The 288358-nt window shown below is 37.6% G+C and overlaps 2 protein-coding genes and 1 long non-coding RNA gene across 24 annotated transcripts; 2 read left to right on the forward strand and 1 right to left on the reverse strand.

The window, feature by feature from the left end:
- Positions 1-10016: 10016 nt before the first annotated feature.
- LOC129552338 (platelet glycoprotein 4) lies at positions 10017-110427 on the reverse strand. 21 transcript variants are annotated; one of them, XM_088833962.1, is made up of 17 exons: positions 78265-78358; positions 76698-76869; positions 68673-68751; positions 51314-51403; positions 49779-49986; positions 39636-39796; positions 34253-34400; positions 33252-33431; positions 31256-31347; positions 29263-29309; positions 24371-24440; positions 19813-20000; positions 18679-18797; positions 17706-17779; positions 14969-15023; positions 13967-14131; positions 10017-10180 (listed from the first exon to the last, which is right to left on the reverse strand). In XM_088833962.1, exons 5-16 carry the CDS (start codon positions 49896-49898, stop codon positions 13967-13969), a joined length of 1419 nt encoding a protein of 472 aa, XP_088690088.1. In that variant the 5' UTR covers positions 49899-49986; positions 51314-51403; positions 68673-68751; positions 76698-76869; positions 78265-78358; the 3' UTR covers positions 10017-10180. The 21 variants fall into 21 exon arrangements, with proteins under 21 accessions (XP_088690088.1, XP_088690097.1, XP_088690101.1 ...); XM_088833971.1 differs by lacking the exons at positions 76698-76869; positions 78265-78358 and adding an exon at positions 110267-110427; XM_088833975.1 differs by lacking the exons at positions 68673-68751; positions 76698-76869; positions 78265-78358 and adding exons at positions 90527-90608; positions 110267-110427.
- Positions 92832-153246, forward strand: LOC129552344 (uncharacterized). Its single transcript, XR_008685223.2, has 3 exons — positions 92832-92969; positions 102213-102349; positions 151567-153246. It is a non-coding gene; the product is annotated as an uncharacterized LOC129552344 (long non-coding RNA).
- Positions 153247-204231: 50985 nt separating this feature from the next.
- GNAT3 (G protein subunit alpha transducin 3) lies at positions 204232-265161 on the forward strand. Of its 2 annotated transcripts, none has more exons than XM_055420676.2 (8): positions 204232-204465; positions 226141-226183; positions 229777-229918; positions 240149-240306; positions 246568-246696; positions 258604-258733; positions 258925-259078; positions 261295-265161. In XM_055420676.2, the coding sequence occupies exons 1-8, from the start codon at positions 204348-204350 to the stop codon at positions 261483-261485; spliced, it is 1065 nt and encodes a 354-aa protein (XP_055276651.1). In that variant the 5' UTR covers positions 204232-204347; the 3' UTR covers positions 261486-265161. The 2 variants fall into 2 exon arrangements, with proteins under 2 accessions (XP_055276651.1, XP_055276652.1); XM_055420677.2 differs by lacking the exon at positions 204232-204465 and adding an exon at positions 221897-222031.
- Positions 265162-288358: the final 23197 nt, after the last annotated feature.

Genomic DNA, 288358 nt, shown 5'->3' on the forward strand with positions numbered 1-288358 from the left:
TCCTTAGCTATGTCACTCATGAAGCTAGTTCCTTCATGAGTGTATAGAATGGAGAATTTGGAAATACGTGCACATAAGCTTACTAGCATCTGAGAACAGTTGGGAAAAGAGAATAGGAGTTAATATGTAAAAAACTCAGATAGGGTCAATAATAGCTAATATACAGTCATAGTAGTAATATCAAATAACATTCAAATCATACACATTTAAAACTAAATAAATGAAAAGCAAATCATTTTTCTACTGAAGGAATTTTTTATTTTCACAAATATTTAATAATGTCTTTGAACCAAGAAAGGAAAAAGCAGAGTAATCCTGTATTTTCTTGATACCAGTATTTGGCACTAATTCATCATTTCATTATCTCAACTTGCTGTGAATAACTCAGAAAAACAAATATAGGTAATTCTGTTAGTATATGCAGAAAAACATAATGAATAGTGATTAATTAAGTGGAGTGGTTATTTATAGTTGTAGGTGACCATGAAGAGGCAGACAAAGAGAAAGCAGCCACAGTGTCTCTAACACATTGAACTTCAACCAGAAACACTGAACTGATAGAACACACCTGCAACAAACTCCAGCTAGAAAGATATACTGTAATTCAGACCAGACACTGATAATGGGTTAATAAGATCAACAGATTATCACACATGTAAAAATCTAACATGTAGCTATGTTTTGCCTAGGATGACACCCCTTTAACCTCTTTTCCTGAGTGCTAAAATATCTACACATTTTCTTTTCTTCATGTGCTCGTCAGCAACAGTAAGCCTCAACCCATTTTAAGATGCCACAGATTCTCCAGTTTATGTTAACCCCTTTGTAGATGATACAGTTTTCAAACTTTAAGTTTTATTTTTTTTATTTATTTTTATTTTATTTTATTTTTTATTGGAGGATAATTACTTTACAGTATTATATTGGTTTTGCCATACATTGACATGAGTCCGCCCCGGGTGTGCATGTGTTCCCCTTCTTGAACCCCCTTCCCACCTCCCTCCTCTCCTTATCCTCCCTCCGGGTCATCCCTGTGCACCAGCCCCAAGCATCCTGTATCATGCATCGAACCTGGACTGGTGATCCGTTTCACACATGATAATATACATGTTTCAATGCCATTCTCCCAAATCATCCCACCCTCACCTCTCCCACAGAGTCCAAAAGACTGTTCTATACACCTGTGTCTCTTTTGCTGTCTCGTATACAGGGTTCGTTACCATCATTCTAAATCCATATATATGCGTTAGTATACTGTACTGGTGTTTTTCTTTCTGGCTTACTTCACTCTGCATAATAGGCTCCAGTTTCACCCACCTCATTAGAACTGATTCAAATGCATTCTTTTTAATAGCCGGCCCCCGGCGGCGCAGATGCGAGAGACCCCAGCCCCCGGCGGCGCAGACGCAAGAGACGCTGGCCCCCGGCGGCGCAGACGCGAGAGACGCCGCAGACGGAACGCCGCCCTGGCGGCGCAACCGACCATGCAAAGAGGCGCAACGGTGAGGAGCTACCCCACGCCTGAGGCCAGGGCCGGCGGCCGAGAGGAGCTACCCCACATCCAATAGGCGGTGGCAGCGCGGGCGCAGGAGGGCCGAGAGGAGCTACTCCACGTTCAAGGTCAGGAGGGTCAGCCTTGAGGAGATACCCCTCATCCAAGGTAAGGTGCAGCGGCTGCGTTTTCTTGGAGCAGTTGTGAAGAGATATCCCATGCCCAAGGTAAGAGAAACCCAAATAAGACAGTAGGTATTGGGAGGGGGCATCAGAGGGCAGACACACTGAAATCATAATCACAGGAAACTAGTCGATCTGATCACATGGACCACAGCCGAATGTGGTCCACTGGAGAAGGGAATGGCAACCCACTTCAGTACCCTTGCCTTGAGAACCCCATGAACAGTATCAAAGGGCAAAATGATAGGTTACTGAATGAGGAATTCCCCAGGACGGTAGGTGCCCAGTATGCTACTGGAGATCAGTGGAGAAATAACTCTAGAAGGAATGAAGGGATGGAGCAAAAGCAAAACCAATACCCAGTTGTGGATGTGACTGGTGATAGAAGCAAGGTCCGGTGCTGTAAAGAGCAATATTGCATAGGAACCTGGAATGTTAGGTCCATGAATCAAGGCATATTGGAAGTGGTCAAACAGGAGATGGCAAAAGTGAACATAGACATTCTAGGAATCAGTGAATTAAAATGGACTGGAATGGGTGAATTTAACTCAGATGACCATTATATCTACTACTGTGGGCAGGAATCCCTTAGAAGAAATGGAGTAGCCATCATGGTCAACAAAAGAGTCCGAAATGCAGTACTTGGATGCAATCTTAAAAACGACAGAATGATTTCCGTTCGTTTCCAAGCAAACCATTCATTATTACAGTAATCCACGCCTATGCCCCAACAAGTAACGCTGAAGAAACCGAAGTTGAACGGTTCTATGAAGACCTACAAGACCTTTTAGAACTAATACCCAAAAAAGATGTCCTTTTCATTATAGGGGACTGGAAGCAAAAGGAGGAAGTCAAGAAACACCTGGAGTAACAGGCAAGTTTGGCCTTGGTGCACGGAATGAAGCAGGGCAAAGGCTAATAGAGTTTTGTCAACAGATCGCACTGGTCATAGCAAACACCCTCTTCCAACAACACAAGAGAAGAGTCTACACATGGACATCACCAGATGGTCAACACCAAAATCAGATTGATTATATTCTTTGCAGCCAAAGATGGAGAAGCTGTATACAGTTAGCAAAGACAAGACCAGGAGCTGACTGTGGCTTAGATCATGAACACCTTATTGCCAAATTCAGACTTAAATTGAAGAAAGTAGGGAAAACAACTAGACCATTCAGATATGACCTCAATCAAATCCCTTATGATTATACAGTGGAAGTGAGAAATAGATTTAAGGGACTAGATCTGATAGATAGAGTGCCTGATGAACTCCGGATGGAGGTTCATGACATTGTACAGGAAACAGGGACCAAGACCATCCCCATGGAAAAGAAATGCAAAAAAGCAAAATGGCTGTCTGAGGAGGCTTACAAATAGCTGTGAAGAGAAGAGAAGCAAAAAGCAAAGGAGAAAAGGAAATATATAAGCATCTGAATGCAGAGTTCCAAAGAATAGCAAGGAGAGATAAGAAAGCCTTCCTCAGTGATCAATGCAAAGAAATAGAGGAAAACAACAGAATAAGAAAAACAAGAGATCTCTTCAAGAAAATTAGAGATTCCAAGGGAACATTTCATGCAAAGATGGGCTCGATAAAAGGACAGAAATGGTATGGACCTAACAGAAGCAGAAGATATTAAGAGGTGGCAAGAATACACAGAAGAACTGTACAAAAAAGATCTTCATGACCAGGATAGTCACGATAATGTGATCACGGACCTAGAGACAGACATCTTGGAATGTGAAGTCAAGTGGGCCTTAGAAAGCATCACTACGAACAAAGCTAGTGGAGGTGATGGAATTCCAGTTGAGCTATTACAAATCTTGGAAGATGATGCTGTGAAAGTGCTGCACGCGATATGCCAGCAAATTTGGAAAACTCAGCAGTGGCCAGAGGACTGGAAAAGGTCAGTCTTCATTCCAATCCCAAAGAAAGGCAATGCCAAAGAATGCTCAAACTACCGCACGATTGCACTCATCTCACACGCTAGTAAAGTCATGCTCAAAATTCTCCAAGCCAGGCTTCAGCAATATGTGAACCGTGAACTTCCAGATGTTCAAGCAGGTTTTAGAAAAGGCAGAGGCACCAGAGATCAAATTGCCAACATCCGCTGGATCATGGAGAAAGCAGAGAGTTCCAGAAAAATATCTATTTCTGCTTCATTGACTATGCCAAAGCCTTTGACTGTGTGGATCACAATAAACTGTGGAACATTCTGAAAGAGATGGGAACCAGACCACCTGACCTGCCTCTTGAGAAACCTGTATGCAGGTCAGGAAGCAACAGTCAGAACTGTACATGGAACAACAGACTGGTTCCAAATAGGAAAAGAAGTACATCAAGGCTGTATATTGTCATGTTGCTTATTTAACTTATATGCAGAGTACATCATGAGGAATGCTGGGCTGGAAGAAGCACAAGCTGGAATCAAGATTGCCGGGAGAAATATCAATAACCTCAGATATGCAGATGACACTACCCTTATGGCAGAAAGTGAAGAGGAACTCAAAAGCCTCTTGATGAAAGTGAAAGAGGAGAGTGAAAAGGTTGGCTTGAAGCTCAACATTAGGAAAACAAAGATCATGGCATCTAGTCCCATCACTTCATGGGAAATAGATGGAAAAACAGTGGAAACAGTGTCAGACTTTTATTTTTTTTGGGCTCCAAAATCACTGCAGATGCTGATTGCAGCCATGAAATTAAAAGACGCTTACTCCTTGGAAGGAAAGTTATGACCAACCTTGATAGTGTATTAAAAAGCAGAGACATTACTTTGCCAACCAAGGTCCGTCTAGTCAAGGCGATGGTTTTTCCCATGGTCATGTATGAATGTGAGAGTTGGACTGTGAAGAAAGCTGATCACCGAAGAATTGATGCTTTTGAACTGTGGTGTTGGAGAAGACTCTTGAGAGTCCCTTGTACTGCAAGGAGATCCAGCCAGTCCATTCTGGAGGAGATCAATCCTGGGTGTTCATTGGAAGGACTGATGCTAAAGCTGAAACTGCAATACTTTGGCCACCTTATGCGACGGGTTGACTCACTGGAAAAGACTCTGATGCTAGGAAAGGTTGGTGGTGGGAGGAGAAGGGGACGACCGAGAATGAGATGGCTGGATGGCATCACCGACTCTGTGGACATGATTCTGAGTGAACTCCGGGATTTGGTGATGGACAGGGAGGCCTGGCGTGCTGTGATTCATGGGGTCACGGAGAGTCGGACACGACTGAGCAACTGAACTGAACTGAACTGAATACTCCATTGTGTATATGTACCAAAGCTTTCTTATCCATTCGTCTGCAGATGGACATCTAGGTTGCTTCCATGTCCTCTCTATTATAAATAGTGCTGCAATGAACATTGGCGTACATGTGTCTCTTTCAATTCTGGTTTCCTCGGTGTGTGTGCCCAGGATCGTATGGCAGTTCTATTTCCAGTTTTTTAAGGAATCTCCACACTGTTCTCCGTAGTGGCTGTACTAGTTTGCATTCCCACCAACAGTGTAAGAGGGTTCCCTTTTCTCCACACCCTCTCCAGCATTTATTGCTTGTAGACTTTTGGATAGCAGCCATTCTGCCTGGTGTGAAATGGTACCTCATTGTGGTTTTGATTTGCTTTTCTCTGATTAAGAGGGATGTTGAGCATTTTTTCGTGTGTTTGTTAGCCATCTTTATGTCTTCTTTGGAGAAATGTCTGTTTAGTTTTTGGCCCATTTTTTGATTGGGTCATTTATTTTTCTGGAATTGAGCTGTAGGAGCTGCTTGTATATTTTCGAGATTAATTGTCAGTTGCTTCATTTGCTATTACTTTCTCCCATTCTGAAGGCTGTCTTTTTGGGGGGGGGTGATTTAACAGTGTTGAATAAAAACGTGCCTCTTTAAAATATGGGGCAATTTTTCCATGAAGAAAAGCAGACTAATCCATCCATGTGTACAATTATACTTAATCTGAGGCAATTAAGACAACATGAAACATATTCTCCTAAAGTGCCCCACTCCCGCCTCAGCACATGCATGTGGAAGCACATAGACACACATCCAAACTCACTTATCATATAAAATTACCTGTCTCCCATTTTTAAAACAAAGTATTATACTTTCTTATAGGTATTTTTAATTTATTTCATTTATCTTTATGTATTGATTGTTTCTCCTTTTGTAAATTTACAGAATTTAAAGAAAATATGGTAAGGAATGATAAAAATTAGAATATAGAGAGTACTATGGACTCATAGAAATGGAAAGAAATGGTATGGACCTAACAGAAGCAGAAGATATTAAGAAGAGGGGAAAGAATACCTAGAAGAACTGTACAAAAAGATCTTCATGATGAAGATAATCACGATGGCGTGATCACTAACCTAGAGACAGACATCTTGGAATGTGAAGTCAAGTGGGCCTTAGAAAGCATCACTACGAACAAAGCTAGTGGAGGTGATGGAATTCCAGTTGAGCTATTTCAAGTCTTGAAAGATGATGCTGTGAAAGTGCTGCACACGATATGCCAGCAAATTTGGAAAACTCAGCAGTGGCCAGAGGACTGGAAAAGGTCAGTCTTCATTCCAATCCCAAAGAAAGGCAATGCCAAAGAATGCTCAAACTACCGCACGATTGCACTCATCTCACACGCTAGTAAAGTCATGCTCAAAATTCTCCAAGCCAGGCTTCAGCAATATGTGAACCGTGAACTTCCAGATGTTCAAGCAGGTTTTAGAAAAGGCAGAGGCACCAGAGATCAAATTGCCAACATCCGCTGGATCATGGAGAAAGCAGAGAGTTCCAGAAAAATATCTATTTCTGCTTCATTGACTATGCCAAAGCCTTTGACTGTGTGGATCACAATAAACTGTGGAACATTCTGAAAGAGATGGGAACCAGACCACCTGACCTGCCTCTTGAGAAACCTGTATGCAGGTCAGGAAGCAACAGTCAGAACTGTACATGGAACAACAGACTGGTTCCAAATAGGAAAAGGAGTACGTCAAGGCTGTATATTGTCACGTTGCTTATTTAACTTATATGCAGAGTACATCATGAGCAACACTGGGCTGGAAGAAGCACAAGCTGGAATCAAGATTGCCGGGAGAAATATCAATAACCTCAGATATGCAGATGACACCACCCTTATTGCAGAAAGTGAAGAGGAACTCAAAAGCCTCTTGATGAAAGTGAAAGAGGAGAGTGAAAAGGTTGGCTTGAAGCTCAACATTCAGAAAACAAAGATCATGGCATCTGGTCCCATCACTTCATGGGAAATAGATGGAAAAACAGTGGAAGCAGTGTCAGACTTTATTTTTTGGGGCTCCAAAATCACTGCAGATGCTGATTGCAGCCATGAAATTAAAAGATGCTTACTCCTTGGAAGTAAAGTTATGACCAACCTAGATAGTAGATTAAAAAGCAGAGACATTACTTTGCCAACCAAGTTCCATCTTGTCAAGGCAATGATTTTTCCCGTGGTCATGTATGGATGTGAGAGTTGGACTGTGAAGAAAGCTGATCGCTGAAGAATTGATGCTTTTGAACTGTGGTGCTGGAGAAGACTCTTGAGAGTCCCTTGGACTGCAAGGAGATCTAACCAGTCCATTCTAAAGGAGCTCAATCCTGGATGTTCATTGGAAGGACTGATGCCAAAGCTGAAACTCCAATACTTTGGCCACCTCATGTGACGAGTTGACTCACCTGAAAAGACTCTGATGCTGGGAGAGATTGGGGGCGGGAGGAGAAGCGGACGACAGAGAATGAGATGGCTGGATGGCATCACCGACTTGATGGACATGAGTTTGGGTGAACTCTGGGAGTTGGTGATGGACAGGGAGTCCTGGCGTGCTGTGATTCGTGGGGTCGCAAAGAGTCGGACACGACTGAGCAACTGAACTGAACTGATGGACTCATAAGTCAAAACCTTTCTCCTCGCCTAACAATGCAGAAGACATAAGAAGGGCAAGTTCCACCCCTGGGTCAGGAAAACCCTCTGTAGTAGGGCATGGCAACCCACTGCAGAATTCTTGCCTGGATAATCCCATGGACAGAGGCGCCTGGCGAGCTACAGTCCATAGGGTTGCAGAGTCAGAAATGACTAAAGCGACTTAGCATGGAGATAATATTAGATGCATATCTGTATGAAGATTTAAAATCTGAGCCATCGATTGGTTATACAGTTCTATCTACCCTTAGGTGTGTATGTAATTTTTTAATCAATTCTTCTGAACTATTTCTGCTTTACATCATTCAACCCTATTTAGTTTAAGATTTAAAGAAGTATCCTTTATATTCTTCCTAAATCAACATATCCACAGGTATCCTAATGTAGTGAAAATAGACTCAGTATCAGAAGACAAATGTCTAGGATCTCACATGTTTTGCCAAGTTTTACTTTCCTTTAGGTTTGATGAATTCATTAACAAAAGAAACCACTCCTTACTCACCAATAAACAATTTCAATTTTTATGGGTAATTATTTGAGTTAATTTCAATATACAGTCATTTTAAAAAAAGAAATACAAGCAATGAAGAAGTCAGAGCTTATACATCACCAGATTGGGCCATCTATATCAGACTTGAGCAGCACTGAGAAGACCCTCCTTAATCTGGAGCCCCAACAGGGAAAGGGTCCTGGAAAGTACATCCACCCCATGGCTGAGATTTCAGATTGAAGTTTTGGGGCCTCCCGTTTATAATCCCAGGCCGCAGGCAAACTGATAGCATCATCAGTTTGCTTGCAAAGTCATAGTTTTGGTTTTTAACTTTTACAATTCCGTTTGTTTCACCTCGTGAATTATCAACATTTCTTAGAACCCCTAGGGGGCTCGTAAGACCTTCAGGGGTTTAGTAGATTCCAAGATCCACTCTCTTTCTCATATAAAATACTGTCTGACTGGCGGGGCTTACAGGCATGCATGGAATTCAGGCAGTATCAAGGCAGGTCAGAAACCTGCTCTCCTGTGCCTGAAGCCTGAACTACACTTTGTTCATTTTAATTTCTCTAACACATCCCCATATTTTAGGAGGATACTTTTTCTATTTCCAGGAAATGAAAGGATATTACATCAGTATGTTTTGAATATCTTCAAGGTTTTTCCAAAGATCCTTCCAAACGTGTTATCTCGGTTTGCAATTTTTAGTATTTATTTACCCCGGCAACTGACATGACAAGATTATTCCTGATTTTAGTATCTAAACAAAGCAGTTAGTAATAATTTATCCTATAAAACACAGGGCAGAATATGGTCCATCGTCCCCTTCTATGGGGAGCCTTTTTAGGAGGACTTGTGGTCTCTGCCATAAGTGAACTTCTGCTTAAGAAAGCAGGACTACCTAGCAATACATTTTCTGGTAAAAAGGAAAGGTCTTTCATAATCTAGAATTTAAGCTCTGCACCTTTAAAGTGTGACCAACTATCTTTTTATTTCCTTATCCCCCAGCTGGCTCAAAAATTAGTTAAGGAAAAAGTTGTAAAGATTGAATTTAGAAATAATATTTCAAAAGGAAGTGTTAGATTCATACAGAAACAAAAGTTCAGATTGAACAATTAGAAAACTAGAGTAAATGTTTTGTGACACCAGGAACTAGACAAAGTACAAGATTTTAAGGAACATCTTTTAATGTTCAAAACCAGTCTTTCTGAGGTGACAATGAAAGCAAGAAATTTTACAACTGTGAATGCACATTCTACAGCTAGTAATCTTCCACACAATAATTTCTGCATTATCATTTACATCTCTTAGTACTAGCACAGCATTCTGAAGGTGTCAAGCATAAGTTGTATGAAACTGAGTAGAAAGATGAAAATTTGCTCAGATTTCCAGAAGAGCTGTAGAACATGGAAGATAGCAAAGTTCTCAAACATGTCCAAATGTATAACCATTAACAAAAATATAAGCCCATATTGTTATAAATACCATGGTTATAATGCCTTGCTGATGCTGTGCAAAGGATTCCATAGAGAAGAAAACTTGAGTAATGTATAATAAATGGTTCATAGGCCAGTCATTTAGTTTACATTTTCAAATATCTTTCAAAATATTTGCTCTTCAGAGGCAATGTACTGGCAGTACTGGGGTCTGTTTTTTGCAGGGACACTGATGAGAGTAGTGATGTTTTCCTTTCAATGAGGAAGGCTAGTGTTCAGGGTCCAGGATTTGTGTAGAATGACCATCTCTCTGCTGAATTTAGCATTGGGAATAAATCGATGAATCAGTACCAAGTAAAAATAAGTGGATCATGCTCAAGCCACATCTGTAGAAACTGAATTCCATTCCATTGTGAACATGTTGAATTTTAAAAAGTGCTGGGTTTTTGTTCGAAGTGTAGATTTTAATGATGTCTTAATAATCCTTTTGAAATGTGCTGCTGCTTATGGGGGCAGGTGGGAGGGAGTGTCACCAGTTCTTGAACTGGGAGATAAGGTGTGTTTTGCAACAATAAAGCATGAAAATCTTGACTTTTGTAAGGTGATATTAAGAAAGGTCCTGACATAGCTGGTGCATAAATGTGGAGACTCTTTTGCTCCCTGGAAAGAAGAAAGATAAGGTACATATCAGAAATTCATGGAAAAATAATTAAGATTCAAACTCTATATATTAAAGATGTTGTATTTTCTAGAAATCAGCCCAATTTCTCCAGCTGTAGAGAAAATTTCTCTGATGTACTTCATGGATAAGGCAGTTATTTTCCCATTCCAGGGTTCATGGAAGGCTCCTTCCCGGCTCTCAAGAGCTGCACACAGTCAGATAAGGAGGGTCACTCATTAAATCTGCTCTGCATGAGCATTTCCACTCTTTGCTGTCCCTTCATTCCATCCTCCATTTAGTGGTGATGTACTGCTACTTTTTTTTTTTTTAAAAACGATTTTAGGAATCTTTACTTAAAAACAACCTTATCTTAAAATGGAGTAACTTTGATTTTATGAGCAGCAAGCAAAGTACAGAAGCAAAAATGCATTACAGGAGCATTAAGTTCTACATTAGGTCACAGCTTCTAATCTGAAATCACACCCATAATATCATTTTTCAGGATATCTGGGAAATAGTTATTTCCCAGGATGTCTGAACCATAGCTACTCTATTTTGACTTTTAATTGTAAAAAAAAAAAAAAAATTTTTTTAATTTAATAGCCAAAGCAGAAGAAGAAGAGAAGGCATTGCCTTCAGAGAAGGCAATGGCAAGCCACTCCAGTACTCTTGCCTAGTAAATCCCATGGATGGAGGAGCCTGGTAGGCTGTAGTCTGTGGGGTCGCTAAGGGTTGGACACGACTGAGCGACTTCACTTTCACACATTGGAGAAGGAAATGGCAGCCCACTCCAGTGTTCTTGCCTGGAGAATCCCAGGGACGGGGGAGCCTGGTAGGCTTCCGTCTATGGGGTCACACAGAGTCGGACACGACTGAAGTGACTTAGCAGTAGCAGCAGCAGCCAAAGCAGATTTCACCATTAATGCTACTTTTGAAAAGACCATTGGCTTACTCTCTCTGTGATCCATTGAGTAAAGCCACACATTCACTCTCCCATCTTTACTTTATTCCCTCTGTACAGTGTCTCCTTATTTTTCAGTTGTTTATGAATCTTCCCAAAGGCATAATTAATTATAATATTCATCATGAGGCCTGTTTAAGGAAATCTATATCTGTGATTCTTCTAAGTCTAGTAAATCAAGTAATCAATCTAGAAAATTTTTCTTCTCTATTTGTAAAGAAAAGAGACATACTGTTACATAAAGAACAGTTACTTTCCTTGTAACAGTCAGAAGTTTAAGCCAAACCAATATTCTTATTGACAGACACTCTGGAAAGTTTTCAGTCTTTCAGCTGCATAGCTGTGCTGAATCACTCAGTTGTGTCCAACTCATTGTGACCACGTAGACTCTAGCCCTCCAGGCTCCTCTATCCATGGGGTTTCTCCAGGCAAGAATACTGAAGTGGATTGCCATGTCCTCCTCCAGGGCATCTTCCTGACCCAGGAATCAAACCAGGGTCTCCTGCATTGCAGGTGGATTCTTTACCTGCTGAGCTACCAGGGAAGCCCAAGCTACATAGAGACCCAAGATGTTGGACATTCAAGGCTCATTAAGCACTGATTAAATAGGTTATGTAATTTTAATAGAGAATAATACCAAAAAATTTACAACTACTATAGTTCATTTTGAAAAGCTTATTTTCTCACTAGAACAAGTTTTTGTTTTAACTTGGCTTTTCAATAGATGATATTTTGGTCTATTATATAAATGGTCATATGAATTACTGTGTTTTAAATATAACTTGTTACTGGGTTGATGACAGGTTTTAAAGGTGATGCCATATTTCCTTTATTATAACATGAATGTCTTAGCATTTTGAATACATTCTGTCCAAATGGACTATAGACAGAATTGTTCAGTCTCCTTTTAAGGAAATATATGTAGGCAGAAAGCATCAGAACAAAAGATCGAGTTGCCTTCCTGAGTCTAAGCTTTCAATCTCACGAACACACACAAAAAAATTGGTCCAAAAAGGCCAGTTTGTTTTTTAAATCTTCAATTTAACTGATTCACACTTTGAAAATAGACAGTTTTATACTGTTAAAATTTAGTTTTCTGTAATGTCTCCAAAAAACTGAATGGATGTTGATAGATCCATGGCTACTGGAAAATCATAAATTTTTATTAGGGATTAGCTGTGAAATTCATGTAAAGTAGCATGATATGAGCACATTAAGGTCAATAATTGTCAGTGGCAGCTCCAGAATTTCTATGCAGGGCAGCTTACTGCCAGCAATCTGATTGAAAGTGGAATAAGAAGACTTGTTTTAAAATTGTGATTTGTTTTCTTCAGAGCAATTTGCTGCTGTTGTTGTTCACTTGATAAATTATATCCAACTCTTTCGACTCCATGAACTGGAGCATGCCAGGCTACGCTGTGCTTCACTATCTGAGTTGGCTCAAACTCACGTCCATTGAATCAGTGATGTCATTTAGCCATCTCATCCTCTGTCACCCTCTTTTCTTCATTCCCTCAATCTTTTCCAGTGAGTCTGCTCTTCACATCTGGTGGCCAAAGTATTGGAGCTTGAGCATCAGTCCTTGCTTTAGATTTCATATATATATATATATATTTTTTTTTTTTTTCTTCTTCTTCTTCTTGGCTTCTCTATGGCTTAGACACTAAAGAATCTGCCTGCAATGCAGGAGACCTGGATTCAATCACTGGGTCAGGAAGGTCCTTTGGAGAAGGGAATGGCAACCCATTCCAGTATTCTTGCCTGGAGAATTCCATGGACAGAGGAACCTGGCAAGCTACAACAGTTCATGAGATGGAAAACGGTAGGACACTACCAAGTGACTTTCACTTCACTTCATTTTTTTTCCTTTGATATCCCAGGGAAGGAATGGTGGATAGAACCTGTGGGTTAGTGGAGAATCCACTCACCTCAGGCCATACTAATGCCACCTATGATTATTAAAAGGCTTCCATTTAGAGAAAATAGGGTCTGGTATACAATCCTCTGTGTACAAGGGTACACGGGTACTAATATTTAAAACACACAGGCCTGAACCACCTGTTCAGTTTTGCTAAAACTCACCCATCCATATTTATGTGATTTTTCCTTTAAACTATAATTATTTGGTTTTAGTAAGTTCAACATTATCTTTATTCCATTTTCTTGTACTCATTTAATTCTAGCTCCTGAATTATAATCATTCATCAGGGCTTCCACATGGAACATCTAGGGACCATGTCATGATTTTGGACAGCATGTCTATATGCAGCAGCTCTGTTTTTATATTAATATGCTATTTGCATTTAAAAATAGCATATTTTTATCTGATTTTATCTCTACCATTTATTGACTCTTTAATTCTCATTATTTTATAGCTTATCTAATTTTACTTTTTATTTTCTTTTCTCTTATAAATTTCAGTCTCCCCAAATATCTGCCATTTTCAGTTTCATGCAACATTTTCTAGTCAGATAAATTATTTGTGATTTTTAAAATATCTAGAAATAAGTAATAAAATTGAGTACATGTATAGCTGTTGTGCAGCATTCTAACTTTTCAAAGGTGATACCTTCAGTTTAGCCCATTTCCTCCCAGAATAAAGATGAAATATAGTGATCTGTTTAATATTGATAAGCCTAAGTACTCATTCAGTCTTCAATTTAACTTACGTTGTGTCTCAAAGTTTCAAGGATATATTAAAAATGATAGTTGACTATACATGTTCATTAATATTTGCAGCCTAGTTTATAATTGTTTTGATAAAATGAAAACAAGTAATATTTAATATTACTGAAGTCATATATGGTTTCTGTTATATACTTACTTAATTTATTTTCTTTGATCTGCATGCACAGTATGAAATCATAAAAGCAATAAACATCACCACACCAACACTGAGCAAGACGATTTCTACCAGGCCAAGGAGGTTTATTTTCCCAGTCACTTGATTTTTGAACATTTCTGCCTTCTCATCACCAATGGTACCAGTCTGTAATGAAGTTAATAAATAGTGTTATTTGAGTAGATTTGATAGCAGAATACTCAAAATTCTCTACTTATGTGTATCACTTTTATCGAAGCAGCACACGGATGTTAGTCATCTTTATCTGCAAGACAAGCCTGTTGGAATTCTCTTTGTATGTCAGAGAAGACAGTAAATGCCCAGGTAGAATATTTAGAGAGAGAGATATAATATTCCTCCCTTTAAACATGTTATTTAGTGTTATTGAATATACTGATTTCACTGATCAGTATAGAAGTCTTACTGAAATATTCTCCAGTTTCCCAAAGATTGCTTCTTAGTGACAAAGGGAAATGGCAAAGCTCAACTGTTTCTATCCACTAAAGGCTTATGCAATGCATTTCCTAATTCTGTGGTTTGTTGGTTCCATGATTTATATTAAAAATATCTTGTCAGGCACTAGATAGACTGCATACATCTACTCTAATTTGCCCGTTATAAGCTTGGGTGGTTTTACTAGCACTACAAGGCTCATATTGAGTTATTTGTAGTTTAATATTTTCATGACTCTTTCCTAACACATGCACTATGACAAGAAAAATTATCTAATAAATGCATTAGGAAGTATTTTTTTATTTTCATAAAAGTTAGACTTGTCTAACATAATCCTGATACTTCTGTATGACTTGCTTTAACAAATAATTATATAATTAATAATATATAAACTCACCCATAGATACAATGGAAAGACACGTTCAAATACTATGTGTGTGTATATATATATTTAATTTTCAAACATCAAGAACTTTTTCCATATATTAAGACACTTACTGTTTTTAGTGACTAATAGATAAAAATACTAACCTCGTTAAGCCAAAGAATAGGGACAATATAGTTGTGCTTCAGATCCTTTAATGCTCTGTAATAAACATTGAAAATAAGTATGAAAATATATACTAATATGCTATACACATATGACAGATATTAGTAATTAGTGAAAATAAATGTTCAGAAATTAGTTGCTTTTCAGTTCAGTTCAGTCTCTCAGTTGTGTCCAACTCTTTGCAACCCCATGATACAACTTGGTTAAGTTACTTGCTTTGTTTTCTCTGTAATGAAGCATTTAAATTTTAATATTGCTGTTTCTCAGACATCTTTCCTACATACAAATCTTTTTAATACAGAGTTTAAAAATATTTATTTTTGGCTGCACTGGGTCTTTGTTGCTGTACATGGGCCTTCTCTAGTTGCGGCAAGCAGAGGCTACTCTGCAGCTGCTGTGCATGGGCTTCTCATTGGAGTGGCTTCTCCTGTTGTAGAGCATAGGTCCAGGAGTGCAGGCTTCAGTAGTTGCTGCATATGGGCTCAGTAGTTGCAACTCGAGAGCTCCAGAGCACAGGCTCAGTTGTGGTGCACAGGGTTAGTTTCCCAGAGGCATGTGGGATCTTCCCGTACCAGGTATCAAAACAGTGTCCCTTGCAGTGCGAGGTAGACTCTTAAGCACTGAACCATAGGAAAGCCATCTGATACAGGTTTTTTAATTAGAATGACTTTTTCTAAGTATATATTTTCCCTTTCAACAAATTATACCCAGGAAACTAAAATATGAATGCTGAAACTATTGTCATAAAAATATTTGGGCAGTTAGCAAAGAGAGAAATATCAGAAATACTCATTCCAAAATATGGGTAAGTAAAAACAAGAGACCTCTTCAAGAAAATTAGAGATTCCAAGGGAACATTTCATGCAAAGATGGGCTCGATAAAGGACAGAAATGGTATGGACCTAACAGAAGCAGAAGATATTAAGAAGAGGTGGCAGGAATACACAGAAGAACTGTACAAAAAAGATCTTCATGACCAAGATAGTCACAATAACGTGATCACTGACCTAGAGCCAGACATCTTGGAATGTGAAGTCAAGTGGGCCTTAGAAAGCATCACTATGAACAAAGCTAGTGGAATTGATGGAATTCCAGTTGAGCTATTTCAAGTCTTGAAAGATGATGCTGTGAAAGTGCTGCACTCAATATGCCAGCAGATTTGGAAAACTCAGCAGTGGCCACAGGACTGGAAGAGGTCAGTCTTCATTCCAATCCCAAAGAAAGGCAATGCCAAAGAATGCTCAAACTACCACACAATTGCACTCATCTCACACGCTAGTAAAGTCATGCTCAAAATTCTCCAAGCCAGACTTCAGCAGTATGTAAACCGTGAACTCCCAGATGTTCAAGCAGGTTTTAGAAAAGGCAGAGGCACCAGAGATCAAATTGCCAACATCCGCTGGATCATGGAGAAAGCAAGAGAGTTTCAGAAAAACATCTATTTCTGCTTCATTGACTATGCCAAAGCCTTTGACTGTGTGGATCACAATAAACTGTGGAACATTCTGAAAGAGATGGGAATACCTGACCACCTGACCTGCCTCTTGAGAAACCTGTATGCAGGTCAGGAAGCAACAGTTGGAACTGGACATGGAACAACAGACTGGTTCCAAATAGGAAAAGGTGTACGTAAGGTTGTATATTGTCACCCTGCTTATTTAACTTATATGCAGAGTACATCATGAGGAACGCTGGGCTTGAAGAAGCACAAGCTGGAATCAAGATTGCTGGGAGAAATATCAATAACCTCAGATATGGAGATGACACCACCCTTATGGCAGAAAGTGAAGAGGAACTCAAAGGCCTCTTGATGAAAGTGAAAGAGGAGCGTGAAAAGGTTGGCTTGAAGCTCAACATTCAGAAAACAAAGATCATGGCATCTGGTCCCATCACTTCATGGGAGATAGATGGAAAAACAGTGGAAACAGTGTCAGACTTTATTTTTTTGGGCTCCAAAATCACTGCAGATGCTGATTGCAGCCATGAAATTAAAAGACGCTTGCTCCTTGGAAGGAAAGTTATGACCAACCTTGATAGTATATTAAAAAGCAGAGACATTACTTTGCCAACCAACGTCCGTCTAGTCAAGGCTATGGCTTTTCCCGTGGTCATGTATGGATGTGAGAGTTGGACTGTGAAGAAAGCTGATCGCCGAAGAATCGATGCTTTTGAACTGTGGTGTTGGAGAAGACTCTTGAGAGTCCCTTATACTGCAAGGAGATCCAACCAGTCCATTCTAAAGGAGATCAATCCTGGGTGTTCATTGGAGGGACTGATGCTAAAGCTGAAACTGCAATACTTTGGCCACCTCATGCGACGAGTTGACTCACTGGAAAAGACTCTGATGCTAGGAAAGGTTGGGGGCGGGAGGAGAAGGGGACGACAGAGAATGAGATGGCTGGATGGCATCACCGACTCTGTGGACATGAGTTTGAGTGTACTCCGGGAGTTGGTGATAGACAGGAAGGCCTGGCGTGCTGTGATTCATGGGGTCGCGGAGAGTCAGACACGACTGAGCGACTGAACTGAACTGAACCATTTCACTACACATTAGATGTAATTCTAAATTACAAATGACAGTTATAAGCATTTAATAAATATCCAATGACATTAAGCCAAACAGAAGTTGAAATTTTATTTCAATCTCCTTTGATAGATATATCCGCATCTTACAAGAAAATATGAAAAATCAAAATGAAACTTGTTTAAGAAACTCACTCAATTCTTCTTGCTGGCTTGACCAGTATGTTGACCTGCAGCCGTTTTGCAAACCGTAAAGTAAATCCAGTTATCTAAAAAGAGAACAAACGAATTACCAATTTATTTTAAAAACATTCCTTTATAATATCCAGACCTTATTTTTGTTATATAGAGCCTAAGGTGAAAGTATACTACTTGAAACCTGTGAAATTTGTTATTTATTAATTGGACTTAGTCAGACATGTTGAATATTACATATTTAACTCTCCATAATTACATTTTATGAGTATTGTATGTTTGTATACAGATATAGCCTTGCCCAACATAATGTCAAGCTTTAGATTTGTGATGTTTACTTGAACTGGTTTTGGGGAATTAATAACGACATCAACAGTGGTGAAATCTAAAACTCATATGACAAAATATATCCTGGAATTTAAATATGTACTTAGTCAGAATCCATGTATCATCAGTATAATTATAATGTTACTTCTGTCATCATTTAAACTAAAATATGACTACTAAAGTCCTGATATTTACCTGTTGAAAAGGGAATATTAATATAAATGAAAAATTGAAACTGTTAAACTATAGGGAACTTAATAGATTTTTCTTGACACTAAGAAATACATTTGATCTTGCCTCAAATGCATGTATACCCATAAAAAAATTTTAATCCCTCATGATCTGCAGGGTCCCTTCATATAAGCACTATTTGCAGTTAAGTATAAAGTACATTTGAAAGAGTAACATATAAAATCATTTTAATCCAAATAGAATGATTTTCATTATTCCTGACCTTTGCGAAAAACTAAAATTATCTTGACATTTCATAAGCAACAACAGGAAGAAATCACAGTAATTTTCCTTGAAGTAAGTAATTTATTAAGAATGTAGTACAATAAATGTGACTAAATGTGATTCATAGGAGATAATTTAATTTTTTCTTCATTTTTAAAAAACTAATCCGATTGATAAAGTATTTGCTTACAGGTTCAACATCTAAGTACGTGCTATGTTCTTCTTCATTTGGACTTAAGCCTTCAATCGGTTCTGCCAGTTCAGGACTTCCATGTAGAAAATGAGGAAGTGAAATGTACACAGGTTTTCCTGAAAGCAAGTTTTAAAGACAATTGGGATAAATCATTTTCCTCATTTAATATACCACTTAGAAAAGATTTCCTTGAAAACAAAGCTTTTTAATTTTAAAAAAGAAATGCAAATTTGGCTTTGAAATCTAATCAGGGGATGAGAGTGAGGGAAAGTTATTGTATCTGATAATTTTTGAACAAAAATAAAATGTGAACTTATACATCATCCTAATGACTATTTAGTTAATGTCTGTTGTTCATCCCTTAGGCATTCATTTTCAATATGTAAAGCTTAGCTACTGAACACAGTTACAACCATATACCTTCATGTTTCAGGCTGTAAAATGTCTTTGGACTAAGAATTTATTTAAAGAGTCTTTTCTTTCTTTATTCTCACCCACTTTAACATGAAAAAGGTAAGCAAAATAAGAGATTCCAGATGCCATGTTTGAATCAATTTTTGTTTCAGAGACATCCTAAAATATACTTATTTTATTTACAGGTTCTAGGGTAGAAAAAGAAAAATGTCAGATGGACAAGCTGGGATGCTCAAAGTATTCTGCAAACTATTTTCATTTTACCCTAAATCTAAAAGGAGCACAGCCATTCTGCACAGCAAAAGAAATGGTCAGAAATGAAAAGGTTACGTGTGGGTGGGAGAAAATACTTCCAAAGCACATATTCCATAAGTGATTAACATCCAAAATATACAAGATTTCACGCAACTCAGAAAAATAAATAAACCAATTTAAAAATGAGCAAAAGACCTAAAGAGACATTTTCCAAGTAGCACGGGAAGTATCAATAAGCATGATTATACCTAATAAAAACTAAGTTTTGCAACAAGAAAACAACTGAGATCCTGAAAGCAAGACAAACATCAAAACAAAAATATCCTACCATCACTCTTACTTTCTGCCCTTATTACTTTCTCACTTTATATTTCTGGTGGAAAGGAATCCTGGGTGAAGTTTACATTTTAAAGGATAATGCAAATTATGCCATGTATTGTGACACTGAGAACTTGTACTCACCTTCTTTGCATTTGCCAATGTCTAGCACACCATATAAGGTACAATTTTTTGAGATAATTTTTTCTGTGCAGAAACAGTGGTTGTCTGGATTTTGAAGTGGAGATGCAAAAGCCAACGATGGAAGAACAAATCTATACACAGGGATTCCTTTCAGATTCATTTCAGCTCCAAACACAGCATAGATAGACCTGAATACAGATAAGAAAGAGCTTCATTCTGGGAACCTAAACTTTGTTGTGGAGATTCATTCTTTTCTTATATTTAATTTATACTATTGCTGCCTTAAATTGGAAAAATTAGATATAATCTTATTAGAATCCTTACCTTTAGGAAAAAACAAACTTCCAAAATTTTAAGACACACTAGAACTTAATACTTGAGTATGAGCTATTCTTATCTTTGTTTTCAAATGCTTCTGAGAATAATTTTTGCTTGTGAATTACCATGGAGTATTTACAATTAAGGCATTCCTCACAGTTAGTTTCCTTTATAGATTAAATATTTTCTAATCCCCAGATTACTATTTGAATAAATGCTGTTCTCTTCAATTTTACAGATAAGGAAATGATTCAGAGATATTATGCTTGCTTTACCAAACAGTGTTAAGAAACCAGGTGAACATTCAAAGACACAGGTGTAGGCGCCAATGCTTCTGTGATAGCTACTCAGTTCAGTTCAGTTCAGTCACTCAGTCATGTCTGACTCTTTGCGACCCCATGAATCACAGCACGCCAGGCCTCCCTGTCCATCAGCAACTCCTGGAGTTCACTCAAACTCATGTCCATCGAGTTGGTGATGCCATCCAGCCATCTCATTCTCTGTCGTCCCTGTCTCCTCCCACCCCCAATCCCTCCCAGCATCAGACTCTTTTCCAGTGAGTCAAGTCGTCGCATGAGGTGGCCAAAGTATTGCAGTTTCAGCTTTAGCATCAGTCCTTCCCATGAACACCCAGGATTGATCTCCTTTAGAATGGACTGGTTGGATCTCCTTGCAGTCCAAGGGACTCTCAAGAGTCTTCTCCAGCACCACAGTTCAAAAGCATCAATTCTTTGGTGATCAGCTTTCTTCACAGTCCAACTCTCACATCCATACATGACCACGGGAAAAACCATTGCCTTGACTAGACGGATCTTTGTTGGCAAAGTAATGTCTCTGCTTTTTAATATGCTATCATCTAGGTTGGTCATAACTTTCCTTCCAAGGAGTAAGCGTCTTTTAATTTCATGGCTGCAATCAGCATCTGCAGTGATTTTGGAACCCAAAAAAATAAAGTCTGACAATGTTTCCACTGTTTCCCCATCTATTTCCCATGAAGTGATGGGACCAGATGCCATGATCTTCGTTTTCTGAATGTTGAGCTTCAAGCCAAACTTTTCACTCTCCTCTTTCACTTTCATCAAGAGGCCTTTGAGTTCCTCTTCACTTTCTGCCATAAGGGTGGTGTCATCTGCATGTCTGAGGTTATTGATATTTCTCCCAGCAATCTTGATTCCAGCTTGTGCTTCTTCCAGCCCAGCGTTCCTTATGATGTACTCTGCTGCTGCTACTGCTACTGCTAAGTCAATTCAGTTGTGTCCGACTCTGTGTGACACCAGAGACGGAAGCCCACCAGGCTCCCCTGTCCCTGGAATTCTCCAGGCAAGAACACTGGAGTGGGTTGCCATTTCCTTCTCCAATGTGTGAAAGTGAAAAGTGAAAGTGAAGTCGCTCAGTCGTGTCTGACCGTTAGCGACCCCACGGACTGGAGCCTACCAGGCTCCTCCATCCATGGGATTTTCTAGGCAAGAGTACTAGAGTGGCTTGTCATTGCCTTCTCCGTGATGTACTCTGCACATAAGTTAAATAAGCAGGGTGACAATATACAACCTTGACGTACTCCTTTTCCTATTTGGAACCAGTCTCTTATTCCATGTCCAGTTCTAACTGTTGCTTCCTGACCTGCACACAGGTTTCTCAAGAGGCAGGTCAGGTGGTCTGGGATTCCCATCTCTTTCAGAATGCGCCACAGTTTATTGTGATCCACACAGTCAAAGGCTTTGGCATAGTCAATGAAGCAGAAATAGACGTTTTTCTGGAACTCTCTTGCTTTCTCCATGATCCAGCGGATGTTGGCAATTTGATCTCTGGTGCCTCTGCCTTTTCTAAAACCTGCTTGAACATCTGGTAGTTCATGGTTCACATATTGCTGAAGCCTGGCTTGGAGAATTTTGAGCATGACTTTACTAGCGTGTGAGATGAGTGCAATTGTGCGGTAGTTTGCGTATTCTTTGGCATTCCCTTTCTTTGGGATTGGAATGAAGACTGACCTTTTCCAGTCCTGTGGCCACTGCTGAGTTTTCCAAATTTGCTGGCATATTGAGTGCAGCACTTTCACAGCATCATCTTTCAGGATTTGAAATAGCTCAATTGGAATTCCATCACCTCCACTAGCTTTGTTCGTAGTGATGCTCTCTAAGGCCCACTTAACTTCACATTCCAAGATGTCTGGCTCTAGGTCAGTGATCACGTTATCGTGACTATCTTGGTTGTGAAGATCTTTTTTGTACAGTTCTCCTGTGTATTCTTGCCACCTCTTCTTAATATCTTCTGCTTCTGTTAGGTCCATACCATTTCTGTCCTTTATCGAGCCCATCTTTGCATGAAATGTTCCCTTGATATCTCTCATTTTCTTGAAGAGATCTCTTGTTTTTCCTATTCTGTTGCTTTCCTCAATTTCTTTCTTATCTCTCTTTGCTATTCTTTGGAACTCTGCATTCAGATGTTTATATCTTTCCTTTTCTCCTTTGTTTTTCACTTCTCTTCTTTTCACAGCTATTTGTAAGCCTCCTCAGACAGCCATTTTGCTTTTTTGCATTTCTTTTCCATGGGGATTGTCTTGGTCCCTGTCTCCTGTACAATGTCATGAACCTCCGTCCAGAGTTCATCAAGCACTCTATCTATCAGATCTAGTCTCTTAAAGCCTTTTCTTACTTCCACTGTATAATCATAAGGGATTTCATTTAGGTCATATCTGAATGGTCTAGTGGTTTTCCCTACTTTCTTCAATTTAAGTCTGAATTTGGCAATAAGGAGTTCATGATCTGAGCCACAGTCAGCTCCTGGTCTTGTTTTTGCTAACTGTATACAGCTTCTCCATCTTTGGCTGCAAAGAATATAATCAATCTGATTTTGGTGTTGACCATCTGGTGATGTCCATGTGTAGAGTCTTCTCTTGTGTTGTTGGAAGAGGGTGTTTGCTATGACCAGTGCGTTCTCTTGGCAAAACTCTATTAGCCTTTGCCCTGCTTCTTTTCGTGCTCCAAGGCCAAATTTTCCTGTTACTCCAGGTGTTTCTTGACTTCCTACTTTTGCATTCCAGTCCCCTATAATGAAAAGGGCATCTTTTTTGGGTATTAGTTCTAAAAGGTCTTGTACATCTTCATAGAACCATTCAACTTCGGCTTCTTCAGCATTACTGGTTGGGCATAGACTTGGATTACTGTAATATTGAATGGTTTGCCTTGGAAACGAACAGAAATCATTCTATCGTTTTTAAGATTGCATCCAAGTACTGCATTTTGGAATCTTTTGTTGACCATGATGGCTACTTCATTTCTTCTAAGGGATTCCTTCCCACAGTAGTAGATATAATGGTCATCTGAGTTAAATTCACCCATTCGAGTCCATTTTAGTTCACTGATTCCTAGAATGTCCACGTTCACTCTTGTCATCTCCTGTTTGACCACTTCCAATTTGCCTTGATTCATGGACCTAACATTCCAGGTTCCTAAGCAATATTGCTCTTTATAGCATCGGACCTTGCTTCTATCACCAGTCACATCCACAACTGGGTATTTGTTTCGCTTTGGCTCCATCCCTTCATTCTTTCTGGAGTTATTTCTCCACTGATCTCCAGTAGCATACTGGGCACCTACAGACCTGGGGATTTCCTCATTCAGTATCCTATCATTTTGCCTTTTGATACTGTTCATGGGGTTCTCAAGTGATAGCTACTGGGCCCCGTCAATTTGAAAAGATGCTGTATTGTCAGTGGGACACATGAACATAGTTTTGTGACTGTGGTATCCTCTTCTTTACAAAGACTGGGCATGCCTTTCTAGACTTGACTGTTATCACTCTTACTGCTAATTTAGTAAAAAGAATGAAAAAAGTAGTTCTTACTTAAAAATAAGAAAAAGAAACTGATTTGCATTATACACAACATCCTTCTACATCAAATTTTAAAGACTCATAAATACATTGTGTGTATGTGTATATGTGTTGGTGGCTCAGTTGTGTCCAACTCTTTGCAACCCCATGGACTGTAGCCCACCATGGTCCTCTATCCATGGGATTCTCTAGGCAAGAATTCTGGAGTGGTTTGCCACTACCTTCTCCAGGGCATAAATACATCATGAATTTCACATTGTATTTATTCTTAATAGATCAGGAAAAACTTCCAACAGTATTTTATTTTTCTCAAATAGCATGATTATTAAGCATGAGTTTCTTGGTCTTTTTTTTATCACTTAGAGAAAGAATTCTGACTTGGAGAAATACATCATTTTCTTTCTCTTACCTGCAAATATCAGAGGAGAAAAATTGCAATACTCTTGTCTTCTCAACAAAAGGTGGAAATGAGGCTGCATCTGTTTAAAAACCAAACCAGTGGCAAGGGATTAGATGGAAAGAGTGCATCTTAGACAAATCTAGTAATCTTGATTCCAGCATGGTTAAGAGAAATGTAATGCAAACTGTATATATAAAATTCTCCAGTTAACTACATTTTAAAGATGAAAAAAAAAATGTATCAAGTATATGTTGTTTAACCTCATATATCAAAAATACCATCATTTTAACATATAAAAATTGACAAAAATCTGAAAATCCAGTGTTTATTTTATACTTACAGTATTTCAGTTTGTACTGCCTGCGTTTCAAGTGCTGCTGAATTGTGACATGTGGCTGCTGCTGCTGCTGCTGCTAAGTCGCTTCAGTCGTGTCTGACTCTGTGCGACCCCATAGACAGCAGCCGACCAGGCTCCACCGTCCCTGGGATTCTCCAGGCAAGAACACTGGAGAACATTCTTTCTCCAATGTGTGAAAGTGAAAAGTGAAAGTGAAGTCCCTTAGTCGTGTCCAACTCGTAGCGAGCATATGGACTGCAGCCCACCAGGCTCCTCTGTCCATGCGCTTTTCTAGGCAAGAGTACTGGAGTGGCTTGCCATTGCCTTCTCTGAGACATGTGGCTAGCAGCTACCATATCCAATAAGACTGTATACTATACGTAGTCATTGGTATTCTGTTTCATATTAAATTTCCCCACTCCATAAAAATAGATGAAAGTTTTAAAAAATGTCAAAATCATAAAAACTTTCCCATTCCATAAAATCGATGAAAGTTTTTAAAAATGTCAAAATCATAAAACTGTGGTTTTATGTTTTTAAATCTTCCATCTATCAGTAGAGTAGCAATTTTTTAATCTTGAGATTCCTTTAAAACTCATTTTTGTAAATGTTGTTCATACTTTTAATAGTGATCCATTCACCTATCTTTATGGCTGATCAGTATTTTTAAAATCACTAAACAATTTCATACAAATGGTTGGAAAATGTATATATACATCAACCTAAAAAGGGCATTTTTTGAGCTTAGTAAGTCTTTACTATGGTTGTGCTCCAGAGTATACACTGGATGTGAGAAAAAATAGCTGGATAATTCCTCCATTTGCTCCACAAATGAATGTCACTAAACAGGAGCCACCACTGAATGTGTTTGTTCAAAACAGTAAGACCTATCCTTCAGTTATGAATACCACACTCTTTTTCCGGTAACTGCTCTGACCTTGTGATTTTATTACATTTCACTTATATTCTTGTGATAGGTGAAATATAACAGAGGATCTCAGTGAACCGAATAGACACATTGAGAGAATGGGATACTGAAGAAAACATTCCCCAAATAGGTCCCTGAATGGGTCTTGCTGACAACTGCTGTCCCAACACCTTAGCCATTAAAGGAAAACAGTACATTGAAAATCTTTAAAAACCATCTGAAATATCATAAAAGATTATGTTGTAATGACACCAGTAACTACCAAGGGCCATGACCATAGCATAGCTGATACTAGCAGGGCTCTCTTTTTTTAAAAGTACATTCAAATATAAATAAATATTTTCATTTTATATCTTAAAACTTAATGAAGAAGGTAGCAGAAGTACTTCTAAATCATGATTTAAAAATCACCTTGTATCCATTTACATTTCATTGGTCTCTTTTTCTTGGAGAAGGCAATGGCACCCCACTCCAGTACTCTTGCCTGGAAAAATCCCATGGACGGAGGAGCCTGGTAGGCTGCAGTCCATGGGGTTGCTAAGAGTTGGACACGACTGAGAGACTTCACTTTTCACTTTCATGCATTGGAGAAGGAAATGGCAACCCACTCCAGTGTTCTTGCCTGGAGAATCCAGGGACAGGGGAGCCTCGTAGGCTGCTGTCTGTGGGGTCACACAGAGTCGGACACAACTGAAGCGACTTAGCATCAGCAGCAGCAGCAGTCTCTTTTTCTAGTACTGTGACCAAGAATCTCTTTCACAGGGCTTCCATCAGAGTCCCAGTCCCTAGTCTATCCAATCAACCTTTGCTCCTAGTTTGTTTTACTGTTATTTTCTTCTTCCGTTCCGTTCAGTCGCTCAGTTGTGTCCGACTCTTTGCGACCCCATGGACTGTAGCCTACCAGGCTTCTCCGTCCATGGGATTCTCCAGGCAAGAATACTGGAGTGGGTTACCGTTTCCTTCACCAGGGGATCTTCCTGACCCAGGGATCGAACCCAGGTCTCCCGCATTGGAGGCAGACGCTTTAACCTCTGAGCCACCAGGGAAGCCCATTTTCTTAAGAAAATACTTTAAAAAGTATCTTAAAAGTATTTTCTTCTTACTTTTAATTTCATGCTTGATGCTATGAATATGTTACTGTCATTAATGGATCCTCTTACTACTGTTTTAAAACAGCTCTATTTTTTGTTTTAGACTAAGATTTAAATATATTTTAAGCCCAGAAATAGTAGTTTACTATTTAGGAGAAGCACAGTATATTTCTCTCTTAAGGACTGAAGTGTATGTTTATGAAATTAAAGTTAGTGGTATTGGGACAGTTGACTATTTGCAGAAATGAACTACTTGGAAAGGATTTCTTCACCCATTCAGTTCAGTTCAGTCCCTCAGTTGTGTCCGACTCTCCACGACCCCATGAATCACAGCACTCCAGGCCTCCCTGTCCATCACCAACTCCCAGAGTTCACTCAAACTCATGTCCATAGAGTCGGTGATGCCATCCAGCCATCTCATTCTCTGTCGTCCCCTTCTCCTCCCGCCCCCAACCTTTCCCAACATCAGAGTCTTTTCCAGTGAGTCAACTCGTCGCATGAGGTGGCCCAAGTATTGCAATTTCAGCCATTACCACAACTCAAAGTGCCGCAAATCAAATTCAGCGCTGGTTTAACTTTTGTGTGTTTTTTTTTTTTTTTAGCAGAGTGTAAACAAAATTAAATAGACCTGTGAAACTCAGCAATACCTTTGTGAAAATGAACGTTCTCTATGTTTCCTTCTTATTTTCTATCTTTTATGTATAACATTTTTTTCTTCATTGTGTTACATTCTTCTAAAGTATTGCCTTATCAACTTTCAGTTCAGTTCAGTTCAGTTCAGTCGCTCAGTCGTGTCCGACTCTCTGCAACCCCACGAATCACAGCACGCCAGGCCTCCCTGTCCATCACCAACTCCTGGAGTTCACTCAAACTCATGTCCACAGAGTCGGTGATGCCATCCAGCCATCTCATTCTCTGTCGTCCCCTTCTCCTCCCGCCCCCAACCTTTCCCAGCATCAGAGTCTTTTCCAGTGAGTCAACTTGTCGCATGAGGTGGCCAAAGTATTGCAGTTTCAGCTTTATCAACTTTACACACACAATATTCTGCTTCTGCTTCTTAGTAGCTGAAAGATCACCTTTGATTTTAAGTACCTAATGGCCACCTCATGCGACGAGTTGACTCACTGGAAAAGACTCTGATGCTGGGAAGGGTTGGAGGTGGGAGGAGAAGTGGATGACAGAGAATGAGATGGCTGGATGGCATCACCGACTCAATGGACATGAGTTTGAGTGAACTCCGGGAATTAGTGATGGACAGGGAGGCCTGGTGTGCTGTGATTCATGGGCTCACAAAGAGTCGGACACAACTGAGCAACTGAACTGAACAGTATTTTATTCCCATTACTTTTTAAAATTTTAATACTTAAACTAATAGGCATATGTGTACTTTGCTTTTCTTTAAGTAGAATAATAAACTGGATCTATCCACTCTGAATCTAAAGTCCTAGTACCTTCTTTCTCCCCAGCTCTAATTCACAATGTTATTTTTGCATACATTTTTCATGGTTAGTACAGATGCAACTGTGTTTTATTGCTGTTGTTTTCTTTCTCATTTTGATCATCTCATTCAAAATCTGTGTTCAGCCTTGAACTTCTCTGATTCTGCCTCATATTGAAACCTCCACTTGGACACAAGTTTTACTTTTGTATTTATCTTGATTTTTTAATTCTTTAAGTTTTAAACCATTCAGTTCAGTTTTGTCTGACTCTTTGTGATCCCATGGACTGCAGCACACCAGACTTCCCTGTCCATCACCAACTCCCAGAGCTTGCTCAAACTTGTGTCCATCGAGTTGGTGATGCCATACAACCATCTCATCTCATCGCTTCTGCTCCTGCCTTCAAACTTTCCCAGCATCAGGATCTTTTCTAAGGAGTCAGTTCTTTGCATCAGGTGGTCAAAATATTGGAGTTTCATCTTCAGCATCAGTCCTTCCAAAGAATATTCAGGACTGATTTCCTTTAGGATTGACTGGTTTGATCTCCTTGCAGTCCATGTGACTCTCAAAAAGAGTCTACTCAGACACCACAGTTCAAAAGTATCAATTCTGCGCTCAGCTTTCTTTATGGTCCAACTCACATTCATACATGACTAATGTAAAAACCATAGGTTTGACTAGATGGACCTTTGTCGGCCAAGTAATGTCTGTGCTTTTTAATATGCTGTCTAGTTTTGTCATAGCTTATATAGTATTTCCAAAACATGCAAAGAGTAACTACTACTATAAAATATTCTACCCCCTTACTTATGTGGCCAGGAAGGGAGTTCACTTAAGTAAAGCTTTTATGAAGCAAACATTTCCCAAGAAATGCAGTAAAGGCTCATCTTCAATGGTTAATCTTCAGAAATCCCATCACATTAGACTTACATTTAATAAGCCTATATATAAGTATATATAGAGAGAGATGCTGAATTATGTTGTAGGGATACAAAGAAAAGTAAACGCATATCCTCAACCCCCAGAACATTGTAGATAAGATGGAGGATTTGTGGGAGAAAGAAGGTGGTTTCATTGTGATATTACCACAAAACAGATGTCCTTACCTGTACCATTAATCAGGTCACAATAACTTGTCCAATAGGAGAGATTCCTTAGGAATTAAAAAAGAAAAAGAAAATGATCAGTCTCATTTCAGGAGCACTTTCTCACATTACATTGTCTATTATGAGTCAGTATTTCTGCAGAAATAATAACAATTGATTAGACTAGGTGTGACAGGTGCTAAGTTTAAGAAATGTTCAAAGTCATTTGGTCTATGTGTTGTTTGAAGCCGGCATCTTGTTGAGATAAAGGAAATGCTTGATAACACTAAGTAGCTAGATTATAAAATAAAAGCTGCCAAAATTTGGTAGTTAGGAACAACTCAGAAAAGATAAAGTTCTTCAAAAAGAAAATTGAAAAACACATATCAGACATTTAGATGTCTACTTCAAGAAAGTTGTTGTTGTTGTTGGGAGAAGTGGAGTCTTTCATTTTATGTTGAAGTGTCCAGCTGAGTAGGAGGAAGATACTACATGGTTAACTGATATAAACTCATTATGAGAGAAAAGAGTAGATGTGGAGGAGGAAAGAGATGTTTGATTAATAGAGATTTAGAAACACGTAGAAAATCAATATATACTTTTCCTCTCAACTCTTGCATGAGCTGACATTAAAGTAGGATGAAGTTTATTAATTTATATTCTGGTATCTACATAAAATATATATGTGTGTGTATTTATATATGGAAATAATGAAAACAACAGTAGTGATATTTTCTCTGCATACTCAACCTCTTTTTGGTGGTGGAAAAATGGTTTTGTCACTCTAACATACCATCCAGTAAGATGTCAAGGCAAGATATTGCTTCTTTTTTAAACAGAATAAGCTGTCAATCATGCTCAGTCAATTCAGTTAACCTTATCATAATCTTAAATGAAATTCTTACTCCAATTTGGACCATTTAGTAACTGTCCTCAAAAACTCTGGTAATATTGAAATGGAAGAAATTATCACTTTCCTCAATATACAGAGATGTGATTTCCCTAAAATGAACATTTAGAAGTGTTTGTTTTCCTCTATTAGAATTTTCAAAACTATAAAAGACTATGAACTCTGTGGATGAAAAGTCTACATGAGTGAGTATTTAACTGTTCTAGGCAATTTTTAGATACAAACTCAGTGTGAAGTAATGGTTACTTAATCATAAAAATATTTCATCTCTTTTGATTTTGATCACTTTATTCTTTATCAGGCATTACTGATCTTAAAACTCTAATTTCAACTTTGAGGAGAAAAGTTCTTTCCCCCCTGATAGTTATTGGGCTTCTTTGTATTTTAGATATATGACAGATTAGGTATACTCCACATAAACAGGCAGGAACTTGGGAGAAGTAGGAAATCATGGGTATGTGAACATATCTCATTCTACTACTACTTCATAGGAGGTGTACACTTTATTTTCAGGTTTAATATGTCAGTTTTGGAAATAATAATTCCATTTTTTTGCATTGAAATGGTTTAAAAAGCTAAATTATCAATATAGAAAATTATTTCAGGAAAATTTTTAAGGGACAAGTCATGAAAATGTTCACATGGATTCACTGAACGTTCATCTTTATAGGTACATTTAATCATATCTCTGGAATGAATGATGTTTTTTGCCATGCTCAGTTAAAAAAGAAACAGATGTCCGTATTCCTACTTGCTGTATGATGAGTTGATATATTGATTTTCCTCATTTTCATTTGCATTTATGTCATCGTTGCGTGTATGATAATACTGGTTATGCAGCAGAGATGGAAGTAGTCCCTTTAGATTTCTTTATGTAAGAGAATTTGTTTGTAAAGGTGAACCCGCCAGTGGGGCTGATACTCAGCAAAATGCACTAGTGTGACCAGTCATCACAACTAAAGGATTAATGCCTGGTAGACCTAGGGAGTTTCTAGGGCTGAGATACAAACCGCTCTGTTCCACAAGTTGTGCCTGTGCCTTACCAGCTGGTAAGTAAGTTTCTTGCCTGCCTTAGATTGACACACACTTTGCCTGGATACTTACTTTTTGCCTTTGTATGTGTCAATTATGGCAACTTTGCTTATGTCGTCCTTTCCATTGAAAACTTTGTAAATCCCATCCGCAGTATTATTGTACTGAAGAGATACAAGAAAAAATTACTTCTACAACAAACCATATTTTCCAAGTTATTAAATATGTAATTAACTCACATTTCTCAGTGGTTGTTCATAATTATTTTGTATGATTTTAAATATATAAGCAATAGTTTCAAAATTATTGGTCTTTAATATTTTAAAAAGACAGAATACAAAAGGTGACTAAAGATGCCGAGACAAAATAAGGTAACAAATGCCAAAGCTGGCATGATCAAATTCTAGCACTCTTTGTTTTATTTAATCCAGAAAGGCCATTTTGGTTACTATTCCTGATATATTGACGTGAGGGGAGAGTAAACAAAACCTATGAGAAAAATGACCGATTTCTAGATATTGTCTCAATGTTATAATCTCTAATAAGTAGTTACTAAGAATGAAGTGCACAAAATTAAAAACAGAATTAGCCAAGGAAAGAAATAAGAATATGTGAGGAAATAATAGTAACTGAATTTATCTCTCTTAAAGCTTTCTGTATTGGTATTTGATTGATATACGAACTTGCAACCCTAAAAACCATCAAAAGTAAAATAACAACAATGAAGTGCAAAATATAATTACTATCTCGTATAATGCCAAATGGAATCACAGTAAAATTTTCAATGCAATAGTCACTTTGTCCTATTTGTAATTCAGAACATTCTGCCATAACTAAGTACATCACCAAATTCACTTTTTTTTTCTTTTTTATTGGAGGCTAATCAAGGAGATCCAACCAGTCCATTCTAAGGGAGATCGATCCTGGGTGTTCATTGGAAGGACTGATGCTAAAGCTGAAACTGCAATACTTTGGCCACCTCATGAGACGAGTTGACTCATTGGAAAAGAGTCTGATGCTGGGAAAGGTCGGGGGCGAGAGAAGAAGGGAACGACAGAGAATGAGATGGCTGGACGGCATCACCGACTCTGTGGACATGAGTTTGAGTGAGCTCCGGGAGTTGGTGATAGACAGGGAGGCCTGGCGTGCTGTGATTCATGGGGTCGCGGAGGGTCGGACACGACTGAGCAACTGAACTGAACTGAATTATTTTACAATATTATATTGGTTGGTTTTACCATACATTGACATGAATCCGCCCCAGGTGTACATGAGTTCCCCCTCCCACCTCCCTCCTCCCTTTATCCTCCCTCTGGGTCATCCCTGTGCACCAGCCCCGAGCATCCTGTATCATGCGTTGAACCTGGACTGGTGATTCATTTCACATATGATAATATACATGTTTCAATACCATTCTCCCAAATTCCCTTTTTATCTCCAAACTGCCGTTTCATGAGTTTGTAGATAGAAGTTCTTATCAGCTCTGAGCACTGCACCCACTCACAGAAGTTCTTACCAACTAAATCTGAGGAAATACAACTTGCTGATGTATCACTATTGTGTACAATTTAAGGTGACATTTACATTGAAACAATTTTTAAAGAATGATATGATGCAAAGTTACTCCATTTTAAAATAAGGTTGTTTTTAAGTAAAGATTCCTAAAATTGTTTTTGAAAAAAGAAAAAAAAAATGATATGATGAATACAAGTAACAAAAATAAAATACAGCTTAAACTTGTTTTTTTAGACAGGAAACCAAAACCAAAAACAGTGTTCAAAATCTTAGCACCTTATAACCTAATTTTAGACAACTGCATATTTATCTAGGAGTGGAAACTTGATTAAATGGCCACTTCTTAATCTTAAATGTTAAATTCAGATAAGTAAATTATCCCAACTAGGAAAGCTTAATCCATGTGAGGTAGAGACTTTTAAAAACTTAGAGTGTGTATCCCAAGATTTGAAATAGGGTTTAACACACTGAATGATAAACTTATGAATTGCCAATGTGATTATATTTATCCAGTTAAAGTCTAACAGTATCAACATTTATAATGGTTACTCACGGGATAAAACACACCAACTGTAGTAGTAACAGGATATGGAACCAAATTCAAGAATGGATCCGTATAGCCCCACAATAGTTCTTTCAAAGTTCTGTTTTGAAACATAGACGATTTGGACTTTTTGATAAGTGAATTGAGTATTCCTTGAACAAATGAATTTGGATAGAGATGTGGTGCAGCCTGCCCAAAAAAAAAATCATGGTTTAAGACACCAACTGTAATATCACTTTCTTAACAAATAAATATAAATACAATAATTAAACTGAATAAAACAATTTCCAGCTATCTTTAAAATGACTGCCAAATCTAGCCGGGACTAAAAATATATTATTTCTTCATCTCTTATTGATTAAATTTCTCTGTGGTTGTGTGGGCCACAGGAAGAAGAGTTTCAAAGTTAAGTCCTACTTTTTGACAATTTTCATTTATTTCATTAGTCATTTATTTTGGCTGTGCTGACTCTTCATTGCTGTGCAGGGCTTTGCTCTAGTTGCCTTGAGCAGGGCCAGTCTCTAATTGCGGTGCATGGGCTTCTCATTGTGGTGGCTTCTCTTGATGCAGAGCATGGGCTCTAGGGTGTGCAGACTTAGGTAGCTGAGGCACGTGGGCTCAGTAGTCGCGACTCCGGCTCTAGAGTGCATGCTCAGTAGTTGTGCGCAGGCGTAGCTGCTCCGAGGCACGCGGGATCTTCCTGGACCAGGACTGTACTCAAGTCTCCTGAATTATCAGGCAGATTCTTTATCACTGAGCCACCAGGGAAGCCCCGTAAATCCTACTTTTTAAAAAAATGATACACTCTAAGTGGTCTTCTAATCAGTCTTCAGTTGATTATTCTATGATCTTGTCATCTTTCCAAATGATCATAATTCAAATAATAGCATAAGAAAGCATTTTTATAAAAATTTAAAAAAGATATCTAATTGTAGTTTTAATCACGAGATTATTTACAGTTGGATTCTAGAGGATTTCAAAATCAGTAATTTTGCTGTTTGTCTACTCACTGCTACAGCCAGATTGAGAATGGTGAACGTGTCATCCTCAGTTCCAACTGATAGCGAGGGTTCGAAGATGGCACCGTTGGGCTGTAGGAAAGAGACCGTGTGGGTCTCAGGGTCCTGGGTTATATTTTCCTTGGCTAGATAACGAACTCTGAAAAACAGGAGTAACTAAAACTCAAAACAGTTGTTTCAAATGAATGTCATTCATTCATGCAACAAATAATTTTAAGTACATAGACTGTGTCAGAAATTATGCTAAACAGGTAGACCAAAAGGATAAGCAAGCTGATGCTGAGTCTCTAGCAGATTAGAGAAGGAAGGTCTTAGATGTACATACCAGGGGAGAAGGAACACATGTTATTATAGGAGGTTACACAGATTCTGTAAGAAGACAGAACAGGTACAAACCCAGGCTTGGGATGGTTATGTTGGGAATAATGAACAGGATACAATTCCATATAAGTGGTCTGAGTGACAGATAGAACTTTAATTTGGTAAAATATGGTAGAACATATAGGGTAAGTAAGAACATGGTGTACTTTTAGAAATAACACGTTTCAATATGGTTGGTTTACACTGTGTAAGGGGAGTGGCAGAAAACAATGCCACCTGAAATGAGCAAGATTTCAAAGACTAAAGGGTTGCATTCTACATTCAGATGTTAACCTTTTGTCTTGAGGGTGAGGGGAAAATACAGAAGTTGAAGCAGGGGAATATTATGAACCCATTTTCTTATATCAGAAGGACTGTTCAAAGTAGATAGCCTTTCCATAACTGACTTGACTATAATTTTCATTATTTTAATGAAAGTTAAAGATCACTAACAATATATTTCCACATCACAGATCAGTTCCTCTCCAACCCTACCCCATTTATGGAATAGTTACTAGTTCTGAGCTCCTGGCTCTAATCTCTAGGCAGAGTACCAACTACTTTTTAGAAATGTGACGAAGGGTAATATCATGGGAAAAAAATATTTTGTACATACAAGATATTCACTGAGATGGAATAAGGTGTACATTATTCACTGCTCTATCATATATCTGAATGTCTCTATCATGTGAGCTTCTAATAGTTATCTGTTGTTATCTAAGATAAAGATTGAAAAAACATGGGACTGAAATGGATAAAAACAAAACCAACCAGAAAAACCTTACCTGATTTCAATCAAGTATAATAAAAATGTAGGTTCCTATGCCATAGGTATTATGAGTATTTTTCTTGCCTGGAGAATCCCAGGGATGGGGCAGCCTTGTGGGCTTCCGTCTATGGGGTCACACAGAGTCGGACACAACTGAAGTGACTTAGCAGCAGCAGTGTCTGGTACATGGGTAAGTACTTGGTAAATAGTTTTGAATGAAGAAATTATTTTTTACATTATTTAAAAAGAGAATTCACAAAAATATGGAAATATATCTTATTTCTAATACAATTTCATCAAGCTTTTTATTGTTTGTTCTCCTTGGAGTACTGTGACATACATCATCCTGGAGAATTTATTACTGGTCAGTTACTCTTTTATATTAGATAATTATATGTTAAAATTATATTACATATTTATATTTAAAATTAAAATACTTTAATTTTCAGGAACATTTATATTTATATAATTGAAATAATAGCAATATAAGTAAATGTAAGTAACTGAAAGTCACTCAGTCGTGTCCGACTCTTTGTGATCCCATGGACTATACAGTCCATGGAATTCTCTAGGCCAAAATACTGGAGTGGGTAGCATTTCCCTTCTTCAGGGGATCTTCCCAACCCAGGGATCGAACCCAGGTCTCCCACATTGCAGGTGGATTCCTTACCAGCTGATCCATAATTGTGACCCAAATTCTAGTTTACTTAGTTGTACTTACCTTATACCAGCAGATGGCACTCACTAACAGAAAAAAAATCCTTCAAACTGAGGTCTGTGTTTAGAATGTACTTTTAAAAAGAGATTATAAGTACTCAAGTTTTTGTTTAAAAATTAGAATGTATACAGGTTTTACATAGTGTTGGTTAATAAGGTCAAAGGGAGGAAATTGCTTCATATTTGTATTCCATGTACTCATGCCAAAGCAAAGTAACTAAAAAATTTATGTTCGATCTGAGAATATTCTGAAGGAGTGACCAGGTCTTCATAGAGATGGTATACATAATTAACATCTCAATCCAGGAAGTTTCATGCTTTGACCCATGTCACGCCCTGTCAAAGTTTCATCAAGCTCACTTCAGCAGCTAAAAGGCAAATAAGCCTGTGTGGTTCTGTTGAGGAGGGACATCCTCTTCCACTTCCAATTTTAACTGAATTCAGGGTGTAATTGATAGGAAGTAAATTCACCTCAACACATGGAAGACTCTCAAACTATTAACTTTTTCTGAAAGGTAACCATCGTTTTCCCATTATTTAAGGCATCTAGGTAGACATTAAGGATTCCTTTGTCAACATCATAAGACATCATGAGATTCCTTTAGAATTGTTATATAAATTTGAGTTTGTTTACATATTTTAGCTGAAAATCCAACTTCTCCAACCCTCACCTCATTGCTTCTCCAAGTAAATGAATTACATCTAATCCACTCAATTTTTATCCCTGAGAGAATGAAGGTTTTAGCCTCCAAGAATAAGATATGTATCTTATCACCTATCAGAGCAGGACTGGGACAGGATTCTATATTGTTTTTTACATTCCACAATGAATACCCTTAAAAGTAAAAACATACCCTCCCTCCAAACAAGCAAAAAAATTAAGCAAAACCTGTGATGAGATAGATCTCAAATACCACCTGTTTTCTCTTATCACATGTATTCAGTTCTCTCAGGGTATGATTTTTAATCAGTTATGGTTTGGTGGTTTAGTCGCTAAGTCATGTCCGGCTCTTGAGACATGGACTGTAGCCCTCCAGGCTCCTCTGACCATGGGATTTCCAAAGCAAGAACATTAGAGTCGGTTGCCATTTCCTTCTCCAGGGGATCTTCCCAACTCAGGAATCGAACCCAGGTCTCCTGCACTGCAAGTGGACTCTGGCACTGCAGGCAGATTCTTTAACAACTGAGCTATGAAGTTTAGTCAGTTATACTTAGATTCTATTAGGTCATACGTGAGTTCTAGATTTTCAGAGTACATGTTTTTTGGAATAAGATATTCAGATATCAAGATTGCTGGGAGAAATATCAATATTCTCAGATATGCAGATGACACCACCCTTATGGCAGAAAGTGAAGAGGAACTGAAAAGTTTCTTGATGAAAGTGAAAGAGGAGAGTGAAAAGTTTGGCTTGAAGCTCAACATTCAGAAAACAAAGATCATGGCATCTGGTCCCATCACTTCATGGGAAATAGATGGGGAAACAGTGTCAGACTTTATTTTTTTGGGCTCCAAAATCACTGCAGATGCTGATTGCAGCCATGAAATTAAAAGACGCTTACTCCTTGGAAGGAAAGTTATGACCAACCTAGATAGCATATTAAAAAGCAGAGACATTACTTTGCCAACAAAGGTCCGTCTAGTCAAGGCAATGGTTTTTCCCGTGGTCATGTATGGATGTGAGAGTTGGACTGTGAAGAAAGCTGATCGCCGAAGAATTGATGCTTTTGAACTGTGGTGCTGGAGAAGACTCTTGAGAGTCCCTTGGACTGCAAGGAGATCCAACCAGTCCATTCTAAAGGAGATCAATCCTGGGTGTTCATTGGAAGGACTGATGCTAAAGCTGAAACTGCAATATTTTGGCCACCTCATGCGTCGAGTTGACTCACTGGAAAAGGGTCTGATGCTAGGAAGAATTGGGGGTGGGAGGAGACGGGGACGACAGAGAATGAGATGGCTGGATGGCATCACTGACTCGATGGACATGAGTTTGAGTGAACTCCGGGAGTTGGTGATGGACAGGGAGGCCTGGCGTGCTGTGATTCATGGGGTCGCAAAGAGTCGGACACGACTGAGCGACGAACTGAACTGATTCAGATATCTTACTATATCAGGCTTTTGATAGTAATATAAGAAGTATGACTCTGAAAAAAATTTTTTTTTGATATTTCTGAAAGTAAGATTATTTTCTGTAGCAATGAAAAGCAAGACTTCTTTGACCGAGTTGTGAATAATCATCGACATATGTCTGAAGACAGGAGATGGGGATAATTACTAGGATGGAATAGTACCATGGCGCTTATATATTATGTTACAGCAGCAGGCATCACCCTCCCAAGTACTGTTACTTCATTATATTTGAGCATGAGTTGCTGATATAGAAATAAATTGATGCATGGAGAGGAAAGAAATTATATAATTATAGACTACCTGAAACAAGTAAGAAAGTAAAACTATGAATTAGAAATCTTTACAAATATGAAGTTTTGTGATAATACTTGATTATTGTCTATAACTAGTTGCAATTATCCTTGAAAAATCAACATTTATATAACAAATGATACAACAGGACTTAATTCTGTTCCCATATGGGGTCTATAAATGTCCTAATACCTGGCTCAGGTTAGTTTTTTTAGCACTTCAATCTATAATTTTGATAGGGGGAAAATGTATGCAAATATCTAGGAGTTTCCAGGATTTTGTCATCATGGACAAACCATTTCACTTACCTGGTGTCAGTTTGATTTTTAAATTTACAAAATGAAAAGTTCTGGCTAATTATTTTCCCCTACATCTGATGGATCTTAGATTCTATTCAAACTGTGTTAAACTGTTAAGGCATGTAGATAAAGGTAGTTTTTTATTCAGTCTTAGTACTGGAGAAAATATAAGAATGAAACTACCGCATAAATACACTCTTAAGACCTGGAAAACAATTTGAATAGAAATCCTAAGCAGGTATTTTACTTACATAGAAGTTTAATGCTGTGGTTAGCAAAACTGACTATGTACTACAATCATCCAGAGTATTTGTAAAACTCATTACCAGGCTCAAACCCAGGGTCTCCGATTCACTTGGTCTAAGGTAGGGCCTGAGAATTTGCATTTCTGCCTAGTTCCCAGGTGATGCTGATGTTGCTGGTCCAGGAGCCATACTTTGAGAACTACTCATATACCTCCACTTTTCAAAGATTTTAAAATATTCATTTTTAAAATTTTGATAGATTTTTTTCTATTTAGATGCATATTTCAGAGTTTTTGAAACATATATGCCACAAGTATAAAACACGTGTGACTTGTTAAATGTAGGGTAGTTAACTGATGCTGGTAAATCGTAATAAAACCTGTTTTTTAACAATTATTAAATCCTTAGATTAGGGTTTTATATAGGCAGAAACAAAATATCCCCATATATAATAATGGTAAGAAAATAATAAGTATATTTCAATACAATGACATTTGTCAAGTGGAAGCTTTTTTCAGAAATACCTGTGTTCAAGGAAAGAGTGCCACGTATTTTGGGGACTCACCTGTACGTGTAAGGACCTCTTTGCTTAACTTTAATTTTGCTGCTATTAACTGCCACTTCGTCTGGATTCTGCACATCAAATATCCAAAACTGTCTGTAAACATCTGTGCCTGTTTTAACCCAATTTTTAAAAGCAGTTGTGCCTTCTTCAAGGACAACTTCCTATGAAAAAGAAAATAAGTTTGAGTTATTATTATTATTTTTTTTTGTAGCCAGTATGGGCACCTGTTGGGAGTTTAAAATCTTTTGTTAGCCAGTGAAAGACCAAGCTCAAGTATCCTGCTCATGGAAACCTTTGCAACCTGTCACATGCTTGCAACAGAAATGTTTTCAACACATTTTAATAGCAGTCTCTTTCAGTCAGCCTTTTACAAGGAAAACCAGTGTGTAACATTGCAAACATGTCTGGTGATTCTAAGGCCAACCTTTGGCAAGCTTTCAGTTCAGTTCAGTTACTGCAAGGAGATCCAACCAGTCCATTCTAAAGGAGATCAATCCTGGATGTTCATTGGAGGGACTGATGCTAAAGCTGAAACTGCAATACTTTGGCCACCTCATGCGACGAGTTGACTCACTGGAAAAGACTCTGATGCTGGGAAAGGTTGGGGGCGGGAGGAGAAGGGGACGACAGAGAATGAGATGGCTGGATGGCATCACCGACTCTGTGGACATGAGTTTGAGTGTACTCCGGGAGTTGGTGATGGACAGGGAGGCCTGGCGTGCTGTGATTCATGGGGTCGCGGAGAGTCGGACACGACTGAGCGACTGAACTGAACTGAACTGAAAGCAAGCTTTAGAGTGACCCTATTTCAATATTGCAACAATTTGTAACCGTTTATTAAGCAAGTTTAATTAAAGCATTTCAAAAAAGTTCTTATCAGGTTGAATATTAATTTCTAATGAACCCTCAATGAGTCGGACTGAAGAGGCAAAACGGGAAAACAGAAAAATCTAGTGGAATTAGAAGTTTTCTCATTTTCTTCAGAATTTGGATACTTCAGGGGAAAATTAGTTAACATTTGTTAAGAAAAACACAACTTTGATTTCTCCCATTCAAAACCCTGATCAATGAGGCTTTCCTCACAGTACATTTGCAGAAACCTATTAGTACATTTTCCAAGATTACAATAGTCTAATTCATTATTATTAGGTTAATACTTTTAAAATAAAAGATGAAATACAGAAGTTTTCTTTTTTTGTGAAATCAGAAAATCCAACATTAGAAGTATCTACTAGTTTAGGTATCTATTAGTATGGATACCTAAGTATTAATAGTTTAGGAGCTGAGACAGAATAGAGAGTCACCAAACCATTTAAGGTCAATTGTATTATCTGTAAAGTTAAGGGAGTTATCATAGATGCTCTCCCAGGTTCCTTCCAAGGCTTTTTACTCTCTGAGCAAGAAGCCTATGGAGCTCTAGTAGCTAATGGAGACAAAGGTAACTTTGTGGCAGGCAATGTTTCCAATTAACTACCTTGGAAGGAATACATACTCAGGTGTAAAGCTCCAGCTTACCCTTTTACTGCTAGAGGAAGAGGAAGGAAAGCATTTCACAGAAAATAAGCCTAAAAAACCCTACAAGAACAATCTCACCTGTTTGTTCAGTTCACCAGGAAGCATCAATTCATAGAATGATGGATCAGAAAAAGACAATGAACATTAGCACATTTTCTAGGAGAGCATGCTGACACTCTGAGAAACCAGGTATCTGGCCCAGGGGTCACTGAGGCAAATGCCTAGTGGCAGAATCACGATGAAGAACCTAATCTCTGACCCTTAGGCTAGTCCTCTTTTACACCCTGTTACTATTTTTTGTTCCTGCCACCTCTGCACTTAGTTGGTAGAAGTAAAAGTGAATTAGCAATCTTCAGGATACTTGACTTATTGCTTAATGGAGAGAAAAAGGGAATTCCTTAGAGAAGAACAGGGCATCAACTAAAATGCCATTACAAAATCCTGTGCTGTCACAATCCTTTTACACTGGGAACATTCCAACTGTTAAAGCAGTGTGAGACCTTAGTACTTTTAACAAGCAATTGTCCTTGAAGATTGTTTTATTATTCCTCAGTTCAGTTCAGTTCAGTTCAGTCGCTCAGTCGTGTCCGACTCTCCGCGACCCCATGAATCACAGCACGCCAGGCCTCCCTGTCCATCACCAACTCCCGGAGTACACCCAAACTCATGTCCACAGAGTTGGTGATGCCATCCAGCCATCTCATTCTCCGTCGTCCCCTTCTCCTCCCGCCCCCAACCTTTCCCAGCATCAGAGTCTTTTCCAGTGAGTCAACTCGTCTCATGAGGTGGCCAAAGTATTGGAGTTTCAGCTTCAGCATCAGTCCCTCCAATGAACATCCAGGATTGATCTCCTTTAGAATGGACTGGTTGGATCTCCTTGCAGTATAAGGGACTCTCAAGAGTCTTCTCCAACACCACAGTTCAAAAGCATTATTATTCCTAAAATGTCTTAATTCCATAGCAAACTCAAATCAAGACAAAATTATGTATAGGTAAGTATTATGGCTATTCTAAATGTAAAGGTGTTTACTGTAAATGATGAGGGTTTTGAAGCTGAAATCTACAGGGAAGCTGCAAGCTATGTTCATTTACCCATTTCAAGAGACATTATGAGAGGAAAACACACATGAACATATACACATGTACATTATTACTTTCACACTGTGGAATCTTAAGGACTAGTTTAATATCAATTGTTTATCAAACCTCTCAAGACACAGATTTTATTTCAATAATGTACTTGGTGGGAGAGAAATCTCCCTGACTCTAAGGCTTGTGCATTTTATATATATATAAAAAAAAATTGTAACTGTATCATGTCTGTCTTCTAAAGGCCATGAGTTACTTTGTCTTATTTGTCAATCTGGAGATAACTTTTTTAAATGGGGAAGTTGAAACACAAAGAATTGAAATAAGTGCATTGAATTTTCTGTGGAGTTAGGGTCATCTAACACCATCCATTTTTTTTTTAGTAGTAGAAGGGGGTCCTAGAAAAACAGATGTCTGATTCAATGTTGCACAACAATTTGGTAGTAGAGAATGGTGAATCCGGCATTTCACGCCAATCTTGTGTGGTTTTTATAAAACCACAATTGGTACAGAGACAGAGAAAAATATTGAATCAGTCAGAACAGGAATGAATTTCTTCTGATCCTAAGACTACCTAGGTACTAGAAATTTGTATAGACCTCTTTGACTATCAAGACTAAATATATCATAAGCTACTCTTAAAAAGGAGCTTAAATTCTTATGTTCTTTGTGAATTTAAAAGGCCTTAATTTTAAGTTGACTTTGGACTGTCTGGCCTATTTTGTGTATGTTTCAGTAAATTTGAAATACAAAGGTGAAATTACATGTACCAAAAAAAGTAATATAATTGAAGATCCTCTCCCTTGGCTGATACATACATCAGTATCTATCCCTGACTTTAAGCATTCAGACTATTTAGCCCTGGATTTCAGCTTGATGACTCTAGTGTGGCATGGTCTTCAGCTGAGTTGAAAGCCATTTACTTTGAAAGTTCTGTTTTGCTACATTAATTTGAAGGCAGATGTCTGGAACTGTAATACCCTCTATCTAGTCGTGTGGTCACTTGATTATTGCTGTTATGGGAAGTATTCATCCACATGATGGGCAACTTTAGTCTAACTATGTTCCTGTGAATGAACTATATAGAATACATATACAGAAAATAACATTATCCCATTTCTCAAGGTTCTTATAGAGTACTGAAAGATGGAATCAAATAAAGCAGATTTTAATCTATGAGTAAATTTCCTTACCCTACTACCAATGTGACTAAGTATATTGGCTTCTTTACTCAAAGCTTAGAGTGAAAAGTGAAAGTGTTAATCACTCAGTCGTGTCCGACTCTTTGTGACTGGATGGATTGTAGCCCATCAGGATCTTTTGTCCATGGAATTCTCCAGGGAAGAATATAAGAGTTGGTTGCCATTCCCTTCTCCAGGGGATCTTCCTGATCCAGGGGTCGAACCTGGGTTTCATGCATTGCAGGCAGATTCTTTACTGTTTGAACCTCCTGGGAAGCCCAGAGTGAAGTGGTTAACAATTAAATAGATGCTATGAGTTTGATTCCCAGTTTGATCATGTGCTAACCATTTAAACTTGGGCAGGTTATTTGATTTCTTGTACCTCAGCTTCCTTATTTGTAAAATAGGGATAATAATAACATTAGAAATAATATGAGGTTGAACTATACGAAATTAATATTTCTGAAAGTCAGTATAGGTGGAATATGGTATAATTATATTAATTATTTCATTCATAGCATTCCTTTCTGAACCAGTCATGTGGCAATAACGCATGTAAAATCCTGTGACACTTCTGCTATTTAATCATTTCTATATTTATTCTCCATCTAGTGAAATCAAAACTTCCCTAAAAAGCAGAAACATACTGAGAAGAGTCATTATCTTCTTCACTCACTACCACAATTTGTTCTGTTTCGAACCAGTTACAAGCAGTCTTCCTACAATCAAAACATTTTCTCTCTGTATATACATGCTGGGAGGAAAAGAAAGAGAGGATTAGAATATTAGTGCCAGTCGTACTAACAGTCAAAAAGTGGTTTTGGTCTCAGGTTATTATCAAGTCATCACTTAAACCTCAGAATAACAATTGGTGGGACTATTAGATAAAACATGTTTCTGAAACTCGGGAAATAAGCCTCCAAGTATTTATGTAAGAACCTAAAATGGGTGAGTTTTTATTTGGCATGAAAAGTATATTATGTTGATATTAAATTGGACTGGAGGAAGAAAATTACACATGCTGACTTGCTGTTTCTTAAAACATTTTAAAGTGATTTTTATATTGGAGTTAATATACAAATACATATTTAATCCATATTTTACTACTATTTAAATTTAGAATTTATTTTAGATTTCATGTTCTCATATATTATTATTAAATTTAAAGCAAATTCTACTGTCTTTAACAACCTATATACATCTGGCACTTTTTTGAGCTTTTAGATACTATAATAAAGTAAAAATTATTTTATCATATCTAGAAATAGTCTAAGCATACATCATGAAATTAATATATATGTGTATAAAGTTTACTATCAAATATTGACTGTTGCTTTGAAATTATAGTCATTTTAATAAGTCAAAATAATAATCATTTATGTTTATTTTATCTGGAAGCATTTTTTGGCTACGAGAAAATCATTCTTTTCAAGAATAGGGAAAGGAAATGGTGTAATTGAATAATGGTATGATTGAACATTAGTCTTTTAATTGAAAAAGATATCTTGATTTTCTGTCTTGATGTTCCACGGTTAATATCATAGGTGAATTTAAACTATTTAAAATTGCCTGTTATATAATATTCAGCAATATTAATCAAGTGATATTTTATAGTGTCAGGTGATAAATTACCCTTTGTGAGTGGTGCCAGAACTTTGACCTTTTTCTGAAGTCCTTTGATAATTTCTGCTTTCCACATTCAGGCAGCTCATGCCATTGACTTTTAGTCGATCTAGCAAGATTGCATAAATCTGCTGGTCCCACTCAATTCTACTAGGAATCATGATCTGAAACACTGGTATAAAAGCATTCAGTTATAATGCATAAAACCCTACATAATGCATAATTATCTATAATGCATAAAAACCCTACAAAATTTCCTTTGGAAATAGTGAGTAAAGAAATATAATGGTAAAATATATCGACTATTTTATGCCATTTCAGATACTGGTATCAGGTGTCATCTTTGACAACCAGAAAGTATCAGAGTCCCAACTCTAGAGAACAAGATGAGATGGTTTTCTGATCTTTTTAAATTAAGCGCTTTAATTTTTTTATGATGCTTTTATATAGGTAATAACTTTGCCAATTTGCTGTTAGTCCATTAAATAATGCAAGTTACATGCAGTGAGTTTTAATTGTAGAGAAAAACTGACTGGTAGTACAACATATATATATATATATATTTGTAAAATAGCAATATTAACCTAAGTGCTCTTGAGGCAGGGGCGAGACACTTGGCTCTCTGTGCTTACACGTAATTCAAAGATTTGACCTCTACACGTATGCCAAACAGATACATATGCTAATCTCATATTTAAAATAATTATGTAAACTAAATTTAAAAGAAACAGTTTTATTTAAACGAAGAAAAACTCCCAACATCTTTACATAATTAAAATAAGCACAGTCAACACAGCTATATGAAAATCTGAGAGCAAAAGCAGGCTGTCTTAACTATACTACACAGCTCCTGACCATTGAAGGGCTTCTGATGATGTCTTGAAAAGTGAAAGTGAAGTCGTTTAGTCATGTCCGACTCTTTGAGCCCCATGGACTGTAACCTATCAACTTCCTCTGACCATGGGATTTTCCAGCCAAAAGTATTGGAGTGGGTTGCCATTTCCTTCTCCAGGGATCGAACCCAGGTCTCCTAAATTGCAGGCAGATGCTTTACCATCTGAGCCACTTGATCTTAGCCAAAAGGCCAAGAAGTGATGTCTTAGAGATGATGTCTTAGTCTGTGAATATTGAGCGGGGTTACAGTGTGACCCAAAGATTGCAGGTAACCCTCATTTCAAAAATAAGAAGGGAAAGCGCTCTATTTTTTTTTATTTTATCCCACTTTATTACTTGGCACTACTTAAAATATAATTTTAAAGTTATTAGTGACTGTGTGCTAACTACTATTTCCTTAATTTTCCTCTGCCTGAGATAATTTTACTTTTTCCTTAAAAATTGGCTTCATAATAACTTCTAAAAAATTACAGTCTATTATTTTCATTGCTTCATATAAAATAATTTTTCTGTTTTCTGTTGTCTTCCTACTTACCTCTGAATGCACAAATCCCATACTAATTTCTCTGCTCTTTTTTCTCTATATTCAAACTCTCCTTAAACGTATCTATTGTTTAGTTTTAGCTGTATTCTCTATAATAATGAACAAATCTCTGAACCTTCCCTTTGAAATATACACTGATGTTCCTTTCAAATCACTTATAAAACCTCTGTGCTTTATTCTTCTAAGGTATACATGTTTCTGTCAAGAACACAACTGGACATCTTGTAGTTTGAAATTTTTACTCCTCTCCCTGTTTATTTAGTTCCTCTATCCATTGCATCCCATCACCCATCAGCTCTACATACTCCATCACATGAGACCAGAGAGCCTTTTGTTATGCGCAAACTATGCAAAGATCTGTTTAAAAGTGAGTGTTCAGTTCTCCTTGAAAGTGTTCATGTCCTACATAACATTTCCTGTTTTTGGTCTCCTCACTTTCCAACACTTTCTGCTGTAGAATTAGAGAGTGCAAAATGTATAAATCATCTCATCTCTGCCTTCAGATTGCCTAGGTTTAGAAACTAACTCATATTCCTTTTGGCTGGGTGAGTTGTCAGGTTGATTTAAGGTCTTGTGATGGTAGTAACTTCTCATTGATATTTGTGAAGATTAAATGAATTAGTATATATGATGCTCTTACTAGGACTAAAAAATGCTTTATTTAGTATATGGTATAATATATTAGTATGTGTGGCATATAACTTACTAGTATATAGTATTGGCATTTCCTTCTACAGTATATTTGATACCAGAATCTAAATGCAGATTTTGTTATATCTAACAACTACAGGTAAATATACACTACTATTGCCTGTCATGTCATTAATTAAATAGTCTTCTGCCTGATGCTCAAAAGTTTCCTAAACTTTACCCCATGTTATTATCTTTCCAATCATCTTTGCTGTTATTCCTTTGTTTTGACACATTTTAAAAAATATTTTTCCTTCTATCGTCACAATATTTAGTTGCATTTCTACAACTTTTTTCCATGGCATTAAGCAGTCCCTTGACACTTTTATTGGAACTCTTTTTTGACTTTCAAAATTTACTTCAAAATCCAACTCAAGTCTCACCTTCTTCCTGAAGTTAATGAATATTCTGCGAAAGTTCTCTTTCTAAATAGTATATGCTTTAGAATTCAATTACAGAGTTTCACAAGTCTCTGTAGATTTTTTTTACAATATGCTTTTTCCCAGTTAAAATTTTTATTTTTTGAGATAAATATTTATTCTCTCAGCCTCTATACAAATTTTTGATGTCTCAAAACTCTTATTTCCTCAAGATAAGCCATATGAACTTACAGGTAAATATTAAACAATTTAAATAGATGTTAGTGCCTCTCATAACATCTCACAGAGACTCTGTATGTATAATATTGTTGAATAAGAAGAAGAAACAATAGATGATCACTGCTCGCTACTGATTATCAAGTATGAATAAAAAAAAACTTAGTCTAAGATGCTGTGCACCAGAAGATTATTGTGGCTTTTCTCTTCTGAAGATTAAAAAAAATTATAGTCTGTGTGTCAAAATTTATCCTGTTCTCACTCCACAGATACAGAAGGGAAGTGAGTTTATAGAGCAGAAAGGTTATAGGACAATAGCAGTTCTCTCTAACACACTAGACACTCCACACCTCACCATCTCCTGTCTGTCTCTATTGACCTATATTAAAATCATATCAAGAAAACTGAGAATTCCAAGGAAGGAGATGGTGTTTAATGTATAATATTTCCAGCTAAATCCATGAGGTTAAAATTTTTGCTGTCAGTTAGCAAGAGAAAAGATAGAAATGCCTGTGTGGTTATTAAGCAAATATAGCATACAAGTATAGAAACTGTACCAAAAATGTCCTATTTCTTATCTGTTGTACTAAGACAATAGCTATAATAGTACAGTCAGAATTTTTTTTAAATTTATAGACTAAGCATTTAGTTGAACAAAAACAAACCAAAAAAGTTTTGGAAAATAGTAACTTTTGTCCTGGGTAACTAGATTTGAAATTAAATCTTCATATTAAGTCAGGCAGTGCTTCAGTGAAAAATAATTGTAATTAGTTAAACTCCTAGTAAGAGTAGGATGCCAAACATGGGTGAATGGATGAGACAGATAAAGGTCTTGACAGGAACAGAAACTCCAGTATGGGTTGGTAGTCTAGCCCATTTTATAATTCAGTTCTTGTTGATCTCCTCTCTGCATTGTGCTTACTGACATCCAGACCACTGGCATCTGAACCAGGATGATAGCTGAGGCTAGCACTCAGATATGTTTATTTGGCCAGCATTATATTTTAAAAATAAACATACACGCCTCTGAGTAGGGTCTCAGTAATAACTTCACAGTAGTCATTGTCTTGCTTTTATATTGTTCTTGGTAGCTTTTCTTTAAGGCTTATCTCCAAACCCTGAAGTCATTTGGATTTGCTATCCCTGGTTTAGGACTTCAGCAGATCTACTTCTCCTTATTCTAGTCTTCCTTTTCTTTATCAATTAAAGTTGGTGAGTATAAAGCTGAATTAGAAGGAACCAGGATGAGAGACAGATTCTAGTTTGTTGTACAAAGCCTATATATTAAGTCACTTTATTTTTAGTTAAATCCATAGTGAACTTGTTTGTATACATACATATATATACGCACACACACACATATATACACACATATGCATACATATATATACTGGGATATGTTCCACATAACATTTCTGAAACTATTTTCTATAAGTTCCTTATCAATCTTCATCAGTAGGAAATGTTTATAAGAATCATATATTATTAATATTGCACACATATAGAACAGTTTACCAAACAAAAATAAATTTTACCAGTTTTACCAAATATTCCTAAATCAATATTAAACACAATTTTAAGTTATACTTATTAAACACAGTTTTAAGTTATATATGATTTTACTTTAATCAACTGTAACCAAAGTGCAACTACTTTTATAAATGTACCCTCACAAAATAACACTCATTTCTCATTCAAAAGTATATGAAAAGCATATCAGCATACTCTTTGGACATAATTAAATGGAATTATTCCTACTTATCGGCATACCTATAATAGTTTTTATCAGAAATTAAATATTTAGACTTAAGATGACAGTGCATTCATATAGAGTATACATCATACTTTGATTATTTCTCTATCATGTAGAGTTTCTGTTGTTCAAAATCACCTTTGTGTTAGACACAAAATTGCTGGTTATAGTGAAATATAAAACAGGAACCCTAAGCCCTAAACAAATCAAGGTAGACTGAATCAGGATGAAAATAAATATTCTTGATACCACTTGTACCTTTTTAATTGTCTTCTCAATAAGCATGTCTCCAACTGGCATTAGAATCCCTCCAAACACAGCCAGGACTGCACCAATGACAGCACCAGCAATGAGCCCACAGTTTCTATTGCACCCCATGATTCTTGTTCAAGGAAAAACTGAGATTCAGCACCTGCTTCTTTCAAACTCCTGGGTCTGATGAAGGTGGTTGCCAAGCGGTCTGGTTCTATCGTTAGAAGGAGATCATAAAACAGAAGCATAAATATCAGTACAAAAAGATCAAAGTACAAGGAAAACACGCAACTGAAACAAATCATTTTGCCAGTTATAGACGGATTTTTTTTTTTAGAAAACTTTCCAGGTATTGTAATTTTTTTTTTGACTTACCTATCAGTGGTAGAAAAAATAAATATCATCACATAGAGCATTTCCTCATAATTCTCTTTAATTTTTTTCCTGTGGATGATTAACATACTGAAATCTTATCTATGGAGAATGTTCTATGTACTCTTGCCCTCTGCCTACCTTCTGTCAGCCTGGGACACTTATGGACATTTTTGCCCTCTATCTGGCTTTTTCACCTAAACACAGCATTTGCACAGTACTACTTGGGGAACAACAGACTGGTTCCAAATAGGAAAAGGAGTACGTCAAGGCTGTATATTGTCACCCTGTTTATTTAACTTATATGCAGAGTACATCATGAGGAACACTGGGCTGGAGGAAGCACAAGCTGAAATCAAGATTGCCGGGAGAAATATCAATAACCTCAGATATGCAGATGATACCATCCTTATGGCAGAAAACGAAGAGGAACTAAAGAACCTCTTGATGAAAGTGAAAGAGGAGAGTGAAAGTTGGCTTAAAACTAAACATTCAGAAAACTAAGGTCATGGTATGTGGTCCCATGACTTCATGGAAAATAGATGGGGAAATAGTGGAAACAGTGACTTTAATTTTGGGGCTTCAAAATCACTGCAGATGGTGATTGTAGCCATGAAATTAAAAGATGCTTACTCCTTGGAAGGAAAGTTATGACCAACCTAGACAGCATATTACAAAGCAGACATTGCTTTGTCAACAAAGGTCTGTCTAATTGACTGATGCTTTTGAACTGTGGTGTTGGAGAAGATTCTGGAGAGTCCCTTGGACTGCAAGGAGATCTAACCAGTCCATCCTAAAGGAGATCAGTCCTGGGTGTTCATTGGAAGGACTGATTCTGAAGCTGAAACTCCAATACTTTGGCCACCTGATGGGGAAGAGCTGATTCATTGGAAAAGACCCTGATACTGGGAATGATTGAGGGCAAGAGGAGAAGGGGACGACAGAGGATGAGATGGTTGGATGGCATCACCGATTCAATGGACATGAGTTTGGGTAGACTCCGGGAGGAGGACAGGGAGGCCTGGTGTGCTGAGGTTCATGGGGTCACAAAGAGTCGGACGTGATTGAACTGAACTGAACCTGGTGTTCTCCTGCAAATTGAATGGTGGTTGAGTGGTGTCTATCCCATCTAAATGCTAAACAAGAACGGTAACAAATGTTTTCTTTACCTTTTTCACAATTAGAAAGATACAGTTTTTACAGTAAATGATCTGATGAGTCTTAGAAGGAGTCAGTTCTTCTAATCAGTGGTAACCTATCTGTTAAAACCAAAAATATGAGTAAATTAGGGAAATACGTTGTCAGAAAATTTACACTACTCTCTAATATCACCAAAATTATAATCACTGTTAAAAGAAAATTCCATTCTCATGGATATTGAGTTCATGCTTGAATTCTTTCTTATCAACTGTGTTGAAAATGTTGAAATGTATTACAGAGTATTTTCATTTCTTTTTAATAACTGATTTTTATATCATCTAAAGGTGAATAGAACTTGAAGAAAATATGTAATGCAGAGTATATCTAGATTCTATAATAGGTATTGCTTTCTTACTATCCTCAAATAAATATATTTTAACATATTCAAAAGCAATAGTGTTCCTTCTGTTGTAGGGAGCTGATTCATACGGCTTCCCTGGTGACTCAGTGGTAAAGAATCTGGCTGCCAACACAGGAGATGTGGGTTGGATCCCTGGGTTGGGACGATCCCCTGGAGAAGCAAGTGGCAATATGCTCCAGTATTTTTGCCTGGGAAATCCCATGGACAGAGGAGCCTGGTGGCCTACAGTTCATGAGGTTGCAAAAGAATCAGACATGCTTAGAGGCTAAAAAACAACAGTAAACTGATCCATAACAATTCTGTTAAAATCAACTAGATTGTGTCAGTATGTATTTCACTTAGTCTTATCTTTGGAAAAAAATTCTTAGCATAATAAGTAGATCCTATTGTAACAAGACTTTATTATTCAAATACCTGATGCTGCTGCTGCTAAGTCGCTTCAGTCATGTCTGACTCTGTGCGACCCCATAGACGGCAGCCCACCAGGCTCCCCCGTTCCTGGGATTCTCCAGGCAAGAACACTGGAGTGGGTTGCCATTTCCTTCTCCAATGCATGGAAGCGAAAAGTGAAAGTGAAGCCACTCAGTTGTGTCCAACTCTTAGCGACCCCATGGACTGCAGCCCACCTGGCTCCTCCATCCATGGGATTTTCCAGGCAAGAGTACTGGAGTGGGGTGCCATCGCCTTCTCTTTCAAATACCTAAAACATACTAAGGTTGACCTGACATTGATAAACAGAATGTGATTTGTAGCTTATAAACAAATACTCCCTACTTCAGAATGCCCTTGCCCAAGGAAGACAAAAATTGCAACAGATTGGAGGGACACACAATATTTTTGTCAGTCTTGTAAGGATAATAGTAAAAATCATACTTCGTTATGGTTTCAGATTTTTCCCTCCATAGCTTGGTTGTGGTTATAGTACCATTCTGATGGTTTTATTAGTATTTCTTTCCACTTGAGTAAACATTTAATTTTTTAAAAGCATTAATTGCATAGCTAAGAAAATAAAGGAATAAGACTTTTCCTCAAAATGGAAGAAGGCAAATCTTACAAACTTTTTTCATTCTTCAGGATTTCCATTCACTTATACCAAATACCTAGGATGATCCACTGTAAATCAGGATGAACAAACTGATTCACACTGAGTTCCTGGTGGCTAAGAAGCTTGAATAGTCATTAATATCACATGTTTTTCCCCAATGTAAACAAAACACACAAGCCTAAACAAGTGATTTACTTTTCCTGTGGAATTTTATTTCTCTGAACAAGTTGAGTTGTTGTTGTTTAGTTGCTAAGTCATTAGCGACTCTTAGCAACCCATGGACTGCAGCACGCCAGTCTCCACTGTCCTCCACTATCTCCTGGAGTTTGCTCAAATTCATATACATTGAGTCCATGATGCTATCGAACTATCTCATCCTCTGCTACCCCTTTCTCCTATTGCCTTCAGGCTTTCCCAGCATCAGTGTCTTTTCCAGTTAGTTGGCTCTTCACATCAGGTGGCCAAATATTGGAGCTTCAACCTGTCCTTCCAATGAATATTCAGGGTAGATTTCTTTTGGGATTGAATGGTTTGATCTCCTTGTAGTCCAAGGGACTCTCAAGAGTCTTCTCTAGCAGCTCAGTTTGAAAGCATCAATTTCTTGGCATTCAGCCTTCTTTATGGTTCAGCTGTCACATCTGTACATGACTACTGTAAAATTCATAGCTTTGGCTATATGGACCTTTGTAGGAAAAGTGATGTCTTTGCCTTTCAGTACACTAAGTTTGACGTAGCTTTCCTTCCTTTATTAATTGCTTGGTGGTAGAACTCGCCTGCCAGGGCAGGAGATGTAAGAGACACAGGTTAGTTCCCTGGGTCAGGAAGATCCCCTGGAAAAGGGAATGGCCACCCACTCCAGTATTCTAGACTGGAGAATTCCATGGAGAGAGGAGCCTGGCGGGCTACAGTACATAGGGTCACATTAGTCATGACTGAAATGATTTAACACAGAGGATGAAGAATAACATGCTCCCTCCTATGGCTTTGGCTAGGATTGTCATAATACAGTGGAATAAATTATTTAAACTTGATAATAATGACTCTTTCAGAATTTTCCACAGTTTATTGTGATCTACACAATCAAAGGCTTTGGCATAGTCAATAAAGCAGAAATAGATGTTTTTCTGGAACTCTCTTGCTTTTTCCATGATCCAGTGGAGTTGGCAATTTGATCTCTGGTGCCTCTGCCTTTTCTAAAACCAGCTTGAACATATGGAAGTTGACGGTTTACGTATTGCTGAAGCCTGGCTTGGAGAATTTTGAGCATGACTTTACTAGCGTGTGAGATGAGCTCAACAGTGCAGTAGTTTGATCATTCTTTGGCATTGCCTTTCTTTGGGATTGGAATGAAGACTGACCTTTTCCAGTTCTGTGGCCACTGCTGAGTTTTCCAAATTTGCTGGCATATGGAGTGCAGCACTTTCACAGCATCATCTTTCAGGATTTGAAACAACTCAACTGGAATTCCATCAGCTCCACTAGCTTTGTTCGTAGTGATGCTTTCTAAGGCCGACTTGACTTCACATTCCAAGATGTCTGGCTCTAGGTGAGTGATCACACCATCGTGAATATCTTGGTCATGAAGATCTTTTTTGTAGAGTTCTTCTGTGTATTCTTAACACCTCTTCTTAATATCTTCTGCTTCTGTTAGGTCCATACCATTTCTGTCCTTTATCGAGACCATCTTTGCATGAAATGTTCCCTTGGTATCTCTAATTTCCTTGAAGAGATCTCTTGTTTTTCCTATTCTGTTGTTTTCCTCTATTTTTTGCATTGATTGCTGAGGAAGGCTTTCTTATCTCTCCTTGCTATTCTTTGGAACTCTGCATTCAGATGCTTATATCTTTCCTGACCTGCCTCTTGAGAAACCTGCATGCAGGTTAGGAAGCAACAGTTAGAACTGGACATGGAAAAACAGACTGGTTCCAAATAGGAAAAGAAGTACATCAAGGTTGTATATTGTCACCCTGCTTATTTAACATATGCAGAGTACATCATGAGGAACACTGGGCTGGAAGAAGCACAAGCTGGAATCAAGATTGCCGGGAGAAATATCAATAACCTCAGATATGCAGATGACACCACCCTTATGGCAGAAAATGAAGAGGAACTCAGCTTCTTGATGAAAGTAAAAGAGGAGAGTGAAAAGGTTGGCTTGAAGCTCAACATTCAGAAAACGAAGATCATGGCATCTGGTCCCATCACTTCATGGGAAATGGAGAATCAGTGGAAACAGTGTCAAACTTTAATTTTGGGGGCTCCAAAATCACTGCAGGTGCTGATTGCAGCCATTAAATTAAAAGACGGTTACTCCTTGGAAGGAAAGTTATGACCAACCTAGATAGCATATTAAAAAGCAGAGACATTACTTTGCCAACAAAGGTCTGTCTAGTCAAGGCTATGGTTTTTCCAGTGGTCATGTATAAATGTGAGAGTTGGACTGTGAAGAAAGCTGATCGATGAATCAAATTGATGATTTTGAACTGTGGTGTTGGAGAAGACTCTTGAGAGTCCCTTGGACTGCAAGGAGATCCAATCAATCCATTCTAAAGATCAATCCTGGGTGTTCATTGGCAGGACTGATGCTAAAGCTGAAACTCCAATACTTTCGCCACCTTATGTGAAGAGTTGACTCACTGGAAAAGACTCTGATGCTGGGTGGGATTGGGGGCAGGAGGATATGGGGACGACAGAGAATGAGATGGCTGGATGGCATCACTGACTTGATGGATATGAGTTTGAGTGAACTCCAGGAGTTGGTGATGGACAGGGTGGCCTGGCGTGCTGTGGTTCATGGGGTCACAGAGTCGGACACGACTGAACAACTCAACTGAACTAAACTGAATAATGACTAGATATTTACAAGTAGAATCTCTTTTCTCCTTGTGAATATCATTCAAGTGTGCTGTACTGTATGTAAGTGATCATATTCAGGGGAACTTATCAAGTACTAAATTACTGAATGACCGTCTTATAGACCACTCCCCAGTTCTCATCTGTAAGTTATATTTGAGGTAGACATCAAAATACAGGGATCCAAACTGCTGTAACTGAGGGTGGGAGACTCAAGATGAAACCAAAGTGTGATTGGCCACTCTCTTGCCAGATGACCATGGCCAAGCTCTTTAATTGCTCTGTTCCTCAATTTCTTCATGTGTAAAGTAAGATTATAAGATGAGATCCCCATTTTTTCATTTAAGCGGCTGAACTGGTTCTTCACTCAAATCCTCACATGGAAGACTAAGCCAAGTGACTTAGATTACAGCATTTGTGGGACCACTGAGACCCTGATTCCTAACTAGATCTCCTGAGTCCCACCTAGCACTATCTTGTCCCATGTTTAGGAAGCTTGAGGAGCATCTCTGTAGAAACCTGTGGATTGCAATTCATTAAAAAATTGGGACAGGAAATCCCTAGAGTCAAATTCTAGTTTCATTGATAAAATATCAGGAATACAACTCAAATCATCTCTTTTGGAAAGATATTTTCTATATAAACGCCACAAAGTTATTCAATATTAATGTCTTTTGCAGTTCTGTCAGATGGAATATAAAATCACTTTAAAATTACAAATCTTTTATTTCTGAAATGGATATGTGAAGTTGCTCAGTCGTATCTGACTGTTTGCGATCCTATGGACTGTAGCCTACCAGGCTCCTCAGTCCATGGGATTTCCCAGGCAAGAATACTGGAGTGGGTTGCCATTTCCTTCTCCAGAGGATCTTCCCAACCCAGGGATCGAACCCAGGTCTCCAGCATTGTAGGCAGACGCTTTACCGTCTGAGCTATAAGTGTGTGTTATTTGTCTGTTCCCAGATTCTGTGCCATCACCTAGTTGAGAATCTGTCTGACCTTTCCCAGAAGCATTATCCTTTATTTAAGCAGTCCCATGGACTATAGGAAAGTGTCCCAAGGGGCAAAAAGACCCAAAAAATCTGCTGGATGACCCAATGTGTTCTTTAGTGCCTTCTTCTCTAAACATGAAAGCTCATTATTATTCCATCCAAGGACCCTGTGCTCAGAGATGTCAAGTTATGGGCAGACCAGGGTATTGCCTAGACTCTGTCTGCTTTGAACTTAAAATTGAAGTGAGATAGTGCAAACAGCCCAGTGCTGTTGAGTCAAGTTCATCGGAAAACAGAAGTGTCAATAATTTATTCTGCTAAATTTCATGCTTAGACAGTTACTAGTCTAACACTGGTCTGGATGATGTCTAAGCAAAGATAGTAGTGTGACACACATTCCTGCATGTGCTGATATTTTTGACAGAAAGAGATTAACTTTATGCACTTTTTCAAATTTTCAATCGGCCAGCTTATTTTGTTATCTTGATGCAAGTTTTTCTATAAAAATAGGCAAGATATTTTTTACAAATGTAATCCTTCTTTATCAATGGCTTTGCTTTCCATGGTTTCACTTATCCACAGTCAAAAAAATGGTCAACTAACGCTAACTGAACCTGTAGAAAGTAAAATTTTAGATGATGGGGGACTACTTAGGGTTTGGTGCTCTCTCTAGGTTCAGGCACCCACTGAGGGTCTTGGGGGAAATAGTTCTCCCCAAGAATATGGGGGAACTACTTATTTTTGTTCATTTATCATGCTTCAGTGCCTTGTCACCATGAGTAAGTATTATTATTATAATCATACTTCAAGCTTATGCTTCCTACTACAAAATTACAAATACAAGTTGACCCTTTAACAACGCAGAGGGGTTATGGACAATGCAGGCAGTGGAAAATCCACATATAACTATACCATCAGCTTACCTGTGGTATTCAACCAAATGCATATATTGTAGTATTTATTGAAAAGATACTGCATAAAAGTGGACTGACAAAGTTCAAACCTGTTTTGTCCAAGGGTCAGCTGTAATTTGTGCTTCCCCAGGAGGCTCAGTAGTAAAGAATCTGCCTGCCAATGCAGAAGGTATGGATTTAATCCCTGAGTCATGAAGATCCCATGGAGAAGGAAATGGCAACCCACGCCAATATTCTTGCCTGAAAAATCCCACTGGACAAAGGAGCCTAGCGGGCTACAGTACATGGGGTTGTTGCAAAGAGTCAGACAGGACTTAGCGACTAAGCACACGTGCCACTGTAGTTTTATTTACCTGAAGCAAAGGAGGAACCAACAAATGAAATAGGACATGCACTGAATACATGAGAAAAGCTCAGGTTACTCAGCATGCTGTACTCAATAACAGCTTTATAAAGTATAGTTTGTCTCCACTATTCTCTCAAATGTAGCTATTTAGAGCATATAAAATTTGCGTTTTGCACATTTGGTTTTCTTAGTCATATAGATTCTTTCATAATAAAATTTTATTTGCTAATTTTAGGTTAAATTTTATTCTTTACCCCTATTTCTTCACTGGGAATAATAATTTACTGCTTGCTTAAAGTACTTCAATTTGGAAAACAAAAATTTCACATATACAGGAAAGAAAACTTATTTTTGAGACTTATAAGAAGGACGAGAAAATAAAGACATTGTAAGATCCCACTAATCCCATAACTTTCTTGAATCTGTATGGAGATCCGCTGTGTCCTGTCAGTTCACAGACCATAAATCCTACTCTTTTTGTAGAGTTTGTGAACGTAACTACATGTGGGCTGTTTATTTTCTTGCTGTCAAGTCAACAGTGTGTTTCTAGATGAAATTATGAGTGTTATGCCTTTCCATTATGTTGGAAACCTGGTGGTAGGAACTGAGGCTGAGCTTTAAAGAAGGGTCCCCATAAGTAGGTCAGAATAATAGAGAAATTTCCCAGAGAATTTGTGATTATTTTCATGTGTGTATAGAGCTGTGTTTCCTTGGAAACTCCACACAGAAAAAGGCATGGCCAAGAGGTATGGTTTCCTGGGATGTGAACTATGAATCTTTAAAACAGTTTCATATTACATACTCGTGCTATGAATGAATGCCAGGACCTGGATGACATTTTCTAACTCATGAGTGAATATCTCAAATTTCCTATTCTATCCATAAGCCTTCCTTCTGCTTTTCCTCAGAATAGGAAACCAGATCACAACATCTCTGTTTTCTACTAGACACACAAGTAATTATTTTAATACACAGTCTTTTACTCACCTAATATAGTATTTGCCCAGAAAACCCAGGTTTGGAGTTTGGGGGAGATTAATTCAAAGACAGGTTGAATATGAAAATTAGCTTTCCAAATTAAGTTCCTTTTCACACTCTTACTTTACACAATATCTAGGTGTGTTTTCAAAGCCATGATTCCCTAGACATGAATAAGATGCAGATTCATATCAAGCTGGTTAAATCAGTTATTTAAATCTGGCTGTGTTTCATCAAGTGGATACAGAAGGTCACTAGGTTAGTACTTATTTTACATGCAATCCCAACATATGATGGTAGTTAAAAGAATCAAAGTGGCAGGAACTGTGGCCCTTTCCCCTTCTAGTCACATCTCATTTGGGCTATGAGTCATCCCCACAGAACCCTAGGGCTCTATGGAAAATGTTTAAATAACTAGATTTGGAAATTTTCATCATCTTCTCTTATTGAAGTTACCATAATCTTTTTAATGTATATGGGCATTTCCATTACAGGGGTTTAGAATATTATGCAAATGAAAAATCAACTCCTAGGTTAGAATAATTCCTCAAAACTTTCAGTCATGACTTGGGCCACTAAATTTAAAAATATCTTGTGATTAAATCAGAAAATAGTTACAGAATCAATTCTTTCAGGAAGAAAAAATCCACAAGATTTTTTCCCTATATTGTAGCAACTATAACTCCCAAGATAAATTCCAAAATTTTCAGTGCATTCTGTCCAGTACCTCTCTAATTATAGTTTTATTCCTCTCAATTTAACTTCTGATGTTTGTGTATTGAATTTATTGTTCTGGTCTTGTAATGATTCTGGTAAATAAAAAAAATTTCTTTGTATTTTTTTTCTCCCATGAAATCCAGTGGACCACTGGACTCTATATATAACAAAAATTTTGAAAAATATTATTTTGGTTATTTTTTTATTGAATATTAAGAGCACTGTTTGTTTGTTTGTTTTTTACTAATTTAAAACTACACACTAAAGAACTGAAAAGTACACGCAAAGATTTTAAAAACATTTTTCAAAATGTTATTTGACAATTCTAGAAACTGTTTGAAATTTACTTCAGAGAATTTATGCCATTTACAGTTATGTATGAGTTCACTTACTATAATTAATTTATAACTTTTAATTTCTCCAGTATGATTTGTCATTTATTAGTATTATCATTCAAGAAAATAATTTGCTGGTATTTGTAATAAGTTTCCTAAAAACACAAAAACTTCAATTTTTAAAAAATTCTATTACCAAATTTTATATAATTTATACAGTTATATAAATCAGAATCATTTGGAATTAATATAATTTACCAGCAGCAAGTAAAATTCAGTGAGAATGAATTTTTTTTTTAATGCTGAAGAGGAATATATCCAAAATATACACTGCTGTTAACCATGTAGACAAATTCAGGTTCACCAAAAAATTGTGACATTAAAAAATAGAAGATTAAATAAACCAAAGACTCTCTAAAATAATAAGTACTGAAGAATTGCATATTAGAAAGCATGTTGGCATAAGAATGGCAAGTGACTTTTAAGAACTAATCCTACTAAACTGATTTTTATTTATGTTTATTTTCATTCATAATTTAAATTAAAAACCATGCATAAATACCCTGAGTAGACAATAAAAGTTCTGAAGTAACAAAATTGGATAGTACATCATTTTAACAAAAACTGTCTATACATAAACATAAGGTTTTAAACATCAAGAAGCAACATGACACTGATTATTGGACAAAGTTTTAATATTTCTTAAACATAAAAGGTAAGGTTGATAACTTTGAAAACAGCACAAATCTAGCTTTTAGGAAAAGCCTAATGATTTCAAAAAACAGTTCCTGCTTACTGCTGGTGTTCTATAGCTTTAAGGGTGCGTATATAGTAGTGTCATCTCCTGTCATTTAGGAGACTGAAATTAGAAAAAAAAATCATTATGACTTACCTTTAAAAAGACTAAGAAGTACTTTCCGATCAAATATTCCAACATTTGAACAGTCAGTTCTTAATAGGACCAAATGGTATCCTGCAGAAAACCCTATACTGAAATCCTCATTATAAAAAGTGTGTGAGTTTAAATATGCTTTAAGAAAAAAAAAAGAGAAAGGCAACGTCAGTCAGATCCCAATGAGTGGTTTGTTCCAAAAGGAGTTTGAAAAAAAAAAAGGAAACCCCACACCTCCCACTTAGAGTGTGTGGGAGGGCTGTGACGGGTCTTAAGGGTCTGTTTTTATATTGTAGCGTGGACCTATTACCTATATCTGAGATCCTCTGCTGTGTTTTTTTTTTTTTCTTTTGGCCATTTTCCCATCCAAGTAAGTCAGAGGCCAGAGAGACAAAAGGAGCTAACTTGCTGAGCAGCCTTTCATATACTCTTTTATTATATTAATACAGTCATTATTCCAGATGATAAAGCGGACCCAGGGGTGGAAAATGTATACTGTGAAGAATTACCAGACTCACTTTCCTGCTTGAAATACCTGTTTCACAAAGTTTAGATAAAACGTACTTTCTATGCATCATTTATCCAAAGTGTGTCAAGCCTAATGATTTTGAAAACAGTTGAACTTTGTCAGTCAACAAGGATGACAAACAGACTTTAAAAAAGGAAATAGCCTACTGTTCTAACTGGAAGTTCTTCACTATTTATTATGTTCTGTTAGTTTTACAGAAATTTTATGAGCAGAGTAAAATCCTTCTATGAAAACCAAGAAGTTGTATTTCTCTTAGATCTCTTTAGATAAAAAGATAACTTTAAATAATATTTAAATAAAATTTCATATTAAAAGCCATCCTAAATAGGAAAAGTATATAATGAAGTTACTTTAAAAGAAAAGCATTATTTAAAATTTCATCAAAAAAGAAGGCCTTAAACTTTTGGGGAGAAAAGACCCGCATGTTAAAATCCCATTCTTAGAAAGAAATTCTCAGGATCCTACAGGGAAAATAAAAATCTTCAGGTTAAACTGTTATCTGTGATACAGGCCAGATGAATAAATGCCTCTGACTCAGCCTTGAAAGATGACAGCATAACAATAACAGGCAGAAATACATTTACTTCATTAGATCATATTTAAACCACTCCTCACTGGGCTGTTTGTGCTGTTGCTTCTGGGCATGTGTTGGATTCTCTCATTTGCTAGCTGTGCATTACAACTGGAAAGGAAGCAAAGCAATATTTTACCTTGAGCATTGCTTTCTTTTTCCAGGATATTTTTATAGATAAATTTATTTAAAAATTAATAAGTTATGGAAGTCTTTAGTTATATTGGGATTGTTTTTCCAAATAGCTGATCACTTAATTAGGATAAAGTAGAAATGGCCTTGTGTAATCTCATTATGATTTATGCTTTTCATTTAAAAAAAAGATTTTAGATAATTTAAAAAGATGATTCCCTTATCATTGTGACATTTTATCTTTGTTATATTAATAAAAAGGTAATATAAAGGCTAGTTTAATAATTATTTTGATTATGAATATCTATTTTATTGTATTTAAGTTGCTTTGATACATTTCCTTCTCAGCCTTAATTCTCATAAATATACACAAGTACACACGTACACAAATACCCTCCAGTGTGACAATTCAGAAATAGCCCACCCACAAAGTTCAGATGCTATTTTAAACAGCCTATCTTAAATGCACCAAAAGGATAATTAAATTATATAAAAAATGAACATTGTTAGAGTAAGATATTTCAGAAAAAAATACCTGTAAAATGTATACCTAAGCTGACACTGAACTTACTTGGATTACTATTTAATCAGTAGTCTGACGACATCTAAATTCTTTGTCTTTGGAGAGGAAAATGTCACACTTACCCATGAGCAGCCCAAAGAATCAAATTTACATTCCCAGAGGCAGCTGTTAACTGTTTAACACTGTACACAACAGTTCCTGATACAGGAAGACACAGGAAGCCCTGAGCCAAGTAAAATCTGAAATCATATGTCTGTATTTTGAGCAAAATGGTCACCTTGAACAACAAGGCAGAAAACTGCTGCACCCATTTCTCAGTAATGCATGTTGGGGTTTTCATTTTTAAAAGATTATGTATATGTAATTTTAAGGGATATTTTTATATGAGCGTATACCTTACCTTCTGTAAGTCCACTAGAACACTAGACAGATGCAGCAGAATGAAAGCTCAAACTGTCAGTATGCTAAGTCAGCTTAGGCACAGTGCTTTGCAAACTTTTTACGTGGATGATCACTTAGAATTTGGAATCAGACAGACTACAGTGACTTGGCAATATACTACCGCTAGCTATACTGACTGGGGATTAGGAGTTAACTAACAATTTATTCTTACTTTCTTAATCAAAAAATGGAGCAAACGAAATAAGAGAATCATAATAAGGACTAACTGAGGTTGATTGTGTGCAGCCCTTGACAGCGGCCTGACTATGAAGCAACGAAGTGCTTCCCTTCCCCTCAAGTTGCTGTTCCTTTCTCCCTTCTGCTCTGATTACTGGAGATCACACAGCACCATCAGACAAGCATTTGACATTTTTTTTTGGTCCTTTCTCTGCATTTGCTGGAATGTTGACTCCATGGATGAGAGACTCTTGTCTGTTTATTGCACTGCTGAAGCCTCAGGAGCACAGAGCAGGCTCATAGCTGGTAATCAGTTGAATGACTGGATGCACATGATGTCATAACCACAATAATATTTTTGAAAGAAATGAGAATGGCCAGAAATAAGAGGTTATTATACTGTTTGTTCATACCACAGATATACAATACTTTGAGATGAAAGGCATATGCCATGGAAGTAAATGGACCTAACTCAGAATTTGGAATTCATCCCTACCTACAGTGTGTGACTTGTTGCTACCACCTTACCTCTCTAAGTCACAATGGAAATAGCTCCCTCTCAGTATTGTTGCAAAGGTGAGAGTAGTAATGTGACCAACTCAGTGCAGTCCTTGACATATATAGTATTCGTTAATAAATAATTGGTATGGTGATCATTTTTTATTGAGCAAATTTTTATTTTAGGGAATTCATTAAGGTAATATGGACAAGTAAAAAATATTGAATTTTATAAAAAGCTATAAACTGAGAAGTCTCATTCAAGCATCAATTTTATTCCTCAGAAGTGACCAATGTTAGGTATGTCATCACCACCTAGGAATTTTATAAATTTTAAACTTACATATATATATATATAAACTTATAAGTATACACTTCTGTATGTCATAAACTTATAAGTATAAACACACAGCATACAGTCATTTTACTGATTTCCTAAGTATAAACTTAAAAGTTTATAACATACACACACACACACACACACACACACACACACACATATGGACTAAACCATATACTGAATCACACTTTCTACAACTTGTCTTTTTAATATCAAGGGACTTGGAGATATTTTCATACCACTGATAGTGTTAACTCTCTTTTTTCTTTCTCAATTATTGAAAAAATAGTCCTAAAAATGTACCATTGTCTTTTAAGTGACCAATATCATACGTAACAGAACTTCTTATTTTTCTTTTTCCATTCTGTTACACCTTTCTTCCCTGGTGGCTCAGAGTAAAGAATCTGCCTGCCAGTGCAGGAGATGTAGGAGACCCGGATTCAATCCCCGTGTCAGGAAGGTCCCCTGGAGGAGGAAATAACAACCCAGTTCAGTGTTCTTGCATGGAGAATCCCATGGACAGAGGCTCCTGGCAGGCTACTGTCCATGGGGGTCGCAAAGAGTTGGACATGACTGAACATGCACATAAACACATAATGGAAAAACCTGAACAAACTTTTTGGCTAACCAAATTGTTCTTTGATCTTGCAGAAGCAATGCTAAAAATGTATGTACATATATAATTTTGTTTACTATGCTAGGACACTAGTAAACAGCAGAAAGTGAAATTTCTGGATAAAAAGTATGTACTTGTTTTGGCAGGGGGAGTTTTACCAAATTTCTGTTCATACATGTATACAGCAATATGTGAAAAGGCCCATCTTCATACATCGGTCACACTGGCTCACACTAAACTTTGTTTATAATAAGTACTTATTTTATTGCTAAATATTTGAGTGAAGTTTCACCTGTTGTTTGAAGCATAGCAGCATTTATATTTTTAAACATTCGCGATATCTTTTCCTTATTAGCTAGTAAGGAAATAACCAATCTTCTGACATTTGACAATTCTTCAAAATAAACATTATTTTTATTGAATTTTTAAATTACTGAAAATTTCCATTTTTATGCCATTAACTTTCACAGTAATTCCCTTTTAAGTATTATATCATACTTTGAAATGCTTTCTCCAAAAACAGGAAAAATAATAAACTTTATTTTAGCATTTCTGTGGTTTCAAAAATCCTTTAGAATATATTTCTAGATTAGCTGATTCATGGAATATAATACTCATGAAGTAAAAGAGGAAGAGTGAAGTCCATTGAGTAATTATAAATATTGCAACATATCTGAGAAGCATACAATGGATGCATAATAGAAGAGGAATTGCATGGCATGGCCCAAGTTCTGACCACAGCCCTATTGATAATAATAACAATAATAGGTTTTGTGAATGAGCAGCCCACAGTCATATTTCTCATTTCCTTTCTTGTCAAAGAGAATAACTACAGAACCTACCTACAGCTTGAAACTGACAATCAAGTCATATGGCAGATTTGTAAAGCTTTATACAGATTCTATGTGGTAGATAAAAAAAAAAGAGGGTCAATTAAAAGATTTTAACAGTTCAGCAAATGAAAAGAATTTTAGTATCATATGCATTATAATTCTAGATTGTATGGTTAAGCAAAGACCTATAAATTATGATGATGATGCAATAACAGAGTTAACATGTATTGAGGGCTTATCTGCCAGTTGTTGAAATAAGTGTCTCATATATGTTATCTTATTGACCTATCATACAACCTTGCTATGTTTTTAGACAACTAGTTGAGGTCACACAACTACTATGTGCCATAATAATTAAAACCCATATAGACTGACTAATGAGCCTATAGTCTTTTCTGAAAGAAAAATGTGTATATATATACACATATATGTGTGTGTGTGTGTGTGTATATATATGAGTTCTCGATCAATACCTAATTTGAATATTCTTTTCAGCACATTTGTTCAAGCTGAATAGCTTAAGAAAATGATATCTAAATACAATAAACAAGGAATGAACAGTGAAAGTATTCTGTAATTAACAGTTAACAGAATTATTTTGAAAAAAAAATTCATTCTGAAGAACTTTAACACATAATACTGCACAGATACACTGTAAAGTATCTTAAAACTTTAGTTACAGTGTAAAACCATAAGGCAAAATTTGATTTATCACTTTAATCCTGGGGGTAACTAACCATGGAGATTTACACACACACATATTTATGTACATGTATAGCACACAAGATTGTGTGTGCTACATAAATAGATATCTATTTTTCCAATTGCTGCCCTGGTCATTATGAAAGTATTAAACCAATGACAGGTTCTATCTGTTTCATATGGTGAGGTGGGGCTTCACATACAGGAATGAAATACATATGTACATAATTTAAAGAGACTATTACATGCATAAGACATGGATATGATATTGCCAGTGAAAGCTTAAGAGATTAAAATGGAAGTTTTTAATATCAGCTTTAAAGGAAAATTTCAAAGGACATCATTAAGGATAATGAAGAATATCTGGGTCATTAAATTTTAGACTTAAGCTACATCATCTAATGAATCAAAGCATAAGATCAAAGTATTGACAAACCTACTGCATTCATGATGTAAACTTTCCCCTATGTTTCCTAGTAGCCATGGTAGAGCCGCGTATAAAAGACAGATTAAAGAGAGAACACCTCCCTGTATCTGGATAGTTCTCATATGGGCAGGGCCATATCAATATGTAAATTCCACAGGCCTAAAAAAGTTGGCAGACCTACTCTTTATTTTAACTGTTTGCAAAGCTGACTTAACTCTCTGAGGAGGTGGAGAAATGTCAACAGTTAAACAATACTAAGAAACTTAAGAAAGTGTTTAGATTTGCATATTTGTCAATACAATTTGTGTTCATACAGTGGAAGGGAAATAATTAGGAGGGAACAACAAAAATCTTCAAGTAAGAGAATAGCTTGGACTCAAAGCGTGGTGTTATGAAATAGTAGGGGGGAAAATCAATAATCAATAACCAAATATAGGATTTAAACAGTGCCAAAAAAGATTGAAAAAATTATGTAAGCAATTAATTTGTAATTTCAAGTGGCAGAAATACTAAATTCATTGAATTGAGGGTACAACAAAGTTTTCTTTTGAGAAATGTCATCTACGTTATAAATAGTCCCTGTAGGGTCTTAAAAAGGAAATAAAATAATTTTAAGAAGAGTTAAAGAATCAATTTACATATTCACATTGGCTGCTGGCTTGATCAAAACATATGCTTTAAAAAATGCTAAAGGGTTTTTTTTCACTCTTTTAAATACCAGCAGAAAAGTAAAAAAGTTGAAGAACATGATGAATGTTTAAAACCAGGAAAGAAATCAGATGGATAATGAGAACAGTAATTTTGTTCCACTTACTAAAAAGGAGGCATACTCTCTAGTCCGTCTTTTAAACAGTTTTGTTGATGTCTGTGCCAACTGATAATCTGTTAAATTTGGAGATATACAACACTTGGGTATCAGATTCCTGAAAAAGTTAAACTAATATACATGCATACACACCTGCGCGCATGCACACACACACACATTTTCCAGGGACAGGGAAGCATAATCAAATTCCTTTTTAATGCTGAGAAAATACTTTCTAAGAAGCATGTCATATAATTTTAGAAATCACCACATAGAGAATAGTACATTCCTAATGCCTTTCTTTTTCTGTTTGCTTGAAATGGAAAAGTTTGATCCTTCTGCCCTGACACTTCTAAAAAGCATTTGGTACAAACCTTCCATGCAAGTGGCACAGCGGTATTAAACAGTCTATCAAACCCTAAAGTGAAAGTGTTAGTTGCTTAGTCATGTCTAACTCTTTGTGACCCCTAGACTGTAGCCTGCCAGACTCCTCCACCATGGGATCCTCCAGGCAAGAATACTGAAGTGGGTTGCCATTCCCTTCTCCAGGGGATCTTCCCAACCCAGGGATTGAACCCAGGTCTCCAGAATTGCAGGCAGATTCTTTACCATCTGAGACACCAGGGAAGCCCATCAAACTCTATAGTCAAATCAAATCATCATTTTCCCAGATTTGTTCTCAGAGACTTAAGGAGAAGATCTGCTTGTAGTAAAGCCTGAGTTTTCTGTCAGCCAAAGAGTTTGGATTAGAGTGCTACTTCTCAAATAAACTTCTTCGGAGAACTTGAAATGTATTAAGATTTCTAAGAATCCATAAGTATTCAAAGTTGGAACATCTTGCTCTAATTGTATTTTTCATTTTGAACAAAGTCTCATATAATAGTTTGTAAAAACAAACCAATTCTTGTAACATACATGCACACCCAAATATAGAGTGTATATCTATCTAATATATGTAATAAAACTTTTGGAAGCAAATATTTTCCTGGAAATGTTATAAATCATTTAAAATTCTTTCTATATATCTTATTTTCATGACTGTATTCTGTAAATCATAAACATTAACCTAAACAGAATAAAAATGGAAGACTAGTACTGTTTAATGCATAAGGTAGATTTCATAAAAATACAGAATTCTAAATTAGCAGAACCCTGCAATTGTCCTGCATGTTTCTCTGTGACACACTTGGTTAGCTGCTTAAATGAAGCAAATGACAACTAGTCAGGGGTAGAGAAACAATTTCCCTTTAGTATCTGCACAAAATTTAGTAAATTTTAAGTAAAAGAGAAGTTCAACTTACCTATTAAACTTCATTCTAGCACTCACGTGTTAGTAGCCACATTAAAGTTTGCTTCTCATTAGGGGGCTTTGACAATGGCCTGGATAAAGGAATTTACCTTAGGTTAAGAAGAAAGAAATCTTCCAGTTCTTAAGTAGGTTTAGGTAACATCAGCCTTGTCTTTATGAAAGTGTCTGTCACCCTCAGTGTTCTCCAGAAGGCAACCAAGGACTCAAATCATGCATCCTCTTAACAGATTCCCGAACGTCACTTTGTTAGGAGGTTGTGATTTAAGTAAACAGCAAGTTACGGAATCTGAATTGCTGTGGAATGTCACCCTCAAATGACTCTACTGGCCCTGCTAGTTCTGCACTGTTTGGTACATGTAGCCTCAGAGATTGTTGTAACAACTGTTTTCCTGGCTTTCAGGGCATTCAGTCGTGGTATTTAGTAAGCAAACTCTGCTACTTCACAATGCCTCCTGTTCATGGATAAAGATAAAAATGTGAATCGAGATCTTATGGTATCCCAGTGTGTTTCAATGTATTCTGTAATATTCCTTTTTTTGACACACAAAAAAATTCCTGTTCAGAGTAAATACACTGGGATTATCATTGTTTTCCAATCTGTGTATACAAGGTTTGGAACACCGTCCTCCAAGTAGTCCAAGGACTAAAAACATTTTCTGGACAGGTTCCAAGACTGCTGCAGGCCTGTTTTTCCTCTCATTTTCTGCAACCCCTCAGGGAAAACTGGATAATCACAGTAGGTTGTAGAAAAGAGGACTACATTGAAAGTAATATGAAATAAGAGAGATGAAATAAGGGAGATGAAATAAGCCCATGAAAACATGGAAACCATACCAATTCATGCAAGTCAAAATTAAAAACCACTAAATGTTTCCCATGTTATAAAGAAGCCTGTCCCCAAATACTATTTTTGTAAGTTTCAGGATAGACTCTCCTCCACAAGCTTCCCAGTTTTCTTTTTTTTTTCCTTCTTTTTCCCTTGGTTACCTTGCGTTTACCTATCCTCGTTGATTTTTATTTGACATCTCAGTTTTTATATAATAGTTTTTCAAAATTCAGTGTGGTTTTAGGTATGTAAATTTGGAATTGCATGCAAATTAACTTCCTCAATTATAATATCACAGCTATTCCTAAATTACCAGAAACCATAAATTCAATTGCCCCTTCACACCTTTTATTCATGTGTTCACGTTACCCACTGAACTGATAGTTTTGTTGTGAAAGACATCAACCCTCCAATGGTAGTTCAGTACACAATCACAGATTTCCATATATTACCAAAAAAATTTTGGTTATAACTGAACCACATTCTGCCATTTATTCTTTTAATCTCACATTACCATCCTGTTGGAGTAGGAAATGGCAACCCATTCCAGTTTTCCTGCCTGGGAAACTCCATGGACAGAGGAGCCTGGTGGGCTACAGTCCATGGGGTCGCAAAGAGTCAGACACGACTGTGCACACACGCCTTACCATCCTGTATAGTAGAAAACATTTAAATTCATAAGCTATGAAACTAAAACAAAATAAAGATTAAATTTGTGCTATTTACTGAAATTTCTCTGGCTCATTTGCCATGTCATGTAGGTTAGGGAAAAAAATACTGTGGTGATTTTCTTCGTTAAGTATTTGGTGCAATCTAATTATGGGGAAAACCTTTTCTTTTTGTGAGAAAATATTCCACCATTGAAGATGTCATCCTTTCAGACAATCTTCATCCAATATTCAGTTCAGTTCAGTCACTCAGTCGTGTCCGACTCTTTGCGACCCCATGAATCACAGCACACCAGGCCTCCCTGTCCATCACCAACTCCCGGAGTTCATTCAAACTCATGTCCACAGAGTCGGTGATGCCATCCAGCCATCTCATTCTCTGTCGTCCCCTTCTCTTCGTGCACCCAATCCCTCCCAGCATCAGAGTCTTTTCCAGTGAGTCAACTCGTCGCATGAGGTGGCCAAAGTATTGCAGTTTCAGCTTTAGCATCAGTCCTGCCAATGAACACCCAGGACTGATCTTTAGAATGGACTGGTTGGATCTCCTTGCAGTCCAAGGGATTCTCAAGAGTCTTCTCCAGCACCACAGTTCAAAACCATCAATTCTTCGGCGATCAGCTTTCTTCACAGTCCAACTCTCACATCCATACATGACCACTGGAAACACCATAGCCTTGACTAGAGGGACCTTTGTTGGCAAAGTAATGTCTCTGCTTTTTAATATGCTATCTAGGTTGGTCATAACTTTCCTTCCAAGGAGTAAGCGTCTTTTAATTTCATGGCTGCAATCAGCATCTGCAGTGATTTTGGAGCCCCCAAAAATAAAGTCTGACACTGTTTCCACTATTTTCCCATCCAATATTAGGTGACTAAAATTAACATTGAAAATAGACAACATAGTTTTTTTTTAATTCCAATGTATATGTGTTGAGATATGTTTTAGGGAACTGGCTTCAGTTTTTAAAGATGAAACATAAGGAATAAACATAACTAAATTCAGCCTTTTTATTAAATCATAACCTTTAAGGGATATTTCCACATGTTTAAGAATTTCTCAGAGGAAAGGAAGATCATAATATTTCTTCAAGAACTCATCTTAGCCTAAAAGATCGTTAGTATATCCTATGTAGTTAGAAGTAACTTGTGTTTCAGAAACCATGAGCAACTGACTTCGCTGTCAGAGATGACTCACAACACTGAGTACAGAAGAAAAGATTCAAAAGTTTCCTCCATATTTTATACATGGTTTATAAAACATGTATTATCACAGTACAACCAGTCCATTCTAAATGAGATCAGTCCTGGGTGTTCATTGGAAGGACTGATGCTAAAGCTGAAGCTCCAGTACTTTGGCCCCCTCATGCGAAGAGTTGACTCACTGGAAAAGACTCTGATGCTGGGAGGGATTGGGGGCAGAGAGGAGAAGGGGACGACAGAGAATGAGATGGCTGGATGGCGTCACTGACTAGATGGAGGTGAGTTTGAGTGAACTCCAGGAGTTGGAGATGGAGGCCTGGTGTGCTGTGATTCATGGGGTTGCAAAGAGTCGGACACGACTGAGTGACTGAACTGAACTGAACATGATATTTCCATGGGGTTGCAAAGAGTTGGACATGACTGAGCTACTGAACTGAACATGATATTGCCTCTAAAAATGTCAGTGTTCTATTCAATATTTTTTTAATTAAATCCCTATTTAATTGTTGTAAGATAAAGCATTATAAGAACTTCAGTGTTATAAAAACATACATCTCCTCAGGACTCACAAAAGCTATGCTCTTTTGTTCAGTATGGGTGGGAATGATCTTTTCACTATTCTCTCTCCCCATCTTCATATTTATTTGTAGTAAGAAAATATGTACGAATGCTGCCAGGAACCATCTTAGAACTTCAAGGAAGGTCAACTAGGGTGAAAGCCAACACCCAAAAAACAGGTAAGAGCAAATAAGTTCAGAAGAACCAACAGTTTGATCCAACTGTGCCTACAGAGTGCTAACTCTGAGGTTTTTCAGTTAAGCTGGGCCCCCAAATCCCTGAATTGATACAATGGTTTGAGTTGAAAACACTCAAACTCATATCCTGAGATTCTATGTAAGATGTGAACTGTAGATCACACACATTTTAAATAACTAAACATCTAACCAAGTTTCTCACTCATTAACTATCATCAAGAAATGTGATTTAATCAATAGGTCCCTTAAAAAAAAAGGAAATAAACAGTCCCTACAACATGGTTTTATATACCATGTTCAACAAGCAGAGATCTTAATATTAAGCACAGACAAAAAGTCACGTGACTGTATTTATTCACCTTTATATCTCCAGAATGCTTTAGTGTCCTACTCATACAACGTATAACAAAAAAGCTCAATTCATTATATACTCATTTATGACTTCCAAGGGAGAAGGTCACAGTGGAACTCTCCATAATATATTCACTAAGAACTGTGTTGGGAACATTTACTTTTATATGCCAGATTTTAAAACAGTTCCTGACACATAATAGGTATTCAGATACTCATCAAATAAATACTGAAAAACCTATACTACAAGTATCACAACATACATTAAAGAGACTTGGGGATGTTAAATACTTTGGCAGAAGAACATATTTACTTTTCCAAGCTATCCAACATAGAATTTAAAAGGACTGGTTATCTGAATTATTAAACAGTCTGGCTCTTCCACATTGGAAAATATTAATTCTCAAGGAGGGCTTACTTCTATGGTTCCACAGATATGTATTGATTAACTGCAGTACAAGGACAAATGACATACCACTACACGATAAGCTTTTCTCAAATATTCCAAATGGTCAGATGTACGGATTATGTTTATATCTTCATTGCCAGGAATAGACATATTGATTAAAGTGAAGATTTTAAAAATTTAAGAAAATAATTCAATCATAGGCCAAAAATAATGATTAAATATAGATCATTCCTTGCATTGGGTTTTTTCCCATCAAAAATTCTAAGTCTCCTGAATATTATACTCTACCATCTAATTTTATATGCCAGTCTACTATCTCTTTATAAGCTAACGTGTGATCCCTTGCTAATAGTTTGATCCCTTTGGGTTATTTAGTGCATTTGTACTGGACTGCTCACTTATTTTGTTAAAAAATAGGCCTTTATCTGATTGCACAAATGCACCTCTGTTGAGGGTGCCAGGGTAGCCCAGTCATTGGACCCTTAAACAAAAACCCCTGAGAATTGACTTTTCTGTTCCGATGGCAATTAATTTAACAAAAATAACCCAATTTTTGTCTTCCTACTTGTTTCCATCTGTGAGATGAGATATATCATCATTAACATGGGCACTACCCAGTTAAACTGATATACTAGAGGGGTCAAAAATTTTATCAATTAAACAATTCTGTAGAAATGAAGTATAAAGAAAAATTGAAAATAGCAGCAAATGGATCCTTATCCCATAAAAACCTAAGTCACACTGACTCTTTTAATCTCAGGAGAATTTTTAATATGACAAACTCTTATTAAATATCAAAACAAAATGCATAAATCCCAAAACCCAGGAGAAAAGGACAGTAACTAAAACCTTATAGGACTCTAGTCTCAGGAGAGGCTGCTGGGTCTACCTGTGCTATTGGCTGTGATAAACATGAGAGTCGGAATCAATAGGGAGATAAGATAAATACAATTCCTACATATGAAGAGGCACAGAGAAGATTGATGCTGTTGAAGAACAGTGTAAAAAACTGATAAACTGAAGATAGTATTAAAATCTCAAAACATGCCTTAAATCAAAGGGGGCAAATAGTTGAAAATATACTACAAAGAACAAATACTTAGACTGACGATGAGATTACATGCCCCAGTCTTTTCCATTATTGGAAAAATGTGCTTTTCAAATAAATTAATTTTCTAATACATTTGTGTATATACATTACACAGCATACTAATTAAGGCTTAAGATTTTAAAGAGAAATAATGTGGTAAATAATTTTAAAGAAATATATTTATATGTGAAAAGAGGGTTTATAATGTAAAATAAGAATATCATTAAAATGCACTACATATACATGTATGGATAAATTTATGGATTTATAAATATTAATAGAAGTCATTTATAGAGCCTTTTTATTACCACATAGATTACACAGTGTACTAGCCTAACTTTCCCATGTTTCTAATTTAGTGCAAATCTTACATATATATAATCAAATTTAGGCAATGGGATAATAACCATGTGACCTAACAAATTTCAAGTAACTAAAATTACGTAGTGAACTTAAGCTTAATTTTCTTGTAGTTGCTAGCTATTATGTTATTCTTTTTAAAATTTGGTAAACTGTAGTATTATTTAGCTTGATTGTGTGAATAATAAAAGTCATGTCATGGGAGAGCCGATCAAAATATTTGTACTGAAAAATATGGAGATTTGGCAAAATGCCAGGTAAGTTACTTTTGCGTTCACTGATAAGTTGGGTTGCTATAGCAAGCCCATAGTCACTGGGTTTCTAAGCAACCTAAGACTCCACAGACTTGAGATACTTAGGAGTCCACTGATCTTTCATCATCCTTAAGGGAAAAATCTGAGAAACTGTGGTACCAATCTCAGTGGAAGTTTCCCCAATTATCCAGTAGAGTAGTGATCCTTATACAACATCTCCTGTATTGATAGATTTAATTTATTAAATAATAATATTCATACTAGAGAATTAATTGATTACCCAAACTATTAAGTGGATGAAATTAGGAACAGGAAATTATCAATACCTAGTTTGTTGTGGGCAAACAAATGCGTGTTGAATGAATAAACAAGATTCAATACATAATCCACCTCTCCAAAGTGATTTACATAATGCTGGCATTCATAAAGTCCTTAACTTTATATATATTTATATATAAATATATCTGTTTAGTAGCATTACTATAAAGCATGCATCTCAGTTTTTTTGTTTTGTAATCATTTACATTTAGGTAACATGCATTGGAGAAGGAAATGGCAACCCACTCCAGTGTTCTTGCCTGGAGAATCCCAGGGATGGGGGAGCCTGGTGGGCTTCCATCTATGGGGTCGCACAGAGTCGGACACAACTGAAGCGACTTAGCAGCAGCAGCAGTAGCAGCAACATACATAATTCTAAGTCTGCAATTATTTGTGAGTTTAATTCAAAATATTTAATTATGGATTGTCTGGAATACTTATGTAACCATATTAACTACCAAAATGTCAATTAGAATTGTATCCATCTAAGATGCAAGCAAAGTTGTGAATTATCCCTTGAATAAGCTTTTATTAACATTTCCTGTCCTTTTCTATGTTAAACACTTTAGTCTGCTATCTTGACACGGTACTCACTGAGGCAAACCATTGCATCCAATTTTAGTTTCCAGCTATTTATGATAATCACAATGAAATAAAATTAAGGTAAGCCAATGCTGTCTGTTCCTACAAAACACTGTATCATAATATAGGCTGAAATAAAATGTCATTAACAGAAATGATTATATGTGACCAATAAAATGATTAAGTCTGGAATCTGTAAAATTTTACCTAATTCTTATACCTGGTTTTCTCTGCCTACCATTGTTATTTTATGTAACTTTTTCTTGCCATGAAAAACCTGGTAAGAATGATTTGCAAAGAGAAAATTGGCTTTAATTTAATGGCAAATTTTATAATGTTACTGCTTATATCCTGTTAGCTATTGTATTCAAGATTCAGTAGCCCAAGTCAGGTATACAGTATGATGACTGAGTTTCCCTGAGGATAAAATAAAATTGCAAAGTCACCTGTCTAGCAAGTCACAGTAACCCCTAGTGGACTAGATCCATTCCAGGAATGTCCCAGTACAAAATGCCTGTGACCTCTACTGGTTGGTGGTGTTTAGTGGCCAAGTCATGTCCGACTCGTTGCCACCGCATGGACTGCAGCACACCAGGCTTCCCTGTCCATGGGGGAGGATAGATTCTTCTTTCTCCAAGACTGGAAGGAACAATTGCTCTGCTTTATAATCTTAATATGACAGTCCCAAACATATACAATAATACTCATTATAATTGCTTCTTCAGATAAAAGTGGCCGTCTGTAATTTAAGTCTTCCTGGGCATGTATTTTCTTTAGAATAAAAGATAGCTTTTGATCTTTTAATATATTGCTCTAATAAGATTTTCCTCCATTGCAGCACATATACAAGCATAGGTGTGTTGGAAGGTTTAGACAATTTCAAATATTTTTGAATGTCCTCTTATCACCTAATATTTAGTTATTACTGACAACATCATAGCAGAATTATAAAACCTGACCAACTCCTTCTGTTTTCTTTTAGACACAGTTTCTTATCTAAAAGCTTGGGACAGGCTTCCTTAATGTCGATACTATTTCATATACTCTATTCATTAGGAGAAGAGAAAAAATGCACATACAACTTAAACTGGACAAAAACAATGCAAAAATCAGATCAAAGTAAGAGACTTTAGTATTACAGGCACTGGTTTTGAGTCCTACTTTGTTAGGTTAGATAATTTCACAGTGATAATATAGGTGTAATTACCAGTTGGAAGTCCGATGAAAAAGTGCAAGGCCACCAGTGTCAACGCACTTTCAGAATGCTGGTTGGAGGACAACGAAATTAACACTGATGACTCTTGTTGTGTCTGCCTCAAGTGCTGGGTCAAATCACCGCTGTACATCAGTCAGCCCCACCTCCAAGTATCCAAGAATGGCTGTGGAATTTTGATTGACACTCCAGTGAGGCAGTGGGATTCCTAAACCAAAGTAAACCCTGCAGCTTGTGTTTGCCAAGCTCTCTAGCTTGAAAATGAGCTTCTCTTCTCCTGGTTCTTTCCTTGAAAAAGAAATAATTACTCTGTGATGCTTAAAGGAACACAGAAGCAACTCCCTCTCCAGAGATATCCCTACTTATTTTCTTATAGCAATTCCCTTGACTGATTTCATCCTTTGTCTTTGTGTAGGACTTTATAGTCTTCCTAGGAACCACATAACAACATTGCACACTGGCCTTCAGGATAAGAAACAAGGCATCAGTGAATATTCTAGTTTGTGGAAAGCTGGAGATGATAGCAGCATTGGGCAGGGCTTTGCAAAATGGACAAGTTCAAGTTTATGCTAGTTATGATATTCTTTTGCCATGTAAGATTAGCAATGTTTGGTGACTATGCTATTAAGCAACTCATAAGAATGAAGAAACTAAGATAAATATATTCTAAAAACAAATCAAGCCATTACCGTATATACTAAAGTAGACAAAAATATATGATTTTCCTGATAGTACTTAAGGCATTAATTCTCTAAGGATTAAAGTTGATGACATGTATCCTCATACACACACCCACACACATACTTAATGAAAATCTGTTATGTGTCCACTGTGTTCTTAAGAGTCCTGTCATCAAGAAGAAGAAAGCCTAATCCTTTCAGTGAGATTTTCTGTAATGTACTTCAAAATCTTGCAAATAAAATGGAATGATGGAGTATTGAATACTTTTAATGTAAGTGGGACAGCTAACCTAGTTGAGAATATTCATTCTAGAACTGTTTACTTAGCATGTAATCAAAATTTTATTTATTTTAGTTGCCTTTTTTCCTAAACTCTGGAAATTTTCACAATAAATATAACAGAGAGGTTTTCACTGGTGAAATTAATGGTTTCAAAGATTTATGAACCAACCAGGAAAATTACTGGCTAACTCTCTATCCTTATATCACAGGCTATAAAAACCCACCAAGTTCATTGTCTAGCTCTTGATTTCAGGGCATTCCTGGCTGCCTGACTGGGATTGGCTAGTTAGCTGAATTCTATAGTTAGCATGTTGTGTGTGCCCCTGATGAAACTTCCAGGCAAGAACTATTAGGACACTTAAAAGGCCAGAGAGTGGGTACTTCACAAATCCCATGGAGCAGGTTGGGGAATCTTGCGACTTAACTGCTACTTTACTGCTTCTGTTAGAAGTCAGTACTGAGAGGGCTTTCTTTGTACCTGTTTTGAGAAAGATCTGTAGCTCTCCCCACTGTTATTTATTGAAAGCTACCAACATTTACCAAGATAACCCAGTAACAGTGTGTGCCCAAGTTGGTTAGGATAGTTTAGCAACACTTACCTTAAGGAGCTCATATTCTAGAAATGTAGCTTAGACACAGAGGACAGTTACACATGAAGATTCTAGAGCAGACAGCCACAAGGCTCTGGGCTCATGGGACATCCACATTTACTCAGTTATAAATAGCTGCGACTCTTGGTTCAAAGACCTTTCACCCACTTCCATGTATGACACATTTTTTCTCTCTTGCTCGTGACTTTATATTACAAAATGTGAAGAAATTTTAAGAATCATCTAATCTTGATCATTTAACACATAAAGTTTCAGGGATCTGAGGAAATGCTCGTCTTACATTGCCCTAAGAGTAGTTAAAAAACAAAATCCCTCAGCTAAAATATTGCTCTCTTTTTCTCCTGATGTTTCTTTTAGTTTATTTTTATTTTGTGTATTTCACCTCTTTTCACATGTCTTCTCCCAGGATCTGGCCTGATATTTGCTAGTGTATTACTTTAATATTTTTTGTATGTCATTATACTTTCAGAAGTGCTAGTCAATTTAATATTAATTTCCTGGGTAATTGAAATAGTTTACACCTCTTTGATTCCCATATACTGTACCCTGTTACTAGAGTGAGGTTAGTTTTTTCTAAATTATTCTGGTTCCAGTGCTCTTGCATTTTTAAATTTTATTTTATTTTAAATATGCTTTTAAAATTACCTAAATTAAATTATTAAATATAAAAACAGAATACTATTTATTCCTCCTTATAAGGACAACTTGAAAAGTTCTAGGAGAGGATAAGGGGGAGAACAAGTATTTGTTGACATATTATTATGGATCAGTTGTCAAGCTAAATATTTCCATGTTATTATTTAAATCTATAGAAAATTCTATAATTAGGTATGGTTAGCCTACATTCCTACAGAGGAGACAATTGACAGAGAAAATTAGAAAAATTAGATAAATGCTAAGATTTCCAGCATTTGTATGAAATGGATCACCTTAGGTTTATGCATCCAGGTGACAAGTAATATCAAAGATTAGTCAGAAGACATAAGGGTGCATGATCATGAAAGGCATTTTTTGCCCTTATCTAAATCCTTACCTTGTGTCAGTATAAATCTCTCAGCAGATGCATTGTGCTATGCTACTTTGATGTTTCAGAATTATTTATTATTTTCATATACAAATTATAGTTTAAAACTCATTGGTTCACAGAATTACTTAATTTAAAAAACTATTCCTCCTTGGCACCAGATATTCCAGTATCCAGAAATTATAAAAATAAAACTCTATCTTCATGGAATGGCAGACACACAGAAAAATTATTATGAAATTGTACAATAGATGCTCTAATGGAAGGTTTATGGTACAGTGGGAAACCTACAGAGGGGGTAGCTTATAGAAGGGGAAGCTTCACAGAGAACCTAACATTGTAGTTTCTTCCTCAAGCATGAGTCAGAGACCAATTACCAAGTACTGACTAACACAAAGAACACGTTGTCTAACATAAAGGCAGAGAATATTTCTCCATCCTTTGTAAGATATGGCAGTTTCTGCCAGAAGATAGTGACTTCAAGGAAGAAAATATGAAAAGCTGCGGTGGCAACGATCATGTAAGATTAAAGAAATTAATTTCAAATTAATTGAGTGTCCACTTTTTCTAGACACTGTTAGGGAATAGTATGTGGTTTCACCTTAGAATTTAAAATAAATTTTTATTAAACTGCCAAAAGTTACAACTTCTATCGCACAAGAACTAAAAATTCTGCTTCAAAGCACAAAAATTTGTACTTAATATTGGATGCCTTTTACAAGTATTTTGTTATGTTACTATTTGGTGCCTGTGTAGATTTTTAAAAGCTCATTTAAATTTATTTGTTTATATCTATATATCTCTCTCTATATATATCTTTGGAAGGATTTCAAAGATATTTCACCTCTTTTCACATATCTTCTCCCAGGATCTGGCCTGATATTTGCTAGTGTATCTGAATATTAGTCAGACTAAGTATCAAGGGGCAAGTGTTTAAGATACAGATTTCTTGCTGCATAAGAATATAAATTTTAAAAAATTTATTAGTATATTTCTGTGTCTCTTACCAGATTCCAAGGGAGCATTTCATGAACAAATGGGCACAATAAAGAACAGAAACAGCAAGGGCCTAACAGAAGCAGAAGAGATTAAGAAGAGGTGGCAAAAAGCACAGAAGAACTGTACAAAAAAGTTTCCAATGACCCGGATATTCACAATGGTGTGGTCACTCACCTAAAGCCAGACATCCTAGAGTGTGAAGTTGAGTGGGCCTTAAGAAGAATTACTACAAACAAAGCTAGAGAAGGTGATGGAATTCCAGCTGAACTATTTCATATCCTAAAGGATGATGCTGTTAAAGTGCTGCACTCAACATGCCAGCAAATCTGCAGAACTCAGCAGTGACCACAGGACTGGAAAAGTTCAGTTTTTATTAGAGTTCCAAAGAAAGACAATGCCAAAGAATGTTCAAATTACCATATAATTGCACTCATTTCACATGCTAGCAAGATTATGCTCAAAATCCTTCAAGCTAGGTTTCCACAGTATATCAGTCAAGAACTTCCAGATGTACAAGCTGGGTTTAGAAGAGGCAGAGGTACCAGAGATCAAATTGCCAACATCTGCTGAATCACAGAAAAAGTAAGGGAATTCCGAAAAAAAAAAAAAAAAAACCTGCTTCATTGTGACTAAAGTCTTTGATTGTGTAGATGACAACAAAGTGTGGAAAATTCTTAAAGGGATAGGAATACCTGACCATATTACCTACCTCCTGAGAAACCTGTATGCAGGACAAGAAACAACAGTTAGTACTGGACATGGAACAATGAACTGGTTCAAAATTGGGAAAGGAGTACGTCAAGGCTGTATATTGTCACCCTGCTTATTTAACATATATGCAGAGTACATCATGTGAAATGCTGGGCTGGATAAATCACAAGCTCGAATCAAGATTGCCAGGAGAATATCAACAACCTCAGATATGCAGATGATACCACTCTAATGGCGGAAAGTAAAGGGGAACTAAAGAGCCTCTTGATGAAGGTGAAAAAGGTGAGTGAAAAAGCTGGCTTAAAACTCAACTTTTTAAAAACTAAGATCATGGCACTTGGTCACATCACATCAAATCGATGAGGAAAAAGTGGAAACAGTGATAGATTTTATTTTCTTGGGCTCCAAAATCACTCCAGACAGTGACTGCAGCCATGAAATCAAAAGATGCTTGCTCCTTGGATAAAAACCTGTGACAAACCTAGACAGTGTATTAAAACACAGTAATATCGCTTTACCAACATAGGTGCGTATAGTCAAGGCTATGGTTTTTTCAAGTCAGGTATGGATGTGAGAGTTGGACCATAAAGAAGGCTGAGTGCCAACGAATTGATGCTTTCAAACTGTGGTGTTAGAGAAGACTCTTGGACTCTTGGACAGCAAAGAGATCAACCTAGTCAATCCTAAAGGGTATCAACCCTGAATATTAATTGGAAGGACTGATGCTGAAGCTGAAGCTCCAGTACTTTGGCCACCTGATACGAAGAGACAATTCACTGGAAAAGCCCCTGATTCTGGGAAAGATTGAGGGCAGGAGGAGAAGAGGGTGACAGAGGCTAAGATGGTTGGATGCCATCACTGATTCAATGGACTTGAGTTTGGGCAAACTCAGGTAGATAGTGAAGGACAGGAAAGCGTGGCATGCTGCAGAGTCGCAGAGAGTCAGACATGACTTAGCAACTGAACAACAAGTGTCTCTTACTACAGGTAAAGCATATCATCTTACTGGGAATGTTAGGGGTTAGAGAAAGCAAACATTTATATTCAAGGCTAAGGAAATAAGAAACCTGAGGTTATATAAATGCTAACTCATAATGAGACAGAAGTAATAATGCAATTGTATTTTTAAAAAGTAATAAACATGGGAAGAATTTATTTTCATTGGAAAGCACGGAGGAAAAATATTTTGAAATAAAACTTTCTTGGTTCAATTATTTTTACCATAAAACATTCTTAAAATATGAATAGTCTATATTGTAGCACTATGTCATAGAAGTTGACTTTTTAGAAATATGGATTTTCCTCTAATATCTTTTGTTCCTCTCACTTTAAAAGTTTTTTCATACTCCAATACAAAACAAAACAAAACCGAGCCTAGTACATAAGAGGACCCAGAATATTTAAAAGTCATATTCAACAGTTTCCTTACTTCATGATTTCTCAGTCTTACTGTTCTCATAACACAGCTCCAAGGTCCTGGTATGCCTTATTTCCCAAACTTATTTGACCATGTGTCACCCTAGGATATCTTTATTAACATCTACTGGAACAGTGTTTCATAAAGACAGTTGGGGGAGTGCTGAATTAAATTAGAAGGTCAAGTAAACATTTCTAAGAAAAGGCAAAAGGGAGTATATAGGTGGTATATCTGACTTTAAAGGTTAAGTCTACAACTTAAATTATCTTAGAATCTTTGGTAGGGCCTCCCAAGTGGCACTGGTGGTAAAGAACCTGCTTGCCAACGGAGGAGACATAAGAGGCAGAGGTTCAGTTCCTGGGTCGGAAAGATTCCCTGGAGTAGGAAATGGCAACCCACTCCAGTATTCTTGCCTGGAGAATCCCACAGACAGAGGAGCCTGGCAGGCTACAGTTCATGGGGCCGCACAGAGTTGGACACTAGTGAAGCAACGTAGCACAAACACATAACCTTTTGTGACCTGTATTTTTTATCTTTGTAGACAGGAAGAATGAAGAAGAGAGTACAGGAAAGAGAGAGAGACAGAGAGACTTGAGATGGGGAAAGGGGCAGTCCTTTGGGCTGCAGGAAAAAAGGGAATTCGGACTGCTCTGGGTCTGGCAAGCAAATAAGTTGATAAATATTGACTTCTTGTGAAGCCCAAATACAGCAACTGTCCACAAAGAGGGTTTATCTTGTAAAAGCTTGCTTGGCTTTATTGATCAATTGGCTCTGGCCAGACAGGACAGGATCCTTGATGGTTGGTTGGGTCTTTTCTTTTTTCATGTGCTGTGGGACACACACTGATAGTCTGGGTTCTGCAGAGGAACTTTTGGACAGAGAATGAGTGTGTAAGATTGCAGATTGGGGAGACAAGTTGTTGGGTTGATAGTGAGTATCCCGAATGGTCTTGGACCTGTTGCTTGACTTCTCTGTGTTTCAGTTTCCTCCTCTAAAAGATGAGGCTGATAACAAAATTTATCTCATAATACCTTGGGGATCAAATAAGATGAAATATATGCACTTATTACAACAACTAGTTTTAATTACTGATATCATTGATAATGCTAATAAAGATGCTATCTCTGTGAAAAAAGTTTTTCTTCTTCATAATCTCAGGTCATTCATTTTAAAATCTACTCTACTGGTGCCAGCCAGTTATAATGCTTTTGATCATATTCAATTCTCAGCTGTACTAACCTTACCAGACCCAGAGGCAGTATGAGGGCAGCACGTTCTTTCTCTGTGTAACCCTCCCTCTGGCCTGTCTGGCAGCATGTCCTGGACTCCTTCCCTCTTCTCTGTTGCTCAACTGAATTTAGGTAATAAGAAGCAGAGTCTTCACAGACTTAGAAAATGAACTCGTGGTTGCTTGGGGGAAGGGATAGTTAAGGACTTTGGGAAGGTCATGTACATACTGCTGTATTTAAAATGGATAACCAACAAAAACCTATTGCATAGTGCATGAAACTCACGCTCAATGTTATCTGCTAGCTTGGATGGGAGTGGGGTTTGGGGAGAATGGATGTGCTCAGTCACTCAGTCGTGTCTGACTCTTTGTGACCCCATGGACTGTAGCCTGCCAGGCTTCTCTATCCATGGGATTCTCCAGGCAAAAACACTGGAGTGGGTTGCCATTTCCTTCTCCAGGGAGAATGGATACATGTATATATATATATGGCCGAGTCCCTTCACTGCTCACTTGAAATTTCACATTGTTAATCGGCTATACCCCATTACAAAATGTTTTTGGTGTTAAAAAAATAAAATTGAGAAAAAAATAAAATACAAGCAGAGTCTTGCTCTCCTCTATCCAATCGGTAACTCCCAGCGTCCTTGGAGACAGGGACTGGACTCTTCTTGCCCTGAAAGTCACAGAGCTTCCGTGTTTAAAGCCACAGATAAACATTCAGCTATATGGGAAACCTTGTAGAATGAGATGATAGGCCAAATAATTATTTAGGTCTAATCAAAAGTACCACCTAATTGGTGTCTTATGTCCTGTCATCCTTTAGGTTATATGTAACCAAAGCTATTTCTGATGAGTACATTTATATTTTTTAAATACTGAGCTTATTTGAGCAAAAATCATTTTGAATCTGAAAGCATCCAATCTAGCAGATAGAAAGGAGCTCCAAATATTATGTATAAAATAGATAAATAATGAGACCCTACTGTACAGCACAGGGAACTCTATACTCAGTTTTTATGGTGACCTAAATGGGAAGGATATTAAAAAAAAAAAAAAGGGGGATATATGTATAATATGGTGAGTGCTTTTAAAAGTCATTGAGCTTATCTCTAGAATCTTATGGAGGGCAGCTGACAAATTCTTGTTGTGTTTTGACTGACTTTTAAAATAATCACATCACCATTTTTTATTCCTTAGAAAACCACTTGGTGTTTAATGTGTGAAATGATAAAACTTATCAGAAGCACATTTTTTTTTAAAGTCCAAAGTGTGTCATATAATTCAAATGGCTAACATTGAGGGCACTTACTGCAGGCAAACACCTTTCTAAGGACTCTATATGGATTATCTAAATTAATCTTCATAGCCATAATTTGAAGTAAGAATTGTTGTTTCCCTAACATTACAAATAGTAGAAGTACCATGCAGCCCATGGGGTCTCAAAGAGTTGGACACGACTGAGTGACTGAACTGAACTGAAAAGTACCAAAGGACTGAGAGGTCAAGTAAACTGCTCAAGGTCAAAGAATGCCAAGCTATGGGTGTATCACTTAGGACACTTTTGTCTGCAAGTAAGAGAATGCTCCAATAAAAGTAGATCGGAATATGGGGGGAACTTTACTTGTCAAACAATAAATATTAGGAAATAACTATCAGCTTCCAAAATTCTAGCTCTTCTCTAAAGCAGTCATTTTAAAATATTGGGCTGTCATACCATCTTGATAATACAATTATTTGCTTAAATTGCATATACATGTGTATGTATATACAATCAACTCAAAATCAAAACCATCTCCTGTCCCCTCAGTTCAGTTCAGTTCAGTCACTCAGTCGTGACCGACTCTTTGCAACCCCATGAATCACAGCACGTCAGGCCTCCCTGTCCATCACCAACTTCCGGAGGTCACTCAAACTCATGTCCATCGAGTTGGTGATGCCATCCAGCCATGTCATTCTCTGTCATCCCCTTCTCCTCCAGCCCCCTACTACTGCTGCTACTGCTAAGTCACTTCAGTCATGTCCGACTCTGTGTGACCCCATAGACGGAAGCCCACCAGGCTCCCCCGTCCCTGGGATTCTCCAGGCAAGAACACTGGAGTGGGTTACCATTTCCTTCTCCAATATGTGAAAGTGAAAAGTGAAAGTGAAGTCGCTCAGTCGTGTCCGACCCTTAGCGACCCCATGGACTGCAGCCTACCAGGCTCCTCCATCCATGGGATTTTCTAGGCAATAGTACTGGAGTGGCCGCCCCCTAGATGGGTATAATTCTTTAAAGGGAGAAAATATTACATGTTAAGTTTTCAAAATCAAAGTTCAAAATAAAAATTAAGTCCAAGTTTCTATCACTCTGGGAAACAAAACTGTTTATCCTGACAAAGGGAGTGTGAAATATAAAATTAAAACAAAGAAAAAAAATTAAAACAAAGAAAAATAATCATGGTTACCTGGAAAAGGTTTTCTTTTCTTTTCTTTTTTTTTTGAGAAAGAAACTTTGGGAATGGCTGTATACTATATATTACCGAAATGGAAATGAGTTTTACAGTCACATAGTCAGGTGTGCAAAAACAAATTTTTGTTGCACTAAATTTCATTTTATCTCAAACCTCCATTCTGTCTGATACAGCATATTTAGTCACTTTTAAGAAACTTCATTTTTGCTGCTCCTCAGTCATTTCTAGTTTAAAACTCTTGTTATATTTTTCTCAGTACAGGCTGTTTTCAGAGAAGGAGATGAGAATACAGAGCATGCCTTCTCAAAATTTGTGGCTATGACTTTCCCTTGTTCTAACCTTGAGCACTTTGCAGGTGGTGCCTTTCTTTTTCTCAATTATCTCGCATAACCTTCAGGGGCCTTGAGCTCAGTGTTAGGATCCAAGGGGCTCCATGAATCTGCTTCTAAACAGCGGCCTACATACCACACACAGCCCAGGATACTCCACTGCCATAGTCTCTGAGGCAGTGTTTTCTGAGGCTTGTTTTCTCTAATAACACTTGTGTTCTGAGGTCCTCCCACCTGAGAGTTGAAAGGGAGAAGAGTGAGTGCCTTTAGGAGTGAGTCTGCTGCAGAACGGGTCACAGAAGCTCTCTGGGAATCATTCATGTCTAAACTCTGTGTTTCCACTTTTATCCATGCTTCAGTTCAGTTCAGTTCAGTCACTCCGTCGTGTCCGACTCTCCGCGACCCCATGAATCACAGCACGCCAGGCCTCCCTGTCCATCACCAACTCCCGGAGTTCACTCAAACTCATGTCCACAGAGTCAGTGATGCCAACCAGCCATCTCATTCTCTGTCGTCCCCTTCTCCTCCCGCCCCCAACCTTTCCCAGCATCAGACTCTTTTCCAGCTTAGGGCACAATTTTTTCCCTAGTCTTTAATAAGACTGAATTGTAACTGAATGTCAGTTCCTTGCGTCCACTAAAAGTTCTCCCTCAATTTGCAGCTTTATATCTTGCAGTTAGAAAAGAGAATGAAGTGGACAGAATAAAACCATGTGGATTAATACCTCACAGTATAATATATCATAGTATAAAAACTATAAATTGTGGGAAGCACACATATGATAGAAGTTAAGCTAAGAAAGAGATCAGTGGGGACTGAATTCCTAAGAATATGTTCATAGAACTCTTACATCCTTAATCTTCCCTAGAAGATGAATTAAATGTACAAAAAGTAGAAGGAAGTGGGATTCGTGGCAAATAAAATTAGATAAATCACATAAATAATTTAGAAATGTAATTAGTATGGTTAGAAAAAGGCACATGCACAAGCTAAGCCTGGCTTGGTGTAAAGGTTCCTATCTACAGAGGGATGGACATATTAGAGCAGGTTATAGGAGACTTAAGTAACTGAATATAATCTGACAAAAAAGATAGAAGGGAATAACAACATATTAAGATTTAAAATTACAACCTCTGGTTAAACGTGGCAGGTGGAATACTTTTTCACTTGCATCTGAAATCTCATTAAAATGAAAGTTGTAGAATTTATAAAAATAGGAACACACATGTTCAGCTCAAAGATTTAGATGAGTGAAGACAAGAAACCAGTCAACATATAGAAAGCATAATGGACTAATGGTAATTGCTCAAACATCCTACATGTCAGATTCTAAACAGGGACACCTAGAGCAGAAGCTAAAGAATCTACTATAGAAGTCCTCATAGGACCATGGGGTGCATGGAAAGCAGAGTCTTCACTTGACTGAATATGTCAGGAAGTCCTAAACCTAAATATTCTCCTCATGTACTTTACACAGCCTGCTCACTCTCCTTCCTCCTCATCTGTCAGAAGATGGGGTGTTTCCTCTTTTGAGACACGGAGTAAGAGATTTCTGGACCAAGACAAGGAAGCCCAGCTAGGGGTATGAGGGAGATCCATGTTGAAATAAGTTTAAGCTCACACACTGATTTCTCTTCCACTACCAATTCCAGAACTCTATCAAGCAAAACATTACAGGATTCCTTCCTAAGGAAACTGGCACAAGAGAAAACACTTGACACTACTTATTAGCTGAAGTGGGGAGGAGGTCAGAGAGCACAGTGAAATGGTCAGGACCTTCTGCTCAATCCAGAGTAGTACTGTCTGGTGCAAGTATGAGGCAAGTCTCATGCTAAATATCCCTTTAAAATATCCAGTAGGCACACTGTAGTAAATGTAAGTAAATAGGTAATATTACTTTTAATATTATATATTACTTACTACAACATCATAAATACTATCATTTAAATCAACATAAATTATTAATGAAATTTTTTTTGCAGGGGAACAAAATGTTAAAAGTCTGGTTTTTACTTTACTTTTAGAACACATTTTAATCTGGATTAACTGTGTTTTGGGTTCTCAATAGTCACTTGGGGCTAGTGGCTACCATGTTGGACAGTGCAACTCTAGAATGAAATCTGTATTCATTTTGTCACAACCTTAATATCTGAGTACAGAGGAGCCACGGGAGCAGCATTAGAGTAGCTAGCTATAGAATAGACCCAACATCCACATAATGGGGTTTCCAGAGAAAACAAAACCAGACAAAGTGTGGAAATAGGATAGAATGCATGAATATTTTCCAGAATCAAAGGACATCAAATCCCCTGAGTGCAGAAAGTCACCTATCTACAGCAGAGTGGATATAAAGGGCCACTGGCTATGACCTGGCTGCCTGTTTTCACATCACAGGTACCAAGAATAAAAAGAAATTCTTAAAAACCTCTGGTGGGCTTGAGAGTAATGTCACATACAAATCAAAGAGACAACAGACAGCAGCACTGGGGATTTACAAGTCAAATAGCAATCTCTTCAAAAATGTCCAAAAATTATCTCCAGCTGTTATTCTCTGTGAAAACATGTTTTCAAGAAAGAGGATATAGACATTTTAATATACATAAGGTCCTAAATTTTATTTCTCTTTTACTGTTTTGTAAGGAGCCCAAGAAATCTCAGAATATAAATTTTACTGAAACAAGGAAGTAAAAGAAGACAGGGAATTAAGGAAATAGCTAATACAACAAATGAGAGGCATAGGGAATTTCCAGGAACAGCAGAAAGGAAGTTTCACGGTAAGAATTATGTCACAGGTCAAAGGGGAAAAAAACAAAAACCAGTTAATATTGGACCAGGAGGACAGAGGATTTAAGGATGCAATTATCACCAGGAAAACATAAATTGCACCAGAAAGAAAGCACTCATTGTTTATTTCTTGGCTCTGCTGCTCAGAAAATTTATAATAATGATTTACACAGTCAATAATATTAGAAAAATAACTACACTATTAGATGGAAGATGAGAAGTATGTATACAGATGTGGTGGATGGAGTGGTATTGTATTTAATACATAAAAGTTAGATCCTTCTCTTCTACAGGAGGAAATTGTATTAAACAAAACAGTTTTTTTTTTTTTTTTTTAGTCAAGAACACTTTTAGTATGTCATCTAAAACTAGTTCAGTATTCTAAAATTTAACATGGGGAATGGGACAGGGTGGGAAAAATAAGGCAATTGTCTATTTTTCTTTAAGTTTTAAAATACCATTTGGCCTTTTAAAAAACTAACAAACATTCATTCGATATCTATCTACATTTTAAAAACAAGATTGTAATTGAATTGAGCTGTGCTAAGTTCTTTACTTTTTTCCTGTCTTGTGACTCTTGCCTTCACTCTCTTGGTTTTGCTGTGGCATCTTCATTTTCCTAAGTATTTTCCTGGAAACCTATCTTCTCAGGACAAAGTTTTATTTCCTGCTTTAAAAAGTTTGAGGCCGTCCATTGTGTATCTCTTAAAATCTCTTCAAAATACAGTACCTCCTTGACCCAGGTACTATAGTCCCTTACTTGGAATCCTGAGCTTCTGTGAAGGTATTTTTGGGCACAGATAGTTAAGTTTATGTTTCTGGTAGGAGATTTGTGTAGAAATTTCAGTAACCATTTTACTTGCATCATTTCTGTTTATCCTGAAAATTTTATTGAAATCTTTACAAACATTTGCTATATAATTCTACAATCAGAAAATCAACACAAAAAGTGTAATTCTTTGTTTAGAATTTGACCAAGATATTATATCCGGTTGCTTACTAGCTTGCAGTCACCTACTCTGTAAATCTAGAATAATTTCTCCTGTTGCAATTATGGTCATTTGTCAATACTTAAAAAAATATTTGGGAAACTTCAGTGCAATAGTATATACTAAAGAAGAAGGTAACAGAAGCATAGATTCACGCAATAGATGATCAAATAAACCTAGCATTGGAACATCCCTTATAGATCATCTGGAACAACTTCTTCATTTTAGCTAAGAAGCAGAAACGTGATGTTAGAAATTACTTTTTGGATCAACAGAACTGGATATAAAGCCCAGGTATAAACCCACACATGGTTACCTTATCTTTGACAAAGGAGGCAAGAAGGTACAATGGAGAATAGACAACCTCTTCAATAAGTCATGCTGAGAAAACTTGACAGCTATGTGAAAAAAGAATGAAATTAGAACACTTCCTAACACCATACATAAAAATAAACTCAAGATGGATTAAAGACCTGAAGGTAAGGCCAGACACTATACAATTCTTAGAGGAAAACATAGGCAGAATACTCTTTGACACAAATTGCAGCAAGATCCTTTTTGATCCACCTCCTAGAGTAATGAAAATAAAAACAAAAATAAGCAGATGGGACCTAAATAAAGCAGCTCATGCCACTCAATATAAAAAATACAAACAACCTAAAAAAAAAAAAGCTGGGGGCAGAAGTCCTAGGTAGACAGATATTTACCCAAAGAAGATATGCAGATACTCAAGAGGCACATGAAAAGATGCTTAACATCACTAAATATTAGAGAAATACAAATCAAAACTACAATGAGGTATTACCTTATACCAATCAGATTGGCCATCATCACAAAATCTGTAAATGATAAATACCGTAGAGGGTGTGGAGAAAAGGGAACCCTCTTGCAATGTTGGTGGGATTGTAGGCTGATAGAGCCACCATGGAGAACAGTAGAGAGATTCCTCAAAATACTAGGAATAAATCTACCATATGACCCAGCAAGCCCACTTCTGGGCATATACCCAAACAAAATCATAATTCCAAAAGACACATGTACCACAATATTCATTGCAACACTACTTACAATAGCCAGGGCATGGAAGCAACCAAAATGTCCATCAACAGAGAAATGGATAAAGAAGATATGGTACAGATATGCAATGGAATATTACTCAGCCATAAAAAAAGGAATGGAATTGGGTCATTTGTAGAGATGTGGATGGACCTAGAGACTGTAATTCAGAGTGAAGTAAGTCAGAAATGGAAAAACAAATATTGTATATTAATGCATATATGTGGAATCTAGAAAAATGGTACAGATAAACCTATCTGCAGGGCAGGAATAGATGTAGACGTAGAGAATGGGCATGTGGACACAGGAGGGAAAGAGGAGAGTGGGAAGAACTGAGAGTAGTATTGACACATAATATGACCACGTGTAAAGTGGATGACTGGTGGGAAGTTGCTGTATAGCACAAATTCAAGACAGGAGTGAGTGATATATTTGTAAAATAACAAAAATTGATTTTTAAGGCAAGAGAAAAAAGTGAGAAGAAGGGATGAAGGCCAGATGTTGAAGCTCCTTGTATAATATTTCAAGGAGATTGAACTTTATTCTGGAAGCAGAATAGAACTCTTAAGTAATTGTAAATAGGGAACGGGATGGGATAAGTGTTTTCACTTTTAAAGGGCCAAGTTAAAAGCAGTAAGTTGGAATGAGACTCTACATAGAAAAAGCAAATACTGGGAAGATACATAGCTCTGCACTAAGAGTTGTGTTCAGTCTAATGAAGAGAAGGTGGACTCATTCCTGACAGAGTTTGGATTAGTGGGGAAATGGTGCAGTTCATGGCAGCAGCCATGGCAAAAAGGGCTGTAAAATGAAAATGTGCCTTTAAAGCCATCATCACGAATAGGAGAGAGATTCTGGTTAAGCTTTTATTCGATTTGATTTTTTTGATGGTGCTCTGGAGCATAACAGCAAGGGTAGAAAGAGAAGTAATAAAAACTGCAGAAGAACTGAAGTAACAGTCCTGGTAAAAACAGAGACAATACACTAAAGGTCAAAGGAACTGAGGGACATGGCACTTCTTTTTATTGGCTCAGGCTGAAGTGACAAACAGCAGAGCAGATAACAAGAGCGTGCACAGACTTCAGTTGATATTAGGAAGTATTAATCTCCTAATTTCTCACTTTCCCCACTTCACATTCCAGACTGAGGTTGGTGGACTTGGGGCCATGCTCAGCCTCCTGGGAGCTGGGGAAGAGATGTGGGCAAGGAACAAAGCTCAAGCGACGGCGAGGCCCACTGCAAGCAGCCGTGAGGAGTGCGCAGGAGACGCCGAGCCTTTGACTGACTTAATCTAGAGCCAATAACTGGACCTTGTCGGAAAGAAACAATGGAAAAAATGATTATATGAGCCTGCTTTTCGTTGAACATGTTATGTTTCTTGTTTGGCCAGTAGGTGTGTAAAATGCAAATGCATTATGACAGTTCAAAAAGGATAGGATGGAAGAGAGGAGAATCTCAGCCTGATGACAGTGGGGAAGAGGAGACTCTGGAAGAAATCATCTGGATAGTTTTTGCAGTTGAAAACTATTGCCATTGTTTGCTCCAAGCCTGATATGCTCCGAGAAGAAGGAATATATGAAAACAAGAATAAGAAAGCTACCTTTTAATTCTGGCATCAGTCACAACAACGGTTTTGAAAAACAAAAATATCTGTGATGTGTTAAAGAGTTCACAGAAGCGCACTGTGTGCAGGAATATTTCAGGTAAGAAAACTGATTGGCTTGAATCCTTTTCATTTCAGATAGGTACCTGCTGCTTAAATGGATACTCAAAATACTTCTTTTGACAAAAAGCAGTAATATAAATTCATCTGTAGTAAACTTCTAGACACATATCCAAAACCACATTATACTAATTTGACCCCGCATAAAATAGACTCCAAGAATAGACTAAGTTCCCAAGTAGCCAATGGATATCTATTGTATTATTTCCCTTTTATTACTGTTAATGAAGAATTAAATCAACTATCAGGAGTCTTCTGTAATTTAATTATTGAACCATTCAGATTTAAGGATCCAAAGTGCTGCCTTTGATTGTACTAAGACTGAATAAACCCAACTCTAGGTCCATGACAGGTATCTATAGTCTTTAAAATGATTTAAGCCTTATTGTCTAATTAAAAGTTAAACATTTAACTTGAATTTTAACTTTTTAATTTCCATTTCCTGTTGTAAATTATTATTTCTGGTTCACATAAAACATAGCTACACATTTTACTTGAAAACAGGGAAGATGAAATAGAATCATCCAGAAGAGTAAACCGTAAAGAGAAAATGAAAAATGAGCATCTTTCTTGGTGTAGATCATATCTTCAAGGGTAACTAAAGGCCAAATTTCATGAAGTTCAATAAAAACATCTTATCCTTACTAATAATATGATAAATAAAGCAGAGTTGGAAAATAAATAACTATTTCTTCTTTATTGCTTTTATTCTATTCTAAAACCAATCAAAAACCTAAAAGATGAAGAAACTTAATCTTACATATGAAACTCGTATTCTTGAACCTATTAAATAGCTCATGTTTAAATCATATAAGTCAAAAAAAGTGTTATATTTAGCAATATTACAAATACATTAAGTATTACATTGTGGAAGATATTTTTTCATGTGTGACTTATAGAATAGGCCTGATTTATATAACCTTATCTTCTTCTCTCTTCAGAGCCAACCACCCACAACACTTTCTCTACATATCTGTAACAAGTTACAAAGCAAATTATTAACATGGGACATTTGTCAGTTTCTACTCATTTAAAATCCATACATTACTTAAAGATTATTCAATCATGAACTTAAATCACTAATTAGATGTTCTTTACTTTAAGCAAAACTTATGATAATGACAGTCTATTACGTAAAAGAAAAAGATTATCTCACTTTTTTTATGAGGCATCTAAAATGTCTAAGTAGAAAGTTTTTTAACCACATTTATATGTTTAGCCTAGATATATATTTCCAGAGATATTTTGATTCATCATAATTCCCAACTCCAAAATTCCACAGTCTCTGATTATTAAACTCTTTTCTATATAGTAAGTGGAAAGACCCTTTAAAGTCTTCACAAGTAACTTTCACTAAGTAAAATTAAAATTTTATTCCATTTATTTCCTACCTGCCAATGGTTTATATTTACATAACAAATTAGTGTTTATGGTGTAAGTACAAAAAATAATCAATTCCCTAAACAATCTGTGCCCTTTGTAGTTATTATACATATAGATCAATCTACTTTTGTAGTCCTTACTGATCATCATCATATTGCTCGCTTAAGAGGAATGAAATTTTGTATTAAAATACACAATGTGTTGAACATACCATAGAGCATAAGAACTGTTAGAATCTTATCACCAAAGTAGAGGAAAGTGGATTTCATGGAAGTCAGTTTAATTGCTGAAGTAGCAAAGAATTATATCCTGAGAGAGTAAACAGCCCCTGACATCCAGGACCTGGCCCGGTGCTATCACTTAGGTCTTGTTTCTGGACACTGCCCTGGCTCTCACACCTGGCTGTGGTATCCTCATGTTGAACATAAGCAATTTCACAGAACATCAACTTTAGGCAAGGACAGTCTATGATCATGAAGAATCAAGACAAAAACAAAACGCTCTGTAATTATGTCAGAATACAGACCTCTTACGAACACTGTCTAAGCCACAGGCATCACATGTCCCCCTTTCCCAGCTAATCTGGGTCACTGCTGCTGATCAAGACAGGCTTATCTTCCTTCTTCCTAAATAAGACTTTTTAAGTCACCACATTGTAAATGTGGCTATTTCCTGACAACGTTCAATTCAGAGTAATGCTCTACTTCCTTAAACCCTATCCCCAGATCACTCAACTGAAGTTCAAGTTTTATAAGAGTTTCTTTTTAATGCCTTCTGACCCCATGGTACACTTTTTCCTCTTGGCAATAGGTAATGAACTTAACTTTTTCAACTACAGGTGTCTTCTTGGTAGTCTCTGGCTTAAGGGCAAGGACAGTGATAAGGCAGCTAAAAAGTCTGACTCTTCATGCCTATGTTATCAGGTGGTTCTGAAGCATTTGGTTACATAATTTCCCAGAATTTTGGAGAAGAGTAAAGAGAACAGCAGGTCCCTGGTGGCTCAGCAGTAAAGAATCCACCTGCCAATGGAGAAGATGTGGTTTCAGTCCCTGAGCAGGGAAGATCCCCTGGAAAAGGAAATGGCAACCCACTCCAGTACTCTTGCCTGGGAAATACAATGGACAGAGGAGCCTGGCAGGCATACAGTCCATGGGATTGCAAAGAGTTGGACACAACTTAGCAACTAAAACAACAACAAATAGAACTTCACAGAAGGAACATTAGAAGATGACACAGTGATGAGGAACAGGAGAGATTATTATGGGGTATGCAAAATGACACTAGACAAAGATTTTGAGGCTAAAGCTACTTTTTCAAGTATGGAGTGAAACATCTCACTGAGATGAAGAACACGAGTCAGGGCACAAGGAGAGGCAGATCATGAGCTGAAGAACCATGAAACACCAAAGAGGCTTATTACCCTGGTTTACAACTAGAAACAGGGTTATAAGAAGAAAATTTTTAAGTCTGAATACCAAGTCTTAGACACTATGTTGAAAATATTATACTATTCTTATATATATATATAATATATATATATATATATTATATCTATAAAAAGCATGGCTTCCCTGGTAGCTCAGCTGTAAAGAATCTGCCTGTCAAGCAGATGTGAGTTTGATCCCTGGACTGGGAAGATCCCCTGGAGAAGGAAATGGCGACCCTACTCCAATATTTTTGCCTGGGAAATCCCATGGAAGTTCAGTTCAGTCGCTCAATAGTGTCCGACTCTTTGCGACAACATGATTCAAGCACGCCAGGTGTCCCAGTCCATCACCAACTTCCGGAGCTCACTGAAACTCATGTCCATCGAGTCGGTGATGCCATCCAGCCATCTCATTCTCTGTCGTCCCCGTCTCCTCCTACACCCAATCCCTCCCAAAATCAGAGTCTTTTCCAGTGAGTCATCTAGTCGCATGAGGTGGCCAAAGTATTAGAGTTTCAGCTTTAGCATCAGTCCTTCCAATGAACACCCAGGATTGATCTCCTGTAGAATGGACTGGTTTGACCTCCTTGCAGTCCAAGGGACTCTCAAGAGTCTTCTCCAGCACCATAGTTCAAAAGCATGAATTCTTCGGCGATCAGTTTTCTTCACAGTCCAACTCTCACATCCATACATGGCCACGGGAAAAACCATAGCCTTGACTAGACGGACCCTGGTTGGCAAAGAAATGTCTCTGCTTTTTAATATGCTATCTAGGTTGGTCATAACTTTCCTTCCAAGGAGTAAGCGTCTTTTAATTTCATGGCTGCAATCAGCATCCGCAGTGATTGTGGAGCCCAAAAAAATAAAGTCTGACACTGTTTCCACTGTTTCCCCATCTATTTCCCATAAAGTGATGGGACCAGATGCCATGATCTTCGTTTTCTGAATGTTGAGCTTCAAGCCAACCTTTTCACTCTCCTCTTTCACTTTCATCAAGAGGCCTTTGAGTTCCTCTTCACTTTCTGCCATAAGGGTGGTGTCATCTGCATATCTGAGGTTATTGGTATTTATCCCGGCAATCTTGATTCCAGCTTGTGCTTCTTCCAGCCCAGCGTTCCTCATGATGTACGCTGCATATAAGTTATATAAACAGGGTGACAATATACAACCTTGACGTACACCTTTTCCTATTTGGAACCAGTCTGTTGTTCCATGTCCAGTTCTAACTGTTGCTTCCTGACCTGCATACAGGTTTCTCAAGAGGCAGGTCAGGTGGTCTGGTATTCCCATCTCTTTCAGAATGTTCCACAGTTTCTTGTGATCCACACAGTCAAAGGCTTTGGCATAGACAATGAAGCAGAAATAGATATTTTTCTGGAACTCTCTTGCTTTCTTCATGATCCAGCGGATGTTGGCAATTTGATCTCTGGTGCCTCTGCCTTTTCTAAAACCTGCTTGAACATCTGGAAGTTCACCGTTCACATATTGCTGAAGCCTGGCTTGGAGAATTTTGAGCATGACTTTACTAGCGTGTGAGATGAGTGCAACTGTGCGGTAGTTTGAGCATTCTTTGGTATTGCCTTTCTTTGGGATTGGAATGAAGACTGACCTTTTCCAGTCCTGTGGCCACTGCTGAGTTTTCCAAATTTGCTGGCATATTGAGTGCAGCACTTTCACAGGATCATCTTTCAGGATTTGAAATAGCTCAATTGGAATTCCATCACTTCCACTAGCTTTGTTCATAGTGATGCTCTCTAAGGCCCACTTGACTTCACATTCCAAGATGTCTGGTTCCAGGTGAGTGATCACGCCATCATGATTATCTTGGTTGTGAAGATCTTTTTTGTACAGTTCTTCTGTGTATTCTTGCCACCTCTTAATATCTTCTGCTTCTGTTAGGTCCATACCATTTCTGTTCTTTATTGAGTCCATCTTTGCATGGAATGTTCCCTTGATATCTCTCATTTTCTTGAAAAGATTTCTTGATTTTCCTATTCTGTTGTTTTCCTCTATTTCTTTGCATTGATCACTGAGGAAGGCTTTCTTATCTCTCCTTGCTATTCTTTGGAACTCTGCATTCAGATGCTTATATATTTCCTTTTCTCCTTTGCTTTTCACTTCTCTTCTTTTCACAGCTATTTGTAAGCCTCCTCAGACAGCCATTTTGCTTTTTTGCATTTCTTTTCCATGGGGATGGTCTTGGTCCCTGTCTCCTGTACAATGTCACGAACCTCCGTCCAGAGCTCATCAGGCACTCTATCAGATCTAGTCCCTTAAATCTATTTTTACTTCCATTGTATAATCATAAGGGATTTGATTGAGGTCATATCTGAATGGTCTAGTGGTTTTCCCTACTTTCTTCAATTTAAGTCTGAATTTGGCAATAAGGAGTTCATGATCTGAGCCACAGTCAGCTCCTGGTCTTGTTTTTGCTAACTGTATAGAGCTTCTCCATCTTTGGCTGCAAAGAATATAATCAATCTGATTTCGGTGTTGACCATCTGGTGATGTCCATGTGTAGAGTCTTCTCTTGTGTTGTTGGAAGAGGGTGTTTGCTATGACCAGTGCGTTCTCTTGGCAAAACTGTATTAGCCTTTGCCCTGCTTCATTTCGTGCTCCAAGGCCAAATTTTCCTGTTACTCCAGGTGTTTCTTGACTTCCTACTTTTGCATTCCAGTCCCCTATAATGAAAAGGACATCTTTTTTGGGTGTTAGTTCTAAAAGGTCTTGTAGGTCTTCATAGAACCATTCAGCTTCAGCTTCTTCAGCATTACTGGTTGGGGCATAGACTTGGATTACTGTAATATTGAGTGGTTTGCCTTGGAAATGAACAGAAATCATTCTGTTGTTTTTAAGATTGCATCCAAGTACTGCATTTCAGACTCTTTTGTTGACCATGATGTCTACTCCATTTCTTCTGTGGGATTCCTGCCCACAATAGTAGATATAATGGAAAAGAGGAGCACAAAGGAATAGCTAAATATCACTAGGAAACTAATAACCCTCCCAGTAAAGGGTCATCAAGATAATTGTAGGTGAATTTTAATAATTTAGAAGAGATTAAGACAAAATGTGTATTTAGAAGGGATTAAAATGTTAGATAATCAGCAAGGTGGGATAATCAGGGTACAAATGTAAAAAGTAAGAGTAACGATGACAATGATGATGAAGACAGTTATAAAATTATAACAACAATATAACATATAACAGCAAGTTGCTTAGAAGCAGGCATTACGGCTACACTTGGGCTGCACGCTCTGTGCTTGCCCAGCCATGAGACTGAATAAAGAGTTCAAAGTCAGTGGCAGACACATCAGTGGTGTAATGAATGGGGGATCTTACATGTCAGAAGCAAGTTCCTGAATTGACACTCCACCATGTGCGGCAGACAATGGGCAAGCCATGGCAGCAGTCTGCTGGCAGGGGCCAGAGGATGTGGAGAGGAAAGTTAGCAGTTGATATCAGGTTGAGTCATCAGTTATCAGAGAAACCAATAGAGGAGTGCATCCCTCATTCCCCTTTGATTAGCTATCTTGGTGGAGATGTTCTGATCAGAAGATTAGGACAGCAGTTCCCACTAGCTATCTATTTTACTCAGCTCCTGGACTGTGATGACTTAGATGGGTGGGGTGTTGGGGCAGAGGACGGTCCAAGAGGGAGGGGATATATGTATATATATAACTGATTCAGTTCCTTGTACAGCAGAAACCAATACAATGTGGTAAAGCAATTACACTCCAGTCCAAAATAATAAAAAAAAATAAAAAGAAGGAAGCAAAGGAAAGGAAGAGAAAGATTGGAAGAATCACTGGTTGGGGCCAGGGACAAGTTTGTAGGCATGCATTGATTGGATCAGTGATTAACAAGGAAGGTCAGTAGGATGTGAGTAGGTTGTAGGTGGGCAGGGAGCAAGGGATGTACAGAGAGCAAGAGAATAGCCTAAACATGGCCTCTGCATACAAGCATTCTTAGTTACTCTCATGCATTCCAATATTTTGAGATCTCATTTGTTAAATCTAGTCTGATTTAAACAGCATTAAAATGAAGCCTAGTGCTGTGCGATAACACTTCATACTCTGTAGTTTCCAGTACTCACTTAGTAGTCCTTATTTTCCAAAAGAAGGAAGAATTTAAAACTACGTAGCCTCCAATTTAAATAAAAAAAACAAAAAACTACGTAAGACTCTGAACTTGGCTTACCCATGATAGTACCTTTCTTCACCTAATCTTATCTTGCCCTCAAACTCTTGCGTACATGGCAAGCACTTGCCAGGCAGTCACGCCTGCAACCTGAACCAACTTCTTCTGATTTGGCTCCTTCACTACTGGATCACAACCCAGAAGATACACAAATTCTGGCTCCATTCTTTTTGCAGTGATGTTTACTGGTTCTCATATTGGATCATTTCCCCTGTCAAGCTTTTTGCAGTTTTTTAATATATTAGATTACTTTTGAAGCTACTTTCCTGTAAAAGTTTGAATCATTCACTTTGCTTCTCATTTATTTATGCTTTTATTCTTCCATTGACACTGGTAAGTTTCATTAACCTGTAGCCACTGAAACAGTAAAATAAAATAAATACCTTACGCCTTCTTAGCCTGGACTTCTAATTGGGATGAAATGAGGGAATCAACAGAACAAAAACCTGGTATTTTCATGCAAGTAGCTCACAGCATCCCTAGGAAGACAGCTTTGTAAACAGACAATTATAATATTGATTTACTGTGACACTTACACCCAGGTGGGAAGAAAAATGGTGGGTCATGCGAGTGTGAAAGGACTGCTGGTGGAAGAAGTGATAGCTTACTGCATATAGAATACAGGTCCAGGTAAGGAAGGGGGAGACAGCACAGGGGTTAGATGCATGCCCCTAAAATACAGATGCATAAGAAATTGTACAACTGGGGAAATACAGTTTAGTAAGGCTTTGGTACAATGTACGAGTTTTGGAAAAGAAAGGACACTGGAGAGGTGGGCACAAAGGACATCAGGAAGCCCTAATGTAACGGATAATATACCAGGCTGAGCGTTTTGCCTGAATACCTAGTAATTAATTCTCTCAGAAATTTCTCTTGAATGCAATACAGAGTCACTCGGGGATTTTAGAAGGTAGCATGAACAGTCAAGACTTGGTTAGTAATGAGCTAGTAGAGGGGTTAAAAACAAAATGAATTCTAGGTTTTAGGCTCAGAGCAAAATATAAAAAGAAAGAATGGAGAGGAAATAAGAGATCTGGGGTGAGACAAGATAGGTCTATCTAGCATTCTTACTAACTGCAGGACTTAATCTCTGTGAGCATGTTTACTCATACCTATACGAGGGTAACACTATTTAAAACTAGTGTGAGAATTAAATGATGATAGTCAACCCTCTTCAGAACTTATGTGCAAGGCACTTGCATATTTTACATAGTCCCTTGCTTATTTTGAGCAACTGGTCCATAAAGGCAGTACTTTTGTTAATCTTATTTAACAGGCAAGGAAGCAGAGATACAAAGAGGTTTAATATGTTCCCCAAGGTCACAGAGCTGGAAAGTGGCAGATTCCAGGTTTCAAACCTTTTCAATCCAGCTACAGAGAGTATCTCAACCAGTGATTCCCAGTGCCTCTCATTAAATACTAGGCATTTTCATAATTATTATGAGTATCCTGAACATACCAGTAGGTTATAATTAGCTATTATAATTTAATCCAGCCTGTTAGTTTAAAAGTATTTGCAGAGTATATACATATATATGCATGTTTTACTGAACTTTAGAAGATACTCAAGCAGAGCAGGAAACAAAGCTCTATCGGGTTTGTTTACAATTTTGAGCATAAAATGCACCTCATGAATCAGAGCACAGGAACAAGATTATGTTTTGAAAGAGGTTGGACACTTTCAACTCACGAGTAAGGCATCCATGCCTAGAACTTGAGCAGCAGGCACATAAATGGGTGAGCCTAATGATCAGGGAAGAGATTGGGGTGGTAGAAAGATTTGGGTCTCTTCAACAGCTAGGTTATAGTTTGAGACCATAAAATAAATAGATGTTGGTGTTGATGGAAAGGGGGAGCCTAGAAAGACTGCAGAAAGGGAAATGAGGATGACAATCCAACGGCTCGGCCCAGACATGAAAGCTCACTTCACTCTTTGGGCCTCAGAGTCCTCACTTGTTTTAAAAAAAAAAAAAAAATTAGTGAATCATGGTTTGAGTGTGCCAAGAACTATTCTCATTTCCAATGTTTGCAGCTTTTGTTGTGAACAAATGTGAACATTGGAAGACCTGCTGAAAGGTGACTTCTAGCCTTAAACTGGAGGGAAAAAGCTAAACTTCATAGCTGCTGCTCTGCCATGGTAAATTATTATTAAACAAGTTTTCTTCTCACAAAAGCCCATTCAAATGGTTTCAATTGCTTTTATTTATTCTACAGGATTTCAGCTTCACAAATGCTCCTGCTGTTACTATGTACAGAGTTCTGCATGGGAGACGTGAGGAAGAAAACAAAATGGCATCTTTCATATGCAGGAGGAATATTAATGAGGTAGAGAGAGGGAAGGAATGATTATGGTAAGCTTCCTTTCTGTTTACCCCCTAATATTAGAGTTTACTTTTTTCCTTGCCTAATCCTGGTTTTCCTGACTTCATCCGGTAAAAGGTAGAATTTTGCTGAACTGCTGTAACTGAACTAGAGTATGAGAAACAAAGAAGTTTGGATAACAGGAGACAAACTCTCAATGAGGTCAGGACATAACTCTGACCAATGAATTGAGAAAGAAAATAGAGAATGATGTCTGTATCTCTCCACTTGCTGTGGCCATTACATCCACCTCAAAGGAGGGTTTTGGAGGTATGTTTGTGTGGAGGCTAACAAAGAACATCTACTATGCTGTGGTTTCTCATGAAGTAAGAAGTGGAGAAATCAAAACCTGTACTTTACCTGTTAGCAAATCTTAAAAATGACCATTGGACCCAGAGTGGAATGACTGAGTCAAGAATTTTTCTCTGGCTTTATCTAAAAACTTGGTAACTGTATGGTAGACACCTAAGAGACTGAACACAGAAGCAAACATATCTAAGCTCTGCACGTAGAATGGGAAAAAAGGATAAGATTTTCATGGCATTAGGTGAGATGAATGAGCTTCATGGATTTGGTTCATTGAGAAATTTTCAGTGTCTGTGAATTTGCATATTTAGCGTAGCATGAAACAGAATATTTCTGTTAAATTTTATAATTTTAATAGATGATCTACCCTACACAGAGAGAGAGAGAGAGTTAAAAATTAAACAAAATAAAACAGACATGCTGAGAAAGGTGAGGGTAGTACTGGTGATGGTAATATTCCATGAAACTACTTACCTGATAATTTCTCACTCACAAAACTACACACATCTATGTATTACTTTATGGTAGAGATTTATGTCAAGTTGGATATTTTTTAAAAAGTGCTAAGCATAAGAAACGGAGATAAAAGCTTTTAAATAGTTTTACATGACTAAAAATTCTTAAGGTCCTAGTTTAGACCTCATTGGATTGTGAATCTTTTGGGTTATATAAGATTTACACCTATTTTTGAATAAATAGGTACTTCAAGGCTATGGTTTTTCCCGTGGTCATGTATGGATGTGAGAGTTGGACTGTGAAGAAAGCTGATCGCCGAAGACTTGATGCTTTTGAACTGTGGGGCTGGAGAAGACTGTTGAGAGTCCCTTGGACTGCAAGGAGATCCAACCAGTCCATTCTGGAGGAGATCAATCCTGGGTGTTCATTGGAGGGACTGATGCTAAAGCTGAAACTGCAATACTTTGGCCACCTCATGCGACGAGTTGACTCACTGGAAAAGACTCTGATGCTGGGAGGGATTGGGGGCAGGAGGAGACACAGACGACAGAGAATGAGATGGCTGGATGGTATCACCAACTCGATGGACATGAGTCTGAGTGAACTCCGGGTGTTGGTGATGGACAGGGAGGCCTGGCGTGCTGTGATTCATGGGGTCATGGAGAGTCGGACACGACTGAGTGACTTAACTGAACTGAACGTAAAGAGTTGGACACGACTGAGCGACTGAACTGAACTGATGTGTCCAGCACTGGATATTGCTGATACTAAGTTACAAATAAAACCCAACCTTCATGGAGTTCACAGCCCAGCAGGAAATGCAGACTCCACATAATAGCAAAGGTCTGTAAACAGAGGCCTATATCAAAGAACAGAGCTGGTATCTCTGAGCACTGGCCTTATCACAGCTCAAGTTCTCCTGCATTGGAATTCCCTGTCTACGTGTCTGCTTGGATGTAACTTTTGACCAAGCAGCTTTTAAAGACTGGGCTCATAAAAACTAGATGTTTCCATGCAAACTAGTCTTTCTTCCAAGAGACCCAACTATAATTTAGATTATATTTGTCCCCCACTGCAGACAAAAACACTTCAATCAGACATAAATTTAGGAAGTTAAGCTAAAATGGATGGGAAGGGGCAAATTTAATTCAGGTGACCACTGTATCTACTACTGTGAGCAATAATTCCTTAGAAGAAACAGAGTAGACCTCAGAGTCAACAAGAGAGTCTGAAATGCAGTAATTAGGTTCAGACTCAAAAGTGACAGAATGATCTCAGTTTGTTTCCAAGGCAAACCACTCAACATCACAGTAATCCGAGTCTGTGCCCCAACCACTGATGCCAAAGAAGCTGAAGTTGAACAATTATATGAAGACCTACAAGGCCTTCTAGAACTAACACTAACACAAGATGTCCTTTTCATCATGGGGGACTGGAATGCAAAAGTAGAAAGTCAAGAGATACCTGGAGTAACAGGCAAGTTTGGCTTTGAAGTACAAAAAAGAAGCAGGACAAAGGCTAATAGAGTTTTGCCAAGAGAATATACTGATCATAGCAAACACCTCTTTCAACAACACAAGAGATGAATCTACATGTGGACATCACCAGATGGTCAATACAAAAATCAGATTGATTATATCATTTGTAGCTGAAGATGGAAAAGTTCTATATAGTTAGTGTAAACAAGACCTGGAGCTGACTGTGACTCGGAACACCAGTTTCTCATCACAAAATTCAGGCTTAAACTGAATAAAGTAGCAAAAAACACTAGGTCATTTGGGTATGACCTAAATCAAATCCCTTATAATTTTACAGTGGAGATAACGAATAGATTCAAGGGATTAGATCTGATAGATGGAGTGCCTAAAGAACTATGGACAGAGGTTCATAACACCATACAGAGATGGTGACCAAAACTATCCCCCAGAAAACGAAATGCAAGAAGGCAAAAGGTTGTCTGAGACAAATAGCTGAGAAAAGAAGAAGAGTGAGAGGTAAAGGAGAAAGGGAAAAATACACCCAGTTGATGGAGAATTCCAAAGAGTAGCTTTGGAACTGCAAATATTCCAAAGATTATCTCTCTAAAGGGGACATAAGAAAGCCTTCTTAAGTGAACAATGAAAAGAAATAGAGGAAAACAATAGAATAGGAAAGACTAGGGATCTCTTCCAGAAAATTAGAGATGTCAAGGGAACATTTCATGCAAAGATGGGCACAATAAAGGACAGAAACAGGAAGGACCTAACAGAAGCAAAAGAGATTAAGAAGAAGTGGCAAGAATACACAGAAGAACTATACAAAAAAGGTCTAATGACCCAGATAACCATGATGGTGTGGTCACTCACCTAGAGTCAGACATCCTGCAGTGTGAAGTCAAGTGGGCCTTAGGAAGCATTACTATGAACAAAACTAGTGGAGGTGATGAAATTCCAGTTGAACTATTTCAAATCCTGAAAGATGATACTGTTAAAGTACTGTACTCAATATGCCAGCAAATTTGGAAAACTCAGCAGTGGCCACAGGACTGGAAAAGGTCAGTTTTCATTCCAATCCCAAAGAAAGGTAAGGCCAAAGAATGTTCAAACTACCACACAGTTGCACTCATTTCACATGCTAGTGAGGTATTGCTCAAAATCCTTCAAGCTAGACTTCAACAGTATGTAAATTGAGAACTTCCAAATATACAAGTTGTATTTAGACGATGCAGAGGAACCAGAGATCAAATTGCCAACATCTGTTGAATCGTAGAAAAAGCAAAGGAATTCCAGAAAATCATTTACTTTTGCTTCATTGATTATGCTAAATCCTTTGACTGTGTGGATCACAACAAACTGTGGAAAATTCTGAAAGGGATGGGAATACTAGACCACCTTACTTGCCCCCTGAGAAACCTGTATGCCAGTCAAGAGGCAACAGTTAGAACCAGACATGGAACAATGGACTGGTTCCAAATTGGGAAATGAGTACATCAAGACTGTATATCATCACCCTACTTCTTTAACTTATATGCAGAGTTCATCATGAGAAATATTGGGCTGGATGAAGCACAAGTTGGAATCAAGATTGTTGGGAGAAATATCAATAACCTCAGATATGCAGAGGACACCACCCTAAGGGTAGGAAATGAGGAGAAATTAAAGTACCTCTTGATGAAGGCAAAACAGGAGAGAGAAAAAGCTGGCTTAAAACTCAACATTCAAAAAGCTTAGATCATAGCATCAAGTCCCATCACTTCATGGCAAATAGATGGGGGAAAATGGAAACAGTGACAGACTTTATTTTCTTGGGCTTCAAAAACACTGCAGACTGCAATCATGAAATTAAAAGGTGCTTGCTTCTTGGAAGAAAAGCTATGACAAATCTAGCCAGTGTACTAAAAAGCAGAGACATCACTTTGCTGACAAAGGTCCATCTAGTTAAAACTATGGTTTTTCCAATAGTCATGTATGGATGTGAGAGTTGGACCATAAAGAAGGCTGAGCACCAAAGAATTGATGCTTTTCAACTGCAGTGCTTGAGAAGATTCTTGAGAGTTCCTTGGATAGCAAGGAGATCAAACCAGTCTGCCCTAAAGGTTATCAACCCTGAATACTCACTGGAAGGACTGATGCTGGTGCTGAAGCTCCATTACTTGGGCCACCTGATACAAAGAGCCAACTCATTACAAAAGACCCTGATGCTTGGAAAGATTGAGAACAGGAGGATAAGGGGGCAACAAAGGATGACATGGTTGGATGGTATCATCAACTCAATGGATAGGAGTTTGAGTAAATTCAGGGAGATAGTGAAGGACAGGGAAGCCTGGCATGCCACTCCAGGACTCTCGCCTAGAAAATCCCATGGACAGAGGAACCTGGTAGGCTTCGGTCCCTGGGGTTGCTAAGAGTCGGACACAACTGAGTGACTTCACTTTCGCTTTTCACTTTCATGCATTGGAGAAGGAAATGGCAACCCACTCCAGAGTTCTTGCCTGGAGAATCCCAGGGATGGGGGAGCCTGGTGGGCTGCCATCTATGGGGTCGCACAGAGTCAGACATGACTGAAGTGACTTAGCAGCAAAGTAAGAATTACTTGTAGGAAAGATCCCACTTACTAAAGGGTATGCCTCCTCTGAGAAGACACTGTATTTAGGGTCCATGAGATGGGACCACTGTACTGAATAACGTTTTATTTCTCTATTTCCAAAGCTTCCTAGAGTGAGATACAAGAAAGACCCCTTATAACAGCACCTGTTCCATTTCAAATAGAGTAATAATGAAGTTCTACATAGAACGAAGTGAGCCTCCAAATGAATTTCAATTAGACTGTGTTCTCATGAGTACTAATATCCCTCCCTTTTGATTTAGGCTCATGCAACGAGTTGACTCACTGGAAAAGAGTCTGATGCTGGGAGGGATTGGGGGCGGGAGGAGAAGGGGACGACAGAGGATGAGATGGCTGGATGGCATCACCAACTCCAAGGACATGAGTTTGAGTGAACTCCGGGAGTTGGTGATATACAGGGAGGCCTGGCGTGCTGTGATTCAGGGGTCGCAAAGAGTCAGACATGACTGAAAGACTGAACTGAACTGAACTGAAGTAAAATGGGAAAAGTTTGGGAAAATTAAAATGGGAGGAATGTAAGACTGAAGTTTGGAAGGTTTAATAAGAGAAAACAACACTGAGATCAAACTCATCACTTTTAAAACTGTCCTCACTCCACTTTTAAAGTTCACAAGCACTGACGCGTGCACAATGCTCTTCTATTTGAGCTCACTTAGGAGTCACTGGTGAAGGCAGCCAACCGTCTGCTACGTTGCCTCCAGAACATTTGCCAATTTTCTATCATTTCCTCCTTGAGATGACAGTGTGTGACAAAGGTCTCTGGGTATATTTCAAAACATCTTAAACTATTTAACAATGTAATATCAAGCCCCAATTTAAAAGTGTTATTTATTCTCCACAAGACTAAATTTGCCAGAAGACACAAAGCTCATTTCACCTTGCCCTGATCCATAAAGAAATGACTAGAAAGTGCATCGTGGAACTAATGGCATACTTATTACCTGTCAGCTGTAATGGAAAGAAAGTTTCCAGTGGCTTAGTCAATATGTATACTTTGCAACACAAAAAACAGTAAAACTATTTAGTAAACTGTATTTTTTTCTATATCCCCGGCACACTTACCCTAGTTTAGACTATTTCCTTTTCCTGAAAAACAATTCATTCTTTGTGATTGAGAAAATCATTTTGGATTAGGCATGATTTCAGATTCCAGGAACCTGGTATGGAAACAGCATCACTCCTCCACCAGCACCTCCCTCCTCACCACTCCAGATCTCTGGTTTCCCTCCTCACCACTCCAGATCTCTGGTTTTAGGCTGTAGTAAAGTGATGGCAAGCTTTTCAGTTTTCATCCAAAGAGCAATCAGCAATGTATAAACAACTGACCAGTTAAAAATACTTCTCATCTAAAAGCATTTCTTTTTCATTTTAAAATTGTGTGAATTTTTCCTTAAAAAATTCAACTGTGAAGTTTAGTTTGTAAATAATAAGATTAAAGTTCTTAGCTAGTGATCTCAACCAACAATCTATGCTAAAAGCAAAATTAGCCCTAATCACTTCAAGGGCAATACATTATTACATATTTCTTCATTCCAAGAAAAACATATTCTTTCATTTGTTTGGTCCACTCTGCAGTCTTATATGGTCTTTGCCACTGATTTGTTAGCATTTTAAAGCCTTTTCTCCTTTTTTGCCTAACAATGATTCTTCTGAGTTTGGGAGCTTACCATTTTTCCCCAGGTGAAAATCTTTTATTATTCTCAGGTGTTTGCTTTCTTTCTGTAACTCCCAGAATAATTCATTGCAAAGTCGTCATTGTCCTTTACAAAAGGATCAAATTCCAATTAATTACAGTTTGTATTGTACATCTTCTGAAAATATTTCTCCTTTCCCCTTGCCAGGATTGCAGGAGTCTCATATATTGCCCCACAAACACTACTTCTTTTACTTAGTTAAGTGTATCTGAGAACAGGACAGGTTGCTTGTTTCTCTTCATCTGATCCAGATACTATCTGAGTTCTTGCATAGGAAGTGAACAGAAGTTAATACTTTTAAAAGTATCAGTCCAGAGTGCTTTCCCCTGAACTCAGCATGGCTCCAAGAGACCATTTTCCAAAGAATTATGGAAGGTGACTTTTTTTTAAAGGTAAAGAAGCCTGTTCATTTCATTCTCAGACTTTGTAACATCGCATAGAGTCAGATGGAACTGCTTTTTTGGTATCAGCAGTTGTCTCAAGTATATCTTTATATACTTATTTGTCTCTAAATAAGCATATCCTTAAGTTTCCTGTCTGAATAAGTCATACTCTATCATTCTTTGTTGTTTCCTGGTCTTATATAGCCATAGTATGAAATACACCATATAACCAAAATTCTGCCATGAAACAAAATTCCCTCCCCTCAAATATCTCGTGCCAACAGTCAATATAATTTCTATGATCACTAGTGATCAGTAATTTTATTTATGAAAATATTTTTTTCTTCTAAGAGTTTGTTAAGAGGATTGAGTCTTTTAGATTATTTCTTAAATATACTTGTCAATCTTGACAAAACACCAAAAAACATTTTTAAGTTCCATGAACAAAGGTCGTTCAACGTCTAGTCTCATTAAAAACATGTTTTTTCAACTTGTAAGCAGAAAATTGAACGGGTCAGAATTTGAGAGCATCCTTTTCAAAAGAGTAACATTTTTAAAACAAGGCACACAAAAGTTTAAATAAAATAAGAAATCAGTTTAGAACAGGACATGACAGATCAACTTAAGAATCTGAAGGAAGAAAAATTTCCACCAAAACTGAACTTTTTAAAAATACTTAAAGTTTTCTGATACTTTGAAAATAAAAGATATGAAAATGTATAAATGAAAATTTCATAGGATCAGTTGAGAGACTAGTGGAAATGAAAACTTTGTCTTAAAAGTCTATCCATTTAGTTAAAAGCTTATAACTCTGTTGAAACAATATCATAAACTAAATTATTACACCAGTTAGTAGTTAGCTTAAGGAGTTTGAAATAAGAAGTATTAATGTTTACTAGATGCTGGTCCATCAACTACAAAGACATTTATAGCCACACCCCTAAACAAAAATAATTGTGCTCACCAACTTTTAGAGAAGCTTGCTTGCCCAGATGTAGGATCTTAAAAATGGCTTCAGAGTGACTGTTGTAGGAGGAGATGCAGAAAATAAACACATGATTTCCACAGCTGGGAACTCAGATGAGGCTCAGGGTCTTGACCATTCGTCTGTCGTTAAGGTTATCCTGACATGTGAAGCCACTGACATCCTGAGACTTCCAGCACTTCAAATGCCTAAACCGGGATAAATATAGATCCCTGACACCTGAGCCAGATGAAGTGAACTTGAAGTTAACTTGAAAAATCTTGCTCATTTTAGCCCTCCAATGAGAAAAATAAAACCCTTAATCCTTTTCCTGTTAAAACCTGTTATGCGCCTTAACAGATAATTCCTTTGCTTATGAAGCGCAGGAATTCAGATCAATCATAAACAATCAATTTGCTTCTATGTTTAGCATTTGTTGTCATAATATAGAGACAAGTTTGAACTTCCCTTGCTTGATTGAGTTAAAAAAAATAAAAACAGTGATGAATATTAAATATTTATTTACAAATTTTGTCAGGAAGTTTTCCAAGTGAGTCATTGAAATGTAAATATGTATTTGATAAACTTTCTAGTATTTTTTTCTCCTACATGGTTTAAGTAGTAATTTGGTCCTTTTTGGTTTGCCTCATTTAATGATGTGGAAAGTGTCATGCACTGCCAAGGTGCTTTGGCTTAAGTTAATCTTTTGGTATAGTTGTATCATGTGATAGATTTAAATAGAATTGTGCTTAGTACTGTTGTTAAGCATAAGAATAAAGATCTACCCTCAATCTGATTAATGATATTACTCCGAAGCTATAATTGCAAGATTTCTAACAATAAGTCCCTTCCTGGGATTCATATTATTTATTAAGAATCTATAATACTATATTAAAGTGGATAAAGAAACTAGAAAAGTCATGCTGCTTTCCTGAGATTTTACAGTATTAATTATTTTCAGTTAATACAGTCTTTACAGAATGGCACTAGAGAAAAGTGATGGCTTTTGGAGTTACCACTTTCTAAAGGAAGCTGAACTATAACTAGTATTACCTATCATTCCAGGCAGGAGAATGACTTTTTTCAAATCACCAAAACTAGTATTTTATTTAATAGATGCTGTGCACTGAGCACTGTCTACATGCTTGGCACTTTGTTAAGTACATATCGTATAATCTCATTCTCTTTTCTTAACCCTGAACTATCCTTTCAAATCAAGTTAATATTTTTAGGTCCAAATATTTACAGGAAAGAAAGCAGACGCAAAAGGATAAATACTGGCAATGGACATGTGCTTAATAAGTGGTTCATCTGAGAGTCTAACACCCAATTTTGACTGAAAGCATGTTTCTTTCCCACCCTAAAATATAGTTACAGGTTAAAAATGTTTCATCCACACATTATCTGTGTCAAAGTAATCAACCTATAAGTAATTCCAAAAGTGTTTTAGTTTATTGCAAACAAAGTTAGGGAAAGTACAGAAATGGTCCCTGTGGAGTACTGCTATGACACTAGAAAGTCCCCAGAAGCATTGTCCTTCACACAAGGAAAAGACAGACGATCTGTAAGTACAGCAGAATCCTAGCCAGAGATATCTCTCATCTGTTGCATTTCCTTTTTTTCAAATTGTCCTTGTCAGTTTGTGTAAGCAAAATTTGACCTACCAGAGCCTGGAGGGCCAGTCCAATGCCCACTTCTCAGTCATTAATATCGTGTTTGGCAGTCTGAGATGGATACCTGGCACAAAGAAGTGACATCCAGGTAATACAGAGTCACCTGGCAATATCAGGTGGTCAATATCAAAGAGATTTTGGCATGAAAAGGTCAGATTTTCAAAAGGTGACACATTTCTTTATAGAAAAAAAGGCTCTATGTGTATAAAATGTTTTACTTGAACTAGGAATCTATTAAACAAAATGTTTTATCAAAGAAGTCAGAAGACAGACTCAGGAACTCAGTGAATTCAGGATCACATGTATCTTCTATGAAGCACAATAAGTATCAGAGAATGCCCACACCCTAAGCACCCATTATCTTTGAATATGGATTAGGCCTTATAAATAAGAATAGGGAATGTGGAATATCCTTTCTATGAATTATGTATTCATTATCATTGAATTTTTCACTCCCTGGTGACACTGACTTCTGAAGGGTGAATGTTGAGGGAGAGGGAAAATAGTGATGGACTGAGGTACAAAATGATTAGGCTCTGGGGTAACTCAGACAAGACCTCTGACCCTCTTCAACCAGAGAATAGCAGTTATCTTCAGAATTAAATATTTCATCACAGGATATCACTAGGTTTCTAGGACTTTTTCACCCCAAACTGTTGCCTTTTAAGGATTAAACCAGGCAAAATCAAAACCTCTCCTGGATTTTGTTGCACAACTGCCATAAACTATATGAAATTAAAGTTGAACCAACAACCCAGCCACTAACAGCAGCTGTTGCCAGCTGTCGATAGCATGTTCGTCACAAGACATTATTGTGAAATGTCCAATTTCTATGTGAAAATGTTTTTCTCAGAACAGCAGTCAAATTAATCTGTCCATATGCATTAGCGTCACGGATACAGTGGCGGTAGTGGTCACACTCATATTTCCGTCCTTCCCAATTTCTATCCCACCCCTCAAATCCTGTTTTCCTGATGCCCTCAGAGGGTCATCTTTTCAGATCCCTCTTCTCTATCTGATTAGCACCATCCAAGGTGCTTCATCAAGTATTATTAGCAGCACTAACTAAGAAGTCACCCTTCTTTGTACTTCACCCTTAAGTACTATGTCCTGCTGAATGGGTTTAGGCCTTTACAATTAATGATGCGTTTTTAAAAATCCCCTTCAGAAAAATTCAAATTTTAAATCAAAGATTCACCCTTTTGTTTATATTCCTATTCACTGTATAAGTGTTAACAGTAATCTGTTCTTGAATCCTTGACTCTGTAACATAACAGGGAAGGAATAGTCTGTGGCCTTATCAGGAAATGTTGGCTTAAACCCCTGTACACACTTGAAAACAATGAGAATATTCACCAAGATACTTAAACATGTAAACTTTACTAAATTTTTAGGGAAAGCACATTTGAAAAACATCCTTGAATTATTATCAGCTTGCTTCACGTGTATATTCAGTATTTGAAAGACATTTTGGGGACTAATTTGTCATCGAGTCCAGTAACACACCCTTCTTTCCAGGCTTTTTGTCTGTTTTCCCATGTTGCTGCTGCTGCTAAGTCGCTTCAGTCATGTCCAACTCTGTGCGACCCCATAGATGGCAGCCCACCAGGCTCCCCCGTCCCTGGGATTAGCAAGGAATAAATAATTTCACTCAGACATTCTTCATAAGGAGCATTTTCCTACAGGAAAGCTGGGGACAAGTCAATATTAATCCTCTCTGCTTAACTTGCTCTCCTCAAATCTATACATGTGTGAAATGTCTTTATTCCAAACATCAGCCTGAGGTAAAGATTTTACCACCATTTCCTCACAAAGTTGACTTCAGGGGTGAGTGCTGGCTATGTGTTTGTTATTCAAAAATAATGAGGATTGATGGAAATCTCTACTATTAAAAATGATCTAATGGAGCAGTGCTCTTAAGTGTTGGAAGCCTAAAATTTTTGCTCGACTGTGTATTTATTTTCCTTTCTGCCTTCCAGAGTCATCCTCATTAGTTGTAAAAACCTTATTGATAATTTGCAACCAAATATTAAAGCTCCAAAGCAATATTCTTTTCTTTTAAGGTTGATGGGTTTTCGTTTAATTGCTTATCCATCCAATAGCAAAACACACTGAGAAGTGTTTTGGTATTGTATATGCCGGGGCCGGCGTCTCTTGGGTCTGCAATATGTGAACCGTGAACTTCCAGATGTTCAAGCAGGTTTTAGAAAAGGCAGAGGAACCAGAGATCAAATTGCCAACATCCGCTGGATCATGAAGAAAGCAAGAGAGTTCCAGAAAAATATCTATTTCTGCTTCATTGACTATGCCAAAGCCTTTGACTGTGTGGATCACAATAAACTGTGGAACATTTTGAAAGAGATGGGAATCCCAGACCACCTGACCTGCCTCTTGAGAAACCTGTATGCAGGTCAGGAAGCAACAGTTAGAACTGTACATGGAACAACAGACTGGTTCCAAATAGGAAAAGGTGTACGTCAAGGTTGTATATTGTCACCCTGTTTATTTAACTTATATGCAGCGTACATCATGAGGAATGCTGGGCTGGAAGAAGCACAAGCTGGAATCAAGATTGCCGGGAGAAATATCAATAACCTCAGATATGCAGATGACACCACCCTTATGGCAGAAAGTGAAGAGGAACTCAAAGGCCTCTTGATGAAAGTGAAAGAGGAGAGTGAAAAGGTTGGCTTGAAGCTCAACATTCAGAAAAAGAAGATCATGGCATCTGGTCCCATCACTTCATGGGAAATAGATGGGGAAACAGTAGAAACAGTGTCAGACTTTATTTTTGGGGGCTCCAAAATCACTGCGGATGCTGATTGCAGCCATGAAATTAAAAGATGCTTACTCCTTGGAAGGAAAGTTATGACCAACCTAGATAGCATATTAAAAAGCAGAGACATTACTTTGCCAACCAAGGTCCGTCTAGTCAAGGCTATGGTTTTTCCCGTGGCCATGTATGGATGTGAGAGTTGGACTGTGAAGAAAGCTGATCGCCGAAGAATTGATGCTTTTGAACTGTGGTGCTGGAGAAGATTCTTGAGAGTCCCTTGGACTGCATGGAGATCCAACCAGTCCATTCTAAAGGAGATCAATCCTGGGTGTTCATTAGAAGAACTGATGCTAAAGCTAAAACTCCAATACTTTGGCCACCTCATGCGACGAGTTGACTCACTGGAAAAGACTCTGATTTTGGGAGGGATTGTGGACAGGAGGAGAAGGGGACGACAGAGAATGAGATGGCTGGATGGCATCACCAACTCGATGGACATGAGTTTGAGTGAACTCCAGGAGTTGGTGATGGACAGGGAGGCCTGGCGTGCTGTGATTCATGGGGTCGCAAAGAGTCGGACACAACTGAGCGACTGAACTGAACTGAACTGATGGTATTGTGCTACTTCTGTGAGAAAAATGGTGAATAAAAGGCCAAAGCTGTGCTCTCAACGTCTTCTTGTTTTGTGAAGGGAGACAAGCACTATTTAATAAATCATATTATAATGAAGTAGGATAAATAATGAAGGAAAGTTTTAGTGTGATATACTAGGCTGAAAGGTCCACTCCAATACTCTTGCCTGGAAAATCCAATGAGTGGAGGAGCCTGGTAGGCTGCAGTCCATGGGGTCACGAAGAGTCGGACACGACTGAGCGATTTCACTTTCATGCATTGGAGAAGGAAATGGCAATCCACTCCAGTGCTCTTGCCTGGAGAATCCCAGGGACTGGGGTGCCTGGTGGGCTGCCATCTATGGGGTCTCAAAGAGTTACACACGACTGAAGCAACTTAGCAGTAGCAGCAGCAGGCTGAAAGATCAGAGACATTTCCCTAATATACATATGCATTTAAATATGTATGTATATATACATATATATAGATGTGTGCATATATATATACACACACATACATTGGATGTGTTTGTTTATATTAACATATTTATGTATATATATAAATACATATGGGTATACATCTATATATTATATGCATTTGTTTATATGTGTATGTGGGTATAAATGGATATACGCAGGTGTTGTTTATGTATATAAGTGTTGGTTGCTCAGTCATATCTGACTCTTAGCAACCCCAAGGACTGAGCCCTCTGTCCATGGAATTCAGTACATGCAAGGCCTGTCTGTCCTTGAAATTCTCCAAGCAAGAATACTGGAGTGGGTAGCCACTGTCTTTTCCTAGGGATCTTCCCAACCCAAGAATTGAAACTGGGTCTTCTGCACTGCAGGCATATTCTTTACCATCTAAGCCAACACGAAAGCCCCATTTATGTACGGTCATAAACTGTGATCAGTGAGGATAAATTTTGAAGGAATTCACACAATGATAAGGTGAGAGGTCAGAGAGGTTTCCCTAAAATTTTTGTATGTACTCTTCCCTATATAATATGTATATTGTTGAGATGTCCTAAATAGTGCCTGTCTGCCTTCACTAAACAATAAGATTCTTGAGAGCGCTTTGTTTACCATTTAGTTCTACTACACCTAAATATATGATATATATGTACATATATATGTACGTATATATATACATATAATACAGATCACACACACAGATATCTAAAAATGAATTGCTTTTAAGTGGCAAAGAATTAAGAAAGCATTCAAAGGTAAGGATCCACCACTGTAAGGAAGTGGCACGGACGGGAAGGAGCACAGTGGAAGACCAGTGTGACTGGATGAGAGAGGTTAAGGAAGAGTAACATGAGACAAGACAGAAGGGTTGGGGGAGAGTGGAATGTTACAAGGATTTGTAGCGATTTATCCTAAGAACAATGGGAAGCCTTTGGAAAATTTTAATCAAGAGAGACACATGGGTGGATCTGAATTACATTTATGAACAAGCTCTCTGATAGTTTCATTATTAATGGATTAAAGAGAGGTAAGGATAGATGTGGGGAAACCAGCAAGGCAATTATTACTGACTTTAATGATAAGGTCCTAAAATGGATGATAAATGGAGAAAAAAACATGGATTTGTAAAATGCGTAGGTAAAATGAATAGATTTTGGTGGTGGTGGTATATGAGGAAAAGGGAAGAAGAATAATTGAGCAACTATTTAAACTGAAGCTATCTAGGAATTATCTTATCCCCTAACATGAACATTTATTCTTCAGATAACATATGAGAACACATCTAGCTCAGTGACTGGCATATTTCAGCTGGTGCTGGAAATTTTCTTGAATAAAAGATTATATAAATGGATGAGTGACAGTGCAATTGGGTAGAATGTTAATAGGAGTGAATGCTTATTGCAATGTATCTTTTTTTGTTTGGGTCATCATACAAAGTTTCCACAAGGCTGTGGCAAGGAGAGTCACAGCACATTAAGTGATACCTTAAGAGACTAAAAGAACAGGGAAATGACGAATTCTCATGGAGACCAGTCCAAAGGAAAATGAATGAACCTAATATTAAAAGGAAAAATCTTTCAGTGACTTAGAAATTGTTCAAGCGTCTTGCACACATCTGGCTCTGTGTATAGAAGCTTGTAATCTAATGGAAACTTGAGTCCCCCTGGACCAAGAGCAAATAATATCCACAGGACATAAAGTCCTTCTAGCACAACAAAACAACAGGCTAGTAGCCAATTATGGTAGCAGCCAAGCAGATGTCTCACTGGTTTTTAAATCAGATACGGCTTTGTTATAATTATTACTTAACATGTTGTAGCATTATCTGTTTATGAAATTTTGTTTTGATGTATTCACATGATAATTAGCTAATAATCAGACAATTTTTATGTACTTTCTTGGTGAGTGATTGTACAAAACAGTATCTAGTGTCTTGTAGCTCTGTTTTCTTTAGAATAGGGGAAGATTAAGTATGATGATACTGAGGCTAATCAAAATGTTCTAACAAAGCTCTAGAACCAAAATGTCCAGCCTTTGGATCATACTTCAAATAGGATTCCTCTGTGCACACATTTTTCATGTAAAGATCAAATATCCATGTTCTTGACTGTCCCTGTCCATGTTTGTGTTTCCCTTGCTCTATCTGAATTCTATATTCTAAATATAGGAGTCTTCTATATTCTGTCCTATCCATTCTTTTTTCTTCCTATGTCTTCTCTTTCTTGGCAATATATGCTACTATCTGGGCTCAGTTTATCACCTCTGCACAGTTAACCTCCAAATCTATTTTTTACCCCTAAATTCTACCCTAACGATAAATTTACTTAGCATTTTTGAGAATTCTCTGTATACTAGTAACATATATTAACTCACTTAATTTTTTTAAAACTCTGGATATAAAACTAACATTTACCATTTTACAAGTTTAAATGAATGTTTAGTAAAATTAAGTAACTTAATTCACAGTGACAATGCTCTGAGTAGCCAGATTTGGGCTCAGATGACTCCAGGCCTTAAGCCCTTAAACACTGTGCTGTGACTGACTCACTGCGATATAACTGTTCATCAACCTTCCGTGGACATCTCTACCCTGCTGCCTTAACACACCTCCCCTTCCCTCTCTCTACATCTCTACCTCCTGCCACCCAGCCTGAAACTGGTCCCCTTACACTGAATCATCTTCCAATTCCTAACAACTCTAACTTTGTCATGTATTTTCCATTTGTTTCCCATGTTTTGTTTTCACTGCCTCTACTTAAGTCAGATTTCCATCACAACCTACCTTTAACCATTACCGTGGTCCCCTAATTGATTTTCCTGCATGCAGAATTATTCCCTCTCATTTATCCTTCCCACTAATTTTAGGGTAATCTTTCTAAAACACAAATTTGATTTTATGGTTTGTTTATTTAAAATAAAACATTAATAGTACCCATTTCCATTAACAGTACAGAATGGACTTTAAACTCCGTAGAACAGCACTGAAGATTTTTAACTATTATTTCTGTTCCCGCATGAAGTCTATTCTTCAATGAAATGGTCTCTGCATTTTTATCTCGCATTTTACACTGCTTTAAATATTTCCTGTATCTAGAATTTTCAATTGTCTACATAAATGCCACTCTACAAATTCAATTATCCTTAACACGGAGTGTACACTGAAAACTCTAAAAAATATAACATATTCATTCTTCACCCTATTTAATTGAAATTAATGAATACTTTCATGTTTAAAAATTAGTTAGTGCTACTATTGGTCTATGTGGTTAATTTGTACAAATGAAAGGAACCACTTGTTCAAAATACTTTGATGTACTTTACCAGAAAATTGTCATTATATATCTACATACATTTTATGTTATATTATATATAATATTATCACATATATAATGTGAATGACATCATTTACTATTGTTTAGTGTACAAATATTACCATATTCAGCAGTGGTCTTCAAGATCCAGTGAACAAATCTCCTCTTTTCTCTCTGTGGTTTATTCAATTCTCCTTTAGACAACAAAACCTCTTCCTGAACTGACCTCCAATATTATTATTTACTTCCCTGTAAATTTAAATCTTGTTGTATCAAACTTAGTATATGTATTTAACCTCTGATTGAATTTAGGGCTTATTCATTTAATTTAGCCCACTGTTTCTATATACTAACCAATCATGTAATAAATGGATTTCATATGAATCATAGTTTTAGAAAGAAAGCTCTCTGATAGTAGATTTGGTAGTTTTAATTGATTTATTTCATTATATCTATTTTTGAAGGTGCTTAAAGCAACAGTACACAACAGAAAATTAGTGAAGATGTGAAACAAAGAGAAAAATAAAGGAAGGGGAGATGATTTTCACCTAAAAACTTAGGGGAGGAACATTGATTCGCTCAAGCCAAGCCCAAGCTTGGTGTCTCCTGGCAGCCACAACCACAAGGGAACTGTGATGTGTTTTAAAACACTCATCATAAATGAAAAATTAGCAGTCCTTCAGAAGGCATCAGATTTCTTCATGAACCAAATTTTAAGATAACTTTATTCAGTTCAGTTCAGTCACTCAGTCGCATCCACTCTTTGCGAACCCATGAATCACAGCACGCAAGGCCTCCCTGTCCATCACCAACTCCCGGAGTTCACACAATCTCATGTCCATCAAGTCGGTGATGCCATCCAGCCATCTCATTCTCTGTCGTCCCCTTCTCCTCCCGCCCCCAATCCCTCCCAGCATCAGAGTCTTTTCCAGTGAGTCAACTCTTCGCATGAGGTGGCCAAAGTATTGCAGTTTCAGCTTTAGCATCAGTCCTTCCAATGAACACCCAGGATTGATCTCCTGTAGAATGGACTGGTTGGATCTCCTTGCAGTCCAAGGGACTCTCAAGAGTCTTCTCCAGCACCACAGTTCAAAAGCATCAATTCTTCGGCGATCAGCTTTCTTCACAGTCCAACTCTCACATCCATACATGGCCATGGGAAAAACCATAGCCTTGACTAGACAGACCTTGGTTGGCAAAGTAATGTCTCTGCTTTTTATTATGCTATCTAGGTTGGTCATAACTTTCCTTCCAAGGAGTAAGCGTCTTTTAATTTCATGGCTGCAATCAGTATCCGCAGTGATTGTGGAGCCCAAAAAATAAAGTCTGCTACTGTTTCCACTGTTTCCCCATCTATTTCCCATGAAGTGATGGGACCAGATGACATGATCTTCGTTCTCTGAATGTTGATCTTCAAGCCAACCTTTTCACTCTCCTTTTTCACTTTCATCAAGAGACTTTTTAGTTCCTCTTCACTTTCTGCCATAAGGGTGGTGTCATCTGCATATCTGAGGTTATTGATATTTCTCCTGGCAATCTTGATTCCAGCTTGTGCTTCCTCCAGCCCAGCGTTCCTCATGATGTACTCTGCATATAAGTTGAATAAGCAGGGTGACAATATACAACCTTGATGTACTCCTTTTCCTATTTGGAACCAGTCTGTTGTTCCATTTCCAGTTCTAACTGTTGCTTCCTGACCTGCATACAGGTTTCTCAAGAGGCAGGTCAGGTGGTCTGGGATTCCCATCCCTTTCAGAATTTTCCACAGTTTATTGTGATCCACACAGTCAAAGGCTTTGTCATAGTCAATGAAGCAGAAATAGATGTTTTTCTGGAACTCTCTTACTTTTTTGATGATCCATCAGATGTTGGCAATTTGATCTCTGGTTCCTCTGCCTCTTCTAAAACCAGCTTGAACATCTGGAAGTTCATGGTTCATGTGTTGCTGAAGCCTGGCTTGGAGAATTTTGAGCATTACTTTACTAGCATGTGAGATGAGTGCAATTGTGCTGTATTCTAATTCATATATTGGCCTTCAATTGCCAAATTTCTGGTTTGTTGGTTTTTTGTTTTTTTTTTTTTAACCTTAGAACTTGTCAACTACAAATTGGCACTTGCCCATCAACTACAAATGGACACTTGCCAATAGCATTTTTCAGCAACTGAACAACAAGGGCAATTGCTATATCTACTTGTGCTGCTGCAGCTACTGACCTTTGACACTCCCAGAAGGGAATTCAGGCTGGAGAGCGAGACACTCTGTGCTCCACGGAAACTGGTGGAATAGGTCTTTAGATAGTTTGATGTTTTCTTGTTCTGATTTTATGATCCCATTCCTTGTATCTCCTCTTATCTAGAAAAGCACTAAATCCCTTCGTGGTGACATCAGCTCCTTGTGACTAGCAGAACACCTTTTGTAAAATGAGTATTTGATTGCATTGAACTCCCCCTTCACCAAAATCTTATATATCGACCTTTCCCCACTGCTTCTTTGGAGGAGTGTCTCAGAGCTCTCTGAGGTGCTGTCTCCTGGGCTGCAGTCCTCATTTTACCCCAAATAAAACTTAACTTGCAACTTTCATGTTGTGCATCTTTTTAGCTGACAAACTCTAAGCATATCCACTGATTATTCTTTGCCACATCATTTTCTGGTATCGCCTAGGTACATATAAACAGCATTTTTATTTTAGTAAATAGCTTATAACAATTTACTATTAGAGGAAGATAAGAGATAGCCATACCAAGTCCATGCACCTTATTACTGAGTTCAGATTCTATCACTGATCCTGTCCATGATTCAGCTAGTGACTCAGCATGTAGCCAGAAATCAGTCATAATTGTAAGTGTATAAGAAGGAGAAACAGTTTTGTCATAAAGCCTAAAGATTTAATAATAATATTATATAAAGGATGTTTTTATATTTTTGTGTGAGGTAAAGTTCAAATTAACTGTTTAGTAATTGCATAACATATCACAATAGTCTCTTTTATTAAAACAATAATGAAAACCTGTTTGCTTTCATTTATCATCTCATACATTATAAAAGTATGTTTGCTGATCATAATTAATATCAAATTTTGACGCTTTAGTAATAAATTCCTGAAAGATGTGAGCTAACTTCAGTTTTAACTTTTGCCTTTTCATTTGTATGTAAGTTATCTCAATGACACCAATAACAGCTTTCTGTTCTTTATTTCATGTATCTCTGATGATGTTTTTATTTTACTTTTTTCCTAGAAGTTATATGCTTTATTTTTGCTTTTTCGGGCACAATGGGTAGATTGACTAAATTACACACAGTACTCAAAGGAGACCACTCTCCACACTTGTTTATGGTGTTAAATGGCATAAGGCAGCAGTAATCATTCTACCTGAATGGAGGCCAGGTCAAATTATATTTGAAAGTACACAGATACAAATAGAAAATTTCAAGGAACAGCTGTAGATTTACTACATGGCTGTTAGTTCAAAGAGATAAAATTTAAAAGCCAAAGCATAGAAGACTAACTGGGTCATTGTTTGAGCAATGGAAACTAAATGGAGCCACCCACAGTAGCCATGGGACTGGGGAACCTTTTTGTTTTGTGATCCTACCAGTTTTGTTAATGAATCCTTTCCTCAATAGCTCATTCAGCTGTGCATCTGATATAAATCAATAGTATGTTTTTTTAACCCCAGATCCCCTGCAACCTATCCTTGGATGGCTTTTTGTTCAGAGACTCATCATGACTCTGGGACTTGAGAATAGTTTTTCTTTAATGTTCTCCTCAGTATTTCAACAGCTAGCACAGAGAGTGGCAACACACCCAATGGGGTCCTATCCTGCATTTTTCAGTGACCGAAGACACCAGAAATTAAAAACTTTATGTGGTCTGCCAGGTGTAAGTGTCACACATCTGCCAGCAAGCAGCTGTGAAGAAAATGTTGAACGTGCAATAATGTAATTTCTTTCCTTTTAAGTACCTTGCTCAGTCATGTCTGAATCTTTGTGACCTATGGACTGTAGTCTGCCAGGCTCCTCTTATGGGATTTCCCTGGCAAGAATACTGGAGTGGGTTGCCATTTCCTACTCCAGGGGATCTTCCTGACCCAGGGATCAAATCCATGTCTCTTGCATCTCCTGTATCTCCTGCATCGACAGTTTAAAATAATCTGATTTGTGTGTGGGTGGAGGTGGAGGGTTGTTAAAGGGTCTGAGGCCTTCATTGAGGACATAGGTTATTATTCCCAATGGAATTAGAAAAAAAAAGTCCAGTGGAAAGCAAAATGAATTTTGCTAAGTCACTGTATCTAATTACTAGCATAGATTTAAATTTAGAGTATGTGAGAAATTAGTCTGTATTGCTGGCATCTGAACTCTGCTGCTCAGCTAAGACAGTCTGTGAAACTCGGTCCTATTTGCTCATTTCCAATCTGGGTTTCATGACGTTCTCTCAGCCCACTCTGAAAACTTCTTTGATTTTAGCCTTAAACTTCATCACCTGATGCAGTGTTCATATAGGTTTTTTGCCTGGAATATTGAGCTCATCTTTTTCATAGGATTTTTGCTTAGGCTCATGCCATTGGCAAATAGGGCTTTCTAGATTTTTGAGTGGGAAACTTTCAGTGAGCTCTCTTTAAGTGAAAGTGAAAGTCGCTCAGTCGTGTCTGATTTTTTTGCAACCCCAATGGACTATAAAGCCCATGGAATTCTCTTTGTCAGAATTCTAGGGTGGGTAGCCTTTCCCTTCTCTCGGTCTTCTCCCTTATCAGTCAGATGGTACTTCAAATGATCAGCCTGTGTACAGTTTGGTTTTAAAAATAAAGTCTAGATAGATCCCTGAATTCATTTATCACCTATTAAAATGCATTTCAAAAGAGACGTATTTAAAAACATTTTAAGAATTTGTTTACAACTTGTGTGTATGTCTATAAAGTTACTTGATGGCAAAATAAATCGGTTTCCTCTGAGTTGTGAATGGCATTTATGCATAACAAACAACATTTAATGACTGTTTCTCTAGTGACATGATTGCTTAACATAGTTTCAGTTAGACTTCAAAGAAGTTAGCCTTCATCCCTAAAATACAGCATCTACTTTAAAAAGATACTGTCATTTTTTTCTTTTGGAAATGTCCTGGTTCTAAGTCTAGAGAGTTCTTAAGAAATAATGTAGTATTTTAGACAAAAACATTGTGTAACCACTTGCAATGAAATTTAGATAAAATATAAGACTCAAGCATTCAACACATTTGAAAATTGAATGACAAGTTGATTGAGATTTATTGACATCTTCAGTAGGAGACTTTTGAAAAGCTAGGAGTGGGGTGGGGAACAGAATATATACTCATAAATGTTATTTTATTGTCAAAAGAACCAAAAGTGCTTTCCATGTAATGGGAGCCCTTGACAATGAAACAGGTCTGAATCAGAAAGTTTGAGCATGCTTATAATGGGAATGTGACTCTCCTACTTGAAGATGTCTGAGCATAGGCCACTTACCCTCTCTAATGGTAAATTTTATCAATTGTAACACACAGCAGAAAAATGATAACTTATAGGACTTGAGGAATTCAGCTTTTATAGCAGCTAATACAATCCTGACTGCCTTTTGATGGTGCATATATTTGATCACATCTATCAAAATTTACATCAAAGGAGCTAGTGAATGACACTGTCAGTAGATTTTTTTCCCATTAAATGATATATTTAATATATATCATTTAAATATAAAGGATATATTTAATATATTCATTAAATATTAAGCTGTGGAAATAGTCATATCCTAAAAAAAGTATTAAAAGTTATCTGATTATTAAAGTCACCTAAGAATACAAACTGGAATATTTCCCTATATTATTTTTCCTTCTACATTAAGATTACAGTTAAACAAGTTGTGAGACTGTTGTCTATTTTTTTCTTAGCCTCATCTGTTATAGCCATACACTCTGCTTGTTTCTTTTTTTTTTCTTTCCTTTCCTTTTCCACCACACTTGTTTCTCTTAGAGCTTCCTTCCTTGTCCTGAGACACTATTTCGAGCTTCCAGCTCAAGGACTCTATACTGCAATGTCTCTAAAACAACCTCACGGAAGATGTATATTATAACAGAAACAGTTCAGTCACTTAGTCGTGTCCGACTCTTTGCGACCCCATGGACTGCAGCATGCCAGGCCTCCCTGTCTATCACCAACTAACAAAAATAAATAATACCAAATAACAGAAACAAGGGAAGCAAATAAGCCCTACCCTGATCTAGAGGAAACACCTGGCACCTAATGTTAGAGATATGTTAAAAAAGAAACCCAGACCTGTGGAATTTTAAGTTAACAATAATGATCACAGCATAGGAATTGATGAATTTAGCAGTAAGATTTCAAGGTCTGTTGATCAAGAGTTATATGGTATCACTCCCTCAAGGAAACTTAAAAATCACTAGAGATTGATAGTCTTCCATATACAAACTTAATTGCACACAAACTTCTTAAAGCAGAGAACCCTTGTGTTGTTTTTTCCTTCTGCTGGACAGTTAGGCCTGTGAGTCTTTCTCTAAATTTCTCTCTTCCTGTAAAATTAAACAATTTCATACTCATCTGGTTCCCATGCACAATATAGGAAAGTGGCTTTGTCTTTTGACCTTCTCTTAAACTTTTCAGAAGTGGAAATAAAGGTATAATGACCCTGTATGACCATCCCCCAGCTTCAGTGTTTATCAGATTTTGCTACTTGAACAGCAATGACTTTTAGATCTTCAGTCCAAAAGGCCTTCATGAAAAGAAAGGGAAATGTGGAGGAAACATACAAAATAAACGGATATGTAAATATTGGGAACTGGAAGCTAGGTCAGAGATTAGATTAAAGTCACAAAGATCAAGGTCTGGAGTCATCAGGAAAAAACAGTTATGAATTGTATGTTGGTTTTGTATTCACGCCAGCCCACAAGTCAGAAGAAATTGATCAGACTTATTTCATGACAGTATGGTAGTTACAGTGTTAATCTGTAGGATCAAAGAGATAATATAATCTTGATATCAAATAGGGGTTTGTCACATTTTAATATTAATTCCCTTGGAGGTTTGGCTCATTTTTTTTTGCCAGCATTAATGAGTTACCCTCGTTTAGCACAGAGACTTTCACTCTTGAAAGCTTTCTATGAAAATTTACTGGACAAATTAGTTCAATGAGCCATGTAAGAAAAACGTTCCTGGGTACCAAAATAGGCAACTGAGAGATTAATGTGCTATCAAGGTGACCAGAGCCATTAAAGGGAGGGCTGTTCATACTCCAAGGACAAAAGTCACCCAATAACATTTTTGAGCCATGGCTGTATGAGTGAACTAGCTGACTTTACCAGATGGCATTAGAAATCCTCCCTCACACCCATGAGTACCAAACAAACCTTAAGAATAAAAAGTGTATGTGACCAGTGACTCTCCATCTTCTTTTACTCCTAAACCCATCTTGAGAGTCCCTTGTACTGCAAGGAAATCCAACCAGTCCGTTCTAAGGGAGATCAATCCTGGGTGTTCATTGGAAGCACTGATGCTAAAGCTGAAACTGCAATACTTTGGCCACCTCATGCGACGAGTTGACTCACTGGAAAAGACTCTGATGCTGGGAAAGGTTGGGGGCGGGAGAAGAAGGGGACGACGGAGAATGAGATGGCTGGATGGCATCACCGACTCTGTGGACATGAGTTTGAGTGAACTCCGGGAGTTGGTGATGGACAGGGAGACCTGGCGTGCTGTGATTCATGGGGTCACAGAGAGTCGGACATGACTGAGGGATTGAACTGAACTGAAACCCATCTTCCCTTACCCATCTTTGAAAATCTTTCCAGACCATACAACTAAATCAGATTTCCAGATCCCCTTCCTCCTTTTCCCATGCTGAGTAGTTCATTCCCAAATTCACAGGAAAAAGCTAGAGAAAATAAGTAACTTGTGCAGAAGCCTAATCTGTAAGGAGCTTGAAAATATCCTGAGGAAAGTCTCAACACTGGTGTCATTTAAAATTGCTAAGCAGCATTATTTAGACAGGGTACATAAAAATTAGAAAAGATATTTACATCTCTACATTATGTGATGTAGCTCAGTATATGCCTTTGAATAATTTCATGGAATTAATGAAAACTGTCATGATCATCTAACTTCCCATTGATCATTCTATGAATTCACAAACTTTCTTTTGCAGTTCTTTCATAACTGCTTTACAAACAGCATGACACATGCGCTTTTCTATTATGATTTCCCTTAGGAAGAACAGTTAGGTGAACTGTTTTGGCGGCTTAATAAAACCTTTAAAGGTGTTTATACAACTTCAATGTAAGAGAATGATCAAGATATATTATCAAAGCAATTACTTTTTTCTATCACCAAAAACCTACGTCCTAGATAAACTTTCACTTGCTTTAGTTTATCAATAGGATTGATGTTATTCTGTATTTCTTATGAGATGTTGGAGTTTCATTTTTAAGAAAAATTTGCACGTTTACACAGACGAGTAATAGAAAATTCCACCTTCATGGATTGTAGCCTTGTTGTGGTGAAGGGGCTTGCCTAACTCAATGAACCTATGAGCCATGCTGTGCAGGCCCACCCAAGACAGACAGGTCATAGTGAAGAGTTCTGACAAAATGTGGCCCACTGGAGGAGGGAATGCAACCCTCTCCCATATTGCCTGGAGAACCCCATAAACAGTATGAAAAGGCAGAGAAATATGACGTTGCAAGATGAGTACCCCAGGTCAGAAGATGTCCAATATGCTACTGTGGAAGAGCAGAGGGCAATTACTCGTAGCTCCAGTAAGAATGAAGTGGCTGGGCCACAGTGTAGTCCACACTCAGTTGTGGATGTGTCTCGTAGTAAAAGGTAAGTCTGATACTGTAAGAATAATATTGCAAAGGAACCTGAAATATTAAGTCCATGAATCAAGATAAATTGGACATGATTAAGCCGGAGATGGCAAGAGTGAATATCAGCATCTTAGGAAATCAAAGAACTAAAATGAATGAGAATGGGTGAATTTAATTCAGATGACCATTATATCGCTACTGTGGGGGTGGGGGAGGAAATCACTCAGAAGAACTGGAATAGCTCTCACAGTCAACAAGAGTCTGAAATGCAGTACTTGAGTGCAACCTCAAAAATGACTGAATAATCTAAGTTTGTTTCCAAGGCAAACCATTCAACATCACAGTAACCCGAGTCTATGCCCAAACCACTGATGCCAAAGCTGCTGAAGTAAACTGGTTCTATGAAGACCTACAACACCTTCTAGAACCAACACCAAAAAAGATGTCCTTTTCATCATTGGGGATTAAAGTGAAGTAGTAGGAAGGCAATGGCAAGCCACTCCAGTACTCTTGCCTAGAAAATCCCATGGATGGAGGAGCCTGGTAGGCTGCAGTCCGTGGGGTCGCTAGGGGTCGGATATGACTGAGCGACTTTACTTTCACTTTTCCCTTTCACACATTGGAGAAGGAAATGGCAACCCACTCCAGTGTTCTTGCCTGGAGAATCCCAGCGACGGGGGAGCCTGGTGGGCTTCCTTCTATGGGGTCACACAGAGTCGGACACGGCTGAAGTGACTCAGCAGCAGCAGCAGTAGGAAGTCAAGAGATACCTGGAGTAACAGGCAAGTTTGGCCTTGGATTACAAATGAAGCAGGGCAGAGGCTAACAGGTTTGTGAAGAGAACGTGCTGGTCATAGCAAACACCCTCTTCCAACAACCCAAGAGATGACTATTCACATGGACAGCACCAAATGCTCAATACTGAAATCAGACTGACTGTGTTTTTGGCAGCTAAAGAAAGAAGTTCTACATAGTCAGTAAAAACAAGACCTGGAGCTGACTGTGGCTCAGATCATGACCTCTTTATTACAAAAATCAGACTTAAACTGAGTAAAGAAAGGAAAACCACCAGGCCATTAAAGTATGACCTAAATCAAATACTTTATGATTATGCAGTGGAAGTGACAAACAGATTCAAGGGATCAGATCTGATAGAATGCCTGAAGAACTATGAATGGAGGTTTGTAACATTGAACAGGAGTCAGTGACCAAAACCATCCCAAAGAAAATGAAATGCAAGAAGGTAAAGTATTTATCTGAGGAGGCTCTCAGACAAAGAGCTGAGGAAAGAAGAGAAGTGAAAGGCAAGGGAGAAAGGAAAGATACACCCAACTGAATACGGAGATCCAGAGTATAGTAAGGAGAGATAAGAAGGCCTTCTTAAGTGAACAATGCAAAAAAATAGAGGAAAATAGTAGAATGGGTAAGACTAGAGATCTCTTCAAGTAACTTGGAGATATCAAAGGAACACATCATGCACGGACGGGAATGATAAAGGACAGAAACAGTAAGGACCTAACAGAAGCAGAAGAGATTAATAAGAGATGGCAAAAATACACAGAAGAACTGTATAATAAAGGTCTTCATGACCTGGATAACCACGGTGGTGTCATCACTTACCTAGAGCCAGATATCCTGGAACATGAAGTCAAGTGGGACTTAGAACCATTACTACAAATAGAGCTAGTGGAGGTGACATAATTCCAGCTGAGCTATTTAAAATCCTAAAAGATGATGCAGTTAAAGTGCTGCACTCCATATGCCACAAACTTGGAAAACTCAGCAGTGGCCACAGTACTGGAAAAGGTCAGTTTTCATTCCAATCCCAAAGAAGAGCAATGCCAAAGAGTGTTCAAACTTTGTACATTTGGTATGAAAAATGGTGCTCATTTTACATTCTAGCAAGGTTATGCTTAAAATTCTTCAAGCATGGTTTCAGCAGTACATGAACTGGGAACTTCCAGATGTACAAGCTGGATTTAGAAAAAAGGCAGAGGAACCAGATATCAAATTGACATTTGTTGGATCATGCAGAAAGTAAGGAGTTCCAGAAAAATATCTACTTCTGTCTTTGACTACACTAAAGCCTTTAATTGTGTGGATCACAACAAACTGTGGAAAAATCTTAAAGATAGGGGAATACCAGACCACCTTACCTGCCTCCTGAAAAACCTGTATGTGGGTCAAGAAGCAGCACTTAGAGCCAGACATGGAACCAGACTGATTCAAAATTGGGAGAGGAATACAACAAGGCTATATATATTGTCACCGTGCTTATTTAACTTCTGTGCAGAGTACATCATGCAAAATGTCAGGCTAGATGAATCACAAGCACAAATCAAGACTCCTGGGAGAAATACCAACAACCTCAGATATGCAGATGATACCACTCTAATGACAGAAAGTGAAGAGGAACTGAAAAGCCTCTTGATGAGGGTGAAAGAAGAGAGTGTTAGGCTGGCTTAAAACTCAACATTCAAAAAACGAAGATCATGGCATCCAGTCCCATCACTTCAAGTCAACTGGAGAAAAATTCCAAGTAGTGACAGATTTTATTTTCTTGGCCTCCAAAAATCTTTATAGATTGTGACTTCAGCCATGAAATTAAAAGATACTTGCTCCTTGGAAGGAAAGTTATGACAAAACTACACAGTGTACTAAAAAGCAGTGACATCACTTTGCTGACAAAGGTCCATATAGTTAAAGCTATGGTTTTTCCAGTAGTCATGTGTGGATGTGAGAGTTGGACCAGCAGCCAAAGAAGGCTGAAAGCCAATGCTTTCATATTGTGGTGCTGGAGAAGACTCTTGAGAGTTCCTTGGACTTCAAAGAGATCAACCCAGTCAACCCTAAAGGAAATCAACTCTGAATGTTCATTGAAGGACTGACACTCAAGCTCCAATACTTTGGCCATCTGATGTGTAGAGCTGATTCATTGATAAAGACCCTGATGCTGGGAAAGATTGAAAGCAAAAGAAGGGGGCAGCAGAGGATGAGATGGTTAAATAGCATCATTGATTCAATGGACATGAATTTGAGCAAACTCAGGGAGATAGTAAAGGACAGAAGAGCCTAGCATGCAATAGTCCATGGGGTCACAAAGAATGGGACTTGACTTCCTGACTGAGCAGCAACAATAGAAACTTCCAGTAATTTTGCATCGTGGCTTAAAAGGTATGTTTTTAAAAGATGTAAATGAAATATGCTCAGAGAATATTACTAATGTCTTCATTTGTTTGTTGCTGCTTCCAGCCATGTTACAGATCAAAAAAAAGAATCAGTTGCTAATGATAATAGTAAAGCCAAAAGAAATTGTATATAAACAACTGCTGCTTCTCCTTGGGGAAGAATTACATTAAGTTGAACGTTCATTTTCCCATGAAGCTGGACAAAATACCACCAGGAAGCAAAGAGAATTTATAAGTCTCTCTATTCAGAGATTGTTTCTTCTGATGAACTCCTGGAGAATTTCCTGTCAAGTGACACTCATTTGAAAATTAATAAATGCTGTTTTGTGTTATTAATTATAATTTTCCACTAAATTAGAAGCCTCTGGAACAATGTGATCGTGGCCTTATACTGATCACTGTTCTATAACATTTGTTGGTTTTTAGTTGCTCAGTCGTGTCCGACTCTTTGCAACCCCATGGACTGCAGCATGCCAGGCTTCCATGTCCTTCACCATCTCCTGGAGCTTGCTCAAACTCATGTCCATTGAGTCAGTGATGTCATCCAACCATCTCATCCTGTCATCCCCTTCTCCTCCTGCCTTCACTTTCTCCCAGCATCAGAGTCTTTTCCAACAAGTTGCCTCTTCACATCTAGAACATAGTGGGTGCACAATAATATTTTTGAATGCATGGATTAATCAACACTTTAAGGGAATAAACAATTATCAATCAATAGTTTGATTGTATCCTGATCCTCTGTTATATCAGAATCATGAACAATGAGTCCCCTTCATATATAAGATTTTCCTATTTCCCAATCTTTTTTTAAGCAATCTTAAAGTTTAGTTTTAAGAGCAAACTAAACTCTTTCCCCTTGGATCTCAGAATTCGCTCCAATGTCAAGCAATTCTTAAAATATATATATATATATATATATATATTTATTTTCTTTTCCTTTGTGCTGGGTCTTCACTGCTGCCTGTGGCGTGGTGACTGGGGCTGACTCTCAGTTACGGTATGCGGGGTTCTCATTGTGGTGGCTTCTCACTGTGGTAGCTTCTCTAGTGAAGCATAGATTCTCAGTAAATGGGCTTCAGTATTTCCAGCCTGTGGGCTTGGTAGTTGCAGCACACTTGCTTAGCTGCTCTGCAGCATGTGAAATCTTCCCGGACAGGGATTGAAGCCATGCCCCCTGCACTGCCAGGCAGATTCTTATCTACTGTGTCACCAGGGAAGCCCCAAGCAATTCTTTAGTGACTTCCTAAGTTTGCACTTTACTGAGTAAGGCAGACCTTTAAGAAAAGTTCTTCTGATGACTTTGACCATAAAATCCAGGCTGGCTGATACATATACATAAAGCAATTCATTCATGGTGGATGCACATGAATAGTGAAAATTCAATTCTGTGGTGTTGGACTGGAATGGAATTACTTATATCTGTCAGTTTCTCTATTTACCTTGGTATTTATGGAATGTCCACTAAGAGGGCCTGAAAACAGAAACTGTTCATAAGCAGTGAACACACCCAGTATCCAGATGTTGGTTTATAAATAACAGTTCTCCACTGAAAAGAACCAAAGCTCTTTGGAAAAGTGTCTGACTCCAGGGTTGGGGCGGGGAATAAGGACATGATGAGCCTGGAAGACCTTGTGTAAGAGAGGAATAGACTATTCAAATAACCATATAAAATCAAATGGACACAAAAGTTGACTTGAATGTGCTTCCACTGGTCGAATCTGGGACAGTCTGAGTATTATAATAAGTGATAGCAGTAGATTACAGTAGATTACAATGAATAAAACAGGAAACCATGAGCTCATGTGACTTAGTAAACAGGTGAGGGAGATTAAGAGGTACAAATGTCCAGCTGCAAAAATAAATGAGTCACGGGTACGAAAGGTACAGTGTGGAGAAATAGTCAATAATTATATAATGTCTTTGAATGGTAACAGATCATACCAGACTTATTATGGTATTCATTTTGAAATGCAGAGTCGTACCTCATTATTATGTTGTGTAAAACAAACTAACATTGTATTATAGGCCAGTTATACTTCAAAAACAAACAAAATTGTTGTAAGAAGAGGTCAGATCTGGGATTACCAGAGGGTGGAGGGAGCATTTTGTGGGGTGACAAGATGGGGAATTGGTTCAAGGTATTCAAAATGGAGAGAATTCCAGTTATAAGAGAAGTCAGTACTAGGGATGTAATGTACAGAATGATAAATATAACACTGCTGCATGTTATATACGCAAGTAGTTGAGTAAATCCTGAGAGTTCTCATCACAAGGAAAAAATTTTTTTCTGTTTCTTTGTGGTGATGGATGTTCACTAAACTCATTGTGATAACAACAAAAAAATAGTGCAAACTCATGTCACACGTATGGCTTAAAATGCCTTCCTCAAGATTCCATAGCTGTGAGTTGAAGCACCATGGCAAGCCCACCTCACTGAGTTTATGTCTCAGTGTAACTTAGGACTGATGTTCCTTCACTGTGCAGTTTATAACTACTTGTTTACCACCCCTACTCCTGCTGCTACACTCCATCTCGAAGTTTCTTAGCAGTCAGAGAACTAATGAATTTACCATCATATTTAGGTCTTATGAAATGTCCCTTGTAAAGAACACCATAGTGCAACCTGCTAGGTGAGAAAACTATCCTATATGGTATCCATATAGGATAAAATTTAAAAATTTAATTATAACATCCTTCCTTATCCTGGTAGCCACTTCTTGTTGTTCCAGCTACAGTTCTGAATGAGAAATCAATGTTTAATGGATCACCCATGAAACTATATTTTCCAAACACTGTCAGTTGGATGATTTTCCAACACTCAACTGCCCCAACTAACCTTCTTTTAAAACCAGGGACCTCTTTTTCTCAGCTATGAATAAGAGCTTTGAATCCTAGGCCCTTGAAGGTTAGATTGTGCATTACATGAATTCTACATTTGGCCTTGGGCTTATCACTGTATACACTTAAAATTGAGATGTGTAAAGAGCCTAAAATCAGAATCAAGCGCTTTTATTTTTTTGCCTTTTACTATGCGCTATAAATATTTGCTATCATAATATCTAGGAATAGTTGTCAAAATACACCATAATAACCGATATTTAGAATATCAGGAAATATTCCAACCAGATTAAAAAGTAAATCCAATAGAGGCAAAGCCTAAATGAATGAGGACTAATTTGTCATGATAAATTTAGTAAGTGTAAGTTGATCTTGCAAATGAAGATTCCTTAAGGACTTTTACAGGCAATAGCCTGTGTAGCCTTTTATCTATCTTGTACCTTTTTCTCCAAAATCATTTACATCCTCCATACACACATACATATAGACTTGGGGGAAAAAGTCAGTTTTAAGTCCAAGAACTTTGATTGAAAGAGCAGGCAGAAGGACTTAAGAACAACCATCTTCACTTGGAAGATCTTGTAAGTAAAAAGGGAAGACATTTCCTCCCAGGAGAAATCAAGCCATAAATAAACAGAATGATCTCAGATCCTAATTTATCTGACATCCAGACATTTCTAATATATCTGCTCCAGAATGTTTCTTTTTGTAATGTTAAAGCTATTTAGAAAATCTGGGGTACAGATAAATGGTGACATTAAGTTTTCTGACAGGAAGAGTTAAACAAGATGATTTGAGAAACTACCATCTTAAGGCTCTTTCATAGGGACAAGTAGAGATGTTAGTGGCTTCCCCAGGCATCCCTTACCACAATCATTTTCTCATCTTTGCTGTATATAGAGTGTATCTGTTATCTATTTTTTAGCCAAATATGCAAAAGCACTAGAAATCAATCATTTGAGGGTAAGTAGAAAATGATAGTGCCTCAATTGGGGAAATGCACTAGGAAGTGAATTCCCTTTCCTTTCAAAATTTGAAAACAAATGACATTTCACAGATTGCCTGATAATACATTCTAAAAGTTTTCCTTTCTCCTATAATTGCTGGGAGAAATATCAATAACCTCAGATATGCAGATGACACCACCCTTATGGCAGAAAGTGAAGAGGAACTCAAAGGCCTCTTGATGAAAGTGAAAGAGGAGAGTGAAAAGGTTGGCTTGAAGCTCAACATTCAGAAAACGAAGATCATGTCATCTGGTCCCATCACTTCATGGGAAATAGATGGAAAAATAGTGGAAACAGTGTCAGACTTTATTTTTTTGGGCTCAATCACTGCAGATGCTGATTGTAGCCAGGAAATTAAAAGATGCTTACTCCTTGGAAGGAAAGTTATGACCAACCTAGATAGCATATTAAAAAGCAGAGACATTACTTTGCCAACCAAGGTCCGTCTAGTCAAGGCTATGGTTTTTCCCGTGGCCATGTATGGATGTGAGAGTTGGACTGTGAAGAAAGCTGATCGCCGAAGAATTGATGCTTTTGAACTGTGATGCTGGAGAAGACTCTTGAGAGTTGCTTGGACTGCAAGGAGATCCAACCAGTCCATTCTAAAGGAGATCAGTCCTGGGTGTTCATTGGAAGGACTGATGCTAAAGCTGAAACTCCAGTACTTTGGCCACCTCATGTGATGAGTTGACTCACTGGAAAAGAGTCTGATGCTAGGAGGGATTGGGGGTGGGAGGAGACGGAGACAACAGAGAATGAGATGGCTGGATGGCATCACCGACTTGATGGACATGAGTTTAAGTGAACTCCGGGAATTGGTTATGGACAGGGAGGCCTGGCGTGCTGTGATTCATGGGGTCGCAAAGAGTCAGACATGACTGAGCGACTGAACTGAACTGAACTGATAATCCCTCAGAACAAGATGTGTAGCAAATTTCAGAGAAAAACGAAGTACAAACACTATTAGTGAGCAAACCAGGCCTCCACCACAGCTTTACTAGGGAGACCACAAGATCTCCGATGCAAAGAAAATGTCTACTTCTTGTCTTTGATCATCAATCAAGTGGCCCAATAACTCTTTTCATACTTAGACTCTGGATTTTATTTAAACTTCTCTTTATCAGTAAACTCTCTGACACCATGGCTGCAGAAGTATATGACAGCCTCCCCTGCTCCTAGTGCACCGTGTCAGCAGCTCTGTGGTTTTCTCCTTTTCCCTTGACTTTGTCTTACTTATTTGGCTCCCCTGCTCACTTTGTCCCATGTCACAGTATCTGATTACATGATCCAGGCACTTATGCAATGAGCTGTCCCGCCTCCTGACACCCTGACACCTTAGCCAACATACTTATGGCAGAGATGATTGTGAGAAACTCTGACTGGGTCTATTGAAAACATGATGAAACATACTCAATATCAAGGCCAAGGGAGAAAAGGTGCTTAGGAAATGGAGGAAAGGACAGAGAAAGATGGAGAACATGACTGCAAGCGAAGTGAAATAGAAATGGGTACATTATTTTAGAAAGATTTATTAAGTGCATTCTATATTCCAGACATGGAAGATGTAAACATGTATTCCAGGCCCTTAAGAAGTTCAAAGTCTGGTAAGGAAGACAAGAATTGAGATAGGGCAGCATTACTATAAGATGGTAGGAAAAGTAGAGGGTTAGATATGTGCACAGGGTGCTCTAAGATCAGAATAAACTGTTTTAGGAAGCGAGGAGGGCTGCTTTTAGGAAGTAACATTGAGTTGAGTCTAACAGGGTGAATAGGATTATATCTAGGAAACTAAAAAATCTATTACAGACTAAAGTATTATTGGTAGAGAACAGTAAGTCAGCAAGCATCTTTACATTCTTTTTAAAAAATATTTTTAATGTTATTGATTTCAAGTCTCTTCTTACAACAAATTCATTGCTGATCATTATGTTCAATAAACTATAATAGATGATGATTTAAGTGCTCCAAATTAGAACTGTTAAGACATAAATTACTTTTTTAGAAAACAGAGGGCCTCTGGAACTCAATTCTATAAACTTAGTCATAATTATATACAATACCAATACAATTATAGAATAATTGACATTAAAAGAAACATAGAAGAAGCAATAAAGTGCATTCAGAGCAACTTAAATCCACCTTAGGATTTTAAGTTCTTTGTTTAATAAATCCCATCTTACCCCTTTCCTTTGTCTTACCATGTTTTTACTATTTTCATATATCACATATTTCAAATATGTGATACTGTACATCACATATTTCACATATCAAATAAAGAACAGAAATGGTATGGACCTAATGTAAGCAGAAGATATTAAGATGTTGCAAAAATACACAGAAGATCTATACAAAAAAGATCTTCATGACCCAGGTAACCACGATGGTGTGATCAGTCACCTAGACCCAGACATCCTGGAATGCGAAATCAAGTGGTACTTAGGAAGCATCACTACAAACAAAGCTAGTGGAGATGATGGAATTCCAGCTGAACTATTTCAAATCCCAAAAGATGATGCTGTAAAAGTGCTGCACTCAATATTCCAGCTAATCTGGAAAACTCAGCAGTGGTCACAGAACTGGAAAATGTCAGATTTAATTCTAATCCCAAAAACGTCAATGGCAAAGAATGTTCAAACTACTGCACATTTGCACTCATCTCACAGGCTAGCAAAGTAATGCTCAAAATTCTCCAAGCCAGGTTTCAACATTACGTGAACCATGAACTTCCAGATGTTCAAGCTGGATTTAGAAAAGGCAGAGGAATGAGATATTAAATTGCCAACATCCATTAGATCATCGAAAAAGCAAGAGAATTCCAGAAAAACATCTACTTGTGCTTTATTGTTTACACCAAAGTCTTTGACTGTGTAGATCACAACAAACTGTGGAAAATTCTTAAAGAGATGAAACTACCAGACCAACTTATCTGCCTCCTGAGAAATCTGTATACAGGTCAAGAAGCAACAATTAGAACCGAACATGGAACACAGACTGGTTCCAAATTGGGAAAGGAGTATGTCAAGGCTGTGTATTGTCACCCTGCTTATTTAACTTACATGCAGAGTACATCATGAGAAACTCTGGGCTGGATGAAGCACAAGCTGGAATCAAGAGTGCCGGGAAAAATATCAATAACCTCAGATATGCAGATGACACCACCCTTATGGCAGAAAGTGAAGAACAACTAAAGAGCCTCTTGATGAAAGTGAAAGAAGAGAGTGAAAAAGTTGGCTTAAAGCTCAACATTCAGAAAACTAAGATCATGCATCTGGTCCCATCACTTCATGGCAAATAGATGGGGAAACAATGGAAACAGTGACAGACTTTATTTTGGGGGGCTCCAAAATCACTGTAGATGGTGACTGCAGCCATGAAATTAAGACATTTGCTCCTTGGAAGAAAAGCTATGGCCAACCTAGACAGTATATTAAAGAGCTGAGACATGACTCCACCGACAAAGGTACATCTAGTCAAAACCATGGTTTTTCCAGTAGTCATGTATGGATGCGAGTGTTGGACTATAAAAAAATCTGAGTGCCAAAGAATTGATGCTTTTGAACTGTAGTGTTGGAGAAGACTATTGAGAGTCTCTTGGACAGCAAGGAGATCCAACCAGTCCATCCTAAAGGAAATCAGTCCTGAATATTCATTGAAATGACTGATGCTGAAGCTGAAGCTCCAGTACTTTGGCCACCTGATGCGAAGAACTGACTTATTTGAAAAGACCCTGATTCTGGGAAAGATTGAAGGCAGGAAGAGAAGGGGATGACAGAGGATGAGATAGTTGGATGGCATCACCGACTTGATGGACATGAGTTTGAGTATGGTCCGGGATTTGGTGATGGACATGGAAGCCTGGTGTGCTGAAGTCCGTGGAGTTGCAAAGAGTTGGACACCATTGAGCAACTGAACTGACCTACTGATATATCACTATATGGACCTCGTCTTGACTTCAGGATTAGTTTTTTGTGGTTTTTTCCTACATTCTGAAAAAAAATCTTAAATCTCCTATTTGCTAGTTTATATATCTCATTGTCCAAAATTCTCACCATAAAGCTATCCTGAATAGTGGATCAATCCTCCCTCTAACACTTCACATTAGAAAGAAAGAGCAATAAAAGCAAATCATAACTCTTCATAAAAATTCCCAATGAAAATTACATTCAATAACAGTCATATAAACACCATGAATTTAGGAATAACAAATTTTAAAAGAATCTGACCTGAATGAAATGACACAAAAGAAAGCACACTTGAGATCACAGTGAGCCTGTATTTAAAAATTCCAAATCCTTATTACTATAAAAAGAAAGATATAGGAAGCTTTGCTTGTTAATTCTTTGAATATGTGGGTTGCAGCAAGATGGTTCTGTTTTTAAAGAGTAATGCTATTACCTTCCTATTTAGATGGGGACAAAATACCTTTTAAGGAATTGTTACCAGAAGTAGACTGCCACAGTGTGTGTGTGTGTGTGTTTCTGTTTGGTGTCAGGTTGTTCTGATTAGTAATGAAAATAACAATCCTTTTTGGATTCAGATATGCTTGGTATAAGACAAATCTATTTTTAAATTGGCATCTTAGTACTTTGAGGCTCCAGTGATGCTCTCTATTCTCTGTGACTATACTAGTCCCCTCGGTTCTCAGACCCCATGTTCCTCCAACACTGGTACTTGGAGCCACTCACTTCACCATTCACCTTGCCCCTTTCAAGGCACAGGACTGGGCTCCTGACTCTCTGACACAGGAGCTTCCCCAGTTTTAGATCACTTAGCACATTGGCTTTGCAGTAGGCCTAGTTGCCCTTATACTGGGGGTGGGGAGGGGCTGCTCCCTGCTTCTTTAATAATTGAGGCCACTATTTTGTCTTCCAGGGATTAGATTTTTAACCAGAAAAATCACTTTGAATGAACTAAAGCTCCCAGACTTAATCTCCTAACTGGGTCTTGGCAGCTGCTATGGATATCCTCTAATATATTCCTGTACCTAAGATAAGAATATTGTTTGTCTATTTGTGCCAGACATGAAAGTGCTTACACAGTGGCTTTCCACTTCATTTAGAAAACTTGGTATCATCCACTGAATACCATTCTAAGCCCAAACGAGTGCTCTCTAGTGTAGCCTTTAGTGGTGGGGTGGGGTCAATGTTACACCCACAAAGGAGCCAGCAAGCCGGAAACTGAAAGTGTAGTCACTCAGTTGTGTCCGACTCTTTGCGACCCCATAAACTATAGCCCACCAGGCTCCTCTGTCCATGGAATTCTCCAGGCAAGTACATGGAATGGACTGCCATTCCTTTCTCCAGAGGGTCTTCCCAACCCAGGGAATGAACCTGGATCTCCCACATTGCAGGCAGATTCTTTACCATCTGAGTCACCAGGGAAGCCCACAAAGGAGCCAGCAAGCCTAGAGACTGATATTTACTCAATGAGATCTCCTTTCCTCTTTGACATGGTCCATCTAGGAACTTAGAGCTTCATTAGCATCTAAATGGTATATACTCTCTATTTCAACTCCGAATTATCACATCAGCACTGAGTATATCTAGAATATTCTTATTCTTGGGCTTTTATTGTGTGTGATAAAAATGAAAGAATGAGATTGGTATCTTCATCAGGATTGTTGTGGCGAATCGGGAAGTTTTTAAGTATCTAGACTTGACCATTAACTGACATCTCTGGAATTATTTTGATCTACCCAACCACCCTATTCTGTCCATATTCTAACCTCATTTGACTTCGTTCCTCAACTCCAATTTATTTATTTTTTTCTTATAAGCACTAGCTTTAATCTTTAAGAGTCAGACACACCTAATACCTTGGCTTTGTAAAACACCTTGACTGATTTTCTGATATTTTCCCTCTGGCACCAAGCACAGTGGTGTTAAAGATACTCTAAAAACTCTCTGCACTATCCTTCAGGCCTGAGAAGTGGTGTTGCTGTGTGATTGGTTTTCCCACTAGTCAGGAAACAAAGCATTTTGTCCTTTCCTGACCCTCTAGAAGAGGAAATACCCCCAAGAGCAACTGCAAGGAGATTTTGCAAGCATAACACAACTCTTTGTTGGAAAGAAGAACATTTTGGGGTGAACCACACCCACCCAACAAAGTCACACTCAGCAGCTATTGATGGCATAAAGTCATATTGTTTGGAGCAGCTAACATTTTCTGGTAAGCTAGAGTGAGAGCATTCTAGTCCTAAGCAATTATACTATTCAAATTCTCATTCTCTCATCCTGGAAACCCTGGACCTCACGTGAGTGAGATCAAGAGGCCAAGCTTGTTTAATCTAGGAAAACATCAGCAGGAGATCATGATACAGGTATGGTGGAAGAAAGGGGACAATTAGGGAGATGACACGGTATTGCTGGAGAGTAAGATTCAATGCTGTAATTGCCAATAATAAACATAAATTTTATATAACTGCGTTTAGGTCAGATGTGCTTATATTTAGAACAAATACCACTGAGAATAAGTGGGGCCCTAGAACACTTCTGAGACTGAGACTCTGGTTGGGGTGGAGTTGGTGGTGGGAGAAAAAAAGTAAGCTCCTGTAAGGGGTCATCAGACATTGTCCTGTAACCCAGGCTCACCTCCCTAGTTCTTGAGATGTCGGCAGGCACTGTTTTGTGTACATGTCACGCTATGTGGGGGTGGCACCTCCATATGGGATAACAGGTAACATAAATGTTTCCGTTTTCTGGAGGCAATAGAGATGGTGACCATGATAATGGTATGCAGTTACACAGGAATAGACAACAAGCATTCTTTGAGAGGACATAAGTTTACTACTGGAGGAAAATGACTAGACAAATTATTGAGTTACGTATATGTGACTGACCTCCATTTTTCCTTCCCTTATTTCCAAGCATATTGTGCCACTTGAATGTTCTTACCATAAAGATTTTTGTAAGCTGTAGTAAATAGAAGTCATGTGAAGTTAACTCCATGTTATACCTTTTTTAAGTGTTCAAACACATGTGAAGAGATTATGCTTGATATCATGGAGGAGTGACTTTGGGAGAGGATGGAAAAAGTCAGGAGCACCTCCTTGTATCTCCAGGACTCCCACTTTCCATAAAGGATTTTTGGACCCAAAACAAAACAGAAGCAACAGAGTCCCAGAAACCCAGGGACATTGGGTAATTGGACATTTTAGTAATAACCAGTGAGAACAAAGGTGAGCTCTCTGGGGCTCTCATGCAGATTAATCCTTTAGGATTTATCCATGACTTAGGAAGAAAGAGAACCTCCATAATAACAACAAAATTCTCTCAACTGATTGGGTTCTCAGACTCTAAGTATAAGTATAAGGGTATATGACATATTTCCCACTCTTCAGTTGTGGCTAACAAAGTCATATCCACTGTAAACCATACCTACAAATATTGAAGGTAACTACCCAGAGCCCTGTTTCTTATAGCCCTAATTCCTACCAGGTAGTTAGGTGATAAGAATTCAAACCGTGAACTTGCCAGGGAGTGATGAAACATTCACCAGTCACTCATAACTTAAATACTTCTATACTCTTACCCTTCTGAACTCAGCTCCTTTCCTTAGTGAAATAAAGGCTCCCCCTCACATTAGTCACTGGCCCTACCTCTTGTGATGGGGTCCCGGCTCCTGAACTTCAAGTATCTAAGATCTACTCCTCTTCTTTGTCCTTTCCTAAATTTTACTATTTTCTTCCATCTCTACCTTGTTCTGGTCTTTCTAAAATTACTGACTGCCTAATCCAATCAGATGCCAGTATTTTCATTTACATATCTTGATCTAGACCTACAAAAGTCACTAATTCTAATCTACAATTTATCTGGTGTTTTCTACTGTTTTGCTCTTGACTCAGGCTAATTTTCTTAACACTGACCTACAGTGTACACTATCTTCTTTTTTTATTTATTTATTTTTATTTATTATTTTTTTTTAATTTTACAATATTATATTGGTTGGTTTTGCCATACATTGACATGAATTCGCCCCAGGTGTACATGAGTTCCCCCTCCTGAAACTACGACTCTTCTTGGCATTATGGTACTGCCTATTACTCAGTGTGACATGAGAAAGTTTTCAACTTTATGCTGCTGCTGCTGCTGCTAAGTCGCGTCAGTCGTGTCCGACTCTGTGCGACCCCAGAGACGGCAGCCCACCAGGCTCCCCTGCCCCTGGGATTCTCCAGGCAAGAACACTGGAGTGGGTTGCCATTTGTGACTCTATAAAATCAAAACACTTGAAAGATATAAAAATACTGGTGGCATGGGTTTTGTTTTTGTTGCTTTTCCCCCTGTCTTGTTTTCTGTCTTCTCATTTTGTTTTAAAGCAAACTACATGCCCCTAATTATTATATACAGCCAATCTCACATCCATTTCTGCCTACTGATAAACTCCTGGTAGAGGTCACATTGATTTACACCACCAATGTTTTGTTATTTCTAAAAAATTTTAGATAGTATTAAAATGCATGTGAGCAGAATATTAATATATTGTCAAGGAACTCTTTTATGTCCTCTACTAATGATATTCGGTGTCCTGCCTTTGCAATTTGGGTCTACATTAAGTAAAACTTGAAGAACATAAAGTAGTTCAAGAGAAAAACCTAAAAATGACTAGAATAATAGTAACAGAAAGAAGTAAGAAGAAAAGTTGGAATACAGAACTGATATATTTCCCTGATGGCTTAGCAGGTGAAGAACTGCCTGCAATTCAGCAGACACAGGAGACACGAGTTTGATCCCTGGATCGGGAAGAGTCCCTGGAGAAGGAAATGGTAACCCACTCCAGTATTCTTGCCTGAAAAATCCCATGGAGAGATGAGCCTGGTGGGCTACAGTCCAAAGGGTCACGAAGAGTCAGACATGACTGAGCATGCATGCATGAATATAGTACATAAGAGGATATAATTGAGTGAAAACCATCACTGAACATGTGATTTGTTAATCTAAAAACAGATTTGTTTACTTTTAAACATTGGTAAGTAATACTGTGAAGCACTGAACATGTTTTTTAGAATTTTTTAGAGTATTCTTTTTTTTAATTCAAAGAAAACCATCTGCCTTAAGTCACCATAATCAATCTAATAGGCGAATAAACTGAAGGTCAGAAACTTGCCTAATTGAAGAGGCTCAATTTTTATTTTCTGTACAAACAGCACAACAGAATTAAATACATCTTGCAGTAATACTAAAGTATGACTGTATGGTTAATGACTCATCTACTTTTTTATGGAAAGCCAGTATTATTGATATGACATAAAACATATGGTAGGACTAGAACAGCAGCTTTTTGGAGATCACGTACATCATTCTTTTCAGCTTACAGACAAAGAAAATGGAATATCCTGGGATTCGGTTACTTGCATAAATACATAGTTATTTAATAGAGTTGGAGATGTTCTCATTTCTAATAGAGTATGTCCAATTGTCCTTGATAGATTCAAGGAACCTATGTAGAACAGATTAAAAATCCACAGATACTTGCAAAGTGACCATCATAAATAACATTTAAATTTATTAATATTTTTAAAATTATTCAAAAAACCCATCTGCCTAGAAATGCCATAAAGCCAATAATTTATTATAATTTTTAGAGTGGTTCATATAAATGTCATAGGGAGTAGTTTCCGAATAAGATTCACCACTGAATTCAGAAAATATTATTCTTTCTCTTTTTAACACCATTATGTTTTGTCAAGTACTCTAGTCAGTGCATGTGTGCCATGTGCTAAGTCATTTCAATTGTGTCCAATTCTTTGCAATCCTGTGGACCGCAACCCTCCAGGCTCCTGCATGGGGTCTTCTGGATTCAGAGATCAAACCACGTATCTTATACCTCCTGCATTGTCAGGCGGGTTCTTTACCACTAGTGCCACCTAGAAAGCCCACTCTAGTCAGTCCTGGGGATAAAATGGTAATGTTTCCTCTTTGCAACTACTTAAAAACTAGTGAGGATTTGAAGCAATTAAACAAGCAGTTAGAATTCAATGTAAAATCTTTTTGTTTTAAATTGAAATATGGTTAACTTACAATATTAGTTTCAGGTGTATAACATAGTGATTCAATATTTCAGTAGACAGTACTCTATATAAAGTTAGTATAAAATGTTGACTGTACTCCCTGTGCTGTACATTACATGCTTACATTTTATTTATTTTATACCCATAGTTTGTAACTCTTCATCCTCTTCACCTATCTTGTCCCTCCCCTGCCTCCCTCCCCACTGATAACTAGTTTATTCTCTGTATCTGTGAGTCTGTTTTATTTGATTTTTTGTTTGCTTTATATTTTAGATTACACAAATAAGTTAAAAAAATTAGAATTTGTCTTTCTCTGTCTGACTTACTTCACTGAGCATAATATCCTCCAGGTCCATCCACATTGTTGCAAATGGTAAAATTACATTCCTTTTATGGCTGTTGCTGCTGCTAAGTCGCTTCAGTCATGTCTGACTCTGTGTGACCCCATAGATGGCAGCCCACCAGGCTCCCCTGTCCCTGGGATTCTCCAGGCAAGAACATTGGAGTGGGTTGCCATTTCCTTCTCCCTTTTATGGATAAATAATATTAATTAAAAATAGAACAACCATATGATTCACAGAATATCTTTTTCTATTCCGTCTCTTTCATTCTATGTCTTTAGCTCTAAGTCTCTTGTGAGCAACATTTAGATCTGTCTTGTTTTCTTTTCGAATCATCCACCCTATTTTGTTTGGGGCATTTAGTTCATTGACATATAAAATGATTAATGATAATTATGTACTCACTGACATTTTGTTACTTGTTTTGTGGGTATTTTTGTAGTCTTTTTTTTTTCTTTTTGTCTCTTGTTATGGTTAGATGATTTTCTTTAGTTTTATGTGTGGGTTCCTTTCTTTCCAATTTTTGTGTATCTCTTGTAGATTTTGGATTTGTGGTACCATGAAGTTCATATTTGTTTACCTATAATTATATCTATGTGTTTTAAACTGATAGTCATTTAAGTTCAAACACATTCTAAAAGATTTACATTTTTAACTCACCTCTCCCCCAAGTTTTTTGCGTTTGATGCCATACTTTACATCTTCATGTCTGTCCCTTAACTGTTAATTGTAGTTACAGTTGACTTTACAATTTTTAAAATTTATCCTCCATGCTGGCTTATTTAAGTGATTGATCCACTGCCTTTACTATATATTTTCTCTATATGTCTTCTCACCTCCTACTAGACTGTCTTCTCACCTCCTACTAGACTTCATTTGATGCTTTCTTTACAGTCTTCTCCAAGTCTTTGGCCACCTCATGCGAAGAGTTGACTCACTGGAAAGGACTCTGATGCTGGGAAGGATTGGGGGCGGGAGGAGAAGGGGATGACAGAGAGTGAGATGGCTGGATGGCATCACCAACTCGATGGACATGAGTTTGGGTGAACTCCGGGAGTTGGTGTTGGACAGGGAGGCCTGGCGTGCTGTGATTCATGGGGTCGTGGAGAGTCGGACACAACTGAGCAACTGAACTGAACTGAACTTACAGTCTTATTTATAGAAGAGTCCTTCTGCTAGTTCAGGTTATTCTCAGTGAGAGTTTCTCAGTATTTGGTTGTAGTTTTGATGATGTGTTCAAAGGAGAATGTGAGCTCAGAGTCTTCCTAGTCTACCACCTTGTCTCTGCCTCCTATTAAAAGAATAATATTTTTAAGCTCATTATTTTTTCAGCACTATTGCAGATACTAGAAAAAGGTGTACATCAGAGAAGGAAGCAGGCAAAACCTTTGCCTTACCCTTCTATGGAAGAGAAGAAGAGGGAGAGAGGGAGATGGATGGAGATAAAGAGAAGTAAAATATAAATGAATTGATATTCATAAATAATTCATGTGCTACCACAAAGTGATAAATACATGAAAAGAATAAATTAGGACAAAGGAAACAGAGTACCTAGATCTGCACAATAAGTTTGGTTCTTTTGGAAGTCCTTTCTGGGGTGATGCATTGGAACAAGGAAGTAAATGGAAAAGAGATAAGCCATAGAAAGATCTGAGAGACCATTCTAGTCAGAGGATCCCACAACTGCCATGACCACAAGATGAAAAGGGTTTGACAGTAAGATAAACACCAGAGCCAGTATCATGGGAATGGAGCAAAAGAGGGGGAGAGAGATGAATAGAAGATGAGGTGTGGAGAAACCAGGCCAGGTTAGGAAAGTATCATAGGTCGTGGCAGGAGTTTTGATTTCTTTCTATGTGTGTTGAGAAACCATTTCAAATAGTGTAATGTAGGTCAAAAGAGTGGAAGCAACGGAACCAGTTAGGAGACTCGGGCAGAAGGAGGTAGAGAAGTAACAGAGGGTGGTATAGGTATAGGTATAGGTATAGGTATAGGTATAGGTATAAGGAAAGACTGGATAAATATACATTAGTAGTAAAGCACATCTGCCAGTGAATTGACTGGATGTTGAATATGGAGGAACCAGAAAAATCATGGTGAATCCTGGATGTTTGCTTTTGAAGGAATATCAAACTTAGCTGTGGATAATGAGTAAAGATTTCTGAAGAAAGTAATATTCTGCCAGTTTTATTAGGTCAAATTATGCATATATTCCCCAGATACACAACTAAGTATTCCCCAAATACATTAACTAAAAAGATCATTGCTGAACCTAATCTTCAATAAGAAATAAGAATAAAAGGCTTATAAGTTCTTTCCTTTTATTAATAATTGCTAACCCTGGGGGAAAGGTGATCATTTTTGAAGACTGATGAATGTTTCTATGAGATCTTTTAAATTTCATGTGCCATCATGAACATAGTGGGCATACAAAGAGATAGCAGTATGTGTAGATTATGTTTTGCTGAAACAGATTAAGCCAGCATAGTTCAGTAGAAAGGAAGGTAGAGATTTGTAGGGAAAATAAAATCAATATAAGGATAAAATATTCAAGTTGAAAAGAACTTAGAAGTCATCTTATTCATCCATATTATTTTCCAGATGGGAAATTAAGTATCAGAAATATTAGGTAACTCAAAGTAATTTTGCGAAAATCCCTATCTTTCCTGTCTCCATGAAATTATGTATCATTTAGTGTTCTTCTAGCTCCCTCTTGATTTCTTCATATGTATGAGGAGAAATATCAATAATCTCAGATATGCAGATGACACTACCCTTATGGCAGAAAGTGAAGAGGAACTCAAAAGCCTCTTGATGAAAGTGAAAGAGGAGAGTGAAAAGGTTGGCTTGAAGCTCAACATTCAGAAAACAAAGATCATGGCATCTGGTCCTATCACTTCATGGGAAATAGATGGAAAAACAGTGGAAACAGTATCAGACTTTATTTTTTTGGGCTGCAAAATCACTGCAGATGCTGATTGCAGCCATGAAATTAAAAGACGCTTACTCCTTGGAAGGAAAGTTATGACCAACCTTGATAATATATTAAAAAGCAGAGACATTACTTTGCCAACCAAGGTCCGTCTAGTCAAGGCAATGGTTTTTCCCGTGGTCATGTATGGATGTGAGAGTTGGACTGTGAAGAAAGCTGATCGCCGAAAAATTGATGCTTTTGAACTGTGGTGTTGGAGAAGACTCTTGAGAGTCCCTTGGACTGCAAGAAGATCCTACCAGTCCATTCTAAGGGAGATCGATCCTGGGTGTTCATTGGAGGGACTGATGCTGAAGCTGAAACCGCAATACTTTGGCCACCTCATGCGACGAGTTGACTCACTGGAAAAGACTCTGATGCTGGGAAAGGTTGGAGGCCGGAGGAGAAGGGGATGACAGAGAGTGAGATGGCTGGATGGCATCACCGCCTCCATGGATATGAGTTTGAGTGAGCTCCGGGAGTTGGTGATGGACAGGGAGGCCTGGCGTGATGTGATTCATGGGGTCGCGGAGAGGCGGACACGACTGAGCGACTGAACTGAACTGATGATTTTAAATTGAACAAGCTGTCTATTCTTACAATATGATAAACTAAGCTCATATTGTTTACCTCCTTCCCTCCAAAAATCCACTCAAATAATAGTAAACACATAATAAATGTATAAACCTGATAAAATTACTGGGAGGAGAAACTTCAGAGTACAGGAGATTCCAACACATTTCTGGAAAAAGCTAAAGGGATTAAAAAGAAAATTACTGAAAGGTAAAGTAAAAACGAGGAAGTCATGGCCTAAAATACACACAGAAATAGTTGTAGAGGATTATCCAGACAACCTGGTTTATGTGAGCAAGATCTTCATCTCATCAATAGAAAATATTTCAAATTAATGATTACAGCATTTAGAAACTGGGAGGTATTAAGAAGATATATTACATGGCAAATACTATTCTAAAATATTTTAATGTATTACAACCTATAAAGTTGATACTTCCATATCTGTTTTACAGAGTTACAAAAGGTTAATAAGCCAAAGGTCATTAAGCTAATAAGTAGTGAAGCCAGCATTTGAACTCAGACTCCACACATTAGCCACCTCATTATGCTAAATGCACATACATTTGTGGAGGAACTGCAAGAACTAAAACCAGAAATAGTCAAAAGAAATGGGACAGAAATTGTACTTTTTCTTTTTAGAGGTTCTGTATTTTTAAAATTTTGCAAAAATTACTAAGTAAACAAACAAAATTGTTAAAAAAGAAATAAAACCAGTTGTGCTAAAAGCATGAAATGATATTGAGTAATGTGAATATATTCAGATTGGCCTAACACAGAGTACATACAGAGCTTTCTTTTTCAGTTTCCATGCTAGGATCCTAAGATTAACAACTTTGTATGTTAAGAGACTCATATTTTCAAACTTCAAACAGTTCTATGACCATCCTGTAATATTAAAAGTATACAAGGAAGGAAAATCCTAAACCTAAAGAACCATAACTTTAAAATCACAGGCTTGATATAATCCAAATCCTCTGTAAGATTTATTTCTTTTCCCATATGAACTTAGATTCTAAGAATGAAATTTAGAAAGAAGTCCATTACATAAATAACCAGCACCAGAAACTGATGATCTTACTGTTTGAAGACCACAGAGTTCTAGAAAAAGAGACTATAGTTATATAATAATAATTAGTTAATTGAAATTTATATTATTTTTTAGTCCCTAGGCTATTATCTTAACATATATCTCATGAGTATCAGTGAAGCAAGAAAATATTATCAAAATAGAACTTTGAAAGTGATGGTTTAAGACAAGCAATTGACTCTAACAGTTTTCAACCTAATAGAACAAGAATTAGCTAAGGAGTTTGTTGGAAGTTCAGATGACTAGACTAATGTGTGGAAAGTCTGTTTACTTGGGTAAATGGACAGCAGAGATACTAAAAAAAAAAAAAAAAAAGGGTCCGAGTCAGATTTTAAAAGCCCTGAGCTACATAATAGAATACCTATGTTTAGGATAGATTATTTCCATCTGAAATAATCTTGTGATTCAGCTGGAAACAATGTATCCTAAACATAGAAAAAATGGATTACCCAGACAAAAGAAGCTAAGGATAATCAGGGCCATGAATTCTCTTATTTTTGTTGTTCCCATCACTTCTAAGAGAAATAAAGCACCAAGGGGACAAATGTATTAAGCATTAAGGAGTGTCTTTGGAATAGTTCCTCAAACAGAACAAAAATATATAGTTAACATGGTCTTTTCCTTATTGTAAAAACTATGTGGATGACAATGGAATACCATAGACTCAACAAAGTGACTCCATTTACAGTTGTAATGTAGATGTGTTATTTTTACTCAAACACGTCAACACAACATAAAACACTTAGTAGGCATCTACTGATATCTCAAACATATTTTTCCATCTCTATAAATAAAGAGAATTTTAAAAATCAGTCTGCCTTTACATGACAATGGCTTCAAAAAGCACTCACATTCATGGTCCAAGGCTTTGTTAATTGCTTGATCTGTCATAATATAATATACAGGATGCTTCATATTCTACACAATGTCACTCTGGTTCTATGCAGAGAGAATTTGAAATACAAATTGGAACCAATAAATATAAAGCACAAGTACCCTGGATGGCCTCACCAGACACTTTTAAACTAGAGGGTGGAAGATAAGCCTCCCAACATTTATAAGCCAGGGTCTTAAGAACCAGTGATTTTTAGGATATCCCATTTAAGGTAAAGAGCAGGTTATTATAACTTGTATATGCTGCCCCTAAGAAAGGAGTGCAACAGTTTGGTTAGCCTATTTCAATTTTGGAAGTAGCATATGTGACACTTGAGAATACTGCTGCAACAAATTTATCAGGTGACTCAGGACTGGCAGCATTGAGTCTAGGACTTGAAAGAACTCTGGAGAATGTCCAGGCTAACCTGAGAAATCTGCTAAGAGGATGCAGACTAAAGACTTACACAGAGGCAAAACTATGATTTCAAACCAGTAAAAAGAGTAGAGGTAAAAAATAATTCCAATTTCATAATTTATATCATAATACATTGTGTTCTCTATATTAGATTGGTGCAAAAGCAGTTGTAGTTTTGCACTGTTGAACTTCACCATTTGATACTGACATACATTCTTAGTTATGTTATACACCAATTTAATGCACATTTCTCACTTTTTTTTTTTTTTTTTTTGCTAATGACTTACTACGTGCTGTTTATTTTATATTTCTCATTCAGATTCAAAATGGGTCATAAGCCAATGGAGACAACTCACAACATCAACAGCACATTTGGCCTAGGAACTGCTAATGAATGTACAGTGCAGTGATGTTTCAAGAAGTTTTGCAAAGGAGATAAGAGCCTTGAAGATGAGGAGTGCAGTGGTTGGTCATTGAAAGTTGACAACCAATTGAGAGCAATCATCAAAACTGATCTTAAAACTACACGAGAAGTTGCCAAACAACTCAACATCAACCATTCTACAGTCATTCAGCATTTGAAGCAAATTGGAAAGGTGAAAACCTCAATGAGAGGGTGCCTCATGAGCTTATCGAATCAAAAATAAAATCATTGCTTTGAAGTGACATCTTTTATTCTACTCAAAAACAGCAAATCATTTCTCGATTGGATTGTGACATGCAGCAAAAAGTGGATTTTATACAACCACCAGCGATGGCCAGCTCAATGGATGGACTGAGAAGAAGCTCCAAAGAACTTGTCCAAACTAAACTTGCACCAAAAATAAGTCATGGTCCCTGGCTAGGTGGTCTGCTGCCTGTCTGATCCACTACAGTTTTCTGAATCCTGGTAAAACCATTACATTTGAGAAGTATGCTCAGCAAATTGATAGATGCACCAAAAACTGCAATGCCTACAGCCAGCATTGGTCAACAGAGGCCCCAGTTCTTCTGCAGGACAATGCCTGACTGCACATCACACAACCAATGCTTCAAAAGTTGAATGATTGAGTTTTGTCTCATCTGCCATATTCACCTTACCTCTTGTCAACTGACTATCATTTCTTCAAGCATCTCAACAACTTTTTGCAGGGAAAATGCTTCCACAACAGTAAGAGGTAGAAAATGCTCTCCAAGAGTGTGTTGAATCCTGAAGCTCAAAGTTTTACACTACAGAAATAAACAACAAACTTATTTCTTATTGACAAAAATGTGTTGATTTTAATGGTTCATATTTTGATTAATAAAAGATGTGTTTGAGCCTAGTTATAATAATCTAAAATTCAAGGTCCGAAACTGCAATTATGCTTGCACCTACCTGATAATATTCTGTTTTGTGCTTATATAGATGTAGGTAATGAATACCATTAGGAATCAGATTTCTGTTTTACTGAGCAAGAGAGCAAATAATAATATAGTTTACGGTGAACACACAGTTAACTAGTTTCATTGGTGCACTTGATCATTTTTGCATATTATATTAAAAATAAGATAATGATCCAACTGGGATAGCATTTTCTTTATTCTGTCCATGTGCATATGACTGCATACAAAAGTGAAGAGATTGTTAAGCATTTTATTAGCAAATTATACTTTGGTTCATGAAAAAGAGTCCGTAAAAACATACAATCCACAGATTGGGAGATAATATTTGCAAATGATATGACCAAAAAGGGATTAGTTTCCAAAATTTACAAACAGTTCATGAGGCTTAATATCACAACAAATAACCCAGTCAAAAACTGGGCAGAAAACCCAAATAGACATTTATCCAAAGAAGACATACAGATGGCCAAGAGGCCCACGAAAAGATGTAGAACATCGCTGCTGCTGCTGCTGCTTAGTCGCTTCAGTTGTGTCTGACTCTGTGAGACCCTATAGATGGCAGCCCACCAGGCTCCCCCGTCCCTGGGACTCTCCAGGCAAGAACACTGGAGTGGGTTCCCATTTCCTTCTCCAATGTATGAAAGTGAAAAGTGAAAGTGATGTCGCTCAGTCGTATCTGACTGTTAGCAACCCCATGGACTGCAGCCCACCAGGCTCCTCCGTCCATGGGATTTTCCAGGCAAGGGTACTAGAGTGGGGTGCCATTGCCTCCTCTGAGAACATCGCTAATTATGAGAGAAATGTAAATCAAAACTACAATGAAATATCATTTCATACAGCAAAGACATTACTTTGCCAACAAAGGTCTGTCTAGTCAAGGCTATGGTTTTTCCCGTGGCCATGTATGGATGTGAGAGTTGGACTGTGAAGAAAGCTGATCGCCAAAGAATCGATGCTTTTGAACTGTGGTGCTGGAGAAGACTCTTGAGAGTCCCTTGGACTGCAAGGAGATCCAACCTGTCCATTCTAAAGGAGATCAATCCTGGGTGTTCATTGGAAGGACTGATGCTGAAGCTGAAACCGCAATACTTTGGCCACCTCATGCGACGAGTTGACTCACTGGAAAAGACTCTGATGCTGGGAGGGATTGGGGGTGGGAGGAGACGGGGACAACAGAGAATGAGATGGCTGGATGGCATCGCCAACTCTGTGGACATGAGTTTGAGTGAACTCCAGGAGTTGGTGATGGACAGGGAGGCCTGGTGTGCTGTGATTCATGGGGTCACAGAGAGTCAGACACGACTGAGCTACTGAACTGAACTGAACTAGTCAAAAAGTCTATCATTGAAAAATCCACAAACGATAAATCCTGGAGAGGGTGTGGAGAGTAGGAAAGCCTCCTACACTGATGTTGGGAATGTAAATTGGTACAACCACCATGGAGAGCAGCATGGAGGTTCCTTAAAAATCCAAAAATCGAGCTGCCATATGACTCTGTAATCCACTCCTGGGCATACATCTAGAGAAAAACATGCTCTGAAAGTGTATATGCACCCCAAAGGATACATGACATCCCTTATATGTGGAATCTAAGAAGAAATAATACAAACAAACTTATTTGCAAATCTTAAAAAGACTCACAGACTTAGAGAATGAACTTGTAGTTGCCAAGGGGAAGGATGGGGGAAGGGATAGTTAGGGAGGTTGGAATGGATATACACACTGCTATGTTTTCAAATAGATAACCAGTAAGGACCTACTGTACAGCACGTGGAACTCTGCTCAGTGTTATGTGGCAGCCTGGATGAGAGTGGAATCTGGGGGGAAATGAATACACGTATATGTATAGCTGAGTCCCTTTGCTGTTCACCTGCAACTATCACAGCATTGTTAATTGGCTATACCTCAATACAAAATTAAAAGTTTAAAAAATGTTTAACATGTTAACTACAACTATCATTACTATTATTGTTTTTAACTTATATAAATACATGTTTTATATACTATATTTTCATACATATGACATATAAATGTATATATATCTCCATTATTGCTTTACATATAGTTAGAACAACCTTTATTAGGAAATAAACACTGAAACCTTTTTATATTACAACCATTATATAACATGTATAACAGGCCGAGTGCTACCTCCCAAGTCCACCAAGTGCCACATTCAAAGGAACATGCACAAGTAATTCAAATAAATAAAGCTATATCTTCAACTGCATCTCCCAAAACATCAAGGTAGATCCAATACATAATTCCCAGCACTGAGGTGCCATTCCTTAATAACTCATTGCCCTTCCTGGTTTTGTGCTTTAACTCTTCTTCCTTACACCAAAATTCTCCCTAAATTCCAGATTACATAGACCCTTCTTCAATTATTTATCTTATATTATACACATCAGTTATTTAGGGAAGTAATTTGAAACAAGCCAAAACCCCATAAGGACTATATAGATGCTTAACAGTGCATTCTGAAGAGACAGATATGCTCTTAAGGTTCCCAAGTTGTCTTGAAACCAAACACGGTCATTTGATAACCAAAGAAGATGCTCCATTAAAACTTATGACTGATTCTAGAAACCTTATTTTCGTTGAAGTTTTTCCAAATATTATATTTATCCATTTATTGGTAACAGTATACACTTGATAATAATTATATCAACAATTCTAATATTAGCATCTTTAGCTCAAAATGCTGCCACTAAAATGTGATACACCATCATAAATTTATATGAAGAGTTCACCAGAATCGAACTAAGAATCTGAATTAAGTGATAATATATGTTATGAATAGAGGAGGACACAGCAACCTATACCAGGATTCTTGCCTGGAAAATCCCATGGACAGAGGAGCTTGGCAGGCTATAGCCTATGGGGTCACACTGAGTCGGACACAACTGAAGCAACATCGCATGCATGCATTACGAAAATCAAATGTTCACATTACTTCTGTATTGCCAAAATACTCTCTGGGCTTCCCTGGTGGCTCAGTAGTAAAGCATCCACCTGCCAGTGTGGGAGACGGTTAGTCCCTGCTTTGCGAAGGTCCCCTGGAGAAGGAAATGGCAACCCACTCCAGTATTCTTTCCTGGAAAATCCCACAGACCAAGGAGCCTGGCAGGCTACAGTCCATGGGACTGAAAAAAACTTGGAGACAATTTAGCAACTAAATAACAATAGCTAATACATGGCAAAGGTGAGATTTACACCTAAATCATATCTGACTTCTAAGTTCATTCCTGCTACACAAACTGTTTTCACAAAAGAAGGGAATATTAACAACAATATTATGAAAATAAGAAGCCAACTTATATAACATGGTGAATGAGAATAACATATAAAGAAAACTATCTAACAGCGCACATATGCTAGTAAGGTTACGCTCAAAAAGCTAGGCTTCAGCAGTATATGAACTGAGAACTTCCATATGTACAAGCTAGATTTACAAAAGGCAGAGGAACCAGAGATTAAATTGCCAACATTCATTGGATCATAGAAAACATAGCAAACATCTACTTCTGCTTCACTGACTATGCTAAAGCCTATAATTGTATAGATCACAACAAACTATAGAAAATTCTTAAAGAGATGAGAATATCAGACCACCTTACCTGTGGTGGGTCTGATAAACCTGTAAGTGGGTCAAGAAGCAACAATTAGAACAAGACATGGAAAACCTGACTGGTTCAAAACTCGGAAAGGAGTATGACAAGGCTGTATATTGTCACCCTGCTTATTTTACTTATATGCAGAGTTCATAATGCAAAATGTCAGGATGGATGAATCACAAGCTGGAATCAAGACTGTTGGGAGAAATAGCAACAACTTCAGATATGCAGATGATATCACTCTAATGGCAGAAAGTAAAGAGGAACATGGAGAGGAAATAAAGAGCTTCTTGATGAGAGTTAAAGAGGAAAGTGAAAAAGTTGGGTTAAAATTAAGCATTAAAAAAAGGAAAGAAAGAAAGAAAACTAAGATCATGGCATCCAGTCCCATAACTTTGGAGCAAATAGAACAGGAAAAAGTGGAAGCACTGATAGATTTTCTTTTCTTGGGCTATAAAATCACTGCAGACAGTGACTGAGACCATGAAGTTAAAAGAAGTCTTCCTCCCTTGGAAGGAGAGCCATGACAAACCTAGACAGTGTATTAAAAAGCAGAGACTTCACTTTGCTGACAAAGTTCTCTATAGTCAGAGCTATGGTTTTTCAAGTAGTCATGTATAAATGTTACTCCAGGTGTTTCTTGACTTCCTACCTTTGCATTCCAGTCCCCTATAATGAAAAGGAAATCTTTTTTGGGTGTTAGTTCTAAAAGGTCTTGTAGGTCTTCATAGAACCGTTCAACTTCAGCTTCTTCAGCATTACTGGTTGGGGCATAGGCTTGGATTACTGTGATATTGAATGGTTTGCCTTGGAAACGAACAGAGATCATTCTGTCGTTTTTGAGATTGCATCCAGTACTGCATTTCAGACTCTTGTTGACCATGATGGCTACCCCATTTCTTCTAAGGGATTCCTGCTCATGGTAGTATATATAATGGACATCTGAGTTAAATTCACTCATTTCAGTCCATTTTAGTTTCCTGATTCCTAGAATGTCGACGTTCACTCTTGCCATCTCCTGTTTGACCACTTCCAATTTGCCTTGATTCATGGACCTAACATTCCAGGATCCTATGTAATATTGCTCTTTACAGTATCAGACCTTGCTTCTATCACCAGTCACATCCACAACTGGGTATTGTTTTTGCTTTGGCTCCATCTCTTCATTCTTTCTGAAGTTATTTTTCCACTGATCTCCAGTGGCATATTGGGCACCTACTGACCTGGGGAGTTCCTCTTTTAGTATCCTATCATTTCGCCTTTTGATACTGTTCATTGGGTTCTCAAGGCAAGAATACTGAAGTGGTTTGCCTTTCCCTTCTCCAGTGGACCTCATTCTGTCAGACTCTCCACCATGACCTGTCTGTTTTGGGTGGCCCCACACATCATGGCTTAGTTTCATCAAGTTAGACAAGGCTGTGGTCCGTGTGATCAGATTGGCGAGTTTTCTGTGATTATGGTTTCAGTGTGTCTGCCCTCTGATGCCCTCTCACAACTCTTACTTCGGTTTCTCTTACCTTGGACATGGGGTGTCTCTTCATGTGGGGTACCTACTTTCTTGCAAAAGTAGGAAGTCAAGAAACACCTGGAGTAACAGGAAAATTTGGCCTTGGAGTATGGAATGAAGCAGGGTAAAGGCTAAGACAGTTTGCCAAGAGAACGCACTGGTCAAAGCAAACACCCTCTTCCAACAACACAAGAGAAGACTCTACACATGGACATCACCAGATAGTCAACACCGAAATCAGATGGATTATATTCTTCGCAGCCAAAGATGGAGAAGCTCTATACAGTCAGCAAAAACCAGACCGGGAGTGGACTGTGGCTCAGAACATGAACTCGTTATTGCCAAATTCAGACTTAAATTGAAGAAAGTAGGGAAAACTACTAGACCATTCGGGTATGACCTAAATCAAATCCCTTATGATTATACAGTGGAAATGAGAAATAGATTTAAGGGACTAGATCTGATAGACAGCCATATGAACTATGAATAGAGGTTCATGACATTGTACAGGAGACAGGGATCAAGACCATCCCCATGGAAAAGAAATGCAAAAAAGCAAAATGGCTGTCTGAGGAGCCCTTACAAATAGCTATGAAAAGAAGAGAAGTGAAAAGCAAAGGAGGAAAGAAAAGATATAAGCATCTGAATGCAGAGTTCCAAAGAATAGCAAGGAGAGCTAAGAAAGCCTTCCTTAGCGATCAATGCAAAGAAATAGAGGAAAACAAAAGAATGGGAAAGACTAGAGATCTCTTCAAGAAAATTAGAAAAAAAAAAAAAGAAAATTAGAGATACCAAGGGAACATTTCATGCAAAGTTGGGCTCAATAAAGGATAGAAATGGTATGAACCTAACAGAAGCATAAGATATTAAGAAGAGGTGGAAAGAATACACAGAAGAACTGTACAAAAAAGATCTTTACGACCCAGATAATCATGATGGTGTGGTCACTCACCTAGAGCCAGACATCCTGGAATGTGAAGTCAAGTGGGCCTTAGAGACCATCACTACAAACAAAGCTAGTGGAGGTGATGGAATTCCAGTTGAGCTATTTCAAATCCTGAAAGATGATGATGTGAAAGTGCTGCACTCAATATGCCAGCAAATTTGGAAAACCCAGCAGTGGCCACAGGACTGGAAAAGATCAGTTTTCATTCCAATCCCAAAGAAAGGCAATGCCAGAGAATGCTCAAACTACCACACAATTGCACTCATCTCACATGCTAGTAAAGTCATGCTCAAAATTCTCCAAGTCAGTTTTCAGCAATACGTGAACCATGAACTTCCCAATGTTCAAGCTGGTTTTAGAAAAGGCAGAGGAACCAGAGATCAAGTTGCCAACATCTACTGGATCATCTAAAAAGCGAGAGTTCCAGAAACACATCTATTTCTGCTTTATTGACTATACCAAAGCCTTTGACTGTGTGGATCACAATAAACTGTGCAAAATTCTGAAAGAGATGGAAATACCAGACCACCTGACTTGCCTCTTGAGAAACTTATATGCAGGTCAGGAAGCAATAGTTAGAACTGGACATGGAATAACAGACTGGTTCCAAATAGGAAAAGGAGTATGTCAAGGCTGTATATTGTCACTCTGCTTATTTAATATATATGCAGAGTACATCATGAGAAATGCTGAGCTGGAAGAAGCACAAGCTGGAATCAAGATTGCCGGGAGAAATATCAGTAACCTCAGATATGCAGATGATACCACCCTTATGGCAGAAAGTGAAGAGGAACTAAAAAGCCTCTTGATGAAAGTGAAAGAGGAGAGTGAAAAAGTTGGCTTAAAGCTCAACATTCAGAAAACTAAGATCATGGCATCTGGTCCCATCACTTCATGGGAAATAGATGGGGAAACAGTGAAAACAGTGGCAGACCTTATTTTTTTGGACTCCAAAATCACTGCAGATGGTGCTTGCAGCCATGAAATTAAAAAACGCTTACTCCTTAGAAGAAAATTTTTGACCAACCTAGATAGCATATTAAAAAGCAGAGACATTACTTTGCCAACCAAGCTCCGTCTAGTCAAGGCTATTGTTTTTCCAGTGGTCATGTATGGATGGGAGAGTTGAACTGTGAAGAAAGCTGATCACCGAAGAATTGATGCTTTTGAACTGTGGTGTTGGAGAAGACTCTTGAGAGTCCCTTGGACTGCAAGGAGATCCAACCAGTCCATCCTATAGAAGATCAGTCCTGGGTGTTCATTTCAAGGACTGATTTTGAGCTGAAACTCCAATACTTTGGCTACCTCATGCGAAGAGTTGATTCATTGGAAAAGACCCTGATGCTGGGAGGTATTGGGGGCAGGTGGAGAAGGGGATGACAGAGGATGAGATGGTTGGATGGCATCACTGACTCGATGGACATGAGTATGGGTAAACTCCAGGAGTTGGTGATGGACAGGGAGGCCTGGAGTGCTGCGATTCATGGGGTCGCAAAGAGTCAGACATGGCTGATCGACTGAACTGAACTGAACTGATGTATAAATGTGAGAGTTGGACCATAAAGAGGGCTGAATGCTGAAGAATTGATGCTTCTGAACTGTGGTTCTGAAGAAAACTTTTGAGAGTCCCTTGGAGAGTTAGGAGATCAAACAAGTCAGTCCTAAAGGAAATCAACACCGAATATTCATTGGAAGGACTGATTCTGAAGCTTCAGTACTTTGTCTACTTGATGCCAAGACATGACTCATTGGAAAAGAAGCTGATGCTGGGAAAGACTAAAGTCAGAAGGAGAAGGGAAGCAGGGGATAAGATGCTGATATAGTATCACTGACTCAATGGACATGAATTTGAGCAAACTCCAGAAGATAATGAAGCACAGGGGAACCTGGCATGCTGCAATCCATGGGGCCCCACAGAGTGGGACAGGACTTAGCTGCTGAGCAAAAACAACAACAGCATACACAAAAATAATCTCAAAGTGAATTAAAGACCTAAAGGTAAGACTGGACAGTATACAACTCAGAGGAAAATATAGGAAAAACACTCTTTGACACAAACCAAAGTAAGATATTTTCTGATCCACCTCCTACAATAATGAAAATAACAACAAAATAAACAGAATTTAATATTACAAGCTTTTGTACTGCAAGGGAAACAGAAGGAAGACAAAATGACACCCCTCAGAATGGGAGAAAATATTTGCAAATGAAGCAATGGGAACAGGATGAATCTCCCAAATATATGAACAGCTTATAGAGATCACAAAGCTTAATAACCTGGATAACCATGATGGTGTGGTCACTTACCTAGAGACAGACATCCTGGAGTATGAATTCAACTGGACTTTGGGAAGCATTACTAAGAACAAAGCTACAGGAAGTGACGGAATTCCATCTGAGCTATTTAAAATCCTAAAAGATGATGCTGTTAAAGTGCTGCACTCAATATGTCAGCAAATTTGGAAAACTCAGCAGTGGCCACATTACTGGAAAAGATTCGTTTTTATTCCCATCCCAAAGAAGGAAATGCCAAAGAATGTTCAAACTACCATACAATTGTGCTCATTTCACATGCTAGTAGAGTGTTAGTCACTCAGTGTGAGTCAACTCTTTGTGACCCCATGGACTATAGCCCACCTAGCTTCTCTATCTGTGTAACTCTCCAGGCAAGAATACTGGAGTGGGTATCCATTCCCTTCTCCAGGGGATCTTCCCAACCCAGGGATCAAACCCAGGTCTCTGACACTGAATGCAAATTCTTAACCATATGAGCCACCAAGGAAGCCACATGCTTGTAAGGTTATGCTCAAAATCCTTCAAGTTAGGCTTCAGCAGTATGTGAACCCACAAATTCCAGATGCACAAGCTGGGTTTAGATAAGGCAAAGGAACCAGAGATCAAATTCCCAACATCTGTGAGATCATGGAAAAAGGGAATTTCAGAAAAATATCTATTTGTGCTTCACTGACTATGCTAAAGCCTTTGACTGTGTGGATCACAACAAACTGTGAAAAATACTTAAGAGATGGGAGTACTAGACCACCTTACCTGTCTACTGAGAAACCTATATGAGGGTCAAGAAACAACATTTAGAACCAGACATGGAACTATGAACTGGTTCAAAACTGAAAAAGGGGTATGAGAAAGCTATATATTGCCACTGTGCTTATTTAACTTATATGCAGAGTACATCTTTGAAATGTTGGGCTTGATGAATTCAAGTTGGAATCAAGACTGCCAGGAGAAATATCAACAACCTCAGATATGCAAATGATACCACTGTAATGGCAGAAGATGAAGAAGAACTAAAGAACCTCTGGAAGAGGGTCAAAGAGGAGAGTGAAAAAGCTGTCTTGAAACTCAACATTCTAAAACTAAGATCATGGCATCTGGTCTCATCACTTCATGGCAAATAGAAAGGGAAAAAGTGGAAGCACTGACAGATTTTATTTTCTTGGGCTCCAAAATCACTGCAGAGGGTGACCACAGCCATGAAATTAACTGACACTTGCTCCTTGGAAAGAAAGCTATTAAAAAAAAAAATAAAACACCCCAGACAACATATTAAAAAGCAGAGACACTTTGCTGACAAAAGTCTATTTAGTCAAAGCTATGGTTTTACCAGTAGTCATGTACTATGTGAGAGTTGGACCATAAAAAAGCTGCACACCAAGGAATTGATGCTTTTGAATTGTGGTGCTGGAGAAGACTCTTGAGAGTCCCTTGGACTGCAAAGAAATCAAATCAGTCAATCCTAAAGGAAATCAACCCTGAATATTCATTGGAAGGACTGATGTTGAAGCTGAAACTCCAATACTTGAGCCACTTAATGTGAAGCACTGACTTATTGAGACCCTGATGCTGGGAAAGATTGAAGACAGAAGGAGGAGATGCAGATGCCCAACAGGCACATGAAAAAATGCTCAATATCACTAATTATTAGAGAAATGCAAGTCAAAACTACAATGAGGTATCACCGTGAACTGATCAGAATGGCCAACATCAAAAAATGTAGTGTAGAGATAGGGAACCACTCTTGCACTGTTGGTAGGAATACAAATTTATACAGCCACCATGGAGAACAATATGAAGTTTCTTTACAAAGTGAAAAACAGAACTACCATGACCCGCCAATCCCACTACTGCGTGTGTGTGTGTGTATGTTAGTCTCTCAGTTGTGTCCAACTCTTTGAGATCTCATATACTGTTGCCTGCCAAGCTCCTCTGTCCTTGAAATCCTTCAGGCAAGAATACTGGAGTGGGTAGCCATTGCCTTCTCCAGGGAATCTTCCTGACCCAGGGATTGAATCCGGGTCTCCTGTATTGCAGGTGAATTCTTTACCACCTAAGCCACTGGTGAAACAATTATACTTAAAACAAAAAGTATAGGCATTTATACACTGAAGGTACTTATTACTTTAGCACAATAGGAAAAAAAGAAGGAGGCAATGTAAGAGAAATAAAAATCAGTATGTTTGTATTTGGTAGGACAAGATTATGCTTTTCACATGGGAAAAATTCTAGAGTAATCATAATTCAGACAAGTTTATTCTCTCTCTCATTTTGCAGTGGCAGGGATCCAGGCTACTTCTATCTCATTATTGTTTGGTTTGTTCCGGTCTCATGATGCGAACCATAAATCCTTCAGAATTCCAGCTGAAGCTTCAGCCATGGCCTCTGCCTTCCATCTAGCAGGGTGAAGGGGTGGAAGAGGAGCACAAGTTTATTCCTTAATGACATTTCTTGGAAATTGAACTTAGCATTTCACCTACTTCTTACTGGTCAGAATTTTGTCACATTTCAGTACCCATTTGCAACAGAAGCTGGAAACTATTGTTTATTCTAGACAACCAGGTAACCAGATAAAACTGGAAGAAAACTGTAGAAGAGAACAGGCATGACAGCCAGAGTTTCTGCTTCAGCATCCAAACCAAACTCATCATCATTTGCCATGGTTAGTTTCTCCTCTTGTCATTCTTAATAGCATAATCCCTTTCCCCTTCACTAAAACTCAAATTCTCCTTGTAAATGCATTTTAGAGAGGCAGTGTAGAAAAATGAGAGCCTATAGACTCAAACTACAGGTCTCGACTTCCAAGATAGTCTTCTACTTACAAATTCTTTTTATCCATAAAAGTGTTCTAACTTCTTTCTGCTTCATCTTCTTCTTTTTAAGAATAGGAAAACCAATGGCATTTGACCTTGAAAGTCACATGAAAAATAACTTAAGTAAATTATTTCTCACTGTGTTTGCCACAGAGTAAGTTTTCATTGAATACTAGCTTATTATTATTATCCCCTTTTTCATTTTCCCTCTTCCTTCCCTTCATGATCCACACAGTCAGTTGCCATATCTTTGAAAGTTAACTAAAGTTGTATTGGCAGATGTGCTCCTTTGTCCTTTGCTCAGTTTTATTCCCTTAGCACTCATGTAGCTCTCATACCTAGTCTGCTAAACTGACCTCCATGATTTCATTCTATCTTCCCTGAAATCCATTCAACCCAGCATGCTAGGAATTCTTTATAAATAGCACCTCTGAAAGGAAAAAAAAAAAAACAAACACCTGTTATCTATAGAAAAACTTCAGAACATCTTATATGAAATAATACAGATGAGACCATACAACATAATGCATTACACAGAGAAGTGTCCTTCTAGCCCCATCATCCCTCTACATAGACGTGTTCTTGAGCTTGATGTTCATGATCCAGACATGTTATACGACAGTCTTGGTTTCTCTTTTGTCTCCTATGCTCTTATGCCTGTCCTAAGCCGTCTCTGAATGCCTTCGCTCCAGTGCCTTCCTTTATTCTTTCTTTTAAATGAAATGTCTATCTTGCCTTGCCAACATCAAAATCTAATTTTTAAAAGCAAATATGGAAAAATGTTAATAATAGCTGAATCTACGGGATTGGGTATATAGATTTTATTAAGCTATTCTTTCTCAATTCCATATTTTTGAAATTTAGATAATAAATATTGAAAATTTGTTAAAGAAATCTAGCTTGTTCCTCAATGATAAAACAACTCCTCAAGATGGAAATATTATTTCTTTTTCTTTTCTTCTTTACATGGCAGATGGTATGTGACTCTCATACTGTCTTAATTTTCAGCTTATATCACAGCAGCTGGTGTATGTATTGTGATTTCTGCTCAGATTGTAAGCTCCACGTGGGCCTAGTGCACACGTTACTCATCTGTGCATACAACATAAACAACTCAAAAAAAGAACATTCAGATGATAAACTCTAATATCTTTGATAATTCTATAAAAAATACCATAAACTGAGTGGTTAAAACAACAGTTACTTCTCACGGTTCTGGAGGCTGGAAGTCAAGATCAGCATGGTTGGGCTCCTGGTGAGGACTCTGTTCCTGTTTATAGAAGCTCCCTTCTTGCAGAGAAACAAGCTCTCGTTCCTCTATCTTCTTATAAGTGTATTAATCCCATCTCGGGGCTCTGCCCAGATGACCTCTTCTAAATCTAATTACCTCTCCAAGGTCCCATTGCTAAATACCATCACAGTGGGAATTAATGCTTCAACATACTGAATTTGGGGAGGACACATTCCGTCCATAGCACCTAGTATCTGGCATACTTTAATTGACTTAAGAGAGATACCCATCTAGTACATGTATTTGGTGAGTAGAATTGGCTTCCTAAAAATTAGTGAAGAAAAATAAAATAAATAGACAACAACAAAAGCAAACATAAAGCACTGTGTTTTCAACATGATAAACTAGTGAAAATTTTGGAAAAAAAAATTAAAATTCCCCATAAATTATTGACAATGTTCCAGATGTTTGAAAGAATTCTGATTATTAGGATCATTCCCTACCAGATCATTTTTTATATCCAAGAGATATCTATTAAGACTTGAACCCAAATTTCACCCGAGTAAAACCAATACTTATCTATCCTCACACTCCATATCCACACATATCATACATTTAAATTTGTGTTATGTCCTAAGACACTGAGTCATAAGAAAAGAATTAAAGGTCATAACATATGATAAACTGACCAAAATAGGAAATGTTTATTACAGATGTGGAAATTGGCTAAATAGAAGAGATATGGATTCATCAAAAAATGAGTGAGTTACTAAGTGTATAAGAATATATTTAGTCTCATAAATAAATGTTATCATTGAGAGATGAGCACTTGAAAGTTAGAAAATTCCAGTTGCTCAGTATGCTTGTAATGCATTCCTAAGTTAGTTCTCAAATATCTTAATTCACACTAAATGTTTGGTCATTGTCAATAGATAACTTGACTGTCAGTTATTCCCAAGTTAGATATGCTGCGTAAGCTACTTTCATTTAAGATTTATGGCCTAGAGATAGTAAAAGCAAGAAAAAAAGAATCCTTACTTTATTATGGAGCAGGGTGAATTTCTGGAAGTGTTATAAATTATAAATGTAAGTTCTATGTCCTGATAAATTACTTAGCATCATTAAAGCATAAACCCATAAGTAACCATTTTAAAGTACTATCTCAAGAAACATCATTATAAGTAGCCTCAATTTCCATAGAAACTCTGCAGGAGACATTAAAATTGATTTATTCTTGCTGGAAAAACTTATTATCAGGAAGTTACCTCTGGGTCATTAGGATGAAGGCTATCACAGAGACAGGAACAGTAGCGGAAGCTCTGCCTATATTCCTGACTGAAAGGCAGGAAGTCAAAGGGTGACTTTTCCTCCTGATTTTTATCCCAGTAATAACATGTTTATAAGAAGCTAATGACAAAGGCACAACAGTCTTCTGATCTAGATAAGCAGGTATATGTGTAATAGCAAAGGTGAAAATGAAATCACAAAGTAGTTTTTCCCCCAAATTTCTTCCTGATTTATGCATTTTTGCCTAAAACATCTATTTCTTTCCATCTGGTTTTACTTCTACAAAGCTCATGTGATACATTAAGAAGTGAAATGAAATTCTTTTATGTCAGACACAGTGGGGGAAGGAGACAGTGGTATGAATGGAGAAAAAAAGCATCAACATATATCCACTATCATGCGTAAAACAGATGGCTAGTGAGAAGTCACTATATATACAGGGAGCCAAGCCTGTCACTCTGTGGTGATTTAGAGGGGTGGGATGGGAGAGGGGAGGAAGGCTCAGGAGAGAAGGGATATATGTATAATTATGGCTGATTTACATTGTTGAGCAGCAGAAACCAACAACATTATAAAGCAATTTTCCTCCAATTAAAAAATAAATTGAAAGAAAAGAAATGAAATGAAATTCTTTTCTGCCACCCCCCCTGCTTTTTTTTTTTTAAAGAGAGAAAAGATTTCCTTCCTCAACAGCAAACACGTTGTTTGCTTCTAGCACCATATTCACCAAAAAAAATGCATTGGTGTTTCACTTTTTCAATACAAATTCACACAGTCGCTTAAGAGAGCCTATCTTAACCATTTAAGAGCCATTTGAAGTACTTGTAGCCAGCCTTAAAAACTGCAAACTAAAATTAAGAAAGTCTCTTGGGACTTAATTAAATTGACAGATGTTGTGCCACGCCTACTGATTGCTGAGAAGCTGCAGGGAAAAATCTTTCTCATTTGCACTAGGAAAGATTGGATGGCTTTACTTTAAACCAGAGTAAACTTCCCCCTCTTAGCATGGAGATGAAAGATGGAACCATAGGGGGAATGGGTAGGAAAGCTAGAAAGCAACAAACCTAAGAAAATAATAGGACTTGCAACAAGGAGCAGCGGCCAGTAAACATGAAATGGAATGAAAGATCCCATGCACAGAGCATAATTCAGGCAAGTGCTTCTTCTGTCAGCATGATTTCATCTCTATAACTGCACATGTGTGCTAAGGCCCAGGCCTCCCTCATCATATTCTATACAGTGGAAGACTCCGTGTTGGGTGGGGAATACTGGATCGCTTCAGGAGAGGCAGCTTACAAACTTGGACTTTGGAGTTCCAGATTTTGACTTCTCTACTTCCTTCATAAAATTGGGCCAGTTAGTTACATAAACTCCAAAATTTCAATTTTCTCAACATTTAAATATTGACCTTATGGGACAATTCCTTTGTTGTTTAGTCACTAAGTCGTGTCTGACTCTTTGCAACCCCATGGACTGTAGCCCACCAGGCTCCTCTGTCTATGAGATTTCCCAGGCAAGAATACTGGAGTGTGTTAATGTTTCCTTCTCCAGGGGATCTTCCCAACCCAGGGAATGAATCCACATCTCCTGCACTGACAGGCAGATTTTTTATAACTGAGCCACCAGGGAAGCCCTTAACACAAGCTATTTTACTCCAAATTTGAGTTATAAGTCCTCTGAACAGTTTTGGATTACTATTTGGCCCTTTGGCTCCATCTTAAAAACAGTTGACCTCCACTTGGTAAAAATACATGTCAAATTGCTCTTTGGAGTCAACTTGATTAAAATTTGCAAGTTAAGGCAGCCATCTGGAAGCAGATTATCATTGGGGAAATGGAGGAGGATATCATTCCCATAATACAATGGAGACAAAAAAGTGTTTATTTCCTCTCATGCTGGCTTAATTTTAAAGGGAAAGGTTAAAATGGAGAATATGAAAAACAGAACTTTGTTCCCATATATTCTCATTGCCTTCTCATGTAAATTTGAAGGCATTGTATGAACTGGCAGCTCCTAAGACCACCATTAGCAGGAACTGAAACAATCTAAAATTAGATGTTAATGGGGAAAGTCTCTGGGGATGTTCAAAAATGTTCTTTTGTTTGTTTTCTTTTGTGTCATTAAGTAAATGTTGTAAATCATAGGTCAAAGTTTCTGGAATGCTTCCAAAAAGCCAACTCCCTTTATACACTGAGCACAAATACCAAAAGAATTACAGAAAACTAATAGGAATTCACTATGAAAAACATTTATAATATAAAAATAAACTAGTTAAACAAAAGGCCCAACTACTAATTAAAGATAAACATGAGTCCTCAAACTATGATAAGGAGTAGATAGTAATAAACAACAGGTGCAAAAGTAATAAAAAAATACTTATGTGCCATTTTGAGGGAGAGCAAGAAAAGGAGCGCAATCTGGAGAAAGAGAAAAAGAAGCAAGATTCCCAGTCAGTCCTTGCCTATGGAGAAAATCCCTTTATCAAACTTAACCCTGACTTGCCATCAATTTAAGGAACCCATTTCTGAAACTACTCCCCAGACCAGGGAGAAATAATAAACCCACCTACAGCAGTCCCATTGCATAGAAGCTACAGCTGTATTTCATATCTATGTCATTATGCTTATACTATAGGAAAGTGTACACATGACATTCAACTATTAATATTACAAATATGTATTGATCATATTCAATTTACCAGAAAAATTTACCAGAGTCTTAGTAAATGTTGGTGAATGATCCTGCCACTGGGGATTTTACTGGCTACTGAGGGAGACAGATAACAAACAACGAAGCAAATCTATCAAGAAATGGCTGAGAAAAATAATTTGACAAATTCAGCATTTTAGGTAGAGCAGACACAAATACTCCTGTGACTGAGAGTGAAAGGGGTAGAATGAACACCACACCAAAGCCATGACCTGATACAAAAAGCCTCAAATGCCAGGCCAAGGAGTTTACACTGATTTTTCTTGTCTAGTATTTCAACTGGTAGGGGATTCAAAAATATACATTTTAACAAGTTTCCAAGATGATTCTTGCTAAATAATCCAGTTTAATCAGATTAAAGTAACCTTTTTGCCATTATCAGAGATCATCAACATAGTTGATAATTTATTTTTCCAGCATTACATACCATTATTATTTTTTCATAGTCTTTGATACATTTTAAAATTTATATCAGTGATTTTTCAGTGGAAACATGGAGTTGCTGTTTTTATAGGTGAAAGATGTTCCAACGTCAGTAGTTACATATAATCCAATTCGTTTACCAAAAGTTCATGAGTACTTAAGAAAATAATATCAAATATTTTAGGGCTTCTATATTTGGACCTTATTATTAACACAGAAGCTTAGAAACAAAGAAGCTTCAAAAATTGTCTTAATAAATCAATGTATCCAGTACACATTCATGTATCCCACAAATATTAGTTGAATGCCTAATATGGACTGACATTGTTTTTGACCCTTGGGATGCTACAATGAAGAAGGCAAAATTCTTTGATCTCAGAGTTTATATTATGAATAATTTTAAGTTTATGTTTATATATATTTATATTATGTATTAAATAAATATAAACTTAATATATATAAATATAAAAATTATTTAAATAAAGAATATATATATTTATATTATTTATATATATATATAGTTTTTAAGTTTATATTATGAATAAATTTTTTAAGACTTCAGCTAGAAAAACCTGAGTTTAATTTTGTCCTGGCCCTGAACTGGCTGAATCTCTTTGAGAAAAATATCCAGGTCTCTAATTCATGACATAAAAAATTTTTAATATATAATCTCTACACATCACTTTCCATGAAATTTCAAGTTTCTGTTTTCACCCAGATTTCATAAACTCCCAAGTTTTTCTCAGATTTTTATGTCAACAATTTATTAATATCCTATGTCATAATACTCTTTATTTTGATTTTGCTGTCTTTATAGTAAGAGTTCCATTTTTTTTAGTACTTTTTTCACTTTTTTATTATTGTACTTCTGACAGGTATATTTTCCAGGCAAAATAAAGCGCTTGCCCAACTGTCATTAAGGACAACATATTCTTGACGTTACTTCTTGAAAGCCTTATAGGAAAGGATAAAGAACCATTGGAAAACAGACTATATTCCCTCTGACTTATACCTCCTTTACTTGAACAAACTTTCAAGTTTGCTTTCTTTGGACTTGATGTTTCCAAAATACAAAGAAAAGGAGAGAAAACAAGAAAAAGAAAGCAATGTTGGTTTCATATATTTATAAAGGCATACTGGTTTTATGGTTTTTTTTTTCTTTTTAAATTTGAGGCCTTTAAAATAACAAGTAAGTAGGCTATAAATCAAAACACTGTTAAGAATTATTTTAAAATGTAAACTACAATGAAGAAAAAGCTAATTACAGTGACTGTCCTCTTAAAATAACTTGGAAGAATGGGGGGGCAAGGTACGAAAGTATCTGTATTAATAACTGTGATTATTGCTGCTACTTCTTTCATGTATGTAAACATTTAGTCAGAAAAGAAGTCAGAAAATCAATAAATAAGTTTTAAGGGTCTTTTAAGACTCAGGGACTCTAGGAGAGACAAAAATAAAAAGGATAAATAAAATACGTTCCCTGCTCAGAAAGATCTTCTGGTTTGTTCTCCAGGAGATTGAAAAGGAAACAGTCAATTTCTGGTGTCTGTGGGGAGAAAGGAGGAGGTGCAGCAGGGCAGTTACTGATGAGGATTACAGCCTCAGGACAACATAATGTTTCCAAATATTTAAAATCCCCTAATTTTTAAAAAATCTTCTAAATCCTCCATATTTTTATAGATGAGACTTTTAACTAAAAAGAAACAAGAACACATTTGTGCATGGAAATACTTTCTCAGGAGTGCAGGAAAAACTGAATGAGCCTTTTCACTCTGTATGTTGTGCCTAGAAATTTCCTTTTGGCTGGTTGTCAAGATGAGTCAATAGGTAGAAAGCCTTAAAATCAGGCTATAGGCAAGTTGCCGATGTAATCAAGGAGATAAATTCTTTTAGAGATTCTTATTAGTCTTGTGACACCTAGACTTCTCCTCTGCACTTAAATTACCTCCAAGAGAAAAATGCAAGAAAATTTCTTCCTAGGAGTATTTTAAAGAATGTAAATAAACATCTAGAATTTCTTTGCCAAACTTTCTAAACTCCTTATATTACTAGCAAAGGGGTTTCCCAGGTGGTGCTAGTGGTAAAGAACTTGCCCACCAACGCAGGAGACTAGGGTTCAAACCCTGGATTGGGAAGATCCCCTGGAAGAAGGCATGGCAACTAACTCCAATATTCTTGCCTGGAGAATCCCATGAATTGAGAAGCCTGGCAGCTACAGTCCATGGAGTCACAAAGAGTTGGATGCAACTGAAATGATTTGACATGCACACTCAGCATAACATACAAATGACAGCAAAAATGGAAATGTTGTCACTTTTATTTGTCCATGACAAGTCGTGTAATAATGAGAGAATAACTGACTGAAGGTTAATTTGTGTTAGGCTTTGGATTCTTTTAATGTCCTAGATCTGAATTCCAAACATTTAATATTCTCTCCTGGATTCCTTTGTGTTTCTCTCAGATAGGCCTGATACTAGTCTGCATAGTAAGGAATTTTTAGTTTTCATAAAAATGTTTTTATCCTTTTGAAGAAAGACTAAAAAGTATGTTTATGAATATTCTGTGTTTACAAAGACAATCTCATCCTTGTTTAAGACCCCCAAGGTTGATTAGCCAAGTATAATTAATACTACATAAAGTCATACTTAAGAAACAAAATAGAGGCAGACACAAATTAAATAACATAAAAAATTCTAGGTGCATTCAATGGAAATGTCATGAGATTCTCAGGCTACTATGATTCTCTTCAAAATGAAGCACAAAATTAACCTTATAATAATAAACAGTATTCCATACATAGTGCAGTTAATCTCAATGAGATATTTTCTACTCCAATTATTACCTATGCAGATGACACCACCCTTATGGCAGAAAGTGAAGAGGAACTAAAAAGCCTCTTGATGAAAGTGAAAGACAAGAGTGAAAAAATTGGCTTAAAGCTCAGCATTCAGAAAACTAAGATCATGGCATCTGGTCCCATCACTTCATGGGAAATAGATGGGGAAACAGTGGAAACAGTGACAGACTTTGTTTTGGGGGGCTCCAAAATCACTGCAGATGGTGACTGAAGCCATGAAATTAAAAGACGCTTGCTCCTTGGAAGAAAAGTTATGACTTACCTAGACAGGATATTAAAAAGCAGAGACATTACTTTGCCAACAACAGTCCATCTAGTCAAAGCTATAGTTTTTCCAGTAGTCATGTATGGATGTGAGAGTTGGACCATAAAGAAAGCTGAGCACCAAAGAATTGATGCTTTTGAACTGTGGTGCTGGAGAAAACTCTTGAGAATCACTTGGACTGCAAGGAGATCCAACCAGTCCATCCTAAAGGAAATCAGTCCTGAATATTCATTGGAAGGACTGATGTTGAAGCTGAAACTCCAATACTATGACCACCTGATGTGAAGAACTGACTTATTTGAAAGACCCTGATGCTGGGAAAGATTGAAGGCAGGAGGAGAAGGGGACGACAGAAGATGAGATGGTTGGATGGCATTACCGACTCAATAGACATGAGTTTGAGTAAACTCTAGGAGTTGGTAATGGACAGGCAGGCCTGGCATGCTGTAGTCCATGGGGTCACAAAAAGTTGGATATGACTGAGTGACTGAACTGAACTGAACTGATGCCCCGTCCAGTAATGCTGAAGAAACTGAACAGTTCTATGAAGACCTACAAGACCTTCTAGGACTAACACCTAAAAAAGATGTCCTTTCCATTATAGAGGACTGGAATGCAAAAGTAGGAAGTCAAGAAAAAACACCTTGAGTAACAGGCAAATTGGGCCTTGGAGTACAGAATGAAGCAGGGCAAAGGCTAATAGAGTTTTGTCAAGAGAACGCACTGGTCATAGCAAACACCCTCTTCTAACAATACAAGAGAAGACTCTACACAGGGACATCACCAGATGGTCAACACCAAAATCAGTTAGATGATACTCTTTACAGTTAAAGATGGAGAAGCTCTATACAGTCAGCAAAAAACAAGACTGGGAGCTGACTGTGGCTCATATCATGAACTTGTTATTGCCAAATTCAGACGTAAATTGAAGAAAGAGGAGAAAACCACTAGACCATTCAGGTATGACCTAAATCAAATCCCTTATGACTACAGAGTGGAAGTGAGAAATAGATTTAAGGGACTAGATCTGATAGAGTGCCTGATGAACTATGCACGGAGGTTCGTGACACTGTACAGGAGACAGGGATCAAGACCATCCCCGAGAAGAAGAAGCAATAAAGCAAAATGGCTGTCTGAGGAGGCCTTACAAAGAGCTGTGAAAAGAAGGGAAGGAAAAAGCAATGGAGAAAAGGAAAGATATACCCATTTGAATGCAGAGTTCCAAAGAATAGCAAGGAGAGATAAGAAAGCCTTCCTTAGTGGTCAATGCAAAGAAATAGAGGAAAACAAAAGAATGGGAAAGACTAGAGATCTCTTCAAGAAAAGTAGAGATACCAAGGGAACATTTCATGCAAAGATGGGCGCGATAAAGGACAGAAATGGAAGGGACCTAACAGAAGCAGAAGATATTAAGAAGAGGTGGCAAGAATACACAGAAGAACTGTATAAAAGATGTTCATTACCCAGATAATCACGATGGTGTGATCACTCACCTACAGCCAGACATCCTGGAATGTGAAGTCAAGTGGGCCTTAGGAAGCATCACTATGAACAAAGCTAGTGGAGGTTATGGAATTCCAGTTGAGCTATTTCAAATCCTGAAAGATGATGCTGTGAAAGTGCTGCACACAATATGCAGCAAATCTGGAAAATTCAGCAGTGGCCACAGGACTGGAAAAGGTCAGTCTTCATTCCAATCCCAAAGAAAGGCAATGCCAAAGAATGCTCAAACTACCGCACAATTGCACTCATCTCACACGCTAGTAAAGTCATGCTCAAAATTCTCCAAGCCAGGCTTCAACAATATGTGAACCGTGAACTCCCAGATGTTCAAGCAGGTTTTAGAAAAGGCAGAGGAACAAGAGATCAAATTGCCAACATCTGCTGGATCATTGAAAAAGTAAGGGAGTTCCAGAAAAACATCTATTTCTGCTCTATTGACTATGCCAAAGCCTTCGACTGTGTGGAAAACAATAATCTTGCAAATTCTGAAAGAAATGGGAATACCAGACCACCTGACCTGCCTCTTGAGAAACCTGTATGCAGGTCAGGAAGCAACAGTTAGAACTGGACATGGAACAACAGACTGGTTCCAAATAGGAAAAGGAGTACATCAAGGCTGTATATTGTCACCCTGCTTATTTAACTTATATGCAGAGTACATGATGAGAAACGCTGGCCTAGATGAAGCACAGCTAGAATCAAGATTGCCAGGAGAAATATCAATAACCTCAGATATGCAGATGACACCACCCTTATGGCAGAAAGTGAAGAGGAACTAAAAAGCCTCTGGAGGAAAGTGAAAGAGGATAGTGAAAAAATTGGCTTGAAGCTCAACATTCAGAAAACTAAGATCATGGCATCTGGTCCCATCACTTCATGGGAAATAGATGGGTGAAACAGTGACTGATGTTATTTTCTGGGCTCCAAAATCACTGCAGATGATGCTTGCAGCCATGAAATTAAAAGACGCTTGCTCCTTGGAAGGAAAGTTATGACCAACCTAGATAGCATGTTAAAAAGCAGAGACATTACTTTGTCAACAAAGGTCCATCTAGTCAAGGCTATGATTTCTCCAGTGGTCATGTATGGTTGTGAGACTTGGACTGTGAAGAAAGCTGATTGCCGAAGAATTGATTCTTTTGAACTGTGGTGTTGGAGAAGACTCTTGAGAGTCCCTTGGACTGCAAGGAGATCCAACCAGTCCATCCTAAAGGAGATCAGTCCTGGGTGTTCATTGGAAGGACTGATGCTGAAACTGAAACTCCAATACTTTGGCCACCTGATGCGAAGAGCTGACTCATTGGAAAAGACCCTGATGCTGGGAAAGATTGAGGGCAGGAGGAGAAGGGGATGACAGAGGATGAGATGGTTGGATGGCATCACCAACTCAATGGACATGGGTTTGGGTGGACTCCAGGAATTGATGATGGACAGGGAGGCTGGTGTGCTGTGTTTCATGGGATTGCAAAGAGTCGGAAACGACTGAGTGACTGAACTGAACTGAATTCCACAGTACTCTGTCCTCAGAATTCTGGTTTCCTCATTCCATGAATACCATCCCCATGTAATTTTTCTCACATGTAGTATAAACACTATATGAAATTATTGTTATTCCAAGTTTCTGAGATCTTGGCATTGTTTGTTCATTGAACATATCTTGTTTTAGTTTGATTGATGCTGAGACTTAATATTATATCAATACCTTTAAGAGAAAATAATTTCCCACCAAATATACATATCTTACAACTATGCCTAACCACATTCAGAACAATTTGATTCTATCAAGTTAGCCAAAACAATGGTCATTCTAACACAGAAATCACTCATTCTGTCAACAAATTTGAATGCCTACCACCAATCAGGTAGTATGCTGAGATCTGAGACTAGAACAGTTAAATAATACTTATCATCTCCCCTAGTTATTTTGGAACTGCATTTGAGGAATTAAAAATGGAATGATTAAGTTTCATGTGTTGCTGAATACTAAAAGCTAGATAAGCCAAGGGTGGCAGGAAGAATACCTGGCCTCATGTACTGGAATAGAGGTATTTGGTTTTCACTTTTAAGAGGATAAGATACTAAATCTAACACTTGAAAGATTAGAGGAGCTATCCAAATTGGAGAATTTTAAAGTAGTAAGAAAATTCAAGACAGAGGAAGAAATTTGTGCAAAATCTCTGAAGTCCAGAGAAAGAAGGTCACATCTGTGGAGGTTAAGTTGCTTACTATGACTAGGGGTGTGGTGTGGTAACAAGAAAAGTGCCTGGGAGGTCAAAGAGATGCTGCATCTTGAAGAGTCCTGTATACTGCGGAAGACTGACTGCTGCATGTTGAACTGAGTGGCCCAGTCAAGCAGGCTGTCTATCTGGCAGCCTGAGTGAGTGAGTGAGTGAGTGTGTGTGTTCATCTTCGCTACAGTAATATATGTTGTACCTGTTACAGTTAATTTATTTCCCACCTATGATTTTCTTAGAATAATTGTAATGCTAGGCAAAATCATGTATTTATTGTTATCAAAGAATACTCAGAATGTTACAGGTGAAGGGAGATGATAAAAAGAGTGATAATAAGGTCAATTATATTCAGGAACAGATGAACTTAGGAAGTCCACTCCTCACTAAACTGGAAATTTACTGTTGTCATTTGGGCTTCGAGTTTATTTATTCTGTCCAATTTCTCCCATTTGCTGTCATCCTTTCCAGACCCATCCCACATATCCAAGTCCTCATGACCTTCTACCCTAATTCATAGCAAGATCTGGTTTAAGGAACAGTCTTCAGCTCATTCCCTGCAAAGCAGAAAGAATAATACCAACTTAAATAACTTTGGTTTATGGTAATATAATCATCCTTCAAAAAAGCTACCTAAAGTCATTTATAAGTTTTATATTTCTGGATAATTTTATTTTGTGAAAGACCCTTTGAATAAATAATCTAAATATCTTCTGTCTTCAAAATTATTATAAGTCACAAGTGTGTCCTTGTGGGACCTAGGGAAATTTACGGAATATTAAATTCATGCAATATTAAAACTCTGTACATGGATCTATACTAATACATTTAAAATACATTGAAGAAGAATCATGAGAAAAATATGGCACCAATTACTGTGCTATTACAATAAGTCAGAGAAGAGATAAGAAACAAAAGCAGAGGAAATATGAATGAAAAGGAGTCACAAGTTTGTGAGAGATTTCAGTTAAAAATGCAGACTCAACTTTCTGGTTCGAACATAGGGAGCTTGGAAGTCACCACTGAATCCTAACAAGTAAAAATCTGAACAAACTGTAAAATCAACAACTCTTTTTAGAACCCTAAGAGAAGGAAAGTCACAGAGAAAATTGCTGTCTCATCCCCAAATTGTACTGAGTGTTTAAAATTCCAAGGGACTTGATCAGAGGTGGGCTTCCATACTTTAACAACTTTTATCTCCTGGAGTTCAAGCAGGTTCTCACAGTGAAGATCAGCAAAATATTTGCTCATGCTTCTGGAAGAGGGAAGGGAAAAGGAACTATTTTGAAACATGCCAGAGTACTCTATTCTTCTTAACAGGGTCTGCCTTCAGCAGAACCCCCCGCCTTTTTTTTGCTGTGCTGCACGATTTGTGGGGGTGTCCTGCCCAATGATGGAGCCCTTGCCCCTGCAGTGGAAGCCCAGAATCAACCAGAGGACTGCCAGGAAAGTCATTGCTGCTAAGTCGCTTCAGTCGTGTCCGACTCTGTGCGACCCCATAGACGGCAGTCCACCAGGCTCCCCCATCCCTGGGATTCTCCAGGCAAGAACAATGGAGTGGGTTGCCATTTACTTCTCCAAGGAAAGTCCTTACCAGAAACCATTTAACCACAGCCTAATCTGCTGGGAATATATCAGAGCCTAACTAAAGTGGAAGAAGAGAAAACACCCAACTCCAGCCCACTGGAGACATCCTGTTCCAACGTGGTGGAGGAGAGAGGACTGAGAAGCACTTGTGAAGTTCAGTCTAGAAGCACAGACTCACTAAACTGGGACCTAACTGAAGGAAAGTAGAATGATTCTCTTCCCCCACCACACCTTATCATCACATCCAGTTCAGTTCAGTTCAGTTCAGTTCAGTCGTTCAGTCATGTCCGACTCTCCACGACCCCATGAATCACAGCACGCCAGGCCTCCCTGTCCATCACCAACTCCCGGAGTTCACTCAAACTCATGTCCACAGAGTCGGTGATGCCATCCAGCCATCTCACTCTCTGTCGTCCCCGTCTCCTCCTGCCCCCAATCCCTCCCAGCATCAGAGTCTTTAAGCCCATTATAGCAGATTCTTTTATTTCATAAAGTTACAAGGCATACTTAGAGGCAAAAAGCCCAGTTTGAAGAGATAGATCTAGCATCAGAAACCAGGCTCAAGTATAGCAAGAATGTTATCATACTGGGAACTGAAAGCAGCCATGATTAAGATCTTGAGGTAATAAAGTAGAAAGCATGCAAAAACAGATGGGTAACACATACAGAGATACATAAATTTGAAGGAAGAGCCAAAAAGAAATGCCAGAGGACAAAGATACTGTATCAGAAATGAGAAGTGTCTTTGATGACTTAGTAGACTATACAGAGCTGAGGAAAACATTTCTGAGGTTGAAGATATCAAAACGGAAATCTTAAAAAACTGAAAAAGGAGAAAAACAATGAATAAAAACAGAACAGAACATTCCACAACTGTGGGACAAGTACAAAAGGCATAATATGTGTGTGGTGGAGTGCCAGAAGGAGAAGAAAGGAACAGAAGAAATATTTGAGGAAATGATGACTGAGAATTTCCCCCAATCAATGTCTGATGCCAAGCCACAGATCCAGAGAGCTTGGAGAGTACCAGGCAGGATAAATACAAATAGAACAAAACAAATCAAACCAAAACCAAACCTAAAAATACTGTATTCAAAGTCCAGAAAATCAGAGATAAAGGATAGATCCTGAAAAAAAGCCAGAAGCGAATAAAACTCTTTACCTACTAAGAGAAAAAAAAACCACCAACCTAGAATTCTGTTCTCAGATAAATTATCATTAAAAATTGAAGGGAAAATAATAATAAAGAGACATTACATGATGATAAAGACATCAGCTCTCCCAAAAGCCAATAATCCGTAAGTGGTATTTATCCAACAGTGGGGATAGGGCACTGATAAAACTGTAAGAACAAACAGATGAATCCACTATCATAGTTGGAGACTTCAACACCTCTCTATAAAAAATAGATCAAGCAGGCAGAAAATCAATAAGGACATAGTTGAACCAATAATACCACCCATCAACTGGCTATAATAGATATCCATAGGCTACTTCATCCAACAATAGCAGAACGCACAATCTTCTCATGTGGACATGGAATATTTGCCAAAACAGGCCACATTCTGGGCCATAAAGCATACCTTCATAAATATAAAAGAGTAGAAATCACACAGTATCTTCTCCCAGACCCCAGTGGAATTAAAATAGAAATCAATAACAAAATGATAGTGGAAATTAGGCCAAATACTTGTATATTAAATAGCATACTTGTAAATAACACATGGGTAAAAGAGGAAATCTCAAGAGAAACTTTAAAAAATATTTTAACTAAATAAACATGAAGTTACAGCTTATCAAAATGTGTGGAATGCAGTGAAGGTAGTGCTCAGAGGATAATTGTAGCATTGAATGCGTGTTAGAAAAAAAGATATAAAACCAGTCATCTAAACTTCCACCCTGGGAAAACAAAAAGAGAAAAGAAAAATAAATACAAATAAGCACTAGGAAATAAATTATAAAAATCATAGCAGAAATCGATACTATTGAAAATAAGAAATCAAATAGAGAAAAATCAAAATAACTGTAAGCTGGTTCTTTCTTTTAAAAAAATCAGTAAAATCAATAGGCCTCTAGATAGGCTAACTAAGAAAAAAGTATACACAAACTACTAATGTTAGAAATAAAAAAAGAATATCATTACAGTTCCCCCATTGATATTAGAAGGAACAGCTCTGTGACCACAAATGTGATAACTTTGATAAAACTGAGAATCTAGACCTAATTCAAAATGATACATGCATCCTAATGTTCCTTGGAGCATTATTTATAATACCAAGACATGGAAGCAACCTAAACGCCCATCAACAGAGGAACGGATAAAGAAGATGCATACATATACAATGGAATATTACTAAGACATAAAAAAGAACAAAATAGTGCCATTTACAGCAAAATAGATGGACCTAGAGATTGTAATAATGAGTGAGGTAAGTCAGATAGAGAAGGACAAATTCTGTCAGACATTGCTTATAAGTGGAATTTTATAAAGTGGTACAAATGAACTTCTTTACAAAACAGAAATAGAGTTATAGATACAGAACTCAATCCTGTGATTACTGGGGCAGGGGGAAGAGATAAACTGGGAGACTGATATTGACATACATACACTACCATATATAAAGCAGGTAACTAATAAGTACCTACTATATAACACAGGGATCTCTACTCAATACTATGTAATGACCTATATGGGAAAAAAATCTAACGAAGAGTGGATATACTTATTATATACGTGTAACCCATTTACCGAGCTATACAGGAGAAAGTAACACAACGTTGTAAATCAACTATATTCCTGTTTACGAAAGGATATACAGATGGCTTTCCTTGTGGCTCAGCTGGTGAAGAATCTGCCCTCAATGCAGGAGACCTGGGTTCGGTCCCTGGGTTGGGAAGATCCCCTGGAGAAGGGTAAGGCTACCCACTCCAGTATTTTGACCTGGAGAATTTCATGGACTGTATAGTTTATGGAGTCACAAAGAGTTGGACACAACTGAGCAACTTTCACTTTCTTTCTCTATAGACGGCAAACAAGTATATGAAAAGATGCTCCACATAACATGTCATCTGGCAAAGGCAAATTAAAAGATGCTCCACATAACATGTCATCTGGCAAAGGCAAATTAAAACAATGAGATTCCATTACACACTTATGAGAACAGTCACAAAATCTGGAACTGACAAAACCAGATGCTAGCAAAGATATGGAGCAACAGGAACTCTCATTCATTGGTGGTGGGAATGAAAAATGGTACAGCCATTTTGGACGACATTTTGCCAATTTCTATAAAACTAAACATACTCATACCATATAAACCAGCAATCATGCTCCTTGGTATTTATTCAAAGGAGTTCACAATATACGTCCACATAAAAACCAGACATAAATGTTTATTGCAGCTTTATTTATAATTGCCACAATTTGAAAGCAACCAAAATGTCCTTCAGTGAGTGACAGAAAAGGAAACTGGTATATCCAGACAAGGTAATATTTTTCAGTGCTAAAAAGCAATGCACTATCAGGCCATAAAAGACATGGAAGAAGCTTTAATATATATTGCTAAGTATGAAGGAAAGTTATGACCAACCTAGATAGTATATTAAAAAACAGAGACATTACTCTGCCAACAAAGGTCTGTTTAGTCAAGGCTATGGTTTTTCCAGTGGTCATGTATGGATGTGAGAATTGGACTGTGAAGAAAGCTGATCGCCGAAGAATTGATGCTTTTGAACTGTGGTGCTGGAGAAGACTCTTGAGAGTCCCTTGGACTGCAAGGAGATCCAACCAGTCCATTCTAAAGGAGATCAGTCCTGGGTGTTCATTGGCAGGACTGATGCTAAAGCTGAAACTCCGATACTTTGGCCACCTCATGTGAAGAGTTGACTCACTGGAAAAGACTCTGATGCTGGGAAGGATTGGGGGTGGGAGGAGAAGGGGACGACAGAGAATGAGATGGCTGGATGGCATCACTGACTCTATGGACATGAGTTTGACTGATCTCCGGGAGTTGGTGATGGACAGGGAGGCCTGGCGTGCTGTGATTCATGGGGTCGCAAAAAGTCGGACACAACTGAGCGACTGAACTGAACTGAACTGAAAACAAGCCAGTCTGCAAAGGCTACATACTGTATCATTTCAACTATATGATATTCTGGAAAAAGCAAAACTGTGGAGATAGTAAAAAGCTCAGTGGTTGCAAGGGTTAGTGGGGAGAAAGGGATGTATAGGTGGAACACAGGATTCTCAGGGCAGTGAAACTACTCTAATATCATGCAAAGTATGATGGGATACATGTCCTTATACAATTGTCCAACACCAACCGTGAACCCTAATGTGAACAATGGACTTTGGGTAACAGTGGTGTGTCAATCTAGGTTCACCAAATTATAACAAATACTCCACTGTGGTGGGGCATGCTGATGATAATGGGTGTGGGAGGAGGGGATAGGGAAAACATCTGTACCTTCTAATCAATTTTGCTGTAAACCTGAAACTTCTCTAAAAACAAAGTAAATTTAAAAAAATGAAGCATCTGTGTTTCCTTGGATGTATGAATAAAGTGAAATGAGGGTTAACAATGCCTTCTCTGATGAAACGGAAACGGTGCTATTCTGCACGAAAACTGCGGTGTGAATGACAGACCTGCTGGAAGGTGGGGTGGTGGGGGTAGCCTGTTTTGTCTTCGAAAATATTAATGGTGTGTTTCCCCGGGAGCTAACTCTGAAACAGACTATTGTAAAGGAAGCTCATTAGGGTGTGCTCCCAAGATCAACATTGGTAAGGGAAGTGAAAATATCAGAATTGGGCGGAGAGAGAAGTTGGACTGAAGTGAAGTAATAATAAGACCTCAGATAACCCTATAGGAATCCCTTGAAAGAGGAAGGTCCTTTGGATTTGTGCTGATTTGAGACACCAGTCATTGAATTCAGATCAGTTCTCTTGGAGGCAGGTGAACTTACCTGCTGTTGTCATTCAGTCGCTCAGTTGTATCCAGCTCTTTGTGACCTCATGGACTGAAGCACACCAGTTTTCCCTGTCTATCACCATCCCTAGGAGTTTGCTCAAACTCATGTCCATTGAGTCGGTGATGACATCCAACCATTTCGTCCTCTGTTGTCCTCCTCTGCTCCTGCCCATCAGGGTCTTTCCCAATGAGTCAGCTCTTTGTATCAGGTGGCCAAAATATTGGAGCTTCAGCTTCTTCAGCATCAATCCTTCCAATGAATATTCAGGACTAATCTCCTTTAGGATTAACTGGTTTGATCTCCTAGCAGTCCAAGAGGCTCTCAAGAGTCTTTTCCAATACCGCAGTTCAAAAGCATCAATTCTTCAGCACTCAGCCTTCTTTATGGTCCTACTCTCATATCCATATACGACTACTAGAAAAGCCATAGCTTTGAGTATATGAACTTTGTCAGCAAAGTGATGCTTCTGCTTTTTAATACACTGTCTAGGTTTGTCATAACTTTACATCCAAGGAGCAAGCATTTTTTAATTTCATGGCTGCAGTCACCATCTGCAGTGATTTTTAGAGCCCAAGAAAATAAAGCCTGTTGCTGTTTGCATTGTTTCCCCATCTATTTGTCATGAACTGATGAGCCCAGATGGCATGATCTTAGTTTTTTAAATGGTAAGTTTTAAGCCAGTTTTTTCACTCACCTCTTTCACTTTCATCAAGAGACTCTTTAGTTCCTCTTCACTTTTTGCCATCAGGGTGGTGTCACCTGCATATCTGAGGTTATCGATATTTCTCCCTGCAATCCTGATTCCAGCTTGTGCTTCATCTAGCCAAGCATTTCTCATGATGTATTCTGCATATAAGTTAAATAAGAACGGTGACGATATACAGCCTTGGTGTACTCCTTTCCCAATTTGGAACCAGTCCATTGTTCCATGTCCAGTTCTAACTGTTGCTTCTTGACCTGAATATAGGTTTCACAGGACGCAGGCAATGTGGTATGGTATTCCCATCTCTTGAAGACTCTTCCACAGTTTGTTGTGAGCCACACAGTCAAAGGCTTTAGTGTAGTCAATATAGCATAAGTATTTGTTTTTCTGGAATTCTCTTGCTTTTTCTATGGTTCAGTGGATGTTGGCAATTTGATCTCTGATTCCTCTGCCATTTGTAAATCCAGTTTGAACATCTGGAAGTTCTCGGTTCATATACTGCTGAAGCCTAGCTTGGAGAATTTCAAGCATTACTTTGCTAGTGTGTGAAAGGAATGCAATTGTGTGGTATCTTGAACATTGTTTGGCATTGCCTTTCTTACCTGAGGTTGGTATTTTCAGCTGAGGGAAATTTTTGGAGAACTGAGAGCACTCAGTTATCAGGCAGCAATGTTCTAGTAAGTGGGGATCAGTCCTGAAGGAGGGTGTAGGTGCCACCCACAGAGAATCCACAGGAGTATCTGTTGACAATCCTAGTAAACATGACCATTAGGCTACCCACAGGATCAAAAATTATGCTAGAGATATTATCATTACTGGTTACTTAGGTGAATGCTATCACAGCACCTCTTTTTGGCTCCGGACCAAGAAAAACATAATTTTTTAACTGTCATACGCAAGGCACTGGTTACTTAGGTGAATGCTATCACAGCACCTCTTTTTGGCTCCGGACCAAGAAAAACATAATTTTTTAACTGTCATACGCAAGGCACTGTTGTAATATTCTCTCATGTGTTGTTAGTTCATTCACTTGTGACAACAGATTTTAATGTCTTCATTTTTAGATGAGAAGATTTAAGCTCAGTGAGTTGCTCAACTCTCTGTTTCCCTGCACTGCTGACTAAGATAGCTTTGACAACTTGCTCTTCAGAGGGTAGAAGAGGCCTGACTTATGACATTTTGTTTAGTGGGTGGCTTTGAAGGAAATGTGACATTCGAAAAATGGGAAGTGCTGGGCAGCCTCTGAGCTTTAAAGGAAGAATTTACCAAAAGACAGAAGAAGAGAGAACTCTCAGAGGGGAGGTTCAGTTCAGTTCAATTCAGTCGCTCAGTCGTGTCCGACTCTCCGCGACCCCATGAATCACAGCATTCCAGGCCTCCCTGTCCATCATCAACTCCCGGAGTACACTGAAACTCATGTCCACAGAGTCGGTGATGCCATCCAGCCATCTCATTCTCCATCGTCCCCTTCTCCTCCCGCCCCCAACCTTTCCCAGCATCAGAGTCTTTTCCAGTGAGTCAACTCTTCGCATGAGGTGGCCAAAGTATTGCAGTTTCAGCTTTAGCATCAGTCCCTCCAATGAACACCCAGGATTGATCTCCTTTAGAATGGACTGGTTGGATCTCCTTGCAGTATAAGGGACTCTCAAGTGTCTTCTCCAACACCACAGTTCAAAAGCATCGATTCTTTGGCGATCAGCTTTCTTCACAGTCCAACTCTCACATCCATACATGACCACAGGAAAAACCATTGCCTTGACTAGACGGACCTTGGTTGGCAAAGTAATGTCTCTGCTTTTTAATACACTATCAAGGTTGGTCATAACTTCCCTTCCAAGGAGCAAGCGTCTTTTAATTTCATGGCTGCAATCAGCATCTGCAGTGATTTTGGAGCCCAAAAAAATAAAGTCTGACACTGTTTCCACAAATAATGTTTCACTCACTTCAAACTCAGGCAACTCTCTTTAAAAGTACTGGCCTCAGATCAATAAAAATAAGTTAATGATTATTCAGTAATGTCAGCTGCCCATTTTAGGCTAATACTATGGTGAGTTTAAACAGCCTTTTCTATACTGTCAATTATCCATTGCTGCCCTTAATGGGAAATGTTTGGATTTGTATTATTCTTAAAGCTAAGAAAGAGGAAGGACAGCCTGATTCTCACATATCTTTCACATGACCCAAACTGTTTGAGTCAGCACATAGGAATATAAGTCCAATACCCTAACAACTAGATCTACACGTACCTTAAAGAAATTTCCTAATTTACCTAAACCATAGTTTCCATTTTAAAATGATACAACTTTGAATGATAACATTTCACATAGAGATATCTTTAGTGCACAGAGAGATAAAGCAAAGAGTCTGTTGTGAGGAAGGCTGAAAAGTCCTGGGAGACTTTACCTTGAACAACAAAGCACTTATGGCAATGTGATAAGAGCTGAGACTAACTGGTTACAACGGACAGGCACAGCAGAGAGAAAAAACGTCAAGTCCCCCAAATCAGGGAAGACTTTCAAAGTGGGTTTAGGAAAATATATTTAACCATATTGTGGAAACTAGGAGAGGCAAGAGCACAGACTAGAAAAACAATTCATGCTCATGCTCAATCACTAAGTCATATCCAAGTCTTTTATGATCCCATGGACTTTCAGCCCACCAGGCTCCTCTGTCCATGGGATTTCCCAGGCAAAAATATAAGAGTGGGTAGCCATTTCCTTCCTCAGAGGATCTTCCTGACCCAGGGACTGAACCCATGTCTCCTGCATTGGCAGGCAGATTCTTTACCAATGAGCCACTGAAGAAGTCTATTACCACAGTCTAAATAAGAGTTCATCATGATCTGAACTCAGGGATGGAGAACTGTATATTCAAAAACCTCACAAGACGGTGTCATCCCAGGCCTAGATTTCTTTGCCATACTTCTAAAATACCCTCCATTTTCAAAATAAAATAAGTCTCTCTCTTGAGTACTAATCATGAATTTTCAAATGCCTATTATATGTTGTCTAAAAGAAACCTGATTTTGTAGCAAATTAGACAAATAAAATGTTAGTCTTATTTTCTACTGAAAATATGTTGTCCTTTTTTGTAAATATGTTGTTCTTATTTTCTATGTCGAAACCTGTTTATACATTCTATCATAATCTCAATTCATAATTTAAAATGCTTTAGTCTCCCATCACACTAAAACTGCACAGCAAAATTGCTGGTATCATTATTCTTATTTTACAGATGGACTAACTGAGGCTCAGGGAGATTGGGTATATGATTAAATTCACAAAAAGAGTGAAGGCAGGATTTTGAGCCTGATTCTGACTCCAAAAATGGTGTTCCTTTCACTGCATCAAATTTTCATTTTTTGTTCCTCTTTTCATCAAGCACCTATTACTTTTTTCTAGGTCCTAGTTCTTGTGTTTGTACATTATTTTAAAATGACTTTTCTACATTTAATATCCTAATTCTCATCCTTATTTTCTAATATTTTAAGTACTATAATAGACTGATTTGATAATTTATTTCTATTTCCTTTTCTTCTAAGCCAGCTGACATCATCCTAGTGGGTTTCTATTCTTAAGATGTCAGCTCTACTTGGCTACTCCCTTACTCAAAAATATTTATTGGCCCCTTCCTATCTATATAGTAAGCTCTCTACCTTGAAATACAATGCCCTTCACAATCTTGTTTCAATCTATTTTTCTAAATATATCTCCCATTGTTCCTAAATACACATAATCCTTGAGCCAAACTGATCTGTTGGTGTTAACTCACCACACTGTATCTTAAACTTTCCTATGTCTACAGCGATTCCTGCTTTTGGCTCTCAGGATATGCAGTTTCCTTCATCTGGAAAAGCCATAAAGATAGTTTGTATTGAATTTCTGTGATCCTCCAGGAACGATGCTAGGAGTTTTACAGGTAGTATTTCTAAACTTAAAAAAAAAAAAAAATAGAAAACAAACAAAAAAAAGAAACAACCCAAACGAAAAATAGGCCAAAGATCTAAACAGATATATCTCCAAAGAAATATAGATAGCCAATAGGCATGTGAAAAATGCTCAACATTGCTAATAATTAGAGAAAGGCAAATAAAAATCTCCATGAGGTACCACCTCACACCAGTCAGAACGGCTATTATCAAAGAATCTACAAATAGTAAATGCTAGAGAGGGTGTGGAGAAAGGGGAACCTTCCTACAACTGTTGGTGGGAAGGTAAGTTGATGCAACCACTGTGGGAGACAGTGTTCCTTATAAAACTGTGGGAGTTTCCTCATAAAATTAAAAGATGAATTACCATATGATCCAGAAATCCCACTCCAGGGCATAGCGCCAGACAAAACTACAATTCAAAAAGATGAATGCACCTGCAACCCTATGTTCACAACAATACTATTCACAATAGCCAAAACATGAAAACAACTTAAATGTCCATCAACAGATGAATGGATAAAGAAGCAGTTCATATGTACAATGGAACACTAGTGAAAGTTGCTCATTCATGTCTCTTTGTGATCCCATAGACTGTAACCTGGCAGGCTCCTCTGTCCATGGAATTCTCAAGGCAATAATTCTGGAGTGGATTGCCATGCCCTCCTCCAGGAGATCATCTCAATTAGGGATAGAACCCAGGTCTCCCACATCTCAGGCAGATTCTTTACTGTCTAAGTCACTAGGAAAGCCCAAGAATACTAGAGTGGATAGCATATCCCTTCTCCAGGGTAATTTCCTGACCGAGGAATTGAACCAGGTATCCTACATTGAAGGTGGATTCTTTACCAGCTGAGCTACCAGGGGAGTCCAATCAAATACTACTCAGTCATAAAAAAAGAATGAAATAATGCCATTTACAGCAATGTGAATGCAGTTAGAGATTATCACACTAACTTATGTCAGAAAAAGAAAGACAAATACCATATTATGTCACTTATATGTGGAATCTAAAATATGACGCAAATGAACCTGTGAAACAGTCTCACGAACACAGAGAACAGACTAGTGGTTTCCAAGGGGGAGGGAGTTGGAAGAGGGCTATGAGTGAGGTTGGGGTTAGCAGATTTAAGCTTTTATACATGAAATGAATTAACAAGGTCCTATTGGATAGCACAGGGAGCTCTATTCAATATCCTATGCTAAACTATCATAGACAGAATATTAAAGAAAAGAATGTATATATAGGTATAACTGAATCTTTTATAGAAGAAATTAATACAACATTGTAAATCAACTATACTTCAACTAAAAATTTTTAAAACTGAAAAAAGAAAGTTGTAAATCTATCAGTCCTTAAATATTAAGAAGTTTGTACAACATGACACAACTACCAGGAGACTGGCATGACTGCCCACAAATTACAGGTTCTTTCATGTTTCTATACTGTGTTCTGAATGCCTTTTCTTTTATTTAAAATCTTATCTATAATTGAATGGACAACTAAAATCATAACTTTATCATATCACATTTCTTATATATAAAAGCATGTAAAAGCCATAGTTCTCTCCTCTGAGCTCCTTAAATCATATGTGTGTGTGTGTGTGTGTGTGTGTGTGTGTGCACACGCAATTCTTTTGACATTAACCATAAGCCTCGTGTACCATAGTGCTTTTTTTGTATATTTGTAGTATTGCCCTAACTATGTTTTACATTCTTCAAGACTATCATTTTCCAGTTCAGAACTTTGCTAGAAATTTAAGTAGGGTTGAATAGGCAGAGAAATCATTTAACAACTTGGCAGGGAAAGGATAATTCAGGAAAATGTGAAATTATTCTTTAGCTAGCACAATGAAAGGTGAGAAGAATGCACAGTCATCGAAATGGATTCACTTCTCTTCCTGTTCCCCTCAAGCAGTCAGTCATGTCCCTCTAACCCATATATATGTAGAAACCAGAAACGACAACAAACAAGAGTGACAATAAAGGAACAGGGGTTAAAAGTAATGACTCTGTGACTGTTTTCAGCTTTCACGTGCTTTGGGTGGTACAGGGGAAGGAGGAAATAGCCAGATTAAGATTCATGTTGAGTGAGTCATAAAAAGTGGGCCAAAGTTGATACACACAGTGAAGTTCTACAGTGGCTCGGCGAGGACTGAATCTTTTTTTTTTTTTATTGGAGGCTAATTATTTTACAATATTATATTAGTTGGTTTTGCCATACATTGACATGAATCCGCCCCGGGTGTACATGAGCTCCCCCTCATGAACCCCCCACCCTCCTCCCTCCTCCCTTTATCCTCCCTCTGGGTCATCCCCGCACACCAGCCCCGAGCATCCTGTAACATGCATCGACCCTGAACTGGTGATTCGTTTCACATATGACAACATACATGTTTCAATGCCATTCTCCCAAATCATCCCACCCTCACCCTCTCCCACAGAGTCCCAAAGACTGTTTTATACATCTGTGTCTCTTTTGCTGTCTCGTATACAGGGTTATCATTTGCATCTTTCTAAATTCCATATATATGCGTTAGTATACTGTATTGGTGTTTTTCTTTCTGGCTTACTTAATCTTGAAGCAGGAGGTACGCAAGGGTTTGTGTGGGTTGAGATGAATGGATTTTGAAGAAGGAGGTGACCCAGGAAATCTTAGTGTTCATAAGTAGAGCAAATGTGTAATATAAAAAAGCCACTTGTGGTAATTTAGATAAAAATGATTAAAATTTAAAGTGTAGTTCTTCAGTTGTATTAATACTAGCCACATTTCAAGTGCTCACTGGCCATATGCAGCTAGGAGATACAGAGCATTTCCATTCACTACAGAAGAGTTCTGACTAAAATACCAAAAACATGTATTCTTCCAGCTTTGTTTCCAAAGCCTATAGAGTGTCAGTTAATATGTGTAGTAAGCTGGATATATAATTTAATTGTAATAAGTTCAATTAGTATTTTAAATGGGACCGAGTAAAATTTTATATTTTTCAGAGAATATTACTTTCAAGTTAGGATGGAGTTGAAAGCACTCAATATAGTGACATTTGAATTGGGCCTTAACAAACTTTCTAAGTTGAAAAGGACACTGTGGCAACAAGAATAGCCCAAGGTTAAAGATGAAAGACGTGAAGTCTCACAAAATGTATGGGAAATAGTAAATCATTTTGATTAGGATTTAGAATAAATATAGGAGAGAAATGTAAAATTTAGGAGAAATGTAAAATTTAGAAATTGAGATCAACTAATGTAGGCTTAAAAGTTTGTCTTAAACAATGAATCTTACAAGAGATATTGCCATTTGCTCCTTGGGAAGATAAATCTTCAGCCCCATGATGTCAGATTGAATAAACATGCAATTAAAGAAAAGAGGAAGTGAGATTCGTTAAGAGATTGCCCTAATAATCAGGAAGAGAGAGGGAACTATGTGCTTGGATAAGGGAGTTGGCAAAGGAAACCGAAAGGGAGGAAAGGATTTGAAAACACTTTTGCATGCTATCAAATATATAAATACAGGGAGAAAGGAAGAGTCAGAAAAGGCTCAGATTTCAAGTGAGGGATAAATACAATTATGCTGTTGCTCAAAGATAGTTGAAGGTTCACGAGGAGCTATCTTGAGTTCAGTTTCAAACACTTTAACTTCCAAGTGCTGTGGGACTTGCCATAGGCTTCCCTGGTAGCTCAGTGGTAAAGAATCCACCTGCCAGTGTAGGAGATGGGGGTTCGATCCCTGGGTAATCCCCTGGAAAAGGAAATGGCAACCCACTCCAGTATTCTTGCCTGGGAAATCTTACTACAGAGGAGCCTGGTTGGGCTACACTCCATGGGGTGGCAAAGAGTTTGACACAACTTCAGTTCAGTTCAGTTCAGTTCATTTCAGTCGCTCAGTCGTGTCCGACTCTCCGTGACCCCATGAATCACTGCACGCCAGGCCTCCCTGTCCATCACCAACTCCCGGAGTTCACTCAAACTCATCGAGTCAGTGATGCCATCCAGCCATCTCATTCTCTGTTGTCCCCGTCTCCTCCCACCCTCAATCCCTCCCAGCATCAGAGTCTTTTCCAGTGAGTCAACTCGTCGCATGAGGTGGCCAAAATATTGACACAACTTAGCGACTGAAAAACAGGACTCGCCACAAATTGAAAAGGATGGGGTGGTTCAGGTGGATGTAAATATTTGGGGCTTCATCTCCTGATCACTGAACCCTACAAAGAAAACGAGATTGCCTGGAACAGGAGCAGGGAATTTAAAAGACAGAAACATGAAACAATCTGGTTTAAGAAAAGAGTAACAGAGAAAGAATTTAGTGAAGACAAGGTGTGAAGTCAGAAAAGGATAATATAGTCACAGTGTGAAGCCACAGTGAGAGAGGCTTCAGAGGAATGAGTGGTTAGCAATCTCCAAATTTGCAAAGAATTTAAGGACAACTCCTAAAAACTTTCTGGTGATCCGGAACACATGAATGGCCATTGAGACATCTTTAATAGAGGTGGAGGGTGGCATTGCATGACTGATATAAGGGGTTATTTAGATAAGAGCTGTTAAGTAGGTCACTATTTTATTCTTTTTCTTTTTTTCTCATATCTCTAACACATGTTCCACTCTTGATTGCTATTTCTCTGAGAAATAGAAGCAACCAGAAGACACATATTTACTCTCTTTCACCATCACACCTAACCTTGATCTGCTTCTGTATTCACTTGCTTTTCCTTCTCTCTTGTTCCTGTGAATGAACTGTCTGCTTAACAGAAAGCAACCATCCACTTATGCACTACATCCCATTTCTCTCTACCTACTCAAGGACATCGTTTCAACAGTACTGTCCCTTCTCTGTTATGCACTATCATATTTTACCAGTGTTCTCCACTGTATCTTTCTCATCAGTACATACAAAAGCATCCTTTTTTGATCAACTTCCCCTACCAATTACGATGCTAGTCCTCTCCTCTCCTTTATAAAAAGGCACCAAACAGATTATATGGCATTAAAGGATTTCCTAAAAACACTGCTTATTTATATTAAACAAAATGTTGAAGGCAACCCTTTCACTCATTGTTAAAAATATATTAAACAATACAGTTTAGTACATATTTTTGAGCAGCAGGAGGACATCAGAGCAGAAACTGAACTTCTGGTGAAAAGACTTTCAAAAAGTCAGTAGAATATTATTTCAAAGTCTTGTATTTATAGTTGAACTACACCAATACAAGCTATTAATTGTATGATATTATACCGAAGAAATGGAGAAGGAAGTGGCAACCCACTCCAGTATTCTTGCCTGGAAAATCGCATGGTGGAGGAGCCTGATGGGTTATAGTCCATGGGGTCGCAAGGAGTCAGATACGACTAAGTGACTTCACTTTCACTTTCATACCAAATAAAAGTTGCTTTTAGGAGGAAAAATAAAAGGAAGTAATGTCCAGTGCAGTTTCTAATTTCTCTTCCCAGCCCCACATTTCTGCCCCACCTCTCTTAACACTGCCTTGAAATCAATATTATCAAGATCAATATTTTTAAATCTCGTACCACTTCCAGATTCAGCCAACAGAGGACTCTTCCCTGGACCCCATGACTTGGAAATTCTTGCCCTGGCCCTTCATACACTGAGCTTCTCCCCAGTGGAGCAAGGAGTTGAAGAGGCCAAGGGGAAATGTCCACCCGGCGTCTACGCTCTTCATCCAGCCCATACTCCAGGGAACCAGAACTGTGTAACTTCCTTTTAGTTTCACTTAAACCCACTTCAGGATCTGCACGGGCCTCTTCTGTGAGTCTAATGACTCAAGAGTAGATCAAACCATTGAATTCACTTATCCCCAGGTCAGAGAGATTGCCAAACGTCAGCTGCTTGTCAGGTGTTAACAGAGCTTGCCCAGGGCTTGCCTGTGCAGGAGTTCCCACACAGCAGAGCACTGGGTGGGTAGTGGGAAGAGAAGGGGGCTAGGATTCTCACACCTGCAAATTTCCGTATTGAAAAGCAAGCAAATTGTGCTTAATTTGGACATGTCTTTTTGTATCACTATGAAGTTCCTTTTTTTTATGTAAGAGGGAAGAATTTTCCTTGTAAGTTTGTAAGCTTGATTTATAACATATTTATTTAGATGTGTAGCATGTATGCTTTGAACAATACTTTGGCCATGGAAATGTTAGATGTAGGTCTGTCTGGATTCAGTAATTAATTCTCAGTACATTTTTTTTTTTTTTACTTGACCAGTCAGTAGCATGTGACAGAGTGAATCATTCCATTCTCTTAAGACCCTTTCTTTTCTTGGCTACTAAAAAGACAGTGTATTCTCCAGATTCACCTCCTTCCACGTTAGCAGCAAATTCTCAAATTTCTTTAAATGAGCTTAGACAGTCCCTGAACCGCTTTTCTCTCTTTCCATATTCCCCTCATTATTTCATCTACTTTTATAACTTTAAATGTCATTATCTGCTGATGACTCTCAAGTTATATGAGAGTATAATTCTAGTTCTAGCCTTCATGTAATCTGTGGAATCTGAAAAAAAAAAAAGATACAAATGAACTTATTTACAAAATAGAAAAATGCTCACAGATAGAAAGCAAACTTATGGTTAAGAAAGAGGATAGCAGTGGAGGGGCAGGGAAGGAGATAAATTAGGAATTTGGAACTAACATAAAAACACTGCTATAGGTAAAATAAGAAAACAGTAAGAACCTATTGTATAGCACAGGAAACTAAACTCAATATCTTGTAAATAACCTATAATGGGAAAGAATCTGAACAAGAGTATCTATGTATGTATAACTGAATCACATTGCTGTACATTTGAAACTAATACATTATATCTCACATGCTAGTAAAGTCATTCTCAAAATTGTCCAAGATAGGCTTCAGCAATATGTGAACTGTGAAATTACAGCTGTTCAAGCAGGTTTTAGAAAAGGCAGAGGCACCAGAAATCAAATTGCCAACATCCACTGGATCATGGAGGAAGCAAGAAAGTTCCGGAAAAACATCTCTTTCAGCTTCATTGACTATGCCAAAGCCTTTGACTGTGTGGATAACAATAAACTGTGGAAAATTCTGAAAGAGATGGGAATACTAGACCACCTGACCTGCCTCTTGAGAAACCTGTATGCAGGTCAGGAAGCAACAGTTAGAATTGGACATGGAACTATAGACTGGTTCCAAATAAGAAAAGGGGTACGTCAAGGTTGTATATTATCACCCTGCTTATTTAACTTATATGCAGGGTACATCATGAGGAACACTGGGCTGGAAGAAGCACAAGCTGGAATCAAGATTGCCGGGAGAAATATCAATAACGTTAGATATGCAGATGACACCACGCTTATGGCAGAAAGTGAAGAGGATCTAAAAAGCCTCTTGATGAAAGTGAAAGAGGAGAGTGAAAAGGTTGGCTTGAAGCTCAACATTCAGAAAACAAAGATCATGGCATCTGGTCCCATCACTTCATGGGAAATAGATGGGGAAACAGTGGAAACAGTGTCAGGCTTTATTTTTGGGGGGCTCCAAAATCACTGCAGATGCTGATTGCAGCCATGAAATTAAAAGACGCTTACTCCTTGGAAGGAAAGTTATGATCAACCTAGATAGCATATTAAAAAGCAGAGACATTACTTTGCCAACCAAGGTCCGTCTACTCAAGGCTATGGTTTTTCCTGTGGTCATGTATGGATGTGAGAGTTGGACTGTGAAGAAAGCTGATCACTGAAGAATTGATGCTTTTGAATTGTGGTGCTGGAGAAGACTATTGAGAGTCCCTTGGACTGTAAGGAGATCCAACCAGTCCATTCTAAAGGAGATCAATCCTGGGTGTTCATTGGAAGGACTGATGCTAAAGCTGAAACTCCAATACTTTGGCCACCTCATGCGACGAGTTGACTCACTGGAAAAGACTCTGATGCTGGGAGGGATTGGGGGTGGGAGGAGACGGGCACAACAGAGAATGAGATGGCTGGATGGCATCACCGACTCGATGGATATGAGTTTGAGTGAACTCCGGGAGCTGGTGATGGACAGGGAGGCCTGGCGTGCTGTGATTCACGAGGTCGCAAAGAGTCAGACACGACTGAGCAACTGAACTGAACTGAACTGATGGTTTTTCCAGTGGTCATGTATGGATGTGAGAGTTGGACTGTGAAGAAAGCTGAGCGCCGAAGAATTGATCCTTTTGAACTGTGGTGCTGGAGAAGACTCTTGAGAGTCCCTTGGACTGCAAGGAAGTCCAACCAGTCCATTCTAAAGGAGATCAATCCTCGGTGTTCATTGGAAGGGCTGATTCTAAAGCTGAAATTCCAATACTTTGGCCACCTCATGCGACGAGTTGACTCACTGGAAAAGACTCTGATGCTGGGAGGGATTGGGGGCGGGAGGAGAAGGGGACGACAGAGAATGAGATGGCTGGATGGCATCACCGACTCGATGGACACGAGTTTGAGTGAACTCCAGGAGTTGGTGATGGACAGGGAGGCCTGGCGTGCTGTGATTCATGGGGTCGCAAAGAGTCGGACATGACTGAGCGACTGAACTGAACTGATCCATCAATTAAAAAAAAAAGAAAGAAACAACATTCTAGCCAGAATTCTAACACTGGAACTCGTAGTGGTAGCCTGCTTGAACACTTGATTTGGCTGATAATTTTTCAAGTATACGATATTCAGTTGAGCTCCTGATCTTTCTCCCCTAACTCTACTTATTCCACAGTATTTCTCATCTCAACATGTAGAAACTCCATTCCTACAACTATTCAATTTCTTTCTTTCTCTTAAGTACTGCATCTAAATCCCTGCCAGTTCTAATTGTAAAATGTAACCAAAAATCTGTCCACGTGTTACCATGGCAATAATCCACCCTGAATCATGTTGCCTTTCACCTGGATTATTGCAAAATTTTTCTAATTACTTGAAAATGTTATCCAGAATTCTCATGTTAACATGTTGGTTCCATCAATTTATTCCACTGCTTAAATCCCTGTATCTTTTTCCAGTCTCTCACAGGGCTGAGCCCTGAGCTGGTTTAGGAGTCCCTCATTTATCTGAAGGAACACCCCATGCTCACCCATTCTACCCTCTTCTACTCTTTTCCCTGTACTTACTCTACTCCAGCCACCCTGGTTCCCTGTGATTCTTCAGTCACACTAGTCAAGTGACTGCCTCAAAGCCCTCACAATTACTATTCCCTTTGCTCAGATTTATCTTTCTCTAGATGTCCGTGTTTTTCTTTCCTCATTTCTTTGATGTCTTTGCCCAAATGTTACTGAAGTGAACATTCTGCTGTACCACTAAGAGCTCCTTTCATGCCTGATTCACTCATTCTTTCAGTTCCTGGCAGTGTGGGCAGATAAGTGCCTCTGCTGAGCAGGGTCTTTGACCAAAGGACCTGCCTTGTCCAAGGTGGTAACTCCCACCTGAAGGCAGCCCTCATGCAATGACCGGCCAACTTGGGAGTATAAAGGCTAATCTCCCTTCTCAAGAACAACTTTGAAGAATCATTCCAGTTATAGACCTCCAAAGGATCATCTGTGACCCCTGTTACAACAGCATTGTGGTTCACCCTTTCCTATGGCCAAGTTCTGCCTCCCTCCTTCCATCTAGATTTATCTTCCAAAGGTGTTCCTCACTTCTTTTTTAGCAGATCTGCCTCAGATTCTGTTTCCAGGGAAAATTAATCTGAGAGAGTTGATATCAAGAGAAGAAGCAGACTCTAAAAGGGATATTGGAACTAGATTACCGATCCCCAACCTTCAACTTTCAGCCAGCGAAGCAATTAGGGCCTGATTATTGCTGTCAGTTTTATGGCCCATTTCATCTGGCTTGAAAAAGCAGGTTAAGTTTTTTAAAATTTTCACTGGTAGTAATCTGAAATTGTAAATCAGTGAAAAATAATATACATGTAAGAGAAATCTCAGTGTTCAGAAGAGTTAAAGCAAGAAAAAATTATAAGGACTGCAGCAATATGCCTGTCGCTGGGAGTTATCAATTCACTGAAGAAAAGACAATGGAAGGCCAAGGGTGATTAATCACAAATTTAATGCAAAGCACAAAAGTCAGAGGATAGCCTATACAGATTAAGGTGGGAAAAGTGATGATCAGGCAGAGGATTTAATTATAAGGTAGAAGAGTCCAACAGAAGATTGAATATTCAACCATGGAAAGACTGTTACACCAAAGTCAAGGTCTTCATGGAAAGAAATGGTACCTAGAGAATTAAAATAGTAATGCCTGGGTTGATGCATCAAAAAATCTTGAATCCTTAGACTCTACTTGGATCCTCTGGGCTGGCAAAAGTGTTACATTCTTCCTTTTTAAAAAGTAGCATGCCCTTTTTTATGAAGACAATGCCAAGTCCCTTGTCTTGTAAGATAGCTTTCAGTCTAAGGCAAATCTATACCTACTGCTTCAGGAAAAACAGTTAATAACTATAATCTACTTATGACATAACCTGACCAAGGAAGTTCTGAACCTGTGAGCAGAAGAAAGAGCCCACATAACAAAAGAGCTCCAGAAGCTAACCAACATGTACTTGTGCAGGAGCTATGAGTGTGTATGTGTACACATATAAATATATTTAGATTTTAAGGGTGCAAGATCAAAGGAAAGTAGAACATAAAGTTGGATAAAGGAGAGGTATCATACAGAAGCCCTCTCCTATGATATAGGATGCCAATAAACTAGGAGACAATATGTTTCATAGGATGGCTCTTGGAAGCCTGGATAAAGTTCTGTCCCATGGCAAATGGTAGAGAAGGCAAAAAATAGGCTCAGAGAATTTGGCAACTATATGGGAAAAACAATCAGACTTTAGGAAATGATCAAATAGATTTCCATGTATTGAAATAGTAAGGAATGCACTAGTGGAGGGAACGATTTCAGCATTATTGAGACAGTTCTTTATAGGCAGGGGTTGATGACAGAAAATACAATTATAGACCTGGGCTTCCTCAAAGCAATGGAAATTATAAGACCCCAAAATAAAAGAGACCAGGTGCGAGCATTTAATTATGAAAATCAACACAGCTGTAATATTATAAAGAGAGTAAAGGTCAGAGTAGCAGCTGGGGGAGCCAGATATGTATAGACCTATGGAAATAGTTAATAGATCAGAGCATCCTTAAAACCAAAGTAAATGAACAGGCCTTCTGAGTATTGCTGAATTTAAACAACCCAGAGAGTCAAGGATAATCATTAGAAGGATAATGTCATGATCCCTTATCCTATTTCTAGAACTGAGCTATTTCTCAAAGCCTGATTCCTGTTACTGAGAGATCCTCATGAAGGAGAAGTCTGCAACATCATGACAAGTATGTAGAATGAAGAGTCACTAAGCAGATTTTAGTTGCTTGGGTTTTTCTCTAGTTGTGGATAGCAGGGACTACTTTTTAGCTGTAGTGTGAAGGAGTCTTATTGAGGGAGCTCTTCTTATTGCAGAGCATGGGCTCTAGGGAGCACAGGCTCCGTAGTTGTGGCTCCTTGCAGGTCGTAAAGCACAGGCTCACAAGTTGCAGCATATAGGCTCAGTTGCTTTGCAGCATGTGGAATCCTCCTGGACCAGGGATCGAATGTATGTCCTCTGTACTGCTAGGTGGATCCCTATCCACTATACCACCAGCAAAGTTCTTTTTTTTTTTTTTTAACACTTGTCACCATCTATAATTCTGTATACTCAAAATATTTAGTGTGTTTATTGTCTGTGTGAATCCCTCTACACCCTCAGACACTAGAATTTAAGCTCTCTGAGAAAGGCATCTAATTTGACTTACTGCTGAATCACTCATGCCTGGTACACACATAACAACTGTTAAATATATCAATTGCTGAATAAATGAATTCCTACAATTCTAGAGGTAATATTCCATATTTGCAATCATTTGGGAAAAGGAGAATCATGCATGTCCAAGATGGAACAAAGACCCTACAAACACTGTATATCTACTGATCAGTCACTATTCTCTAGTGTTTTCAATAAACAACTTTTTTTTTCCAATGTATTCTGTTGAGAGCCTGCAAACAGAAGAGAAGAACAGAGGACGTGGTCACTGTAAAATATCCCCACCTAGTTAAAAAGGATGGACAAACTGATTGGCTGCAGATTCCTCTTAGGAATTTCAAAAGTAATGAAGCATCTAACAGGAGGTAGTAGGTGTGAATCATAACGGAGAATGTACAGATGAGGTTCACTCTTACAGGATGAGAATTATGAGGAAAAGTCAGCTACGGAAGAGCAAGATATTCCCAGTGAGGAAAAAAAACCTGAGTGAAAGCTCAGTTGGGATACTAGCATAAAATTTCGTGAAATTTGAACAAAATCTGTACTTTGATAATCCTGAGATACATTTGTTTTTTTAAAGACAGACTTTGGGACAAGAAGAGGCCCCTTAGGAAATAATTATCTCCTTTGTCATTTAGGCTTGTAATATTTTTGTTTCCAATAATCATCACATATAATTATATCCTAATCCATAGAAAATAAAAGATAGAAATTAGAAAAATAAAGATAGAAATTAACTTCAATGAATAAAAATACATATTTGCATTACCTCTAAAGACATAAGAGCTGCTTAATGCTGGTAGTGTAAACTTATTGCACCATCTGAATGTGCTAACTTGAAACAGCAACTTTTGCCCTACTCCCTCAAGATGGAAATACTGCTCTCAAGGAGTCCCCAAAGACATGAACTCTCAAAAGGCAATACCATGCACAGTGCTCCCAGAAGTACATATTTGAGTACCATTAGTAAAGGAGAGATAGTTTGTCTCAAATTTCATGGGAATATACAAAGATAAAGGTCATTACTAAGGGAGCTAGGACTCAAAACACTCAGGGATCCAAAGCCTAAAGTCAACACCTCCTATAAAATATGGAAACAAAGTAAAGAATAATACAGATGGCAGCCTGTCTTGACAATTTCCAGAAGGAGCTGAGCCACTGACGCCACTTATGGAAGTCAGCCACAGGTCACAGTGTCAGGGGATACCCAGCTTGATGACTCTGTGTGTGCTGCATGCTAAGCTGCTTCAGTCATATCCGACTCTTTATGACTCCTTGCACTGTAGCCCACCAGACTCCTCTGTCCATGGGATTCTCCAGGCAAGAATACTGGAGTGGGTTGCCACTTCCCCTTCCAGGGGATCGTCCCAACCCAGGGACTGAACTCCCATCTTTTATGTCCCCTGCATTGGCAGGAAAGTTCTTTACCTCTAGCACCACCTGTAAAGACCCAGCTGTATAAGACTCAGTAATACTGGCAAAAGAGACCTCTCCAGAAATGTAGGTTAGAATCTCAATATTAAAAGCAAATGAGAAATAATCCCAGGATATCTCAAGCTAGATGTTAAAACATAGATGTAAAACAGCAATTATTCAAATGGTTTAAAGACTAATATGCCAATCTGAAGATTTAACAGAGAACCTGACCAAAAACAGCAAGAAGAAAAATCACCATATCACTCAAGCTTCGGATCTGTCAGTGACTTTTAAAGCTGAGGATTCATTCTCTGTATTTTACCTCCTCAGTTTTCTTTATTACACAGCCTGTTTCCACAGAAGATATTCCTGATCAGGTTGATACTGTGATTTTTTTAAAAAGGCAACAATGTTCTTAGAAGTTTTTTTGCAATGATTATTTGAAAAGACCACGATTCTCCAATACAATGTCTCTTTCTTTGTGTGTGTGAGTTGTGCATGTAATCTATGTATATCTGTGTCTATGTATATGTACAGCAATCTACCTCTTTTAGTTGGTCAAAATATAAAACTCTAATATGATAAGATACTTTGGCCGCCTGCTGCAGAGTTGACTCATTTGAAAAGACCCTGATGCTGGGAAAGATTGAAGGCAAGAGGAGAAGGGGACGACAGATGAGATGGTTGGATGGCATCACCGACTCAATGGACATGAGTTTGGGTAAACTCTGGGAGCTGGTGATGGACAGGGAGGCCTGGTGTGCTGCAGTTCATAGGGTCGCAAAGAGTCAGACACAACTAAGCGACTGAACTAAACTGAACTGGACAGCTTTATTTTTCTTATTTTAAAGAAGGAACAAAATTTATGGCCACATAGTTCCTTAAACAAAAACATCCAATTTATTTACCTTTTCCTGTTGTCATCTTTTATCAATTTTCCCTTACTACAGAACAAGGTTTAATAATAGAAAGGGAATATGCCGGTGTTATTTTTAAGGATGATTAAAAAAAAAAAAAGATGTACTTATTGGGCTAACAGTTGTAATCATAGATATGAAGACTATTTCAGACTAAAATTGGGCTTCCCAGGTGGCACTAGTGGTAAAGAACCCGCCTGCCAGTGCAGGTAGGCGTAAGAGACCTAGGTTCAATCCCTGGGTTGGGATGATCCCCTGGAGGAGGGCATGGCAACCCACTCCAGTATTCTTGCCTGGAGAATCCCACGGACACAGGAGCCTGACAGGCTGCAGTCCATAGTGTTGCACAGAGTCAGACATGGCTGACGCGACATAGTACACACACACAGACTAAAATTGGTCTTTTTGTTGATTTTTTGAGTCACTTTAAAATTTCAAGGGTGTTGAGACAGACCCATCATGACACTGAACCTTGGAAATATTCAACCATGCTGTCACCTCAACAGAACACACACAAAAAAGGTCCCAGGTCTTTATCAATGTACTAACAAAAAATAATTTTTGAATATTTCCAATAATTAGCATTATGTCAAATACAACGGAGGATACCTAAGCTAATAAAATACTGTACTCACTGTAACAAAATTTACTATTTTATTTCCATAATTTTCTTAGGTCCAGAAAAGCATAGTGAGTGATAAGTGAAGCAACATGGATTAGTAGCTGTATTAACAACCATAGCTCATTAGTGAAGCTGAGTTCCAAGCACCCAAGAGAGAGGAATGAGAAGCGTTTCTCTTCTCTCTGGCTCTCCCCAGCTTCCCTGCACTAAATATAGATACACCTTGAATTTAATGTCAAGATTATTTTAGCGACTAATGAAAAAAATCACATAACAATCTCATAAAGTTGAAGATAAAACATTCTGAGTCACACAGCAAAGTAGAATTTTGTAATTGTATAGTGCAGAAAATATATAATTATACTCCTGGAAGAGAAGGTCGGTTTTCATCAGTAGCCCACTTAGAAGCCTTAGTAAATTGCACACCCTTTCAAAGCCACAGTATGTCCCCAGCAAAAAAAACAGGGAGTATATTTACTTGAATGCAGTTATAGGAAGTACCTTATCTATTCATAATTGCTATGGAACACATAAGAGTCTTCTATATTCAAGGTACTCTATATTCAATTTTGATGTAAAAACAAAAAGGAAAAGATTTTAATGTTTATGTTCTTTTGCATTGCTGTTAGTGTGGATGGACTCAGTGTTCATGAGCAAGTATAAATAAACCAGCTGGTGCAAATCTTGTTCCTTTGGGGCAGGCCCTTTGCATTTTAAAAGCAACATCACATGCTTTGCATACCTACCTTTCCACATCTTTATACTATCATAACATGGCTTGGGCAGATGAAATCCAGAAAGTTTTGACTATGCTTATGTATTAACAGTCTAATATTTTATGTGGAAAAGTAAACAAATCAGGACTATGTATTGAATTTGGCAGCCTATTTCCTTGTTCTATGAATATGCAAAAATACACCTGTTCAGAGTTTGTCCACGACCCCACAAGAACAGCAATAACATGCTGATGGACTGACTGTATTCTAATATTTCCCGGTTAGGCACGTCCACAAATCCCAAAATGTGCACTGAGAGATTTGCCTGCTGCCACAGGTAGCCAACTCTGCTTAAAAGGAAAACATCACTTGACTATTTAAGTGCTTTATGCTTCATATAAACAAACAAGCAAAAAAATTGTGTAACAAAATCTCTGTCCCCAAACTCACAGATTGTCGAGAAGGACATGACATATGTTGGGGTAGTCGAAAGGCATGGAACTTATTTAGGTATATTTACTGTTCTTGCCTTTAAGGAAAAACCAAACGACCTACTGTTACAAAGAATATTCCTTTTTATTCCCTCAGTACCAAATCAATAAAAGTCCTTCCAGCACAACAGCTGTTCCTTAATGGCCCCAAAGAGTTAATGTACTGCCTGAATCAAATACATTTCAGTGTCAACACCAAGCAGACCCTCAATTAATGGTGATGGATTGACTTTCTCACAAGCAGCAAAAGCTCAATTTATAGAAATTGATCCTATGAGACAAATAATTTAAGAGCACTGTGTGTTGACTTCTGTTTGGCAACATAGTATTGTGTATAGATCTAAGAACTATGTGTATTTTTTTTTTAAGAAAAGGTTTTCTAGTTAGCTTACAGATACTAAGAGTGTCTCAATCATTTTGAGTCATAATCTAAGCATAGCAAAAATATAAATCTGGGTGATTCAATATAAATATTCTGATAGTGATATCATAGTGATTATGAAGAATCTGAAGACTCATATACCTAAAGATAAGACACAAGTTTGTTGTAATTATAACTTTAAATCTTGCAATAAAGATTGCCTATTTGTGATAAACACTGTTTAAATTGTCCATTTCAGATCATCTTTAGTGTACAGATTTTCATAACTTTCTACATTATTATATACTATTCTTTAAGGAAGATGAGCAGGTTTGAAGGAGTGCCAGAAGTAAACACTTAATTTGAAAGCATAATGAATGTTCTCTTTAGCTGCCATTGGACTGTGTGGTTTTACCCTTTGTCAGGTGACAGCATCTCCTTAGTCAAAGCAGAGTCTTAGAAAATGAGGGAATGGGCTGTTGGGTACTTCAGCAGAGCATTGCTCTTACATCCTATGTCCAAACCAGAGCACCAGCTGCGCTCTACATTCCAAAAAGTTTGAGCAAATAAACTGACAAGCATCTAACACTACAAGATGGGAAGTGGAATTAGTTCAGAGAGCAAGGAGTCAGCCAAAAGATCAAAAGAATTGGAGAAAAAGCTTCAGGAAGATGCTGAGCGAGATGCAAGAACTGTAAAGTTGCTGTTGTTAGGTAATATCCGTTTTTCTTTTTGCCTTTAAAACCCTGCTATTTTTTCAACTGTGATGTATTTACTTTTCTCAAACTTTAATTTCAAGGGTATTACCATGTGGGAGAATTATTACGAAAATGTGTTTTGAAATTGATTTTATGTGTGCTTCGTAAATATTTACTTTTTTGCTTAGCATTTTATTGCATGTCTTTTATTAAGCAGAGAGACAAATATTTATTAGATGACTCAATTTCTCTATGCCAGTAATCTTTTATTATTAAAAAACTCATGGACATTTATTATTTTATTGTACTCTAGTAATTTTCTGAATATCAACTTTTTAATATGGAAAAAATCCTTTAATTACATGTTACAAAGATTTAGGTTATTTTGTTTAGAAATATTTTGTTTGGAATTAACACTAATATGTTATTTAATTACTTATACTGTTAAAACCGATTAGTCAAGTTATTTACAGAGTAATGATAAAGTACTTTAAAAGATACTAATAATATTATTCAGGCTTCTGAATACTTTCTGTATAATTGAAAAATACTCCATTTAAATCCTTTTAGGATATTTAAATATTCATTTACGTCAGGAATTATGTCTCTTCTATTTTTTATTCCCTCAAAATTCAGCACACTAACTACAACTACGAATTTAATAAATGTACAATGAACTGAAAGAATGAATATAATTTATACATCATGCATTTTTCTAAACATGTCACAGTCCCTAGAAGATAAATACGATTTTGAAATAAAACAAAGACCTATGAAAAGAATATAAAACCAGAACTTCAATTTAATCATATGTTCCTCCTGCTCTTCATTATACACAAAAGCACTCCATTTTATCTCAGAATTGTGAATCTTTCACACAACAAAATATTCTCATTTGTGTCTATGTCTTCTTTTACCATGTCTGATTTGCTCCCAGTAGCAAGAGTATCTCAGAAACCAACTATAAGATTCCCACCACCTGCTCTTTCAAGGAAAGGAAATGTTTTCTCTCTTTACGCCCAAATCCTGAGGCCTCACACCCACAGCACTTACAAATAACTGCCAAGAGAGGTTGCTAAGTTAGAAAGATGCAGGGGTCAGCTCTTATGAAACCACCAAATGCAACTTCCCTAACGCTCGAGTATTCTGAGACTTTGATCAAGAGTGAAAGTAATAAGCGGACATAGAGAAAACAAAAGATGAGAGGGAACACCAAACATTCCAGCAAGTACATTCTTTGTCCCTCTTGTACTAAGAACCATGGCACAGGACTAGTAACACAATACACAGAGAATCCCTATGTTTGAATAAATTTCAAAAGAATAGATATTTTCAATATATGAATTATTTTTAAATTAAAGTGATGGGCTACATAAAGAGGAAAGGGTAATATGATGGAAGATATACAAAGAACTTTAGTGGTACTATTACATTTTTTAATATCCTAAGACAATCACAATTGCATAAATTCACCTCCAGTGTTACCATACATTGGATTCATTTGGTTCCAACAATATGTCAGTGAACTTCTCTATCACATCTTATTTACACAGATGAATCAAATTCTCTGTAGCTTTCCCTATTCAGTGATATTTCAAACCCTTGACTAAGTTTTCCCTTCTGGACTCTGTATAAGTTCTATGTGGTAGTTTAGTCACTAAGTCGTGTCCAACTCTTGTGACCCCAGGGACTATAGCCCACCAAGCTCCTCTGTCCATCGGGTTTTCTAGGCAATAATACTGGAGTGGAATCTTGCTGAAACAGGGATTGAACCCGGGTCTCCTGCACTGCAGGCAGATCCTTTACCGCCTGAGCCATCAAGAAAGTCATATGAGTTCTATATCTAATGATGAAGTTATCAAAGTTCAAAACAATAAAATCTTGTAATAACTCTGCTTCAAGTCTCATGTTTTGAACTGAAAGCAAATTATCTAACCTATTATTTTTATGTTCAATTTGGCTTCATTAATACATAAAAGCATTCAGTAGAACCAAAATAAACCTTCCCACCCTCAAATTCCCTCACTAATGAAATCTAATTTCTCCCATCATTGAAACAATGATTCTCATTCATCAGTCTTGTCTGAACAACTGTTTTTAAGCAATGATTGTATGTCCTGTGGGAGCAACCAGGAGAGCCTTGGTAGAATCAGAACTTGAGTCTAGCTCTACTTTTATAAAAACAGAAATCTTAAATTTATAGAAATCTGAAAAAAACATTTTCAACAGAATTCATTATTTATGTTGATCCTCTTGTTATACAGTGAATTTCGAGGTGCTTAAACACAACACAACTTTCCAAGTTAACATATGCTGTGGAGTAGATGTACTATTTGGTATCACTGGACACAAGATTTCACTTAATTTGAAGAGCTATCTATATCAAAGTGCACTTTACAACTAAAGGATCACCTTGAAGACAGACTCCCTTTTATTCCACCTTTCAGACATTCAGTAAAATTATACAAGAGATGCCAAATCTGTTTCTATAGCAAAAAGCAGGCTTCTAGGAAACACTGGAGATGACATACATTCCTGGCATATTTGATAAAACTGCTATCAAGACAATAATGCCATGGAACGTATTGTTTTTTTAATTAGCCTGTAAAGGTGTCCCAGAAAGAGTACATTTTAGTAAGAAAAAACAAATGCTAATGTATAAGCTGTTCTTTTTTGTAGATTTCCTATGTTACTTTATTTTTTAATTTTATTTAAGTTTTTTAAAAAATCTTAATTTACAGATGTTTGATTACATTTCAGTTCCATTCAAAAGAAATACCTGTCTTTTCATTGTGAGATCATTGTGGTTCATGTTTCTGTTTTTCCTTTATCTCCTTTCTTTATATTTATTATTTCAAATTTCAGTTCCAATTTATTTATTTAACACATTACTTCTTTTTTTTTTTTACTTTTACAAATTTTCATCACGTGAGCTGGATAGATTCAGAGCTCCAAAGTACAGGGGAAAAAAGAGCTTTGCTTTTTCCTCATATCTGAAACCTTGCCTCATTCATTCTAGAATTTTCAGTTATGATATTGTAATGAGGTTTTAGCCAGTGATTTCCAGCACTGTCATGCACTACTCAATACTGGTGCTCTACTCCTTTAATTCTAAAACCATTTATTTATTTTTCTATGTGCTATCCTGTAAACATCACAGTATCATTTTTAGTGTATATGTGTATATACATTCAGTTCAGTTCAGTCGCTCAGTCCTGTCCGACTCTTTGCGACCCCATGAATCACAGCACACCAGGCCTCCCTGTCCATCACCAACTCCCGGAGTTCACTCAAACTCACGTCCATTGAGTCAGTGATGCCATCCAGCCATCTCATTCTCTGTCGTCCCCTTCTCCTCCCGTCCCCAATCCTTCCCAGCATTAGAGTCTTTTCCAGTGAGTCAACTCATTGCATGAGGTGGCTAATTTTATGTAATTATCAAGTAATGCAATGTACATATACATATGTTCATCCTTTTATGCATATCAAGAGGAAAGAGGACATAAGACTCATGCTATATCAAAGTTCTTACTTGTATTCTGTTTAAATAGGTCTTTTTATTTTTAAAAGTATTTCTATATATGAATGGGAAAGGATGCAGAAAACTGGAGGTGTTCCTCAGTCATTGGCTAGAGTATAAGTTCATCGAGTATAGAAGCTCTATTTTATGTTTCGGTTACACCAGTAGAGTCAATGCTTTTCTGTGGATGTGATCACTTACACAGGTGCCCTGGAATAATTATGTTACAATTAAAATTTGCAAAGCATAATTAGAAGAAAAAAATACTTCTTTCAGATAACCAGTGATATGAATCTTGTGAACGACATGTAGAAGCTATTTCTGAGTAATGTTTCCAATTTTTTTAAATTAAAATCGTTCTTTGTCATATTAATACATTTTGTTTAAAAATATTTTACAATATCTTATTTTTATAAATATATCAGTCATTTGGGTGTACAAATATTTTTACTATTTGTACAAATGTTGAACAAATGTTTAAAATTGTTTTTCAGTAAAGTGGAAAGAAACAGTCTACTTGGAGAGTTTCAAATTGTCTCCAGAGCAACTGTTTGCACCATAGCAATTTGAAACCTTCAGAGGAAAAGTCAAATATTTACAGTTGTATTTATTTATAACTAATGGCATTTGGCAGCATCAAATAGCTCTCGACAGTGTCCCTTTTCTGTATGGACAAACATTTTGCATTTATTTTAGATTAATATATATCTAATAATCAGGACACATTAACAGACTCACAAGTCCCTCACATGAAAGATGTAAACCATTCATTAAGGCATTCCATACTTAGTCAACTTATGGTATTTGTTAATGAGATTAAATACCATCTTGCTGAGAATAACTGTCATTAACTGTAATGTAACAGAACATCTCATGTTATATCACAGAGCATTTTTATATTCATTTGATACATTCAAACCTTAATTATTGATTTAAGAGCAATACTGTACTTTTAAAAATATTCAGATAAGCAACATGAGTTAACACAATTTATTTGGGCTTCCCTGGTGGCTCAGATGGTAAAGTGTCTGCCTGTAATGTGGGAGACCCGGGTTCGATCCCTGGGTTGGGAAGATCCCCTGGAGAAGGAAATGGCAACCCTCTCCAGTACTCTTGCCTGGAAAATTCCATGGACGGAGGAGCCTGGCTACAGCCCATGGGCTCGCAAAGAGTCAGACACGACTGAGCGACTTTATTTACCCCTCCACTAATTAAAAAGGAAAGAGGGTAGTGAAACATTTGATGGTATAAAGTCTCCGTGATAAATTTTATATAAAATACACTTCCAGTTAAGATTTATACTCAAATTCAGAATCCATCTCCTTATTTAACTATCCTACAAATATATCAACGTAGAATATGCCTCTAAGGAAGTGGGAGTCAGCTGAAAGTAAAGGTAAAACTCATCAAGATATAAAAATATTCATTCTGTGTATTAGACTCGGATGATAATAAACTAGAGTTAGTTCAGTCATTTAATCCTGTCTGACTTTGTGACCCCATGGAATACAGCACGCCAGGCTTCCCTGTCCATTACCAAATTGTGGAGCTTACTCAAACTCATGTCCATTGAGTCAGAGATGCCATCCAACCATCTCATCCTTTGTTGTCCCCTTCTCCTCCCGACTTCAATCTTTCCCAGCATCAGGGTCTTTTCCAATAAGTCAGTTCTTCACATTAGATGGCCAAAGTATTGGAGTTTCAGCTTCAGCATCAGTCCTTCCAATGAATATTCAGGGCTGATTTCCTTTAGGATGGACTGGTTAGATCTCCTGGCAATCGAAGGGACTCTCAAGAGTCTTCTCCAATACCACAGTTCAAAAAGACATTCTTTGGCACTCAGCTTTCTTTATAGTCAAACTCTCACATCCATACATGACTACTGGAAAAACTATAGCTTTGACTAGACAGATCTTTGTTTGCAAAGTAACGTCTCTGCTTTTTAGTATGCTGTCTAGGTAGGTCATAGCTTTTCTTCCAAGGAGCAAGCGTCTTTTAATTTCATGGCTGCAGTCACCATCTGCAGTGATTTTGGAGCTCAAGAAAAGAAAGTCTATCATCGTGTCCACTGTTTCCCCATCTATTTGCCATGAAGTGATGGGACCAGACACCATGATCTTATTATTTTGAATGTTGAGTTCTAAGCCAGCTTTTTGACTCTCTTCTTTCACTTTCATTAAGAGTCTCTTTAGTTCTTCTTCACTTTCTGCCATAAGGGGGGTGTCATCTTGCGTATCTGATGTTATTGATATTTTTCATGGAAATCTTGATTCCAGCTTGTGCTGCATCCAGCCTGGCATTTCGCATGATGTACTCTGCACATAAGTTAATTGAACAGGATGACAATATACAGCCTTGACATACTCCTTTACCAATTTGGAACTGGTCTGTTCTGTGTCCAGTTCTAATTGTTGCTTCTTGACTTGCATACAGATTTCTCAGGAGGCAGATCAGGTGCTCTGGTATTTTCATCTCTTTAAGAATTGTCCACAGTTTGCTGTAATCCACTTAGTCAAAGGTTTTGGCATAAACAATAGAGCAGAAGTAGATGTTTTCTGGAACTCTCTTGCTTTTTCAATGATCCAAATGATGTTGGCAATTTGATCACTGGTTCCTCTGCCTTTTCTAAATCCAGATTGAACATCTGGAATATTTCACAGTAGAAGCCTGGCATAGGGAATTTTCATCCTTACTTTGCTAAGCGTGTGAGATGAGTGCAGTTGTGCAGTAGTTTGAACATTCTTTGACATTGCCCTTTCTTTGGGATTTGAATGAAAACTGACCTTTTCCGGTCCTGTGGCCACTGCCAAGTTTTCAAATTTGCTGGCATAATCAGTGCAGCACTTTCACAGCATCATCTTTTAGAATTTGAAATATCTCAACTGGAATTCCATCACCTCCACTAGTTTTGCTTGTAGTGATGCTTCTTAAGGCTCACTTGATTTTGCATTCCAGAATGTCAGGCTCTAGGTGAGTGATCACATCATCATGGTTATCTGGGTCATGAAGATCATTTTTGTATAGTTCTTCTGTGTATTCTTGCCACCTCATCTTAATATCTTTTGCTTCTGTTAGGTCCATACCATTTCTGTCCTTTATTGTGCCCATCTTTGCAGGAAATGTTCCCTTGGTATAGAGATTTTCTTGAGGAGATCTCTAGTCTTTCCTATTCTATTGTTTTCCTCTATTTCTTTGCACTGATCACTGAGGAAGGCTTTTTTATCTCTCCTTGCTATTCTCTGGAACTCTGCATTCAAATGGGTATATCTTTCCTTTTCTCCTTTGCCTTTAGCTTCTCTTCTTTTCACAGCTATTTGAAAGCCCTCCTCAGACAACCATTTTGCCTTTTTGCATTTCTTTCTCTTGGGAATGGTCCTGATCACTGCCTCCTGTACAATATCACAAACCTCTGTCAGTAGTTCTTTATGCACTCTGCCTATCAGATCTAATCTCTTGAATATATTTGTCACTTCCTCAGTATAATCATAAGGGATTGATTTAGGTCACACCTGAATGGTCTAGTGGTTTTCCCTACTTTCTTCAAGTTAAATCTGAATTTGGCAATAAGGAGGTCATGATCTAAGCCATAGTCAGCTCCTGGTCTTGTGTTTGCTGACTGTATAGAGCTTCTCCATCTTTGGCTGCAAACAATATAATCTTTGAGCCATGCTGTGTAGTACCACCCAAGATGGACGGGTCATGGCGGAGAGTTCTGACAAAACGTATTTCACTGAAAAAGGAAATGGCAAACCACTTCAGTATTCTTGCCTTAAAAACCCATGAACAGTATAAAAAGGCAAAAATATAGGACACTGAAAGATGAACTCCCTAGGTTAGTAGGTACCCAATATGCTACTAGAGAACAGTGGAGAAATAACTCCAGAAAGAATGAAGAGACGGAGCCAAAGCAAAAACACCCAGTTGTGGATGTGACTGGTGATGGAAGTAAAGTCCGATCGTGTAAAGAGCCATGTTGCATAGAAACCTGGAATGTTAGGTCCATGAATCAAGGTAAATTGGAAGTGGTCAAACAGGAGATGGCAAGAGTGAACATCGACATTCTAGGAATCAGTGAACTAAAATGAACTGGAATGGGTGAATTTTAACTCAGATGACCATTATATCTACTACTGTGGGCAAGAATCCCTAAGAAGAAATGGAATAGCCCTTATAGTCGACAAAAAGTCCAAAGTTCAGCACTTGGATGCAATCTCAAAAACAACAGAATGATCTCTGTTCATTTGCAAGGCAAACCATTCAATATCACTGTAATCCAAGTCTATGCCCCAACCAGTAATGCTGAAGAAGCTGAAGTTGAATGGTTCTGTGAAGCCCACAAGACTTTCTAGAACTAACACCCAAAAGAGATGTCCTTATCATTATAGAGAACTGGAATGCAAAAGCAGGAAGTCAAGAGATACCTGGAGTAACAGGCTAATTTGGCCTTGGAATTCAAACTGAAGCAGGCAAAGGCTAACAGAGTTTTGCCAAGAGAACACATTGGTCATAGCAAACAAACTCTTCCAACAACAAAAGAGAAGACTCTACACATGGACATCACCAGATAGTCAATAAACTAGAACTCAAAGGTTTAATTTCTGCCTCAATATTTTATATTCAAATATAATTTGCTACTTAGAATTGTTTTCCTTTTAAGATATCTAGAAATTTCACTCCCTGACCAGCATATGATTCTTTGCCATCTCATACTTGTTCACACTTACTGAATTCTATCTTTGATTTCATATCGTTTCCCTTCAAAGTTGACCAATTTACCTGTGTCCCTCCTAAAAGTCTAAAATATTCTTTACCCTAATCCTCTATCTTAATTAACATTCACAACCTCAAACCTGGATAACTCCTCAAAGTTTCCACTTATTATTGTTCTAACAACACTGTTACCAACTGATTTCTTCCAAAGTAATATTATTTAACATCATTTCAGCCTTTCGTGCTGATCCTGGTCCCATGTAAACACCTAATTTCCTTCGTTCCCAGGTGCTGTGGAATAAAATGATGTATCATTCTCAGTTTCCTGGTTGACAATTTCCTGTTTTTAACTTTCAGTTCAGTACAGTCACTCAGTCGTGTCTGAATCTTTGTGACCCCATGGACTGCAGCACACCAGGCCTCCCTGTCCATCAACAACTCCCAGAGTTTACTCAAACTCTTGTCTATTGAGTCGGTGTTGCCATCCAACCATCTCATCCTGTCGTCCCCTTCTCCTCCAGCCTTCCATCTTTCCCAGCACCAGGGTCTTTTCAAGTGAGTCAGTTCTCATCAGGTGGCCAAAGTATTGGAATTTCAGCTTCAGCATCAGTCCTTCCAGTGAATATTCAGGACTGATTTCCTTTAGAATGGACTGGTTGGATCTTCTTGCAGTCCAAGGGATTCTCACAAGTCTTGTCCAACACCACAGTTCAAAAGTATAAATTCTTCAGTGCTCAGTTTTCTTTATAGTCCAACTGTCACATCCATACATGATTACTGGAAAAACCATAGCTTTGACTAGACGGACCTTTGTTTGCAAAGTAATGTCTCTGCTTTTTAATATGCTGTCTAGGTTGGTCACAACTTTTCTTCTAAGGAGCAAGCATCTTTTAATTTCATGGCTGCACTCAGCATCTGCAGTGATTTTGCAGTCCCCCAAAATAAAGTCTGCCACTGTTTCCACTGTTTCCCCATATATTTGCCATGAAGTGATGGGACCAGATGCCATGAACTTATTTTTTGCATGTTGAACTTTAAGCCAACTTTTTCAGTCTCCTCTTTCACTTTCATCAAGAGGCATTTTAGTTCTTCACCTTCTGCCATAAGGGTATTGTCATCTGCATATCTGATGTTATTAATATTTCTTCCAGCAATCTTGATCCCAGCTTGTGCTTCATCCTGCCTGGCATTTTGCATGATGTAGTCTGCACATAAGTTAAATAAGCAGGGTGACAATATACAGCCTTGATGTACTCCTTTCCCGATTTGGAACCAGTCTGTAGTTCCATGTCCAGTTCTAACTGTTGCTTCTTAACCTGCCTACAGAGTCTCAGGAGGCAGGTCAGGTGCGCTGCTATATTCATCTCTTGAAGCATTCTCCACAGTTGGGATACACACAGTCAAAGTCTTTGGCATAGTCAACAGAGCAGAAGTAGATGATTTTCTAGAACTCATTTGCTTTTTCAATGATCCAACGGATGTTGGCAATTTGATTTCTTATTCCTCTACCTTTTCTAAATCCAGCTTAAACATCTGGAATTTCATGGTTCACAAACTGTTTAAGCCTGGCTTGGAGAATTTGAGTCTTCTTTGCTAGTCTGTGAGATGAGTGCAATTGTTCGGTAGCTTGAGCATTCTTTGGCATTGCCTTTCTTTGGGATTTGAGTGAAAACTGACCTTTTCCAGTTCTGTGGCCACTGCTGAGTTTTCCAAATTAGCTGGCATATTGAGTGCAGCATTGTAACAGCATAATCTTTTATGACTTGAAAGAGCTCAACTGGAATTGCATCACCTCCACTAGCTTCATTCATAGTGATGCTTCCTAAGGCCCACTTGACCTCACATTCCAGGATGGTCTGGCTCTGCGTGAGTGATCACACCACACTGTGTTCTTGCCAACTCTTCTTAATATCTTCTGCTTCTATTTGGTCCATATCATTTCTGTCCTTTATTGTGGCCATATTTGCATGAAATGTTCCCTTGGTATCTGTAATTTTCTTGAAGAGATCTCTAGTCTTTCCCATTCTATTGTTTTCCTGTATTTCTTTGCACAGATCACTGAGGAAGGCTGTCTTATCTCTCCTTACTATTCTTTGGAACTCTGCATTCAAATGGGAGTTTTTAACTTTAGCCAGGCTAATAATTACTTTACTTATTTGTAGTTTTCTATTAAAATAATCCAAAGGGCAACTATTTCTATATTTCCAACATCACTTTCATCTACAATCTCCTCTCCTTCCACCTCACCCTAGATGACCACTGCTCGTAAGACAGTCATCAAACATCATCTTCAAACTCACTAAGTTTTCCTTCATTTTCTTCCACTTTAACTAGTTTTAAGGAATTTGGGGTATTCCATTCTCATTTAAGGCTAACTTCAGCCTTTGTGCTATAAATTGTATCCCCTTCTATATTTTAAGAATTTTGCTTTATGAATTATCCCCTTTGTCACTTTCAAAGTTCTTCTCTGCTAGCTCCTTCCTCTTGGCATAGAATGATATTTATCCCAGTCACCGAGAGATTTTTCTTTGATTCCATAAAGCTCATTTGATTCACCTTATATAGTTATATTTTAAAATGTGTTTATACTAAAATACTTCTCAAACTAGTCTATGTTCATTGCTTCTGTTGCTATACTGTTTCCATCCTCTTCAGTTAATTGATATCTAACTTGTATATTCATTCGCCTCTTTACCAAAAAATGATCTCTCACAGATCCCTGATAACCTGCGTGCTTGATTGCATGTACTCCCCCTTCTCCAAAATTACATATATAATGACTCTCCCCCTACCTCTTTGGAGCAGCAGTTTCTCAAAGCTATTTGAAATGTTATCTTCTGGGCTATAGTCTTCATTTTGCCCCCAAATAAAACTTAACTCAAACTTTCACATCGTACATTTTTTTTAGTCAACAATTGTTATTTATCAATAATCTGATTACACTTTGGGATATCTAGCAATCATTCTCCGAGTTTATCTTAATGTCCATTCATCCTCAAACTTCATCTTTTTAATGAGGCCCTTCATTATATTTTTTTCCATTATATTCACTCTATTATTTCAATCTTCTTTAATCCCTTTCTTTGTAATCATTCTCTATTCATTGTCCAAAGATCAATCTTTGTTACAAAGCTTAGTTCTAGCCTTATCTCTGATAGAATGGGTCTCATGTTTCTCTTTTATTCCACTACTCTCTTATGGTTTTCCATCTACAAGGAAATGCTATGAAATAGTATTTTCATTATATAGAGAACAAAATGAGAATTTACTGAGGTAATTCAATTTTTAAGATCACACATTAGTTTATAGGAGAACAAAGGCTTTCATTTTTATCTCTGTCATTTTTAAATTAGTATCTGCATTCTAATTTTATGAAAACAGTGGATATGTCTGCTTTTGTCCTTCACTGAAATCCTAGCACAGAAAAGAATACATGCATAATGCACGGAAGAATGACAGAATTGGGAACCTAAAACATTTCTGTACGTTGGTTATGGTGACTAAAGCACAGATATACATTTGGCATTTGCAAAGAACTGGAAAAAAAAACATGTATGCCATATAATAAGTTATTTGTTTTTTAAGTCAATGAAGATTTTGATAGAGTTTTAGAAATGTAAATGAGAATAATAATACTTGGATTTTTTTGTCTAAGACTAGCCAAGCTATGCTATAAGACAAAGACTTTATGCAGGTGCTTGAGGTAGGTAAGCCAATTAGGAAGTTGTCACTACTCTGCAAACACTTGATAAGATTGTAAATTAAGGCAGAAATTACAAGTTTGAAAGTGAGATTTGAGGGACCTTATGAGACAAAATAATAGAACTTGGTGACTTGACTGCCTGTGGCTGTAAAGTCAGAAAAATGATTAAGGGCAGAATAAGGAATAGTGTTCATTGGAAGGACTGATGCTAAAGCTGAAACTCCAATACTTTGGCCACCTCATGCGAAGAGTTGACTCACTGGAAAAGAGTCTGATGCTAGGAGGGATTGGGGGTGGGAGGAAACGGGGACGACAGAGAATAAGATGGCTGGATGGCATCACCGACTCGATGGACATGAGTTTGAGTGAACTCCGGGAGTTGGTGATGGACAGAGAGGCCTGGCGTGCTGTGATTCATGGAGTTGCAAAGATTCGGACACGACTGAGCAACTGAAATGAACTGAACTGAACTGAAGGAATAGTGATTATCTTATTCATCAGTATGTGAAATACAGGACAAAGTTTAGGTTGGGGACAAAACAAAGAGAGTAGTCATTTGAGACATTCAAATTTGTGTTGTTTGGAGAACAACCAAGTGGAGATATCTATTGAACATATGGGTCCAGAAATCAGGAGGGGTAATTCAAGTGAGAGCTGTTAATTTGATATATTCAATTCCTGTTCTCCTTTTCCCAGATATACAGTATATAAAGGCCAACTGTATAATTAACCAAGGACTTAGTTTGAAGAATTCATACAAAATGCATAACTGTTCCCCAACTAAGGAACACTTAGATAAATTCTATCAATCCATCCTTCTATCATCCACATTTCTATCTAAAGCAAGCTTGTGTGGGAAATATCGCATAATTATATATTTCATTGGTTCCCCTCCTGCTTTTTAGCCTAAGAAGTACATTAAAAAGATAAGAGAAGAAAGAAAGAAAGTGAAGTAGCTCAGTTGTGTCCGACTCTTTGCAACCCCATGGCAAGAGTACTGGAGTGGGTTGCCTTTTCCTTCTCCAGGAGATCTTCCCTACCCAGGGATTGAACCCGGGTCTCCTGCACTGTAAGACGCTTTACTGTCTGAGCTATATATATATATATATATATACAGAATATTGGACATTATATAATAAACTGTCCTAGACTTCAGAAAAATGCCAGTTATGAAAACAAAATAACAACAGCAGTATAACATGGGAAACATTCTAAATAAAGAGTTTAAATAGCATAATATACAAAGGAAACGTGTAAGACTTGATTAGATCCTGGATCCAAGAAATATAAAAGGTCTGAAAAACATTTTGGAACAACCAAATAAATATGAATATGGAGTATATTTGATATAATATTTTAGATTTGTATAGATATTCCTAAGCATGAAAATAGTGTTGTGATTTTCTGGGACAATGACCGATTCTTAGAAGTTGCATTCTGAAATATTTGTGGGTGAAATGTTTGATTGCTTTCAAGAGGTTCAACAAAAGAAAGCATAAATATAAAGACAGATATACATGTATATATGTGTGTGTGTGAATTTATATATATGAAAAAATACAAAGGACAAACTGCTAATAATTGGTAAGTGAAGGGAATAAAATATAGGTATCTTATGTACTATTTTCTCAAAATTACATAGTTTATAAGATTATTAAAATTAAAAGCTTGGGGGAAATAAGTGTACATTGGAATATTATTTTTCTGATAAAATAGACTAATATATCTGCAAATTCATCCATATTATTTTGCAAATGAATTCTTTCAAATACTTCATGAGCAGATCACTTTAAAATCATAAACTTTTAAAGGAAATCCTTCTCAATAGATTATTTGATAAACTTAACAACAAAATTTGACAAAAACAGGCCAACTCCTTCATGAATGTAGATCCAAACACCAAACCAAAATATCACCAAATTAATTCCAACAATGTAAAAATGTATATTAAAAGAAAAAAGCCAGAGATAAGAGAGAACTCAAGAATGACCTGTTGAAATACTATTGGAACATTAATATTATTCACATTATCAGAGGAGAAAGAACATTATGATTATGACAGGAGATGCACACACATGTGCATGAACACACACATACACACTAAACAAACTTCTTTTATGCATTCTTGATAAAAACTTTTATCACACTAGAAATAGAAGGCAATTCCCTTAACAAAATAAAGATTATGTACAGAAACCTGTAGTAATGGTCATACTTAACGGGGAATGTTTAGCATCATTAACTGCAGGTGTTGAACAAGGACTTATGATGATGAATGGACTGACAGTTTCCTGTCTTTGACCTTCTCCTCTTCAATGCTCTCATCAGGGATTTGGGTGAAAGTGGATAAGGCAAAATTTCCCACTTGAGTAAGATTCAGAATTTGGAAGGATACAGTTTCAGGTAAAGTCAGCATTCCAAGTGATCTAAACTAGCAGAAATGTTTTGCCCAAATGAACAGAATTTAGCAGATATCTTTAATTGAAGTTCAAAATCAGCTATACACATGTAGTATTCCCATATAGTATGTGGGGAAATCAGTTTGCTAAGTGATGATGTAAAAAAGTTGAAACAAATTGACTGCTAAACGCTCAATATAGGTTAAAAAAATCCAGCTACCAAAAAAAAAAAAAAAAAGGAGAAGAAGAAGAAGAAGAAGAGGTGTCTATTAAGAAAAGTGTTCTATTTAGAAATAAGTACTAGGATTGAGCAGATCTATTTTGTACCCCTATCTTCAGTTCAGTTCAGTTGCTTAGTCATGTCCGACTCTTTGCAACCCCATGAATCACAGCACGCCAGGCCTCCCTGTCCATCACCAACTCCCAGAGTTCACTCAAACTCATGTCCACAGAGTCGGTGATCCCATCCAGCCATCTCATTCTCGGTCATCCCCTTCTCCTCCCGCCCCCAACCTTAAACCAGAATATCAATACCCTTAATAAAATCACCTATATTTATAGCAAAATTTTAAGTCAGACAGTGTTTCAGAAGGACGGTGTCTCTTTCCACAAGAAAGGATGAAAGGAGTTGAACATATTATAAATGAAACATCTCTTGGAAAAGAGGTAGAGAATGCTTCAAATAATACAGAATGTTGAGAACTCACTGTAAGTTAGACTTTGTACCAACTATTTCAATCTACCCAAAGCCTAGGAGATAGATATCAGAAAGTCGATGTTATAAAGGAGGAAACTCTCAGAAATTAGCTTCCATCAAGACACCCAGATTCAGCAGTGAGTACAACCTCACATTTATTCCAAAACAGGAGTTTGCTTATTACATTTCAATATCCACTCTCTAGGCTATATGATGGGTTGTAACATGGAAGAGACAGAGAAGTTTATTGTTGCTCAATGAGAAAGAAGAATAGTGAGTGAAATAGAGTTGCTTCTAAACAAGAAATAAAGCTAAAAATCTTTTATGCCAATAGTCTGCCAAAAGATTACAACCATAAACTGCACACTCATATGTCTATGAAAGTTCACATCTTCCATATTAATTTAAAATAAGTGATTTTAAATTTATGTCTTGACATCATATTGATATTGACATTCAGTTCAGTTGCTCAGTCGTGTCAGACTCTTTGCGACCCCATGAATCACCAGTTAATAATTCAAAAGAAGGCATCATTATAAGATTAATATTAGGCTGCATATTGTCACCTTGCTTATTTAACTTATATCTTGTGAAATAAGATACATCTTGTGAAATTCTGGGCTGGATGAAGCACAAGCTGGAATCAAGATTGCAGGAGAAATATCAATAACCTCAGATATACAAATGACACCACCCTTATGGCAGAAAGTGAAGAAGAACTAAAGAACCTCTTGATGAAAGTGAAAGAGGAGACCGAAAAAGCTGGCTTAAAACTCAAGATTCAAAAAACTAAGATCATGGCATCTGGTCCCATCACTTCATGGCAAATAGATGGAGAAACAATGCAAACAGTGACACACTTTATTTTGGGGGACTCCAAAATCACTGCAGATGGTGAGTGCAGCCATTAAATTAAAAGACGCTTGCTCCTTGGAAGAAAAGCTATGACCAACCTAGACAACATATTAAAAAGCAGAGACATTATTTTGCCAACCAACGTCCATCTAGGCAAAGCTATGGTTTTTCCAGTGGTCATGTATGGATATGAGAGTTGGACTATAAAGAAAGTTGAGTAGCTGAGGAATTGATGCTTTTGAACTGTGGTGCTGGAGAAGACTCTTGAGAGTCCCTTGGACTGCAAGAAGATCCAACCAGTTCATCCTAAAGGAAATCAGTCCTGAATATTCATTGGAAGCACTGATGCTGAAGCTGAAACTCCAATACTTTGGCCATCTGATGCAAAAAACTGACTTATTGGAAAAGACCCTTATGCTGAGAAAGATTGAAGGTGGGAGGAGAAGGGGACAACAGAGATTGAGATGGTTGGATGGCATCACCAACTCAATGGCCATGAGTTTGAGCAAGCTCTGGGAGTTGTTGATGGACAAGGAGGCCTGGCGAGCTGCAGTCCATGGGGTCACAAAGAGTTAGACACAACTGAGCAACTAAACTAAACTGAATTGATAGTATTAGTGTGGGAGTCAGGAGCTTAATTTTGTTATTTTAACTTAGGTCTAGGACTTTAGATGAGTATCATAATTTCTACTAGATTCAGTATTCTCATGTATAGAAAGAAGATGCATGCACAAATGGTTGGCTTCTAAAGCTTCAGTCTTCTGCACAGTTATGTGATTTCAAGAGTACCTACAAAAAACTTCTGCAGGATTATAAATCAGGGTTTATTTTCATTTTGCCTGTTTTAACAAGTTACAAAATGAGTGAACAGGATTTGAGTGTGTTTAGGTGAAATTTAGTTACAGGTATAGATCTATAATGGCTTCTCTGGTGGCTCAAACAGTAAAGAACTTACCTGCAAAGCAGGAGACCTGGGTTCAATCCCTGACTGCGGAAGATACCCTGGAGAAGGGAATGGCAACCCACTCCAGTATTCTTGCCTGGAGAATTCCATGGACAGGAGTCTGGTGAGTTATGGGGTCCTGGTGACTCATGGGGTCTCAAAAGAGTAGGACATGTCTGTGTCACTAACTCTTTCACTTCATACTTCACTTCATAGACACCATGTAGCCTTAAAATTTTTTTAATATATTTGCAAAGAAAAATGTGGAATAAAATCTCTAATTTATACTTATTAAGAATAAAACAATTTATGAATTTATGAATTAAGTATAAACTTAAATATTTAATTATTTGAAACATTTTCTACTTCGAAGAAATAAATAAATAGCTTGTAAAAATTCCCTTATTACACTTTGACCCAGATAATAATATTAGTCACGATTACAATTAGGAAGGAACAGATTATTTCAGGATGCCCTTGGCTTGTGTAAACACGTTATTTTGACGTCTATATTTGGCTGTGTAGCATGATCTAATCTTACAAGAATGGAATGATTATTGTGAACTAAGACCTAGAAACATGGTGAGAATGGGACTCAATTTATTCCTAAAAAAACTGCAGCGGGGCAAAAAATAAATTAAACTTTAGACAAATGGGCTTTTCTTCAGGAATTTTCATCATATTGCTATAGTTGCCTATACTGGGCCTTCAAACAGAAGCCTGAAGTCACCACATGGAGCAGGAAATTATCCAGGTAACTATTTTAAAATCTTTAAAAGGAAAATACTGTTTTCATACAGAATTTCATTAAAGAGTACATGCTGTTTTTTCAAAAGTGATTATTCTGCCTATCTGACACACATCTGAATGATCAGTTATCAAGAAGGGAAGCACATGTACACCTGGGGTGGATTCATGTCAATGTAAGGCAAAACCAATATAATATTGTAAAGTAATTAGCCTCCAATTAAAAAAAAAATCTTTGTATAATAACATACCCATTAGCATCAGAAGTAGTTCTGGAAACTTGCCAGATCTTAATGAAATATAGTTGTGATTATTTAAAAAATGTTTATGTGTTCAACAGTGGTTCAAATGTGTATCTGTCCATGATACATACGCTGGTACAATCTTTACACAGATTATTATTCTCAAGATAAATAACCGAAACTAAATGAAAATTATCTAAATTATTTTCACATCATTGTAGAAATTATAGATATTAAACCATTATGCAACTGATAGTTAAAAATGAGACATTCTCAATCTCTCAGATTTTCTCAAAAGTTTTTTCATTCAGTACCTCCACTCTAGTTGAAGAAAATGAAACATTAAATATATCTGAATGGATAAGTCCTGGGGTTTCTATTGGGCCAATTGGCTTTCCTCCCATAACCCCAGAAGTCTGCAATTTTCCATCTAGCAAAACTGAAAACATATTTAGAGAAGTAAGATATACTACAAATCTTCTAGCTGTGTAGGATGATGCTGCGATTTCTAATGTCTACTTCTACTGTTGAAGTTTTTTCAAAAACTACCAAGAACAGTTTTATAATCTTATTGAATAACTTTTCTTTCAAAGCGATGCAGTCTGGAGCAAAATAGAAAATTACATAAAGCCAGTAAACCAAGATAACTGTGCAAAGCTCACTGAATCACTCTTCCCATCCTCACAAATGTAACACTTAGCCACGGAAAAGAATATAGCCAGTTGTCTTCTGAAAACAAGTGAGGTGAGGTTTCAATGTGATTTTTCGCTTTAATCTCAAATTTCTCATTCTTACGCATGGCAGCCTTTATTAAATGGTTGTGCCCCATCTGTGAGTTTTGTTTGATTAGATTTAAAGTCTATGAAGAAAGATTAGCAAATTTGCTGAGGATGATTTTGCATTATCAACTTTGTTATACAATTTCACACGGAGTGGTATGGAAAAGACTAGCATTAAACCATAAAGCAAAGTATGCTGGAGGTTTACCCAAGAGGAAGAATCTATAAATCATCACCAGCAATAAAATTATTTACCATAGATAGCTTCACTACTTTGATTCCTCAGTATCCTGTAAGGTGGCCAGTTCTTTCAAATAGCTGCAGATTTATAATTTTCTTAGAAAAACATAAGAAAATTTTCCTCTGAGTAAGAAAAACAAATTTTCTGTGAAGTAGAATTAAACTGAGGTGTAGTTGTATTTGCTCATCAGAGTTAAGAAAACATTGAGTCAAGGAGAAATCATTCAATGTGAAGAAACTGATATAAAATACAAGGACAAATGTTACTTTTGAAGTACTATATGAGTTTAAACAACGCATAAATTCTACTATTAAGCACTGTTCTACGTGCTTCTGATATGTGAGTGAACAAAACAGACTAATTCCCTTGCCCTTGTGGAATTTACTTTGCAGTGCTGGAAGACAGGAAAATTTAAAAACTATATGTGAATAATGTGTTACTTTGTAGAAGGAGGTAAGTGCTAGGGAAAAATGTGAGGCAAGGAAAGGACAATAGTGTGTGACAGTGGGTTTAGAAAATTAGATAGTGTAGTCAAGATCTTCTGATTCAATATAGATTTTCACATAATTTGAATAAAATTCTTAGATTCAAGGTTGCCAGAAGTCATAAGACTTTTGTTCCATAAAATTATACTAGTTTTGGTAAAACAAGGCAGTTGATAACCATGCTGGTAAGGGATATGTTTACATCTCTTAAATTGTCTTAGTAGTGCTGCTTTGAAATTTGTCCAGAGTTAACAAGCACACAGACTTTAAAGATGTCCTGTGACTCAATTTCACAATAATATATCATTTGCTTCTCTTAAGGATACAGAAATTAGTGTAAGGGTAAATATTCACTCAATGATCTTTTTTAATAGGCCCTTGGTCAATATTATATTTCAATATCACATTTTTATTGATAAATGTTGATTATAACCTGAGGAACATTGAGTTTTCCTCAATTTATTAAAGTTTAGCGATTCTATACAAAAACTTTATGAACAGATTTGTATTATTCAGGTTTTATCCACTCTTGATGACCCCCTGCTTTTCTCTCATTTATAAACCCAGAATTCCCAAATTTCAAGAAGTTGCCTGATATTGCTAAAATGCAAGTTACAAGTGCTGGAGAGGATATGTGGAGAAAAGGGAACCTCCCACACTGTTGGTGGTGACATAAGTTGGTTCAAGCACTAAGGAAAATAGTACAGAAGTTCCTCAGAAAGCTAAAAATAGAATTGTCATGTGATCTAGCAATCCCACTTCTGGGCATATATCCAGACAAAACTATAATTTGAAAAGATATATGCACCCTAATGTTTATAGCAGCACTACTCACAATAGCCAAAACATAGAAACAACCTGTGTCCATCAACAGATTAAAGGATAAAGAAGATGTGGTACATATACATGATGGAATACTACTCAGCCATTAAAAATGAAATAATGCCATTTGCAGCAACAGAAAAGCAACCAGAGATTATCATAAGTTAGTCAGAAAGAGAAAGACAAACACCATATTATATCACTTATATGTGGAATCTAAAATATGAAATAAATGAACCTATCTCTGAAATAGAAACCGATCAGGGACATAGAAAATTGATTGGTGGTTGCCAGGGTAGGGAGGGGGAGGAGAAGCATGAATTGGGAGTTTTGGAAAAGCACATATAAACTGGTATATATAGAAGGGTAAACAACAAAGTTCTTCTGTATAGCACAGGAAATTATATTTTTTCATTAGAAGTTTATGTTTTAAAATTTTTAAATCATGTGAATTTTGTATCTTTTTACATGTTTGCCAACAATACTAAAATACAGTTGTATATTGTATATCATCAACTAAATAGATGCCCCCAGATAAATGCAATTGGTTCTCTATGGTATTACTGCCACTCCCTTCCCCTCTCTCAGGAATGTGTAATCCATTGTGAGACATTCATTCCTTTGCTGCTGTTATCCCAGAGGCTCCTTAGGTTTGCTTAGTATTATAGGCAGCTTTCTATTTTAAACATAAAATTCCTATGTAACAAGATAAACATGATGAAGATAAAAGCTCATCCTTCAATCAGAATAGGTTTTGAATAGTTCTGGAAATAAATTATTGTCTATTTTTTTCCTTGCTATTTAATCACATAGGATATAAGAAGACACATTCTGGAGTGATTTAGAGACTAGTAGCTCAGACAGTAAAGCCTGCAATGCCGGAGACCCGAGTTCGATCTCTGGGTCAGGAAGATCCCATGGAGAAGGAAATGGCAACCCACTCCAGTGTCCTTGCCTGGAAAATCCCATGGACAGAAGAGTCTGGTGGGCTGTACAGTCCATGGGGTCATAAAGAGTTGGACTCAACTGAGTGACTAACACACACAGAGAGACTATAAATTTGGAACCATTTGAGGGGAGAGTTGAAAACTCAGGAGAGAAAAGCTTTTGTAAAGTTATGTTCAAAATGCAATAATATATAGATATGTCATTACTGACTCAACGGACATGAGTTTGAGTAAACTCCGAGAGCTGGTGATGGACAGGAAGCCTGGTGTGCTGCAGTCCATGGGGTTGCAAAGAGTTGGACATGACTGAGTGACTGAACTTAACTGATGTTTTCCTGATGGTATACACTTCTTGGTTTACAAAACACATTCTACCTCGGGGCCAGAACTATATCTGACTCTCGTATCAAAATAGAGGGGTTGCTACTATCTTAGAAAGTTGACAGCCATTAATACCTTTGAAGCCCTGATTGATTACTCTCTTCCTTTACATAAGAGGGTGGTCTGTAAAAGATTAACCCACAAGAAGAGAGCCACAGGTTTTAATGTCTATAAGAACTTGGTCTATCAGTTGATAACACTCCCATATTTCTATTGCAGGAGCAGGAGAATCCGGAAAAAGTACCATTGTGAAACAAATGAAGTAGGTGCCCACTATTTTAAGCATTTACTGTTTGATGTCTGTCCATGTGGACTTCTCTTGTGGCTCAGCTGGTAAAGAATCTGCCTGCAATGCGGGAGACCATGTATTTGACTATGACTTAAGTACTTTTGGAAAAACTAATTGATAGTCTCTAAACCACAGATAGTGGCAGAGCTGTCATATTTCCTGTGCAAATATTCCTCCAATCCTTTATCTGTAAGCATAACAGATAAGTAATATTATAATTTCCATTTTTCTTTCAAATTTTGCCTCTCAACAAGAGGACTACTAAAAGCAATTATGTTTTAAATATATTAATATATGTATGATTCAGGGTCTTAATATCGTGAGCATAAGCCATAAACATTTCAAAATATGTCAGCGATCCATTTGAATTTAGGAGGTAACAATATTTTTAACTTAATTGGCATTTCGCATGCATGGGAGTGAAATCCATATTTAAAGTTATTATCATCATGGATTTCAATTTATTTTTGTATTTTTCCTCTATTTTTTTCTCTTTACAATAACATTAATAGATCTGAATTCTGAATAAGGATATTATGAACACAAAAATGCTATAATTTAAGAATGCAATATCTAAATGAGTAAATGAAATACTAAGGGGAGATGAATATGTGGAATCTCATGACTATGTCACTGCTGGAGAATTTTAAAGGACCATCATTGCTATAGGAGAAGAAGATAACCATTTTTTTAAACTTATTTTTCACTATGCTTGAGGATCTTTTTCATTGGAATGTATCCTGGTGACGGAATGATCCCAACTAATGATGAAATTGTCTATTTGTAATCTGATGTTGTTTGGTCACTATATCCAACTCTTGTGACCCCCATGGACTGTAGTCTACCAGGCTCCTCTGTCCATGGGATTTTCTAGGCAAGAATACTGGAGTGGGTTGCCATGCCCTTCTCCAGAGGATCTTCCCAACCCAGGGATCAAACCTGGGTTCCCCACACTGGCAAGTGGATTCTTTACCTCTGAGCCACCAGGAAAGCCTACACTTTGAGCTAATGAAGCATATAATATCTGCCTATATAGTCTATGGATAGGTCTAAATCAGAACAAAAAACATTAAATTTATCTTCCCATATGTCCTTTAGTCCCCTGCAATGAGTTATAGCAACAGCAGCCTCTACAGAAATAAATCTATGTGTAGTTACAGTGACCCCTCACTCTCTCAATCAAGGTATGCAACATCTACACAAGCTATGTTTCCAAACGTCACTTAACCCTACTGTCACTGTTTCAGTTCAGAACCTCAGCATTGCTAACCTGGATTAAAGTGGTATCATGCTATATCGTTTCTACTTCTCCTTTTCTTTCCACTGTGTTAGCCACACTGCCACCAGCTATCTCTGCAGAAACTATTTTATCTCTTTCATGAATTGATCTCTTCACCTATATTAACAAAATCAAACTCCTAGAACTCTTAAACACTTCAGAATCCAACTCTTACCTATCTCTTCATCCTATAATCCCATAATCCTCCTTTCTGCCTCAGAAATGCTGAATTTACACGGTGCTATGGACTAGCATACCATGGGTGGCAATATAGCTTAGTGGCTAAGATAGCAGGCTCTGAAATCAGGCTGTGTGTGTTGACCAGCTGTACTATCCATTAATGTAATAAGTCAGGGACAGCATCTTTATGTATTTATGCCTTTGTAAGCATCTATTTGGTCACACTAATCCTTCTGCTCAAAGTTTTCTTTTTCCTTTTGACTCTCTGGAAATAACCATTTATCCCTGAAAAATTAACTGATCATCACTGCTTATGATCCTCCTTGATCCCTTACCACCTCTCCCAGTTGGGTTGATCACTCTTTCTAGTTCATTCCACCTGCCAGTATTTTTTGCTTTACATTATCATACTGTACAAAAATAGGATTTCATGCCCTACCTTCCTGCAATCTCATACTCTCCAATAGCACATTCTGTGATGACAGGAATAGTATTACATCTGTGCTCTCTATATGTGGCTAAGGTGATCGAGGAGCTAACTTTTAAATTTTATTTAACTTTAATTAACATGTCGTGTGGCTACTGTATGGGACAATGGAGCACTGGTCTATGTTTTTAGGGGGGAAGGACTTTTCTACTTCATTCATTCTCTTCAGTGTTTGAAATACATTGCCGAAAATGCCTAGGAAATGCTTATTAATTTGAGCAAATCTAGGAATGAACTTGCAGATGGAGAGTTCTATCTCACAGTAATTGCAGCCCCTAGAAAAGCAGTGCTGCTCAAGTCCCACTACAGCTGGATTTTGTTAACTTTGCTGTTAATTTGCTTGGTGACAGGTATTTCTCATTCAATGAAAAAAGAACAGAGATAGGAACTTGTTCCAGGAAGAAAACCTAAATGCCCCCAGGTTTAGTTATAATTGCCATTTAAATTTAAAAATTAAAGTAATATTCTAATTTTAATTTTTGACAAAGAACTGGGATTTCTTTCCTGAACTTATTCTTAATGTATCCATAAAAACATTTTAGTTTTTTCTCTATAGTCTTTAATTGACTGTCTTATTCACCTAAGTTAATTGTTTAATACAGTAGGACAAATGTGGCCATGTTTGAAGTATTGAATATAAATATAGCCAGTATTGGCAATCAAATATTAAAAACAATAAATAATAGATATAGGTACTGCCTTTACTCTTTTCACTAAGAGTATTTGAATTTGAAGGTTTTAATGTCTTTGGAGGCATTTGTGTTCTTTTAACTCCCTATACTAAAGCCTCTGTGTGTATGGATGCAACACAAATCCTAGTAATCACTCATCTAAATAATGCCTAATGAACAGGCAGTTCATTTTAAAAGCAATTAAAAAAAACAAAAGAATATATTATGCAATAGAAATGTAATAAAGTGATTAGCATACACAAAGACCCTTTTAATAGGTGTGTACTCCAAAACTAGTAATAAAATTGAGTTCTGATTGAATAAGTGGAAGGTAAAGAAGAGTTCAGCCAAGTTAAATGTCTAGGCATCTCAACTTTGAGAACTCAGTGGCACGTACACACATGGAACAGTGACAAGGGATTTAACAGACGGTAATTACCACCATTTAAAAGGACTCCTTTGTTACTGTTATAAATAGAAAGCAGGCACTCCTATTTTTCCTGTGTGTCTTAAGTGATAGGAAAAGAAGGGGATGCTATAGTAAATTACTTCATTTCCTCTAGACATCATGTTATAAACACTAAAAAATATTTCAGAACTCTGTGTATATCTTTGTCCCAGGAATCTGGACAATCCTTCTCTCAGAAAGAAATAATCTTGCTCAGTAAAAAGCTCAGATTTACCCATTTTAAATTGTAGTTTATCTAGAGCAAATGGGTAAGTCCTCTTTGTATTTATCTTAGGAGCTCAGAAAGAAAATACATTAAATCCCAATGAAAATAAAAACTCAAAGCCATAAAATTGTTCCCATTTATCATATACATGGGTAACATTCTTCTGTTTTTAACAAAAATATATAATTTTATGCAAGCAAATTATTATTGATGTGTTTAATATTAGAAAAAATCAACTATTCAACTGACAACAGCTTTTCATGTTTAAATTATAGGATCATCCATAAGAACGGTTACAGTGAGCAAGAATGCATGGAGTTCAAAGCAGTAATTTACAGTAATACATTGCAATCCATCCTAGCTATTGTGAAAGCCATGGCAACCCTGAAGATTGATTATGTAAATCCTAGAAGTGCAGTAAGTATGCAAATAATGACAGCTGTAGTGGAGTTTAAAGCATAAAACAGTGGGACGTAATAGATCTGTAGCATTAATCTACACCAAAAAATAAGAATATAAAACATGAATTTGAAAGTATTCTGTTTAGTGTAAGATTTCCTATTTTCCTTTAAATGAAAGTTTCCTTTTGACTGCATGCTCTCATCTTACAATAACTGTTTTCCTAGGACTCAATCAGCCACCAGAGAAACCCAGTATCAAATAATACACTATATCAAATATACTTACATTTGCTAAATACAAGTCTAGTCCATAAAGTCAAGCTGTAATATCTCTATATTAATTATGAGCCATTTCATGGAGATTTTATTTTTAATAACAATATTACAACTATCAATAATGTTCAATGATAATTACAAAAACTATGTGGCACAAGGAAATTATTATTTTTTTAATTCAAAATTGTATGAGAAAATGTTTGCATAATAAATATACTCAGTCATTATTTGTTTACAAGGTAGCAGATAGTTTCATTTGTCTTTTTTATACTTTATAATATATAAGATTTTATGTTAAAATGCATAAACATTTTTCCTACTTGAAAGCAATATATGTGCCAACATATAAAACTATTTTAGTTAGCAAATGAAACCTGTAGTATTATGCAAAGAACAGTAATCATATCCTGAAACAGATTGTGTACATTCTATAGGAAGAACTCACCCATTTCCCTTTACTCTCTCTGGGAGCAGCTGATTGCCTCTGGATGATGTCAACTAAACTGTTCCCAGTGTAATTTTTAGGTACCTTGTTATACTAACAAGTGGCTCAGCTAGTAAAGAATCCGCCTGCAATGTGGGAGACCTGGGTTCGATCCCTGGGTTGGGAAAATCCCCTGGAGAAGGGAAAGGCTACTCAGCCCAGTATTCTGGCCTGGAAAATTTGTGTAGTCCATGGGGTCGCAAAGAGTCGGATACAACTGAACGAATTTCACTTTCTTTACTAACAATGAATATAGAGAGGAATGATATAGTAGGTATAGAGAAGACAGTGATACCTGTGCTCTCCCCTCCTCTCGAGAAGTTTAAGGTTAAACCATGTAAATGACCCTTGGCAGTCATGAGGATGAAAAGAAAAATACCTCTTTCATGTCCCTAAATCCCCTTTGGTTCTGCCACTTTCCAGCAGAGAGCACAGAAATGCTCCCAGTGTCCTTGGGGCAAATTGTAAAGCAGAGTCAGGATTTCTGCCGGGTGTTCCTTCCATTTTTAGCTTCCCCACAACTTGGCTCCACTAAGTTAAAGATAATATTGCTCTAGGTTACAGTTTCTTTCGCATGTAAAGGGCGAACTTGAAGGAGTTCAATGCTAATATCCTTCTGATCTTTATTATTCTATGATTTAGTGTTCATTTACAGTTCAGTTACTACTCAGACCCTGGCTTTTTTAAGAACCTGGGATTTTAAACTGACCCTTAAGAGACAACTTGAAATAATCCCTTATTTTAAAATAATAATAATAAGGGCCAAAGAGGATTAGCAATTTGGCCTGCATTAAATAACTAGAGTTTAGGGCAAAACTCAATTCTCCTGGCTTCTGTTATAGTGCTTTTCCCTATGCAAGGAGTTTTGTAAAAATATTTTTAAGAATTAGGGCTATTTCTTTTATTTTCTTTCTTTTAAACAATAACAGTTCTTGGAACAGGTGTTCTTTCTACATTCCTCTGAGAATGATTTAGCAAGTTTGAATTTGCATGTGTAATATTCCATATATTTGTGTCACAACCTTGCCTACTGATACTTAGTTAAATACATTTTTTGCTTCATGAAGCCCCAATGTTTGCAAATCAGATAGCAATCATCACTAAAGACCTGGAATGTGTTGGTTAAAACTCTTAATGATCTGGCATGAAGGTGGAGTGAAAACAGACTCTGTACATTGCTGCCATTATGCTAACTACAAAATAAAAAGAAATGTCATTTATTCAAACTGTACATTAAATGGTGTAAACAGAGTAACTTAAGCAGCACTAAACACCTGACATAACTTCTTAGGAGTACCTATGTCCTCAAGTATCGAACATCACAGTTGTCAGGTACTACATAGCTCATACTTTTATTTCAATTAATGTAGATTATAGCAATTTCAATCACATTCTTCTTCAGTATTTGATTTTGAGATTAATATGCTCTCTACCTGACTCAGACTGTTTGTTTGACAGATTAACTGCTATGTTTGACAGATTAATTGCTAAGCACTTAAGTGTGGCTTTCTGGTGTCCTATGACTCTCAATTTAGCTTCCAACTTATACATACAGTATATATAATCTTACATAACCTTTTATACCTCACCACACAGGTTGCCATTCAAATAGAGAAAGATTTCTAACAAAATATACATGAGCTTTACTGGTCACTGGTTTTGCAAAGTTGGACAAGATACTTAAGTTTCAGATTTTTCATCCACAAAGTGTTAGCTTTCATCATTAAATTACAATGATTATTACAAGAGGAAGCAAGAATAATAAATCCATACAAACACTAGTTATGAAAGAATACAAGCTCCCAGTATTAGATATTACTACTTTCTAATAATCATAGTGAATATAGGCTCATTAACATTTATGTATTGAAGTATACATCCAATATCATTTGAAAAGTTGTTTTTCACTAAACTATTATTTATATGACAGACAACTAACTGGACACTAGGAATATACTAAAGAATCAGCCATAAATGAGATGGAAATAGTATTTGCCTTCCAGAGAAGAAAAAATGGTGTTGACCAAGTAGTTATAAAACATCAGCTATTTCAAAAGCTTTTAAAGGCAGTAAAGTTGAAGAAACAAAACAGGGAAATAACAAAGGCATTTACTTATTCTCTCTCAATATTACTATATTCTATTTTAGAAATCTAAAATAGTCACTAGACTGACTAAAAGAATGCTGAAAATTGCAACACACATTGTGGGTGTTGTGACCATCTTTGACAAAGCACCCTATGAAGTGAATCCTATAATTTGAAGGAAAGAGCACTGATTACTCAAGATGGCCTATGACAAAAGTTCTATAATCAAATAAGTTTGGGATACATATGTACTGTAACAACTTTTAGGAAATTCACAAACAATATTTGTAAGCTAAGCTTCTGAAAATCCTGTAATTAAAACTTGGCATTTTAAACCCAACATTTCTGCAAATTATTAGGCTATGATATCTTTTCCTTCCTTGATGTATTTTTTCCATAATCTTTCAAAATATGATTCTGGGTTCAGAATGAGTTACACAAGGTTCTAGGTTCATCTGAGGTTCCTAATATTGATGAAGAAAGTCTGGGAAACTTATTGAGGAAACATATTTCACTTTCTATGCAACATAGTTCTAGAGCTACCCAACGTAAAGGAAATGAGTTATTCTAGAACCACCATAATTCCCAAACTTTTCCAAATACATGATAGGGAAATAAAATTTATTTAGGGTGCCATTCAAACCTGCAGTGAACTAATATTTGGAAAATGATTAAACATCCCTTTAATTTATCTAGATCAGATCTGAGCTAATTAGTATATTCATTTTATTGATTCATTCATTCAACAATATTTCAGGGATATATACTATGTGTTAGGTTCTCTTGGCTTTAAGGATGTAGAAACAAACAAAAAAATAAAATTTCTGCCTATATATACTTATAATCTAACATAAAATATGTAAAGAATTGTGCACTATACAGGTGGTACTAAGTATACTATGAAGAAAAATCAAGACAGTTAAGGGGGAGAAAGTGTAAGAATGAAAGAAGGGATGTAAAGGAAGCCGTCCTTGAGGTGGTGGTATATTCGAAGAGATCTGAATGAAGTAGGTAGTGAGTCACAGGAAATGCATGGAGATCAGCCACTCTCAAGAGCTTTGAAGTGGGGGCTTGGTGAGTTCAAGGAATAGTAAGGAGCCCAGTGTGTCTTCAGGGGAGAGGGACAAAAACACAGGGTTGCAGTGGGGTAAGGGGAAGAAAGGAAATAAAATTAGAAAGGAGGACCTGGCTAAAAACAGAACCACAGTAAGGAATCTGGAATTTTGTATTGAGTTTGATGGGATTAAGATAATCGGTAGAAGTTAAATGTTCAATCCATTTGACTCTGATATAAAGATAATTTCTCATATAGCTGTTAATTTTGGTGTGATGTGTTTCAAAAATTCAAATTTCATTGGTGGGCCCAAACCCCTAAACATGATAATTAAAGAGACCAAATTTATATATATGTTAAGTTGCTTCAGTCGTGTCCGACTCTTTGCACCCCTGTGGACTATAGTCCCCCAGGCTCCTCTGTCCATGGGATTCTCCAGGCAAGAATACTGGAGTGGATTGCCATAGCCTCCTCCAGGGATCTTCACAGCTGAGGGAATGAGTGTCTGCTGCATTGGCAGGCAGGTTCTTTACCACTAGCACCACCTAGAAAGCTCCTTAATTATCATAACTGTAGAAAAACTTCAAGAATTGAATAGCAGTATGTCTAACAAGATATTATTTATAGCTTAAAAAAATATGTTGCAAGAAATTCTCAAACTCAAGCTGCACATTTGAATGACCTGGGAGATTTTTAAACCTACCTTTGCAGATTCTGATACCCAGAAATTCAGATTCATTTTATTTGAGTTGGGGTCCCGGTATCCATTTTTTTTTTAAGTGCCCCACGTGGTAACAATGTGTAGTCTGGGTTTGAAAATCACCACCATCAACTTTACCTCTGCATGCAGCTTTAGTCATGTCTGACTCTTTGCAACCCCGTAGACTGTAGCCTGCTAGGCTTCTCTGTCCATGGGATTCTTCAGGAAAGAATACTGGAGTGGGTTGCCATACCCTCCTTCAGGGGATGTTCACAACTCAGGGACTGAACCCTACTCTCATGTCTGCCTCATTGGCAGTCAGGTTCTTTACCAGTAACTCCACCTGGGAAGCCCCACACTAAAATAAAAAAGGTCTCCAAAGACAAAAACCAAACTGATTGGGTGTTTTGCCCATAGCTCACAGTAAATGATGACCAAGAGGACTTTCTGACATTTAAAAGTTTAGGAATATATCTACCTAAGGAAACAAAAGACTTGTACGTAGAAAACTATAAAACACTAGTGAAAGTAACCAAAGAGGACACTAATGGAGAAATATACAGTGTTCGTGGATTGGAAGAATAAATATTGTAAAAATGAGTATACTACCCAAAGTAATTTATACATTCAATGCAATCCCTATCAAGCTACCAACGATATTTTTCACGGAACTAGAACAAATAATCTCACAGTTTGTATGGAAATACAAAAAACCTCGAATAGCCAAAGCAATCTTGAGGAAGAAGAATGGAACTGGGGGAATTAACCTGCCGGACTTCAGGCTTTACTACAAAGCCACAGTCATCAAGACAGTATGGTACTGGCATAAAGACAGAAATATAGATCAGTGGAACAAAATAGAAAGCCCAGAGATAAATCCACGCACCTATGGACACCTTATTTTTGACAAAGGAGGCAAGAATATAAAATGGAGAAAAGACAGTCTCTTTAACAAGTGGTGCTGGGAAAACTGGTCAGCCACTTGTAAAAGAATGAAACTAGAACACTTCCTAACACTATACACCAAACTAAACTCAAAATGGATTAGAGAGCTAAATGTAAGACCAGATTCTATAAAACTCCTAGAGGAGAACGTAGGCAAAACACTCTCCGACATAAATCACAGCAGGATCCTCCAAGACCCACCTCCCAGAATATTGGAAATAAAAGCAAAAATAAACAAATGGGACCTAATTAAAATCAAAAGCTTCTGCATAGCAAAGGAAACTATAAGCAAGGTGAAAAGACAGCCTTCAGAATGGGAGAAAATAATAGCAAATGAAGCAACTGATAAAGGATTAATCTCCAAAATATACAAGCAGCTCCTGCAGCTCAATTCCAGAAAATAAATGATCCTATCAAAAAATGGGCCAAAGCTTTGTTGCATCATGTGGGATCTTTCCTTGTGGTGGACCAACTCAGTAGTTGCAGCACATGGCATCTGGGATCTTAGCTCCCTGACCAGGGATCGAACCCACGTCCTCTGCATTGCAAGGTGGATTCTTAACTACTGAACTGCCAGACGAGTCCTTGAAGTGCCACTTTTTGATCTACTGCTTTTCTACCTACACATGGAAGATAATCTTCTGGATTCTCGATTTTGTCCTACTGATCTGTTTGTTTATTCCTATGCCAATGCCCAAGGTTTTAAAATACTAAAGATTTCCGAAATATTTTATGTCTGGTGAGATGAGTTCTCCCTCTTTGCTTTTTCTTTTCAAAGTTGTTTTGGTGATCTTTGTATATTTATTCTTCCACATAAATTTTAGAGCCAGCCTGTCAAATATTAAAAAATCCTATCACTAAAAAAAAAAAAAAAAAATGGGCCAAAGAACTAAACACATTTCTCCAAAGAAGACATAAAGATGGCTAACAAACACATGAAAAAATGCTCAACATCCCTCATAATCAGAGAAATGCAAATCAAAACCACAATGAGATACCATTTCACACCAGTCAGAATGGCTGCTACATGCAACAAATGCTGGAGAAGGTGTGGAGAAAAGGGAACCCTCTTACACTGTTGGTGGGAATGCAAACTAGTACAGCCACTATGGAGAACAGAGTGGAGATTCCTCAAAAAACAGGAAATAGAACTGCCATATGATCCAGCAATCGCACTCCTGGGCATACACACCGAGGAAACCAGAATTGAAAGAGACACATGTACTCCAATGTTCATTGCAGCACTGTTTATAATAGCCAGGACATGGAAGCAACCTAGATGTCCATCTGCAGAGGAATGGATAAGAAAGCTTTGGTACATATACACAACGGAGTATTACTCAGCCATTAAAAAGAATGCATTTGAATCAGTTCTAATGAAGTGGATGAAACTAGAGCCTATTATACAGAGTGAAGTAAGCCAGAAAGAAAAACACCAATACAGTATACTAATGCATATATATGGAATTTATAAAGATGCAAATGATAACCCTGTATACGAGATGGCAAAAGAGACACAGGTGTATATAACAGTCTTTGGGACTCTATGGGAGAGAGTGAAGGTGGGATGATTTGGGAGAATGGCATTGAAACATGTATGTTGTCATATGTGAAACAAATCGCCAGTTCAGGGTCGATGCATGTTACAGGATGCTCAGGGCTGGTGTGCGGGGATGACCGAGAGGGAGGATAAAGGGAGGAGGGAGGTGGGAGGGGAGTTCAGGAGGGGAAACTCATGTACACCCGGGGCAGATTCATGTCAATGTATGGCAAAACCAACCAATATAATATTGTAAAATAATTAGCCTCCAATAAAATAAAAAAGTTCAATTTGAGACTATATTCATGACACCTCTACAAATAAAGAATATTTAAATTAACAAATTATATATATTTAAAAGAATGAAAGAGTATATAACAGCTTGTAAAGCTTACAAGGCATGTGATTTATTTTTTTTCCCTTTAGGGACAATATTGTTTAAGCAACTATTTCATTGCATCATTTGTCCTAAATGGCACTTTAATGTGGAGGGAGTTAGAACGGTCATCCGAGTTGAATTCACCCATTCCAGTCCATTTTAATTCACTGATTCCTAGAATGTCTATGTTCACTCTTGCCGTCTCCTGTTTGACCACTTCCAATTTGCCTTGATTCATGGACCTAACCTTCCAGGTTCCTATGCAATGTTGCTCTTTACAGCACTGGACCTTGCTTCTATCACCGGTCACATCCACAACTGGGTATTGATTTTGCTTTTGCTCCATCCCTTCATTCCTTCTAGAGTTATTTCTCCACTGATCTCCAGTAGCATACTGGGCACCTACCGACCTGGGGAATTCCTCATTCAGTATCCTATCATTTTGCCCTTTGATATTGTTCATGGGGTTCTCAAGGCAAGTATACTGAAGTGGTTTGCCATTCCCTTCTCCAGTGGACCACATCCGGCTGTGGTCCATGTGATCAGATCGACTAGTTTCCTGTGATTATGATTTCAGTGTGTCTACCCTCTGATGCCCCCTCGCAATACCTACCATCTTATTTGGGTTTCTCTTACCCTGGCCGTGGTATATCTCTTCACAGCTGCTCCAAGAAAGCGCAGCCACTGCACCTTACCTAGGATGAGGGGTATCTCCTCAAGGCCACCCCTCCTGACTCCTGACCTTGCAAGGAGATCCAACCAGTCCATTCTAAAGGAGAGCAATCCTGGGTGTTCATTGGAAGGACTGATGCTAAAGCTGAAACTGCAATACTTTGGCCACCTCATGCGATGAGTTGACTCACTGGAAAAGACTCTGATGCTGGGAAAGGTTGGGGGCGGGAGGAGAAGGGGACGACCGAGAATGAGATGGCTGGATGGCATCACCGACTCTGTGGACATGAGTTTGAGTGAACTCCAGGAGTTGGTGATGGACAGGGAGGCCTGGCGTGCTGTGATTCATGGGGTAGCGGAGAGTCGGACACGACTGAGCAACTGAACTGAACTGAACTGAACTGTCATATCCAACTAATCTGGAGGAAGGATTTTAAAGTTCATCTTGTGCTGACACAATAAAATAACAGGTCAAAGCCTTTGATTTGGGCCAGTTAAAACTTGTGGCCTAACGGTCATCTAATCAGTTTGGCTTAGCAGTAAAATTGGATTGTGAAGAAAGATAAAATGAAGTTTTTAGTCTTAACAGAGCCTTTCTTTAGCAGTGTTACAGACACCCTTCTTTTTTTTTCACAAAGAGCAGATTTTTAGTAAAATGGTCACACAAGCCTATCATCAATTTCAAGTAATAAATTGAGTTGTTTCAGAAAGGCATGAGGATCTTGTTGGACATACTTCACTAGTAGCCACCTAATTTTGTAGAAAATATGTTTAGGCTTGACTCCTTTTCTGATACTTACATCTTTATTGATTTGGCAAATTTACCTCCAAGTTTTAGTTTCCTCATTTGTAAGATAAGAGAAAATAGTGTCTATGTTACTCTTGTTGCAAGGATCGTGTGAGATATCACATGTGCTAAATGTCATGTGAGTTGTTATGAAAATATGCACGAAAAAGGGTCAGCAAAAAGAAAATGGGCTTTGGAATCTGACAACCAAGATTTGAGCCTAGATTTCTCCATTTGCCTGGTCTAGCATCATGGCCAATAATTGAATTATTCTGAAACCCACATTCTTAACAAAATTTTTTTAGTCATAAACCAGTTTGGATCATTAGTTTAAGTAAACTGTGGACTATGTTATTTACTCAAACTTCCTTTTGCCCTTGTCAACTCCAAATATCCCATCAGGAATAACACAATACTTGTTTTCTTTTCTCCTTTTCCTCTTTTTTTCTTTCCTTTACTTCCTTCCCTTTTCTCTTCCTAATGAAATCTCACCTCTGCCCTATTGGTTTGCCCTAAAATCATGCTCATGACAACACCTACAGGGATGCTCAAAAACTTTATGTGGATCAAAATGTTTACCATTGGTAATTTTTGATTACAAAGAGGTATGTGATGGTAAGTAACGATAATATATTTCTAAACTATAATTTTAGAGTATTGTATTTTAGTTTCCATTTGTACTCTAATTATTACTTGGTATTTTTATTTCCTGGAAAATATATGGCCATGACCAAAGGAATACAACGTGCTCAATTAGATAAGATTTGTTGCTCTTTGATACTAGCATTCTGGTCCTCTAGAAGCTCAGTGGACTTACACCAAAATACTGTGATTCCTTTTTCCATCATATTTAAAAGTCAGTGATAAATACCAAATATCTTAACTTCTTCATGTAATATTTCACAGTTTTTGCAATGAAGGACTTTTGTGGACATAAGCCAGAAGTTTCATTATAAGATTCTTGAGTTCTATTAACCTAAAGATACAGTGGGCTTCCCTTGTGGTTCAGCTGGTAAGGAATCTGCCTGCGATGCGGGAGACCTGAGTTTGATCCCTGGGTTGGGAAGATCCCCTGGAGAAGGGAAAGGCTCTTCACTACAGTATTCTGTCCTGGAGAATTCCATGTACTGTACTAGTCCATGGGGTCGCAAAGAGTCCAACTTGACTGTGCTACTTTCACTTCACTTCACAGTGAATAGATTTTCAATGAAATTTCTACTAAAGTAAAAATCATCGAATTGAAATGATCTTTTGGAAAACAAAAGAATATGTGAGTTTAAGTAACAACACATTTTTATCCTTCTGACAAAAACAATGCTGCAGGAAGACCAACGACAGCTTTGTGTGATGGCAAATACCCTGGAAGATGGCAGCATGACACCTGAATTGGCTGAGGTAATAAAACGGCTGTGGAGAGATCCAGGAATTCAGGCCTGCTTTGAAAGGGCATCTGAATATCAGCTCAACGACTCAGCAGCATAGTAAGTAAATGCATTTTAAAAGGAACTATAGTTGAACCATTTACATTTAAAAATTGTAACTCTGGATACTCTGCATTCGTAATCACAATGACAAAAGTAAATAGTTTTACATTTTTATCATACTAAAATAACAAGTAAATGAAAGGAAAGAAGAGCAAGATTATATAAATAAGATGTAAAACACATAACCATGGAAGCATTTTAAATAACTAATTTTGAAACTGTTAATATATGTCTGAAAAGATATATATGTTGTAAATATTTTCTCCCAATTGAAAAAATTTAATCATTATGTGGGGTTCTCAGATGGATTAGTGGTAAAGAATCTGCCTGCCAAGCAGGAAATGCAGGTTTGATATCTGGGTCAGGAATGTCCCCTGGAGGAGGAAATAGCAACCCCCTCCAGGATTCTTGCCTGGAAAATCCCATGGACAGAAGCCTTGCTAAAGTCAATGAGGTTGCAAAGGGTCAGGACTTAGTAACTGAGCACACAGGTGCACCCATGCACAAACACACACATAATCATTATGCACCAAGCTCAGTTCAGTTCAATTCAGTCCAGTCACTCAGTTGTGTCCAAATCTTTGCGACCACATGAACAGCAGCACGCCAGGCCTCCCTGTCCATCAACAACTCCCATAGTTCCAAACTCATGTATACTGAGTCGGTGATGCCATCCAACCATCTCATCCTAGTTGTCCCCTTCTCTTCTCACCTTAAGTCTTTCCCAGCATCAGGGTCTTTTCAAATGAGTCAGTTCTTTGCATCAGGTGGCCAAAGTTTTGGAGTTTCAGGTTCAGCATCAGTCCTTCCAATGAATATTCAGGACTGATTTCCTTTCGGATGGACTGGAAATCTCTATGCAGTCCAAGGGACTCTCAAGAGTCTTCTCCAACACCACAGCTCAAAAGCATCAATTCTTCAGCGCTTATTGGGGGTGGGAGGAGACGGGGACGACGGAGAATGAGATGGCTGAATGGCATCACTGACTGAATGGACATGAGTTTGAGTGAACTCCGTGCTGTGATTCATGGGGTCGCGGAGAGTCGGACACGACTGAGTGACTGAACTGAACTAGCTTTCTTTATATTACAACTCTCAAATTCATATATGACTACTGGAAAAACCATAGCCTTGACTAGATGGACCATTTTTGACAAAATAATGTCTCTGGTTTTTTATATACTATCTAGGTTGGTCATAACTTTCCTTCCAAGGAGCAAGTATCTTTTAATTTCATGACTGCAGTCACCATCTCCAGTGATTTTAGAGCCCCTCAAAATAAAGTCTACCACTTTTTCCCCGTCTATTTCCCATGAAGTGATGGGACTGGATGCCATGATCTTAGTTTTTTGAATGTTGAGGTGTAAGCCAACTTTTTCACTCTCCTCTTTCATCAAGAGGCTTTTTAGTTCTTCACTTTCTGCCATAAGGGTGGTATCATCTGCATATCTGAGGTTATTGATATTTCTTCCAGCAATCTTGATTCCAGCTTGTGTTTCATCCAGCTCAGCATTCCTCATGATGTACTCTGCATATAAGTTAAATAAACACGGTGACAATATACAGCCTTTACATACTCCTTTTCCTATTTGGAACCAGTCTGTTGTTCCATGTCCAGTTCTAACTGTTGCTTTCTGACCTGCATACAGATTTCTCAAGAGGCAGGTCAGGTGGTCTGGTATTTCCAAAAGGCTTTGGCATAGTCAATAAGGCAGAAATAGATGTTTTTCTGGAACTCTCTTACTTTTTCGATGATCCAACAGATGTTGGCAATTTGATCTCTGGTTCCTCTGCCTTTTCTAAAACCAGCTTGAACATCTGGAAGTTCACATATTGTTGAAGTCTGGCTTGGAGAATTTTGAGCATTACCTTACTGGCGTGTGAGATGAGCGCAATTGTGCAGTAGTTTGAGCATTCTTTGGCATAGACTTTCTTTGGGATTGGAATGAAAACGGACCTTTTCCAGTCCTGTGGCCACTGCTGAGTTTTCCAAGTTTTCTGGCATATTGAGTGCAGCACTGTAATAGCATCATCTTTTAAGATTTGAAATAGCTCAACTGGAATTCCATCACCTCCACTAGCTTTGTTCATAGTGATGCTTCCTAAGGCCCACTTGACTTCACATTTCAGGATGTTCTGGCTCTAGGTGAGTGATCACACCATTGTGATTATCTGGGTCATGAAGATCTTTTTTGTATAGTTCTTCTGAGTATTCTTGCCACCAAGCTCTAGATGAACACAAACTGGTGACATGCATGTTTAGGTATGGACTATTCACTTCATTTCTAACCAAGTTACCAAATCATCTTCTAAAATAACCTTATTAATGACATGTGCTTTGGCTCCTCTGGTTTGATAGGCATGATATAGAATGTCAGAAGAAAGTAATGTATTGATTTGAGGAATGTTTGTGTATAGTGGGATTCTTTTGGAATCTCAAGCAAGATTATCTAATTTTCACAATAGTATCAACCAGTTAGAAATTTTTAGCCATAAGCAATAGGAGGTTGTAAGAGTATTTATAACTTCATTATTAAAATGATTTTAAATATCCATTTTAGTAAATGGTTCCTGACCTGTTCTACAGTTACATGCCTGTAAGTATGTCTGCACATGCATACAAATATAATGTAAGTACTTATTCTATATCTCTGTCCCTGCAAATGAATGTGTAAATGGGTATATATGCAGTTCTTCTGATGGACTCCCAACAGAATATACTTGATGTACTTAAAAAATAAAACAGTAAAGATTAAACAAATGAAGAATTATTTGCTGCTGCTAAGTCACTTCAGTCGTGTCCGACTCTGTGTGACCCCATGGACGGAAGCCCACCAGGCTCCCCCATTCCTGGGATTCTCCAGGCAAGAACACTGGAGTGGGTTGCCATTTCCTTCTCCAAGAATTATTTGAGGACAGAATAAAAAGAAAACTTGCATGATACTTCAGATTTTAAGCATAATAAGAAGGATTATGGAGAGAAAACAAACCATATAAATTCTAGGAAAACATAACAGAAACAAAAGTCCTCTGTGATTGCTCATTTGATGGTAATTTAAAATTCCAACATCCAATGGACATATTGCCCTTGGAGGAAAGTCCTGTTCTTATCTCTCTGAAGATGTAGAGAATGGGTATCACCCTTTGATTACATAAACAATGGTTTAATATTACTCTATGATATAGAAAACATTGCTTTTGATATGAATCATTAAAAAAGGCAGTTACAATTAATCAGAAACTGAATTGTGGAATATTCCTATAAAATGTTGCTTAGCAAAGTTCTGAAGAAGGAGGAAGAGAAAGGTCGATACTTGTAATTTTAATATATTTCATTTTAGATACACATTATTAGTTAGACATTTTCCCTTAAAATAATGTAAGAAATATGTTTGCAATTATATCACATTATGTTTACCAAATTCTTTGCTCTTTGATATAAAAAATAATTACATACTGCATACCTCAAATGGGCAAATGGCATATTATTGTTTTTCTTAGACTTCCCTTAATGTTAGCTTTTTCTTTGTTCTGACAAAATAAATTTTACAGTGAGACTATCACATTTCAGATTCATATTAAAAATATTTGTCCGTTCTTCAAGTTAAACAAATCTATAAATCTCTGTTTGCACCAATTTTGTGAATCTTGCCAGTAATGCAGTGATTTTTAACTACCCAGATCAATTTGCAAAAAGCAGTAGAAAATAAGAAATTGACTTCCTCCCTCTGTGTCTAAGAAAGTTTTCTTACAACATTTTTTAAAAACAATGTAAATATTAACTCCTTTGCCTTTATGGATTCTTAAAGTGAAAATTAAGTGAAAGCTTACTAAATTAGCTGAACCTCCATTGCTTTCTTCCAAAAAATTAACAGGTTTTTAAAAAATACTTAATTACATTAACATTTTAAACTAAAATTAATGTCAGATTGATACCACATTGAGTTTACTTCATATACACTCTGTAGTGCAGTGGTGTTTCTTTTCCTTCCTCTCTCTTTCTCTTTCTTCCCCCTCTCTCTTCCTTTCCTTCCTTCCTTCCATCTATCCATTCATGTACCTGTCTATTAATCTATCCATCCAGTTTTTCTGGAAATGAGATATTTGATTTTCTCTCAAACCTAAAGACTCTTTAAGTTGAGGTCAATAAAGAGATGAGTCCTAATCAGAGATTGTTGGTGACTTAACACCTCACCCTCCACCATCAGTACTAGCAAACTTACAGAAAAGCATCGCAAGAGCAGGAAAGATTTTTATTAATACTTTGCAGTTTGCTGACTGGGGCTGTCTAGTGTGCAACAAACTCCACATCCTTTAAGACTCAAAATGGGCTTCACTGAAAAAAAATACTATTTTACGTGATTAGAAAAAGAATGATTTTTTTAAATGATTTGAACTATAGATATTTCAGGCCTCTGGCTTGTTTTAAGTTTTAGGCCACAGGCTTGAGCACCCAAATTCTATATTTGTTTATTAAAATGAGTATTTTATATGCAAATTTGTCACTCTGCCAATGCTTTGTTTGACATCATTTATGTATGCAAATAAAAGTACATTAAAGCGTGTCTTTACCAAAGTATTCATTTACCCATAACTAAAATGGATTTAATCTCTATCACAGCAGGTATGTTTCTGTTTGGATTGCTTTTGTTTTTGCTTCTGCATGAACCACCTGACCAACAGTATACTACCACATATGCAGCCTGAGTTAACAAGAAATTCACCAAAGACCTTGCTTCAGAAATAGAAAATAGATAAAACAAAATATCTTCTAACATTTTCTTCTGATGTATTTACACCTTGATTTGTCTTTTTATAATAAAATTAAACTATTAGAAAAAACATGTGATCAATTTTCACATTATACATATATGTGTTTCTGAAGTCTGACTGTCTATTTGTCCTTGACCAAAATCCCTCTGGGACACTTGACAATTCTTAGTTATTTCAGCTTAAAACCAGAAATATCCTTCAAGAATAATTATCTATATTGCTAATGAATTTATTTTAAAAAACAAACAGCATTAACTTTTAAGGCATTGTGCTAGGCTTTAAGGTATAACAGCTTTTCAACTTAGTCTCTGAAAAATTGAACTGTTGAACAATAACTAATACTCAGTTATATTCTACCTCTCAAATTCTGTCTAGATGAAAGCATGTCATTATGATCTTTTTATTGAGGTTATAAGTATAAACTTGTTTCAATATAAAGGCCAATTTGATCATAAAAACTTTACTAGGCTATTGGTATCTCTATTTAATATTTTTATAGAAATAGCCATATTGCTAAACCCCTAAAACCTTAGTATCAAAAGTATAGAACAGGTGATTTTCAATTGTTTTTAAAGCAATAAAGCACTTTGTTTTACTCCAGCAACATGATCTGGCTTGAAGGATGAAGCTAAGAGCGGTTTATTTCCTCTAATCTAATAGACTCTTCTAGAGCACACAGCTTAATCATGCTTATTCTAGCCTCTCACCACCCCTAGATCCTGTGGGCAGAAAGAGGACAGTATTTTGGCTGATGATAGTAGGTTTTTTAAATATGGCCTCTGGAGAAGAGCAGAGGACATTCTGAGGCACTCTTGGAAGAGAAGAGGAGGTAGGAAAGTATACAGTGTACAAATTCTGCTTTCTGTCCTCAGGAGCACTGACTCAGGAGTGGGTCAGCAATGTAACAAAGTAGTTCCAACATGAACCAGAAAGAAAGTGAAAAGGTTCTTGTATTACTGACCTAACTGGATAAAATCATGGCACTTAAAAAAAACAATTCCAATTCCTAAACTAGATGATCCAGGAGAAACAACACAAAACCGACAGACCACAATACTAAAACAAGTCACTCTCTTAAAATTCCAACTGCCTAAATGCAAACTACAGCATTTTGAAACTAGTCTAGTGACCATCATTACAAGCAAGGATTTTTCGCAGACAGATGATCTAAGTCCTATAAGGAGAGCTTTCCTCTCAAATGCCTATTCAGACACCAGTGAATCCATCATATCAGCCTTATAAAGCTAAGGCAGCATGCACCCAGCTGCCTTTACAAAAGGACCCGCAGGTCAGTTGTGTGTCACACCCAGTGCTCTGCAACATCCCAGCCACTGAGTTCTTATAATTTTGAGAAGCAGAGCTTGAAAAGCATCAGTCTGGAGGTTAATCAGTTTAATGGACTGTAAATGAAAAATTAATTTGTACTAAATCCTGGTATCTTCTAATACAAAGTTAAAACTATATATGCTATTTTTTTTTTATTAGCTACCTTAATGATTTGGACAGAATAGCAGCTCCTGGCTATGTCCCTAATGAACAAGATGTTCTACATTCTCGAGTGAAAACAACTGGAATCATTGAAACGCAGTTCTCCTTTAAAGACCTGCATTTCAGGTATGAGCAAATGTCTTTTTAAACTCTCAACAGAAATATGCATCAGGCACATATTCTCTATGGAGAAGAGCTCTAACCCATGATCAAGAGCAGTGAGTCCTTGGGCATGTTCATGAGGCCTCATTTACTTCAGTTCCATGGTCTTTCACTGCCCTCCTGTAGCTCTCCATGCCAATCCTGATCCTGAGCCTCATCCTCCTCTTAAAGAAAAAATACCTTTCCTTGAGCAGGTGGGAGTTAGATTTTAGTTTCCTCACACTTGAAACTGATATCCTACTTTGAAAAAAACAAAAGGAAATACGTTTAAATAACACTGAAGCAACAGGTGTCAAGGATCTTATTTCTGTACCTTCCTACTCTCCCATTTGCTTGAAATGTTATTTTGTTTCCTTAATTTAAAAATGCAAATAATTGAGAAGAGAATTATTTGAATGTGATGCTATTTACTGGAGTAACAAGACCTATTTCATAAGCATGATTTGAGTATGAGTCCATTATTTTCATTGCTGTCGCATTATCAAGACCCTCCTAGCAATTCTGTTGTAAAATTACCCATTTACTATACCAAGAAATAGAAATCCATACTATAGTGTTAGAAAATATCCCTTGACACTTAAGTACCTCTGATTGTGGATGAGATAGAATGCTGCTGCTGCTGCTGCTAAGTCACTTCAATCGTGTCCGACTCTGTGTGACCCCATGGACGGAAGCCCACCAGGCTCCCCCATCCCTGGGATTCTCCAGGCAAGAACACTGGAGTGGGTTGCCATTTCCTTCTCCAATGTGTGAAAAGTGAAAAGTGAAAGTGAAGTTGCTCAGTCATGTCCGACTCTTAGCGACCCCATGGACTGCAGCCCACCAGGCTCCTCCATCCATGGGATTTTCTAGGCAAGAGTACTGGAGTGGCTTGCCATTGCCTTCTCCGATGAGATAGAATATTAGACATTAAAACCATTTTCCAGATGTACCCTTAGTAATGACTATGTCGATAAAAGCATAATTAAGTCATTCATGCATTCGAAAATGGGAACATCTTTTAAAAGTAGGAAAAAAAATGGGAAAAGGTGACATGAATTATTTGTATTCATTGAGGAAGGATTGCTTCAGTGGGATCAAAGTTTAATTGCTTTAAAACTATATAATTATTGACATATAGTATTTAATTAGAATATCATTACACAGATGGCCAGGATACTTTCAAGTTAAAACTACCCATTAATGTCAAGCCCACAAATAATTAATTTTCTGAGAGATGAACCAAAGATCAAACAGGATAAAGGAACTGCAAAGATTGGGATCGACATCTCTTGGCAAACATAAGCAGTTTGTCTTGAGGCCTGTCATCAGGAACTATAGTAAAGTTCCTCTTTGGCAACTACTTTCTCCAGACTCCTGATCATTGATCCAGTTTTCAGGGTTTTACTTTGAGAGCCCAAATCCAATTGCTCCTCTGTTCTACCCCTCCTAAGCCTCTCAAAGTAATTTTGGCACACACATTTCTTTGACTCTTTCTCCTCTCCAAATTTCTCCCTGAAACAGGCTAGAAACTGACTGCAGGCCTTGGGGCTAATCCTACCAAGGTTCCAATCACAGAGTCTCCATTAATTGGCAGCAGTTGTTGAGGAAGAAAAATTATCTTTTCTTTGCTTGTCTAATGTGGCTGTTGTAAAAAATTAGTTGAAGTCCTAGCAGAGAATTATAACTTGGTGTTAGCTTGTCTGACATAAAGCTAATGGAATTTTCTGGATCCTAAATTGTCTTATTAAAACTGGCTGATAAGCCAGTTTTAAGAATTAATGTCACATCTAGAACATCTAGAAACTCCCAACCCTAGTCTTTCTTTACCACATCAAACAATCTAGTATCTTATCAGAAATGCCCACTAGCATAAATTATCTTTTTTATATCTCTGTTCCTTGAACACCCTAAATCTTAGTGTTTTTGTACTTACTGTCCATCTTAACTAAAATGCTCTGACACTAGATCTCTGCAAGAACTGGCCTCTTCTTGTTAAGTTTCCCAATCAAACACTGTCCCTTCATGGAGTCTTGACCACCTTATCTATTAACCATCCCTAAATGTCCCTGTTATAACTATACCCTGCAGAGTGTGGGTAAACGTGTAACAACAAGCCTCCAGGGGTGGAGGGGGCACAGACTGATTTTTGGCCCTTGAGGATTTCTTGGGTATAAACACCCTGACAATCGCCATTTTCAACTTCCAAACATGATGACACTAATGTAGAACTGGGAAGATATGCAAACAGTTCTTTCTAGCCACACCAACATGAGCCAGTATCATTACGCAATTGATATGACACCATTTTTCTCTTTCTGAACTTACCACTGTGTGAAACTGCCTTGTTTCTTTATCAGTTTGCTATTTCTGTTTCATGTGCTCTGAGGTCCAGAAGGCCAAGGGCCATGTTTGCTTACAGCTCTGTCTCCTGTGATTGCCACAGTGACTAACTCAGAGTAGGCGCTCAGTCAGTCTTAATCCTGCCTGGAGGAATAAAGGTACTGTGCCAAGCAACTATGAACACGGTCTTTACACCCTTACTGTAACATGATGAATGGGTATTGCTATCCTTACATAAGACAAAGATTCAAAAATGGAGGCTGAAAACAGGTGGAAGGTTTCTCCAAGATCACGCACAGAAATGCTAGAAATGTGATTAAAATGGCTATCTTTCTAACTTCAAAAACCACTCTTCCTACACTGCTCAACCCTGGTGGGCTATAAGGTAAATTGGGCTGGAAATCACTTTTGTTCTGTAAAGTAAGTGCTCCTTCCAATGTTGTGGGTCATCCATAATTCCCTTCAGAGAGAAGAGGGAAGGGGGATAAAAAGACAGTCTACTGGGGAGATGTCAGGGCTCTTGGGAACTTCACAAGTCTGTGCTCCTAAAAGGAGGATAGTATGTGTGAAACTGCCAACGAACACGCAAAAGCTCAGGAAATCATGATCATTTCCTGAAACATCAAGTTCACTCAGTACTAAGTAATATCATTATCCATACATTTTAAAAAACCAAGTAGAATACAGCATTTGCATTAGGACACTAGACTTTCATTGATGCATAGTCATTTTCCTTTCCTCTTCTAATTCTGTGGTTAATTTTGTAAAGTATTTTAAGTTGTATAAGTAATCTTTTGTATATATATATGTATATATATGAAAATATACTTTCTTATTTTGTTGGCTCATATGAAGGAATGAGAAAGGTCTTGCTAATTCTTTATACAGTAGCAATGCTAAAATGTAAGATATTTGTGAATTGGACTGAAGCTCAGTTAAGACTCATTTTGACATAACATTTTCTATAGTATGCAACCACTACCTCTTTCCCACCTACTAAAACAGGTTTTGAGCTCTTTTGTTTTCTTACTAGCTTTTGTTTTCTCTCTTGCTCAAGAGGATGTGTAATTAAGGACATGATTTATGAGGAAGAGAATGCAGGGAATTTTTCTAGAAACAATATTTAAGCAATGAAATTTTGAAAATACTCAAATTTTACTATAAAGCATAAAAAACACAGTTATACATACTTTTAAGGAACTATTTTAAATCATTAAAAAAATTCAAATCATTTAAATACTCACAGCAATTGAGATAATTAATCCCTTAATAAATTCTCACAGCTAAATCACTTTTTTTTTTGAAGTACTAAACAGGATTATCCAAAAGTACACAGGCATTCACAGTGTAAAATTTCATAGTATTTTAAAATAGGAAGTATAAAAATAAGGTACCTTCCAACTTCATTTCAGTAAGTGCCTAGGTACTTATATTACCACTGATTTGTATTCACATAGCATAAATCATCCTAAAACTTTTAAAGCTAAAGTTAATTTACATATTAGATTCAAGACTGTAGAATTTTAAACAGGAACATCAAAATAAAAAAATTCTGTCAATGCACATATCATCTTCATGTATCACCTAATTTAATGCAAATTACCCTGGAATTTTTTTTTTTTTATCAAACCAGAACCTTCAACTGTCAAACTGGTAAAATTAATTCTCTTTACAGAAGTTACTATTTAAATAGAAAATACAATGCAAATGTGAACCCTTTTATTATTATAAAATAATTCCTCAGGGCAAAGATCTTACAGATCATAAGAATTATCAGTTATAGAGAAGTCCTTTTTTCCTATTTGCTCTATGATTAAAATAACTGAAAGGAGATAAAACTATATGGAAGCTAGGGAAAAGAGGTCAGCAACTATTACAATGCAGAGCTTTAGATTTTGTAATTGTAATGTAACTATTTTCAACAATGTTTACCCAATCTATGATACAAAATAAATTATAATTGTTTTGAATTTGAAGTTAAATCATGCCCACTGTGTTCATTTCTGTTGGAACATGAGACAGCTTAGGAGTGAGTCTGGTTGTCAAGCAATTGTAGCCCAACTTAGGTTTGTTATTCTCTATTAGATCTCACAGAGCAATAAATCATGTATAACTTTGTTACAGGTATGTTCATGGTTAATGTTATAAAAATTATGTTATATAACATGATGTCTATTCTCATGATAGAATTTACTTTAATGACTTTAAGCATTATATTATTCAATAATCAGAGAACTCTTCTGTAGGCATTTTAAGTTACACACAAATTTAATAGAAAATATATAATGATATTAACAATTACAGGAGTTTAGAGACCCCAGGCTACCTTATGGTGGTTAATCCTTTTGATTCTGTTTTTTAATAACAAGCAGTTAAGGGATTTAGAATGACCTTGATGCATATTCTTTCTATCTGCAAACATCTGCCCTAATTTATTTTTAGAACTGGGCACTAGGGAAAGACTTAGTGGGGCTATTTTGCTAAGACTGTGCTGTGGTAACACAGATACACCTTTTGGCCCTGACACAGGTAGCCACCTTAGGACCTTATACCTAGATTTCTTGTGGGGATCAATTTATAACATATATAAATTCAAATCACTAGGTTGTAACATGAAATAATATGATTTTGTATTTCAACTATACTTCAATAAAAAGATAAAGTTTTACAAGTTATACCAATTCTGATATAGTCACATATGTTGAATATATCCCATTCAACACAAGAACTTAAAATAAATTTCTACTCAGATTAGATCTTATTTTTCTGTGGTCAAATACATAAAGGATGTCAGAAATTGTTATTTTTCCAAGAGAGTCACATGCTTATAGGATGAGTCAAGACATCTTAGAAAAAATTAGCTGCAATACCATTATTTTTAGCTATCCTAGACTATGCAATGACTTTGAAAGTATATAAAGGGCCTATTATTTCATAATAACCTATTCTAATATGAAGTATGAATAATCTTATGTGGTTAAATATTTGTGTGTTTAAGTCCCTTCAGTCATGTCCAACTCTTTGCAATCCTACAGACTGTAGCCTACCTCTATCCCTGGGATTCTTCACACAAGAACACTGGAGTGGGTTGTCATGCCTTCCTCCATATTTAGTCAATTGTTTAACATAAATTAGTAAAATTCAATAGCTTTTCCAACTGTTTAAAATGGACTATAAAACTCAACAGTCTAGTCAACTGTTTAATATAAAGCCATAAAACCCTGATGGCTTGCCCTATATTAATACCATGGGCAGTTTAACAAATAATTGATGTTCAATTGTTGCTTAAAAGCCTGACCTGTGAATTTTTAGTTACATCATACATGTCAGGCGTTTAAGCACATTTTAATATTTAAGAATCCTTTCTTAAATATCAGACTTAAGGAAACATGTATTAAGTCAATCAAGCAATCAAAAAAAAAGAAAAAAGAAAAAAAAAACTTTTCAAAATGAAAACTGAAAGTTCCATCTAATGTCATTAAAGCTCTAGTTATCTTAACTATTCAGGCAATTAAGGTTATGCAAACCACATCACATATCCAGTCACCTCGTTAATTGTCCCAATATATTTAACCAATCCAGATATTCAGTCAGCAAATATACAGGTTGTCCTCTGATTTCTATTATTGTTTTCCTCAGAATAGTGATGATGAAGTGTGTATATATATTTCTTACATGCTCCACTTTGGGAATCTCCACATTTTTTTCTATGATTATAATGCTTTAGTGTTATCTGCTCAGTCATGTCTGACTCTTTGTGACCCCATGTAGTATAGCCCACCAGGCTCTGTCCATGAAATTCTCCAGGCAAGAACACTGGAATGGGTAGCCATTTCTTTCTCTAAAGTAAGCCCCAATTAAAATTTAGAGAAGATAAACATGAAAAGACATGTAAAAAATAAATTACTACAACAGCAGCAAAATAAAATGTAATATCCAAGAGAATTAATATAAAAGCAAAACTCTGCTTTGCCAATGAGCATTTCAGTTCAGTAATAGCAGATGGCATTAGAGAAAAGGTCAATGCTCCCTGGACCTGTGTCTCTAATATCACTCTGCATAGAAAGAAAAAAAAAAAAAGAGTTTATCAAGTGAGTCATAAAATGAGAGGATTATTAGTATGCAATCTAAGATTTTTATCAACATGAATAAAACCTTAAGACTGAGTAATCTTTGTCCTCCCTTCCTTGGGAGGCTGTAAGATATGCTGAGAGAACAGTGGGCTAAGGATCACTTCCATAACTTATATCTCTTATCAACTAAATATTTGACTGAAAAGGAGAATAGCTACTTATCACACATATGTGTTAATATCAATAGCAGAGTTCAGAGAATATAAATGATCAATGTCAGGGGATAACCAGATGGTCCATTAAAAGAATGCAACACAGCCCTTGGGAAGTGGAAAGTTTTAAAGTTTTGCGCAGTTATCTGTTTGACAACACAAAAAGCTATTTTCTGACCTGGGGAAAGAAGGCTCCACAACAAATATGCTTCTAGTCTACAGCTAACAGTAGATAGATGTACTTGTTAGGACCTGTAGTCTAAGGAAGTAGACCTAATAGACTTCACAACAAAGCTTAACATTCACAATGTAACTGTCATACACAAAGAACCTAACATGGCACCTGCTACACAGCAGCCTCAAATATCAACTGGATTAATGAGCCTTGGGCAAGCTGCTTAAAGAGATAATTGTATCTATCTTACAACTTTATGGTGAAGTTTAAATAATTGTTGACTAAAAGTTTAAAAGTCTGAATGCATATTTATCATCCTTGCTTCCATAAGGATGTTTACTAAATTTTAAAAATTAAATTTGTTGGCTAATTTTTACATATTATAACCTTTAAGTCAAAACTGTCCTCTTCCTCTATTTATATTGTAAGTCTGAAACTGTAGAGGGTTTGGTAACCCACTCCAGTGTTCTTGCCTGGAGAATCCAGGGACGGGGGAGCCTGGTGGGCTTCCGTCTATGGGGTCACACAGAGTCGGACACGACTGAAGTGACTTAGCAGCAGCAGCAGCAGCAACAATAGTCTTTGAAAGTGAAACTGAAAGACCCTCAATTGTGTCCAACTCTTTGTGATTCCATGGACTATAAAGTCCAAGGAATTCTCTGGGCCAGAATACTAGAGTGGGTAGCTATTCTGTTCCCCAGGGATCTTCCCAACCCAGAGATCGAACCAGGTCCCCCACATTGCTGGTGGATTCTTTACTAGCTGAGCCACAAGGGAAGCCCAAGAATACAGAGGTGGGTAGCCTCTCCCTTCTCCAGTGAATCTTCCCAACCCAGGAATCAAATCGGGGTCTCCTGCATTGCAGGTAGATTTTTTACCAGCTGAGCTACCAGGGAACCCCATAATAGTCTTTATTGACACCAAATTTAAATTTCTAAACCACCCAACTATTGAACTCCTAAACATTATCTTCAATAATATGAGCAACTTTTTCAACATACTACTAAATGGAGTGATTTTGCATTGGTACACACATATTTGAGGAATTTTAGTTCTATAGGCCTGTTCTTTACTGGGTTAATATGTGAAATATTAAGCACTAGAGAAGTACAATATGTGGTACTTTTGATTATCTTCAATAAGTCAGCTGACTGATGTTTAATATTCTAATATAGTTATTACCTTTGAAATATCTGTACAGGTTGGGTGTTCCCTGGTATTGAATATTTAATATCTTGGGATCAAACTATTATGAAAGCCCTGTAATTTTTCCTTTGCCTCTAGTCTGTTCCTCATCAAATCTGTCGTCAGATTTGAACTCAGATCAAAGTGACCTAACAATAAGCACACAAGCAAATGTTAATTCCCTAGCTCAGAATCACCTATGGATTGCCATTGACCACAATATAAAAACTGATCTTCTTATGTAATAGAAAAGACAGGAAAGGCTTACTCTTGTGTACTCAAATCCTCTGCTCTTGCTTTTGCTCTTATTGCCTCTATCTGGAACATTCTTTTTACACAATTATCTTCTCTGCAGTTTCTGATCACTCCATTTCACACACATACATACACACACAGACCACACACACAACTACCACCACCACAATCAGATGATTCTCAAGACTGAAAGTCTGACACTTAGAATGTAATAAATGCTCAATAAATATTTGCTGACTCGGGCCATAAATTTCAATATTTTACCCTAATCTTCACATTCTCCAAAATATAATCTGCCCCAAGCATGCCATGTTCTCTCATTCCTTGAGACTTAGACATGCACTTTGGGTAAAAATCCTTTCACCATTTCATTAACATGGAAACTATTCATTTATTTGCAAATATTTATTGTATATTTATTATGTTACAGACACAGTGTCTGGTACAGGGAAGATAACCATCTCCAATGTAGATAAGGTCCCTGCCCTCATGAAACTACTATGCTATTAGGGAGATGATAACTACTAAACATATGAAAAAATAAATCACAGTTATTGATCGTGACAATTACTATAAAAGAAATGGAGTGATAAAACAGAAAGTAAATGGGCAACGGAAAGAGTTAACAATTTACAAAGGATTCTCTAGGTGGCTATCTGCAGAGTCTCAATATTGATATTAAGACCCGAACATTGAGGAAAAAAACAGTCTTATGGACGAAAGAACTAAACCATGTTGCCTGGAAGGGAGATGGACTATGCAAAAGTTCTAAGATAGCAAAAAGTTAGATTTATGTTAAAGGAACTGAATGAATAGAATTGTGATTGGATTGCATTGAAAAGACGAATGGTAGGAACTAAGCTTGCAAAGGTAGGAATAAACAAAAACCGCTAGAACCTTAGAGGTCATCAAAAAAGTTTGTGTTTGATGCTAAGGCCTTCCCTGGTGGCTCAGTAGTAAAGAATTTGCCTGCAATGCAGGAAATCCAGGAGACGCGGATTCAATCCCTGAGTCAGAAGATTCCCTGGAGGAGGCATGGCAACCCACTTTAGTATTCTTGTCAGGAAAGTCCTATAGACAGAAGACTCTGGTGGGTTACAGTCTGTAGTGTCACAAAGAGTCAGACACGACTGAAGTGACTGAGCATACACTAAGGGAAAAAGAAGCCTTTGAAAAATTGTAAGCAGAAAAGTGATATAATAAGATTTACATTAGGATAAAATCCTGAGTGCTGTGAGAATTTGTTTTTAGAACTTTTAGAAACAGGGAGACCAGTTAGAACATTTCTATAGTGTCCCTGGTGAGAAACCATGATGGCTTCTACAAGAGAGGAGTTTTAAAGGAGTGGATAAATTACAAATTTCATTTCACATATGCATTATATGGAAGATAAGGGAAAGAGGGGGATTACAAAGGATTTCTAGCTTCTTTATTGAGTTTCTCTGTCCACATTGGTGCTTTTTACCAAAATACAAAACCAGAGGGAGGGCCACATTTTTAAACATCTCCTTTAAGTTTCATGATCACTCAGTTCAGTTCAGTTCAGTTCAGTCGCTCAGTCGTGTCTGACTCTCCGCGACCCCATGAATCACAGCACGCCAGGCCTCCCTGTCCATCACCAACTCCCGGAGTTCACTCAAACTCATGTCCATCGAGTCGGTGATGCCATCCAGCCATCTCATTCTCCGTCGTCCCCTTCTCCTCCCACCCCCAACCTTTCCCAGCATCAGAGTCTTTTCCAGTGAGTCAACTCGTCGCATGAGGTGGCCAAAGTATTGCAGTTTCAGCTTTAGCATCAGTCCCTCCAATGAACATCCAGGATTGATCTCCTCTAGAATGGACTGGTTGGATCTCCTTGCAGTGTAAGGGACTCTCAAGAGTCTTCTCCAACACCACAGTTCAAAAGCATCGATTCTTCGGCGATCAGCCTTCTTCACAGTCCAACTCTCACATCCATACATGACCACGGGAAAAACCATTGCCTTGACTAGACGGACCTTGGTTGGCAAAGTAATGTCTCTGCTTTTTAATATACTATCAAGGTTGGTCATTACTTTCCTTCCAAGGAGCAAGCGTCTTTTAATTTCATGGCTGCAATCAGCATCTGCAGTGATTTTGGAGCCCAAAAAAACAAAGTCTGACACTGTTTCCACTGTTTTTCCATCTATTTCCCATGAAGTGACGGGACCAGATGCCATGATCTTTGTTTTCTGAATGTTGAGCTTCAAGCCAACCTTTTCACTCTCCTCTTTCACTTTCATCAAGAGGCTTTTGAGTTCCTCTTCACTTTCTGCCATAAGGGTGGTGTCATCTGCATATCTGAGGTTATTGATATTTCTCCCGGCAATCTTGATTCCAGCTTGTGCTTCTTCCAGCCCAGCGTTCCTCATGATGTACTCTGCATATAAGTTAAATAAACAGGGTGACAATATACAGCCTTGACGTACACCTTTTCCTATTTGGAACCAGTCTGTTGTTCCATGTCCAGTTCTAACAGTTGCTCCCTGACCTGCATACAGGTTTCTCAAGAGGCAGGTCAGGTGATCACTCAGGGTGACTTAAATCTTCTTCTGGGCTCATATTTTACCTTCTATGTTAGAATATATGTATATATATGGACATGAATCTGAGCAAGCTCCAAGAGACAGTGAAGTACTGGGGAGCCTGGAATGCTGCAGTTTATGGAGTCACAAAAAGTCAGACATGACTTAGTGACTGAACAACAACAAATTAGAATATTTATTACAAAATATTGTAATAATTTATTTTTCTCTTTACAAGACAGCAAGCTCATTGAAGACAGGGACCGTATCTTTTTATGTTTGTGTCAGTAGGCTTAGCACAGTGTCAAGTACATGTAGGCAGATGATAATTGTTCAAATGAATGAATGAATCAGCGTAGGAGGAGCTCAGTGAACAAGCAAGTCTTGTAGCATGAGAACTATGTCAACTTTCAATCTTCTCTGGGCTCTAGTAATTTAAGAATATAGATAGTCTTTGATCAAAATCTCTAAGGCCAACAGGTATCTTACTAAAACTTCAAACTGCTGTAAATTTCCCAGTTGTTCAAAGTCAGTATGTGAATTATTTCACTCTACCCTTTGTAAATACATGCTAAGTAGCCTCAGTCTTACTCTCTGCGACCCTATGGACTATAGCCCTTCAGGCTCCTCTGTCCAAGAGGATTCTCTAGGCAAGAATGCTGGAAATGGGTTGTCATGCCCTCCTCCAGGGGATCTTTCCAATCCAGGGGTCAAACCCACACCTCTTACGTCTCCAGCATTGTCAGGCGGCTTCTTTACCACTAGCACCACCTGTTCTTGCCTGGAGAATCCCAGGGACGGGGGAGCCTGGTGGACTTCCGTCTATGGGGTCACACAGAGTCGGACACGACTGAAGTGACTTAGCAGCAGCAGCAGCACCACGTGGGACACCTGCATGAAAACCAAAAAATAAATAAAAGTTCTCTCTTTCTGTAGTCCTTGAGCTGCAAGTTGCCCAAATAAGTCTTATTCGTAGTCAATAAAAATTAAAAGACTACCTTTAAACATATGAGAGCATTCATTTATAATTCCAAATGTTCATCTTAATGTAAATTTTGGAGGATCTTTGTAAGATTCCTTTTTCTGTTGTCCTTACTTTTTTAAAGAATGTTTGATGTAGGCGGACAGAGATCTGAAAGAAAGAAATGGATTCACTGCTTTGAAGGAGTCACGTGCATTATATTTTGCGCTGCACTCAGTGCCTATGACATGGTTCTGGTGGAAGATGAAGAAGTGGTGAGTCTAAGAGGAAAACAAGATCGAGGTAAAAAATAAGCATTTGTGGCTTCCAGTATGACTACCCCATTTCCCAACTCAATTAAGAACTTCCAAAGACAGATGTTATTTCTAGATCCTTGTTCATAATCCCCACCATTAATATCTTACAAACAACAATCCTACACATTTTCATCTTTTATATCTAACAGAACAGAATGCATGAAAGCCTTCACCTGTTCAACAGTATCTGTAATCACAAGTACTTTGCAACCACCTCCATTGTCCTGTTTCTCAATAAAAAAGATCTCTTTCAAGAAAAAGTTACCAAAGTGCATCTTAGTATCTGCTTTCCTGAGTATACTGGTAAGATTCTTTTCCTTTAATTCCAAAGTAGTAAATTCCTGTGTAGAGATACACTTCTATCTGGACCTTGATGTATAATATTTAGGAGGTTTGAGGCTTATGATACTTTTTGAGTCATGTGTATGATCCACATTAGAAAGAATTTTACAAATAAAAGAGGAAACCCTCTCTACACTGCCTGCATTAAAGCAAAGCTCTAATGAATAAAAGGGAGGTGGTTAGACCAAACAGGGCTGAGACTCCATACAATGTATCAAATGACATTGCAAACTATATTATCTTAAACATTATGATAAGAGTATAAATTTTATTTCAAATTGGCATTTTTTAGATATTTCCCAATGAAACCTTATAATGCTGTACTAGATCTCAGTGACTCTTCAAAGTCAGAATTAAGTTTCCAGGAGAAGATCTTGAATCAATTTGAGAATAGTGACAGCTTTTTTTCCAGTTGTCCTACCTCCTAGAGTTTTAGTACTGACCCTCTTTGCTATTGACTATAAATGTCAGGTTCTCTAGAAGGCTTGTATTTCTTTTGGAGACTTTTTTTGTAAATAGTTAATATGCTCTGTTGTTAATGAAACTGTTAGATGGAGATATTTATGGTTTAAACATAAATATGGACTTCCCTGGTGGCTCGGTTGCTAAAAAATCCGCCTGTAATGCGGGAGGCCTGAGTTTGATATCTGGGTTGGGAAGATCCCGTGGAGGAGGGCATGGCAACCCATTCCAGTATTCTTACCTGGAGAATCCCCAAGAACAGAGGAACCTGACGGGTTACAATCCATGGGGTCGCAAAGAATTGGACACAACTGAGAAACTTAGTTCAAGCATAAAATATAAACCTAGTTTACCACTTAGATATGTGGGTAGCCCAGATGTGCTCGGGATGTGGCACTCTGTCAAAATAAGTTACTTAGGCTAATCTATAATGACTGCTTATAGCTTTTTTATTTATAAATATTAATTATATGCTTATACATTTGTCATGTAATTAAGTATAATCACATGAATATTGAATTGAATGTTACAAATTAAATATAGAATCATAATTAAGTACTTTATGTGTCCAATAAGTTATAATCTTTATTTCTTAGAGCAATTTTTAGTTGATAGAAAAAGTGAACAGAAAATAGAGAGTTTTCATATACTTCCTCTCTGGTCAGCTCCCATCCTTTGCCCTATTATTAACACCTTGACTTGGTGACATACATTTGTTTTGTGCAACTGATGAGCAGATATTGACACATTATTAATGAGAGTCCATGATGATATTTTACATCAGAGTGAACTCTGTGTTACACAGTGTGATGGGGTAATACCAAACGCATGTCAGGTACCCAGCATTCTAGTGTTACACAGAATAGTGTCACTACACTAAAACTCCCTGTGATCTGCCTATCCATGTCCTTTTCCTTACCTCCAACCCTTACAACCACTATTATTTTTACTATGACTATACTTTTGCCCTCCCCAGAATGTTATATAGCTGGAATCTTACAGTACATGCCTATCACTTTTTCGCTTTCATTCACACAATTTTTTTTCTTTTTCCTATCTACCCTCAAAGTCCAGCTCAAATATTACCTCATTATGTATTCCACTCATCTTTAATTTCCATTCTTTTCTTTTAGTTCATATTAACACACATGCACACAAGCATGCACATATTTACAAGCATAGTCTTTGACACACATCTAGGCTTTCTTACTCACTTTGTTGTATAAATATGTTAGTTGTTGCTGTTGTTTAGTCACTATGTTATGTCTGACACTTCCGTGACCACAGGAACTATAGCCTGCCGATCTCCTCTGTCTTGGGAATTCCCAGGCAAGAATTCTGGAGTGGGTTGCCATTTCCTTCTCTAGGGGATCTTCTCGACTCAGGGATCGAACTCATGTCTTCTGTATTGGTGGGTGGGTTCTTTATCACTGAGCCACCAGGGGAGCCCCAAATATGTTAGTAGTTCTACTATATTTTGATGTTTTCATGCAGAGGTTACATTTTAACCACTTGAAACTCCCAGTGGGGTAAGCATAGTTTCCAACACAAAGTAGATGTTATATAAATCCCTGATAATTAACCATTGCCATTTTGATTTTTCAATCCTGAGCACGTCAAACAGCATGCAAAGTAAAATTCTAAAGATTATTTACAATTGTGTGCTTTTTAAATGCAATAATGGTTTTACTTCTTTAACTTTTTTTTTTAACAAGGTCCAAATACATTTGAAGATGCAGGGAATTACATCAAGAACCAGTTTCTAGACCTGAATTTAAAAAAAGAAGATAAGGAAATTTATTCCCACATGACCTGTGCCACAGATACTCAAAATGTCAAGTTCGTGTTTGATGCAGTTACTGACATAATAATCAAAGAGAATCTGAAAGACTGTGGGCTTTTCTAATTGATGCTTTTTTTTTTCTTCCACTCTTGCTCATGTACACTTTTCAAGATATAAAAGGTGCTGTGTGATGTATTTAGTTTTAATAGATACTACTAACTTGTATAACTAGTGTTGTAAGGCAAAATTTTTCACACAAACATTTTAATGTATTGTCACCGCTTTTTTGGTAAGCTTTGATTTATTTGAGGTAGCAAGGATTGGTGGTGTCTGATATCTTCAGTTCTGAAAACTGATACACTTTAGTAGCACTCTTACTGTACATATCAGTGGCACTGAGTTTTTTTGGAAGTAAATTCTGCATTGTGGCCTATTTTAAAATCATAGAACAATGGGAAAAAAAAAACAGTTGTATTCTATATTATATCCATTGGCCAGAATTTGAGAGGCATTCATTTTTGCTGATAATATATCTGTGCCTATACCATAGAAACATTCAAAGATGATACATGTGGCATTTTATTGGTCAGTTTTCAACCAGTGCAAATGAAATGTTCACCATACACATATATGTTGATGGAAATTACACATGCCAAAGAAATGCATATAGTTTTATCTGCTACTTTTCCATAGGAAGAAAAAAGTATTAATGCTGAATTTACCTTTAGAATTGAGGATTTCAATAACGTATTTTTGTACCAATCCAACTGAAAACTGGGGACCATGTGTTATCAAGACAGTGTAAGACTGCTCAGGCTGAAGAGTCATCCTCAATGGAGTAGTCCTTTCCCCCATTTTATTTCAGAGCAGCATGGAACATTATTACAATTAATGGTTTGAGGACAATACATAGAGACCAAAAGAGGAAAAAAAAAATTCAATATCTTAGCACTAGTGTGTTTTAGCTTTATGAATAAGAAGTAGGAAGTAAGAGTAAATAATTAGGAGATTTTTTAGAAGAGAAACATTGAGCTTCTTGTTTGTAGCATATGCTCCTTTCTAATGTTATATGGTATGCTAGTGGTCAAAGCCTACTCTTTAAAAGATTATTTGGTGCATTACCAACAAAATCATTATTTATGAACAGAAATGATGACTTTTTTCCTTTTTTAAAGTGTGCATCACTTGCAACATATATTTTTAAAACATGTCTGATATCATTTAACTTATCCACTTGTAGAGGGTGATATATAGGTCAGAATAGGAGATCAGTGCATAAGATCTATAACTGCTATGAAAAGAGAGCTAATTAGATCAGATAGTTAGATGAGATGAAAGGAATGTAAATTAAGCAGTTGCCAGTCAGCAGCGCTGGTGGATTTAGGTAGCCCTGCCTCAGGGTCACTGCTTCACTGTTCTGTAACGCATTTCCAACCTAAGCACGTAAGAATGATCCCCATTCAGTGAGTAACCTTGAGAACATTTCTGCCTTTATTTTCAAAAACACAAGGAGTTATCAGTAAATACGACTGAATAAAAATGTTATATTAAGAACACTTAATTTGAAATTTCTTTGCAAAATACAAGTTATTAAGGAACCTAAGATAACAAGGACAAACAATGCACAAGAAATCGTTTGGTTCAGGCACTCAATAAATTTTTCTGGCTGAAAACCATTATCTATTAAACAAGTCCACATTTTACTAGGAGCAATATAATGCTTTGAGATTTTAAATTAAGATTACAAATACTATCATTTTATCCATTACTTTGTCTTTTTGTTCTCCTGTTCTACTTCAATCTGTTTTTCTCTATCAGTGTGAAGTGAATGTTCCAGAAAGTAATTTTTTGAAATAGTATTACTATTATAATTTATATTTTGACTCTGATTTATGCTTAGAGTTCCTATTTTAGATAACATAGGTAGAAAGGGTAAGGTCAGAAATGGTCTTTTAAAAATATATAACTCATTTTGATCTTAGCAAAAAATTAATAGACATGATTTATTTATGAAATTTGTTCTGAGAACTTTAAAAATATACGTTAAACTACCAAACTAAAATTAGAGGTCAGTTGGGATTATCTTTTTTAAAAACTGTCTGATTCCTTCCAATTCTAAAAAAAACTTTTCTTCATAATCAAAAATAATTACTACGCTAAGCAATTTTAATTAAGAGAAATTTTTAGTAGGAAAATATGTCTGTATTATTTCTTCAATGATTGTACACATTAAAACTGAGTCTATTTATGATTTTACTTTTTAAATTTTTCAGTTAAAAAAAATGGTTGGAGTGGATACAAAGAATTTGAGCTTAAACAAGTAACAGAATGGGAAACATAGGAAGTTTCACTTCAGCTAGAAGAAACTCACCTTGGGACTAGAAATGTTACAATTGATCAGACTCAAAACTTCTATTTCAACTGAAAATTCAATCTTTTAACTGTATAGTTAGTGTTTTTGCTTTCATAGTATCTCAAGGAAGTAGTATTTGTCATTCAAAAATTCAAATGTGATTATAATGATATTTTCCTTTTCTGTTATTTGAGGCTTTTCTTCCTGACTCGGAATGTTTTATAACCCTGCTTGTCTTAAGATTTTTAATACCCCAACTCATAACGGTCTAACATATGTCCAATTGTAGACACACTGCGCTGCCTCAGAAATTTGGTGTGGGCTTACATCTAAGAGGGTCACTAATAACTAGTTCTTGCAGAGTTCTTCCAGAAGCATGAACTGATCAACAAATAAACTTTTGTATCTTAGAACTAGTGACTGGAGAGTTAAATGAAGAGTATTATTTGGGTAATATCTTTGTGTTAAAATACAAAAGTTGGTAACTCTAGGAAGAAGGTCTATGGAAAGGGGGTTTCAAATTCTGTGGAATCTACAACATAACTTATAGATATTCAATATCCTACTGACTAACAGCATTTATAAACAATTAATAGTTTTCATGTATATCACAAAAAAAGGCTCGCTACACTTATAGGCCGTGAGACTGTCCTAATACACATTTTCTTACTTAATCAATATCCTATTTTAAACACAAAAGGTATTTTAAAATACTTGACAGAGAATTATTCAGGCTTTACATAATCAAACACTATGTATATGAGGGGAAAAATAATCTTTTCTGTTAACTTAATGTGTTTTCACAGTGCTACACCACATGTAGAAGGGTTGATTAATGTGTATCTACTAAAAACAAGATATTTGTAAAAGCTATAGGAGAATTGTGCATTCTCTAACTTGGAATAACTTTAAAAATAGGAGAGATAACAATCTGCCTAAGGGGAGGGTTATAACCATCACTCCTCTGCATAAGGTAGTGCCAGGATTTACTAGAGAATATAACCAGCTAAGGCCCTCATTCTAAACATTTAGGTATTTTTCTAAATTTTTACAAACTAGCCTATAGCCACTTGGGGGCACACTTACATCATGTGTTTTTCTACCCAAATGTTGCAAACATAATGAATTTGGATTATTGGTAACGTTAATGACACAGATAATAAAATCCTATTAGGAATCACGGTTCATTTTGTGATAATTTTCTGATAATCATAATATGCACGATCTTAATCAAATTTTTGAGTAACGGTTCTTACAATAGCTTGAAATTTGTTTGATATTATACAGATATTTAGTTTCTTTGCATGCTTTTATTTTCTGCCATTTTAAACTATTATTAAATCTAAGTAACCATTAATTTTTCAAAGTGTATTTTTCCATTAATTTGAATTGTTTCTAAAATCTTGATTAGCTTATAGTGAAAGAATAATTTGAAGCCTAACAATTATGTTTTGTGAATAGTTATTAATCAGATGCTTATTAGTGTGTTATTTTTTCAATAAATCAAAGTAAAATTCCACTCTTCTATAATATTACCCATTCCATTATTCTTTTTATTTCAACTTTTTCTGTAACCACCACTGCACTAAATCAAGAGGAAAATGAGTGCTCTGTGACATTTTTCTATTACCAGCACTGCCACTACCACACTACTATTTTTCACTGGTAATAGTGCAATTGTTATTTTAAGCCACATTTGTCACACTAGTTAAGAAATAAATAGAGTCACAAGAAAGAAAAAAGAAATAAAAAGACCCTAATTTACTTCACAAGGACAGTAACAATCCTCTAATTATTATGCCTTTCAGATAAAGGATAATATATGAGACACACAAATATAGTGATTGTTTGAAAGACATTCACATTTTCTAAATTGGTCAGATTAAAACAAACAGCACGCACATGGAATGGAAAATTCTTTTCTCAATGTATATTGCTGTGTTTTCTGAAAAACAAGAGTGATCAAATGTGAAATGCCAGTGTAATATCAAAACCAATGAAAACTGTCTTTTAACATATTAAAAGTCTTACATTGGAGAAAATACTAGATGACTGTACATATAGTTAGCATATGAAAGTTCAACATAAAAAGCACCCCATGTTAACACCGAAGAAAAAAATGATCTATGCTGTGATGATCTTACTCAGTTAAACTCTGAATATTTAATAACATTTTTGAAATACTGATGGACAAGTGTACATTTGGGGCTTCCCTGGTAGCTCAGCTGGTAAAGAATCTGCCTGCAATGTGGGAGACCTGGGTTCAATCTCTGGGTTGGGAACATTCCCCTGGAGAAGGGAAAGGTACCCACCCCAGTATTCTGGCCTGGAGAATTCCATGAACTATATAGTCCATGAGGTTGCAAAGAGTCTGACACAACTGAGCGATTTTCACTTTCTTTCAAATGTACATTTATATATAGTACAAATTAGGGAAGACAATTCACCAACAAATGAAGTGATTTTATTTCCCTTAGAGTTAAAGTCAAGTTATTCATCACGGTGAGTCCACTGGTGTTTATTTTCTAGCATATCTGAGAAAGAACAATTTCACGTTGTTACACGTACGATGTACTCCCCTATAATACCTTCATAATCATCTGTACTTTTTGAAACAAAAGGTAGAAAATTTTATAAAAAAACATACAAACCAGATGGATTACATCTAAAACAGAAAAAAGTGCATGTTGATTTTGATAATTCTGTTTTTCTGTAAATATAAAAAGAAGCATTGCTTCATAATCTAAAGCAGCAGCCACACTGTTTTGCTCTAAAGCAGGAGAGGAAGTATCTTGGTAGTTGTATTCTGCTGCTGCTACTGCTAAGTCACTTCAGTCGTGTCCGACTCTGTGTGACCCCATAGACAGAAGCCCACCAGGCTCCCCCGTCCCTGGGATTCTCCAGGCAAGAACACTGGAGTGGGTTGCCATTTCCTTCTCCAATGTGTGAAAGTGAAAAGTGAAGTCGCTCAGTCGTGTCCGACTCTCAGCGACCCCACGGACTGCAGCCTACCAGGCTCCTCCATCCATGGGATTTTCTAGGCAATAGTTGTATTCTAGACCACCACAAATGAAGGCTTCATTAAACTCAGACTTCAAGAGCAAATTACTCATCAGGCATTTTATCATGAATCTGAGGCAAAAAGTCCTCTTGAACTACATTTTTCCCTGAAGGACAGGTGATATGGTCACTGTAGAAAACCCTTGGCTGTGCTTGAGAATTGGCATTTAAATCTCAGTTTTGTCACCAGTCATGCCCCTGTGAGACATTGAACACAATTTTTTTCCACATGGCTGCTTTTCTTATCTACAGATGAACAGAATACGTTAAACAATCACCACAAACCAATACACTCTGAGCTGCTGAATCAGCAACATCTTTGAACACTGGTACTAGAGTAAGATTGTCTTAATTGTGTATTGAAAGAAAACAATAACAGGAAGAGTAATGATAATTAACACTTAAAATGTGACTTAATAAGATACGTGACTTCTCTTTTCACTGCTCAGGTGAGCACTAGACGTGCTATTTCTTCCTGGAAAGAATAGTCTAGCACCTGGCATTGCCCCTAGTTAAGACTTCACAAGGAGGACAACTCATAGTTCAGGCAGGTATAATAGAGCATACATTACCATCCAAAGAAGTAAAATTGCATTGATTCATGTTTAAAAAAAATTTTAAAGACCAGTGTAACAACTTATAAAATTACCACTCAATTACATGCTTAAAATGAATGAACATATAAATTATCCCTCAAAACAATAATAATGATAACTTTTAAAAAGAATAATATGGCACCCATTCTTCCCCATAGTATCTCATATATATAATGGCATTAAAAGTTTTTAACAAATTAACAAACAATAAGGTCATACCCCCATAATGACCTCTCTGACTGAAACAGATGAGTACTAAACTCCAATATCTCTGTCTACCCTAGGATATAGGTCTGCCCTCCCCACATAGTGGGTTGCCCAAGAGTAATAAATCAGTTCTACATTTTTAAAATTTCTGAAAGCTTAGATCACTCTCATGCTAAACTATAGTTTCAGGATAAATCTAGTAGTCAGGGCACAGGCCCTGGTCCTTCACACAGTTGGTCCTTAGCTCTTGCTGTTTTATTGTCAGGACTGCCCACTCCCACTCCAGGCCTTATGGGCTTCTGCTTATTCTTCAGATTTTAAGTCGGTGTTATCTTGAGACAGGGGTTCCCAGATCTCACAGATACAAGTTCACCCGCTTCATACTTTTATAGCTTTTTATAATAAATTTACTCTTTATAGCTTGCTGACATTTACAATGAAATATTTATGTGTAGGCTTGATATTTGTACACAAATATTGATGTGTATTTGTTTCTCCACTTTACTGTTAGTTTCCTGAGGGTGAAGCCAATATGTGGGATTTCCACAGTTGTGTTTGATGCAAGTAGTAGTTGTTCAATTGTGTCCAATTCTGTGCGACCCCGTGGATTGTAGCCTGCCAGTCTCCTTTGTCCATGAAATTTTCCAGGCATGAATGCTGGAATGGGTTGCCATTTCCTCCTCCAGAGGGTCTTCCCAACCTAGGGATCAAACCCAGGTATCCTGCATTGTGGGCAGATTATTTACCATCTGAGCCACTATCTTAAAGAATATTTGTGAATTACTCAACCAAAAACCAATGATTATTTACCAGTTCTCCTTGAAAGCTGCTTTTCATTTAGCTTCCAGGATGTCACACTTTCCTGAATTTTCTCCTGTCTCTCTGCTTCTTTCTTTCTGACTATCCTGTAAATGTTACTATTACTGAAAATTCTTATCTAGACTGGGGTTTCCACAGTTGTGTTTGATGCAAATAGTAGTTGATCAGTCATGTCCAATTCTGCACGACCCCATGTATTATAGCCCGCCAGTCTCCTCTGTCCATGAAATTCTTATCTAGATATTAGAAGTACTTTTACACCTTTATTTTTCTTTAACAAAGATCAGTTTCCTGATCCCTGGATGCATATTTTAACTGCCTTTGGGAACATGATCAGACAAGTAAAACTCAACATTTAAAAAATTAAACTCAGGATTTAGTAAGTTTAATTAATCTCAAAAATCTATCCCTCCTCTTGTGATCTCTCAGTTGTTTATTCCAGACCTCAGGTTCTACCCTACTTTCTCTCATCTGTTACCCATCTTAAAGTATTCAATAAGTTCTATTATTGCTCTACACCTTAAATATTTCTTTATTTGCTTTTTTTCTATTATTACCACCCCTGTCTCATTCAAGTCTCTCTCTTGCAGAGATTCCTGGCATAGCTCCTTAAACTCTCTACTCAAAATCCATTCTTGCCATTCCCCGTCTATTCTCCATCCAACTGACAGGATGGACTTTCTGAAATGCAGAAAAATCACATTACATGGCTTCAGATGCTTCCATGGCTCTCCAGGATCATGAAGTCCAACTGCCATAACGTCTACATGGTCTCCCTGATCTGGTACCTTTTTTCCTCTCTAGCCCATCTTTTGCCATTCTTCAATCTAAATCCACTTGTAAATGTGTTCCCTCCGAAAATACCATCCTTCTCATCCAGTGATTAATTAACTCAACCTTTAGGTTTTGACTTTTCTCAGTTCTCGCCTCTCCTGCCAGGTCTTGGCTACCTACCGCTCTATGCGCTTGTTGACCACCCCATATCTCCTTCTCGGTAAGCCTTATCATGATGAGGAAGTCACGTAAATTCATGCTCTATTACTCTGTGTGTGTCTTTTACAGTTTCTATCTTAATGTTCCTGGTGGGGCAGGAAGAAATAAAAATGTCTAAAGAAAATGATGTATCATAGTAAAAGGACATCATTTGTTTCTCCTCAATTCAGACTTGCAAAAAGTCTTGAATGCATTTGGCAAAATTTCCAATTGGTAAATCAATATACCAATTTAATATACTGAACAAGTCTACATAAACATGTCAGCAATCTGTTTCCCAAAGCCATTTACCACATCCTATTGGTATCAGTAGGAATAGACAACTTTCTAGAGAGGTCAAACACATTACTATTGAGAGAAGTTATAGCTAATCCTATCCTAAAGACATCCGAAAGAAAATGACACCAGTCTTGCCTTTCCTGCCAGGCTGACACTTCTATAAACAGAGACACATCTAAACATCCCAGAGATTTGAAATGAGATTTTTGATCCAGAGAAGCCATATAAGACATATAGATTTTTTTTTTCTTTTTGAAGTTTTGGATAATGAATAACTGAACATTACAAAATCCTATAATAATTAGTCCATTTATATTAAAAAATAAGCTTTAAAGTGTGAGCATTGCCTTAATTGTTCACAAAGGGAGAATTACATCACATAAAGCACTATCTTAGAACAGCAAAGTCTGTGTTAGTTGTTCAGTCGTGTCCAACTCTTTGCGACACCTTGGACTGTAGCCCACCAGGTTCCTCTGTCCATGGAATTCTCCAGGCAAGAATACTGGAGTGGATTGCCATTCCCTTCTCCAGGGGATCTTCCCAACCCAGGGATTGAACCTGGGTCTCCTGCATTGCAGGCAGATTCTTTGCTGACTGAGTCACCAGGGGAGTCCGTAAGGACAGCAAAACCCAACAACAAAAGAGTTAATGTTCAGAATCTTTAAACATTTGTTTCATAACTTTTTATGATAATTTTTTAAATAATTAGAAGATTTAAATTTACTGCTAATATTTTTCTGTTGTTGTTAAGTCTCCTCAAATCTTTCAAAAACACCTTTTAGCTCCTTAGCTGGAGAAGGAAATGGCAACCCACTCCAGTGTTCTTGCCTGGAGAATCCCAGGGACAGGGGAGCCTGGTGGGCTTCTGTCTATGAGGTCACACAGAGTCGGACACGACTGAAGTGACTTAGCAGCAGCAGCTCCTTAGCAGGACAGACTCTGAACTTGCTCTGTACACAACCACCTTACAACTAAATCATATTTTCATCAAAGTATCAGTCCCTTTTAAAGTTAGTTCTTTCTATACTGTAAATGACCATTACCTGAAACGTTCCAGAAGATTACCAAACATACTTGATCAAAGTTCTACTATGGCTTTTCGGAAAATGTTTACACTTCACAACTTACAATGTAACTTGGAGAATTATAAACAGATCAATGACCCTTTAATATCTATAAATATAAGTAGATAATCTGTGTTAGTCATTCAGTCATGTCTGACTCTTTGTGACACCTTGGACTGTAGCCAACCAGGTACCTCTGTCCAAGGAATTCTCCAGGCAAGAATACTGGAGTAGATTGCCATGCCCTTTTTCAGGGGATCGTCCTGACCCAGGCATTGAACTCAGGTCTCCTGCTTTGCAGGCAGATTCTTTACCAACTGAACCACCAGGGAAGCCTATAAGTAGACAATAGTGGAACTCTTATTAGTATGTTTTCCATAACTTGAATCTATTACTGTCCTTAAAATTTCTCACATTTAAAAATATTACATAAAAGATACTTCTTTCACTGAGATGCATAAGAATTTTGGTGATAGATTTCAGTGGGAAGTCAATAAAGACAATTTTGATGAGGTTAGCAACTGTGATGTTTGATACAGATTTAGGTGTTTGGTAATTTCCATTAATCATATGAGTGTGTATGTGTGTATATTTAACAGGAAGAAAAACTGTAACATTTTTAGGTTTCTTCTAATGTCCTTTCTTAAATTTTTAATCTATCAAATCTAGTAAATTTCAATTTTTTTATACTGTAAAGTAATAGAGCCAAGTTGTTAAATACATTTGCCTTCATCACCTCATGCTTCATGAAGACCTAACATACCTTTGCTAAACATTGTTTTTAAAATGTTTTTTAAACTATTGAAACCTACTTGTCCTTCTTGAACTCTCAAATTTAAGCCAACCAGTTGGGGATTTTATTTTTTTCTGATATAATTCATGAGACATTTTAAATGATTACAAAGAAAAAAGCTTAAAGATTTGATAAATTTCTACTGCCTATGGACTGTCTGTGCTATCTCTCAGTTGTATTTCAATTCTAAAAATGTAAGCTTTGAATTTTAAAGAGATTTGAAAAAGCAAATTCTCCTTCATGCATGATCAGACAAAATGACAAGCAGCTTGCCATCTATTAAACTCACATAATGTGGATGGTAAGTGCAGGCAATTTGACTTTCTGATGATCAGGTAACAGCGTAAAAAATGTGTGATATTTACCTTCTGAAAGTAATAGTTTCACTTTGGAAGTCTTTTTTTTTTCTCTAAGTTAAATCAAGTATTACTCCATGACAGGCCTATCTTCAAACCCCATCTCATCAGAGGCCCATCAGAGTATTTATATTACATTTGTTAGCTCTGGCCACAAAAAGCCCAGCTGAGCCCACAGCATTTTACAAGTGTTCTAAACCCAGGAGGCAGGCATATGAAACATACACATACTAATTGTGACATTAATCTCTAGCCATCAGCTGACTAAGGATATTAGAGCTGTAATAAAAACATGCAGCAGTTTTAAATCACTTCACCAAGTAACCCATGTGGTGCCATATCTTATTTCTATACCAACAAGGAGTGGCAAGAAGCAGGAATAGTATAGCTGAGCACAAATTTTGAAAGAGAATCTTATGTTTAGATGTGTAAGTTGTGTAAGCAGGGTATGAAAAACTGCCAACCTAGAGCTCAAACAGCATTTATTCTTGATCACCTTGTCTGTACAGGAGACTTCTTACTAAACATGATATTTTCAGACCAGTAGAGGATTTGCTCCTTTCAAACTCTGGTATCTTAAACCATAACGAATAATTCAACTATATTATAAATTATTCTGTCTTCTGAGGTTGAGTATATTCAACATACTTTACCCTTTCCTTAAAGTCCCATAATTAATATGGTACCTAATTACTATATTGTACTGCAATAATACTCAGAGTTACAATTTCAGCATGTTAGTTTCTTTTTATTCATTGTCACAGGGACTCATATGTGTGAGAAGATGCTATGAGTCACCAGGAGGAAAAGCATTTGCTTTTAAAGGCAAACACCCAAGTGAAACCTGCTCTCTAGTGTGGACAGAACATAAATAGAGAACAATGATGCCTGAAGGTTCTTTGTCATCTGGGCTGATAACTTAGTTCTCTTCCTGATGCGTTGCATAGTGTGGAATAAGGTTCTTAACTACTCAGTATCTACATTCACACAATGAGGGAAATAATAACAGTTATAGGTCAGAGCCCAGGAATAAATGAGATAATACACGTGAAGTGCTTAGAAGAGATGATTGTTTATTAGTAGAGGGGGTAGAAAGCTTAACATGGAGTTGTGAAGTTGCATAGAGATATATAAAGCGGGTTCATGGTATAACAGAGCCTTGGCTCGGGGGGAGGGAGGTGGAAGTTTAGAAAATATTTAGAAGTATATCCTGTGAAGTGAAAGTATCTCCTGCCATATCGATAAGCAAGAAATGACATAGTCATCAGCAGTTTCTGCCCTCCAAATGTGAATAAGGGCTCCCAAAACTGTAGTACAGCAGATGCTGCCACCCCCACAAGGTGACTGCTGAAGAGCTAGGGGAATGTAAGAAGCAACCATCTGCCACTCCTTAAGGTCAACAAGGACACAGGATTTGGCCCCAGATAGCTGAGTGAAAATGGCAAGCCACTCCAGTACTATTGCCTAGAAAATCCCATGGATGGAGGAGCCTGGTAGGCTGTAGTCCATGGGGTTGCTAAGGGTCGGACACGACTGAGCGAATTCACTTTCACTTTTCACTTTCACACATTGGAGGAGGAAATGGCAACCCACTCCAGTGTTCTTGCCTGGAGAATCCCAGGGACGGGGGAGCCTGGTGGGCTTCTGTCTATGGGGTCGCACAGAGTCGGACACGACTGAAGTGACTTGGCAGCAGCAGCAGCAGCTGAGTGAAGGAAAGTCACTCAGTCGTGTCTGACTCTTTGCAACCCCATGGATTATACAGTCTGTGGAATTCTCCAGGCCAGAATACTGGAATGGGTAACCTTTCCCTTCTCCAGGGGATCTTCCTAACCCAGGAACTGAACTTGTCTCTGACACTTCAGGCTGATTCTTTACCAGCTGACCCACAAGAGAAGCCCAAGAATAATGGAGTGGGTAGCCTATTCCTTCTCCAGCAGATCTTCCTGACCCAGGAATGACACCAGGGTCTCCTGCATTGCAGGTGCATTCTTTACCAACTGAGCTCTGAGGCAGATAGCTCAGACAGCTGAGATGCATATGAAAGGAATGAATTCAGTGAAACTGGAGGCTTGCATCTTCCTATACATACAATGCTGCTACTGCCAAGTCGCTTCAGTCGTGTTTGACTCTGTGCGATCCCCTAGATGGCAGCCCACCAGGCTCCGCCATCCCTGGGTTTTTCCAGGCAAGAACACTGGAGTGGGTTGCCATTTCCTTCTCCAATGCATGAAAGTGAAAAGTGAAAGTGAAGTCGCTCAGTTGTGTCCGACTCTTAGCAACCCCATGGACTGCAGCCCACCAGACTCCTCCGACCATGGGATTTTCCAGGCATGAGTACTGGAGTGGGCTGCCATTGCCTTCTCCATACAATGCTAAATTCCTTAATTTGATACCTGATCTTTGATGTTCAGACTTCCTGCTCCCTTTGCTGCAAACTTGTATATAGCCTGACTACCCCTCCCTCCTGCTTCCTTGGAGCAGTTTTCTCAGAACTACAGAGATGCTGTCCCCTGGGCTCTGAGTCCTAAATATTCTCACTGTCAACTACAAACTGGCACTTGCCAAAAGCACTGCCAAAGACTGAACCAAAAGGACATTTGCCATCTGCCTCTGAGGAGACTGAACCCTGTGCTGTTGCAGCTGCTGACATTCAACACCCCTTGAGGGCGTTCAGGGTGGAGTGAGGCACTCTGTGCTCCAGGCAATCTGGGGAGACAGTTCTTTAGATAATTAGACGTTTTTAGGAACTGATTTTTTTTTATCTTAAACTCCTGTATCTCCTCATATCTAGAAAAGCACTAAATCCCTTCATGGTGACATCAGATCCTCAGGACTAGCAGAAAACCTTTTGTAAAATGAGTGCTTAATGGTATTGAACTTCCTCCTTTCACCAAAATCTTATATATTGACCTTCCCCTACTTCCTCTTTGGAGCAGTCTCTCAGAGCTATCTGGGGTGCTGCCTCCTGGGCTGCAGTCCTCATTTTGCCCGAAATAAAACTTAACTCACAATTGTCTAGTTGTATATCTTTTTGAAGTTGACATCACCAAATAAAATAACTCTCTATTTACAGGCTGTGACTCTATTTTTTAGTTGACAGTATTAAAAGGATGAGTTAAAGGATTTTTCTTTATCTTTTGCAGATATAGTAACTTCCCTGGTGGCTCAGAGGTAAAGCATCTGCCTACAATGCGGGAGACCCGGGTTTGAAGCTGGGTTGGGAAGATCACCTGGAGAAGGAAATGGCAACCCACTCCAGTACTCTTACTTGGAAAATTCCATGGATGGAGGAGCCTGGTAGGCTATAGTCCATGGGGTTGCAAAGAGTCGGATATGACTCAGTGACTTCACTCTCACTCTCTCTTTGCAAATATTGGTTCATCTGACTGGTATCACCTGATGTGTCATCTTAAATTAACTATTTATAATAATTGTATCACTGTGTTAGACCTAAGAATTATTGTTACTTCTTTGCTTGTTCATTCTTCCATCTATACATCTATCCCTACACTAAACTATGCATTCAGTTTTTCAACAAGGAACCATCATGAAAAGGTACTTTGAAAGTTACTGTGAAATTCTTAAAGTTCAGTTTGAGGTCTCTGTCATCAAGATACTTTCAAATTAATAGAACAGAATTTCCTACATTAAACAGCTTCAAAAATAAGTGTTGAGGGATTAGCTTTGTCAAACACATTTTTGTGTGAACAAGAAGAACAGAATGTCACTCACCATCCAGTTACACAAGGGTTAAGTTGCAACCACTGCAGCTGCCCACCCTGAGAAGAACTAAGGATGGAGAAAACTGAGATCCTCCAGGTATCTTTTTTATATATAGTAGTATACATACGTTAATCCAAATCTCCCAATTCATAACATACTGTTTAGCACAGGAAACTCTACTCAATGGTCTGTGGTAAAAATGAGGGGTTTTGTATATAACTGATTCACTTTGCTATATAGCAGAAACTAGCTCAGCTGGTCGGAGAAGGCAACAGCAAGCCACTCCAGTACTCTTGCCTAGAAAATCCCATGGATGGAGGAGCCTGGTAGGCTGCAGTCCGTGGGGTCGCTAAGGGTTGGACACGACTGAGCAAATTCACTTTCACTTTTCACTTTCACACATTGGAGAAGGAAATGGCCACCCACTACAGTGTTCTTGCCTGGAGAATCCCAGGGACGGGGGAGCCTGGTGGGCTTCCGTCTATGGGGTCACACAGAGTCGGACACGACTGAAGTGACTTAGCAGCAGCAGCAGCTCAGCTGGTAAAGAATCCACCTGCAATGCAGGAGACCCCAGTTCAATTCCTGGGTTGGGAAGTTCCCCTGGAGAAGAGATAGGCTACCCACTCCAGTATTCTTGGGCTTCCCCAATGGCTCAGATGATAAAGAATCCGTCTGCAATGTGGGAGACCTGGATTCGATCCCTGGGTTGGGAAGATCCCCTGGAAGAGGGTATGGCAACCCACTCTAGTATTCTTGGCTAGAGAATCCCCTTGGACAGAGGAGCCTGGTAGTCTACAGTCAATGCGGTCGCAAAGCATCCAATACAACTGAGTAACAAAGTACAGCCTAAATTAACAACATTGTAAGGCAACTAAACTCCAATTTTAAAAAAGAAAACCAGGATAAAAGGTCCCTGCAGATAGCTAAGATGCATGTCTCCAGAAGTATTTCAATGAACCCAGATTCGTGCATCTTCCCATACGTCACAGAAAAGCACTAAAATCATTAAATTGAGATCTCTGGTCTTTGTGCTTGGTGTAATATGTTTAACCAAGAAGTATGCTTGACTACATGTATTTCCTAGCCAAAAATTTAACTAGGTATTGGTCCCTCTCTTATCTCTTCAGAGCAGTTCCTCAGAGCTGCCTGAGAGACTGTTTTCCCAGCTGTGGTCCTTAGTAAGATCCCTGAATAAAACTGAAACTCAAAACACAACTCTGACGTTGTATATTTTCCTTTCAGTTGACAAGTTAAATAAAGTTAAAAGTTTCTTTAACACTGTGTATCTTTGAGAAGGAGACAGTGTAAGAACTCTTTTTTGGAACCGTTATTTTTGCAGCTAATGTTTTGGGAAATACTGGGTGTGTGTTAATCACTCAGTCATGTCCAACTCTTTGCGACCCCATGGATTGCAGTCCACCAGGCTCCTCTGTTCATGGAATTCTCCAGGCAAGAATACTAGAGTGGGTTGCCATCTCCTTCTCCAGGGAATCTTCCAGACCCAGGGATCAAACTTGGGTCTCCTACATTGCAGGTGGATGATTTACCGTCTGAGCTACTAGAGAAGCCCCTTGGGAAATATTAGGCAATAAATATAGCAATAGCATCATTGCAAAGACTTTGTGATAGATCCTTTGGACAAAAGTCTTTTCTACTTACTTTCTGGTTTTCAGTTCTGTTCAGCATATCATGATGTGTTCACACAGTTTCAATGAAATAAGGGTGCTGTTTGTATTCCTTTAGATCATGGACACAGGGAACAGACTCCAGCACCACAAAGGGCAGTTTTAATAACTGACAGTGTGAAGACTGCAGGAGAGAGAGCAATGAACCGAGCCTGGTGAGGCCATATTGTGGATGATGGTTTTATGCTAGGAGCCAGGGCTGCTGCTTTTTTTCTGAATGATACTACTTGGTAGAGCAGTTTTCTTTTAAAAAAAAAAAAAAAAAGGAGGGGGGTGGGGGCTGAGTAAAGAGAAGTCTTGGGAGTTCTCCAGATATTTGGCTTTCCTCCTGAGTTTCCAAAGTGAATTGAACACCATTTTTAAGTTATGAAATTGTAATGCTGAAACACAAATCCTACCCTAACAGAAATCTTAATTGTTCCAAAACCGGAACCATCAGAATGTCATTTATCTGATTTATCATCATTGTAAAATGCTGAACGAAAGACAAGATTCTCTGTTTCTCTGGGAAATCGTTTGTTCCTTTGCATAAAATCAATATGAGGTCACTCATCTGCATAGACGTCTTCCTTGACACTAATTTTTCATGAAAGCACTGTTGAAATAATCTCAATGTGGCTTTCTCAGCCTAGCCATTTTCCAGATGATTTAACCTACAGAGTTGAACCTAGAAAAATGTTATTGGTTAGGTTGAGACTTCCCAAAAAATAGGCAATAAAATGTATGAGACATCATTAGGATATAATACACATCATTAGGTACAAACACATATTCAGCATCTAATTTTAACTAGTGAATCACTGACCTCAAGTCACAAGTAATTTCTTTATCACACAGGACAAAGGAGTTTCTGCCCTTAGCAAAAATTGGTCAGATGAAATCCAAAGTGTACTTATGAATCAGGGGATGAGAAAGGTAAGATTTGTAAGTCTATTGTAAATAAACCTGACTCTGATTTTGGGCTATATCAATATCAACATATGGATGAAGAAAGAAGGAAAGTAGGAAGACTGTAAGAAAGATATATTTTTTCCTTAGACATGTATACATGATGTTAATAGTTTTTCCTTATCACTACGTCTATTGTAAATATAAACATATCACTGCAGATACTGATTGCAGCCATGAAATTAAAAGACGCTTATTCCTTGGAAGGAAAGTTATGACCAACCTAGACAGCATATTAAAAAGCAGAGATATTACTTTGTCAACAAAGGTCCGTCTAGTCAAGGCTATGTTTTTTCCAGTGGTCATGTATGGATATGAGAGTTGGACTGTGAAGAAAGCTGAGCATCGAAGAATTGATGCTTTTGAACTGTGGTGTTGGAGAAGACTCTCGAGAGTCCCTTGGACTGCAAGGAGATCCAACCAGTCCATCCTAAAGGAGATTAGTCCTGGGTGTTCATTGGAAGGACTGATGCTAAAGCTGAAACTCCAATACTTTGGCCACCTCATGCAAAGAGTTGACTCATTGGAAAAGACCCTGATGCTGGGAGGGATTGAGGGCAGGAGGAGAAGGGGACGACAGAGAATGAGATGGCTGGATGGCATCACCGACTCTGTGGACATGAGTTTGAGTCAACTCCGGGAGTTGGTGATGGACAGGGAGGCCTGGCGTGCTGTGATTCATGGGGTCTCAAAGAGTTGGACACGACTGAGCGACTGAACTGAACTGCATTAAATTGATGCTTCATAAACTTTTCTTGCTAACACCAATGGCAGTTGTTTAAAAATATAGATTAAAGGATTCCTATTCCAATTCTGTTGGTTTGAAGAACACCCAGGAATTTCTAATACCTATGAGTAGGCAGTAGGAAAAATATGGCTTAAAACACCAAAAATAAAACACTGATTTGAATTAAGTTTTATTTTCACGTGTATTTTTTTTCAATTTCAATGTTAATGAAGCTTACTTACTATACATTAGTTATTATATTCCAACTTAGTTGAGGGAATTGTGAGTGGGCCTGGTGTGCTGTGATTCATGGGGTCGCAGAGAGTGGGACATGACTGAGCGACTGAACTGAAATAAACTGAAGATTAGTGTCCACTTTCAAAACAGACTATTCCAGTAAGGTAGATAAGCTATGTATATCCAGAAGAATTATATAACAAAGGTAGGATTGCCAATCTTAAATTTATTAAACCATTCACCTATTAATTTAATTAGTAAACATATATATATAATCCACCTATTAAAGAATGGCAGTCTATCAAATTAGAGAGCTCCAATGATGAGCAAAAACAAACACAAGTCCTGCCTTCCTGGAACTTCTAGTTTCAGTTCAGTGCGACCCCATGAATCACAGCACGCCAGGCTTCCCTGTCCATCACCAACTCCCGGAGTTCACTCAGACTTAAGTTCACAGAGTCGGTGATGCCATCCAGCCATCTCATCCTCGGTTGTCCCCTTCTCCTCCCGCCCCCAACCCTTCCCAGCATCAGAGTCTTTTCCAGTGAGTCAACTCGACGCACGAGGAGGACAAAGTATTGCAGTTTCAGCTTTAGCATCAGTCCTCCCAATGAACACCCAGGATTGATCTCCTCTAGAATGGACTGGTTGGATCTCCTTGCAGTCCAAGAGACTCTCAAGAGTCTTCTCCAGCACCACAGTTCAAAAGCATCAATTCTTCGGTGATCAGCCCTCTTCACAGTCCAACTCTCACATCCATACATGTTTAGGAGGGAGAAATTCGCTCCACTAATAACATTGTAAGTAAAAATGCAGCAGATGTTATAAAAACAGTGAATAAGACACAATTAGCCAATAGCTTGCAAATAGTGATCTAGTCAGAGGGGCTAAGAAGTTTTTTCTTTGTCAATAGACTTGAACTGAGGATGAGGAAGCAGTAACAAGAGGAAGGGAGGAAAGGAATGCTTCCAGGCCACAGTTAGCGAACGAACAAAGGCCCTGAGGTAAAAGAAAGCTTGTGTATGTAAAAGGCTCTGGTGGCTAGAGCTCTAAGAGCAAGGGGGGAAAGGCTAAAAAGATCAGTTCGCATAGGGTCTTTTAAGATGCATCAATGATTTCTGTCTATATTTTAAAAACAAGTGTTCAAAAATAGAATGGTATGATAAGATTTGCAATTTGAAAAGATCACCTTGGGTGTGGTATGGAAAAATGACTAGAGGAAGGAAGGCTAGATTAGTACAATAGGTGGGCAGCTACTCAAAATGTCCCAAAAGGAGATAACAACCTAAACTAGGCCAACAGAGATGGAGAATAAAAGGCAGGCAGACTTCTAATGTATTCTGGAGGCCAAACCAAAGAACTTGGTGATTAACTCACTGCTGTCAGAATCGATGGGGCCTAGTGGGCAGTCAGGTGGAGGAAATTTCAGGGGTGGTGGTGACATACTGAGGTAGGAGATGGTAGAAGAAGAGCATATCTGAGGAAGGAAGAGGGAATAGATGAAAATGATTTTAAAACAAAATGAATTGGAGATGTTTTGGATATATCCCCTTAGAACTGAGTAGGTAATTAGAAATTCTTACCCAGAAGTTAGAGAAGTATCGACTGGAGACAGACACTTGTGAAGCATCAGGAAAAATAGAAAATATGGGTTCAAGCAAGATTAAGAACATACAGTAGAAAGAAAAAAGAGCTCAGGATACAGTCTATAAGAACTGTAGAATTTTTTTTTGACCAAGGAGAGAAGATTGCAAAGTACACTGAAAAGGAAAGGAAAATGAAGTAGGATTCAGACCAGGGAGTGTGCAAGAACAAGACAACATGGGGGAAGTTTTCAAAAATGGAGGAAAAAGTATCAATATTTTTACATATTGTTATTTAGTCACTAAGTCACATCCAACTCTTTTGTGACCTCATGGAGGAGCCTAGGCTCCTCTGGCCATGGGATTTTCCAGGCAAGAATACTCGACCAGGTTGCCATGTCTTCCTCTGTGGGATCTTCCCAACCCAGGGATCAAACCTGCATTTCCTTCACTGGCAGGTGGGCTCTTTACCACTGAGTCACTAGGGAAGTCTCAGTTTTACGTATACAAAAAAAAGTAATCGGAGAAGGAATGTCTGAAACATGAAAAGAAGAATGATTAAATAAATGATAAACATGGGTAAATCTAAATTATTTTAAAAAGTAGTTTTATGGATATATCCATTGGATTTAGGGACACTGGTGTCACTGACAACATTTTGGCAAAGTGACATTTGACAAAGTCAGATAGTCATGACTCAAGGAATGAAAGGATAATGGTGACAGTAAGTAATGATTTTTTTATTTTTAAGAAGTCTGACCATATAGAGGACAAGTAAGGTAGCATTGATTTCCGTTTTTCCTAATAAAAACATCATCTTGGGAGGAACAAGATGGCGGAGGAATAGGACGGCGAGACCACTCTCTCCTCCACAAATTCATCAAAAGAACATTTGAACGCGGAGTAAAGTCCACAAAACAACTTCTGAATGCTGGCAGAGGACGTCAGGCACCCAGAAAAGCAGCCCATTGTCTTCAAAAGGAGAGGAGAGACGCCCGGCTCCCGGCGGCGCAGACACGAGAGACGCCCGGCTCCCGGCGGCGCAGACACGAGAGACGCCCGGCTCCCGGCGGCGCAGACGCGAGAGACGCCCGGCTCCCGGCGCAACCGACCACGTGCAGAATCGTGGCTGAGAGGAGCTGCCCCGCGCCCAGAGTTAGGGCGGTGGCCGAGAGGAGCTGTACCACGTCCAGGAGGCGGTGGCTGCTTGGGCACCGGAGGGCCGGGAGGAGCTGATCCACATTCAAAGCAGGAGGGGCGGCCTTGAGGAGATACCCCTCGTCCAAGGTAAGCTGCAGCGGCTGCGCCTTGCTGGAGCAGCTGGGAAGAGATACTCCACGACCAAGTGGAATATAAGAATCCAGTGCTCTGGGGAGGAAGGAACAAGACGGCGAGACCACTTTCTTCCCCACAAATTCATCAGAAGAACATTTGAACGCGGAGTAAAGCCCACAAAACAACTTCTGAATACTGGCAGAGGACATCAGGCGCCCAGAAAAGTAGCCCATTGTCTTCTAAAGGAAAGAGAAAAAATCCAGCTCCACCCACCAGAACACTGACACATGCTTCCCTAACCAGGGAACCCGGACAAGTCACCTGTCCAACCCCACACACAGCGAAGAAACTACATAATAAAGAGAACTCCACAAACTGCAAGAAGAGGGAAAGGACACCCCAAGCAAAGAAATATAAGCAAGATGAAGAGGCAAAGAAATACCCAGCAAGTAAAGGAACAAGATAATTGCCCACCAACACAAACAAAAGAAGAAGATATAGGGAATCTACCTGATAAAGAATTTCGAATTTTGATGGTGAAAATGATTCAAAATCTTGAAAGTAAAATGGAGTTACAGATAAATAACCTGGAGAAAAGGATTGAGAAGATGGAAGAAAGATTTAATAAGGACTTAGAGGAAATAAAAAAGAGTCAATATACAATGAATAATGCAATAGATGAGATCAGAAACACTCTGGAGGGAACAAACAGTAGAATAACAGAGGCAGAAGACAGGATAAGCGAACTAGAAGATAGAATTGTAGAAATAAATGAAACAGAGAGGAAAAAAGAAAAACGAATTAAAAGAAATGAGGACAATATTAGAGACCTCTGGGACAATGTTAAACGCTCCAACATTCGAATCATAGGAGTCCCAGAAGAAGAAGACATAAAGAAAGACCATGAGAGAATACTTGAGGAGATAATAGTTGAAAACTTCCCTAAAATAGGGAAAGAAATAATCACCCAAGTCCAAGAAATCCAGAGAGTCCCCAACAGGATAAACCCAAGGCGAAATACTCCAAGACACATATTAATCAAATTAACAAAGATCAAACACAAAGAACAAATATTAAAAGCAGCAAGGGAAAAGCAGCAAATAACACTCAAGGGGATTCCCATAAGGATAACAGCTGATCTTTCAACAGAGACTCTTCAGGCCAGAAGTGAGTGGCAAGATATACTTAAAGTGATGAAAGAAAATAACCTACAGCCCAGATTACTATACCCAGCAAGGATCTCATTCAAATATGAAGGAGAAATCAAAAGCTTTACAGACAAGCAAAAGCTGAGGGAATTCAGCATCACCAAACCAGCTCTCCAACAAATGCTAAAGGATCTTCTATAGACAGGAATCACAGAAAGAGTGTATAAACTTGAACCCAAAGCAATAAAGAAAATGGCTACGGGATCCTAGTTTTCAATAATTACCTTAAATGTAAATGGGTTGAATGCCCCAACCAAAAGACAAAGGCTGGCTGAATGGATACAAAAACAAAACCCCCATATATGTTGTCTACAAGAGACCCACCTCAAAACGAGGGACGCATACAGACTGAAAGTGAAGGGCTGGAAAAAGATAGTCCATGCAAATAGAGACCAAAAGAAAGCAGGAGTAGCAATACTCATATCAGATAAAATAGACTTTAAAACAAAGGCTGTGAAACGAGACAAAGAAGGAAACTACATAATGATCAAAGGATCAATCCAAGAAGAAGATATAACAATTATAAATATTTATGCACCTAACATAGGAGCACCGCAATATGTAAGACAATTACTAACAAGTATGAAAGGGGAAATTAACAATAACACAATAATAGTGGGAGATTTTAACACCCCACTTACATCTATGGATAGATCAACTAAACAGAAAATTAACAAGGAAACACAATCTTTAAATGATATAATAGAAGAGTTAGACCTAATAGATATCTATAGGACATTTCACCCCAAAACAATGAATTTCACCTTTTTCTCAAGCGCACACGGAACCTTTTCCAGGATAGATCACATCCTGGGACATAAATCTAGCCTTGGTAAATTCAAAAAAATTGAAATCATTCCAAGCATCTTTTCTGACCACAATGCAGTAAGATTAGATCTCAATTACAGGAGAATAACTGTTAAAAGTGCCAACATATGGAGACTGAACAACATGCTGCTGAATAATGAACTAATCATAGAAGAAATCAAAAGAGACATTAAAATATGCATAGAAATGAATGAAAATGAAAACACAACAACCCAAAACCTCTGGGACACTGTAAAAGCAGTGCTAAGGGGGAAGTTCATAACAATACAGGCATACCTCAAGAAACAAGAAAAAAGTCAACTAAATAACCTAACTCTACATCTAAAGCAACTAGAAAAGGAAGAAATGAAGAACCCCAGGGTCAGTAGAAGGAAAGAAATCATAAAAATTAGGGCAGAGATAAATGCAAAAGAAACAAAAGAGACCATAGCAAAAATCAACAAAGCCAAAAGCTGGTTCTTTGAGAAGGTGAATAAAATTGACAAACCACTAGCCAGACTCATCAAGAAACAAAGGGAGAAGAACCAAATCAATAAAATTAGAAATGAAAATGGAGAGATCACAACTGACAACACAGAAATACAAAGGATTATTAGAGAATACTATCAGCAATTATATGGCAATTAAATGAATAACCTGGAAGAAATGGACAAATTCCTAGAAAAGTACAACTTTCCAAAACTGAACCAGGAAGAAATAGAAAATCTGAACAGACCCATCACAAGCACAGAAATTGAAACTGTAATCAAAAATCTCCCAGCAAACAAAAGCCCAGGTCCAGACGGCTTCACAGCTGAATTCTACCAAAAATTTAGAGAAGAGCTAACACCTATTCTACTCAAACTCTTCCAGAAAATAGCTGAGGAAGGGAAACTTCCAAACTCATTCTATGAGGCCACCATCACCCTAATCCCAAAACCTGGTAAAGACCCCACAAAAAAGAAAACTATAGGCCAATATCACTGATGAACATAGATGCAAAAATCCTTAACAAAATTCTAGCAATCAGAATCCAACAACACATTAAGAAGATCATACATCATGACCAAGTGGGCTTTATCCCAGGAATGCAAGGATTCTTCAATATCCGCAAATCAATCAACGTAATACACCACATTAACAAACTGAAAAATAAAAATCATATGATTATCTCAATAGATGCAGAGAAAGCCTTCGACAAAATTCAACATCCATTTTTGATAAAAACCCTCCAGAAAGTGGGAATTGAAGGGACATACCTCAACATAATAAAAGCTATATATGACAAACCCACAGCAAACATTATCCTCAATGGTGAAAAACTGAAAGCATTTCCCCTAAAGTCAGGAACAAGACAAGGGTGCCCACTCTCACCACTACTATTCAACATAGTTCTGGAAGTTTTGGCCACAGCAATCAGAGCAGAAAAAGACATAAAAGGAATACAAATTGGAAAAGAAGAAGTAAAGCTTTCACTGTTCGCTGATGACATGATCCTCTACACAGAAAACCCTAAAGACTCTACCAGAAAACTACTAGAGCTAATCAATGATTACAGCAAAGTTGCAGGATATAAAATCAACACACAGAAATCCCTTGCATTCCTATACACTAATAATGAGAAAATAGAAAGAGAAATTAAGGAAACTATTCCATTCACTGTTGCAATGAAAACAATTAAATACTTAGGAATATATCTACCTAAGGAAACAAAAGACTTCTACATAGAAAACTATAAAACACTAGTGCAAGTAATCAAAGAGGACATGAATAGATGGAGAAATATACCGTGTTCGTGGATTGGAAGAATAAATATTGTAAAAATGAGTATACTACCCAAAGTAATTTATACATTCAATGCAATCCCTATCAAGCTACCAACAATATTTTTCACAGAACTAGAACAAATAATCTCACAATTTGTATGGAAATACAAAAAACCTCGAATAGCCAAAGCAATCTTGAGGAAGAAGAATGGAACTGGGGGAATTAACCTGCCGGACTTCAGGCTCTATTACAAAGCCACAATCATCAAGACAGTATGGTACTGGCATAAAGACAGAAATATAGATCAATGGAACAAAATAGAAAGCCCAGAGATAAACTCACGCTCCTATGGACACCTTATCTTCGACAAAGGAGGCAAGAATATAAAATGGAGAAAAGACAGTCTCTTTAACAAGTGGTGCTGGGAAAACTGGTCAGCCACTTGTAAAAGAATGAAACTAGAACACTTCTTAACACCATACACCAAAATAAACTCAAAATGGATTAAAGATCTAAATGTAAGACCAGAAACTATAAAACTCCTAGAGGAGAACGTAGGCAAAACACTCTCCGACATAAATCACAGCAGGATCCTCCAAGACCCACCTCCCAGAATATTGGAAATAAAAGCAAAAATAAACAAATGGGACCTAATTAAAATCAAAAGCTTCTGCACAGCAAAGGAAACTCTAAGCAAGGTGAGAAGACAACCTTCAGAATGGGAGACAATAATAGCAAATGAAGCAACTGATAAAGGATTAATCTCCAAATTATACAAGCAGCTCCTGCAGCTTAATTCCAGAAAACTAAGTGACCCAATCAAAAAATGGGCCAAAGAACTAAACAGACATTTCTCCAAAGAAGACATAAAGATGGCTAATAAACACATGAAAAAATGCTCAACATCCCTCATCATCAGAGAAATGCAAATCAAAACCACAATGAGATACCATTTCACACCAGTCAGAATGGCTGCTATCCAAAAGTCTACATGCAATAAGTGCTGGAGAGGGTGTGGAGAGAAGGGAACCCTCTTACACTGTTGGTGGGAATGCAAACTAGTACAGCCACTATGGAGAACAGTGTGGAGATTCCTCAGAAAACTGGAAATAGAACTGCCATATGATCCAGCGACCGCACTCCTGGGCATACACACCGAGGAAACCAGAATTGAAAGAGACACATGTACTCCAATGTTCATTGCAGCACTGTTTATAATAGCCAGGACATGGAAGCAACCTAGATGTCCATCTGCAGATGAATGGATAAGAAAGCTTTGGTACATATACACAATGGAGTATTTCTCAGCCATCAAAAAGAATGCATTTGAATCAGTTTTAATGAGGTGGATGAAATTGGAGCCAATTATACAGAGTGAAGTAAGCCAGAAAGAAGAACATCAATACCGTATATTAACGCATATATATGGAATTTAGAAAAATGGCAACCTGAACCCTGTATAAGAGACTGCAAAAGAGACATAGGCATTTAGAACAGTCTTTGGGACTCTGTGGGAGAGGGTGAAGGTGGAATGATTGGAGAGAATGGAATTGTAGCACGTATATTATCATAAGTGACCAGTCCAGGTTCGACGCATAAATTTTCTTCTGTTCAAAAAAAAAAAAAAAAACATCATCTTTATTACTCACCCTTTTAATATCCTTTCACATTTTTCTTCTATGAAATATGCCATGTTCTTCTCAATCACTGAAGCGTGTAAGTCTGTTCTAACACACACCACATAACAAGCCTTCAGTGGTCCCGTTTCATTCTTCTATAAGTTTAAATGATCTCTAGTACCCTGAACTCTTTCCCCTCTACTCGAATGAACACGTGGCTTAATTTCATGAGCAGATCCATCCTGGTTCTATTATTTAGCTAACCTAAGCTTCAATAAATGATATAACCTTTTTAGAACTTCTTTTGCATGACAAAAGGGAAGAATCATCTGTATGTCATGGTGTCCATGAAAGTAGAGTGAGACAGTGAGTCCAAATTGCTTATTACATTTTCTGGTTCCTGTAGATCTCAGTGATTACCAGTTGAACTTGAATTTGATTCATCTGTGCATGATGTCTTTTATTCAGTATTAAAAAGAAGAGAACAAGCTCAAAATGGAGCCACTTATGTTAAAGTCCCATTTCACCAAACTGAGACTTAGTTACAGTTTTGGCTTTCTCAGAAATGGAAACTTAAACCAGTCAAACAGTTATCATCCGGTAAGCACTAGTGAGGTCATTTGCCTGATAGACCCTCAGCATCCTCTAAAGGAAAGAAACCTTGCTATAGGCAACCAGATTTTTTGCCTAGTATAACTTACTTGTTCCTGCTCCGTTCTTCCTGTAAAGGTCCTTCCTTTTGCAAAGCTCCTCAGAGCCCCTTTCTCTCTGCTAGAATGAATACTGCCTGATTCATGATTCACTGAATAAAGCCAATAACATCTTTAAAATTTACTCAGTTGAATTTTGTTTGTAACATGATTTTCACTCATGTTTCACATGAGTTTTCAC

The sequence above is a fragment of the Moschus berezovskii genome, chromosome 3 (assembly GCF_049115385.1).
Source record: "Moschus berezovskii isolate FMDL1 chromosome 3, NW_MosBer_1.0, whole genome shotgun sequence".
NCBI lineage: Eukaryota > Metazoa > Chordata > Mammalia > Artiodactyla > Moschidae > Moschus > Moschus berezovskii.

What these genes read in the sequence shown, in the direction of transcription:
- LOC129552338 (XM_088834010.1), bottom strand. Translation starts at nt 49,898, where the DNA reads ATGGGGTGCAATAGAAACTGTGGGCTCATTGCTGGTGCTGTCATTGGT. An exon ending in TTGAGAAGACAATTAAAAAG is followed by an intron (nt 39,797 to 49,778) that starts GTACAAGTGGTA and finishes TCTTTTTCATAG; the next exon opens with GAAGTTGTCCTTGAAGAAGG. An exon ending in CATTGGCAAATGCAAAGAAG is followed by an intron (nt 18,798 to 19,812) that starts GTGAGTACAAGT and finishes ACTTGCTTTCAG; the next exon opens with GAAAACCTGTGTACATTTCA.
- GNAT3 (XM_055420676.2), top strand. Translation starts at nt 204,348, where the DNA reads ATGGGAAGTGGAATTAGTTCAGAGAGCAAGGAGTCAGCCAAAAGATCA. An exon ending in ACCATTGTGAAACAAATGAA is followed by an intron (nt 226,184 to 229,776) that starts GTAGGTGCCCAC and finishes TTTAAATTATAG; the next exon opens with GATCATCCATAAGAACGGTT. An exon ending in TGGTGGAAGATGAAGAAGTG is followed by an intron (nt 258,734 to 258,924) that starts GTGAGTCTAAGA and finishes TATATCTAACAG; the next exon opens with AACAGAATGCATGAAAGCCT.